The 239,121-nt window shown below is 42.2% G+C and overlaps 5 protein-coding genes and 1 pseudogene across 7 annotated transcripts; 5 read left to right on the forward strand and 1 right to left on the reverse strand.

Moving 5' to 3' along the window:
* Nucleotides 1-1,240: 1,240 nt before the first annotated feature.
* On the reverse strand, nt 1,241-8,944 carry LOC118964475 (uncharacterized). The gene is made up of 4 exons (XM_036976270.2): nt 8,793-8,944; nt 8,370-8,580; nt 1,989-2,286; nt 1,241-1,841 (listed from the first exon to the last, which is right to left on the reverse strand). Exons 1-4 carry the CDS (start codon nt 8,942-8,944, stop codon nt 1,438-1,440), a joined length of 1,065 nt encoding a protein of 354 aa, XP_036832165.2. The 3' UTR covers nt 1,241-1,437.
* Nucleotides 8,945-12,871: 3,927 nt separating this feature from the next.
* LOC118966715 (putative rhodanese domain-containing dual specificity protein phosphatase) lies at nt 12,872-15,326 on the forward strand. The gene is made up of 3 exons (XM_090241301.1): nt 12,872-13,631; nt 13,923-14,059; nt 14,202-15,326. Exons 1-3 carry the CDS (start codon nt 13,402-13,404, stop codon nt 14,852-14,854), a joined length of 1,020 nt encoding a protein of 339 aa, XP_090097427.1. The 5' UTR covers nt 12,872-13,401; the 3' UTR covers nt 14,855-15,326.
* Nucleotides 15,327-16,327: 1,001 nt separating this feature from the next.
* LOC110529637 (prolyl 4-hydroxylase subunit alpha-1) lies at nt 16,328-33,820 on the forward strand. The gene is made up of 15 exons (XM_021612021.3): nt 16,328-16,718; nt 24,973-25,070; nt 25,324-25,420; nt 25,502-25,653; nt 25,838-25,975; nt 26,056-26,295; nt 26,697-26,917; nt 27,135-27,311; nt 27,911-27,981; nt 30,681-30,780; nt 30,870-30,923; nt 31,372-31,437; nt 31,560-31,628; nt 31,742-31,838; nt 32,632-33,820. Exons 2-15 carry the CDS (start codon nt 24,974-24,976, stop codon nt 32,700-32,702), a joined length of 1,650 nt encoding a protein of 549 aa, XP_021467696.1. The 5' UTR covers nt 16,328-16,718; nt 24,973; the 3' UTR covers nt 32,703-33,820.
* An 8,105-nt stretch (nt 33,821-41,925) lies between these two features.
* LOC110529651 (alpha-actinin-2) lies at nt 41,926-61,828 on the forward strand. The gene is made up of 21 exons (XM_021612055.3): nt 41,926-42,223; nt 48,619-48,733; nt 48,827-48,946; nt 49,265-49,351; nt 49,587-49,674; nt 49,882-49,960; nt 51,354-51,435; nt 51,990-52,075; nt 52,764-52,856; nt 53,105-53,335; nt 53,573-53,720; nt 53,918-54,068; nt 55,578-55,686; nt 57,912-58,052; nt 58,387-58,569; nt 58,673-58,807; nt 58,988-59,167; nt 59,325-59,471; nt 60,330-60,395; nt 60,565-60,723; nt 60,914-61,828. The coding sequence occupies exons 1-21, from the start codon at nt 42,092-42,094 to the stop codon at nt 61,070-61,072; spliced, it is 2,691 nt and encodes an 896-aa protein (XP_021467730.2). The 5' UTR covers nt 41,926-42,091; the 3' UTR covers nt 61,073-61,828.
* A 7,297-nt stretch (nt 61,829-69,125) lies between these two features.
* On the forward strand, nt 69,126-162,345 carry LOC110529657 (ryanodine receptor 2). Of its 3 annotated transcripts, XM_090241322.1 has the most exons (102): nt 69,126-69,256; nt 71,924-72,043; nt 72,147-72,251; nt 72,336-72,428; nt 72,596-72,674; nt 72,835-72,947; nt 73,219-73,342; nt 73,491-73,587; nt 73,715-73,789; nt 74,063-74,219; nt 74,342-74,506; nt 74,685-74,806; nt 75,047-75,230; nt 75,379-75,514; nt 75,663-75,758; nt 75,973-76,091; nt 76,170-76,303; nt 80,976-81,217; nt 81,473-81,665; nt 81,876-82,080; nt 82,225-82,329; nt 82,493-82,596; nt 82,682-82,765; nt 82,851-83,010; nt 83,783-83,930; nt 84,128-84,336; nt 84,511-84,685; nt 84,783-84,991; nt 87,361-87,683; nt 87,828-87,942; nt 89,141-89,301; nt 89,470-89,629; nt 89,850-89,936; nt 90,144-90,370; nt 90,591-91,479; nt 91,626-91,826; nt 94,192-94,297; nt 99,235-99,378; nt 99,493-99,769; nt 100,003-100,117; nt 100,209-100,341; nt 100,521-100,624; nt 100,823-100,958; nt 101,071-101,257; nt 104,827-104,935; nt 105,295-105,415; nt 105,719-105,888; nt 106,477-106,697; nt 106,885-106,975; nt 107,088-107,228; nt 107,549-107,712; nt 108,173-108,251; nt 108,445-108,531; nt 108,681-108,818; nt 109,110-109,187; nt 109,269-109,344; nt 109,628-109,751; nt 111,236-111,351; nt 111,468-111,541; nt 112,148-112,269; nt 112,490-112,539; nt 113,654-113,714; nt 119,893-120,122; nt 121,057-121,138; nt 121,359-121,489; nt 121,725-122,045; nt 123,850-124,090; nt 125,091-125,178; nt 125,262-125,354; nt 125,530-125,694; nt 127,325-127,387; nt 127,930-128,049; nt 128,257-128,366; nt 130,296-130,392; nt 133,032-133,156; nt 133,884-133,935; nt 134,060-134,101; nt 134,441-134,540; nt 134,714-134,793; nt 135,348-135,424; nt 141,186-141,259; nt 142,990-143,070; nt 143,180-143,268; nt 143,414-143,542; nt 143,857-143,961; nt 144,131-144,212; nt 144,312-145,642; nt 145,871-145,938; nt 146,146-146,278; nt 146,398-146,484; nt 146,599-146,823; nt 147,307-147,437; nt 147,746-147,788; nt 147,982-148,118; nt 150,174-150,234; nt 150,422-150,568; nt 150,664-150,798; nt 153,014-153,170; nt 153,394-153,458; nt 157,817-157,917; nt 161,320-161,371; nt 161,484-162,345. In XM_090241322.1, the coding sequence occupies exons 1-102, from the start codon at nt 69,209-69,211 to the stop codon at nt 161,577-161,579; spliced, it is 14,934 nt and encodes a 4,977-aa protein (XP_090097448.1). In that variant the 5' UTR covers nt 69,126-69,208; the 3' UTR covers nt 161,580-162,345. The 3 variants fall into 3 exon arrangements, with proteins under 3 accessions (XP_090097448.1, XP_021467780.3, XP_036841568.2); XM_021612105.3 differs by lacking the exons at nt 69,126-69,256; nt 71,924-72,043; nt 72,147-72,251; ... (2 more) ...; nt 72,835-72,947; nt 73,219-73,342 and having other exon boundaries at nt 73,495-73,587; XM_036985673.2 differs by lacking the exons at nt 69,126-69,256; nt 71,924-72,043; nt 72,147-72,251; ... (2 more) ...; nt 72,835-72,947; nt 73,219-73,342 and having other exon boundaries at nt 73,495-73,587; nt 127,328-127,387.
* On the forward strand, nt 114,493-115,600 carry LOC149985655 (uncharacterized; annotated as a pseudogene).
* Nucleotides 162,346-239,121: the final 76,776 nt, after the last annotated feature.

Below are 239,121 nucleotides of genomic sequence, written 5' to 3' on the forward strand. Positions count from 1 at the left end.
GAGTCTGGAAGGACATCAAGGAATCTTTGTGTTGTCTGTGAATTTATAGCACGACTTTTGATGATCCTTGGTTGGGGTCTGAGCAGATTATTTGTTGCAATTGCAAACGTAATAAAATGGTGGTCCGATAGTCCAGGATTATGAGGAAAAACATTAAGATCCACAACATTTATTCCATGGGACAAAACTAGGTCCAGCGTATGACTGTGACAGTGAGTGGGTCCAGAGACATGTTGGACAAAACCCACTGAGTCGATGATGGCTCCGAAAGCCTTTTGGAGTGGGTCTGTGGACTTTTCCATGTGAATATTAAAGTCACCAAAGATTAGAATATTATCCGCTATGACTACAAGGTCCGATAGGAATTCAGGGAACTCAGTGAGGAACGCTGTATATGGCCCAGGAGGCCTGTAAACAGTAGCTATAAAAAGTGATTGAGTAGGCTGCATAGATTTCATGACTAGAAGCTCAAAAGACGAAAACGTCATTTTTTTTTTTGTAAATTGAAATTTGCTATCGTAAATGTTAGCAACACCTCCGCCTTTGCGGGATGCACGGGGGATATGGTCACTAGTGTAGCCAGGAGGTGAGGCCTCATTTAACACAGTAAATTCATCAGGCTTAAGCCATGTTTCAGTCAGGCCAATCACATCAAGATTATGATCAGTGATTAGTTCATTGACTATAATTGCCTTTGAAGTAAGGGATCTAACATTAAGTAGCCCTATTTTGAGATGTGAGGTATCATGATCTCTTTCAATAATGACAGGAATGGAGGTGGTCTTTATCCTAGTGAGATTTCTAAGGCGAACACCGCCATGTTTAGTTTTGCCCAACCTAGGTCGAGGCACAGACACGGTCTCAATGGTGATAGCTGAGCTGACTACACTGACTGTGCTAGTGGCAGACTCCACTATGCTGGCAGGCTGGCTAACAGCCTGCTGCCTGGCCTGCACCCTATTTCATTGTGGAGCTAGAGGAGTTAGAGCCCTGTCTATGTTGGTAGATAAAATGAGAGCACCCCTCCAGCTAGGATGGAGTCCGTCACTCCTCAGCAGGTCAGGCTTGGTCCTGTTTGTGGGCGAGTCCCAGAAAGAGGGCCAATTATCTACAAATTCTATCTTTTGGGAGGGGCAGAAAACAGTTTTCAACCAGCGATTGAGTTGTGAGACTCTGCTGTAGAGCTCATCACTCCCCCTAACTGGGAGGCTCTGTCAGGAGGAATGGGCCAAAAAGGAATGGGCCAAAATTCACCCAACTTATTGTGGGAAACTTGTGTAAGGCTTCCTGAAACGTAAAGCTATGTATCTTGCTCATGGCACAGATCTAGGATCAGATTATCCTTGACAAATCCTCCCTTTTATCATTAGGAGGAATGCAAAACTGATTTCAGACGGACTAGTCTCTACGATCAACTTCATCCTCTATGTTGGATCTCTACAACAGGCTGTACAAAGGTCTTGTTAATCCACGTGCCGTGTGAAGTAGTGCTGCAGCCAGCGGTGAGAAGGCCAGAGCGGCCATGTCGACCAAGAGATTCTGTAGCGCTCCCAGCAGCAGTATGGCCAGCAGGTACCCCATGAATAGCAGACTATGCCAGCTACCCTCGCTCAGTGCCCGGGGGCCCTCTGGGTGCAGCAGGCACAGGAAGCCCAGCACCAGGCTCTGGTTCACCATCAGGGTGAAGTACAGGTCAAAGGGTGAGATGTGGGAGCTGATGTGGCGCCGGTGCTCGTTCTCAGCCACCTTGGTCAGCCAGGTCAGAGAGAGGCTGTGGAGAAGGAGGGCCAGTGGGGCGTAGAGCCACTCCAGAACCTCCACTGACGGGACACCCTGAGACACTGCAGGGAGAAGGGGTGAGTTAGTGTACTGACACAACAGATGATTGACACACCATCACATTTGAGGCTATGAGTCTGTTATCAACTGGTAAATGCTGGTTAGAGAGCCGACTTTCCCCTCAAGCTAAACACTGTAAACGCATTTACCTGTGATAGTGACAGAGGTGAAAGTGATGACTGTGATAAGGCCCATTAGGTGGACTGACGGGAGTAGTGCCAGTCGCAGGCCGTGGCTCCAGCCCACACAGAGCAGAGGCAGCAGGCCCATGGTGAGTGGGTACATGCCAGAGTGGGCACTGGCCTCTGCCCACACACCCAGCACAGCCTGGGCACTCCCACAGATAGAGGGCACCAGCAGGCGCTCTCCCAGAGACAGAGAGTAGGGCTTCAGTGGTGCCAGGCCCACGGCATGGAGGACCAGCAAGTATAGCAGAGTCACCAGCACCTGGGAGAGACATGCCATAAACACAGGTAAACATTAGCCATTTTAAACATTAGCCATCAATAGCCATTTTAAACATGAACCATCGTGGAGATTGCAAGAGTTAGTCGATTATGTCCTGCAGTATCAAGAAAAAAACAAACTCAGGTGATTTAGGGTATTTCATGCCTTGGGCCTGGGTCTTCCAATCATGCATGTGCAAAACATGTACTGTATCAATCCACCCAGGATCCCACTCACAGATATACTGTAGTTCAACTTCACATGCTCAAGTACAGTGAAATGCTTCACTTGCAAGCTCAACCCAACAGTGCAGTAATCAATATCAAAATAGTATAACTAATAAAAAAATGAAATGTATATGTACTTTTTTTTAAACACAATAAATAAGAGAAGAAGCTATATACAGGGTCAGTGCCAGTACCGCATTTACAATGTGCAGGGATACTGAAGTATTTGAGGTAGATATGTACATGTAGGCGGGGATTAGGAGAACGTGACTGGTAGCAGGATAAATAATAAATATGATAATAATAACTAGATTGCAACTAAAGTTGTGAGGCTTGCTAAAGTTATTTTTAAAGTATTTTTGTGATAGTGAAATAAGTTTAAAAAGTTGTACTTTGATTATATAACTTGAATAGTGAAATCATAGTCAGTAGTGATCAGTAGATTTGGTCAGTAGTTGTGTGGTTCAGTAGTTGTGGTCAGTAGTTATGTGGTTGTGCTCAAAAGTTGTGTGGTTGTGGTCAGTTGTTGTGGTCAGTAGATAAGTGGTCAGTAGTTGTGGGGTCAGATATTTTACAGTTGTGGTCAGTATTTGTGTGGTTGTGGTCAGAAGTTGTGTGGTTGTGGTCAGTAGTTGTGTGGTTGTGGTCAGTAGATGTGGTAAGCAGTTGTGTGGTTGTGGTCAGAAGTTGAGTCGGTGTTGTCCGTAGTTGTGTGGTTGTGGTCATTAGATGTGGTAAGAAACTTTTTTTGTGGTCAGAAGTTGGGTGGTTGTGGTCAGCAGTTGAGTTGTCAGTAGTTGTTTGGTCAGAAGTATGCTGCTTCTGGTCAGTAGTTGTGTGCATCTGGTCTAAGTTGTGTAGTTGTGGTCAGTAGTTGTGTGGTTGTGGTCAGAAGTTGTGTGGTTGTGGTCAGTAGTTGTGGTCAGTAGGTGAGTGATCAGTATTTGTGTTATCAGAAGTTGCGTGGTTGTGGTCAGTAGTCATGTGGTTGTGGTTACTAGATGTGGAAAGCAGTTGTGTGGTTGTGGTCAGTTGTAGTGGTCAGTAGTTGTGTGGTCAGAAGTTTTGCGGTTGTGACCAGTAGTTGTGTGGTTGTGGTTAGAAGTTGCGTTCTTGCAGTCTGAAGTTGTGTTGTTGTCCGTAGTTGTGTGTTTGTGGTCACTAGATGTGGTCAGAAGTTATTTGTGGTCAGTACTTGTGTGGTTGTGGTCAGAAATTGTGCAGTTGTGGTCAGTAGTTATGTTTTAATGGTCACTAGATGTGGTCAGCAGTGGTGTGGTTGTGGTCAGAAGTTATGTGGTTGTGGTCAGTAGCTGTGGCCAGCAGTCAAATGGTCAGTATGTCAGTAGGTGTGTTATCATAAGTTGTGTGGTTGTGGTCAGTAGTTGTGTGGTTGTGGTCAGTAGTTGTGTGGTTGTGGTCAGACGTTGTGTGGTTGTGGTCAGATGTTGTGTGGTTGTGGTCAGTAGTTGTGGTCAGTGTTGTGGGGTTGTGGTTGTGGTCAGTTGTTGTGGTCAGTGGTTGTGGTCAGTAGTTGTGTGGTTGTGGTCAGAAGTTGAGTGGTCAGTAGGTGTGTTATCATAAGTTGTGTGGTTCTGGTCAGAAGTTGTGTGGTTGTTGTCAGTATATCTGTAGTTGTGGTCACTAGATGCGGTCACACATTGTGTGGTTGTGGTCAGTAGGTGTGTGGTTGTGGTCAGAAGTTGTGTGATTTTATCAGTAGTTGTGGTCAAAAGTTGAGTGGTAAGAAGTTGTGTGGTTGTGGTCAGCAGTTGAGTGGTCAGTAGTTGAATGGTCATTAGTTGTGTGGTTGTGATCAGTGGTTGTGGTCATAAGTTGTGTGGTTGTGGTCACTAGAGGTGTTCAGCAGTTGTGTGGTTGTGGTCAGAAGTTGTGTGTTTGTGGTCAGTTGTTGTGTGGTTGTGGTCAGTAGTTGTGTGGTTGTGGTAAGTCATTGTGTGGTTGTGGTCACTAGATATGGTAAGCGATTGTCTTATTGTGGTCAGAAGTTGTGTCATTGTGGTCAGTAGTTGTGTCGTTGTGGTCAGTAGTTGTGTGGTTGTGGTTAGTCATTGTGTGGTTGTGGTCACTAGATATGGTAAGCAATTGTCTTGTTGCGGTCAGAAGTTGTGTCGTTGTGGTTAGTAGTGGTGTGGTTGTGGTAAGTCATTGTGTGGTTGTGGTCACTAGATACGGTAAGCAATTGTGTTATTGTGGTCAGAAATTGTGTGGTTGTGGTCAAAAGTTGTGTGGTTGTCGTCAGAAGTTGTGTGGTTTTGGTCAGTAGTTGTGTTTTTATGGTCACTAGATGTGGTCAACAGTTGTGTGGTAGTGGTCAGAAGTTGTGGTCAGTAGTTGAATGGTCATTAGTTGTGTGGTTGTGATCAGTGGTTGTGGTCATAAGTTGTGTGGTTGTTGTCAGTAGCTCTGTGGTTGTGGTCACTAGATGTGGTCAAAAGTTGTGTGATTGTGGTCACTAGTTGTGCGGTTGTGGTCAAAAGTTATGTGGTTTTGGTTAGTAGTTGTCAAAAATTTGAGTGATCAGTAGTTGTGTGGTTGTGGTCAGAAGTTGTGTTGTTGCCGTCAATAGATGTTGTCAGTAGTTGTGTGGTTGTGGTCTGTAGTTGTGTGGTCAATATTTGTGTAGTTGTGATCAGTAATTGTGGTCACTCTCTTCACTCTCGTCATCATTTTTGCCCTCTGTGTCTGTGAGTATCAATAGCAACGGCTCCATTTAGGCTGCTCAATGATGACACAGAGACCTGTTAGTAGACGTGAGCTAGAAACGTTTTGTCGCTCTAAACTCTGTCAAACATCTGTAACTTTTTATTGGTATAAACTATTCCTTATCCGCTCTATCCAAACAGAGGGGTACATCCCACCCTTCTCTTTAGAGACAGGCAAACTAGCCAGTTAAGTTATTTAGATCACTTAGCATAATCCTGCAAAGGAGGACAAAGCTAGTAAGCATTATAAATCTTCTCTTTATCATTCCAGATCGTCCAGACCGGGAAAGTATTCTTAATCTTAACGCTAGCTGTTTGGTCTGAAACAGATTGACAAATCATGGCAATTTGAAGAGCTGTGGAGACATTCGTTGAAGCGAGTCAAGAATTGCTAGGCAACAGTAGCATTGGCAACACTGCTGCTATTTGGCTAAAGCAACTGTGAGAAACATGTTAACATACAGTACAGTGCATGAAGATGAACGGAGCAAAGTATATAGAGATCCTTGATGAAAACCTGCTCCAGAGCGCTCAGGACCTCAGACTGGGGCGAAGGCTCAACTTCCAACAGGACAGCGACCCTAAGCACACACCCACGACAACGCAGGAGTGACTTCGGGATAAGTCTCTGAATGTACTTGAGTGGCCCAGCCAGAGCCCGGACTTGAACACATTCGAACATCTCTGGAGAGACCTGAAAATAGCTGTGCAGCAACACTCCCCATCCAACCTGACAGAGCTTGAGGGGAATTGCAGAAAGAATGGGAGAAACTCCCCAAATACAGCTGTGCCAAGCTTGTAGCATCATACCAAAGAAGACTTGAGGCTGTAATCACTTCCAAAGGTGCTTCAACAAAGTACTGGGACTGCATACTTATGTAAATGTGATGTTTCACTTTTCTATTTATAATACATTTGTTTTGTCATTATGGGGTCAGTAGCCTCGTGGTTAGAGCGCTGGACTAGTAACCGGAAGGTTGCAAGTTCAAACCCCCAAGCTGACATCTGTCGTTCTGCCCCTGAACAGGCAATTAACCCACTGTTCCTAGGCCGTCATTGAAAATAAGAATTTGTTCTTAACTGACTTGCCTGGTTAAATAGAGGTAAAAAAATAAAAATAACAAATAAATAAATGGGGTATCGTGTGTAGATTGATGAGATAAAAAAAAAATATATTCCCCGATTTTCTATTGTTTCCAGTACTTGTCTAATATTATCTCCAATATATCGTCCATGTAAAAAAAACTGTCTGATTAGGATAAATAATATCTGAAAATACCTTTTTAATTCTATGCTCCAAGCATTTAGCTGGAATTTTTGCATTACAGCACTGAAGTGTAAGAGGCCTCCAATTTTTTTAATGAACTCGATCTTCATACTGTATATACCACTTGGATCCTGTTTCAGTAATAATTAAATCAGACCTTCTTGTTGCATGACCGATAATCTACTGTTTATATAGGAGTGGTTAAAACATGCTAAAAATGGTCCTCTGAGTATATCAAAAAAAGTTTGGTATACTTCCACCAGTATACCATCCAGCCCTGGAGTTTTCCCGGACTTAAAGGCTTTAATTGCATCAAGAAGTTCTTCCTCTGTAATTTGGCCTTCACATAAGTCTTTCTGTACAGATGTAAATTTTACATTAATAATAGGGAAAAAATCTATACAATTAGCTTCGGTTACTGGAGATGGAGGAGACTGAAATGTAAACATATTCTTAAAGTACTTCACTTCCTCTTTCAAAATATTGTTCGGTGAATCATGCATGACTCCATCATTTGTAACAAGTTTCAATAAAAAAATTGGTAGCATTTCTATGTTGAAGACTGAAAAATTATTTTCCCCATATTCCATCCAGTCCATTTATTTTTTATAATATGTTACACTGGATCTTTCTTGAATAAGTTCCTCCATTTCTAATTGTTTTTCCTCCATCTTAACATGTGCCTCTATGGTACAGTTTTTATTGCTATCAAACTGTACTGTTAGTTCTTCAATTTCCTTTGTTAATATGTACTCTTTTGACCTAAATTGCTTTTGTTTTATTGATGAGTACTGAATTGCATGGCCTCTGAAGGCACATTTAAAAGTGTCCCATACAATAAGGGGAAGATGTACATTCTCCCTACTTCCACTCACACTACAACCAGCACTGCAGCTGCAATGAATGAGTGTAGCAAAGTGTTCCGATTGAGCTTGCGTTGTTATTATTAGCGGCTTCTGTCTTCTTTATTATCAAGGAATATTTCACTTTCTCTGGTTATAGGAGTAATGCAGGAATAATGCAGTGTGACTTGAGTTTTGCCATCAACTGGAAGACTGTGTCCCCTTTTCTCAGTGGAGGGAGAGAAAGTGGAGGGAAGGTGAGTCGGGTGAGAGGCAACCTCAACGCTGCTCTTTGCCTCCCCTCAGACTGACCATCAGATGCAGGCCATCAGCCGAGTAAAAAAAAAAAGCTAATGATTATGCTCACTCAGCTGTGCCTCACAAATTATACAACAAATGACCTATTACCAGTGTGATCATATATTGTGTATATGTGTATATATAGATGATTTCAAAATGGTTAGAGAAGAACAACATTGGCAGGGAAATTCAAGCATAGCCAATATGCAGTAATAATGTATTGGGCCTATAGCTTACTACACAAACGTCATTGCAACATAACTGTTTTTAATTGGTTAATGTTGCATAGGCTTACGCTGTTGAAGTCATGTTTAAAAATAATTTGAGTGGTAGATCTAGGCTTGACTCAGAAATTGATCTCGACTCAGAAAAGGTTGGTGACCACTGCTGTAAGTGTACACATACATGGAGACTCCCTAACATACAAGCACACATGTTCACTCATAACCACATTATATAAGCACATAAATCAAATCCAATTGTATTGGTCACATACACATATTTAGCAGATGTTACCCATACTAATCTATGGGAACAGATTGATAATATGTGACTAGAAGCACATTTCAGGAATTAGCAATATTATTATTTGTAAAAGTTACCACATAGCAAAGGCCTAATGATGATAAGAAACATGTTGGCTCATGAAAAATCCCAACACCACAACTCAAAACCCGACACAGATTATTCCTATAATAACCCTGAACAAATGGTGGCCTACCTGTACAAAGGTGATTGGTACAGCAAACGGGTAGTGGTACTGGGGAATGAAGATGTCAGCTACAAAGCTGCGGAGACGATCTGCCAGGGCATATAACACCACGACCACAAGGGTGGCGCTAAAGCAGAGTAATGGCACAAGAGGCTTCCATACATCAGATGAAAGCCTCCTCAGTGTACAAGCACTCCTCCTCCATCTCATCCACCAGGGACTGCTCAGGGAACACAATGGTACAGAGTGTTACGCATGGAGTGTAGTTCATGAGATTATTGATTAACACATACACTAATTGGAATGCACTGCAATTAACTGCCTATCAAACAAGTGTCTACATTTAAGTACTATTTAACTATTGTCTACTATTATACAAAACAGGTGAATACCATTCTGTGAGGAGACATCCCACGGTAGTGGGGTGGGTACCCCTGTGGTTCATTGTCATAGTCCAACTGCCTCTCAGCGAGGGGAAGAGGGGCTGGAGTCAAACTATCAGCCCTTCTACTGCAGCAGGTAATGGAGGTAGAGTCATCGTTCCTCCACTCCCTAAATGTTGGGCGATCACCGATCACTTCCATGGCATAAATCACATTGATATCTTTATTTCTTTATTATTTTAACTTACCATTGCGGTGAGGTACTGTAGTTGTAATTGCCAAAACACTTTGACAGAACAATAAATGGAATACACCCTATATATACTCAGACACTAATCTATAAGCCCTGAACTTTAGACTGTCACTAACCGGCTACCACCTGGTACTCTACCCTGCACCTTAGAGAATGCTGCCCTACACGCTTAGAAAAAAGGTGCTATCTACAACCAAAAGGGGTTCTTTGGCTGTCCTCATTGAAGATCCCTTTGAATAACCCCTTTTGGTTCCAGGTAGAACCCTTTAGAACCCGTTCTATCTGGAATCAAAAAGGGATCTCCTATGGGGACAGAACCTTTTTTTTTAGAGTGTATGTGCTGTACATAGTCATTGAACAGTGGTCACTTTAATAATGTTTACATACTGTTTTACCCACTTCATATGTATATACTTTATTCTAGTCAAGGCTTGTCCTATTTAAATACTGCTGTACACACCTTTTCTATTCACATACTGTCTATACTGTCTATACACATAGCTAATTTCCTGCAATGCTATTCATTTTGCATGGGGTTTTGTACTGTGTATTTATATACTGGATTCTTGACATAGCTCACTCTAATATATCTACACTACATATCATTCTCAGTTTATCTTGTGTAAATGCATCCGGTGTATACTGTATATGTATAGATTGCATTTGGATTACTGTTACAGTGCTATTTCCTTCTACATTTCTTAATTTCTTGTTATTTTAATAATGTTCTATTTGTGTGCTTGTTTGACATTTTACTGCATTGTTAGGAGCTAGTAAAATAATAATGTCGCTGCACCCGCTATAACATAGGCTACACTGTCTACGCAACCAATAAACTTTGATTTGATTTATAAGAAAATGTTCTGCTGTTTCCTAGACATTTCATATCCACCTTTCTATCTGTAATCTGTAATACAGGGTGGGAAGATTGGTTTGATTTTACAAAAAGGCATGCTATTAGTAACATTATCAGATTGGAAATGTCATTATGTAAATAAACCATGCATACATACTTATTTTACATCTTGGTAAACGGATCTTACTGAAGGGACGATGATACTGTACAATGGTAGTGTACATAGCTAGTCTGTTATGTAACCTCACACACAGAGAATCATAAACATGTGACATAGGCACCATGTAAAACTCAAATAGACCCAAGCCTAAGAACAGCAAATCTAACATTGTTACACTTAATATGTGCATGATGAAAACGGTCAAACTGATGGACTTACCATTGAGTCTCTATTCCATCATGGTGTTTTTACAGTAGGTGTTTATTCCACTTATTCAACATTCCACAATCTCCTCCAGCGTCCCTCTTCTTCCTCTCCTCTCCAAGCAATATCCACATATGAAACAGGTTGGTGGGGTATATTAACCACAGAAGTGTTTTCCATGTCAACCAGGTTTAAAACAGTGCCCTTCCTCTGTTCTGTGGGGTAGCGGTGGAGTGTGTGATGGCCAATGGCCCGAGCGGAATGCATTTTCCATGAGAACCTACATGAACACTAAGCACTCATTTAGGTATTGACATCTAGATGGACTTTAACCTCACAAAGTGTCTCTGTTGGTGGGCAAAACCCACTAACAAATAAAGTATGTGTCTATATGTTCTTGAATGGGGAAATATTGTTACATTTGCATTGCATCAAACCCCATCTCTATTTTGTTTAACAGAAAAGGATTAAGCAACAGTAGCCCTCTAAAATGAGTGATGAACAGTTGTTCTACACACCATATGTAAATAGATCGCACAACGGTGGCTGATATAATCCCTAAAAGGAGAGGTGTTTTCAGATAGAACAATCTGACAGATTTTACCCCATGCATGCCAGCTGGTTATATACCCAGGATGCAATTGTAGGTATTGTATACCCTGAAGCTATTTGGAAAATAACTGTGAGCCACATTGTAGATGGTTGTAAACTTTGACACATTGTACAAACAGCATGGCTTGGTCCTGGTTTTATGCTATATGCTTGTAGAGCTTATACTATATGTAGCCTATTGTTAAAAGCACATATACAGTACCTGTGTGTGTCATGACTGCTTTATATACTGTGTGGAAGTTCTGTTAGATCTATGTCTGATCTTTGACTTTCCTTTCTTAAATTCCTAAATAAACAATGTATTTGTCTGATCTATGCTCAGCATTTGTAGCCATACATATTTACCTTATCATTCAACTAGGATACTAGAACACAAATGTGACATGCCATACTGCTTAGTATGACTTCATGGAGGTGTGTCTAATCCTACAGTAACCCTGGTGGGAATCTCATCACTGATCATTCACAGCGTGGTACAGACATCTGCTTGTGACATTGTTGACCCCCCCCCTCTCAATTCAAAGGGCCTTATTGGCATGGGAAACATACGTTTACATTGCCAAAGCAAGTGAAATAGATAATAAACAATAGTGAAATAAACAATACAAAATGTAGAGTGAACATTACACTCACAACAGTTTAAAAGGAATAGAGACATTTTAAATGTCATATCTCTCTCTCCTCTCGCTCTCTCTGTCCTAACTCTCCACAGCACTGACACTCCTGTGCTATTCCAGCAGAGGAGAACAGCAATTATCAAGTATTTCTGAAAAAGTTTTTTTTTTTTTGCCTGAACAAATTACTGAAAATACATGTGAACACAGAATATGCATGTGAGTGTGTATACTAGCTGGCCTCTTTATCTCCCTACCAAACTTCACAACACCTCAGAAATGTCTAGTAACCTGAGCCATGCAGCCATCTGGGCAAAGCGCTCAAAGTAAACAGACTCACGTGACTTGAGAAGAGAAGGAGGTTCTCTGGTCTCTGTATTCAAACAGCAGAGAAGGCCTAATGCATAGCCAGGGTACTATAGCAACATGCCTGATCAAACTAGCACACAACACAGTGTGGAACCTGGAGAGACGGATTCATCAAGATTGGTTGATACTTTATCAGTAACATCAATAGTTCTACTTATTAAAATAATGAATCAAGCTGAAGTCCTCACCATTGTGTGGTTGTGTTGTATTGTATAATAATATAAGCTTATACCCCTAATATATTTCAGTGTCTATGACTGCCATAGGTATTCATAAAAAGATCAACAATTGAAATATCTGTTGAACATGTTGGAGGTGTTTAATGGATCTGTTGATTGTAGAATAATATAGAATAATTATTGACTGAATCATTTGATTTGGGAGGGATGGAGTCATACAACAGGGGTCCATGAGGAAAACCTGATTTGGGGTGGTGTTCATGGTCTGACTATATGTTAGACTGAGACCGAAGGCCATTCTCTTCTTTCTATCACTCTCCTCCCTCACCTGTCACAGCCAGCACCCATGTGGCATTCTAGAGCACTTATCACTGCTAAGTCGTCAAGGCAACCCGCTAAAATAAGGCCCTGACAAGGAGGTGTGAGAGTGACTGAGAAAAAAGGCAAGGAAAACAACTCTTTTACACCGGAGCCAAGCAAACCAGTTTTGTGGCAATTTGACAGACATTTAACCGTATATATATATTTGGTTGGCTGGTCAAGAATTTGCCAGAAATTTAGACTATTCTCACTATGGAAGGATATCTCCCTGATAAGGGAACATAGGGGGCAGCAGCTGCGCCTCCCAAATGTCTGGCACTGGGAAACAACATGGGCATAGTGGTGTCCAGGTGAGTGTAAGGTCTAACTGCTAGCTATAGGCATCTCAGCTTGTGTCAGTAGTCTAATATGGGTTACCGTGCATGCATCCCTGAAGAATATAATTATGTTGGTCAAATATATTGCTGAATAAATAATACATCTAATGTCCTTTGTTAACGCTGGGTAATGCAGCTCTGTCTTTGTGTATTTGTCTCAGAGTGACTAACTGTCGTGTAGAACCATCCAGAAAACGCAGAAGCGCCTTGCAACCAAAAAACAACACCCCCTACAGGAAGGTCAATGGTACTATCAAATCATCCCAATGTCACACACTGACTCCAGTGCAGAGACAGACCCAAGGTAGGTTATCAGCCCATATTAGATCAAGTGGATATAAGATTAAGTATAAATGTGGATTTAAAGTTGTGACTGGAGTTATCATGAGGGGATTTATGATCAAAGGACCACAATCTGGGCCTCCCGAGTGGTGCAGCGGTCTAGAGCACTGCATTGCAATGCTAGATGCGTTACTACAGACCTGGGTTCATTCCAAAAATGTGCCACGACCGGCCGTGGACGGGAGTCCCATAGGACGGCACACAATTGTCCGGGCGAGGGGAGGGTTTGGCCGATGGGGCTTTACTTGGCTCATCATCATCACGCTCTAGCGACTCCTTGTGGCGGGCCGGGTACCTGCAAGCTGAACCCAGTCGCCAGTTGAACATTGTTTCCAATATGCATTTCGGCTCTGTGTGTATGATTTTCTCTGATGTGTGTGTGTGCGAGCGCAGGTACATGTGTGTGTGCATACTGTTGTCCAGTAGTGTGTGAGCCTGAGGTGCAGGAGGTGTTAATTCCTACCTTCCCAGAGAGGGTAAGTGTGCAGAGAGGCTACATCACCCCCCAGCAGGTATATAACCTGTTGAACGCAGAGGCTGGACATCCCGCTCTACATGATCCGAATTACATCCTCATCCTGGACTGTCGCAGTGCAGAGAGGTGGGAGCACTCACACAACACAACTTCAGAACACAAACATGCACACCCAATGTAGCCACTTGATCACTACACCTCACAGACTTGTTGTAGATACGTGGAAGTAGTGTAGGGGCCTGAGGGCACAGACTTAATGTGTTATCAAATCTGTTAAAATTGTATAACTGCCTTTATTTTGCTGGACCCCAGGAAGAGTCGCTGCTGCCTTGGCAGGAACTAATGGGGATTCATAATAAATATAAATACTTACTGTAAAAGCATTGTGTTGATATGTGTGTGTTCATTGGTTGTCAGGTACAAGCAGAGTCATCTGGTTACAGCCAGGGCTAGTGTGACAGTGATCCACCCAGATCTGGGCTGTCTGATCAGCTGTGTGCAGCTCCAGGAGTTCTCTATCATATTGTTGTACGCTGAGGAGGGCCACAGCCCAGGTGATACACTGCACATTCCTTTGCTACAACATAGGGAGCATCCGACACAATCAACACAGACACTGTACAACCTCAGCAACACAAAAGCACCCTTCTAACCTTCACTGTGTGGTTGTTTTATGCCTGTCTGTGTGTGTATCAGTGGGCAGTTTGGAGGCCAGGGCAGCCTCCCCGTTCCTCCAGCGCTGCTTCTTCCAGCTCAGTGACCTGGGCATGGACCCTGTCATCCTCCTAGGGGGCTTCACCGCCTTCCACACCCTCTACCCCTTCCTCTGCAACTCCCGCATGGCTCTTCTAGAGCCCGACAGGTACGCCCTCACCATCTACCCCTCTGAGATCCTGGAGGGGGAGCTCTACCAGGGCTCAGCTGCTCAGGCCTCTGACTACCACATCCTTGAGAACCTTAACATCACCCATGTGGTCAACGCTACGGCTGAATGCCCTGATGCATTTCCCAGCACCCTCAGCTACCTGAGGCTGCGGCTGAGCGATGACGCCCAGCAGGACTTAGTGGAGGCGCTGCCCCAGGCTGCGAGGTTCATCGCTGGAGCCCTGAGCAGCGAGGTTGGGGGTAGGGTGCTGGTGCACTGCAGCATGGGGCGGAGCCGTAGCTCAGCGCTAACGCTAGCCTTCCTAATGCAGCACCAGCGCTGGACACTGCTGCATGCCATCCGCTGGCTGAAGGAGAGGAGAGCATGCACGGCGCCCAACGTGAACTTCCTGCGGCAGCTGTTGACCTACGAGGAGCAGCTGTTCGGACGAAGGCTTACCTCGCTGGACGATATCCGCCTGTGAAGTTATGTGGTTTGGGCAGTGCAGTTTCTGTGCATAATTCATGGAGAGGGAGGTGGACTGTGGACAGAGCCCACTGTGATTCAAATAATGGCGTTTTTAAAGACTCATTGGGAGAGTTGTATGACCTTGATGGTCTTAATAACTTTAAGCAGTTTGGTTTTCTTTGTCATTGTTGCCCTAGGTCTAGGACTGTGTTTTATTAAGGGTTATTTGAGGGATGATGTTTTTTCAGAACACTAGGACGCTGATGTTGCAGCATTAGAGTGAATAAGGGGAGAGGAAGTGAATATATTTGCATCAGTGCTGATACCAGCTTATACAGAGGCCATCTGTGTATTCAATGCTTGGTTAGAAACTTGTTCAGCTCTAATATTTTGTCTGGGACCTGGAAGAGCTACAAATAATATAAACATATTTCCCTGTTCTCCTTTCACTGAACATAAAACTACTGAACAGTTATGCTTAGAAGAAAGCAGAGTCATTTGGTGGTTACTAGACATTTTGCATTCAAAGTGAGGATGCTCTGTGTATGAAACACGCGGACATAAATTCCAGTTGAAAGGGCCTCAAGAGGTCAAAGTTGGGTTGTTATTGCCATATCGTTTACACCTGTGTCCAGACCTTTGAATGGAGTAATGAAAGGCAGAGGAAATGGAGGAAGTAACCTACATAAATTAGTACAATAGTGTGTTTTAAAAACTGTGAACAGGTCACTGCAAGGATAAAGGAGAATGGGCATTGAGTTTTTTCCCCCAATACAAAAGTGGACACACATACAAGAGTTTGTTCACACTGACTGTACCATGCAGAAAGGTACTTTCTTCCAAAGTAATAGATGGTCGTTTCTGTACACAGTGCTAACAGTGGATTATCCCATTTGATTCATAAGACTGAATGTGACTGAATGTGGCTGTATCTCTCCCCCCCACCCCGCACACACACACACACACATACACCAAGCTCCTCCCCTGCAGCTCTCTCCAGCCAGCTTCCTTCTAGAAAAACTGGGAAGCAGATCGAGACTCTTCTGGAATGTGGAAGGACCACGTGATAAATGACCCCGCCTCCTACTACTGGGGTGAAATTGGGGTCTATAAAGTTCTTAATACCTGTGCCGGTTAAAGAAATAACCATGAAACTTACAGTTAACAAATCCAAATAGAAAAATTCAGTTTGGTGTGACTATTGCAGCCTGAACTTTAGGCTAAGGGCCTATAATGGCTTACATTGCTTAAATTAGTTACATACACATATTACATTTTTAGGGGCAAACTGTCAAAGTAAGAATCAACCAACATAAAAGGACAAAAACATTTTTTAGTAGAGCTTGGGTCTAGGCTAATTAAATGTAAAAGTGTTCAGATGTGGACATAAACCAAACACCAGTGGTCCTCCACAATACACACTGTAAACAGTAGTGCATTCTGGAATGCCTAATAGACTAATTATTCATCATATTTAGGAGTAACATCATTTTATCACGTGTCTGGAGCAAAACGTCCATGCTAATGGTTATATCCCAATAATGACAGGGAAGTAAGGGAACACTTCAGAATTGGTGTGGAGGCATGCTCAAAAATTCTCCCCTGAAATTCCCCAGTACCAAACTAGGGTTGAGTGCGTGTGTGCGACTCTGCACGTAGCAGTTTCCGTGGATAGAACCTACCACCAGATGGCGAGCCGAGGACCGATGACACGCCGAGGCGAGGATAAGAGCGACTGGAGGTTGGGGCTGTCATAAACGGTACCAAAGCAACGAGCAGGGACACCTTTGGAGAGCTTGCGAGCGGCTGCCGGGAATATATTTTGGCCACCGGAGTGTTTTTGTGCCACCGTTCCAAGACAAGTCTCTCTTATCATTTCGGTAATAATTCATGTTTGTTTGCATGTTGACAATTATCTGTTTGTCTAAACCTAGCCTAGTGTTAAATTTGATTACCATATCGGATGAGACCTGTATTATTAATATATCAATAACTTTCTCTACAAACACGTTGCATGTCCAATATGTGATATCAATTGCTTTTAGTCAGCCTATTGTCTCTATTCTATCAATCACTCGTCTTGTCATTTATTTATTTGTAGCCTACTTTACGCACAAAACCTAGCGCCAGGCATCCTATTCCAAACCCATCCACTGCGTAAAATTCCGATGCAACGTGGGTATGAGTTTATTTACACATGACTGTGCCTGCGAAATCTCTCCGTCTCAATAGACTAGAATGCTTTGAAAACGTTACAGATATTGCTATATTAGGCTATATTTTAAAATGGACATAGTTATGAATATGCCATGGCATTAGCAGGCTATCAAAAGGAAATGTTATACAAACCTTCCTTGGCTAAAATTAATAAACCTGACACTAAACGAAATCGACAACCGTGGCTGTTACATCGTTGTTAGTGATTGTTACATAGCGGCAAGTCATTTATGCACACGCTGTTACATAATTAACGTGTATTTACTGACCTACAAAGGCAAATTGTGTTTATTGACTGAAGGGGCTAACTGAGTTACTTACTGAATTAACAAGTTGTCTCAATATTCAGTTTCTTGCCGATTGCACGTAGTAGAGCAATCACATCATTCACAAACTCACATCCCGAGAAACGTCCTTGTGGGGGAGGGGCGAAGACGTGGCATTGCTCTCCACCTTCTCTCTGACTGATTCTGGAACTTTCACTCATAACTACAATACCGGTCAAAAGTTTTGGAACACCTACTCATTCAAGTTTTTTAAACGTTTTTTTTTTTTTTACTATTTTCTACATTGTAGAATAATAGTGAAGACATCAAAACAATGAAATAACACGTGGTAACCAAAAAAGTGTATAAACAGATCAAAATACATTTTATATTTGAGATTCTTCAAATAGCCACCCTTTGCCTTGATGACAGCTGTGCACACTCTTTCCATTCTCTCAACCAGCTTCATGAGATAATCACATGGACCTTCTTAAAAGTTCATTTGTGGAATTTCTTTCCTTCTTAATGTGTTTGAGCCAATCAGTTGTGTTGTGACAAGGTAGGGGTGGTATACAGAAGATAGTCCTATTTGGTAAAAGTCTTTAAAAGTCCATATTATGGCAAGAACAGCTCAAATAAACAAAGAGAAACAACAGTTCATCATTACTTTAAGACATGAAGGTCAATCAATACAGAACATTTCAAGAACTTTTAAAGTTTCTTCAAGTGCAGTTGCAAAAACCATCAAGCGCTATGATGAAACAGGAAAGGAAGACCCAGAGTTACCTCTGCTGCAGAGGATAAGTTCATTAGAGTGACCAGCCTCAGAAATTGCAGCCCAAATAAATGCTTCACAGAGTTCAGGGAACAGACACATCTCAACATCAACTGTTCAGAGGAGACTGTGTGAATCAGTCGAATTGGTCGAATTGCTGCAAAGAAACCACTACTAAAGGACACCAATAAGAAGAAACACGGGCCAAGAAACACGAGCAATGGACATTAGACCGGTGGAAATTTGTCCTCTGGTCTGGAGTCCAAATTGGAAACTTTTGGTTCCAGCCGCCATGTCTTTGTGAGATGCGGTGTGGGTGAACGGATGAACTCCGCATGTCTATTTCCCACCGTAAAGCATGGAAGAGGAGGTGTTGTGGTGTGGGGGTACTTTGCTGATGACACTGTCTGTGATTTGTTTAGAATTCAAAGCACACTTAACCAGCATGGCTACCACAGCATTCTGCAGCGATATGCCATCCCATCTGGTTTGGGCTTAGTGGGACTATCATTTGTTTTTCAACAGGACAATGACCCAACACACCTCTAGGCTGTGTAAGTGCTATTTTACCAAGAAGGAGAGTGATGGAGTGCTGCATCAGATGACCTGGCCTCCACAAACCTCCGACCTCAACCCAATTGAGATGGTTTGGGATCAGTCGGACCGCAGAGTGAAGGAAAAGCAGCCATCAAGGCAAAGGGTGGCTATTTCAAATATAAAATATTTTTTGATTTGTTTAACACTTTGTTGGCTACTACATAATTCAATATGTGTTATTTCATAGTGTTGATGTCTTCACTATTGTTCTACAATGTAGAAAAATGTTAAAAAATAAAGAAAAGCCCTTGAATGAGTAGGTGTTCTAAAACTTTTGACTGGCAGTGTAAGTCTTTATTCTTCTTAGCCTGGTGTCATAGACTAGATTTAACATATTCAACTTAAATCCAGATCACTAAATTGAGTATGTTAAGCCTGGCATGGTTACATAAGACAGAAGGTTACTTAACACAAATACGAAAGTAGGGTGGCTGGTTAGGCATATAATGAGAATGTCATGCAACATGTTCGAATCTCATCACAGACAAGTTTCAAATTTGTGCTAATTAACAACTTTGCAACTACTTAGCATGTTAGCTAAACCTAACCTAACCGTTTAACAGAACTCCTAACCATATCCCCTTAGCCACCTAGATAATGTTAGCATTAGCCACCTTGGTAACGTTAGTCACAACAAATTGGAATTTGTAACATATCTTGTGTTTTTCAAATTCGTAACATATTGTATGAATTGCAATTAGTAACATATTGTACAAATTACAATTAGTAACATATCATACTAAATGGATGATGGACATCCACAAATTAACACATACAGTACCATACGAAACATAACATATACTAATGTGAGTATCCTGGATTTACATTTACTATGTCACGTCTACCCCTGCATCCAGGTCGTTATTCTCCCAAAAATGACTGTAGTACAGTTTGGGGATTTTTTTTACCTTTCAGGTTTATGTAAGTATTTGGGCTTCAGCAGCCCTCAAATATATGGACTATAGTAATAGAATGAATTGATGTCACACTTCAAGTTTGTTTTTGGTGTCAGGTTGTGTGACCTTTGAGCCTCCCCTTTCACTGACATTTCTCACCCGACCAGGATAATACTAAACTGGGCCAATGATGTCCTGTCAAATGGTGCATTTTGAGCTCTTGTGTGTTGGTGCCCTTATATGGCACACTTAATCTAGTGGGGTGTTTTTGTGAAAACCATGGCCACTGGTAAAGAGTTACGACTGAGGATAACGGTATTACTTTGAAGGTTGTAGCCATCAATTGTCCTATTAACAATCACCCTTATCAGCAAACGTATTTAATTTCAAACTTCACATTTCTCTAGTAGCGCCCAAATTATCTTTCCACCTATAGTGTGGGGTCATTGTATCAGGGGCGCAACTTTGGTTTTAGAAGTGGGGGGGAAATAATAATAATAATTCTTATAAAAAAATATTTTGATCCAGTCGGAGACGTCCGCATGGTCCCACCGTTGCCTCGTTTTGTATCACATCCCCAGTGAAAGTTGCGCCCCTGCAGTGTATGGTTTATGTTGTATAAAATTGTAAAGATAAGACCTTTATTAAATGACTTGCGAGGTTAATACTTCTCTTCTATAATATCAGTGCTTTTGTATGTCTAGGATATTGCAGGTTTTACAGAGTATCTGTACAGACGGGTGCTCCAAGACTCTCCCTGAAAACCACAGGAATGGAGCCTTCATATCTACATTTCAAGTGTCAAGTCATGCAGTCGGAAATTTCTCCATGGCCTACACTCTTAGCAAAATAGGTGATATCTAGAATCTAAATGGGTTCTTCAGCTGTCCCCATTGAAGAACCCTTTTTGGTTCTAGATATCACCTATTTTTCTAAGTGTGTAGGCCATGGAGAAATTTCAGACTGCATGACTTGACACTTGAAATGTAGATATGAAGGCTCCATTCCTGTGCTTTTCAGGGAGAGTCGTGGAGCAGAGAGGGTTCTACATGGACCCCAAAAGAGTTCTACCTGGAACCCTTTTTTGTCTTTGTGGTCATAACGGATCAGTTAGCATCTATCATATCAGGTGATTTTTTATTTAACTAGGCAAGTCACTTAAAAACAAATTCTTATTTACAATGACGGCCTACCGGGGAACAGTGGGTTAACTGCCTTGTTCAGGGGCAGAATGACAGATTTTTACCTTGTCAGCTCTGGGATTCAATCCAGCAACCTTTCAGTTACTGGCCCAACACGCTAACCACTAGGCTACCAGCCACCCCCTGTGCTTATAAGATATTCCAGTTGAAGGTGAAACAAAGCTCAAACAGTGGTCTGAATTCAACATCATACAATAAGGATGTGTGTGTGTGTGTGTGTGTGTGTGTGTGTGTGTGTGTGTGTGTGTGTGTGTGTGTGTGTGTGTGTGCGCGCGTGCCTGTGTGTGTGCGCGCGTGCGTGCGTGTGTTTGAAGTGCCAGAATGGTCACTTTGGTCAAGACACAGGAAGGTTTAATTCTAATAGTGTAGGATGTTGACACTTAGTCTGGTCATCCAAAGGTTAGTCATGACTGTGTGTGTTTCATCCAGCCTTTGAAATACACTAACAGCCCCTATAACTCCCTTTTAAAGACAATTTAATACAGTCATTAGTTATATTACAACTTTACTTCACAAATGACGAAACTGTAACAATGTGAGGCTAATGATCTAAAACTTTTTAAAAAATGGGATTGACAGACCGGGAAGGTTTTTTCACTCACAAGTGATATTCTGTCTGTGGCACTGGCACAATACCTCTGTCACCTAATACAACCACCAGCTGCTTTGCCAATCCCTTGTCCATCCCTTGTCAATATTGCATTTTCCCACTGACTTGCTCTCTATTTGCCATGACTTAGTAACTGGAGGGTAATGACAGACTTCTGTAAGTGTAGCTTGGACATAAGCCTCAAACTGTGAATGAGTGATTGAACCTCATTGAGGTGTGTGTGTTTCCCAGGTAACACATAGTAATGAGAGAGTTGACGTAAAAGGACTTAACTCTACAGTAGCACTGGATAACACTAACCTCAGGCTTGTTTGAAACAAGTAGACCCTACAGGCATATGACAAGTACTAACAGATTATTGGTCCAAGGAGGTTAAACCTCAGGGAAAGAATGCAGACTCATTTTGTAAAGTGGTTAATCTGTTTTATATACAGGCATACTGATTTCTCCTGGGACTGGTTACTGCTAGTTGAAACCCAGTTACGTATGGGCGTCTGTAGAGCAGCCATTTGAGGTTAGTGGCTCTCTTAGAGGCTTGGTAACAGTAACACTTTACATGCTCTGGCATAACACTTTGAGGCCATTATCATAACAGTGACACTGTCACTACTGTCTCTCTGCAATAAGGTTGATATTCTTATGAGTTTTATAGCAGATTGGCAGCATAAGTGAAGTGTTACTGTCATTTGAGCACCAGTGAGAAACATTACTGTAAGTGGTGTAGTACTGTGTAAGACAACTCTGTGTCTCTCTGGGATAAATAGAATTAAACACGTGAACGCGTAAAGCATTTAACGTGTACATACCGTTTTGCTCTTACAGTTCTTGGCTTCTGGCTCTTTCCACTCCCTGTTGACCTTCATAGAAATATCACCTGTATGTTTCCTTTGTTTTCAATCAAATCCTCACTCTGTTTAAGAAAATGAGGACTTGCCTAAGCCTGTCCATTGCCTAAACCCTCAGTAGATAGTCTCTGTTGGCTGAGTTGGTGCCAGAGGGGGGAAGGTACGTGCAGTGACCTTTACATTGGCAGCGGGTTAGTATTTTTTATACATACTTCATACTTGGCGCTGCTTTCAATCCTGTCTCTCTTTGACCTCCTTATTCATATCATGGTGAGTTATGCGTAAAGGTAATCCTATATGCCATAATTATAGATATCCAAATATTAGAAATTGTACTTGTGACCTTATTTTTTGGGTCCTTCCTACTTCCTCAGCCTTCTTTTTTTCCTTTTTTTCCCCACCTTTATTTAACCAGGTAATCTAGTTGAGAACAAGTTCTCATTTGCAACTGCGACCTGGCCAAGATAAAGCATAGCAATTCGACACATACAACAACACAGAGTTACACATGGAATAAACAAAACATACAGTCAATAATACAGTAGAACAAAAGAAAACAAAAAGTCTATATACAGTGAGTGCAAATGAGGTAAGTTAAAGGAAATAAATAGGCCATGGTGGCGAAGTAATTACAATATAGCAATTAAACACTGGAATGATAGATCGGCAGAAGATGAATGTGCGGATAGAGATACTGGGGTGCAAAGGAGCAAAATAAATAAATACCAGTATGGGGATGAGGTAGGTAGATAGATGGGCTGTTTACAGATAGGCTATGTACAGGTGCAGTGATCTGTAAACTGCTCTGACAGCTGGTGCTTAAAGTTAGTGAGGGAGATGTGAGTCTCCAGCTTCAGAGATTTTTGCAGTTCGTTCCAGTCATGCAATTCGTTCCAGTCATGGGCAGCAGAGAACTGGAAGGAAAGACGACCAAAGGAGGAATTGGCTTTGGGGATGAGCAGTGAGAAATACCTGCTGGAGCGCGTGCTACGAGTGGGTGCTGCTATGGTGACCAGTGAGCTGAGATAAGGTGGGGCTTTACCTAGCAGAGACTTGTAGATACCTCATCAATAGAGTACCACTGTAGCCAGTGGGTTTGGCGACGAGTATGAATCGAGGGCCAACCAACGAGAGCGTACAAGTCGCAATGGTGGGTAGTGTATGGGGCTTTGGTGACAAAACGGATGGCACTGTGATAGACTGTTGAGTATGCACAGTAGAATGCAGATGTGTGTCACCAGCTTGTATGTTTTAGATGTCAGTGATCGTCAGTTTTGTGTCAAGTGTCTTCCAAACTATCTTTGAGGTTGCCAGATTGGTATTTCCGCATCAGTACAGCTAGGATTTAGATGTATGCACCTGTTTTGAGTTATGTTTTGACTGCAGGATTTAAACAATATAAGCTCTTACACTAGGATGAATTGGGTGTGTGTCAGCTACAGGACAAAGAGTGCTACTGCTTTCAGCAAGACCAGCTACTGTTAACACAGGGTGGTTATACTGCAGTCTTTGTCCAATGTTGCCATTAGTTCTTACATGCTTAATGAGTAGTAGGTATGCTAGATAAGCTAATGTGTAGAGGGGTGATTCATTTTTGTTGCTAAATAGAGAAATCTGCTGGATAGTACTGTAGCATTCACAGAACTTCCAGTGATAAAGTTTCCCGCAATGTGGACTTGTCTCTATTGATGAGGTATTGTCTGTGTGTTTTAAAGACCCCAGGCTATTAGGGATGTGTGTTTGTGGAATAGATGTAATATCTATGTGCGAAGTCCCCTCATCCCCTTTCTGGCCCATCCGTCCCCCTCCATGTCCATCCCTGAGGGCAATATAGACAGGCATGTTTGTTCAAACAAGGCCCATGCTACTTCCCTGACACACACACACTGGACGACTAGTGGAGGCTCGCTATGGGGGTAGGAAGAGCACAGTACCACTCCCGCAGGGCTAAGTCATGTCTAGATAGGGGCAGCCAGGCAAAATCCATGACAGTGCCAACTCCAGAGCTCATGTGCCAAACTAGTCACTCTATGGCCACATCCAAGGGGTTATATTCATCTCAGTGTGGTGGGTGAGGCAGAGAGGAAGTCATTCAATGTAATACTGTTTTAGAGGACTACTCTCTTTGAAACACACGCGCATGCATGCACACACACACCCACCCACACACTCACTCGCTAACACTCCCTTTCTATTTTCTGTTTGCTATTTCCCCATGGTTTATCCTTCCACTGCCTCACACTGACAAAACCACTCTTTGGGGGTTGAGGATTGAGGCCTTGCTGTGTCAGCCTGCAGACAGCCAGGGTTAGGGTTTGTCCTGCCTTCAAGGAATGTCCATTCCCACTTCTATTTTAAGTATTTGAGAGGCAGCACAGGTATAGCTAATTGTATGTGTTTTCTGACCTGTGTGTCAGGATAGTCTAAACTGTGGGGGGAAAAGATCAGTGGACTATGATGCTATAAGTTTCAGATTCTGTGAAATATAATTCGCAATTATGTTCTTCATCAGGAAATTCTCTCCTGTAGATCATTGGACCATTCTGTCAAAAGGGAACGCCACTGTTGATTATGATTATTTCTAGTACATTAGATGACAGAGTGTTCGAGTGAGCAAACAGTATACGTTCATTGTCCTTCTTTCACTCCTCCTCATTCTGGCCTCGTCTCTTTTCCTCTCTCTGCCACCTCATCTTTCTCTATCTCTCTGTCTTTCTCTCTCCCAGTATGTCCAGGATGGAGCGACAGTGTTGGTGGTATTTACTGGTGTTGAGCTGCCTGTTCCAGACTCTTTCAGCCCACAGTGACTTTTACACATCCATCGGTGAGAGTCCTCCCTTCCTTATGAGATACATAGTCATATGGTTGTGAGACAGGTGTTGGGTCTGCCCTCAAAGCCTGTCTGTCAAGCACATACTGGGCATTTTATCTACCCGGAATTACGGGTTTCTACTCATTTCTCATCTACACAGAAGTTGAAAGATATAGTACACAGTGTATTCCTTATCATCATGTGTATGATTGGTTTAACTAAACTTAAAATCAAGTTTGATAATGTGTGTGTTTTCCTCCCTTAGGTCACATGACAGATCTGTTGTACACAGAGAAAGACTTAGTCACTTCACTGAAGAATTATATCACGGCAGAGGAGAACAAGCTGAAGCAGGTTAAACAGTGAGTGTCCACACGCACACGAGCAACAGCACACACACACAGAGTAGCTGAATTGTGTCTCTTCTCCCATCCCTCTCTTAGGTGGGCAGAGAAGCTGGATGTGTTATCAGCCATAGCCATGCAGGACCCCGAGGGCTTCCTGGGAAACCCAGTCAACGCCTTCAAACTGATGAAGAGGCTGAACACAGAATGGGGAGACCTGGAGAGCCTGGTGCTGAAGGACACCAAGGAAGGTTAGATATGATGACACTATGAAGTTCACATTAGAAGAGATGAAAAGGAAGTTGAAAGGTAGCCCCAAAGCAGCAACGACAGATACTAGTTTTTTAACAGAAAATATTTGCTGCAATGTTTGTTTGTCTTTTAGATGCTCACAGTGAGCATCCTCACAAATGAGTATCTCTGTCCTTCTCTCAGGATTCATCTCTAACCTGACCCTCCAGAGGCAACACTTCCCTACCGACGAGGACCAGACAGGTGCAGCCAAGGCACTGCTCAGACTGCAGGACACCTACAGACTGGACACCAACACCATCTCTACAGGAGACCTGCCAGGTAATGTGTTAGGGAGCGCTAGAGAGAGAACCTCAGGCCTTTTATAATTTGTAAGTTTGTAACCACTGACTCATCCACAGGAGTGACGCACAAGAGCCCTATGACGGTGGAGGACTGCTTTGAGCTGGGGAAGATTGCCTACAGCGAGGTGGACTACTACCACACAGAGCTGTGGATGGAGCAGGCCCTGAAGCAGCTGGACGAAGGAGAGGAGTCCACCGTGGACAAGGTCACCGTGCTGGACTACCTCAGCTATGCTATTTACCAGCAGGGAGATCTAGGCAGGGCCCTGGAGCTCACCAAGAGGCTACTCATGCTGGGTGAGTTACCCTAATGCGGCTCAGAATGAATGAGTTAAACTAGTCACACCGGGAGTGATTTGAAGGACACACTGACAGAGTTAAAGGAGAGCACACTAAAGGAGCTAAGTTATGGGATGGGTATACTTGGAGGTTAACTGGTAGTGTAACACTGTGAATGTTAATGAGTGCTGAGGGAATATGATGCCCTCCAGGTGAATCATTGAACAACAGCTGCTGACCTGTATGCCCAGCATAAACTGGTATAGAGGATTACTCATGAAATGTCCCAGGTGGCAGTAGGGTCTGAAGTTAGTGATTCTGATAGATCCAGATGAAAATTCTAAATGACTCTTCCTTGTCTGTTTACTGTATGAGCATCAGTATTCCATCTCACTGTCCCCTCTCTCTCCTCACTCCAGACCCGGAACACCAGCGTGCCAACGGCAACCTGAAGTACTTTGAGTTTCAACTGATAAATCAGAGGAAGGCCCAGGCCCAGGAGGCCCAGAAGGCCCGGGAGGAGGGCAAGGAGCGAAGGAAGAGACTGACGAGTGATGCCTCCAAGAAGAAGCGCTTCAGGGAGCCTGTCCCAGAGAGGAAGATGTATGAGATGCTGTGTCGAGGGGAGGGCATCAAGCTGGTGAGGAGGAATTACTCACTCACACACACACGCGAAAAATGTATCAACCCCTACAAAAATGTCCATTCATTATAATAAACATAATAATGAATATTTCCTGTTACTGCAGAATTATTTTCCTGCTATAAAAACTGGCTCAAATGAAGATCCTACATCTGTACGTGTCAATCTGTCTTTCTTCTTACCTCCCTCCGCCCGCCCCGTCTCTGCCTTGTAGACCCCCCGCAGACAGAGACGGCTTTTCTGCCGTTACTTTGACAACCACGGTCACCCCAAGTACCTCCTGAGCCCGGTGAAGCAGGAGGATGAGTGGGACCGGCCCTACATAGTCCGCTACCATGACATCATCTCTCACGGCGAGATCGAGAAGGTCAAAGAGCTGGCCAAGCCCAGAGTGAGTTCCACTCTCTGTCAGTGTGTGTGTGTGCTATATTGAGATAATAAGGGTTCAGAAGGGTGTCATGACCACACAGATGTGTCTGACGGGAGGGTTTCATGGTCCTACAGAAGTGGATTTGCTGTGGATATGTTCTGAGGCTCGTACTAGTAACTGTCTGACCAGCTGCCGCTGTGTCTGCAGAGTCAAGGCCACTAGTAGACAGAATGAATAGGAAATGTTCATGCTAAACATAAACACTCTTCCCACTGGGCGCAGACATTTAGTTTTGATTTACATTTGGTTGAGTTGTCAACTAACATGAATTCAAGAAAACATGTCACCATGTCATTAGATTTAGGTTCAAAGACAGCATTTCCTTACATTGATGACTTTTTCAAATCCAATCAGTCAGACACAGGACTTTTGCTATAAATGGTTAGACAGGACGTATTCCTAGAGGGAACAGCAAGCTTTTAGTGTGTGTGGTGAGGGGTGTATACCAAAGAGCCATGGAAGTGGAGGTAGGTTGAGCCCTGTTAGCCCACCCAAAGCAGGGTCTGGGGGGTGGAGGTGGTGTCAGGGTACCCTCTAAACCCCCTCTCCCTGCCTTATAGCTCCGCCGGGCCACCATCTCCAACCCCATCACTGGTGTGCTCGAGACTGCCCCCTACAGGATCAGCAAGAGGTAAGGTGTAGCCAGGTGCAGGCAGGGGGGAGGAGGGTGTCGAGGGGAGGGGTGGAGCAGGAGGGAGAGCACCCATAACCCCTCTCCTCATTCACACCCCAGCTCAAACCCCTCCTCTTACACATGCCACTGGCCTATGCCTCTGAGTCCAGACCGTATTCCTCCCTCCAATGCTGGAAGACTCCTCTGCAGAAGCACAGAACCATACTTTTACTGAACCCTCCTTCACTCTCTCTGAATCATTTTCTTAGTCTAACCATAAATCAGATTCTAGAATAGTCCAGGGGTGTTCTAGAAGTTCAGAGTATAAGCTAATGAATAAGGAGATATGATTGTATGGTCCTGTCTGTGGTGAAAATGTGTTTCTGCTCAGGAGTTCTCTAGGATGTGAACCCAGTGGAGTGGGAGGAGAAAAGGTGTAGGTGCTTTTGGCCAACTAAGGGTGTGTCGGGAGCAGTACTTTTCACAAATCCTCTGTTCCTGTCATCACTAATGTAATCACTAGTTTAGCATTCTCCTAAACTAGAGAATAAACCATTAAGTTATACTACCCTTGGTTAAAGGACTGGCCCTGAAACAACCCCTGGCATACTGCTGGAATAACATTAACCGCTTGTGACCGAATCTGCTTTTCTCTCTCCTCTCTCTGTTTCTTTCACTTCCCGTTTCCCTCTACTTCATCTATCGTTTTGGTGTGTTATCTCTCTCTCTCTCTCTCTCTCTCTCTCTCTCTCTCTCGTGTGCCCGGGCAACTAGCCATGGCAGCCACAGTACATGACCCCCCTAACTGGGAAACTCACCATGGCCATGTACAGAGTCTCCAAGAGGTAAGGGGTCAAAGGTCATAATACATTTGGGTCTCCAGAGACCCCCCCCATCCCCTCTGGTCTCCCATCCCATACCGCCCTACATCCCCAGGATGTGCTATCCAGGTTTTGGCAGGTCTTTGGGTCAGTAGGGCCACCTCTTTCTGCAATGAATCTATGCTGCTCTCTTACAATCAGATGAATGAGGTCATTCTGGCTTCTCTCCTCCTCTGTGCTACTGTGCAGACAGGGCCAATTACACCTCAAGTTTGTGCACACGAACGAACGCACATCCACACACATTCCCTCTCTCAGTTCATGATTTTGATGAGTAGTGAGTGCCCACTTGTGTAGATCTAATATACCAGACAACCCCAATCTATGGTCAGACTGCTGATTGTAGGGGAACATGCCAATCTTTAGTCATAGTTACTTTAATAACTTTCATCTTCTTAAAAATAGAAATGCTCATGCCACACCCATACCACACCCATACCATCCCACATCACTTTGGTTTTTACTGCCCCTGCTTATTACTGTGTATATTGGAGTGTATATTTGTGTGTGTGTTTGCTAGGGTGTGCACGTGTGTCTGCATGCAAGTGTAGATGTGTGTGTGTCTGTCTGCCTGTGTGTCTGGGTCTGTGTCTTCGTGTTGAAGTATGTGCAACTGTGTGTGTGGTGAAGGGTTAACTGAACTGAGCGTGAACCTCATTTAAACTGACAACGAGGTCAAAGTGGGAGAGTAATCACAGCAGGGGAGAGAATTTGAAGGAAGAGAGACTTTTTGACCTAACCACCACTCTATCATGTCCAATTTATATTTTACTGTCTTCACTTCCCTAACAGCAACTTCTAATAAATCACTTTACTCACACACACATAGACTAACACACATCTTAGTTTTCAATTTGGCTAACCTTACAAGGAATTTCAGTATTAAGTAATACACACAGTATATTGCACTGGGAAAGAGGAGTCATCTTATTGGCTGAGAGATTCAACAATGTATCCAATAAAAAGGGATGGTGTGTGTAGAGCAGATGGCTGAACTTGAATGGACCTCAAACGTTAGCCCTCTCGCCGTGAAATCATTACGGCCACAACTGCTACAACTCTCACTTTATGCAGTGTATGGCAAATCTACTAAGCAGAGAATCTACCATTTTATTAATGCTATTTTCTGTGGTTTGACACTTTTTTATTTTCACACTGTGCCTTGTGGTGCATGACCCAGAAAAACGAAATAATCTTGAGGTCCATGAAATGACAGATAGTTTATTGTGACGTCTTTATATGATATGTGAAAGAAGCCATGACTCCCAGTGAGAATGGAATGCTCCCTGTTGGTGGGGGTGGTTTAGACCACTGGGCCAGGGTGGATGGTGAAAGGCTGGTAGTGTTCACTAAAAGCATTCAAAAAATTCTCCCCTCTGGGCCCCTAAAGTAAACTCATCAACCTCCAAAGCCCTTGTGACCTCCAGAACTCTCCCAAGTCACGCGATGACTGCAAACTCAGAGCTTCAACCTATAGAAGGCTTACATTATTGAAAAGTACATAAAAATACGCACAACTGTATTTAGTTACTCCTAAACTTCACTCTGACCAATGTACGCTGAGCTGATTGGAGACTCTGTCGGGACGCTTTCTAAAGTCCTTCCTCTTCCTGTCTTTACGCTCCTCCCACTTCTCATGTATCATCTGCACGTAACACATGAACCTATTGTGGTTTATATATTTCATCTTCAGCAGTAGCTTGCAGCATGCTTTGTCTGTTCTCTCTCGCTCTCCTAGACTGTTCATCTGTAATAACTACTGTACTATAGTGACTCTACCACCCCCCTGTATTTGACTTGTTATCCCTGCACCCCTGTGCCCTTCTCCTGTCCCAGTGCATGGCTGACAGCGTATGAACACCCAATGATTGACCAGATAAACCAGCGGATTGAGGACCTCACAGGTCTGGAGATGGACACTGCGGAAGAGTTGCAGGTAAAGTGTGTGTGTTTGTGTGTGTGTCGTTGTTTGAGATGGTTGACAGTTACATTTCCAATATTAATGATCTCACTGTTGCTTTGCAGGTTGCAAACTATGGTGTGGGTGGGCAGTATGAGCCCCACTTTGACTTTGGACGGGTTAGTATTGCCCTGCAGCCTTGATTTAATGACCGCACACATTACTGCTGTATGACGTTTTTGGATTGCATATAGCAGGGATCATCAACTAGATTAAGCAGCCAGACGATTCTTTTCTTGAGCAGATGGACAGGGGGCCGGACCATAATTACTAATCATTTGTGGACTGCAAATTGACCGCAAGAAGCCCAAACAGTGATTGTACACAAATGTTAGCAAGGTTTGAAATGATTATGTTTTAGTCAAATGACATATCTCTCTATTATTTATGGGACTACTTTGGAACAGAATTCCAAAATTAAAATAACTTGGAGCTGTTTTGATGGTGTTGTTAGAGTCTTTTATGTAAACAAGAAAATCGAATGGGCAACCGTGACATTTAGGATGTGGCATTTCTGCTCATAATGATCACGTGATGTCATGATCATTTGTTTTTCTCGCTCTACAGAAAGATGAGCCTGATGCCTTCAAAGAGCTGGGCACTGGAAACCGCATAGCCACCTGGCTTTTCTATGTGAGTGCTCTGTATTCATGGGACTGCTTCCTTCTTTGCCCCCTACCCTAAAATAAATACAATTTTTTTGGTCTCTTGAAGAGTCCAAGGTGATAATAGTTTCTTTTTTTTCTCGATTCTAGATGAGTGACGTGGCAGCAGGAGGTGCTACAGTATTCCCAGATGTGGGTGCTGCAGTATGGCCCAAAAAGGTGACTAAAAGCTTGTGAGCAATGAGCATGTGTATTTGCAGCCTAGAGTGTGTGTATGACTGTAGGTACATAGTTCCCTGTAACCTGTCTCTACTGTGTGTGATGTATTACAGGGGACTGCAGTGTTCTGGTACAACCTGTTTCCCAGTGGGGAGGGAGACTACAGTACAAGGCACGCAGCCTGCCCAGTATTGGTGGGCAACAAGTGGGGTGAGTTTGTGTGTTGAAACGACCTACATTTAGCTCTGTAAATGTCTATGACACTGTTATAACCATAGACATCCTATTAAATTACCAATATTACTAGTTACTAGTTAATTCCTAAATCTGTAGTTATAACTCCCGCTACTGTCATTCCATTACTTTTCTCAAGTGATCATTGTTGTGGTCTTCACCAAGTTATCTCTGATATAAACTGAGTGTAGAAAACATTAAGAACACCTTCCTAATATTGAGTTGCCCTCAGAACAGCCTCAAATCGTTGGGGCATGAACTCTACAAGGTGTCGAAAGCGTTCCACTGGGATGCTGACCCATGTTGACCCCAATGTTTCCCACAGTTGTGTCAAGTTGGCTGGATGTACTTTGGATGGTGGACCATTCTTAATACACACTGGAAGCTGTTGAGTGTGAAACTCAACAATGTTGCAGTTCTTGGCACATACTACCATGCCCAGTTCAAAGGCACTTAAATATTTTGTCTTGCCCATTCACCCTCTGAATGGGACACATACATAATCCATGTCTCAATTGTCTAAAGGCTTAAAAGTCCTTCTTGAACCTGTCTTCTCCCCTTCTTCTACACTGATTGAAGTGGATTTAACAAGTGACATCAATAAGGGATCATAGCTTTCACCTGGATTCACCTGTCTATGTCATGGAAAGAGCAGATTTTCCTAATGTTTTGTACACAGTATTCCAGACTAGAGTACTGTATATTTTTTACCAGACTAGGCAATGGTACAGTAGCTAACTTCTTTCTCTGTCCTCCTTGTCACCCTCAGTATCTAACAAATGGATCCATGAAAGAGGGCAGGAGTTCCGGCGACCCTGTGGCCTGAATGAGACTGCATGATGGGGGAAGGCTTTCCCTTCCACGCCCCTCTTCCTCTACCCCGCTCCTCCTCTATCCCTCTCCTCCTGTACCCCTTGCTTTCTCTTCAACCCCAGGGCCTGAGAGCACTGCTGTGGATGACAGGCCGTGAAAAGGGGGCCATTGGCATCCCTCCTTCTCCTCCTCTTCCTCCCTCCTTCACGTCATCCATTCCTTACCCCAGCTCTGTACCTCTCTGAGCCCAGGATGTTTTGGGGCTTTCAGCTTGGACAGTATTAGTGGTGTTCTGACTGACATGGTGCTCTCATGGCTCTTTGATATGTCTCAAGTGAACACGTTGTGTGTTCACCCTTATGTCTTTGTTTGCACTCTTTACGGGCTCTGTACACAGCAAAAATGGTCATTTCAGAGCACAGGTTCTGCGTCTTGCTCTGTTCTAATGTAAATAATATGTCCTCTCTAAGTGCATGTCCATAGTATGCCATGGACTGTTTTCTCAATTCAGGTCAAGTGTTCACTCCATCTCTTACTTCAATACTGATGTCGCTCCAGTTTATACTAACATATCTCTCTCAAAAACACACACCACACACACTCCAACACTCCCACATACAGCACAGACAATCTTAGGTGACGTTTACCTGTTTATAGCTGAGGTATCATTTGTGTATTGTTTTTTAAGATCTGGTTTGGTATTTAACTGACTTTGGATTTGAATACTCACTCACATTTTTAACAGAACATTTGATTCTTTGGCCATACAGATGAGTTGCACTTCCCCATTTGTGTGATGGAAAAGAGGGAGGGAGAAACATTGGACATGCTGTCTTTAAAATCTTGGAAAATTCAATAAGATTCATGCAACCTTAAAGTGTATCAATGTGGGCCCATCCAAAAAAAGTTGTGGTGTTTTTTAGAAGGCAAGACAAATTATTTCTGGTGTTTTCCCCACTGAAAAGTATTGTAAGGCTTGTTTCTTTATGTAATACTATCTGGGGGCCTCAAGGAGAAACATGATATTTATATCTGACAAGATTCACCCATTGTGTGGTTTGTACGTCCTTTCAAATATGCAGGAATATTTTTGGAAGTGTGAAATTAATGTTTTCTATAGAAATAAAGTCTAAATGTCATTGCTACCCACCTGAGTGATGTTGTTTTCCCCCCCTCTCATCAACTACATTTTTAAAGCCCTCAGCTATGACCCCTACATTTTCAGGTGGGTGTTTTGTAGGCCATCTTCACTAAAATATCCAATAGGAAGTAGTGTAGTCTATGATGGTTTATAAAAGCTACAATGGATGTGAGAGATGCTATGTACTGTTTATGTGTGAGGAAGGAAGAGAAAGTGTGTGTGTGTGGTCAGCTGTAGATACACGGGGCCATATCAGAACACTGGCCTGGCTCCAGATTGATTGGAAGGGAGGAGGCCTCTGTCTGTGTTGGTGAATGAAAGAGTGTGTTTTGTATCATCAGAAATACAATATTGTGTGCATGTGTGCATGGATGGGTGGGTGAGGATGCACCTGTTAAATCACTGCTAGGACCTGATTGCTCACACACCCTTGCCTTATTAGAGTCCAGAATAACATTCCTAAGATCTGCACTGTTGGAGGGGACAGTGTCCAAACCTGGGTATTAAATTCCAAGAGCTAACTGCGGCTTCTTTCCCTAATCACTTCAATTATCCTATGGTGTCCTACAGTGCCTCTGTGTGTACACAGATGGGAAAGCACTTATTATCTCCAAAGTTATTATCACCATTTTCTTTTCTTTTTTTACCTGGTATTTCCAGCATTATCCACTAGGTTTGCTGCCTGTAGAAAATACTAAGAAAAGTTATATAATTGACACAAGCTGTCTCCAATCAATGAATCGACCGGGACTCAAACACGGGTCTAGCACCTGTCAAGCCAACAAAATGAACTATAGAGTACCACAGTATGAGTCATAAGTACTAATACTGCAACCACATCAGTTGAAATTATATTGTCAATGCTTTGGATGCTAAGATGAATTGTGCTGCCTTATTCCTAGATTTGTCAAATGCTTTTGATGCAGTTGATCATTCAATCTTGTTGAGTAAGCTGTCTGTGTTAAGCCTTGGCACTGATGCCTGTATGGTTTCAGAATTATCTTAGCGACAGAACCCAGGCTTTTATGATAGACGGCGTTAACCTCTTAAATATTATGCTTAATATGGTGTATTATGTGTTTTATTATAGTGTGTTTTATTTGTAATGTATACAGTGCATTCGGAAAGTATTCAGACCCCTTGACTTAGAGCCTTATTCTAAAATGGGTTTAATTGTTTTTTCCCCCCCTCATCAATCTACATACTATACCGCATAATGACAAAGCATGAAACAGGATTTTAGAAGATTTTTTTATTTTTTTATTTTTTAGAATTTTACAAAATAAAAAACTGAACAATCTCATTTACAGAAGTATTCAGACCCTTTACTCAGTACTTTGTTGAAGCACCTTTGGCTTTTTTTTTTTTTTTTTTCGATTACAGCCTCAAGTCTTCTTGGGTATGACGCTACAAGTGTGGCACACATGTATTTGGGGAGTTTCTTCCATTATCTGCAGATCTTCTCAAGCTCTGCCAGGTTGGATGGGGAGTGTCGCTGCACAGCTATTTTCAGGTCTGTCCAGAGATGTTCAATCAGGTTCAAGTCCGGGGTCTGGCTGGGCCCTCAAGGACATTCAGAGACTTGTCCTGAAGCCACTCCTGCGTTGTCTTGGCTGTGTGCTTAGGGTTGTTGTCCTTTTGGAAGGGGAATCTTCACCCCCAGTCTGAGGCCCTGAGCAGAGATGGAAAAAGTACCCAACTGTCATACTTTATTAAAAGTAAAGATACTGTAATAGAAAGTGAATAAAGTTAAAAGGAAAGTCACCCAGTAAAATAATACTTGAGTCAAAGTCTAAAAGTATTTGGTTTTAAATATACTTTAAGTATCAAAAGTAAATGTGATTGTTATATACTTAAGGATCAAAACTAAAAGTATATATTACATTTCACATTGCTTATGTTAAAACCTCTACGGGATCGGTGTCCCCCCTGTTGGACGGTTGAGCTAACGTAGGCTAATGTGATTAGCATGAGGTTATAAGTAACAAACAAAATTCCCAGGACATAGACATATCTGATATGGGCATAAAGCTTAAATTCTTGTTAAATCTAACTGCACTGTCCAATTTACAGTAGCTATTACAGTGAAGGAATACCATGCTATTGTTTGAGAAGAGTGCACAATTATGAACTTGAAAATAGATAAATAAACAAATAAGGCATATTTGGGCAGTCTTGATGCAACATTTTGAACAGATATGCAATGGTTCATTGGATCAGTCTAATACTTTGCACATACACAAAATTCAAATTGCACCTGGACTGGAAAATTATGGCCTTTCTCTTGCATTTCAAAGATGATGGTTTTTTAAATAAACGTTTTTTTTCTTTGTATTATCTTTTACCAGATCTAATGTGTTATATTCTCCTACATTAATTTCCCATTTCCACAAACTTCAAAGTGTTTTCTTTCAAATGGAATCAAGAATATGCATATCCTTGCTTCAGGTCCTGAGCTACAGGCAGTTCAATTTGGGTGCGAAATAACAACACAATGTCAAATACAGGTAGCCTGGTCAAATAATTAACATCCAATCACATTAACTGTTACTCTCTCGCGGGAATTCCACTAACGGTCCTTATGTAGCCAAACGTAGCTGCTGCTCATTCCATTTGCTCGAAAATTGATGAATGGTTAAAAAAAGTAAGGCCCGCATCCATGGAGACATACCAGCTCTACTGGTAGTACTGCTACTACCAGCAGTACTACACCTGCACCTGTCGACGACACAAGTTGTTCTTCCACGAGCACATCCAACGCTAATTCTACATTTGTTGTAAACCCAGCTAGCATGGACTCTGATGTGTGAATCTGATGCAGCCGAAGAACTACTGCCCCCTTACCCGGGAAAGCACCAAGCTACTGCCCCCTTACCCGGGAAAGCACTGAACAACAGACAGGGAGGTTGGACAATCGAAGAGGCGCAAATATAATGAGAAATACATTGATTTGGGGTTCACTTATATTGGGAGTAGTGCCTTTCCTCAGCCACAGTGTGTTATATGTGCAAAAGGACTATCTAACAACTAGATGAAACCTTCACTCTTCAGCAGGCATTTAGAAACAAAACATGCCAATTTGAAAAAGCCACGGGAGGTTTTATTGCGAGAATTAAGATGACTTTCAAGTAGTAAGACATGTAAAAGCAACAGATACCATAAATAAGAAGGGGCTAGAAGCATCTTATATGGTGAGCTACCGAGTGGCTAGGACAGGCAAGCCCAATACTATTGCGGAGGACATAATTCTTCCTGCTGCCGTGGTTATGGCTGGGGCAATGCTGGGAGAAAAGGACAAAAAAAGTACACAGACAATGCCTTCATCAAACAACACTGTTTCACGACGCATCAGTGACATGGCAGGAGATGTTTTGAAACACTTACTGCTTCGCATACAAGCCAGTGAATTCTATGCGTTACAGCTGGATGAGTCAACAGACGTGGCGAGCCTGGCACAGCTTCTGGTATATATGTCCGTTACGTTTATGGGGGTTAATTAAGGAAGACATCCTCTTCTGCAAACCACTGGAAACCAGGACAACAGGAGAGGATATTTTTTAATTATTGGACAGCTTTGTGACATCAAATGGACTTTGGTGTTCAAGATGTGTTGGTATCTGTATTGAATCGTGCAAAAGCCATGACAGGGAAACATAGTGAAGCGGTAACACGCGTGCAAGCAGTTGCTCCTGATGCCATGTGGGTACATTGCAGCATCCATCGAGAGGCTCTTGCTGCCAAAGGAATGCCTGACAATTTGAAAGACGTTTTGGACACTACAGTGAAAATGGTTAATGGCTTTGTTATAGCAAAGCCCTTTGAACTCTTGTGTATTTTCAACACCATGCAATGATATGGGCAGTGACCATGTAACGTTTTACAACATACAGAAGTGTGCTGGTTATCAAGGGTAAAGTATTGACATGTTTTGAGAGACGAGCTTATAGTTTTATTTTCTGACAATTTTCACTTGTCTGAACGCTTGCATAATGACGAGTTTCTCACACGACTGGCCTATCTGGGTGATGTTTTTTCTCGCCTGAATGATCTGAATCTAGGATTATACAAACAACTGGATTCGTTATCCCTTTCATGCCCTGCCTCCAGTCCACTTACCGATATCTGAACAAGAGAGCCTCATCGAAATTGCAACAAGCGGTTCTGTGAAAATTTAATTTAATCAGAAGGCACTGACAGATTTCTGGATTGGGCCGCGCTCAGAGTATCCTGCCTTGGCAGATCAAGCTGTTAAGACACTAATGCCCATTGCAAGCACGTACCTATGTGAGAGTGGATTCTCTGCCCTCACTAGCATGAAGACTAAATACAGGCACAGACTGTGTGGAAAATGATTTAAGACTGGGACTCTCTCCAATACAACCCAACATTGCAGAGTTACGTGCATCCTTTCAAGCACACCCTTCTCAATAACCTGTGGTGAGTTACTCACAATTTTCGATGAACAAATAAGGTTTTATATGTAAGATGGCTAAATAAAGAGCAAAATGATTGATTATTATTATATTATTATTTGTGCCCTGTTCCTATAAGAGCTCTTTGTCACGTCCCATGAGCCGGGTTGTGACAAAAACTCACATTCATTCTTATGTTTAATAAATGCATCGTATAGTGTGTGGCAGGCTTACAATGATGGCAAAAAAAACAAAATTTGAGAGTGCGCTGACCCTGGTGCTAGAGGGGGTACACAGCTGGAGGTTGAATGTTTGAAGGGATACGGAACTATAAAAGGTTTGGGAACCACTGCTTTAAGCAAACCAGACCACACAATTACATTTTTTATTTATGGATATCCAGGGGCACAATCCAACACTTAAACATAATTTACAAACAAAGCATGTGTGTTTAGTGAGTCCGCCAGATCAGAGTCAGTAGGGATGACCAGGGATGTTCTCTTGGTAAGTGTGTGAATTTGACCATTTTCCTGTCCTGCTAAGCTTTTGAAATGTTAGTAGTACTTTTTTTGGGATGCCAGGGGAAATGTATGTAGTTAAAAGTAAATGATTTTCTTTAGAAAAGTGGGGGAGTAAAAGTAAAAGTAGTAAAAAATATAAATAGTAAAGTAGAATACAGACACCCCAAAAAACTACTTAAGTAATACTTTAAAGTATTTTTACTTAATTACATTACACCACTGGTCCTGAGCGCTGTGGAGCAGGTTTTCATCAAGGATCTCTCTGTACTTTGCTCTGTTAATCTTTCCCTTGATCCTGACTAATCTCCCTGTCCTTGTCATTGAAAAGCATCTTATTAGCATGATGCTGCAACCATCATGCTTCACCGTAGGGGTGGTGCTATATTTCCTCCAGACGTAACACTTGTCAATTAGGCCAAAGAGTTCAATCTTGGTTTCATCAGAACAGAGAGTCTTGGTTCTCATGGTCTGAGAGTCCTTTAGGTGCCATTTGGCAAATTCTATCTGGGCTGTTATGTACCTTTTACTGAGGAGGGGCTTCCGTCTGGACACTCTACCATAAAGGCCTGATTGGTGGAGTGTTGCAGAGATGGTTGTCCTTCTGGAAGGTTCTCCCCTCTCCACAGAGGAACTCTGGAGCTCTGTCAGAGTGACCATTGGGTTCTTGGTCACCTCCCTGACCATGGCCCTTCTCCCCCGATTGCTCAGTTTGGCTGTACGGCCAGCTGACAGGTGTGTGCCTTTCCAAATCATGTCCAATCAATTGAATTTACCACAGCTGGACTCCAATGAAGTTCTAGAAACATCTCAAGGAGGATCAATGGAAACAGGATGCACCTGACCTCAATTTCGAGTCTCATAGCAAAGGGTCTGAATACTTATGTAAATAAGGTATTTCTGTTTTAGTTTTTTTTATAAATTTTCAAACATTTCTAACAACCTGTTTTCGCTTTTCATTATGGGGTATTGTGTGTAGATTGATGAGGACATTTTTTCATTTTTTTAGAATAAGGCTGTAATGTAAGAAAATGTGGAAAAAGGGAAGGGGTCTGAATACTTTCTGAATGCACTATTGTTTTTTATTTATGTATTGGGTTTTATTTGTAAACATATACAGGGCTCTCTTGTAAAAAATAGTTTTTATCTCAATCCCTGTTTAAATAAAGGTTTATACCAATCCCTGTTTAAATAAAGGTTTATACAGAATAAATAATATCCATTAAACCTAGTGTTCAAACAGGGAAATGGTTCCAATCGTTTTTCCACGATTCATTTTTCCAGTAGGGGATTTTAGAAACGCTTAAAATAAGGGCTGTGTTTTGTGTAAGTTTATCCAGGCATGATGTTTTGGTAACCATGTAAATCTCTATAGGACAAGGTGACCCAAAAATGAAACACTAATTAGCTGCTAATTTGCCTATCATAAAGAACTACAAATGCCATGATGATATGGACGAAGCTGCCAAATCAAGGCAAAGGTAAGAATCTCTGGATTAACTATCTAATGTTAGATAAATGTAGTAATGAATAAATGGGAAAAATGTCTTTAAAAGGACAATTTTGTGAACTGTCTTGTGCAAGTTTTAAATTAACACAACACCTTTTAGCAAAGGTCTCAGCTAGAGATGACACGCAGGAGCTTGCAGGGATTTGTAGTTTTGCTTGATGTCTACTTTGATGCTGATTAGCATTCTCGAATCTGAGAGTAAATAGAGCTGAATATATTGATAAAAGTCACCTTGTCCTAGAGAGATTTGCATGGTTATCAAAACGTCATGCCAGGGTATGCCTACACGAAACAGCCCTTATTTTAGTCTTTCTAAAATCCCCCCTGGGAAAAATGAATGGTGGAAAAACGATTGGCCACTAGGTTTTATGGGTATTATGACACCTCCACTGTGTGACTCTATGCCAAGAGCCCTGAATCTCTTGAGGAGCCTGAGGTCAATACATTATCAATTTCCTAAAGCATATCTTATGCTTCCCAGCTGAAACATTTGACGCATATATTTTGATAACATTTAATTATGTTTTTGGTTTTGGTCTTAGTCAAAAAATAATGTGGCTGTTTGTGCACACATTTTTTCTTGAGGCAAGTCCAGTAGTCAAAGTCTAGGCCCCTTCGTTGGTGATTGATCAACAGTATTACTCCTAGTAAAAGTGGAAACATTAAGTCATTAAGTGTTTGTTGTCATCCAACAATATTTTTTCACTCTTCGAAATACTGCACCAAACATCTTAGCTATATGTAAAATTGCAAGATTAACCTCTGCCAAAACTTTAACATTAATGACAGATTTCTTTAGTTATCTTAAATTAATTCAGACTATTTAGAGAATGTGTTTCTGACTATGTTGTTGCTATGGTGGCTCACGAGGGACAAACAGTAATATTGCAGCTTTTTTCTTGTTTTTCAAGCGAAGGTCTTTTGGGAGTATGCATTGCCTAGCCAAGTTCTGCCAGGAGCAAACCAAACCTAACTATGCGGACACTATAAGGGGATAGCGTTTCTTCATTTTTCTATTTTCCAAGCCTCTCACTTGTACACGCCTCTCCGATGACCTCACAGGCCCCATACCACTTCTGACAAGACAGTCAAGCCAACACATGAACCATTACGCCAATAGGTCGGACATTTTGGCATAACGGTTAAGGTGTTGGCTGGACAGTCACAGGGTTCGAGTCCAGGTCCTGCCAACTCCCCGAGTTCGCCACAACATGGTTTCATTGTCTCAACTGCCCCTAATTTACTACAACTTCCGAGTGCTTTGGAGAAGGTAATCTTGAGCAAAGTGAAGTGTAGAATCACTGATCTACAAATAGGATTCCTTGACAAATTATAGGCTTTGTTCAATTAAGATTCGTAGAGTAACGCCTCCCCTGGCTTATTAGCCGATCCGCCTACCGATCCCCCACAATCATGATGGGGCACACTCTTTTCACGCCACTTTGATACAAAGTGATATTCGTAGCAGGTTAGGGAAGCATTTTCACTAACCCTTTCCTTAACTTTAACCTCAGTCTCCTAACCTGCTTTATACGTTTCCCTAACCTGCTACATCGAAGTGGCGTGATAAGAGTGTTTCCTCTAAGTGTGTAGCGCCCTGCGCGCCTGTCATGTGACCTGTCAGTACTAATTGCTATCAGCATTTGTTCCACTGTGGCATCTGCGGCCAGACCGAACACCGGCAAGCGTGTGAGAGAGGGAGTCAAATCGAAAGATAGGGAGACAGAGGAAGTTACCCAGCCCAGAAAAAATATTAAATTATCAGTCTAAATACATAAGGATATTGGAAGACAAAAACGAATTGAATTTGGGAGAATACAAAGACTTAAGACGCAATGATGACCCAAATAGAGACGACAGTGCATTATAATAACGGATTCGGGGATGAGGAGGACTACATGATACAGGAGGATGAGTGGGACAGGGACATGTTGCTGGACCCTGCCTGGGAAAAACAGCAAAGAAAGGTAGGTCAAGAGAAGATGACCTGCAGATAACCAATTTAACAAATTAACTTTACGCAACACAGTATGACTACTTTACGCACGTGATTGGGAGTTCATATGAGAGCAAATTAACATTTGTTTGCATTTCCATTGTTTTATTAATTTAATATTACGTTGAGGCTCAAAACTCTGTCTCTTGTTCCTGGTATTTGGTTCAGCCGGAGCCGAGGGTCTGTCTTGGCTCCAGTTGACGGGAATATTGACGGACGGATGCGGTGGGTACCAGCTAACAATAGCTCAATGAGCGGCTCTTAACTTGCCATTCCACTGATACGCGAGGAATGAGAACTGTCAACAGATGCTTCTAACACATGATGACGTCCTTGGGATTAGAATGGATGCTATATCTAATTTTAGTGTCGAGACCAAAAGGCATTATAGAAGGTTAATCCAGTGTCCTTAGTGTGGAATTATTTTGTTTATAGAAACCACAGAATACTGTTCCAAGCATCTGAATATTAGGCCCCCAAATCAGTATCCGTCATGAGGGTGCTGCAGCACCCCTGATAAATCACAATTTGTAACCTATATTTAACTAGGCAAGTCAGTTAAGAACACATTCTTATTTAAAATGACGGCCTACCCCGGCCAAACCCAGTCCCAATCACGGCTGGATGCGGGACTGTAGTGAGCCTCTTGCACTGATATGCAGTGCCTTAGAGCACTGCATCACTTGGGATATATATATGGGCTCCCAAGTGGTTTTTCTTTAAAAATAAAGAAAAACCCTTGAATGAGTAGGTGTGTAGGTGTATATATATATATATTTGCATTGTTGCCAAAAAGTTCAATTTTGGTTTCATCTGACCAGAGCACCTTCTTCCACATGTTTGGTGTGTCTCCCAGGTGGCTTGTGGCAAACTTGAAACAACACTTTTTATGGATATCTTTAAGAAATGGCTTTCTTCTTGCCACTCTTCCATAAAGGCCAGATTTGTGCAATATACGACTGATTGTTGTCCTATGGACAGAGTCTCCCACCTCAGCTGTAGATCTCTGCAGTTCATCCAGAGTGATCATGGGCCTCTTGGCTGCATCTCTGATCAGTCTTCTCCTTGTATGAGCTGAAAGTTTAGAGGGACGGCCAGGTCTTGGTAGATTTGCAGTGGTCTGATACTCCTTCCATTTCAATATTATCGCTTGCACAGTGCTCCTTGGGATGTTTAAAGCTTGGGAAATCTTTTTGTATCCAAATCCGGCTTTAAACTTCTTCACAACAGTATCTCGGACCTGCCTGGTGTGTTCCTTGTTCTTCATGATGCTCTCTGCGCTTTTAACGGACCTCTGAGACTATCACAGTGCAGGTGCATTTATACGGAGACTTGATTACACACAGGTGGATTGTATTTATCATCATTAGTCATTTAGGTCAACATTGGATCATTCAGAGATCCTCACTGAACTTCTGGAGAGAGTTTGCTGCACTGAAAGTAAAGGGGCTGAATCATTTTGCACGCCCAATTTTTCAGTTTTTGATTTGTTAAAAAAGTTTGAAATATCCAATAAATGTCGTTCCACTTCATGATTGTGTCCCACTTGTTGTTGATTCTTCACAAAAAAATACAGTTTTATATCTTTATGTTTGAAGCCTGAAATGTGGCAAAAGGTCGCAAAGTTCAAGGGGGCCGAATACTTTCGCAAGGCACTGTATATGGGCTCCCGAGTGGTGCAGTGCCCCCCTTCTTCCCGCTGCGATGAGCATTTCAAAAGGAAGACATAATAACCTTTTGTTTTACTATTTTCTACATTGTAGAATAATAGTGAAGACATCAAAACTATGAAATAACACGTAGTAACCAAAACAAAAGTGTTAAACAAATCAAAATATATTTGCCACCCTTTGCCTTGATGACAGCTTTGCACACTCTTGGCATTCTCTCAACCAGCTTCACCTGGAATGCTTTTCCAACAGTCTTGAAGGCGTTCCCACATATACTGAGCACTTGTTGGCTGCTTTTCCTTCACTCTGCGGTCCAACTAATCCCAAAACATCTCAATTGGGTTGAGGTCGGGTGACTGTGGAGGCTAGGTCATCTGATGCAGCACTCCATCCCTCTCCTTGCTCAAATAGCCCTTACACAGCCTGGAGGTGTGTTTTGGGGTCATTATCCTGTTGAAAAACAAATGATAGTCCACTAAGCGGACACCAGATGGGATGGTGTATCGCTGCAGAATGCTGTGGTGGCCATAATGGTTAAGTGTGCTTTGAATTCTAAATAAATGACCGACAGTATCACCAGCAAACTCCCCGCACAGTATCACACCTCCTCCATGCTTCATGATGGGAACCACACATGCGGAGATCATCCGTTCACCTACTCTGCGTCTCACAAAGATAGGGCAGTTGGAACCAAAAATCTCAAATTTGGACTCATCAGACCAAAGAACAGATTTCCACCGGTCTAATGTCCATTGCTCATGTTTCTTGGCCCAAGCAAGTCCATTCTTATTGTTGGTGGCCTTTAGTAGTGGTTTCTTTGCAGCATTTTCGACCATGAAGGCCTGATTCACGCAGTCTCCTCTGAACAGTTGCTGTTGAGACGTGTCTTTTACTTTACCTCTGGAAAGCATTTATTTGGCTGCAATTTCTGAGGCTGGTAACTCTGGGTCTTCTTTTCCTGTGGCGTTTCTCATGAGAGCCATTTTCATCATAGTGATGGTTAGTTTTCTTGAAATTTTCCATATTGACTGACATTCATGTCTTAAATTAATGATGGACTGTAATTTTTCTTTGCGAATTTGAGCTGTTCTTAATAATATGGACTTGGTCTTTTACCAATTAGGGCTATCTTCTGTGAACCACCCCTACCTTGTCACCTCACAACTTATTGGCTCAAACGCATTAAGAAGGAAAGACATCCCACAAATGAACTTTTGACAAGACGGATCCCACCTCATGAAGCTGGTTGAGAGAATTCCAAGAGTGTGCAAAGCTGTCATCAAGGCAAAGGGTGGCTACTTTGAAGAATCTCAAATATACTTTTTTGGTTACTACATGATTCCATATGTGTTATTTCATAGTTTTGATGTAGTCACTATTAATCTAAAATGCAAAAAATAGTAAAAATAATGAAAAACCCTGGATAGAGTTGGTGTGTCCAAACTTTTGACTTGTAATGTATATACATACAAAAATTATAATATTTGTGCACTTGGTCTTTATTACTACTGTATGAGCGGGTTGAAAAATACTTGTCAGCAGAGCATTTCACCATTTCCCCAAACTTTATTGCTATGGAAGAGGTAGAACTGTACCTCAAATATCTTGGTTTAACAAGGCAAAATAAATATTTATTTTAGGGGCATGCTAAAGAAGACCTACAGTTGAAGTCAGAAGTTTACATAGAGGTTGGAGTCATTTAAAACTTGTTTTTCAACCACTCAACAAATTTCTTGGCAACAAACTGTAGTTTTGGCAAGTCGGTTAGGACATCTACTTTGTGCATGACACAAGTAATTTTTCCAACAATTGTTTACAGACAGATTATTTCACTTATAACTCACTGTATCACAATTCCAGTGGGTCGGACGTTTAAACAGCTTGGGAAATTCAAGAAAATTATGTCATGGTTTTAGAAGCTTCTGATAGGCTAGTTGACATAATTTGAGTCAATTTAAGGTGTACCTGTGGATGTATTTCAAGGCCTACCTTGAAACTCAGTGCCTCATTGCTTGACATCATGGGAAAATCAAAAGAAATCAGCCAAGACCTGAGAAAAAACATTGCAGACCTCCACAAGTCTGGTTCATCCTTGGGAGCAATTTCCAAATACCTGAAGGTACCACGTTCATCTGTACAAACAATAGTACGCAAGTATAAACACCATGGGACCATACAGCCGTCATACCGCTCAGGAAGGAGCGGAGTGGCTTAAGGACAACAAAGTTAAGGTTGGAGTAGCCATCACAAAGCCCTGACCTCATACCTATAGAGAATTTGTGGGCAGAACTTAAAATCTGTGTGCAAGCAAGGAGGCCTACAAACCTGACTCATTTACATCAGCTCTGTCAGGAGGAATGGGCCAAAATTCTTATTGTGGGAAGGCTACCCAAAACGTTTGACCCAAGTTAAACAATTTAAAGGCAATGCCAAATACTAATTGAGTGTATGTAAAGTTCTGACCCACTGGGAATGTGATTAAAGAAATAAAAAGCTTAAATAAATGATTTCAGATTCTTAAAATAAAGTGGTGATCCTAACTGACCTACGACAGGGAGTTTTTACTCTGATTAAATGTCAGAAATTGTGAAAAACGGAGTTTAAATGTATTTGGCTAAGGTGTATGTAAACTCCCGACTTCAACTGCATGTGCCTACTGAGGGCCTTCTGCCTGATATAGTTGGATAGCAATTTTGACCACGTGGGATTTGTTTCAGTTCTCAGTATCTTCTCTGGTGTCTTAAGTAGGACTCTATATTAGCTTTTCTAATAATTTCCCTTAACTTTAATCCTATTACCCAGTAAGAGCCACAGGGGAAGACAGGGCTGCCCTTGAATAAGACCTGCTGACACCCTGAACTGTCCTTACCTTTATACAGTATCCTAACATGCCCATTAGGCTACAATGTTGTAGCACATGCTAGGTGTTCCACCTGACACAACCAGGTATGCCACCCACTGATTTGGCCTGGTGTCGTGAAAATAACCTTGGCACATAAGACATTCTTGGAATCAAGAAGAACAATGAAGAAACAGCCTCAGGTGTTTGAACAAGTTTGAAATGATCTAGTAAAATCACCTATTTTTCTTTTATATAAAAATAAATGTAGGATTCTTAGACACCTTACAAAACATTATTGAACTTAGATTCTTTACCTCTGGAACACACCCCATAAAGCCACAAAGGCTCAGCTACTTCAATGACGGGTGGTCCTCATTGGACATGATTCATAAATATATTTAGCTCTGATCGTCAGGGCTGATGGAGGGGGGAAAAGGGTTGGGGGGGTCAGCAACTCTGGCGGGGTCGGGTCTGGAGGGCCAGCCATGTTCTAACGAGGAGGCAGCCGTTCAATGTCACATACACTTTGGTCTCTTTTGTCATGTGGAATGCGGCCTTTGTTTCAAAGCCTCTAATATTCCTAATTTGGACAGGCATTCCACCGGGCAGCCTCTCCAGATGGGTGACATTAACCCACAGCCTCTGGGGGACCAGGCTATGTGCTATAAGAACTTAAGGGCCAGAGGATCACTCTCCCAGTCATGCTGCGTGAACTGGAATGGCTTGAAAACACAGCATGTCAATAAAGCCTACAAACATTCCCTGTGTATACACACAGTATTGTCAACACTGTAGATGGAAGCTGGAGGCAGATTTAGAAATCACATTCCTGGTTATTGTAAGGAGTCTAATTGAGGCTGATCCACTGAGGCCTTTTGAGAAGATATGGTAACAGCTCCACTTAGCATTTTTTATTTACCCGACAGTAGTTAACATTTTTGTAAAAGTGTGTCTCTTTTCTTTGCAAAGAGAAACACGTGAGAGAAGAGTGCACTGTTTGCATGTGGAATTTTCATCTCATCTTGATATTCAGTGAAAATGATTTCTCCCATTCTCTTATCACTAGGACCACCAGAGCATGTTAAATTGAACACCTTATATCCTCTGGAAAGTGAGCTGGGGTCTGCTCAGGGCTTTCAACTGTACCGTGTTGATTGCCTTTGCATTCTGTTTGCTGTTGTGAGATAACTTAATATAAACATAGCAGGAGAGAGTGCTCATGTTGAAGTCTTGCATAATGATACAGTACAAAGTATGAATACATAATTAAAATCAAATTCCTGTGTATGTGGGAGCACAAATTATTTTATCCTTTACAATAGGCGCTAGGTTGGTTGGAGGGAAAGTGTTATTTTAAACCAAGGGGTTTGCTGACCCTCAACAAATAGGTTCATGTCAATATGTGGCACTTGCCACAGGGACCAGAGTCATCACAATTTATGACCTCCGGCTAAGTCCTGCTAAGCTGTTCTCTTGTATGTTTACAACCAGGATATATACCAGAGCTGGGCGATATGGACAAAAATCCATATTGTGATGCAAGAAATTGGGGAGGTAGCTACATTCATAACGTTGGTTGGCAAACACTTTCAAATGGGAAGCGTATATGATCCTTCCAATTGGAAAAGTTAATGTCAAAATCCCCCGTTCAAGTTTTAAAATGTGGAACATTCTACTTTAGATGAATAAGACCATTGATGGAAAACTCACTCAAGGTTCTCTGATGAGCTCACAGGAAGTCTCTATCATCAATGCTCAACCCCATCCTAATTTGAATTCACTGCGTCAAAGTTATGTGAAAATTAAATTGTCCCTATTTGTATTCTACTCACCAAAATATAATTTCCTTTGTAGACCTTCACAGCCTGGTGTAACTCCCACCTGAGGAAAGCAGGAACACAGATTGAGAACATTGAGGACGACTTTAGGAATGGCCTCAAACTCATGCTTCTCTTGGAAGTTATTTCAGGTAATGTTTGTTGAATATATAGATGAATACATAGTTGAATACATTGATTGGTAGTCATTCCACTTAGAGTTAAATTCTGTTTGTTTCTCCCAGGTGAGAGGTTACCCAAGCCTGACAGAGGGAAGATGCGTTTTCACAAGATTGCCAACGTCAACAAAGCCTTAGATTTCATCACCAGCAAAGGAGTGAAACTTGTCTCTATTGGAGCTGAAGGTGAGTTTTATTCAGGCAGTACTTCATGTTCAGGCAGCTCAGTATCTTTTGATTTGATTAATCCACATTCATTATTTTAGTCATTTAGCAGACACTTTTATCCAGAGTAATTTACAGGAGTAATTAGGGTTGAGTGCCTTGCTCAAGGAGACAACAACAGATTTTTCACCTAGTTGGCACATGGATTCGAACCAGCGACCTTTCAGTCACTGGCCCATCACTTTTGATCGCTAGCCTACCTGCCGCCCCATTATCTTTTTGCAGTTCCCACTCTAATTATGTGATAGATCTGATGGTAATTGGATGTTTTCCCCTCAGAAATTGTGGATGGTAACATTAAGATGACACTTGGAATGATATGGACCATCATCCTCCGCTTTGCCATCCAGGACATCTCTGTAGAAGGTAAGATACAACAATTAAAACAAAATAGGATACTTAAAAATATGCCTTTATTACCATTGTATAATAGATGATGTCCTGCATATGGATACACAGTGTTTTTATACTGCAGCTACCTTCTTAGCCAGGTCTCCCTTGAAAAGAGATGATCTGTATTGACTTCCTGGTTTAATGAAATAGAGATCTCACTGGGGAATAGCGCTGTTGAATAACTACTACTACTATTCTCTCCTCTCAGAAACTTCTGCAAAGGAAGGCCTTCTCTTGTGGTGCCAGAGAAAGACTGCCCCCTACAGGAACGTCAATGTCCAGAACTTCCATGTTAGGTGAGAACACTTTTTAGGCTTTGACTTATATGTATTTTTTCTATTTTATTATATTCTGTACTAATGTGTTAGTACTAAGTGATAAGACAGACAAAGCTTGCAAACACAGTAGCTCTCTAGGACCAGCACTGGTAAACTTTACACAGTTATCATACAACTCTGACTTCTGACCTCTGACCTGGTTATCTCTGCTGCCTGCTGGTGAAGCTGGAAGGACGGACTGGCCTTCTGTGCCCTGATTCACAGACACAGGCCTGACCTCATCGACTACGCTAAGCTCAACAAGGTCTCTTGTGTGTCCCAAACACTAACCATGATGGTGTCAAGTGCCTCCCACATACTAACAGAGAAGGGTTCCCTATGTCCAGAGTAATAACTCCACAGGCTTTTCCCACAGCGTGGATTAACAGAAAGTTATTGACTTTTGAGAAGCAGATATTAGAGTGCTTTGTTATGTTTAACTCTCCCAATTTCTTCTTACTGATGTCTGCATTCACTGTCTTAATGACATTCTCACCTGGCCCACCATTGTATAAAGCTGGAAGGACGGTTTAGCCTTCTGTGCCCTGATACACAAACACAGGCCAGATCTAATCAACTATCACAATCTGAAGGTATCGTATGTGTAAATAATAAGTAGACTATGTTGTGTGTAGAATTGCGTGTGCACTGTGTAGTTGTATGCTGTTCTAGGTGTATCCTTTGGTAGACTGGGTCACTGTAGTGCGTTCATTAGAGTTCAAGAGTATATTGGTGTATCAGTGTTCAGGTGTTGTGTATAGACACGTTTTGTCAAATAAAATGTGTACGTGTCAAGAGTAGGCCACAGTGTGGAATATACATGTCTCTCTGTGGTCTTTTTAATAGTGACTGACATTTACATCTCCATCCTGAACTGACTTAGTCCTGACTGGGAATAGACAGAGAAATGTGAGTCACATCCCAGGAGAGCCCAGGGTTTACCTCAGCTGTGGCTGGAAGATACCTGTGCCTGGTACTGCTCTTTATAGGGCAATCAATCTATTCACGGTTGTTTGGAAATAGACAGGAAAATGGATAGATCAGTGGAACCCAAATCTTTTGGAAAGCCAAAGGCTTTGGGTTTCAGTAGAGGAGTCCCCCCTCTCTCGTTCATACACGCACACGCACACACACACACACACACACCTATATCAGAATCACCTTTATATGCCCCTCTGCCCCCCCAACACTCCCACGAGTGCATTGAGCCTAGACAGACCCTGTCAGCTGTCATGTCTGGCTCCAGGTGAGCGGGCTCAGTAAGCCCTCAGTGTTAGCTTGCTGAAATGTCTCCGTGTGGGGAACAGGCTCATGGGTATCTGCCCGCCCTGGATCTCTGCAGCTGCCACTGTCCTGTAACAGGCCTTTTCCCCTCGGCCGGCATCAGTGGAACAGACTTAGGACAATAGCAGCAGCATGAGCCCTCTCCTCCCACTAAACACACTGACTCACCCTACCCCATTAGTGAGGAGGCACTTACTAACTGACTGTCTGTCACCTGATGGTTAATTCCATCACTGGATACACAACAGTTTGTAAACTGGTTTCAAATACTGTACACATGCACATGTTTTCTCATATAAAAAGTAAATGAGAAGATGACTTTGTTTATTCGTTTAATTGGAAAGTATGTTTCTATAATATTTATAATTTTCTAGGATGATCCTATGGGGAACCTGAACCTGGCGTTTGAAATAGCAGAGAAGCACCTGGATATTCCCAAGATGCTGGACGCAGAAGGTAATGTCTTCTAAGGAAACAAAGTTTTGAAAATCGGTATTAGCTATAGGCATATCATTCTGCTCATTATGAAAACATAAACCATCTTATCTGGTACTGTAATGGTGGGAGTCAGACTGTGGGTTTTGTTACAGGATTGCCTGGAAGAGATTGCCAGGAAGATTGTCTGTACTTGTATGCACATTGTAATGATGAAGTCCTATGTGCCTGGTCTCCCCACACAGATTTTATAAGCGCAGCCAGGCCAGACGACAGGACTGTTATGACTTATATGTCCAGTTTGTATCACACATTTGCAGTGGTACAGAAGGTGAGGGGACATTGATGCTGTGTAGTCCTAGATACAACGTGACCTGGTCCTTGTTTAGATCTCTTTGCCATAGACCACCCCACCTTCCCTCCAGGATAGCCCTGCGCTAAGATGTTCAGGTTTGGAGTCGATCTGTGGTCCTTTTCCTCTCAGTGCTCTTGTGTTTCCTGTCTCCACTCTCCCTATCTTCCTCCTTTTGTACTTGTTGTCTGTCACCCTCTTCTGTCCCTCCCTCCCTCTGTAGACATCATCAACACCCCCAAGCCTGATGAGAGAGCTATCATGACCTATGTGTCCTGCTTCTATCATGCATTTGCTGGAGCCGAGCAGGTATACAGCTTGCACCATGAACAGTTTGAATTAAGTTTGTGAATACAATGTGTTGTGGGTACAATACTTCCTAAACCAATTGATGATGATTGCCATATGTCAATCACTCCTCTCTAGCCTACGAGTTGTTTGAGGTCATAATTCTATTAAGTTGGCAAACTGTGAGTTTCACTTTGAAATTAATGTTTTTGAAACGATGCACACAGATTGCGTTAAAAGTATGACTTAAACGGTGTGCGTGTTGTGGGGGGGGGGGGTGTACTGTATGAGGTATTGCATGAGGAATTGCATTAGATATGAGACAAGAACCACCTCACCTCTCTTTCCCACCTCATCTCACCTCACCCCTTTCCCCACCCCTTCTCCTTCCCCCTCCCCTCACATCACCACTCTTTCCCCCCTCCCCTCACCACTCTTTCCCCCCTCCCCTCACCACTCTTTCCCCCTCCCCTCACTACTCCTTCCCCTCTCCCCTCACTACTCCTTCCCCTCTCCCCTCATCACTCTTTCCCCCCTCCCCTTACCTCTCTTTCCCCCCTCCCCTTAAATCTCTTTCCCACCTTCCCTCACTTTTCCTTCCCCCCTCTCCTCACCACTCTTTCCCGCCTCCCCTCACCTCACCTCTCTTTCTCCTCTCCCTTCACGTATCTTTGACCCCTCACATCTCTTTCCTCCCTCCCCTTGGTAGGCTGAAACGGCGGCCAACAGGATCTGTAAAGTGCTGGGTGTGAACCAGGAGAATGAGAAACTGATGGAGGAATACGAGAGGTTAGCCAGCGAGGTAAAGCAACACAGAAGCATACATTTGGACGTATGCTTTCATATAGGTCAACTTTCTTAGGAGAGCTACTTCTACCCCAATCTGAATACTCAAAAAATCAATTGTCTTACACAAACTTGTAGGAATGGAATTTCCCAGTATTTAAATCAAATTCAATGTCGAATTCCTACTTAACTAAATTGAGAGGAATGACAACAAATGAACCGCAAATGAAGCTCCACCCCATCACCACTCACTGTGTCCCGTAGCTTCTGGAGTGGATCCGCCGGACCACCCCATGGTTGGAGAACAGGACTGCAGAGAAGACCATGGTTGAGATGCAGAGAAAGCTGGAAGATTTCAGAGACTACCGCTGCATGCACAAGCCCCCCAAGGTGCAGGAGAAGTGCCAGCTGGAGATCAGCTTCAACACCCTGCAGACCAAGCTGCGCATCAGCAACCGTCCCGCTTTCATGCCCTCGGAGGGAAAGATGGTGTCTGTAAGTGTAAACACCCAGCATTCAATGAAACATCATATCAAACTGATGAAACAGTCATCAGTCAAATTATAGTAGTTGTAGATAGCTATGGATATAGATAATCCAAAATACCTAGGTAAACACCAAGGCACTTTTGCCAAAACGCTGATAGACTTAAAAACCTTTTCAATAGCATATCTACTGAGCGTGGTGCTTTGCTGGTTTTGACCTGTGTCTTTGTGTCTCGTGTGGCTGTAGGACATAGCCAGTGCATGGCAGGGGCTGGAGGGGGCAGAGAAAGGCTACGAGGAGTGGCTTCTGACAGAGATCCGAAGACTCGAGAGACTGGACCACCTGGCTGAAAAGTTCCGCCAGAAAGCCAGCACCCATGAGACCTGGGCTAATGGTCTGTCTGGGATATGATTGTCTGTCTGTCTGTGGAGGGTTTACTTATGTTTCTGGTTTGTCTAGAGTTTGAAGTTTGAATGTAATTGATTAGCTCCAAATCCTTAGAGATTTGTCTATGGGAAAATGTCAGTAAATCTTCAGCATTTGTTTTGGCTAATGTCTCAGTCTCTCTCGCTGTCTGTGTGTATGACCCAGGTAAAGAGCTGATTCTATCTCAGAAGGACTATGAGACGGCCACCCTGACGGAGGTGCGGGCGTTGCTACGGAAACACGAGTCGTTTGAGAGTGATCTGGCTGCTCATCAGGACAGGGTGGAGCAGATCGCTGCCATCGCACAGGAGCTCAAGTACGGATCCTTCCTCTGATCTTCAGGCTAGGCATCCCGCTAGCGGGACAACTTCCGGTGAAACTAGAGGGGAATTCACGCAATTCAAATAATTGGAATTCATGCAATTCAAATAAATAATCATAAAAATGTTGGATATTAATCGTTTAGGTACATACAAGTGTCTTATATCGGTTGAAAGCTTAAATTCTTGTTAATCTAACTGCACTGTCTGATTTACAGTAGGATTTACAGCAGAAGCATGCCATGCGATTGTTTGAGGACGGCGCCCCACATCAAAATATTTTTCCACCGGCACAGGTTTCATAAATTCACAAATAGCGATTAAATATTCACTTACTTTTTGAAAATCATCCTCTGATTTGTCATCCAAAGGGTCCCAGGTATAACATGTAGTCATTTTGTTAGATAAAACCCTTCTTTATATCCCAAAAAGTCAGTTTAGTTGGCGCCATCGATTTGAGTAATCCACTCATTCAACATGCCAAGATAGGAATCCGAAAATCTACCCCTAACCTTTGTTTCAACAAGTATGTATGTATGTTCAATAGGAAACCAATATTAGCAGGTGCGTGTTCTCTTTATTGCGCGCTCACACACAAATTTCCAAGACTGTGTCCCTGTAGTTAAACTCATTATTCTTACTCGTTTTGGAAGAAACAAGCCTGAAGCCTTGAACATTGAGTGCTGACACCTAGTGGAAGTCATAGGATTGAATTAATTCCCTATACGTTCCATTGTAAGAGCATGGGCTCTCAAAAAAAAAAGAATTCGTTGTTTTTTTTTGGATTTTCTCGTACCATATCTATTGTGTTTTACTCACCTACATTATTTTTTACTCACCTACATTTCTACAAACTTCAAAGTGTCTTCTTTCCAATGGTACCAATTATATGCATATCCTGATTTCAGGGCCTGAGCAACAGGCAGTTTACTGTGGGCACGTCAGTCAGGCGGAAATTGAGAAAAAAGGAACCTCTAACCCTCCTAACCATCATCCCAACCAAATCCTATTCCTAAAATCATGGCTTTGACAAGGACTGCGACTGGAATTCTTCTTAAATAATACCAATGTCACAATCGTCGTATTGAGGAGACCAAAGCGCAGCGTGGTGTGAATGCATACTTTAATGAATGGACGAAAAAACAAGAAGTACACTGAAAAAAACAAAACAAACTAACCAGACGAACGTGACCGCTATAGAAACTGAGTGCTAACATGCAACATCACATAGACAATAACCCACGAACCACAATACAAAACAGGCTACCTAAATATGGTTCCCAATCAGAGACAACGACAAACACCTGCCACTGATTGAGAACCATATCAGGCCAAAACACATAGAAACAGACTAACTAGACATGCAACATAGAATGCCCACTCATATCACACCCTGACCAAACAAAACATAGAAACAAACAACGCAAATAATGGTCAGAGTGTGACAACCAAACCGTCTGAAGTTGCTCTTCATTGACCTATATGCTGCCTGTGGTGTTGTGCAGTGAGCTGGACTATTATGATGTGGCTGCTGTCAACCAGAGGTGCCAGAGAATCTGTGACCTGTGGGATCAACTTGGTACACTGACCCAGAAGAGGAGAGAGGCTCTGGAGGTGAGTGCAGGGGGTTGAAGTTTGGGACATGACATGTGATATTCCCAGCTAAGGTAAACTGGCTAAACTGTTGTGCCAAGTGAAAAGTAAGCCAGCACAGTACAGCTTGGTAGTGTGGGAATGAGAACCAGTTCCATGAATCCAGAAGAGAGCTGAAGAGGTAAGGCAGTGAATGACGTTACCTTGGGGTGAGGCGGATTGTTCACAGGACAACTTAGCCCATAGTAATGCTAAATCTCATGTATATTATATTGAGATAGCTAGGGGTGAGATATGAATACACAGCTGATTGAGGAGGGTGGAGTAATTGGTCCACTTAGTCTACTGATGGCACATATACAGTGCCTTCAGAAAGTATTCACACCCCTTGACTTTTTCCACATGAAGTTGTGTTACAGCCTGAATTTCAATTATATTATATTGAGATTTATGGTCACTGGCCTAAACACGCAATAACCCATAATGTCAAAGTGGAATTGTGTTTTTAGAACTGCTTACAAATAAATAAAACATGAGAAGCTGCAATGTCGTCAGTCAATAAGTATTAAACCACTTTGTTGTGGCAATCCTAAATAAGTTCAGGAGTAAATCATTTTCTCATCAAGTCACATAATAAGTTGCATGAACTCACTTTGTGTGCAATAAGTGTTTAACATGATTTTTGAATAACTACCTCATCTCTGTACCCCACACATTCAGTTATCTGTAAGGTCCCTCAGTGGAGGAGTGAATTTCAAACACAGATTCAACCACAAAGACCAGGGAGGTTTTCCAATGCCTCGCAAAGAAGGGAACCTATTGGTAGATGGTTAAAAATGTAAATAGCAGATATTGAAAACCCTTTGAGCATGGTGAAGTTATTAATTACACTTGGGATGGTGTATCAATACTCCCAGTCATTGCAAAGATACAGCCTTCCTTCCTAACTCAGTTGCCATAAGGCCAATGGTGACTATAAAACAGTTACAGAGTTTAATGGCTGAGGATGGATCAACAATATTGTCGTTGTCACGATCGTTGAAATGAGCGGACCAAGGCGCAGCGTGCGTAGAGTTCCACATACGATAAACAGCTGTCTCTGATTGGGAACCATACCAGGCCAACATAAACCATTAATCACCTAGATGACCCACCCAAGTCACTATCACGCCCTAACACAATATTAAACTAATTGACAGAGGGAAAAGAATGAAACCAGCTCAGAATAAAAACATTCCAAAACATGCATCCTGTTTACAACAAGGCGCTAAAGTAGTACTGCAAAAATTGTGTCAAAGCAAATTAACTTTTTTTTCTGAATACAAAGTGTTATATGTTTGGGGCAAATCCAGTACAATACATTACTAAGTATCACTCTCCATATTTTCAAGAATAGTGGTGGCAGCATCATGTTATGGGTATGCTTATAATCGTTAAGGACTGGGTAGTATTTCAGGATAAAAAATAAATGGAATAGAGATAAGCACAGGCAAAATCCTAGAGGAAAACCTGGTTCAGTCTGCTTTCCACCAGACACTGGGAGATGAATTCACCTTTCAGCAGGACAATAACCTAAAACACAAGACCGAATCTACACTGGAGTTGCTTACCAAGAAGTGAATATTCCTGAGTGACCGAGGTACAGTTTTGACTTAAATCTACTTGAAAATATATGGCTAGATGTGAAAATGGTTGACAGAGCTTGAACAGTTTTTACAAAATAATGGACAAATGTTGCAAAAGCCAGGTGTGGAAAGTTCTTAGAGACTTATGTAAATTAGGTATTTCTGTATTGCATTTTCAATAAAACATGTTTTCACTTTGTCATTATGGGGTATTGTGTGTAGATGGGTGAATTAAGGCTGTAACACAACAAAACGTGGAATAAGTCAAGGGGTATGAATCATTTCTGAAGGCACTGTATATAGATATGGTTACCTGTCCAGCATCTGGCTGGCAGGATGCCCACAGTCCTTTTCCTCTGATCCATACTGGGCACTCATGACCTACAAATTTGTCAAGACAAACAGCCAGGCCTGGGATTAGGGTGACTCAAATGGGCTGCTGTCTGCCCCCTCCCCCTGCCCAAAGGAAGGGGTCTAATCCATGCAGACCACCTCGCCAACTCAGCATTCAATTGGGTCATGTCAATGTGATGCATCCTGGGATTAGCAGTCCAAACAGGCAATGTTGATGAATTGTCAATGAGATTAATGACAAGTGTTTTTTTCTCTCCTGTTTTCCAGAGGACAGAGAAGTTGCTGGAAACCATTGATCAGTTGTTCCTGGAGTTTGCCAAGAGATCAGCACCCTTCAACAACTGGATGGAAGGGGCCATGGAGGATCTGCAGGACATGTTTATTGTACACACTATCGATGAGGTCCAGGTACATAATTTGTATTTATTTAACTAGGCAAGTCAGTTAAGAACAAATTCTTATTTTTAATGATGGCCTAAGAACAGTGGGTTAACAGGCTTGTTCTGTGGCAGAACATATTCTGACGTTGTCAGCTCCGGGATTTGATCTTGCAACCGTTCGGTTACTAGTCCAATGATCTAACCACTAGGCTAACTGCCGCCCCATAATGCTTGCTATTAGTATTTTAATCATTCTATGGTTGTTACAACTGTTACGTCATTTTGACACAGTGCCCATTACTTGCCATGTTCTTGTAAGTACAAACCAACACAGCAACTTCTCCTCTCCTCCTTCCCTGCAGAGCCTGATCTCTTCCCATGAACAGTTCAAGGCCACCCTCCCAGAGGCAGACGGAGAGAGACAGGCCATCCTGGGGATCCACATGGAGGTGCAGAAGATCTCCCAGAGCTACGGCATCAAGGCCAACCTCATCAACCCCTACAGCACCATCACCACCGAGGAACTCCTCGCCAAGTGGGACAGGGTAGGACCTCGAAATTCACATACATACACTTGAGACACGCATGCATATACAGTCACTTTCTATGTCAGATTGATGTATGTGTTGTCGTCATGTTGCTGACCAGGTGAAGAAGCTGGTTCCCCAGAGAGAAGGCTCCCTCCAGGAAGAGCTAGCCCGGCAGCATGCTAGCGAGAGGCTGAGACGGCAGTTTGCTGTCCAGGCTAACCTCATCGGACCATGGATACAGACAAGGATGGAGGTCAGAGAGTCAGCCATCTGTTTAGTGTCTAGGGCAGGGGTCTCTTAACACTGTTCCTGGAGAGCTACTCTCTGGTTGTAACCTACAGGATGGTAGCTCTTCAGGAACAGGGTTGGAGAGCCCTGGTCTAGGGGTATCTGGAACAAAAACCTGAATTGCACATGTGTGTGGTTCTGACAGGAGATTGGCCACTGCTCCCTGGAGGTGGGTGGTACCCTGGAGGACCAGATGACCCAGCTGAAGCAGTTTGAGCACGTCATCGTCACCTACAAGCCCAACATCGACAAGCTGGAGGGAGACCACCAGCTCATCCAGGAGTCTCTGGTGTTTGACAACAAGCACACCAACTACACTATGGAGGTACTGCAGAGCACCACAGAGAGACGGTCTCTGCATGCAGTCTATTAAGATTAGATGTGGTCATGGGGATAATGATGATGGATGTCTTTGAGATTTCATTGGCAGCTGGTTAATCTGCCTGTCTGTGTCTATACCTGTCTTGGCATCATGGTAACAGCACATCCGTGTGGGCTGGGAGCTCCTCCTCACCACCATCGCCCGCACCATCAACGAGATCGAGACCCAGATCCTGACCCGTGATGCCAAGGGCATCAGCCAGGAACAGATGCACGAGTTCCGCTCTTCCTTCAACCACTTTGATCGGGTACAGTGCTCATTCCGCTTCCTGTACTCCCGGTTCTCTGATTCATATATTAACATTTAACCTGAATGGCATGTTAAGTAGCATAATACCACTGTTGATACTGTACTATGGTCACTGCTCTCTGGGCTTAGTTGTTTAGACAGCTAAAAAATATAATACAACAACTATTGTATGATAGTGTAATGTACAGGTCTATAAAAAAACAAAGTATTTGATATTGGTTCCACATTGTTGTAATGCTATATGTTATAAACACTTGCATGTGTGTGAGAGAGAGACACCTCTGAGTGTGACTAACACCCCCTCTAACACCTGGCCCCAGGAGAACACAGGCAAACTGCGTTGTGAGGAGTTCATGGCCTGTCTGATCAGCCTGGGTCATGTGGGCAATGACCATCAGGTACTCAACCCTACTGACCTCTAAACTTTCATGATCCCTGACTGACCTCTCGCTGATGACTTGGCCTTCTTCCATCCCTTCTAGAGTAGACCACACCTGCTGCTACCTCTCATATGTTTTTAGTTGTATCGATATTTTGACAGTTGGGCTCTACAGCATGACAATGTTGGTGGCAGCAGCTTTGGCCTGTTATGACAGTTCATTTAGAATTGACTCCTAAAGTATTTATTGTCTCTCACTCCATGTCTTCTAATGTTACTGTCACTGTGTCCATCTGTCTGGTTGTGTCTGTGTCCATTTCTCTGTGTTAGCTTTGGCCTTCTCCCCTTCCCGATCTCCACTGCTCTGCCATCCACCTTCTCTTGGTCTTCCTTCTCCTCCCTGTCCCATCCCTTCTCATCCCTGTGCGGTGACCCACTCCCAACCTCCACCCTACGACCCTTGACCTCTGACTACAGAAGAAACACGGGGCGATGGACACTGATGACTTTAGGGCCTGTCTGATCTCCATGGGTTATGATTTGGTAGGAGTCTCAATATGCTCATGCAGAATTACAGTATGCAAACAATGCATAATAATACCAAAAGGTATTGATAATATACTGTATGTGTAATGACGCAACGACGAATAAAGATATGTGTTCCTTTCTCTGATCTCTCTCTCCCTGATCTCTGTCTCTCTTTGACTGTCAGGGTGAAGTGGAATTTGCCCGCATCATGATGCTGGTAGATCCCAGTGCCACTGGCATGGTGTCTTTCCAATCCTTTATCGATTTTATGACCAGAGAAACCACTGACACAGACACCGCCGACCAGGTCGTGGCATCCTTCAGAATCCTGGCAGCCAATAAGGTGTGTGTGTGAGAGAATGTGAATGGGAGTGTGGCAATTGAGTGTACCATGTCAATCACACAGAAGGGGTGAATTCAGTATAACAGTAAACAGGCATATTATTCTGTCAGATCAGGAAAATTTGGTAGAGCGGACTTCTCTAAATGAGCCCGTTCTCTCCCCCCTACCCCTTCTCCTCCCCCCTCCACAGCCCTACATCCTGGTTGAGGAGCTGAGGAGGGAGCTCCCCCCAGACCAGGCAGAGTACTGCATCTTGAGGATGGCCCCCTACAGTGGTCCAGGGGGACCCGCGGAGGCTCTAGACTACACCGCCTTCTCCACTGCCCTCTACGGAGAGAGTGACCTCTAACCCTGCAAGATGACCCCCAAGATTGACCTTTTGATGCCAGCCAACACTTCTGGATGAAATCCTCTTTAACCAAACACACTGTAAAAGCAAGGCAAAGTTAGCTATGTTAGATTCACATTAGGTAGATATTGTACATTTGCCTACTATTGTGTGGCACAGTAGTTTCCCTCATATGAGTTCTGCGGTGAAGTGAAGATAGCAGATAACAAAAACTGTTCTAAGAAAAATGATATGATTGTATAAGCTACAATAGTTTGATATAATAGAACAGTTGACTACAGTAATAGCAGCAGTTGGATATGTAGCTAGAACAGAAAAATAGCAGCCTAATAGTAAACATTGTGTCCTCATCTCCTGTTAGTGCCTCATCAGGAACTAACATTCAGTATGAGTTCTGATTTGGAATAAGACAGAGTGGTATATGATGATCCAAACATCAGGATTATGATTATTTAAATGTTGGGATATCCGTTTGCTGATTTGAGAGATTAGATCTGGACTCTTTTAGCAAAAGCTTGATTGAAATGACAGTAAAGTATGCCATTTAAGTATCATAATAGGTTCTATGATAGCACACTGATAACTGTGTAAGGTTATCAAGTGTGCCTCTCATACTCCATTCTAAAAAAAGTAATGACCAACATGTTGTTTATGTCAACAAAATGTACTTGTGATATAATCATAGCACATGGTGCCTGCTCTATGCTAACTTTTCTCGCAAGTTACCCAATATAAATGAAGAACAGTTTGGCTAAAGGCTATGAGTGATTCATTGAACAATACATTCCTCAGTTCATACACAATATATACATCTCAAACCCAAAGCTAAGAGCCTCTTCACACACTTACTAGACATTTTTCGTAAACATGTCGGCTACACGTTACTCAAATGTAAACCTCTGGAGGTAGTGCACAACACTCTCTCAACAGCTGCCCCCCTTGAAGCAGTGTAAACACAATTGTCTTGTTAATTGGGCCAACACTCCTACAGTATAAATGGTAATAGTTGAGCAATGTTTTTCAAACAGTTGAAATGTATAGACATTTTCCTAATATTTGAGACTAAATATTGCAGTAACAGTCTGTTACATTCTGAAATTGTTGCAGTAGCTGCCGGCTGCACTGAGCCAGGTAAAACTATGGAAGCCCATCCTCACCACCAAAAACATGTCAAATGATGGCTATGTTTTTTACATTTAATTTGTAACATTGTGTGGCGATTTCAGAGGTGGCACCACAGGTCCCAGAGTGGTGGGAGAAATTGTTTTCCTAGGGCCCAATGTTTTTCATGATCTGGCAGTAGGTTAACCTAACCAACTCTGTACTATAGTTGTAGCATTTGACGTAGTAATAAATCAGCTGTACAAAAAAAAAGGGTTTTATATGGGCTATGATGGCACCAGATAATTTTTCTGATCAAGTCATGTGTGTTTTTTAAAAGCCCCTGGAAAACTCCTGGCCCTAGGGAGGATGGAAACATTAAAACCCTTTACACAGACAAAGAGAGAACAACTGCGATTGGAGAAAAAAAGACAAATGAACAGATCTGAGCTCGCTGTATGCAGGATTGCATCATTTAGGCCTTTGTGTCTGTAATTAAAAAGATACTCATACTGAATGTCATCACTATTGTGTTGATTCATTAATTCCAGTCAATACTTGTTTTATTAAAAAGGCCTAGGTAGCCTAGCCACCCGAAGTGTGAATATAAACCAAATATGATCACATTCACATTTTCTCAAAGGACAAATAAATGGGCCTATTTTGGGCTATAAATACATGTCTTATGCTATAAAATCGTGATGTTAAGTTTTCCCTGGCCAGGTGTAACGGATGTGAAACGGCTAGCTAGTTAGCGGTGGTGCGCGCTAAATAGCGTTTCAATCGGTGACGTCACTTGCTCTGAGACCTTGAAGTAGTGGTTCCCCTTGCTCTGCAAGGGCCGCGGTTTTTGTGGAGTGATGGGTAACGATGCTTCGTGGGTGACTGTTGTTGATGTGTGCATAGGGTCTCTCGTTCGCGCGAGGGTACGGTCATAAATTATACTGTTACACAAGCCCAGATAGGATCAGAGCACAAAGGCTACCTGCAGCTGTCGTTGTTATCTGTAGGCTACAGTTGAACAGACGAAAGCACTTGTTCATGTTGGCAAATCACGATTCATAAAATTAAATACAATTGGTGGCGTTTATGGGCTTCCAAAAAAACAGCTCATCACGGTAAATTATCTTATACCCACGTTTTCAGTCGCAATTATTTGCTTCCAACATGGAATGATTTGCATGATTTTGATCAAAATTAAGCCTGGTTTGTTGTAATACTGTAAGGTAGGCCTTCTGTACTTTTATATTCGTGTGAGAGGGTTAATCGTTTGTTTTTGATAGGCTAACATTACAGTACTTGATGAAGACATGCCATTATAGCAACGCCGTGATTTTGTCTTGAAGCTAAACATGTAATGAGTTTAGCCTACAGACGAGAAAATAAACCCCTTTAATTGTTGAATTATTCAAGATTGCAATATGATTTGGTTGCATTATTCAATAGTGTAATACGTTTTACAAGAAAGGTTTCTGTCATTGTTGAATAGTTTGTGCGCGGACCAAGAATGTTCCGTTGCCAGCCACAAAAAAAGGTAAGCAAAGATTATTGATATACTGTCAAGATACTTGTCTCTCATCCCTAACAATGAGAGTTTTTGTCCAGTGGCACATCGAGCTGTCCTAGCTCCCGCCTATCCTTTCTTTGGATTGGTGCATACATCTAATTATTTTAATACTTTTCAAAAATATTCGATGAGGGTTGTTGACGTCAACCACATGTACTCAATGGAGAGCGATGCTACGCTACTAGCTTTATTTCATGAATATGCATAGGCATTTCAAGACAACTCCAATATAAAGTGTTTTTTCTCAAAGTTGCCATCACGTGTCCTACTTATCAATAGAGTAGTAACAGCCTAAGCATGGCGTAACTTCAATTTGATCAAATAAACCTCACTTAGCAAATAAGCCATACATTTTTTTCGACGCTCATTGACGTCCATACAAAAACTCATTGGTTGGTGACAAAAACGCCACCTGCTGGAGGGAGACAGATTTTCAGCCGAGTTGGGCCTCTTTGCCTGCTCTCTGAGGTAAAGCAAGGATTTAATGTTCATTGAAAATTAGAATTATCTTTGCCACACACCATTTTCTTATTTGCGGACAAAAGGAGTTTGGTCACACCAAAATGAATAGCTTTGCCTGTTTGATGATGTTGCTTATTGTCTTAAATAAATCCTATCAAATTCCTACATACTTTGTATCAAACTTCAGTGGGTTTAGCTTGACTCTCATAGCCTGTTGCCTGTGGAGCAGTTGGGATTTCCCAGTTGAAGATGGGGAGGGAGGAGAAAATCACTGTACTAAATGTGTGACTGTTTGAGACACTGTAATGTTGACAAGAGTAGTATACTTTGCGCTTTGAAGTGAATCGATTATTCAATAAACCCTTATCACTTATGTTTATTTTACTTTACATATTAAGAGAGTGCAGTTAAATACAACATTGTGTTTCTCTCTTTGGGGGTAGAAATGTGGAAACTATACTTTTTGTAGGCCTAGACCGTAAAAGCAATATTTCAGTTTTTTAAAGCCAGTAGGCTACTGGTTTAAGACACTGAAAATTAAATTCACAATTCAAACATACGGATACAGATGTAGGATCTTAATTTGATCACCCAGTTGCAGGATAACTTTCATGTGATGCAGGAAATGTCAAAAGTTTAAAAGTTTAAAAAAGCTTCCACTTTGACATTTCAGACTTGATTTTTACCTACGAAAGATGTATCAAGCCCTACAAAAATATAAATTCATTGTAATCCAATAATAATAAATCACATTTCCTTTTGCTGCAGGATTGTTTTCCTGCTGTAGCAGACTGGCTCAAATTAAGATCTGTATAATCAAATAAAAATTGTCTGTAAAATCCAATGTGAATATGTCCTACATTTGCTAAGATTGGCAGCGCAAGGGCTGTCAATGGTAGCATTCCTGTAGGTAGGGGCTACTGTATGCTATGCAAATCAATCTAGGCCTAGATTTATGTGGTAGTGGAGTATGGGCCTGAGGGCACACACTTAGTGTGTTGTGAATTCTGTAATGAATGTATTGTAATGTTTTTTAAATGGTTTAACTGCCTTAATTTTTTACGGACCCCAGGAAGAGTAGCTAATGGGGATCCATAATAAATACAAAATACTGTATGAGTGTGATTATGAGCCCAAAGAGGGCCATCATCATGTGTGTAGTGATGCACTATTTCCGCTACATACAAACTATTTAATGTTGCTAAATACAGTTAGACATTAACTCTAAAAATGTCTGACCCACACTGAAAAACATTTTCTTCAGCGTTAATTGATGCTAATGTCGCATACAGCGACAGTTGTTAACATTTATCTCAGACATATTCCCTGTAGCTCATTAAAATTGTTGTCAATATCTTCCTGCCTTGGAGACATGTTTGTTATCAATCCAGTATTCAAGAAAAACCTTTCTTACCTGTATCTTGTCTATGTTTCCCAGGGGAGGGGTATGTTGCTTTTGTGTGCATGCGGCCAGTGGAGTGCAGGTAGTAGTTTATGAATAAGCGTATACATTGTCGTGTCGCGATGGGGTGTTTACTTTGTGAGACACATATTCATTTTTTGAGTACTTTTGTGCCAACATGGCAATGTCCCACTATGTACTTCAGATGAGAAGGCCGGGAACAGACAGATATCTTATGTTGAATCCACTAATGTAAGCTCTGCTAAATGACTAAAATGTACAAATGTAACCTTATTATTTTTGGAGTGCTGGGCAGTTAGATCACATATTTCATCACAAACAACTACACTCAGACTTCTACACATTTAATCAAAAGGAATTAGAAAAGGGGCACTTAGTCTGGTACAGTTTCATTGCCATGGCCATTCATACTGTACTGAATACTGAATATCCACTGTTAATATGGATATATTCAATAACAACCCATTTGTACTCTTTCTCTGCTGTTGATTAATTTCCTAGTGTTTTTCTCACTTCCCCTATGTCAGATTGTTACAGTACTACTGCTGCTCAACTTACTGTATGGTTTGAAACTTAACGTAATATATTCTAATTATAATACACATATTATTCTGTGATAATAACCAGCAACATACACAGTTAAAACATGTTTGTTTTTTTGAAAAGGTCAAACTGACACAATTATCCAAAATAAAAAATCATCATGGCTGCCTCTGCATACATGCAATACACCCTCCAGATTTATGCTGCAATCATTTCATCAGAGATTATATATCAGTCCCTCCAGGATTTTGCAGGGATTTTTGTTATATTTGTGGGCAAAAATGCTTGATTCTGCTGCTGCAATTCTGAAATTTTGCATGGCAATATGCAATGATTGTCACGAAAATGTGCCGATGAGGGGGATATAGTTTGTTGACGTGTGGCTTGATTGAACCATATATTGCGAGCCTTGTTTTTGTACTGCTGTGATGGGTCAGTTTTGTGCAATAATATTGAGATGATTTGACTGTTTTATGCAGAAATAGTGTGAGATTGGTAAAATTTGCAAGCCCTCGCATTGAGATTGCAGAATTGCAGAATCCTGGAGGCACTGATATATGATAATTCCGATTGAGTCATACTATGACAGATCATCAGTTTATGAACTCTACGGGTTTGGAGAGGCACTTCTCACTATCATGCCTGTTGGTTTGTGGCCTCTCTATCACTCCCTCTCTGCCTGTTTGTCTGTTCATGATAACAACAAACAAAGTCTTAACACATGGAACACACCTTCATGACCCATAATTACTGTGATGAAGTTCAAGACCTTAAAGCACTCAAATTTTCCAGATAGTTTGCCAGGAGTGATGTGCAGGCAGTGTCCAAGAACCTTACTTACAGTCATTTGAACTTCTTTGAATAAAACTCTTGTGCCCTCTTTCTTTCTGTTCTTGACTGGTGGCACATTAATTAGACAGTGATTGTGCAATTAATTATGTAGCTAGCAAGTATTCTTGGCCTCAAAACATTCACTATCAGTTTTTCACACAGTCAGAACTACCCAGCGTTAGCGTGGGTAATGTGCAATCACTGGAGAACAAACTGGATGAGCTCCTGTTTGAGGCTATCCTATCAATGGGACCTGAAACACTGTAATATCTTATGTTTCTTGTGGCTGAACGAGGACATGAATATACCAGTCAAAAGTTTGGACACACCTACAAATTCAATTGTTTTTCTTTGTTTTTACTATTTTCTACATTGTAGAATAATAGTGAATACAATCAAAACTATGAAATAACATATATGGAATTATGTAGTAACCAAGAAAGTGTTAAATATATTTTATATTTGAGATTCTTCAAAGTAGCCACCCTTTGCCTTTATGACAGCTTTGCAAACTCTTGCCGTTCTCTCAACCAGCTCCATGATGTAGTTACCTGGAATGCATTTCAATTAACAGGTGTGCCTTGTTATAAGATAATTTGTGGATTTTCTTTCCTTCTTAATGCATTTGAGCCAATCAGTTGTGACGATGTCTCGCTGGTTTTGCTATGCATTGTCAAGACCGAATGGTAAGATGAAGGGAGGAGGGGCGTGTCTCTTTGTTAACAACAGCTGGTGTGTGATCTCTAATGTTAATAAGGAAGTTTTAAGTTTTTGCTTCCCTGATTTAGAATACCTCATAATAAGCTGCAGACTATACTATTTACCATAAGAATGTTCATCTATATTTTTCATAGCTGTCTGTTTAACACTACAAACTGATGCTGGCACTAAGACCACACTCAAAGAGCTGTATAGGACCATAAGCAAACAAGAAAATGCACATCCAGAGGTGGCATTTTTCATGGCCGGTGATTTTAATGCAGGGAAACTGAAGTCCATTTTACTACATTTTTACAAGCATGTCACCTGGTGAACTAGACAAAACCTCCAGGGGACAATGACACAACATCCCCAAAATGTCCTGAAAACGTCCTCTGGGACCAATCAGTAACTAGACAAAACTTCCAGGGGAACATGACACAAGGTCTTTAGGCAACCATTTTGTGATGTGCCAGGGACGTCGTAACGACTCATTATTGCTTGCAGGGTAGCACATGTTCATAGCTATGAAATTATTTGAAAGGCTGGTCATGGTTCACATCAACACCATCATCCCAGACACCCTGGACCCCCTCCAATTCTTATACCGCCCCCACAGATCCACAGATGATGCAATCGCAATTGCACTCCACATTGCCATCGCCCACCTGGACAAAAGGAATACCTATGTAAGAATGCTGTTGAGCTCTCCCCGTAGATTTTGCGGTGACATAGTGTCCCCATGAGTGACAGAACACTGAGCCGATCACTGAGCAACTAGAGAACATTAACAACCCCTACACTCTGTTTTTTCTGCTGGCTGTCCCACCACTACAGAAAGCACTGAGCTAGGCTGAAACACCTGCATGTTGAAGCGGCTTAATAACGCAAGAAAGCAAAATAGAGACCATATTTGTATGCGGCTTTATTAACTCAAACGTTTTTTTGTAACTTAATTATTATATATTTTTTTACATTGTTTGCAAACTGATATGTGACATGTATTAATTCCAAAATAACATGCAAAACAGGCACACACAAAAAACGGTGGGGCTCAAAACAGGTGAGGTCACCCTGAATGAAGAGCTGCCACTTATAACAATAAATCAAATATTTAAAGTGGGAACTTTTGCTGTGGCAAGTCTTATTCATTAGGCCTACTCTGCACTATTCAATAAATCGTCTTGCCTCATGTGTTATAGGGCTACCTGTCCTATCACCTCCCTTGGCTGCCTGTGAGATATTGCGCCTTGACAATGAGAGACGTGGGTGGCCAAGCTATTGAGCAACAATACATTTAGCATACTGCGCTTTTAATGCACGGAATTGCGCAGGTTGGTCGATGCATGTGCGTGGTCGTGGACAGTGGTAGACTGTAGCCTATTTTTACCTGCCAAGCGCGCGCTGTGTCAAAACCGATAAGGCGCCACCCAATGAGCGTTGGTCAATCTCACTGATTATTTTTCAACTAGGCCTTCTACAGACAGTGAACTGCTTTACATATTCGGACATGGCTGAATCAGGAGAAAGCGAAGATGAAATCCAATTTCTACGTACGGTAAGTAGGCTAATACTACGGAGTATTTAACTCTGGTGGTGGCATTTGCGGCAAAGTTGGAAGAAGGTTGGGTTTTGCAGGGCATCGATACGGTAGCCAGAAAAATAAACATTTACAGGTGTATTATAATAATCACTGGGACGTTTGGCCACAATTGTCAGTTACATGCTTTTTTAGTTGTTAACTTTTTCCCACGGTTACTCACTTGTTTGAAAGTTACTTAAACAAATAAGAAAAGCCAAATCTTTGTTTTCATGATAGAGTTTAGAGTGGAAACTGTTACTTTTTTGTCTATTTGAAAGTTACTAGGATGTATTGAATGGCTATTACTTGTCTTTAAAACGAACTGTGTGGGCTACCATGACATGTTTTGTTTGCTAAGGAAACAAGAGTTACAGAATTGTAACTCTCTCTATTGCTCTCCTCTCATTTGAGCGAATAACCACAACCATTTGTCTCTTTTTCTGTCACTCTGACAAATTAATTGTTAACCTTTACTCCAAATTCAAACTCATTAACCTATTTTTGTAGAAATGTATTTGTTTATTTCTTTTTTTCTGTGCAACTACATGGGCTACAGTAAATTGAGCTTAAGCGTTTGTTCTATTTTTAACTGTATTTTCAACCACAGAGAATGATGGAGGCCTATCATTCTGTGTGGCTGCGAGTCCTCTCAGGGCTTGGTATCTCAGCTCTCTGATAAAGACATGTCACTAGTGGAGTGCTGGTTGATGCTGTGTGGGACAGTCACATGCTTCGGTTGACTGGTGAGGGCTATGGTGACAGGTACTGGTGAGGGCATTTTGGTCTCTCAGCCCATACTAAAAGTTTCAGAAACAAAGTATGCAGTTCATTTTCAGTGTTTCCCCTAAGATTGTTTTTAGCAGTGGTGGCAAAGTTGAGAGAACATTTTCCAAGAGGCAGAAAGAACATGTGCAGTTTAAAGCTAATTTCCTGCAATTCTACACATTCTGTCATGGCTTATGCTGTGTTCTTTCAGTGCCTTCATAAAATATTCCAACAAAGAATGCCTGAATTTAAAATATATTGAGATTTTTTGTCTCTGGTGTACACAATACCCTATAATGTCAAAGTTGAATTAGGTTTTTATAAATGTGTACAAATTCATTAAAAATGAAAAGCTGAAATGTCTTGAGTCAATAATTATTCAACCCCTTTGTTATGGCAAGCCTAAATAAGTTAATCAGTAAAAATGTGCTTAACAAGTCACAGAATAAGTTGCATGGATTTACTCCCTGTGCAGTAATAGTGTTTAACATTATTTTTAATTACTCCCTCATCTCTGTACCCACATATACAATTATCTGTAACGTCTCCCAGTCGAGGAGTGAATTTCAAACAAAGATTCAACCACAAAGAACAGGGAGGTTTTCCAATGCCTCGCAAAGAAGGGCACCTATTGGTAGATGGGTACAAATAAAAAAAAAAGCAGACATTGAATATCCCTTTGAGCAGGGTGAAGTTATTAATTACAATTTGGATGGACTATCAATACACACAGTCACCACAAAGAGACAGGCGTCCTTCCTAACATAGTGGCCGGAAAAGAAGGAAACTGCTCAGGGATTTCACCATGAGGCCAATGGTAACTTTAAAATGACTGTGATAGAAGAAAACTGAGGATGGATCAACAACATTGTAGTTACACCACAATATTAACCTAATTGACAGAGTGAAGAGAAGGAAGCCTGTACAGAGTAAAAATATTCCAAAATATGCATCCTGTTTGCAACAAGCCACTAAAGCTCTAATGCAAAAAATGTGGGAATGCAATTCACTTTTTTCTGAATACAAAGTTATATGTTTGGGGAAAATCCAATCCAATAGATTACTGAGTACCACTCTCCATATTTTCAAGAATTCACCTTTCAGCAGGACAGTAACCTGAGTTGCTTACCAAGAAGACAGTGAATGTTCCTGAGTGTCCGAGTTACAGTTTTGACTTAAATCGACTTGAAAATCTATGGCAAGACAGGAAAATGGTTGTCTAGCAATGATCAACAACCAATTTGACAGAGCTTGAAGAATTTTGAAAATAATAATGGGCAAATGTTGATTTGGCTGTGGCCCTTATCTCTGCTCGTAAATAACTTGTGATGGGCCATGTTATCCTCTCTGCCCTGACCTGACTGACTCTGCCATGCATGATTGAGGTTAGGATCCAATTCAGACCCTTTGAAAGCTGATTGACCATTTTTTATTTATGGCCTGAGTGGAAAGGGCATTCTTGACCCCAGCCAGCTCTGAGCCCTATTCCTTATTCAGTTAGGTCCCTAAGTGGTTCTACTGTGCAGCGGGACTGATAAAGTCCAGAGGTTTCTGATAGTAGAGTGGAATGGAGTGTGAGGCAGGGGTCAGACAACACAGTGACACCTTAATGGTGGCATCATGCCCTGGGAACTGAGAGGTGTTCCAGTCTGGCTGCTAGTCCCTCCTCTCCAGTCTCTCAGCTCTCCTTATATGGCTGTGACCTGATGTGACCTGGCTGTGACTCACTGTTATACAATGTTGAAGTACTGTCTAAGTTCATTTTACAGCATGAAATTATTTCTGTCAGTTTCATTGGATGTTTTTCAGGTGAAAACAACTAGCTCACAATATTTATTAACAGCGATGTGGTCTACTATGTGCCCCTGCCTCTGACAGAATGATGAGGTGGTGCTGCAGTGCATCTTCACATCCCAACAGGAGCATCTGAAACTGTGCCTGGCTGCAGAGGGCTTTGGCTGCAGACTCTGCTGTCTGGAGTCCACCTCCAACTGCAAGGTAAAGCTTCATCCCACAGCATGGTCTTTGGAATCAGAGAATGCCAGATCAGAGGATTGATAAGAGTCTGATTAATCAGGAGTATGTGCACTGTGTTCCCCAGAATGTTCCTCCAGACCTGTCGGTGTGTTCCTTTGTGCTGGCCCAGTGTCTGTCTGTCAGAGCTCTGCAGGAGATGCTGGCTAACAGGGAGCACCAAGCAGCAGGGGTGAGCTAACAGCTTGGGTCTCATTCTAGCCTAACTATAATGGATTTCTGTGAAGTCATGGTTGTGTTCTAATAAGAGCTGTAGTTATGTTGTGTTGTGCAGGCTGGTCAGGGAGGTGGTCATCGCACCCTCCTCTACGGTCATGCTGTACTGCTCATACACTCCTACAGCAGGATGGTGAGCTTTCTCAACCAATCACAGTATCTCTCTGGAGAACTAAGACTTTTAATTTTGGTTGTGTAAATCCCATGAGGAAACCTGTGTGTTTGATTATGCCGATTATTCCAGTCATAAGGGGTTGTTCAAGGTTTAAATGGACCTTTCTACGTTTTCTTCTTCTTCAGTATCTTTGCTGTTTGTCCACATCCCAGTCTTCGACAGATAAGCTAGCGTTTGATGTTGGTCTGCAGGATGATAAAACAGGTATTTCACATGATTTTAAAGATGTATTCCAGTGCTTGGTGGAACATCAGAAAGTGCTTGTTTTTGTTGATGTTTAGATATCAATTCAGTAGGCCTATGAGTAGTATGCCCTTTGTTCTGGCAATCAACCACATTCCTTACAAATGACCTGTGTGTCCAGGTGAGGCATGCTGGTGGACCATTCACCCTGCATCCAAGCAGAGGTCAGAGGGGGAGAAGGTCCGTGTCGGGGACGACCTCATCCTGGTCAGTGTGTCATCTGAGAGATACCTGGTGAGTTACCAGAGAAGTGCATGAAGAGATATAATGAGATGGCAGACAAGGTAGGTACCCTTCAAAGAGGAGAGAAATAGCTAACGTGCTAATGTTTGAATAAACTTCAATAGTGTCTGAAATAGACCCCAGAATAATAGCAGCCACTTTATGGATGGTTTATTTAGAAACGGTTTCCATTATGTGAAATCCTTGTTAATCCTGATCTCTCTTGATTCTCCATAACTGTCATGATCTTGTTAAGGCACTTGTCTTGGTTGTTTCCCTGCAGCATTTGTCCTATGGGAGTGTGATAGACAATACGAGTGAGAGTGGCAGCCTTATTGTGGACGCAGCCTTCCAGCAAACCCTCTGGAGGGTCGCCCCCATCTGTTCTGGGAGTGGATTTGCTCAAGGCAGGTTACCTCTTTCTGTCATTACAAAGAACACAACCTAAATGCACATTACAACCCCTGCCATTTTGGGAGTGTACTGTATATGGGATATTATTACGTGTTATTTCTTGATTGTAATCCTTGACTTTCCTTTGTGTGCTAATTGTAGGGTATCTGAAGGGCGGGGACACATTGAGACTGCTGCATGGACACACAGACGAATGTCTGACTGTCCCGTCTACAGATCAGGGGGAAGAGCTACGCAAGTAAGTCCCAGAATCACACCCATACACACGACCAAGCATTTTGATTATTTAAATGCTCCCAATCATTCACTCAGGCAAGCCTGTGCTCTCTCATCGCTCATTCTCTTGCGCTCTCTCATTTCCTTAGGGTGGTGCACTACGAGGGTGGAGCAGTGTCCAGTCATGCCCGCTCTCTCTGGAGGCTGGAGATCCTTCGTGTTGCGTAAGTCTCTCACATCTTTTTCCCATACCTTTCATAGAGATTTTCCAAATCCACCCCATAAAATGCAGGCATGTGTATCTGTGGTCGTTAAAGATACGCTCACTTGTATTTGGTCAGGTAGAGTGGTAACGGTAAGATGAGGCAAAAAATAATCATAAGATTTGAGTGCGGACAGCATTCTTCCCTCTCCTTACCGCTGCTGCCATAACTCCATGCACTTACTGCATACTGACTGAGCTCTAGCTGACTGAGCATTTCTACTATTTCCAACAGCTGGAGTAGTAGCCACACACGCTGGGGTCAGCCATTCAGGCTCCGCCATGTCACCACAGGGAGGTACTTGAGTCTGACCGAGGAGAGAGGCCTTCACCTGTTGGACAGGGAGAGGGCCGACGTGAAGTCCACATCCTTCTGCTTCCGACCCTCCAAGGTCTGGGGTCAAATGCCAAATTCATAGTTTTTTGCCTACCCCAAATACATAGGCCAAATCGGATAACCAGTGGTGTCAATTGTTGATGTTGATCAGAATTACAATTCCATATCACTCTTTAGGAGAAGCTAGAATGTGGCCCAAAGAAGGACACTGATGGTATGGGTGCCTCAGAGATCAAGTATGGAGACTCCTTGTGCTACGTCCAGCATGTGGACTCTGGTCTGTGGCTCACCTACCAAGCCATTGATGCCAAGTGTGCCCGCTTGGGAGCGGTGCAGCGCAAGGTAATATAATGTATTTTTCCAGTACTCATTTCTGCTGAACTTCATCCCACTGTAGGCTTACTCAGTATTTGAGTCATTGCTTGGACATATGCGTAGCTTTTAGTTGTTGACTTTTTTTCTGTTAAATGTGTACTGTATTGTGTTTTATTGTCACATTGTCCTATGACCTTTTCTCCAGGCCATTATGCACAGTGAGGGTCACATGGATGATGGTCTGAGCCTGTCCCGTTCTCAGTGGGAGGAGTCCCATACGGCCAGACTCATCCGCAGCACCGTCCTCCTCTTCACAGGCTTCATCAGGTAGGCCATCATACAGCCCTCTGAAACCTGGCTAACTGGGTTCCCCCGGTGAGGGATTTAGTTGAGGTAACAGTGTGATTGGTTGAGCGTGCAGAGTGTAAATGATGGAGCCATTGTGTAGTTTGTGGCCATTTGGGCTCGTATTAGCAAGGCCTGGACAAAAGATCTATACATTTGGAAATGTAAAATGTTCTAATTTAATATTTTCTATCTTCTCTCAATCTCCTCTCTTGTTTTTAGGAGACTTGATGATCTCAGTCAGCGAGCGAACATCCCCTCCTTCAACCTGCCACTGGGAACAGTGGCCCTAAGTTTGCAGGATCTGATTGGCTACTTCCAGCCACCTGGGGAGGGGCTAGGACATGAGGCTAGGCAGAACAGTGTGCGAGCTCTGAAGAACAGACAGAATCTATTTCAAGAGGAGGTAATAGTGGATTTCTTTAGCCTTGGGGCCCTTGAATCTATTGTGTCTAGAAGTGCCATGGCAAAATAATTTTTCTGCATTTGTATGGTTCAAGGATGTTTTTGTTCGGAAATGTGCTATTTTATCTCTTTATCTCTTTCTCTTTCAGGGGGTCATCGGTTTAGTTCTTGACTGCATTGACCGTTTACACCTATACAGCAGTGCCTCTCATTTTGCTGCAGCTGCTGGGAAGGAGGCAGGAGATGACTGGGAGAACATCCTCAACTCCTTCTATGAACTACTGGGTGAGAATGACCCACTCAGCATCAAATACTCTGTATAAGAACTTCATGCACCCCACATTCGAGTGACTTTAAAAAGTATGCTTGGGAAATCTGTACAGATCTACAAGTAATCCTACAATCACATCCTTTGTTTTCTATTCCCCTCCAGCTGCTCTTATCAGGGGAAATCGCAGGAACTGTGCCCAGTTCTCAGGCTCCCTGGACTGGCTGGTGAGCAGGCTGGAGAGACTGGAGGCCTCCACTGGTCAGTGCATAATTTTGGGGTTCTACTTTTACCCATGACCTCTTAGGACAAGAATGGTCCCTTTCAGAAAAACCACATGATTTCACGTGAAAACATGTGTTTTTGGAACACTTCACATGTGATCACGTGAAATACATGTGTTTTTTCCATAAAGGGGTGACACACATTAGATTTTACATGTAGATGCTGCCACTAAGTTGTGTCTGTTGTGTAGGTGTCTTGGAGGTTTTACACTGTGTCCTTGTGGAGAGTCCTGAGACTCTCAACTTTATAAGGGAAGGACACATTAAATCCATCATCTCTCTACTCGATAAGCATGGGCGAAACCATAAGGTACATACACTACAGTACCATTCCTCTGTTAAATAATTGTTTTATTGACATATTAACCTGTGTTTGGTTTTATCCCAGGTCCTGGATGTGCTGTGTTCTCTTTGTGTGTGTCATGGTATGGCAGTGCGTTCCAACCAGCATCTGATCTGTGATAATCTGCTACCAGAGCGAGACCTGCTTCTCCAGACTCGCCTCGTCAACCAGGTCACAAGGTACACAACCATTATTCACCCTCTGACTCACACTGACATTTCCATTCGTTAATACATACAGTTGAAGTCAGAAGTTTACATACACCTTAGCCAAATACATTTAAACTCAGTTTTTCACAATTCCTGACATTTAATCCTTGTAAAAATTCCCTGTCATTTAGGATCACCACTTTATTTTAAGAATGTGAAATGATTTATCTCAGCTTTTCTTTCTTTCATCACATTCCCAGTGGGTAGAAGTTTACATACACTCAATTAGTATTTGGTAGCATTGCCTTTAAATTGTTTAACTTGAGTCAAATGTTTTGGGTAGCCTTCCCACAATAATAATTTTGGCCCATTCCTCCTGACAGAGCTGGTGTAAATGAGTCAGGTTTGTAGGCCTCCTTTCTTGCACACGCTTTTTCAGTTCTGCCCACAAATTTTCTATAGGGTTGAGGTCAGGGCTTTGTGATGGCCACTCCAATACCTTGACTTTGTTGTCTTGAAGATATTTTTCCACAACTTTGAAAGTATGCTTCGGGTCATTGTCCATTTGGAAGACCCATTTGTGACTAAGCTTTAACCTCCTGACTGATGTCTTGAGATGTTGCTTCAATATATCCACATAATTTTCCTGCCTCATGATGCTGTCTATTTTGTGAAGTGCACTAGTCCCACCTGCAACAAAGCACCCCCACAACATGATGCTGCCACTTCCGTGCTCTACGGTTGGGATGGTGTTCTTCGGCTTGCAAGCATCCCCCTTTTTCCTGCAAACATAACACTGGTCATTATGGCTAAACAGTTCTATTTTTGTTTCATCAGACCAGGGGACATTTCTCCAAAAATAATGATCTTTGTCCCCATGTGCAGTTGCAAACCGCAGTCTGGCTTTTTTATGGTGGTTTTGGAGCAGTGGCTTCTTCCTTGCTGAGCGGACTTTCAGGATATGTCGATATAGGACTCGTTTTACTGTGGATATAGATACTTTTGTACCTGTTTAATCCAGCATCTTCACAAGGTCCTTTGCTGTTGTTCTGGGATTGATTTGCACTTTTCGCACCAAAGTACATTCATCTCTAGGAGACAGAACGATTCTCCTTCATGAGCGGTATGACGGCTGCGTGGTCCCATGGTGTTTATACTTGCTCACTATTGTTTGTACAGATGAACGTGGTACCTTCAGTTGTTTGGAAATTGTTCCCAAGGATCAACCAGACTTGTGGAGGTCTAAAAAAAAAATCTGATGTCTTGGCGGTTTCTTTTGATTTTCCCATGATGTCAAGCAAAGAGGCACTGAGTTTGAAGGTAAGCCTTGAAATACATCCACAGGTACACCTCCAATTGAATCAAATGATGTCAATTAGCCTATCAGAAGCTTCTAAAGCCATGACATAATTTTCTGGAATTTTCCAAGCTGTTTAAAGGCACAGTCAACTTAGTGTATGTAAACTTCTGACCCACTGGAATTGTGATACAGTGAATTATAAGTGAAATAATCTGTAAACAATTGTTGGAAAAATTACTTGTGTCATGCACAAAGTAGATGTCCAAACCGACTTGCCAAAAACTATAGTTTCTTAACAAGACATTTGTGGAGTGGTTGCGAAACAAGTTTTAATGACTCCAACCTAAGTGTATGTAAACTTCTGACTTCAACTGTACATTATATTCCCAAGTATTGCCATGGTTATTTACAGAAAAACAGCTTTTGTGAAAGTGTCACTTTAACACCTTATTTCGTTACATGTAAATTGTGACTAGTAATTTGACAGGATCTCAGCTGTCAATGATTTATGGAGTTAGTGAAACCAAATCATGACATTCTGTTGATTAACCATTTATAATTCAGAATTGACAAGGGATGTTTTTGTGGTAGTAAACTACCTTATATTTTAAAATATATATTTTTTATTCCTTCTCACCACCCCTCTCTGTTTCTGTCAATTCACCATTACTTAGGAAACCACCCGGTGAAGATTTTCCCTTTCTTACCCTTTATATTCTCATTTTACCATTTCAACACTTGACTGCTCTTCATCTTCTAAGCTTTCAAAGGCAGATTCACAAGCAACGTCTCTGTCACTCCCACAGCTCTTCATTTTTTCACCGCTCACCTGCTCCTTCTCTCTGCTCTTAATGCTCCCACAGCACATGTCATTCTTCCTCTTCTTAAATGTTGTCCTGCTTTGCTTGGTCCCCCTATCTCCTCTCCTTCATTTTCATTACTTTTTCTCCATCCCTGCAAGGCTCAGATGCTCCCTCCATCTCTCTCACCATCACTTATTTCTCTAGAGGTCCCAGCCTCTTCTTCTCTCATTTCCTCTGCCATTTTCTCCATCTCCAACCTCCTCTTTTCTTCTTGTTCCCTTTGATCGAGGGAACTCTACATATCTTTCTGGAGCCCATCCCTCTTCCTGCCCAACTCCCTCTTTATCTTCTTCTCCCTTTTTCAGTTTCTCTCTCTCCATTTCTGCCCCCTGTCTCCCTGATCTCGGCAATAGTCTCAATTTCACTCATTCTCCTGTCTTCTCTGTCTCCTTTCCTCTACCTTCCTCTCTCGTTCTGTCACACATTCCTCCCGTCCCACCAACTCCTTTTTCAGCTCGTCCACCATCTACAACCGACAGAGTGCACTCACTTTCGTAGTGCTATTGCTTTAATGTTTTCTAGTCTCTATAAAATTAGAATTACATTGTGATATTGCACTGGGTCATGTTGCCATAGACACTTTTTTTCTACAGATACTTTGTCAACAATCTCGTGACAACATTCTGACATAATGTTTGATAACCATGACTATAGTTCTGTGCAACGTTGTACACGTCATAAAAATATTTAAGGGATAATCAATGATGGTCTATGCGTTCTCTGGAACATGATGAATGACGTGGAGTCGAACCAACCTTCCACGGAGTTGTATTATATTCCAGAGAACGCATAGAGCCCTGAGTTGATTATCCCTTTTATACCATGGCTATAATTTAACACATTTGCCACTAGAAATGTGTTAATTTGCAGGTAGAAATGTGTTCAACATCCACTGTAGCTAACAAGTTTCTAGATAGTGACAGTTGTTGCCTTGGTTACCAAACAAACAGACCTGCTAGTTTAGCTAACCATCAATCAAATGGCAATAATGTTTTCAGTTTTACTTTTGCTTTCAAAAGCAGCTTAAACATAGAACATGTATGAGCTATAGCCATTGAATTGTGCCGTACAATATACCGTGCGTTATAGGGAGATAATGCATGCTCCAAAATGCCCTTCAATCCAATCAGAAATGAGTATTCAACAATGCCATGTTATAAAATTATGATATGATATGGTACACATTTCAGAGATGTCGTGAAAGTAATGATGACCATACCAATACCAGTGACCACACTTACATCCTTCACCATCAAATATACAAAGATGAGAATTTGATTGAAATTAGTTATCACATAAAACCATGTGGCTAATGCCATCAGGAAGAGAGCAGAACTGCTGTTTTCCCGCGATTAGAAGTATTGTTGTACATTGAGTGCTTGTCAGAATGCATACAGTATTTCCCTCCCTATGGCACTTGTAACTTGAATGCGCCTCGAGAGGAATATTTCTCTCATAGAACACACAACAAGCTGACTAGGTAAATAGATAAACTATTCTACAATGGGGTTGTCAGATTTGTTTTATTCATTACTCGTTTTGTTTGCAGAGGAAAAGTAAATGTGGACTGTTGTAGCTACTTCAAAGCGCCTCGGCAGAAATATAAGTTAATGTTCTATATTTTTTTGCCATGGTGTCAATGATTTTGCAATGGTGCAGCGCCACAGCTAAATGACTGCAGCGGAAACATTGATTTTAGTATTATTTCATACCAGTGTTTGATAGTTAAATACTTTTTCAGTACCAACATGGAGAGTCTCGCTAAATATTTATGAATGATTACTCTTTGTTGCTCTGTACTGGATATTGCCAGGCTATGGTAATCAGGATACATCTTTATGGTTTCTGTCTTTATGGTTTCTATCTTTTTCTGTCTTTATGGTTTCTATCTTTTTCTGTCTTTATGGTTTCTGTTCTCTGTTGAAAGAACTGACGGAATGCCGTTTCAACTGATGTTCTCCTGAATTAGAATTTAAATTCTCTTGTGATGTCATGGTTCTTTCTAACATCATCAACTGTAATGTCATAATCAGTTGATGTTGAGGTAGTGAATAAAACAGCTTTATGGCCAACAGTATCACATTTAAAATGTAAGAAATAACTATTTGTATTTCATCATCAATAAGACCTGGCTCTGTGGTATACTGGAATAAGAAGTACTAGCCTATCACATTTCACTACACATCAACATTAAACCATTCTGTTTAAAAAAATCTATCTAGTTTCATCTTGACATTTCTTTTATTTAAGCCCTCCACATCTGATAGCTTTTCTTCTTTAAAGTTTATTTTTTATGTTTATTGAATAGGGCGCTAACAGTATCCCCATTACCCCTTTATTCATCCCTCCTGAACAAAAACAAAACAATTCCCTCTAGCAAAACAAACAAACAAAATAAGAAAGAAACAAACCAATTAAATTAATATCTGTTAGACCAGTCACTATAAGACAAACAAGTGCTCCAGTGTCATAAGTCTTTTGTCCAGTTGCTGAAATTAATGATGAACTGTATTCATCACACATCTCCTCTTTACTAAAGCATGAGGCCCAACATCTTCCTGGCCCTGGGTGATGACTCGGCCCAATACAGGAGGTGGTACTATGAGATGACTGTAGACCAGGTGGAGCACTTCCTCACGGCTGAGCCCACTCACCTGCGTGTGGGCTGGGCCAACACTGAGGGTTACAACCCCTATCTCACGGGTGGAGAGGCCTGGGGGGGCAACGGGGTAGGAGATGACCTCAGCTCCTATGGCTTTGACGGGCTGTACCTCTGGTCAGGTGAGGGAACACTACAAGAAGGGAAGATCAGTGAATGTTCGCTGGTGTTATTATGTGCTGGATAGGAGCAGCTTCATTGCGAAAGTCTTCACAATCATGAAGCAAATGCATCTGTCATTTCTGCCATGAACTTTTTGTGATTAGTTTATTTAGTTTTATTACATACTCAGGTTACAGGGGAAAGTATTTCATACAGAATCTACGTCTGCCAACTATGAATGTAAAGTCTGGCACTATATCTGTCCTGTACATCAGGCTGTGTTGGTCGGAGAGTGAGCTCTCCCTATCACCACCTTCTGAGGGAGGACGATGTGGTCAGCTGCTGCATTGACCTCGTTGCCCCCTGCATCTCCTTCCGGGTCAATGGGCAGCCGGTCCAGGGCATGCTGGAGAACTTCAACACTGACGGACTGCTCTTCCCAGTGGTCAGCTTCTCTGCTGGTGTCAAGTGAGAGTATTACCTATATGTGTTGTTGGCATACTTTCCGTTCTTTCACTGCATCTACCTATATTTCTGGAGTGCTTTTCTGAAAACACAATTTCCCATTTCTATATGAATGTCTATATGAATGTGATCTGATTCTGTTTCAATGTCCAGGTAATAAATGGATGGCCCTGTCTGATCAAATCTATCTGTCTGTCTGGACTGTGACCACAGGGTGCGTTTTCTGCTGGGTGGGAGACATGGAGAGTTCCGTTTCCTGCCCCCTCCAGGCTTCGCCCCGTGTTCCGAGGCTCTGCTCCCCAGGGTGAAGCTGAGGTTGGAGCCTTGTCAGGACTTCACCCAGGAGCAATACCTTCTGGGACCCACTGTACTCCTCACCCCAGCAACCTTTACCCCTAATCCAGTAGACATCAGCCAGGTACCAAATCCAGTAGTACTTTGCACATTTGTCCATGGCCTTTAAAGCATGTCGGTGTATACAGCCTACTTTAGCTAAGTGAAAACAGAGTAGGACCTATCTTCCCTCTTTTATCATATACCCCAACCCCATGTTGTTCCTTAGGTGGTGTTGCCCGTTCAACTGGAGCATATTCGTGAGAGACTAGCAGAGAACACCCATGAGCTTTGGGTCATGGACAAGATTGACCTTGGATGGACCCATGGAGCTGTGAGTGATGCAGCTACTGAATGGGTTATGGCCTTGTATCCAAATCCCTTACATACATTCCTGTTTCTTGGTCTACTGATTGTATGGTTTCCATAGCAAGCTGCTCACAGCTGTTCATGTCAACAGTGTATATGTATTTTGAACGATGTGTATTGTGTTGTAGGTGAGAGATGACAGTAAGAAGCAGGACCCCTGTCTGGTGGAGTTCTCCAGGCTCCCAGAACAGGAGCGAAACCACAGCCTTCAGATGTCCCAGGACACACTCCGGTAAGCCTCCTCTGCCATTCACACATTCACATCAAAAGGACCTGTCAAGACACTTATTTTGTCTTTATTCTACTTCTTTGTGAAGGACTCTCATTGCCCTTGGTTTGCATATTGGTCTGCCAGATGGCCGTGCTGATGAGGGAGTGAGATACCTTAGGCTCTCCAACAAGTATGTAGCTCTACTCTTGAGACTCTTTATGAGTGAGTGTTCCTCCTGTCTTTTGTACTAAATGAACCTTTCCTCTCCTGTCTAGGTATGAGATGCCTAGTGGGTACAGACCAGCCCCGGTTGACCTGAGCCACATCATCCTGAGTCCTGCCCAGGAGGTGGTGGTGGAGCTGCTGGCTGAGAACGATCACAACGTGTGGGCCAGGGACCGGATCAGGCAGGGCTGGACCTACAGCTCACACCAGGTAGGCTTTGATACAAGGGTAGACCTAGCCAAACTACAATAGCAGAATTAATGAAATATCTGCTTTACCAAGCGCCTTGAAATAGAAATCCATAAAAATGTTAGCTGGTCTTTTGATAGTGGTAAACCTGGTTTGTTATTTTGGATGAGAAGATCTTCCTGATATGTCTTGATGAAGGATTTGAAGGAGCAGACTAGTTTGGTCTGTACAGTGAGTGTACAAAACATTAAGAACACCTTCCAAATATTGAGTTGCACCACCTTTTGCCCTTAGTACAGCCTCAATTTGTCTGGGCATGGATTCTACAAGGTGTCGAAAGCATTCCACGGGGATGCTGACCCATGTTGACTCCAATTCTTCCCACAGTTGTGTCAAGTTGGTTGGATGTCCTTTGGGTGGTGGACCGTTGTTGATACACACAAGAAACTGTTATGTAAAAAACCCAGTAGCGTTGCAGTTCTTGACACACTCAAACCGGTGCGCATGGCACCTACTACCATACTCCATTCAAAGGCACTTAAATATTTTGTCCTGCCCATTCACCCTCAGAATGGCACACATACACAATCCATGTCTCAATTGTCTCAAGGTTTGAAAATCATTCTTTAACCTGTCTTCTCCCCTTCTTCTACACTGATTGAAGTGGATTTAACAAGTGACATCAATAAGGGATCATAGCTTTCCTGGATTCACCTGGTCAGTCTAATGTTTTGTACACTCAGTAGTAATATAGCAGTAATGAGTGCTAATTCTTTCTCTCTGTTTTGTCTAGGATGTGAAGGCCAAGCGGAGCCCACACCTGGTGCCCTACAGCCTGCTGGATGAGAGGAGCAGACAATCTGGCAGAGACGGTGTGAGGGAGGCTGTGTGCACCCTGCTGGGCTACGGCTACAGTCTGGAGCCCCTGGACCAGGACAGAGGTATGGATGATTTCACGTTCCACTTTAGCAATGGTTTTAATCATTATTATAATCGTATATACCTCTAATAATTATTCAAAGGTTATTTTAATGTGCTGTGTGGTGGAAAATTTGTCATGCTATCCCGTGTTTTACTGCTTAAAGAATTGTCTCGTTATATGCTAGTATTTCTGCGCTGTTACTCCTTTGGATTTCAGCTGTGATGCCAGACCCATGTCACACAGTGGCTGAGAAGTTCAGGGTCTTCAGGGCAGACAAGTTGTATGCTGTGACCAGGGGGAAGTGGTACTTTGAGTTTGAGGCGGTGACGGCAGGGGACATGAGGGTAGGCTGGGCTCGTCCCCACTGCCCACCGAATGGGGAACTCGGATCAGACATGCAGGCTTTTGTGTTTGACGGCTCCAAGGTGAGAAGTCTGAAATGACTACTGGTGACATGCTGTAATCAATAATATTGTTTAGGATACATAGATAAGCTCCCACCGTTAGAAGCGAGTCATGGATTGGACATTACACACAGCTAGGCGTGTAGCCATTGGTAAGTTCTCTTGCAATTGCTCACTTCTGTCTCTCACACACAGGCCCAGTGGTGTCACCGGGGAGATGAGCCCCTGGGTCGGCCCTGGCAGAGTGGTGATGTGGTGGGCTGTATGGTTGACATGGGTGAATGCACCATGATGGTCACTCTCAATGGAGAGGTGCTTTTGAACGACCGCGGATCAGAGCTGGCTGCCAAGGACTTTGACATCAACCAGGGTTTGTTAATTTGGTCAATCTCTTCAACCTCATAAACACCAACTTAATGTGTTGACCTGTTGGTTTTCCCTCCTTCCCCTGTTCCTGTCGTTGCTAGGCTTCCTCCCTGTGTGTAGTCTCGGGGTGAACCAGAAGGCCAGGCTGAATCTGGGTCGTGACGTGGCCTCATTGTGTTACTTCACAGAGTGTGGCCTACAGGAAGGTTATAAGCCATTTGCTGTAAACATGGCCAGAGACCCAGCCCTGTGGATGAGCTGGAGACAACCACAGTTCATCCCTGTACAGACAGACCATGATAGCATACAGGTTAGTCACCACACATCCACAAGCCAACCTGACCTGAACCAGGGGGTATACTACAAAGCAGGATCAATGAGTTAGCCGGCTAACTTTGGTAAACAACCAGAAATAACTATTGATTTGATTGGGGCTGACCCCATTTAGTCGACTGGACGATTGTTTGATCGATAGGCTGTTGGTCGACCCAGGTTTTTTTTTTTTTGAGCAGTCTAAAATATGTATTTTTTTTTATGGCACATGAGACACCTGTCTTATTCACGCCTGTCTCAGTGGACTTTAAAACCTCTTATGGATCAGGTCAGTGGGATCGATTTGACAACATCCGGTGAAATGGCAGAGCGCAAAATGTAAAAAAAACTATTAGAAATATTTAACTTTCATACATTCACAAGTGCAATACATCAAATGAAAGCTTAACTTCTTGTTAATCTAGCCACCATATCAGATTTCAAAAAGGCCAAACGGCGAAAGCAAACCATGCGATTATCTGAGGACAGCACCGCATCAAACAAATACATGACAATCATATTTCAACACGCCAGGCGCGACACAAAACTCAGAAATAACATATAATTCATGCCTTACCTTTGAAGATCTTCTTCTGTTGGCACTCCAATATGTCCCATAAAAATCACAAATGGTCCTTTTGTTCGATTAATTCCTTCGTTATATCCCCAAAATGTAAATTTATTTGGCGCGTTTGATTCAGAAAAACACCGGTTCCAACTTGCCCAGCATGACTGCAAAATATCTAATAAGTTACCTGTAAACTTTGTCCAAACATTTCAAACAACTTTCCTAATCCAATTTTAAGTATTTTAAAACGTAAATAATCAATCAAATTTAAGACGGGATAAACTGTGTTCAATAGAGGATAAAAATGAATGTGGAGCGAGCTTCAGGTCACTCGCCCCAAACAAAAGAGTACACTTGGTTGTACACCCAGAAAGGAAAGGGCTACTTCTTCACTACTCAAAGGAAAAACATCAACCAATTTCTAAAAACTCTTGACATCTGTGGGAAGCCATAGGAACTGCAAGCATATTTCTATTAGGCTTGCCATAGGAAACCAATGGAAAACAGATTGACCTCAGAAAATGTTTTTCCCTGGATGGATTGTGCTCGGGGTTTCGCCTGCCAAATCAGTTCTGTTATACTCAGACATTATTCAAACAGTTTTAGAAACTTCAGAGTGTTTTCTATCCATGCATATCCTCCTGAGTAGCAGGCAGTTTACTCTGGGCACACCTTTCATCCGGATGTGAAAATACCACCCCCTATCCCAGAGAGGTTTTAAACCTTGCGCAAATGGCCTACAGCTGTGTCTGTCTGGAGCTCACTGGAAGAGAAACTCTGAGGGCACAGAATATTTTATGCAATGTTGCAAGTTTGCTAGCAGGAGCTTCAGGCCTGACCAAAGTTAATAGTTGATACAATGTTTCAAGTTCCGTGCAGACCCTCCATGCGTAGCCAATGTGATTCATAGCATGTTTATTTTTATCAGGTTATTTTCAACCTGCAGGCTGCAATGTTTTTATTTGTTGGCTTTATGTAGGCTATTTTTACATAGATGGGAATAGAAGTTACTTTTAGAATTGTGATTAACCACATGATAATGATGTTGAAATACAAAGACTATTATAAATTAAATGAAACTGTTCCACAAAAATGTTCATATAAAAGTTATAACTGGTACGCAGATCAGTAGAAATGGTAAGATAAATTGACACTCCAAATGGAAAAGGTTGCCGTCCCCTGGTGTTGCTTATTAGGAGCGTAACAGCAGGAGCGTAACAGCAGAATCTGCAAAAGCCAGCAGCAGTGGGAGGAACAGTTTTTTTCTCTTCTTTTTAGGCTATCTTGATCTCTGGCTCCCTCAAGTCATTTGTGTGTCTTAATTATTTAATCACTGTGTGCTTAAAGCATCAGACTTTCTCAGTAGCCTACATATAGTTGATTTTATTAAAACACATAGGGTGTGTCTATATAGGGAAAAATACACGTTTTAAACAATTTGACCAATCGATTGGTCGAAAGAACAGATGATTCTAGGTCAACCAAGATTTTTTGGGGTTGGGGACAGCCCTAGATTTGATACCTACTGACTAAAGTTAAACTTAAATACTGTATATGTTTGGTTTTTCAGTCAATTAGACCATGCCCATTTCAAGCTTATCTTTCTAAAAAATTGAAAGTTATTTCAGAATATTTATAAAGTCATTGATCTTGCTTTGTAGTATACCCCTCGTACTGTATGGGTCCATCGCTCGACTACAAGCATGTGCAAGGGAGTTTAATCTTACCATTATATTTAGTAGCATAGGTCTTATTGTAGAAATGTGAGTATAATTCTATAAGTTGTCTTGTTTTACAAGGTGACAAGAATCACTGGGTCCACTGAGAGCCCACCGTGCCTAAAGGTAACACAGAGGTCATTGGGGCCCCAGAGTTGTGGCAGTGACATGGGGTTCTACAGACTCAGTATGCCTATAGAGTGTGCTGAGGCCTTCTCCAGACCAGTAGGGGCTACTCTACCTATCAGCAGCAGTGTCTCCACAGCCAGGAAAGACCTGCAGGAGTTTGAGGTGGACTCTGACTTTGAGATGCTGCTGAAATCAGCTCATGTTTACACTGGCTCCAGGGATGAGCTTAACCACAAGGACTACAGCCATGATAAAACATCCAAACTCAAACAACGGTAGGGAAAAGAGACCAGGCTATGACAAACAATACATATACTGTATAATGGTTTGGGAACATTTTCAGGGGGAATAATGCTCACATTTAAGGGTGTTGATATGCATTTTTAAATAAAAGTAAATCTGTGTATGTGTGCTCCTAGGTTCATGTTGAAGAAACCCAAACCAGAGTTGAACAAAAGCCACTCATCTGCTCGTCTACTGCAGGAGGTCCATGCTGACAAAGATGACTATGACCATCTGGCCCAGTCCACTACGGTAATACTCTTCAACTATTTTTACCCATTTCAGACAGAATATGTGGTATACTACCTGTACAAAAATATAAGGCAATGTTTATATGATTCCCTTTCAAACAGCCCCTTATGAACCACTTTCTTGCAGGTATACCTCTTTAATAATAATAACTTTATTTGTGTAGCGCTTTTCAATACAGGTAACAAAGTGATTCACATTATAAAACAATACAATAAAATAAAAAATACTAACAAAGAAACAAAAACAAAAGGAGAAAAAAAGATATGTAATTAAAATCATACATTGAAATCAAGCATCTTCATAAAAGTGTCTTCAGCAGGGAGATAAAAAGAGGCACTGAATCTGCAAGCCTGCTCTCCTCTGGCAGACCATTTCAAAGTCTAGGGGCCCTAATGGAAAATGACAGGTCTCCTTTAGTTTTCACACAGGCCTAGAGGTGTCACCAGGTTGGTGAGCCCCTGGGTTGGCCCTGGCATAGTGGTGAAGTGGTGGGCTGTATGGTTGACATGAGAGAATGCATCATGTCATGGTTAACAGTGCCCTGCCAGAGGATCTCAGGCAGTGTCCTGGCTCGTAGGGAGATAACATCTGAGATATAGGATGGAGCTAAACCAAGCCTAGCCTTAAACGTGATTAATAACATTTTAAAATATATTCTAAAAGTGACTGGTAGTATAGAGCAGCTAAAATAAGTGTGATATGGTTAAATTACCTGGTGCCTGTTAAAAGCAGAGCAGCAGCGTTTTTAACTAATTGTAGACGTTACAGTAATCCTGGTGTGAGGAAATCAGTGACTGAGTGACTTTTATACATATCAGTGGGTAACTGGCAAATTGGGAGGGATGGGGGATGGGTGTTGTTAAACCATGGAGTCTGTTTGCATTTGAAATTAGGGAGGTGTTAAACAATGAAAGTGTTAATGAATTTACCTGCAGAAAGCAGAGAACCATTCACACAGCCCCGATAGCTGTATTTTGGTAACCGGGTCTGTCAAAATTCAGGAATCATGACTGTCTTTAGGTGGGTATTATTTTTCCATGTTTTTTCCCCCTACCGCTTTCAGATGTACAAATGGTAAAAAGAAGCAGGCATGGTAAAATAGTTCGATTTTTGTCTGTGTATGAAACGGGTAAAGATAGCAAAGTCAATTGAGGGCATTTGATAAGGAAAATCAGTAACTCCCTGTAATCTTCCACAGTACTATTACTCAGTGAGGGTGTTACCTGGTCAGGACCCCTCCACTGTCTGGGTGGGCTGGGTCACCTCTGACTTCCACCAGCACCAGCTGACCTTTGACCTGGAAAAGATCCGCACAGTGACCGTCACCCTCGGAAATGACATGGGCAAGGTCCATGAGAGGTCGGTTCAATAAGGGACAAAGCAACGTCATTTTGTGTCTACATTTTCTCTAGACATGTTTTGATCATAATGTTTAAAAAATGTTTTACAGTCACTGTATTATTATTACAATAATGCTTTCAGGCGAAAGTTAGATTTTGACATTCCCACCTAATTTCTGTATGTCAGTGTGAAACGTAGTAACTGCTACATGGTGTGCGCCGGAGAGAGCACAGGCCTGGGGCAGAGCAGGAGGAGTGCAGGCCTGGCCATAGGCTGTCTGATAGACACCACCACTGGTCTGCTAACATTCAGCTCCAACGGCATGGAGCTGGGGACCTTTTTTCAGGTAAAGTCAACTGTTAAAGGCAACTAACAATGTTGCAAAGACAATGTTGCTGTGACAAAGAGAAGGCTCCCAAGCAAATACATATTAGTCATTAGTATTTAATGTGAATTTGTGTTTTTATCAATAGGTTGATTTGTAAAGAGAAGTTCCTACCAGTTGGGATATGATAGAATGTGTCTCTGAGCTATTCTTATTAACTGACCAAACTGCTATCAACCAGGTGGAGCCCAGCACTAGGCTGTTTCCTGCAGTCTTTGCCAAGGCCAACAGCTCCAATGTGTTCCAGTTTGAGCTAGGGCGTGTAAAGGTAACCTAAATGCTTTATTCATTGGTCACACTGTGATGACTCTCTCAGTTTGTCCAATTTCAAATGTGTTGTTTACATTCCCCAATGCATGTCCATACTGTAAAAAAAAAAATCTATATATATATTACCATAATGGCCCTGCTACTGCATCCACAGGGCTACTTAACATTGTCATGAATGAAAAACCCTGTGTTATTCTCTGTTCAGAACATGCTGCCCCTGTCAGCGGGTCTGTTCAGGAGCCAGAGGAGGAATGCTATGCCCCAGTGTCCCCCCAGGCTGCAGGTGCAGGTGCTGTCGCCCATCCTTTGGACCCGTGTACCAGACCACACCCTGAGGGTGCAGGCTGCCCACCCTGAAGACCGCCTCGGCTGGAGGGTCCAGTGCTTAGAGCCCCTGCAGGTCATGACCCTGCTCATCCCAGAGGAGAACAGGTCAGAGGTCAAAGGTCATATTTACTAATGCCTCAAAGCTTTCCAGGAGGAACGTATTGAGTCAGGAATGAATTTACTGTCAAAGCAAAGACACATTGTAACATTGCACTTAAAAATAAATAAAGTTGCACACTCTAAATATGCTCCCAACAATTTAATGGGTAAACCTGAGCTTTTTTTACATTGCATTTAGGTCATACTATCTATCTCTCCCCTGTAGGTGTGTGGACATCCTGGAACTCTCTGAGTTAGGTGACCTTCTGTCTTTCCATCACCACACCCTGCTCCTCTACTCTGCCCTCTGTGCTCTGGGCAATACTCGTGTGGGCCACGCTCTCTGCAGCCACCTGGACCAATCACAGCTCCTCTATGCCATCCAGAGCCCCCGCCTCCCCGGGCCGCTCCGCTCCGCCTTCTACCACCTCCTGGGCCAGGTGCACCTCAACACCCACGCCACGGCCCGCCTCGCTATGAACCACGAGTACATCGTCCCCATGACGGAGCAGACCAGGGCCATCACCCTCTACCCCAGCCCCAGGGCTAGTCGAAGCCCCCAGTGGGTTCCCAGAATGGGCCTCAGCACCTCCCTCAGACCCCGGATGCACTTCACCTCCCCCTGCTTCATCAGAGGAGATGGCATGGGAGTCAATGGTGATACCTGTGGTGATGGCGTGGTTGCGACTGGGGAAGGCATCCATATAGACAGCCCAGAGATCCCACTGGAACTTCTGAAGGACCTGACAGGGAAGATGCTGACTGAGGCTGTGTGGGCTGTGGGGCAGGGTGTGAGGGATCCTGAAGGGGGCAGCATTGAGCTGCTGCTGGTGCCCCTAATTCGACTGTTCCACACCCTGCTGGTGATGGGGTTGTTTCGGGACGAGGACCTAGGGAAAGTACTGACACTGATCGAGCCTGGAGTCTTCTCCCGACCTGCAGATTGTTCCCAAGAAGAGGAGGAGGAGCAGGAAGAGGAAGAGCAGGAGGATGAAAATGTGCCAGATAGTGATAGGGAAAGTGTGGAGAGGGAGGCGGATAAAAGGAGGAAAATTCCAAAGCTTCCAACAAAAGGACTGCTACAGATGAAGCTACCAGAAGCTGTCAAACTTGAGGTACAATTTAGGAAGAAATACCTTGATTTTGGATCTGATGTTTTCCTTTGTGGTACATGATCTGTCTTCTTTGTCAATGGAAAAATTGAATGACTTGACATGAGCTCACACCCCTGACCTGGATGTTCCTGTCCCTCTCTGTTCAGATCTGCCACCTGTTCCAATACCTGTGTGACTGTCAGGTGCGTCACAGGGTGGAGGCGGTGGTGGCCTTCTCAGACACTTTCGTGGGGTACCTGCAGGAGAACCAGCGCTTCCGCTACAATGAGGTGATGCAGGCTCTCCACATGTCTGCTGCCCTCACCGCCCGCAAGACCAAGGAGTTCCGCTCCCCACCACAAGAACAGGTCAGGGGTCAGAGAGGAGACTGCTGAGGGAAATATACACATCTGGTCTAAGTGGCTAAGATTATTGGAGGAATTAAATAACTTGAATACAAAATAGACACAGAGAGAGACTTTTTGTTCAAATCAAATCAAATTTTTTGTCACATGCGCTGAATAACGTTGTCACGATCGTCGTATGGAGTAGACCAAAGCGCAGCGTGGTTAGAATACATTCTTCTTTATTAATGAAGACCGCGAAGAACACTTAAACAAAAAAACGAATAAGACGACCGTGACCACTATATAAACAATGTTCTAACATGCAACATAACATAGACAATAACCCACGAAATACCCAAAGAAGATGGCTGCCTAAATATGGTTCCCAATCAGAGACAACGATAAACACCTGCCTCTAATTGAGAACCAATCTAGGCAACCATAGACCAACATAAACACCTAGATGATAACAACCCCATAAATCTACAAAAAACCCTAGACAGTACAAACCCTAGAATAAAACAAAAACACATATCACCCATGTCACATCCTGACCTAACCAAAATAATAAAGAAAACAAAGAATACTAAGGTCAGGGCGTAACAAACGTGAAATGCTTACTTACAAGCCATTAACCAACAATGCAGTTCAAGAAATAGAGTTAAGAAAATATTTACTAAATAAAATAAAATAAAAAGTAACACAATAAAATGACATAAGAATAAGGAGGCTATATACAGGGGGTACCGGAACCGAGTCAATGTGTGGAGGTACAGGTTAGTTGAGATAATTTGTACATGTAGGTAGCGGTAAAGTGACTATGCAAAGATAATAAACAGTGAGTAGCAGCAGTGTAAAAACAAGGGTGGGGGGGGGCTAATGTAAATAGTTGGGGTGGCCATTTGATTAATTGTTCAGCAGTCTTATAGCTTGGGGGTAGAAGCTGTTAAGTAGCCTTTTGGACAATAGACTTGGCGCTCCTGTACCACTTGCCGTGGAATAGCAGAGAGAACTGTCTGACTTGGGTGACTGGAGTCTTTGACAATTTTTTGGGGCCTTCCTCTCACACGGCTAGTATATAGGTCATGGATGGCAGGAAGCTTGGCCCCAGTGATGTACTGGGCCATACGCACTACCTTCTGTAGTGCGTTACAGTCGGATGCCGAGCAGTTGCCATACCAGGCAACCGGTCAGGACGCTCTTGATGGTGTAGCTGTAGAACTTTTTGAGGATCTGAGGACCCATGACAAATCTTTTCAGTAATTTGAGAGGGAAAGGGTGTTGTTGTGCCCTCTTCACAACTGTCTTGGTGTGTTTGGACCATGATAGTTTGTTGATGTGGACACCAAGCAACTTGAAACTCTCGACCCCCTCCACTACAGGCCCCTCGATGTTAATGGGGGCCTGTTCGACCCTCCTTTTCCTATAGTCCACGATCAGCTCCTTTGTCTTGCTCACATTGAGGGAGAGGTTGTTTACCTGGCACCAAACTGACAGGTCTCTGACCTCCTCCCTATAGGCTGTCTTATCGTTGTTGGTGATCAGGCCTACCACTGTTGTGTCGTCAGCCAACTTAATAATGGTTTTGGAGTCGTGCTTGGCCACGCAGTCGTGGGTGAACAGGAGGGGACTAAGCACGCACCCCTGAGTAGCTCCAGTGTTGAGGATCAGCATGGCAGGTATGTTGGGCCGCCACCAGGTGGTAAGGGTAGCCAACGTCTGGAAGTCCAGGATCCATTTGCAGAGGGAGGTGTTTAGTCCCAGGGTCCTTAGCTTAGTGATGAACTTTGTGGGCACCATGGTGTTGAACACTGAGCTGTAGTCAATGAAGAGCATTCTCACATACAGAAGGTGTTCCTTTTGTCCAGGTGAGAATGGGCAGTGTGGAGTGCAATTAAGATTGCGTTATCTGTTTGATCTGTTTGAGAGGTATGCGAATTGGAGTGGGTCTATGGTTTCTGGCATGATGGTGTTGATGTGAACCATGGCCAACCTTTTCAAAGCACTTCATGGCTACTGACGTGAATGCTATGGGGTGGTAGTCATTTAGGCAGAGGGACTATGATTGTCTGCTTGAAACATGTAGGTATTACAGTTACATGTAGGTATTACAGACTCGGTCAGGGAGAGGTTGAAAATGTCAGTGAAGACACTTGCCAGTCCTGGTAATCCGTCTGGCCCTGCGGCCTTGTTGACCTGTTTAAAGGTCTTGCTCACGCCGGCTATGGAGAGCTTGATCACACAGTCGTCCAGAAGAGCTGGTGCTCTCATGCAGGGGGGCAGTTGTAGTTCATAGTTGTGTCTATGTCCATAAAGTGTAAAATGATATAATACGATCTTTATCTACTGGAACATTACTGTATCTCCTCTACTCCCATCCACTCAGATCAACATGTTACTGGGCTTCAGAGAGGAGCAGGGGGACTGTCCCTGTCCAGAGGACATCAGAGAGCAGCTGGTGGACTTCCACCAGGACCTCATGACTCACTGTGGTAGGTACCAGATCAATCTAGACTACTGTACTCCTGTCCTCATGACTCACTGTGGTAGGTACCAGATCAGTCTAGACTACTGTACTCCTGTCCTCATGACTCACTGTGGTAGGTACCAGATCAGTCTAGACTACTGTACTCCTGTCCTCATGACTCGCTGTGGTAGGTCATAGAGAATAACCTGAACAGGTGGGGTGTCATACAACAGCGTAAGCTTGTGTAAGAGAGCATACAGTTCCTAACTTGTCCTACTATTCTTTCTAGAGACAGGGCATGGTATGGTACCTCCTGGGTTTTTTGTTTTTTACATGCATTTCTCCAAAGCTATATACAATGTTCTGTTGGTTGGCTTACTACAGTGGCAAGAAAAAGCATGTGAACCCTTTTGAATTACCTGGAATTCTGCATAAATTGGTCATACAATTTAATCTGATCTTCATCTAAGTCACAACAATAGACAAATGCAGTGTGAATAAATTATTAACACACAAATTCTTGTATTTTTCTTGTCTATATTGAATACATCATTTAAACGTTCACAGTGTAGGTTGGAAAAAGTATGTGAACCCCTAGGCTAATGACTTCTCCAAAAGCTAATTAGAGTCAGGAGTCAGCTAACCTGGAGTCCAATCAATGAGACAAGATTGGAGATGTTGGTTAGAGCTGCCCTGCCCTATAAAAAACACTCACCATTTTTGTTTGTTATTCACAAGAAGCATTGCCTGTTGTGAACCATGCCTTGAAGAAAATAGATATCAAAGGACCTAAGATTAAGAATTGTTGACTTGCATAATGATGGAAATGGTTACAAAAGTATCTCTAAAAGCTTGATCTTCATCAGTCCACGGTAAGACAAATTGTCTACAAATGGAGAAAGTTCTGCACTGTTGCTACTTTCCCTAGGAGTGGCCATCCTGCAAAGACGACTGCAAGAGCACAGTGCAGAATGCTAAATGAAGTTAAGAAGAATCCTAGAATGTCAGCTAAAGACTTACAGAAATCTCTGGGACATGCTAACACTTCTGTTGACGAGTATACGATACATAAAGCACTAAACAAGAATGATGATCATGGGAGGACACCACGGAAGAAGCCACTGTTGTCCAAAAAAACCCATTGCTGTACATTTGAAGTTCGCAAAAGAGCACCTGGATGTTCCACAGCACTACTGGCAAATTATTCTGTGGACAGATGAAACTGCAGTTGAGTTGTTTGGAAGGAACACACAACACTATGTGAGTAGAAAAAAGGCACAGCACACCAACATCAAAACCTCCTCCCCACTGTAAAGTATAGTGGCGGGAGCATCATGGTTTGGGGCTGCTTTGCTGCCTCAGGGCCTGGACAGCTTGCTATCGTTGATGGAGAAATGTATTCCCAAGTTTATCAAGACATTTTGCAGGATAATGTAAGGCTATCTGTCCAGCAATTGAAGCTCAACAGAAGTTGGGTGATGCAACATGACAATGACATTTAAAACACAGAAGTAAATCAACAGTAGGCTTCAACAGAAGAAAATACGCCTTCTGGAGTGGCCCAGTCAGAGTCCTGATCTCAACCTGATTGAGATGCTATGGCATATGACCTCAAAAGAGCGGTTAAATAATTTTGCTTAACTAATACAGAGGAATGGCCCAAAATTCCTCCTGACCGTTGTGCAGGTTTGAGCCACAACTACAAAAAATGTTTGGTTCTGTCACGATTGTCGTAATGAATGGACCAAGGCGCAGTGTGCGTAGAGTTCCACATCTTTTAATAAATCAAACAAACCGTGACGCTACTGGTGTGCACACAGGCAACTAACTGTAGACAAGATCCCACAAACACAATGGGGAAACTGGCTACCTAAATATGATCCCCAATCAGAGACAACGATAAACAACTGTCTCTGATTGGAACGCATACCAGGCCAACATAAACCATTAATTACCTAGATGACTCACCCTAGTCACTATCACGCCCCAACCAACATAGAGAATAAACAGCTCTCTATGGTCAGGGCGTGACAGGTTCACGTTATTGCTGCAAAAAGGAGGGTGAACCAGTTATTAAATCCAAAGGGTCACATACTTTTCCCACCCTGCACTGTGGTTGTTTACACAGTGTGTTCAATAAAGACATGAAAATGTATAATTGTTATTTTTAATTTTTCTTAGGGGTGGATCAGCTTAATATTGCGGAAAGATTGTTGCTTCCGTCAATGTAATTATCTGCATAATTTCAATCCCCCATATATATTATTTAGTAAATATATATACATACACATATGCATACATATACACATACCTATATAGACATATATTTTTTTAAATATACCTTTATTATTCCTCGCAAACACTACCACCCTTCCCCCAATTGGAGTAAACTAATAAACAATAACACTTAGGCTTCTACCGTCAGTATATACATCTTATACACATTTTACAGACACAATGTGTTTTAAAAAATTATATTTAGTTTGTTTTTAGTCCTTCGTCTATTTCTGATATCCATCTAGTTGATTTATATTTGTAACTGTGCTATATCACAGAATTTCTGAACCTATATACATTTTACAGATCCCATATGTTTTACATTGGTTATCTTGTTATTAGTCCCACCCTTCAGCTCCATTCAACCCCTCACATCTATCTCAACACCATCCATTTGGGATTTCTATTTGCCTGTGCTGTGATGCTTGATAAAAGTACTGAACCTTACTATTCTCACAGCTTCTACAGATTGTAAATGAAAAATAAACATTTTTGCTAAAATAATTATTATATTATTGATTGATTGACTATGACTTTTCAAATCACCCAGTATTGCTATCTGCAGCGTTAGTTCTAGGCAAATGTTGCAATTCTTCAGCCATTCCTGGACCTGTGACCAAAAACAAGCTACATATGGACAATACCAAAATAAATGATCTAATGACTATGCCTCACAGCAAAATCTGCAGAGCTGGGAAGATTTTATCCCCCACATATACACTGCTTAAAAAAATAAAGGGAACACTAAAATAACACATCCTAGATCTGAATGAATGAAATATTCTTATTAAATACTTTTTTCTTTACATAGTTGAATGTGCTGACAACAAAATCATACAAAAATTATGAATGGAAATCAAATTTATCAACCCATGGAGGTATGGATTTGGAGTCACACTCAAAATTAAAGTGGAAAACCACACTACAGGTTGATCCAACTTTGATGTAATGTCCTTAAAACAAGTCAAAATGAGGCTCAGTAGTGTGTGTGGCCTCCATGTGCCTGTATGACCTCCCTACAACGCCTGGGCATGCTCCTGATGAGGTTGCGGATGGTCTCCTGAGGGATCTCCTCCCAGACCTGGACTAATGCATCCGCCAACTCCTGGACAGTCTGTGGTACAACGTGGCATTGGTGGATGGAGCGAGACATGATGTCCCAGATGTGCTCAATTCGATTCAGGTCTGGGGAACGGGCGGGCCAGTCCATATTATCAATGCCTTCCTCTTGCAGGAACTGCTGACACAATCCAGCCACATGAGGTCTAGCATTGTCTTGCATTAGGAGGAACCCAGGGCCAACCGCACCAGCATATGGTCTCACAAGGGGTCTGAGGATCTCATCTCGGTACCTAATGGCAGTCAGGCTACCTCTGGCGAGCACATTGAGGGCTGTGCGGCCCCCCCAAAGAAATGCCACCCCACACCATGACTAACCCACCGCCAAACCGGTCATGCTGGAGGATGTTGCAGGCAGCAGAACGTTCTCCACGGCATCTCCAGACTCTGTCACGTCTGTCACATGTGCTCAGTGTGAACCTGCTTTCATCTGTGAAGAGCACAGGGCGCCAGTGGCGAATTTGCCAATCTTGGTGTTCTCTGGCAAATGCCAAACGTCCTGCACGGTGTTGGGCTGTAAGCACAACCCCCACCTATGGACGTCGGGTCCTCATACCACCCTCATAGAGTCTGTTTTTGACCGTTTGAGCAGACACATGCACATTTGTGGCCTGCTGGAGGTAATTTTGCAGGGCTCTGGCAGTGCTCCTCCTGCTCCTCCTTGCACAAAGGCGGAGGTAGCGGTCCTGCTGCTGGGTTGTTGCCCTCCTACGTCCTCCTCCACGTTTCCTGATGTACTGTCCTGTCTCTTGGTAGCGCCTCCATGCTCTGGACACTACGCTGACAGACACAGCAAACCTTCTTGCCTCAGCTCGCATTGATGTGCCATCCTGGATGAGCTGCACTACCTGAGCCACTTGTGTGGGTTGTAGACTCCGTCTCATGCTACCATTAGAGTGAAAGCACCGCCAGCATTCAAAAGTGACCAAAACATCAGCCAGGAAGCATAGGAACTGAGAAGTGTTCTGTGGTCACCACCTGCAGAACCACTCCTTTATTGGGGGTGTCTTGCTAATTGCCTATAATTTCCACCTGTTGTCTATTCCATTTGCACAACAGCATGTGAAATTTATTGTCAATCAGTGTTGCTTCCTAAGTGGACAGTTTGATTTCACAGAAGTGTTATTGACTTGGAGTTACATTGTGTTGTTTAAGTGTTCCCTTTATTTTTTTGAGCAGTGTATAACATTCTATTGGTTGCAATAATTTAGTAATAGTAATTTAAATGGAAAAATTTGAAGTTTTAAATCCGCCGTTGTTTTGCGTATCAATTCATGAACCATGTGCCATGGAATAGGTACATTGAAAATCTCTAACCAACTATTTTGCAATTTATATGGCACAGCTGTCAGTTTTTTGGTCCTTAAATTAAATTGGTATATGTTTTTATTTATCACACTTTTTATCACAACGTGTAATTCTTTGTGTGTTATTAGTTTAAGCAGAGTGTGTTTGTCTATTGTTGTGACTTAGATGAAGATCAGATCAAATTTGATGACAAATCTATGCAGAAATCCAGGTAATTCCAAAGGGTTCGCATATTGTTTCTTGTCACTCGATGTGCAGGAATTGAAGTTGACCATGATACAGAGGTTGTGGAGGATTCCAATCGCTCCATCAAAGATCGTCTCTTCAGCTTGGTTGGGAGAGTAATCAGCTTGAAGATGAGATCTGCCGATCCTGAAGAGGAAGACAGAGCACAGAATACCAGTGAGCCAAGCTCCACAACGGGGGTGGATCTTACGACACAACATTAAGGATGATTTTTTATATGGTCAAGCTAGAAGTAGGCTACTAACATTGGTCATTGTCTCTCCCCCATAGTGACTCTTCAGCAGCTCATCTCTGACACGGTGGTGCGCTGGGCCCAGGAGTGTGTGATAGAGAACCCAGCTCTGGTCAGGGCCATGTTCTCTCTGTTGCACCGGCAGTACGAGGGCTTGAGGGGCCAGATGGGCACTCCCCTCCACAAGGCCTACACCATCAGCCAGGTGTCAGTGGAGGACACCATGGCCTTGCTGGCCTCTCTGGTGCAGATTCGCTCTCTGCTCAGCGTTCGCATGGGCAAGGAGGAGGAGAGACTCATGATTCGGGGACTGGGGTACGAATGGAGAACAACTGCTAGTTCTCTGCTAGCTCTACTCTTGCCTCTACATAAATTCCAAGCTAACCCATGTCTTGATTCATAATACAAGCTGTGGAAATGTTCAAATGTAATTCAATTTACTTCTAAAAATGTGATTGCAACATTGAGCCCAAAAACACATTCATAATATCTGTTCACCAATCTTCAGCCCTGGCGCTGAACCCCTCCATTGTTTATTTCCTGTGCAGAGACATAATGAACAATAAGGTGTTCTACCAGCACCCCAACCTGATGAGGGCTTTGGGGATGCACGAGACAGTCATGGAGGTGATGGTGAACGTCCTGGGGGAGGGAGAGTCCAAGGTGAGACTGATGTGATATGTATCGAAAAATAAGGAACGTGTCCATTGTAAGAAATGGAATTAGGTGTGAATTGTTCTCTCTGCTTCTTTAGGAGATCACCTTTCCCAAGATGGTGGCCCATTGCTGTCGCTTCCTTTGTTACTTCTGTCGCATCAGTAGGCACAATCAGGGATCCATGTTCGAGCACCTCAGCTACCTGTTGGATAATAGCAGTGTTGGCCTAGGTGAGCTGTGGAAGACTATATGATTACTATCAACAGTAACTTGAAATGTCATTCTCTCTGCATGTTTCCCAGTGTCAGCAACAGCAAATCAGCAACACTGTAAGCCTTATACTTATTATTATTTTTTTATTTATTTATTATCCCAGTGAGGATTTAAATATGTTTAGTACTCTCCTTAGCATCTCCGTCCATGCGGGGAGCCACCCCTCTGGACGTGGCAGCTGCCTCTGTCATGGACAACAATGAGCTGGCCCTGGCCCTGAGGGAACCAGACCTGGAAAAAGTGAGAAAGATCTGTCCCTCCTTCTTTATCTCCCTCAATCTTTTTTTCTGTCCCTGACTGCATACAGTATGTTATCCTCTTAAGTCTGTTCAGCTCTCTCCTTTATTCTCTCTCTCTCTCTCTCTCTCTCTCTCTCTCTCTCTCTCTCTCTCTCTCTCTGTCTCTGTCTCTGTCTCTGTCCTCTGTGTCTCTCTGCAGGTGGTGCAGTACTTGGCAGGCTGTGGTCTACAGAGTTGTCCCATGCTGGTGTCTAAAGGCTACCCTGACATTGGTTGGAACCCTGTGGAGGGGGAACGCTACCTGGACTTCCTACGCTTTGCTGTCTTCTGCAACGGTAACCTGTTACAACTGACTATACAGATACTCTAACTGTAGATGTAGTTCATGACTGATAACAGCTAGACTACAGAGTAAAATTAGGCTAATAATCAGTTGATTCCTGACAGGGGAGAGTGTGGAGGAGAATGCCTACTCGGTGGTGAGGCTGCTGATTCGCCATCCGGAGTGTTTTGGCCCCGCCCTGCGAGGTGAGGGTGGCGATGGTCTCCTGGCAGCCATGGAGGAAGCCATCAGGATCTCAGAGGACCTGACTATGGACGGACCCTCCACAACCTACGAGTCCAACAGAACACTGTGAGTTAGAAAGGGAACACTGGAAGAACAAGTCTTTGCCCTAGTAACCAGTGACTTTTGGTTTTTCCTACTGGTCAGTCAGAAGATAGGCTTCCCCACACACAATTAGAAGACAAATACTATATATGTATATACAGTGCCTTGCGAAAGTATTCGGCCCCCTTGAACTTTGCGACCTTTTGCCACATTTCAGGCTTCAAACATAAAGATATAAAACTGTATTTTTTTGTGAAGAATCAACAACAAGTGGGACACAATCATGAAGTGGAATGACATTTATTGGATATTTCAAACATTTTTAACAAATCAAAAAATGAAAAATTGGGCGTGCAAAATTATTCAGCCCCTTTACTTTCAGTGCAGCAAACTCTCTCCAGAAGTTCAGTGAGGATCTCTGAATGATCCAATGTTGACCTAAATGACTAATGATGATAAATACAATCCACCTGTGTGTAATAAGTCTCCGTATAAATGCACCTGCACTGTGATAGTCTCAGAGGTCCGTCAAAAGCGCAGAGAGCATCATGAAGAACAAGGAACACACCAGGCAGGTCCGAGATACTGTTGTGAAGAAGTTTAAAGCCGGATTTGGATTTATTTTATTTTTATTTATTTCACCTTTATTTAACCAGGTAGGCTAGTTGAGAACAAGTTCTCATTTGCAACTGCGACCTGGCCAAGATAAGGCATAGCAGTGTGAACAGACAACACAGAGTTACACATGGAGTAAACAATTAACAAGTCAATAACACAGTAGAAAAAAGGGGAGTCTATATATACATTGTGTGCAAAAGGCATGAGAAGGTAGGCAAATAATTACAATTATGCAGATTAACACTGGAGTGATAAATGATCAGATGGTTATGTACAGGTAGAGATTGGTGTGCAAAAGAGCAGAAAAATAAAAATAAATAAATAAAAACAGTATGGGGATGAGGTAGGTGAAAATGGGTGGGCTATTTACCAATAGACTATGTACAGCTGCAGCGATCGGTTAGCTGCTCGGATAGCAGATGTTTGAAGTTGGTGAGGGAGATAAAAGTCTCCAACTTCAGCGATTTTTGCAATTCGTTCCAGTCACAGGCAGCAGAGAACTGGAACGAAAGGCGGCCAAATGAGGTGTTGGCTTTAGGGATGATCAGTGAGATACACCTGCTGGAGCGCGTGCTACGGATGGGTGTTGCCATCGTAACCAGTGAACTGAGATAAGGCGGAGCTTTACCTAGCATGGACTTGTAGATGACCTGGAGCCAGTGGGTCTGGCGACGAATATGTAGCGAGGGCCAGCCGACTAGAGCATACAAGTCGCAGTGGTGGGTGGTATAAGGTGCTTTAGTGACAAAACGGATGGCACTGTGATAAACTGCATCCAGTTTGCTGAGTAGAGTGTTGGAAGCAATTTTGTAGATGACGTCGCCGAAGTCGAGGATCGGTAGGATAGTCAGTTTTACAAGGGTAAGTTTGGCGGCGTGAGTGAAGGAGGCTTTGTTGCGGAATAGAAAGCCGACTCTTGATTTGATTTTCGATTGGAGATGTTTGATATGGGTCTGGAAGGAGAGTTTAGAGTCTAGCCAGACACCTAGGTACTTATAGATGTCCACATATTCAAGGTCGGAACCATCCAGGGTGGTGATGCTGGTCAGGCGTGCGGGTGCAGGCAGCGAACGGTTGAAAAGCATGCATTTGGTTTTACTAGCGTTTAAGAGCAGTTGGAGGCCACGGAAGGAGTGCTGTATGGCATTGAAGCTCGTTTGGAGGTTAGATAGCACAGTGTCCAAGGACGGGCCGGAAGTATATAGAATGGTGTCGTCTGCGTAGAGGTGGATCAGGGAATCGCCCGCAGCATGAGAAACATCATTGATATATACAGAGAAAAGAGTCGGCCCGAGAATTGAACCCTGTGGCACCCCCATAGAGACTGCCAGAGGACCGGACAGCATGCCCTCCGATTTGAAACACTGAACTCTGTCTGCAAAGTAATTGGTGAACCAGGCAAGGCAGTCATCCGAAAAACCGAGGCTACTGAGTCTGCCGATAAGAATACGGTGATTGACAGAGTCGAAAGCCTTGGCAAGGTCTATGAAGACGGCTGCACAGTACTGTCTTTTATCGATGGCGGTTATGATATCGTTTAGTACCTTGAGCGTGGCTGAGGTACACCCGTGACCGGCTCGGAAACCAGATTGCACAGCGGAGAAGGTACGGTGGGATTCAAGATGGTCAGTGACCTGTTTGTTGACTTGGCTTTCGAATACAAAAAGATTTCCCAAGCTTTAAACATCCCAAGGAGCACTGTGCAAGCGATAATATTGAAATGGTAGGACTATCAGACCACTACAAATCTACCAAGACCTGGCCGTCCCTCTAAACTTTCAGCTCATACAAGGAGAAGACTGATCAGAGATGCAGCCAAGAGGCCCATGATCACTCTGGATGAACTGCAGAGATCTACAGCTGAGGTGGGAGACTCTGTCCATAGGACAACAATCAGTCGTATATTGCACAAATCTGGCCTTTATGGAAGAGTGGCAAGAAGAAAGCCATTTCTTAAAGATATCCATAAAAAGTGTTGTTTAAAGTTTGCCACAAGCCACCTGGGAGACACACCAAACATGTGGAAGAAGGTGCTCTGGTCAGATGAAACCAAAATTGAACTTTTTGGCAACAATGCAAAACGTTATGTTTGGCGTAAAAGCAACACAGCTGAACACACCATACCCACTGTCAAACATTGTGGTGGCAGCATCATGGTTTGGGCCTGCTTTTCTTCAGCAGGGACAGGGAAGATGGTTAAAATTGATGGGAAGATGAATGGAGCAAAATACAGGACCATTCTGGAAGAAAACCTGATGGAGTCTGCAAAAGACCTGAGACTGGGACGGAGATTTGTCTTCCAACAAGACAATGATCCAAAACATAAAGCAAAATCTACAATGGAATGGTTCAATAATAAACATATCCAGGTGTTAGAATGGCCAAGTCAAAGTCCAGACCTGAATCCAATCGAGAATCTGTGGAAAGAACTGAAAACTGCTGTTCACAAATGTCTCCATCCAACCTCACTGAGCTCGAGCTGTTTTGCAAGGAGGAATGGGAAAAAATTTCAGTCTCTCGATGTGCAAAACTGATAGAGACATACCCCAAGCGACTTACAGCTGTAATCGCAGCAAAAGGTGGCGCTACAAAGTATTAACTTAAGGGGGCTGAATAATTTTGCACGCCCAATTTTTCAGTTTTTCATTTTTTAAAAAAGTTTGAAATATCCAATAAATGTCGTTCCACTTCATGATTGTGTCCCACTTGTTGTTGATTCTTCACAAAAAAATACAGTTTTATATCTTTATGTTTGAAGCCTGAAATGTGGCAAAAGGTCGCAAAGTTCAAGGGGGCCGAATACTTTCGCAAGGCACTGTACTATATTGTATGTACTGTAATTCTATGACCGTCCCCTCTTCAGCTTGATTCAATAAGGCATCCAGTTATGTCAACTGACCTTTAAACATGAGTAAAATCATTATGTTGCACAGCACCTGAGTCATGTAAACGCTTCTCTCTCCCCGCCCACACAGGAACGTGCTGCAGGATGAGGAGGATGACATAATCCACATGGGCCACTCCATCATGACCTTCTACTCCGCCCTCATCGACCTGCTGGGCCGCTGTGCCCCGGAGATGCACGTTAGTCTGTTTCACCTCCTGATGGGACCCTGTCAATAGTCCGATAGACTAGTGCTCTAATGTAGGACTAGAAAAAGCTCCCCTGGGGCTACATTGATTGGCCATGCAGTGATTGACACTGCAGAATAATCCAAACCTTATGGGTTAAGAAGCTTTATTTGTGTCTGTGTCATATGTGTACCTCTGGCAACTGTGTCATTTGTGTCATGTGTCTGTCATATGCTGCACATTATCTGACAGCGAGATCATTTGACGTTGGCTGTTTCTCTAAAGTCTTTGAAGACATTGGAATGAATGGCAAAGCTTAAGAATTAAAGACCAATAAAGCTGATCACTTTGACTTGATTATGTTTGTCCAGCTGATCCAAGCTGGGAAGGGCGAGGCCATCCGTATCCGGGCCATCCTGAGGTCCCTCATCCCCATCCAGGACCTGGAGGGAGTCATCGGCATCCCCTTCCAAATCCCCTCTCTAACAAAAGGTCAGTCCTCTGTGAGAAGTCACTATAGTCTTATGTGGTTGTAAACCGAATCTTTGCAGCTTGTACAGTACTGTTTTTTTTTTTTTTTTGTTGTTTTTTTTACAGATAAGTTTGTTCTAGTCTCATCCTCACGCTGGTGCTTTCTCTGTTATATGGTAGCAATTAGCCTGGGGTTAAGTTGGCTCAAGTTTTGAGACGGCTCGCCAAGCATGTATTACAGAACCACCATCATTTAAAATTAGCCAAAATATAATGTGGTGAAATGATTGTCCAAATCTCCTTCTGTGCTTGTCATTTATCCAGATGGCACAGTAGTCGAACCAGACCCATCCACTGTGTTCTGCCCGGACCACAAGGCAGCCATGGTGCTGTTCCTGGACCGTGTGTACGGCATTGAGGACCAGAACTTCCTGCTCCACCTGCTGGAAGTGGGCTTCCTGCCAGACCTGCAGGCTGTGGCCTCCCTGGACACAGTGAGGGAGACATTGACCATACTGACACAGCACCACTGGAATGATCCACTGTTATGGACCTGAGGGACCTACAGGAATGCCCACTGGAGTGATTCACTAGAACCCCCATTCGAGTGTTCAGCCACTGCACATTGTGGGACACAGAGTGTGACTATCACATCACAAGGATTATCCTGTAACTCAAATGACGTGCAACATTAATACATTCATGAGATTTGAGTTAGTGTTAGTGTTGGAGATCTAGGCTTTGTAGTGTCTACTAACAAACACGTGGGGCAGTGTTACTTTACCCACTGCATATTCCCTCACTCAGCCTAGTGGTTAGAGCGTTGGACTAGTAACCGGAAGGTTGCGAGTTCAAACCCCCGAGCTGACAAGGTACAAATCTGTCGTTCTGCCCCTGAACAGGCAGTTAACCCACTGTTCCCAGGCCGTCATTGAAAATAAGAATTTGTTCTTAACTGACTTGCCTGGTTAAATAAAGGTAAAAAAAAAAAAAAAAAAAAAAAAAAAAAAAAAAATTCTTACTAGTCTTCAATGTCCTATCTATGTAAACAAAATGTCACCTGGCTGCTCCTCTCCCTGCAGACTGATCTGAGTGCCACAGACATGGCCCTGGCACTGAACAGGTACCTGTGTACAGCAGTGCTGCCTCTGCTCACTAAGTGCTCCAGCCTGTTCTCTGGGACAGAGGGCCAGGGGCCGCTGGTGGATGCTCTCCTCCAGGCCGTCTACCGCCTGTCCAGGGCCCTCAGCCTCACCAAGGCCCAGAGAGACGCCATCGAGGACTGCATGCTGGCCATATGCAGGTGGGGACATGGAAGAACTAATATTATTATAGTCACTCCACACAGCTCACTTCTCTCCTCTATCACTTGCACACCTTCTCTACCATAGAGGCAGAACGGGAGCAGTTATTTAGAATCAGATATAATTCAAAAGGAATTGTCGGTGCATACTCTATTTCTGTGTATGTGTTTCTGCTTGTGTCCTTAGTAAGCTCAGGCCGTCCATGATGCAACCTCTACTCCGACGGCTTGTTTTTGATGTGCCCCTTCTGACAATCCACACTAAAATACCACTCAAGGTTAGTTATATAATAGTAGCCACACACCTACACAGGCCATGTAATGTATGTGTGTGTTTGGACATGTACGACATTTCTGAAGAAATTTACTTTCGCCACTCCCTCCTTCCAGCTGTTGACCAATCACTATGAGCAGAGCTGGAAGTACTACTGTCTGATTGGAGGTTTGGGGCACCTGGGCTCCGCCTCAGAGGAGGAGCTTCACCTCTCCAGGAAGCTGTTCTGGGGAGTGTTCAATGCTCTGTCCAGGAAGGTACAGTTGGACCAACTCTTCAGCATGTCTCAAAACAACCATTTTATATTAACAAAGCTAATGGAATGAGTGTAAGCAATAGCCTGCAATGGGAGCTCCCAAAAGCCTATTTGAAGGATAAGTCATATTGTAATTGGATCACTTCACATCTATAAACATCTATTGGATATGGGAAGGGGCATGGGGTTTGTTTTCAGACCAAGCTTTAATGCTACTGCCCACACTAACCCACCCAGTCTATGATTTATATTACGTATGTCTTTTCCCGTGTAGCCCCAAGGCATGTGTTTGTTCATCTCCCTGTCTCCTCTCCTAAACAGCACTATGACGCTGAGCTCTCCAAGCTGGCTCTGCAGTGTCTGGCAGCTACAGCTGGAGCCCTCCCTCCTGACCACACGGACCCTGGCTGTGTAGCCTGGATTGAGAGACACCCCTCCATGGACGCACAGGGACACTTTGACCCCCAGCCTGTAGACACCTCCAAGTGAGCCTGTGGCTAGAACCTTAGTGATACCATTATTCATCTCCTCTCTTGTGGAAATGCTCTTTAAATATATATATAAAATAATTAAGTGGGTGCTTACATTTGTCCTATTTCACACATGTGAATTGGACATTTGCATATATTACTTCCCCTGAGAGTGGGGTCAGAGCCAGGGATCAGCCATTATTGATGGCGACCCTGGCACAATTAGGGTTAAGTGCTTTGCTCAAGAGCACATCGACAGATTTTTCACCTAGTCGTCTCTGGGATTTGAACCAACGACCCTTCGGTTACTGGCCCAATGCTCTTAACTGCTAGGCTACCTGTCGCGCTCCTAACTGCTAGGCTACCTGTCGCCCTCTATATGTATTATAAAATATATATGTCCATTTAAAGAGCATTTTATATATTATATTGTTCTGATATGTGTTATAAAGTTATTATCTTTTCCCGTTATTAGTGTGTCAGTACCAGAGAAACTGGAATTCGTGGTGAATAAATATGCAGAACACACCCATGAGAAGTGGTCAATGGACAAGGTAACTGAGCTTTGAGTTTACTATGAGTATATTAGTTTTGAGTTTAAAATATGTACTGTACAAGAACTCTGTGGACACTGTCATTCTATGTAATGTGTGAACTGCTGTGTATGAAGAAGATTATGCTGTGTGTGTATAGGAATATCATACTGTATATGATTAATTATGTATGTTTATCTTTCCTATGTCTCAGTTTGCAAATGGCTGGGTCCATGGGGAGCTCTGTGAAAAGACCAAAGTACACCCTCTCCTGAAGCCTTACAGAGCTCTGGCTGAGAGGGTAGGTCTAAGCTACAACATACAGAGTACTGTTTGTTTTAGGATTTGATTGATATTTTGAATAAAATATCGATTTGTCTAATATTTGTCTGTCGTGAACATATTGCAGTTCCAAAGTTTTATCATCCTGCTCTGTCACATTTTCCTCAGGACAAAGAGGCGTATCGCTGGTCTGTAAAGGAGACCGTGCGAAGTATGTTGGCCTTTGGCTGGACCATAGAGAGAACTAAAGAGGGAGATGGCCTTGGCCTACTCACCTGCTCACACCGCATCTCCCAGGCTGGACAGGTAAAGTACTACATTATTATAGGACCTGAATCCATAAGACCTCACACAGTGCTGTTGGCATGATTTTGTTTAAGTCCTGCTCTGATATGAACCTGACTTTTTCCCATCTGTTGCATTTCTTCCTTCCTTGCTTTCTTCTTTGAAACTGAGCAGCTGTACTGTCCATGTTGTTGTAGATGTTGTTCCCATGTGTTGTTGCTGTTGCTTTCATTCACACTGAATTTACTGAAATATTGCAATGGATGCATAAAAATATGTAAATGAATGCATGTCTCTGTCTCTGCGGTTTAGCTGTCGTTTGAAGGAGCATCAACCTTCACCCCCAAGCCAATGGACATGAGCAGTGTGACACTCTCATGGGACCAGTGTGTAAGTCAGGACATAGACATACTGTATTCATATACAATTAGGATTATTGTTATTGACTGATTGTTTTATACTTTCCTTCAGTCTGTGACTGAATTGCTGGCTGAGAACTACCATAACACCTGGTCCAGGAAGAAGAAGCAGGAAGTGGATGCTAAAGGTAGCATTTCATCACAAACCATGATGAATTTAGCTCTAACAGGGTTTTTGCCTCTACTGTAGGTGATTTCGTGTACCTCTGGCAACTTGAAACCAGGCCAAAAAGTTACTCAGTGGTTCTGAAGCAAAGTGCTATGCAGAATGATTAATCTACATAATGACTTTTCATCTCAAATAAACGCTTATGTGAAAAAGATTGGTAAATTCTCTCAAATGCGCTGGCTATCCTTTCTGAATTTCAAATACGTTAATCTATTATACTTTGATCTAATTTGTTACTCCAGGGGGAGGGGGTCATTCTACGCTGGTGCCCTATGATGCCCTCCCTACCAAGGAGAAAGCCAAACTGAGAGAGAAAGCCCAGGATGTCCTGAAGTTCTTCCAGCTGAACGGCTACACAGTGTGGAGGTGAGGAACTGTCTGTCAATGACTATGACAACTGATGCTAATGGCCAGTGGTTATTGTTCTGTAGCCCTTTACACTTGTACCTATATACAGGTTGCAAATGGCAGATTTGGACACTGTTGGAGCTAGCAAGCATTTCGTTATACCTGCAATAACATCTGCTAAACATGTGTATGTGACCAATAAAATGTGATTTGATTTGATAAGCGCCTAAATTGGAATGCAGTGGTTGTACAGTAACATGCTATACATGACGTCAAAGCTCTGGGTCTGCACTTCACAGTGCTGTATGGGTTTTGACTGACAGCTGTTCTGAACTTGAGCACCGCAAGCATCAAGAAGTTGCCCCTATCCTTCCTGCTAATTGTGCAACTTTTGCAAAAATAATTGCTGTCATTTATTTTCAAAGATGAGAAATTCAGGATTAAAATGGATTCCGCTTTGATGTCAAACAAGAAAGCCAAACACCCGTGAATATGAATGTGCACTTCACATTTCCATATCATAAACCTCATAATGTTTAATGTACAGTTTCAAGATGACATTACTTTATACCCTGGGTTGTTCTGAACATGAATAAGCCTATGTTTGTTGTATTGTGAAGAAAATCTCCTGCGGACCGCGCATCTGAATGCACACATGACTCCGTTCTATGCATATGAATTGCTTAGTGAAAGGCTAACACTACAAGGTTGTATTTTATAATTTAGCTATTCACGTTGGCAATAGAAGAAGCTTTCAAATTAGGCCCACCTGACCCAGATTGCAATTTATAATGGACCGTTTTTGGATTGCGTAAACAACAACACTAATTGTGTGAAGGTGGGGATGCAGAGTTGTGTTCCAAAGAAAATAACTACAAGTGTTTTTGCTCTAGTTCCTCAACGGCACAGCTAGTAGTGCCAAGAAAAGCACCATATAGTTGAAGACTCTTCTTTGAGTCATAAAAGTGCATCGAAATTACGTAGGAACTGTTTACACTTTGGAGAGGTGTGTGGCCACTAGGAAATAACAGTTAGACCTCGCACTCAAACCCTTGTCATTTTTTGGTCTTATGTTGCGCCTACCCCAAAGAATATTCTTATGTTACTGAATGTATCCAGAGTATTTTCAGATATTGTTGTCAACAAATGCGGCGAAAAGAACAGTAATGCACATGAAATCAACAGTGTAACGTTTGGATTCAGTCCTCACCTTTTAGTCCAATAATTTTCCCATAATCTCCAAACTTTTACTTTTTAATTGCTACAATGTTTATGCAAATGCTATCCATATTTATTAAATGTAGTCATATCCATATAGTCTAATTCCCACCAGTGTAAGGGGTTAATCATTGTTGTGCATCCTTAACCTAAAACTTTCATTAAATATCGAACTGTTATGTGCCTTACTCAAATGTATACAGTAAACCTCTATTAGCCTCAGTGTCCAGACAATATGTCTTCCTGACCTTTTGTCGACATCACTGTGCTGCATCTCTGCACAGGGACAGAAAGGCAGCAGAGATGGACTCACCAGCCATAGCAAACCGTTTTGCCTACACTTTCCTACAGCAGCTCCTCTCGTACACAGAGGAGGCCCAAGAATACATGCAGGAGCTGGGTAAGGATGGGAGCCATACATCACCAGACATCTTTCCTTTAATAAGTGACGTCAGAGGTTTCACTCATCTCTTACAACACATAGCATGTAATTGGATATGTTGTGTTTTTCCTCAGAGCTTATGCAGGCAAGAGGTCAGATGCCAATAGTAGAGGCTCCCCACCAACAGCAGATTGACTTTTTCAGCAAGGTTTGTAAATGTAAAACCACTTTTATTTTCCAGTCCAACAACTGAGATGGGCATGTACTGTAGGTGGATGTGAAAGAACAGTTTCCACTCTGTTGTCCTGCTTGATTTGTCCCTGGCTATTATTCATTTCTTTACAACCACACACTGATATAGGCTAATTCATTTTGTTGGGAGGTTGCCATGGGCAACTCAGTAAGTTAAAGCTATCGTGGCTCCAGGAATTGATACAGCCATTTTCGAAACCCATGTGGGCGTGTCGATTGCCATCAGACCGTTGATTAAGCCTCCCACGCTCCCTGTAAAGAGACAGAAAATAAACGGGTATAATTCCCACTGATGGGACCGCTGATTCATGCTGCAGCCAGCCATGTATCTCTGCAGTCTCCACACAGAGATCAATGCTAAGACATAGCAACAAATACAGCACCACAACTATGACTTTTCCATATGAAATAACTCAAAACAGATGCAATGGGTAAAAACAGGGTCAATTTACCAAACTACATTGATAAAGTGATATGAATAGTTCATATTGGTGTGCTGACACAAATAAATAGTGTGCTAGGTCTATTGGGTTAGATTTGCCTAAAAACACATCTCCCACAGGTGGCGTTACCCCTTCTGGAGCAGTACCTGAAGAACCATCACCTCTACTTCCTTTCCACCGCAGCCAGATCACGAGGCAACGGAGGTCATGCCTCCAATAAGGAGAAGGAGATGGTCACCAGGTATCAGTTATTAACATATTACAATAATAACATGTTAGCAGTATTTAGCTTTTAAGTGTTTTTGTCATAACTGTCTAAGCACTTTAAAAGGGGCATTTAAACCAACTTGGCTTTAAATGTGCCCAGGAACATAGGTGTCCTCTGTCTTCTCTACCTTTTACATTCTCATCATATTTCTATTCCTCTTCTCCATCCCTCTCTCTTGTCCTCCCATCTTCAGCCTGTTCTGCAAATTGGGAGCTCTTGTCAGACAACGGATCTCTCTGTTTGGTAAGGATGTTGTAAAGTTAACATGAAGCTTATTTACTCAAGATCTGATTACATCTCATGTCCCTGTTCATGTTTTCATATTGCTACTGTTTGCGTTCATCTGCATATACAATAGAAAATGATTTGGGAAGGGTGTAACATGACTCAGGAGATGGGCGACACCTGGAGGGGGTGGAGACTAGCACAAGGCAGGTGAAACAGATCAGGGTGTGACAGAGTGATGGTTTTATGTGGAATCATACTGCCCCACAGAACCCTTCCAGCCCTTCAGTGGTTCTTTGCTGTTCAAAAAATGTTTCTTTCCTCATTTAGTAATAATTATAACGTAGGGCCGGTGGCTTATTCAGATATTTTGGGGCATGTCTTTTTGTGCAACAATGAATGAGTGTCATTTCAGTTTATCTAATCTATTGTGTTATGCTATTGCATGTTATACTGTATATAACTATGGCCAGTGATGGTGTCTTGTGAAAGACTCACGTATGGCCTTGTGTAATTTGAGAACTGTTGACTAAGTCAGTAGTTCTCAATTCTCTCCTCAGGGACTCCCAACTGTTCCAGAGCTAGCACACCTAATTCAACTTGTTAATACACACTCCTACAAACACAACCTGTAACTATTTAATATGACTATTACAAAATAATAAAAAACCTTGGATTGTTCAACAAAGAACCTTTGAGATTAAGCAAGGTTCTTTATAGAACCATTCTCCATAATGGTTATATAAAGAGCCATAAAAATGGGTTCTATATAGCCCTAAAAAGGATTCTAACTAGTGGAATCCTTTTTGGTGCAATTTAGAACCTTTTTTAATGGTTCTTTAAAGAACCTTATGAAAGGGTTCTTTGTAGCACCATACATGTTTCATTTAGAACCGTGAGCATGGTTCTTTATAGAACCTTAAAAAAAAGGTTCCATATAGCACCAAAAAGGGTTCCGCTATGGTTACAAGACAAATAAGCCTTATTTGGCACTATATAGAACCATTTGTTCTTAGTATGTACAAAGACACATAACCTATCCGTCTCCACACACCTAAGCCCCAGATCCTATTAGCAGTTTATGAGATTGTGATCCCTATGATTTTGATTTCCCCTGTGTGTGTTTCCTCAGGGAGCGAGGCACCTTCCATCGTCAGCTGTCTTCTCATACTGGCCCAGTCTCTGGATGTCAGGTAGGTAACACCGTCTCACTGTTACCCAGGTCGGCTAAGCTGTTGTCACTCAGGCACTTGATGTTATCTGATCCTCTTGCTTCCCTATGTCTAACCAGTCACCACCAGTCTTCTAGTTAGCTACCTTTTGCCTGGTTAAGAAAGAAGCTTCTTTACTAAATGAAAATCTACAAAATCTTGTTTAAACCAAGATGGCATTGCAGTCAGACGTCCTTTGTTCTCGTCGTGTCCTGTGTGTGTGTGTATATATATATATATATATATATATATATATACATACATATTTCTTTGCATATCTTTTTATATATTTTATTTTCCAAAAAATCAACTTCAAAACACAATCCTGCAACCTGCCTCACCAATATATATATATATATATATATATTTTTTTTTTTTAAAATGTATTATTTACCTCAAATCTAAAATCCACAAATAGAAGCTAGCCAGAAGCTAGCCAGTTTACTGGCTAACGTTAGTATTCAGCTAACCACGGTTGGTGGTCATCAGCTATCCTTTAGCTCGAAAAGCTATCGTCAGTTTTGTACAACGTGACTCAGACCAGAACATACCGGACCTATTTTTCTCTCCATATCCCTGGATTTCTACCGCAAGCTCTGGACATTTACACCTGGATCTCGCAGCTAGCTAGCTGCTATCCGAGTGACTATTGGCTTACTTCGATCCCGGAGCAAACATCAATTATTCCGGAGCTAGCCAGCTAAAGAGTTCAATCAGCCACTCCAGCTACAATCACCTATCCAGACCCGTTTTACTGCCGATGCGGAACTCTACAGGGCCTTCACGACTAGACTACCGACGTTATCTGCCCGAGGGAGTTATCCAACTGGCCCCTCCGTCGCGACATTACCTGAACGCCTGCTAATCGTTAGCTGTCTTATCGGCTGCTATCTGAATAGGTCTATCGGACAATTTTCTTGGGTCACTATAACTATATCTATTTTGCCAATTGGATTGATCCCCTCTACCACACGGAACCCCACTAATATACCGACGGAAACGCACGAGGTGGCTAAAAACAGACCTCCATCCTTTTGCCAGCTTGCTACCGATGGCCCAGCTAGCTGTCTAAATTGTCGATACCCCAACCAACCTCAATACTCAGTGGACCCTTATGATCAATCGGCTAAGCATGCCTCTCCTTAATGTCAAAATGCCTTGTCCATTGCTGTTCTGGTTAGTGTTTATTGACTTATTTCACTGCAGAGCCTCTAGCCCTGCTCATTATACCAACCTTTCAGTTCCACCACCCACACATGCGATGACATCACCTGGTTTCAATGATGTTTCTAGAGACAATATCTCTCTGATCATCACTCAATGCTTAGGTTTACCTCCACTGTATTCACATCCTACCATACGTTTGTCTGTACATTATACCTTGAAGCTATTTTATCGCCCCCAGAAACCTCATTTTACTCTATGTTCCAGGTGTTCTGGACGACCAATTCTGATAGCTTTTAGCCATACCCTTATCCTACCCCTCCTCTGTTCCTCTGGTGATGTAGAGGTGAATCCAGGCCCTGCAGTGCCTAGCTCCACTTCTATTCCCCAGGCGCTCTCTTTTGATGACTTCTGTAACCGTAATAGCTTTGGTTTCATGCATGTTAACATTAGAAGCCTCCTCCCTAAGTTTGTTTTATTCACTGCTTTAGCACACTCTGCCAACCCGGATGTTCTAGCCATGTCTGAATCCTGGCTTAGGAAGACCACCAAAAATTCTGAAATCTCCATCGCTAACTAAAACATTTTCAGACAAGAAAGAACGGCCAAAGGGGGCGGTGTTGCAATCTACTGCAGAGATAGCCTGCAGAGTTCTGTCCTACTATCCAGGTCTGTACCCAAACAATTGGGTACTTCTACTTTAAAAAATCCACCTCTCTAAAAACAAGTCTCACCGTTGCCGCCTGCTATAGACCACCCTCTGCCCCCAACTCTGCTCTGGACACCATATGTGAACTGATTGCCCCCCATCTATATTCAGAGCTCGTGCTGCTAGGCGACCTAAACTGGAACATGCTTAACACCCCAGCCATCCTACACTGTAAGCTTGATGCCCTCATTCTCACACAAATTATCAATGAACCTACCAGGTACCACCCCAAAGCCGTAAACACGGGCACCCTCATAGATATCATCCTAACCAACTTGCCCTCTAAATACACCTCTGCTGTTTTCAACCAAGATCTCAGCGATCACTGCCTCATTGCCTGCATCCGTAATGGGTCAGCGGTCAAATGACCTCCACTCATCACTGTCAAACGCTCCATGAAACACTTCAGCGACCAGGCCTTTCAAATCGACCTGGCCGGGGTATCCTGGAAGGATATTGACCTTATCCCGTCAGTAGAGGATGCCTGGTTATTTAAAAAAAAAATGCCTTCCTCACCATCTTAAATAAGCATGCCCCATTCAAGAAATGTAGAACCAGGAACAGATATAGCCCTTTTTCAAGCAGAAATTTGCTTCCTGCAACACAAACTCAAAAAGGTTTTGGGACACTGTAAAGTCCATGGAGAATAAGAACACCTCCTCCCAGCTACACACTGCACTGAGGATAGGAAACAATGTAACCACCGATAAATCCACTATAATTGAGAATTTCAAAAAGCATTTTCTACGGCTGGCCATGCTTTCCACCTGGCTTCCCCTATCCCGGTCAACAGCACTGCACCCCCCCCCCCCCCCCCGCCCCCCCACAGCAACTCGCCCAAGCCTTCCCCATTTCTCCTTCTCCCAAATCCAGTCAGTTGATGTTCTGAAAGAGCAAAATCTGGACCCCTACAAATCAGCCGGGCTAGACAATCTGGACCCTCTCTTTCTCAAATTATCTGCCGAAATTGTTGCAACCCCTATCCAACCCCTAGCCTGTTCAACCTCTCTTTCGTGTCGTCTGAGATTCCCAAAGATTAGAAAGCAGCTGCGGTCATCCCCCTCCTTCAAAGGGGGACACTCTTGACCCAATCTGCTACAGACCTATATCTATCCTACCCTGCCTTTCTAAGATCTTCAAAAGCCAAGTCAACAATCCCACCTGCCATTTCGAATCCCACCGCACCTTCTCTGCTATGCAATCTGGTTTCAGAGCTGGTCATGGGTGCACCTCAGCCACACTCAAGGTCCTAAACAATATCTTAACCGCCATCGACAAGAAACAATACTGTGCAGCCGTATTCATTGACCTGGCCTCATCGGCAGCCTCGATAGCCTTGGTTTCTCAATGGATTGCCTCGCCTGGTTCACCAAGTACTTCTCTGATAGAGTTCAGTGTGTCAAATCGTAAGGCCTGTTGTCCGGGCCTCTGGCAGTCTCTATGGTGGGTTCAATTCTTGGACCGACTCTCTTCTCTGTGTACATCAATGATGTCGCTCTTGCTGCTGGTGAGTCTCTGATCCACCTCTACGCAGACGAAACCATTCTGTATACTTCTGGCCCTTCTTTGGACACTGTGTTAACTAACCTCCAGACGAGCTTCAATGCCATACAACTCTCCTTCCGTGGCCTCCAATTGCTCTTAAATACAAGTAAAACTAAATGCATGCTCTTCAACCGATCACTGCCTGCACCTGCCCGCCTGTCCAACATCACTACTCTGGACGGTTCTGACTTGGAATATGTGGACAACTACAAATACCTAGGTGTCTGGTTAGACTGTAAACTCTCCTTCCAGACTCACATCAAACATCTCCAATCCAAAGTTAAATCTAGAATTGGCTTCCTATTTCGCAACAAAGCATCCTTCACTCATGCTGCCAAACATACCCTTGTAAAACTGACCATCCTACCAATCCTGGACTTCAGCGCTGTCATTTACAAAATAGCCTCCAATACCCTACTCAATAAATTGGATGCAGTCTATCACAGTGCCATCCATTTTGTCACCAAAGCCCCATATACTACCCACCACTGCGACCTGTACACTCTCGTTGGCTGGCCCTCGCTTTATACACGTCGCCAAACCCACTGGCTCCAGATCATCTACAAGACCCTGCTAGGTAAAGTCCCCCCTTATCTCAGCTCGCTGGTCACCGTAGCAGCACCCACCTGTAGCACGCACTCCAGCAGGTCACCCCCAAAACCAATTCTTTCTTTGGCCGCCTCTCCTTCCAGTTCTCTGCTGCCAATGACTGGAACGAAACTACAAAAATCTCTGAAACTGGAAACACTTATCTCCCTCACTAGCTTTAAGCACCAGCTGTCAGAGCAGCTCACAGATTACTGCACCTGTACATAGCCCATCTATAATTTATCCCAAACAGCTACCTCTTCCCCTACTGTATTTATTTTGCTCCTTTGCACCCCATTATTTCTATCTCTACTTTGCACATTCTTCCACTGCAAATCTACCATTCCAGTGTTTTACTTGCTATATTGTATTTACTTCGCCACCATGGCCTTTTTTTGCCTTTACCTCCCTTATCTCACCTCATTTGCTCACATTGTATATAGACTTATTGTCACGGGTGTCGTCGGATGAAGGATGAGACCAAGGCGCAGCGTACTTTGAGTTCCACTTAATTTATTAACGAAGTGAAACTTTAGAAAAGACAAAACAATAAAGAATAAAATGACCAAACTACCTGCACACAAACAAAGACAAGATCCCTCACAGAAGGAGGGTAAAGGACTGCCTAAGTATGATCCCCAATCAGAGACAACGATAGACAGCTGCCTCTGATTGGGAACCACACTCGGCCAGAAACAAAGAAATAAAGAACATAGAATGCCCACCCAAATCACACCCTGACCAAACCAAAATAGAGACATGAAAAGGCTCTCTAAGGTCAGGGCGTGACACTTATTTTTCTAAATCAAATCAAATCAAATCAAATTTTATTTGTCACATACACATGGTTAGCAGATGTTAATGCGAGTGTAGCGAAATGCTTGTGTTTCTAGTTCCGACAATGCAGTAATAACCAACAAGTAATCTAACTAACAATTCCAAAACTACTGTCTTGTACACAGTGTGAGGGGATAAAGAATATGTACATAAGGATATATGAATGAGTGATGGTACAGAGCAGCATAGGCAAGATACAGTAGATGGTATCGAGTACAGTATATACATATGAGATGAGAATGTAAACAAAGTGGCATAGTTAAAGTGGCTAGTGATACATGTATTACATAAGGATACAGTCGATGATATAGAGTACAGTATATTCGTATGCATATGAGATGAATAATGTAGGGTAAGTAACATTATATAAGGTAGCATTGTTTAAAGTGGCTAGTGATATATTTACATCATTTCCCATTATTAAAGTGGCTGGAGTTGAGTCAGTGTCAGTGTGTTGGCGACAGCCACTCAATGTTAGTGGTATTGGTATTGTATTATTGACTGTATGTTTGTTTTACTCCATGTCTAACTCTGTTGTTGTATGTGTCGAACTGTTTTGCATTATCTTGGCCAGGTCGTAATTGTAAATGAGAACTTGTTTTCAACTTGCCTACGTGGTTAAATAAAGGTGAAATAAATAAAAATATCTGTTGGTATCACTGTTGGTGCCAGGTCTGCCTTGTAAGATTGCGATCTCAATGGAACTCACCTGCTTAGATAAAGGATTCAGTTGATAAATGAACAAATAGTGTTGCCAATAGCTAGAGGACTCATGTGTAGTACTCTTTCTTTAGTGAGCAGATATATTTGATTGAGAAAAAGACTATATAAAAATGCTCTTCATTCATGTTTGCAAACATTTTTTTTTTTTAAATTTACCCCTTTTTCTTCCCAATTTCGTGGTATCCAATTGTTGTAGTAGCTACTATCTTGTCTCATTGCTACAACTCCAGTACGGGCTCGGGAGAGACGAAGGCTGAATGTCATGCGTCCTCCGATACACAACCCAACCAGCCGTACTGCTTCTTAACACAGCGCGCATCCAACCCGGAAGCCAGCCGCACCAATGTGTCGGAGGCTACACCGTGCACCTGGCAACCTTGGCTAGCGCGCACTGCGCCCGGCCCACCACAGGAGTCGCTGGTGCGCGATGAGACAAGGAGATCCCTACCGACCAATCCCTCCCTAACCCGGACGACGCTAGGCCAATTGTGCGTCGCCCCATTATAAACAGTATATTGCTAATTTAGACCAGATGTTATATATGAGCCAATAATGGCATTCAATTTATTCAATATTATGGGTAACCTCCTTCAGGACTTTGATGAAGACTGCTCCAGAATCAGCAAGGGTTTCGCTACGGTCCTTCTTCGAGGCTGCAGCGGTGGACCTGGAGATGACCGTGGAGAACCTCTCTATGACCCAGAACTGGACCCAGTCCAGAGGGGTGGCCCAGATCCTGGACTACACCAATACCACCCTGCTGCCGACTCTCACCTCCATTTTTGAACACCTCAGCCACAATCAGTATGGAGAGGACCTATTGGGTACGTGTGGCTCTGTATCCTGGGAGGTAGAATAATATGTGTGGTGTTATTATGAGAGTTTGTCAGTTTGGGGAGGCCATACATCAGAATAATCATTCATCCTCTCAAAGTTGAGTAAGGTATTTATGGTTACTTGTGGGATAAATGGATTTCTTGTGTATTTTCCAGGTTGACGTTTATTGGAATGAGTCTTGTGCTGGAGGCAGAACTGAGTGATTTCTACTACATAGGCCAGCTGGAAAGTCAAAATTGGCATTAATGTAAAAATGAATGACAACTAAAATGAGCTTTTTGGTCTTAATTTAAGGTAAGGGTTAGGCATTAGGGTTAGCAGTGTGGTTAGGGTAAGGTTTAAAATCAGACTTTGTGGCTTTGCCAGCTAGTGACCACTCTGCAGAGCTGACTCCAGAACAAGATTCATGACGAAAAATGCTAATCTGCTGGCTGTATGAGTCACTCTCAAAACCCACAGTATCAATAGTGTAAATACAATCATCCAAATCAATCTGTAATCACAACCGCTTGTCTTCCAACTACGTTGTCCACAAGAGCCCATCTTCCATCATACCGGTCATTGTCAATGCCCTCCATATGTCTGGTAGTGGGTGAGACGCCAGTGAGCAGCTGGATTTAAGACCTCTTAAATCATTCAGAAATGCCCTCCCCTCTCAGCCAGCTTCCATGCCTCATCTCATTAAATCTCAGTAATTTACATGGCGAGGTGGCACATTCTCTCTGCCAGTGATCACAACGGCAATTCACTAATTATTTATTACATTAATCAAATCTCACCGGCTGTGAGCCCTCGCTGTCTCTACATATCAACTTGCCTCTAGCCTTCACACTGTAGCCACTAGCCAACACTCAGGAAGTTGTCTGGAAATCTTAAGCTTCAGAGGGCGAGTCTCAGCGAGTCTCACCTTCTCCTTTACAGTGGACAGTGTCCAGGTGTCCTGTTATAAGATCCTCAACAGCCTCCACTCACTTGGCATCAGCAAAAGTTTCTACGTGGAGGGGTACTTTTTGTCATTTAGCTTTGTGTGATGTAGCATTCCAGTATTTGACATTTAATGTATATGTTTGTAAATGCTCCAGATTAATACAGTCGTAAAGTATGCACGACTTTGTACACATCAATATTCCTCTCTCTCAGTGGCTTAATATGGCTGTGTTGTCATGCACATGGTGTATTGTGTGGGAGACAGAGCTGTCAGCAATCTGTGCGTGTGTTTGTAGGCAGAGGCCGTCAGCAGGAGCGTGTCTGGCAGCGCTGTCAGGGGCTTTCCCTGTATGTTTCCTGGAGCCAGCTCTGAATGAGGACAACCCGTACTCCATCTACAACACCATGAGCCCCAGAGAGCGAGAGGGTAACCGTACACACACCTACTACTCTGTTTAGTTACACTCTTAGAGAAAAAGTTGCTATCTAGAACCTAAAATGGTTATTTGGCTGTCCCCATAAGGGAACCCTTTGAAGAAACCGTTTTGGTTCCAGGTAGAAGAACTCTTTTGGGTTTCTTGTAGAGCCCTTTCCACAAATAACCCTTTTTTTCCTGGAGTGTAGCTGAGGTGTTTGAATCTGTCCCTTCTCATTTGTTTCAGATGTGGGAGTTCCAGACGAGGTGGAGGAGGTGTGTCCTCTCTTGCCATCTCTGCAGCAGCTCCTGGGGGAGGTGGAGGAGCTGGCAGGGGCAGGCTCAGGGGCACGCCAAGCCCAGTACAGCCATGTTACCGAGATCACCCTACCCTTGCTCTGCAGCTATGTGTCCCGTTGGTGGCAGCACGGTCCCGAGGGCCAGCTGGAGAGCCCGGTCTGCACCTCACTCACCTCTCAGCATGCAAGCACACTGCTGGGCAACATCCTCCGCATCATCCACAACCACCTGGGAACAGGCCAGGGAGACTGGATGAAGCGCCTGGCAGGTAGCCCTATACTGCTCTCTTTTCCATCTGCATCTTCTGTCCACCCTAAGGATGATATAGTAGTTGTCATCACAGCCCTGCACAGGATCCAGTGGTCTTCAGTCCATATGTTTGCCTCATAGCCTCAATCACTCACTATTACTCATTGTTTATGGCACCATGAAACAGTGTCGTGTCTTTGGCTATGCCGGATTAAGTGATATGACATGCTATTCTATAAAATAATTTATCCGTAATTAAAATCGACTGATTGAGCTAATCATGTAAATGTAATTAACTAGAGAGTCGGGCACCACAAAATAATATTTATAGAGATGTTATCTTCCGAATAAACTCTTAAAGACCTAGTAATATTTTACATCAATAGCAGTCAATATTAATCATCCTCTTAATTCAGTCTCATCTGAAAGTTGTAAATTCTTGATTATCTGCACGAACCCTGGCTAACAATTTGAATCAACAATACAAAATTGGGTTTAATTATTTATTAACTAAATACCTAACTAATCACACAGAATTACACATACACATAATTAAATCATAACTTGATTACAAATTACGTCATATAAGAAAACGTCCCTAGCGGGCGAAACAGATATGACAGCTTGTTACACAAAAGAAAAGGGCTGAGTTTGAGTGAAAGAGTGGGAAGACTGAGGAACAAAGGGAAGAAGCTGTGCTATCGTAAATATAGTATCTGATGCATTCTAAATTACCGCCCATTTGGAAAAGGAAAATGCAATAAATATTTACTCTGAGCTGCGCTTCGGTAGGTTGGTGGTAGATGGAAGGCCGTGTTGCCCAACCAAGTCTTTTGAATAATGTTGTCAATTGGATACGTTGTAGTAATGTCGTTGTGTGGTAGACGGGATACTCTGTCTGTTCCTTCCTAACCTGCTGGGAACATCAGAACCTGCGTTTGCAGCTGCTGTTGCTAACTCAACGGCTAGGAGGTATCACTTCTGTAGTGAATAAGAGTTCAAAGTTCATACCATTCGCAACCAAAGCTCACGCTGATGTTGACTTCATTCTGTAGTTATTATCTGAACCATTCTGACATCGGACCGTCGTCCTCACGTCCTCGGAACAGGAGGTTCTATATATTGTTCTAGATATTGTTGTCAAGTGCTTATATAGGAAGGGAGAGGAGGGCGTGTTTGAAAAGTTTTATAGCCCATGTCCCTTCACAGGGGCTGGCCACTGATTGAGCAGAGCCCTATCTTATGAAAACCCAAATCTCACATTTTAGAAGCTAAAAACACATTTCATCCCATCACAAATAATTTCATATTCAAACATTTATATTGAACAACAATTCCATGTGAATCCGATAACTCTGATGTGTAGACTTTCTACTGTAGAGTTTGTCATCTTATCATTGATGAGAATGTCTCAGATGACAACTGAACTGACATCATATTCATTAAGTACCACCGCATATGTTCCATTGGTCGGATTACCAGAATATAGTTCATTTCCCCCCACCTTCTGATGTTCCCAGAATCTCTATGTTAACCAAGGGTTTTTCAAATGTAACCTCAGTAGGGTAGAGAGAGGAAAAAGGGGGGAAGAGGTATTTATGACTGTCATAAACCTTCCCCCTAGGCCAACGTCATGATAACAGTGTTAATTTAGACACTTTCAGGCCTAATTTCCCAGTTGTTTCATCTAGACATTCCTTCCACTCATGTCATGATTGTATCAATCAGTTCTCTCATTCTAAAGCACTAATTGTCAGTCTCTCTGAATACAAGCGTCTGCTGAATGACTAAATTAATTAGACTAAATTAATCATTCCTTTCAGTTTTCTCTCAGCCAATCATCTGCCAGGCCCACCCCCAGTTGCTGAGGAGCCACTTCCTGCCTCTGATGGAGAAACTGAAGAAGAGGGCAGAATCGGTGCTTCAGGAGGGGGAGCAGATAAAGGCAGAGGGGAAGGCCGATGCGTCTGAGGCGGAGCTACAGATTCAGGAGAAATTCATTGTGCTGGTGCGAGACCTCTACGCCTTTTACCCTGTCCTCATCCCATTTGTGGACTACAATAGGTAAGGCATCCTGCCCAGGGGATGGGGATATGGGAGGTAAAATGATAATGTTCACTGATCATTATTTAATACATAACAAACCAGTAATATACCAGTAATATATCAACAGTCAAGGTTATATTTTGACAACATGGAAAGTGGTGTTTTCTTATAAAAATGTTTATCTGAGATTCTGACAATATTATACTGAACAAAAATATAAACACAACATGCAACAATTTCAAAGATTTTACTGAGTTACAGTTCATGTAAGGAAATCAGTCAGTTAAAATAAATGAATTATGCCCTAATATATGGATTTCACATGACTGGAATACAGATATGCATCTACTGGTCACAGATACCTTAAAAACAGGTAGGGGTATAAATCAGAAAACCAGTCAGTGTGTGGTGTGACCACCATTTGCCACATCCTCTTCAATGGCTGTGCAAAGTTACGGGAACTCGAACACGCCATCGTACACTTTGATCCAGAGCATCCCAAACAAGCTCAATGGGTGACATGTCTGATGAGTATGTAGGCCATGGAAGAACTTGGATATTTTCAGATTCCAGGAATTGTGTATAGAAATTAACATTAGATTCTCCGGCAACAGCTCTTGTGGACATTCCTGCATTCAGCATGCCAGTTGCACGCTCCCTCAAAACTTGAGACATATGTGGCATTATGCTGTGTGACATTTTAGAGTGTCATTTTATTGTCCCCGGCACAAGTTGCACTTGTGTAATGATTTATGCTGTTTAATCAGCTTCTTGATATGCTACACTTGTCAGGTGGATGGATTACCTTGGCAAATGAGAAATACTCACTAACAGGGATGTAAACAAATTTGTTTACAAAACTTGAGAGAAATAAGCTTTTTGTGCATACGGAAAATGTCTGGGATCTTTTATTTCAGCTCATGAAACATGGGACCAACACTTTACATGTTGTGTTTTTTGTTCAGTGTAGAATGTGTTAATGCATTTTGTTTACAGCTCTCACATATTGTTGTTTCAGAGCAAGTTGGCTACGGGAACCGAACCATGAGGCTGAGAAGATGTTCGGCATGGTGGCAGAGATCTTCATATTCTGGGCCAAGTCTCACGTGTGTGAAATAACAAAGATTTGGATGTTGCCTCGCATCTTAATGATGTTCTCACTTGTAACCCGTCTGATTTGCTATTGCAGAACTTCAAATGGGAGGAACAGAACTATGTGGTCCAGAATGAGATCAACAACATGGCTTTCTTGGTCAATAATAACAATCACAAAATGTCCAAGGTGAGAACCTTACAGATTTGTTTCTTAACTACCACAAACAGCACTGGGTGTCCATTATGTGTGCTTTGTGGTTGCGTAAAACATATGAATAAATAATTTACATTCTAACCATGCAAAGTGAATGATTGAAGTATAAGTCAACTATGTATTTCTATTCATGGTTTTTAATGAGCAGGTGTCAGACCAGGAGAGGAGGAAGATGAAGCGGAAAGGGGATCGCTACTCCACACAGACCTCTCTCATCGTAGCCTCCCTGAAGAGATTGCTTCCTGTGGGACTGAGTGTGTGTTCCCCAGCAGAACGCAGCCTTATCACACTGGCCAAGAGCCGCTTCACTCAGGTATGGAATTTGGTATTTTATTAGGATCCCCAATAGCTGTTGCAAAAGCAGCAGCTACTCTTCCTGGGGTCCACACAAAACATAATACAGAATGACATAATACAGAACATCAATAGACAAGAACAAATCAAAGACAGAACTACATTAAAAAAAAATGTGAAAGGCACACGTAGCCTACATATCAATCCTTTGTTTAATGCCAGTGGCAGGTCATTGGTAAAAATAGAAAAGAGAGCTGCCCTGTGCTACACCACACTTTATATGTTTGACATTAGAGAAGCTTCTATTAAAGAAAACCCTTTGTTCTATTAGATAGATAGCTCTGAATCCACGATATGGCAGAGGTTGAAAAGCCATAACACATATGTTTTTTTTTTCAACAGCATGTTATGGTCAATAATAACCTGTTGTTAAAAAAACGTATGTGTTATGGCTTTTCAACCTCTGCCGTATTGTGGATTCAGAGCTATGTGGAGTACTAAACACACACCTTAATCTTTCACTGTACAGTGAACTACAATAATTTTTTTGTTTCACCTTTATTTATACAGGTAAGTCAGTTAACCTTTAGCGTCGAGCAATCCCGTATCCGGGAGCGTAATCATAGCCTCAAGCTCATTACCATAACGCAACGTTTCCTATTCATGTAAATCGCAAATGAAATGAAATAAATATATTGAAACACAAGCTTAGCCTTTTGTTAACAACACTGTCATCTCGGATTTTCAAAATATGCTTTAACCAAAGCTACACAAGCATTTGTGTAAGAGTATTGATAGCCTAGCATAGCATTAAGCATAGCATTCAGCAGGCTACATTTTCACAAAAACAAGAAAAGCATTCAAATAAAATCATTTACCTTTGAAGAACTTTGGATGTTTTCAATGACAAGACTCTCAGTTAGATAGCAAATGTTCATTTTTTCCCAAAAGATTATTTGTGTAGACGAAATAGCTCCGTTTTGTTCATCACGTTTGGCTAAGAAAAAAACGAAAATGCAGTCACTTACAACGGCAAACTTTTTTCCAAATTAGCTCCATAATATCGACAGAAACATGGCAAACGTTGTTTAGAATCAATCCTCAAGGTGTTTTTCACATATCTATTCGATAATCTATCAGTGGTGGCAGCTGGCTTCTCATCAGAAGAAAACGGAAAAATACTGCAGCTGGAGATTACGCAATAATTGCGACGGAGGACACCAAGCGACCACCTGGTAAATGTAATCTCTTATGGTCAATCTTCCAATGATATGCCTACAAATACAAATATGGCACTCACAGACAATATCTTTGCAGTTTTGGAAGCGTCAGAGTGTTTTTCTTTCCAAAGCTGTCAATTATATGCATAGTCGAGTATCTTTTCGTGACAAAATATCTTGTTTAAAACGGGAACGTTTTTCATCCAAAAATTAAAAGAGCGCCCCCTATATCGAAGAAGTTAAGAACAAATTCCTATTTACAATGATGACCTGTCAGGGACCGAGTGCAGCACGTAAATGACATGTCTATACCTGGTACTGCTCAAAGATGTTTTGTCACTGTATGTCATGTAACTGCAATGTGCAAACCCCATGTTTTGTGTCTCCAATCTGCTATCGTTAATAATGACAGCTCACTGCTTTTCACAGAAGGACACAGAGGACGAGATTCGAGAGAGCATTCATAATGGCCTGCTACGTCTTCAGAGCAAAGTAATTGCAGTCATAGTACATATGATTTAAACCCCATGGTTTTCCTTGTCGTACTCATAGCACACAGAATACACAGGAACCATAGGTCCAAACTATCTATTAACTTGCCCACATCTTATGTAGCTATTACAACAATGCTTATTTTGCCACTTCAATTATCATATCACATAAATTAACTGAATACATCCATGTATAAAACACACATGATCAGCTTCAGTAATCTAACCCCACTAACTAGAACTGCCAATGATGTCTTTTGAGCCACATGTGAATTGAACATTTTAATATCTCTGCCATTTTTCAAGTCATGCCCCCCCCTGTCCTTGACTTTTCCTAAATAGTCTATTTAACACACTGATGTTGTCCTGCGGGGGGCAGCAGATGGGGCCTTCCTGGGGCATACATTAACACTTCATTATAAAAACATTTATAAAACATTTTTGCAGTGGAGCTGTTAAATGCATATATGGGAAACACTGAATGTGTATGTGCCAAGTCCCAGCGACGCTTGTGCTAACAGTCTGCTCTCTGTGTTGTACCAGCGGGAGGCCCCAGGGGCTCGGTGGCAGGACTTCCCAGGCCCCAGACGGGACACCTCGGACCCTCTGAGGACAGTAGAAAGGGTCCTGGACATTGCTTGCGTGCTTTACCACCTGGACCAGGTGGGCTTAGCGAATGCTGCTCTCTTACCCTATGATATGCTATTAGTAGAGCTTTTAGTGAAGCCTTGAATCACAGAAGTTAGCTACTCTCTGGCTCCCAAAGCTATTTAGACTTGGCTATGGTTGTGTAACAAAATACCTTTTGAAAAGTAGCTAAAAACGCAATTTGATTGTTATCTGAATCTGAACATTTGCCTTTGTCTATAGGTAGAACATCCCCAGAGGAAGAAGGCAGTGTGGCACAAGCTGTTATCCAAACAGAGGAAGAGAGCTGTAGTGGCCTGCCTTAGAATGGCTCCTCTCTACAACCTACCCAGGTATCGCAGAAACCTCAGCTAGTGGATGAGTGGTGTCAGGTTTAATAGAAAAGACATGGGCACAGTTTAATTTACCAATAGACCACAGTAAACAGTGGTTCATTTGGTAAGTACAGTGAGAATATGAAATGGCAGAGCAGGATATTGAAGTGTGTTGGTGATTGGGATGCACTGTAAAACCCAGAGATGACCCACTGGGCACAAACTGTTGGAATCAGCATTGTTTCAGCGTAATTTGTCAATGTATTGTGACGTGGAAACTATGTGTAAAATGCATTTGATTTGAAAAAAGTAATCAACCCTCAACTGTTGTTTTGATTATGAAATTTCAACCACAAGATTGTCATCCTGGTAACCAAATTTCAATATAGACAAACCCTTTAGAAAATATGTCAGATCTTCAATGTTATATCCACTATCAGAATTTTTTGGAGGGGCTGGACAGTACAACTACTGGATAATTGATTTACAGCTACCTTTTGGGTTTTAACCAAGCCCAGTTTAGCTATGATGTTTGTCACTGGCTATTACCAATGTGCTATCGCGAGAATGATTGTAAAGAGATCTCCACTTAAGAACTAAATAGATTCATTGTTGTTATCAAAGTCATTCCAAAGAGTAGATTTTGCAGAGATAATCAAATGTGACCAGACTTTATCACTCAAATATCATCAATGATGCTATTTATGCCTACAGTATATAGCATCTGCAAAGTAATCAACAGCTATTGTTTCAATTCAACCCATAATTCAACTAAAAATAGACAATATAATAGGCCTAGTGTTTCAAGCTCTGGTTGATTTCAAATGGAATTATATTTTGTGATATTGAATTGTGTTTGGTTGTCAACGCAACCAAATATCAACATTTGAAGAAGATGTACAGTATATTCTGCTTGGATAGTTCCATCTGTGCCACTGACTTAGTCTGGCTTTAAATTCAGTTTGTCTGCAAATTAATAATTGATATGTTAGATTCACATCTCCATCTCAACCAGAAATCTAAGCTAAACAATAGGACTAAATCAAATCAAACATTATTTAAAGTATGTTTAAGGTTTGATTTGATTTAGTCCTATTCTTGATGTGATTCCAGCATATCAATTATTACAAGTAATATTAAATTGTAATAATGAAAAGTGATATTGAATTGTGTTTGGTTGACAATGCAACCAAATATCAACATTAAAAGAGATGTACAGTGGGGAGAACAAGTATTTGATACACTGCCGATTTTGCAGGTTTTCCTACTTACAAAGCATGTAGAGGTCTGTCATTTTTCACATAGGTACACTTCAACTGTGAGAGACGGAATCTAAAACAAAAATCCAGAAAATCACATTGTATGATTTTTAAGTAATTAATTAGCATTTTATTGCATGTTTATTGCAAGTATTTGATCACCTACCAACCAGTAAGAATTCCGTCTAGGGAAAGACTTTTGGGTGACAACTAAACCAAAAATCTGACATTGTTTTCCATTGGAATTTTGTTGTGCTTTAAGATGGTTGAAAGCATAGTGATAACACATTATAAATTCAACAACATTTTGTCTGTCTTATTGAGTGGGTGAATATAGGTTGTAATCTCATTGATCAACTAAATATTACCCAATTATCCATGTTGAAATGGCGTGGTGTTCTCAGTGGGAAGTCCATATAGGCAGGTGTATGAACACAGCAATGTTAGCATAGTAAAAGGCTTGTGGGTTTGTACAGTGATATAACTTCTAGATTTACATACAAGATTAACATATAAGCTAGCAGCCCCAAGACAATTCTCCACCATCTGTCCAATGTAAAAGGAGCCTGAGTTAGATTAAATAAGAAGCCTTGAACTCATGAGTCTAATCACAACTCATTCCTATACGCTATTCCTTCCTGTGTCTCGATTCTCCCTCTCTCCCCTGCTTCACTTACCTCCTCTATAGGCACCGGGCTGTCAACCTCTTTCTACAGGGCTATGACAAGTCCTGGATATATGCTGAGGATCACTCCTTTGAAGAAAAGTTGGTTGACGATTTGGCTGTAAGTGTCAGTGTGAGCATTCTCAACCGGCAACAGTGTGAAAGTTTAATTCAACTCATTACTTCATCTTTGTACGACTCTTTCACACTGTCTTATTATAGCTATCCATTCATTCATGTTATCAGTTTTCTGGTGTTTCATTACTACTTCATTCATTGTTTGATTGGACACATTTGCCATTGAGTTTTACCTAGTGATTATTTGTGAGGGCTCTATTATTTGGGTTGTCACCCTTACGTAAAAAACACGTGATTTTCAACATCTGAAATCATATAGTTTTTCTGTGAGGGCATTGTTACTCTGGGTTCAATTAGAACTTTGTTTCTCTCCATGGAAGTATGATTGGGGGAAATAACATGGCAAAGCTCAATTCCCAGACACTTCCGGCACTCAGTGGGCTTAACAACTAAATAGAGTGCTAAAAAGGGTGTTAACCCTATCAGTCCCAAGACCGCAGCAAAAATCTGCTATTCATTTATCTGGCTTTCATTTATCTGCATGTCCAGCCCTTATATTTAGCCTCACAATAAAGTGTTTTACCATTTTATTTTCAGGACAACCAGAGCACAAAACAATTTGACATTAACAGTTGCATTCATAAGTTTAAAGGTCCACCAAAGCAAAAACATAATAAAATATGAATTTATATTAATGCTGTAAGTACAGACATGGTTTACTCAGTGGGAAATTAATATCCAACTAGTCAGGGATAACTGTTTGGGGTTTGTGACAGCAACTACAGTGCCTTCAGAAAGTATTCATACCTCTTGACTTATTCCACATTTTGATGTGTTACAGCCGGAATTCAAATTGGATGAAATAAAACATTCTCACACACAATTCCCCATATTGACAAAATTGTTATTGTCCTGTTGAAAGGTGAATTTGTATCCCAGTGTCTGTTGGAAAGCAGACTGAACCAGGTAATCTAGGATTTATTCCATTTATTTTTATCCACATAAACTCCCTAGGCCTTACCGATGACAAGCATACCCATAACATGATTCACCATGCTAGAAAATATGAAGAGTGGTACTGTACTCAGTGAGGTGTTGTGTTGGATTTGCCCCAAACACAATGCTTTGTATTCAGGATATAAAGTTAATTTCTTTCCCACAATTCTGTAACCATTTAAAGTCATTGGCCTCATGGTGAAATCCCTAAGTTTCCTTCCTCTCTGGTAACTGAGTTAGGAAGGACGCCTCTATCTTTGTAGTGACTGGGTGTATTGACACACCATCCAAAGTGTAATTAATAACTTCATGCTCAAAGAGATATTCAATGTCAGTTTTTTTACCCATCTACCAATAGATTCCCTTCTTTGCAAGGCATTGGAAAAACTCCCTGGTCTTTGTGGTTGAATCTGTGTTTGAAATTCACTGCTCGACTGAGGGGCCTTACAGATGTGTGTCGTACAGAAATTAGGTAGTCATTCAAAAATCATGTTATACACTATTGCTCAGAGTGAGTCTATGCAACTTATTATATGACTTGTTAAGCTCATTTTACTCCTTCACTTATTTAGGCTTGCCATAACAAAGGGGATGAATACTTATTGACTCAAGACATTTCAGCTATTTATTTTTTAATTAATTTATAAACATTTCTAAAAACATAATTTCACTTTGACATTATGGGGTATTGTGTGTAGTCGTCCAAAATCACAATTTAATACATTTTAAATTCAGGCTGTAATACAATAAAATGTGCAATTAGTCAAGTGGTCTGAATACTTTCTGAAGGCACTGTATGTGAGCTTATAACAGTATTATAGACACTATGTCCTGGGATTTCCTTTTATCTTCTATGCAGAGGAACCCCTTACCTTCTAACTCTTGTGTAGCTTGTGTCATAGAGCAAAACTTGTGCATATTTTTGAGAGTCTCAGCTTTTCATAGGTAAAGTAGATTTTAATAGTTTGTAGCTCAAACCATTTGGACTCTACAGACGTTTTTGTCAAGGGATCATCCCTTGTCTCACGAACACCGCTCTAGGTTCCCGTCAATCACACATACTAATGTTTGTTACCATTGTATACAGAATCTGGTACAACCCAGAAGTCTGTATCTCAAGCACACTATGTACAAAAGAGGATAGAAGTCCTAAATCAAGCCAGCGTTGCGGTGGAACTCATTGGCTTAAGGGATGGGTGACTGAATTGATGTATATGACATTGGGTCTGAGGGGGGGTCAGGCATGGGCGCCTATACTGTGACGCACATGTACAGAGTGGGTGTTGAGCCAAAAGGCTCCTTAACAGCTTCTACCTCAAAGCCATGAGACTGCTGAACAATTAATCAAATGGCCACCCGGACTATTTGCATTGACACCCTCCCCTTTGTTTTTACACTGCTGTTTATTATCTACGCATAGCCACATGTACAAATTACCTCAACAAACCTGTACCCCCGCACATTGACTCGGTACCCCCTGAATATAGCCTCATTATTGATATTTTAGTGTTACTTTTTTATTTTATTATTTTTTACTTTAGTTTATTTAGTAAATATTTTCTTAACTCTATTTTCTTAAAACTGCATTGTTGGTTAAGGGCTTGTAAGTAAGCATTTCACAGTAAGTTGATTCGGCGCATGTGACAAATACAATTTTATTTGATTAGTGGTGTGTTTACGTTGCAGAGAGCTGGAAAGCAAGAGCGTTCTGAGAGAGAGGAGGAAGGGGATGGAGAGGACGATGACAAACAGATTGATCCGCTCCTGCAGCTCATCACACTGTTCAGTCGGAGTGCTCTGACCGAGAGGAGGTGTGTGTGTGTGTGTGCACACTCCAGTGTTATTCCTGTATTAAGGACAATCAGAGGTAAAACATCAGAATATTGGGCCTCCCAAGTGGGGCAGCAGTCTAAGACACTGCATCGCAGTGAATGAAACATCACTACAGACACGGGTTCAATCCCAGGCTGTGTCACAACTGGCCGTGACTGGGAGTCCCATAGGGTGGCGCACAATTGGCCCAGTGTCGTCCGTGTTCGGGGAGGTTTTTGCTGGGGGGGGCTTTACTTGGCTCATCAAGCTCCTTGTTGCGGGCCAGGCACCTGAGGGTGTGTTTCCTCCGACACATTGGTGCGGCTGGCTTCTGGGTTAAGCAAGCGGGTGTTAAGAAGTGCGTGTCATGTTTCGGAGGACGCATGACTTGACCTTCGCCTCTCCTGAGCCCGTTGGGGAGTTGCAGCGATGAGGAAAGATCTTAATTGGATCGCAATTGGATATCACAAAATTGGGGAGAAAAAGGGAGTAAATAAAAAATAAACATCAGATTATTAAACTTCCTAGTTTTATTGAATTAGAAACATTTGCCTTATCCATTTTTTTATTCGGAGCACTATAGTTTAGTTTTATCGGCTGTGCAATGAGTCATTATCTTTTCCTATCCTCAGTTGCAAAGGAAAGTTAATTGAAATGTTTATTCAAATTCTAAAGCAATTAGCCTTGCCTGCGCTGACATTTCTCTGCCACTTCCCATGTCCACAGTAAGCTTGGCGATGACAGTCTTTACATGTCCTATGCTGCCATAATGGCAAAGGTAAGACAGAGGATACAGTAGCAGTGTGTATTTCTATACTTGGGAATGTTCTTATTCATCACTGTTCATCTGAGATTCTCAACTTCTGCTCAATCCATCTTTCTGGCCAATCAAATCTCCCCAGAGTTGCTGTGGTGAAGAGGATGAGGAGGTGAAAAGCTTTGAAGTAAGTTACTCAATTCCGCCGTTCAATACAATCTCATGATGGAAATACAATCTCATTATGGAAAGATAGACACTTAAAAAAAAACACTACAGAGGAAGAGAAGGTGAAAAGCTTTGAAGTAAGTGACTCATTTCTCTCCTATGTAGTATGTTTTTCTATATTTCATTCATTTTGATCATTTTAATCATGAGATTGTATTGGTTTATTAATGAGTTGATAATTAGTTAATTGAGTGGTCTGTTGCTTTGTTTGCAAATGGATTATTCAGTCCAATATTGATTGACTGACTGACATCAGATTGATTTGATTATTTTGTTGGATGGATCTATGGATTATCAGGAGAAGGAGATAGAGAAACAGAAGCTGTTGTATCAGCAGGCCAGGCTGCATGACCGTGGAGCTGCTCAGATGGTCCTCCAGACTATCAGTGCTAGTAAAGGTAACCAAGTACCAACTGTTTTTGAATGTGGCATTTTAGATATCACTAAAGTATTCAAAGTTACCTACAATCCAAAATACAGTAATGTTTAAAGATTGAAAGTCAATTGAAAAATGGCTTGTGATTGTTGCAATTTGTGGCATTGAGTTGATGTAATTATTTATTTCACAAAGGTGACATGGGGTCCATGGTGGCCTCCACTCTGAAGCTTGGTATTTCTATTCTGAATGGAGGAAATACCACTGTTCAGCAGGTACGGTTAGTCTTTGATAAAATAATTAGTTACCGATTTTAGCTACAGGTGAGGACACTTTGTTCTGAATGCTGGTTCAGGTAAACACCGTTCAGGCTAAGAATGAACTATATTTGTTACTTTTCCACACTTTCTCCAAGCATTTTTTTCACTCTATATAAATGTAGGATCTTAATTTGAGCCAGTTTGCAACAGCAGGAAAATAATCCTGCAGCAATAAGACATGTGAATTATTATGTGGATTATAATTAATGGCCATTTTTGTAGAGGTTGATACATTTTTCGTAAGGGAAAATCTAGTCTGAAATTTCTAAATGGAAATTACAAACTTCAGAAACCCAAATACACTACAAATTTTACATTTCCAGCATTGCAGGACAGTTATCCTGCAACAGGGTGATCAAATTAAGATCCTGCATCTGTACCGCAAGTTACATGGCTGTTACATACAACATCATGATGATATTCTCAACAAGAGGAATATCCTTTTCTCTTTGTCATGCAATATTGTCTCATCCTATATTCAGCTAATTGTTTGATGTTTTGTTTCACAGAAAATGTTGGATTACCTGAAAGAGAAGAGGGATGTGGGTTTCTTCCAGAGTGTGGCAGGACTCATGCAGTCTTGTAGGTGGGTACATATGGGGCCGGCTCCAGGCATAAGTGACCTAAACTGTTGAAGTCGTATTATAGTGGCCATCACAAAGCCCTGACCTCAATCCTATAGAAAATTTGTGTGCAGAACTGAAAAGGTGTGTGCGAGCAAGGAGGCCTATAAACCTGACTCAGTTACACCAGAATTCACCCAACTTATTGTGGGATGCTTGTGGAAGGCTACCTGAAACATTTGACCCAAGTTAAACAATTTAAAGGCAATGCTACCAAATACTAATTGAGTCTATGTAAACTTCTGACCCACTGGGAATGTGGTGAATGACATAAAATCTGAAATAAATTATTCTCTCTACTATTATTCTGACATTTCACATTCTTAAAATCAAGTGGTGATCCTAACTGACCTAAGACAAGGAATTTTTACTAGGATTAAATGTCAGGAATTGTGAAAACCTGAGTTTAAATGAATTTGGCTAATGTGTATGTAAACTTCCGACTTCAACTGTATATACTACTGGTCAAAAGTTTTAGAACGCCTACTCATTCAAGAGTTTTTGTTGTTTTTACTATTTTCTATATTGTAGAATAATAGTGAAGACATCAAAACTATGAAATAACACATATGGAATCATGTAGTAACCAAAAAAGTGTTAAACAAATAGAAAATATATGTGATATTTGATATTCTTCAAATAGCCACCCTTTGCCTTGATGAAAGCTTTGCACAATCTTGGAATTCTCTCATCCAGCTTCATGAGGTAGGCACCTGGAATGCATTTCAATTAACAGGCTTGCTTTTTTAAAAGTTCACTTGTGGAATTTCTTTACTTCTTGATGCGTTTGAGCCAATCAGTTGTATTGTGACAAGTCTATATTATGGCAAGAACAGCTCAAATATGCAAAGAGAAACGACAGTCCATCATTACTTTAAGACATGAAGGTCAGTCAATACGGAACATTTCAAGAGCTTTGAACGTTTCTTCAAGTTCAGTCACAAAAACCATCAAGCACTATAATGATTTTGGCTCTCATGAGGAACGCCACCGGAATGGAAGACCCAGAGTTACCTCTGCTGCAGAGTATAAGTTCATTAGATTTACCAGCCTCAGAAATTGCAGCCCAAAGAAATGCTTCACAGAGTTCAAGTAACAGACACATCTCAACATCCTCTGTTGAGAGGAGAGCCTTCATGACGGAATTGCTGCAAAGAAACCACTACTAAAGGACACCAATAAGAGGAAGAGACTTGCTTGGGCCAAGAAACACAAGGAATGCACATTAATCAAATCAAATTTTATTTGTCACGTGCCGAATACAGTGAAATTCTTACTTACAAGCCCTTAACCAACAATGCAGTTTTAAGAAAATACAAAACAAATTGTGAGATAAGAATAACAAATAATTAAAGAGCAGCAGTAAATACCAATAGCGGGGCTATGTACAGGGGGTACCGGTACAGAGTCAATGTCAATGTGCGCTGGCACTGGTGTCAAGGTAATTGAGGTAATATGTACATGTAGGTAGAGTTATTAAAGTGACTGTGCATGGGGGGGGGGGCAGGCAATGCAAATAGTCTGGGTAGCCATTTGATTAGATGTTCAGGAGTCTTATGGCTTGAGGGTAGAAGTTGTTTAGAAGCTTTTTGGACCTAGACTTGGCACGCCGGTACCGCTTGCCGTGCGATAGCAGAGAGAACAGTCTATGACTAGGGTGGCTGGAGTCTTATACAATTTTTAGGGCCTTCCTCTGACACCGCCTGGTATAGAGGTCCTGGATGGCAGGAAGCTTAGCCCAGGTGATGTAGTGGGCGGTACGCACTACCCTCTGTAGTGCCTTGCGGTCGGAGGCTGACATTTGCCATACCAGACAGTGATGTAACCCGTCAGGATGCTCTCGATGGTGCAGCTGTAAAACCTTTTGAGGATCTGAGGACCCATGCCAAATCTTTTCAGTCTCCTGAGGGGGAATAGGTTTTGTCGTGCCCTCTTCATTACTGTCATGGTGTGCTTGGACCATGTTAGTTTGTTGGTGATGTGGACGCCAAGGAACTTGAAGCTCTCAACCTGCTCCACTACAGCCCCATCGTTGAGAATGTTGTCGGTGATCAGGCCTACCGCTGTCATCTGCAAACTTAATGATGGTGTTGGAGTCATGCCTGGACATGCAGTCATGAGTGAACAGGGAGTACAGGAGGGGACTGAGCACGCACCCCTGAGGGGCTCCCGTGTTGAGGATCAGCGTGGAGGATGTGTTGTCACCTACCCTTACCACCTGGGGGTGGCCCGTCAGGAAGTCCAGGATCCGGTGGAAATTTGTCCTTTGGTCTGTCGTCCAAATTGGAGATTTTTGGTTCCAACCGCCGTGTCTTTGTGAGACGCGGTGTGGGTGAATGGATGTAAAAATAAAAATAAAGAAAAATCCTTAAATGTTCTAAAATTTTTAACCGGTATATATATACTATATATATACTACCAGTCAAAGGTTTTAGAACATTCAAAGTTTTTTCTTTATTTTGTTGCATTACAACGTGTAATTTACATTTATTTTTATTTGGATTTCATGTAATGTACATACACAAAATAGTCCAAATTGGTGAAGTGAAGTAAAAAAAAAAACATTGTTTCAAAAAATTCAAAAACAAATAAAAAACGGAAAAGTGATGCTTGCATATCTATTCACCCCCTTTGCTATGAAGCCCCTAAATAAGATCTGGTGCAACCAATTACCTTCGGAAGTCACATAATTAGTTAGATTGCACACAGGTGAACTTTATTTAAGTGTCACATGATCTCAGTATATGTACACGTGTTCTGAAAGGCCCCAGAGTCTGCAACACCACCAAGCAAGGGGCACTATGAAGACCAAGGAGCTCTTCAAACAGTTCAGGGACAAAGTTGTGGAGAAGTACAGATCAGGGTTGGGTTATAAAAAATATCTGAAACTTTGAACATCCCACAGGCACCATTAAATCCACTATTAAAACATGGGAAGAATATGGCACCACAACAAACCTGCCAAGAGAGGGCCGCCCACCAAAACTCACAGACTAGGCAAGGAGGGCATTAATCAGAGGGGCAACAAAGAGACCAAAGATAACCCTGAAGGAGTTGCAATGCTCCACGGCGGAGATTGGAGTGTCTGCCCATAGGACCACTTTTAGCCATATACTCCACAGAGCTGGGCTTTACGGGAGAGTGGCCAGAAAAAAGCCATTGCTTAAAGAAAAAAATAAGCAAGCACGTTTGGTGTTCACCAAAAGGCATATGGGAGACTCCCCAAACATATAGAAGAAGGTACTCTGGTCAGATGAGACTAAAATTGAGCTTTTTGGCCATCAAGGAAAGCGCTGTCTGGTTCAAACCCAACACCTCTCATCACACCGAGAATACCATCCCCACAGTGAAGCAGGGTGGTGGCAGCATCTTGCTGTGGGGATGTTTTTCATCGGCAGGGACTGGGAAACTGGTCAGAATTGAAGGAATGATGGATGGTGCTAAATACATGGAAAATCTTGAGGGAAACCTGTTTGTGTTCCAGAGATTTGAGACTGGGACGGATATTCACCTTCCAGCAGGACAATGATCCAAAGCATACTGCTAATGCAACACTCGAGTGGTTTAAGGGGAAACATTTAAATGTCTTGGAATGGCCTAGTCAATGCCCAGACCTCAATCCAATTGAGAATCTGTGGTATGACTTTTAGATTGCTGTACACCAGCAGAACCCATCCATCTTGAAGGAGCTGGAGCAGTTTTGCCATGAGGAATGGGCAAACGTCCCAGTGGCTAGATGTGCCAAGTTTATAGAGACATACCCCATGAGACTTGCAGCTGTAATTGCTGCAAAAGGTGGCTCTACAAAGTATTTGACTTTGGGGGGGTGAATAGTTATGCACGCTCAAGTCTTCTGTTTTTTTTGTCTTATTTCTTATTTGTTTCACAATAAAAAATATTTTGCATCTTCAAAGTGGTAGGCATGTTGTGCAAATCAAATGATACAAAAATCCATTTTAATTCCAAGTTGGAAGGCAACAAAATAGGAAGTATGCCAAGGTGGGTGAATACTTTCGCAAGCCACTGGAAATATACAGTACCTGTCAAGTGTTCTACATTGTAGAATAATAGTGAAGATATCAAAACTATGAAATAACACATATGGAATCATGTAGTAACCATAAAATGTGTTAAACACATCAACATATATTTTATAATTGAGTCTTCAAATAGCCACCCTCTGCCTTGATGACAGCTTTGCACACACTTGGTATTCTCTCATCCAGCTTTACCTGGAATGCATTTCCAACAGTCTTGAAGGAGTTCCCACATATGCTGAGCATTTGTTGGATGCTTTTCCTTCACTCTGCTGTCCAACTCATCCCAAACCATCAGAATGCTGTGGTTGCCATGATGGTTGAGTATGCCTTGAATTCTAAATAAATCGCTGACAGTGTCACCAGCAAAGCATCCCAACGCCATCACATCTCCTACACCATGCTTCAAGGTGGGAACCACACATGCAGAAATCATCCATTCACATACTCTGCATCTCACAATGACACAGAGGTTTAAACCAAAAATCAAACATTTGGACTCCAGACCAAATGAAAGATTTCCACTGGTCCAATGTCCATTGCTCGTGTTTCTTGGCCCAAGCAAGTCTCTTCTTATTATTGGTGTCCTTTAGTAGTAGTTTCTTTGCAGGTATTCGACCATGAAGTTCTGATTTCACGCAGTCTCCTCTGAACAGTTAATGTTGAGATGGGTCTGTTACTTGAACTCTGAAGCATTTATTTGGGCTGAAATTTCCAAGGTTGGTAACTCTAATGAACTTATCCTCTGCTGATTGGCTCAAACAACTGATTTGCTCAAACGCATTAAGGAAAGAAATTCCACAAATTAGCTTTTAAGAAGCCACACCTGTTACTTGAAATGCATTCCAGGTGACTACCTCATGAAGCTGGTTGAGAGAATGCCAAGAGTGTGCAAAGCTGTCATCAAGGCAAAGGGTGGCTACTTTGAAGAACCTCAAACATAAAATATATTTAGATTCGTTTAACACTTTTTTTGGTTACTACATTATTCCATGTGTTATTTCATAGTTTTGATATCTTCACTATTATTCTACAATATAGAAAATAGTAAAAATAAAGATTAACCCTTGAATGAGTAGGTGTGTCCAAACATTTGACTGATACTGTATAAATATCGTAAGTTTTTCTCTTATGTCAGCCAATGACAGTCACTCAATTAGCCATGTCAGCTAACAATTTTTTTGTTTGATTGGTTGTTAGTCTTGTCAGCTATCTAAATTTGTAGTAATCAAGGCCGAAATCTGACCGGGCACGCAGTGCACATGCCCAGGGGCCCTGACCTCCAGGTGGCCCCCATTGATTTGGTTAGTCATTCTCATTGAGATATCATATTAACATGGCATAAGTCATAGCGAAATGTGTAGAATTGCAAAAAAAAATCCTCTTCTCCCGTGGATTGTTTTTAAAAAATTGCATGAAATGTGTTGTAAAATTGCAAAATGTTCTCTCGGCCCCATAGCAAAATGTGTAGAACTGAAGCAAATGAGCATAAAATGTTGGGTGGCCACTAAAATGTTTTGCCGCAAGGTGTGGGACCCACAAAAGGCTCTGGGCTGGCCCTGTGTACATGGTAACATAATCCTCAATATCATCTGTCACAGAGGCTATACTTGGTGAACATGACAGGACTCACATGCAGGGACTGCTCTCATCCTCTTTACGTCTTTTGTTGTCTTTTCTGACTCAGTGTGCTGGATTTGAACGCGTTTGAGAGGCAGAAGAAAGCCGAAGGATTAGGGATGGTCATCGAGGAGAGCTCAGGTACATTATGGAACTGAAAAATCCACTGACCGCTAAGATCTGACTGCTGAAGTGAGTTAAGATTGAATGTAAAGAACCTTGGCTCTGATACGTACTCATGACCTGTCATTCTGTACATACAGTGCCTTGCGAAAGTATTCGGCCCCCTTGAACTTTGCGACCTTTTGCCACATTTCAGGCTTCAAACATAAAGATATAAAACTGTATTTTTTTGTAAAGAATCAACAACAAGTGGGACACAATCATGAAGTGGAACGACATTTATTGGATATTTCAAACTTTTTTAACAAATCAAAAACGGAAAAATTGGGCGTGCAAAATTATTCAGCCCCTTTACTTTCAGTGCAGCAAACTCTCTCCAGAAGTTCAGTGAGGATCTCTGAATGATCCAATGTTGACCTAAATGACTAATGATGATAAATACAATCCACCTGTGTGTAATCAAGTCTCCGTATAAATGCACCTGCACTGTGATAGTCTCAGAGGTCCGTTGTGAAGAAGTTTAAAGCCAGATTTGGATACAAAAAGATTTCCCAAGCTTTAAACATCCCAAGGAGCACTGTGCAAGCGATAATATTGAAATGGAAGGAGTATCAGACCACTGCAAATCTATCAAGACCTGGCCGTCCCTCTAAACTTACAGCTCATACAAGGAGAAGACTGATCAGAGATGCAGCCAAGAGGCCCATGATCACTCTGGATGAACTGCAGAGATCTACAGCTGAGGTGGGAGACTCTGTCCATAGGACAACAATCAGTCGTATATTGCACAAATCTGGCCTTTATGGAAGAGTGGCAAGAAGAAAGCCATTTCTTAAAGATATTCATAAAAAGTGTTGTTTAAAGTTTGCCACAAGCCACCTGGGAGACACACCAAACATGTGGAAGAAGGTGCTCTGGTCAGATGAAACCAAAATTGAACTTTTTGGCAACAATGCAAAACGTTATGTTTGGCGTAAAAGCAACAGAGCTGAACACACCATCCCCACTGTCAAACATGGTGGTGGCAGCATCATGGTTTGGGCCTACTTTTCTTCAGCAGGGACAGGGAAGATGGTTAAAATTGATGGGAAGATGGATGGAGCCAAATAGAGGACCATTCTGGAAGAAAACCTGATGGAGTCTGCAAAAGACCTGAGACTGGGACGGAGATTTGTCTTCCAACAAGACAATGATCCAAAACATAAAGCAAAATCTACAATGGAATGGTTAAAAAATAAACATATCCAGGTGTTAGAATGGCCAAGTCAAAGTCCAGACCTGAATCCAATCGAGAATCTGTGGAAAGAACTGAAAACTGCTGTTCACAAATGCTCTCCATCCAACCTCACTGAGCCCGAGCTGTTTTGCAAGGAGGAATGGGAAAAAATGTCAGTCTCTCGATGTGCAAAACTGATAGATACATACCCCAAGCGACTTACAGCTGTAATCGCAGCAAAAGGTGGCGCTACAAAGTATTAACTTAAGGGGGCTGAATAATTTTGCACGCCCAATTTTTCAGTTTTTGATTTGTTAAAAAAGTTTGAAATATCCAATAAATGTCGTTCCACTTCATGATTGTGTCCCACTTGTTGTTGATTCTTCACAAAAAAAATACAGTTTTATATCTTTATGTTTGAAGCCTGAAATGTGGCAAAAGGTCGCAAAGTTCAAGGGGGCCGAATACTTTCGCAAGGCACTGTATCTATTTTCTTTCTCTCTCTCTCGCTCCCTCGCTCTCTCTCTCTCAGGGGAGAAGGTTATGCCTGACGAGAAGTTGACCTGTGATCTTTTTCGCTTCCTACAGCTCCTCTGTGAAGGACACAACTCAGGTGCTCACCCTTAACCGTTTTAACCACAGTGCACTTCTCTCTGTGTGTTATGGCAGAGTTGTGTTATTGGGCTGTTAAAAACTGATTACGATTGCAAATTGTCTCATAGATTTTCAGAATTATTTGAGAACACAAACAGGAAACAACACGACTGTGAACATCATTATATCCACTGTGGACTACCTTCTCAGAGTGCAGGTTAACAATTTGATCTACGAGACATTATCTGTATGATACATTTTGATTGATTTGGCCTGTAACCTGATTCAATATAATTTATAAGCCTTTTAAATATTTTGGTACTATCATGATTTGAATCTCCTTCCTACTAATATGTCTCCAGGAGTCGATAAGTGATTTCTACTGGTATTACTCTGGGAAGGATGTGATTGACGAACATGGCCAACGTAACTTCTCCAAGGCCATCAATGTGGCCAAACAGGTCTTCAACTCTCTCACAGAGTACATCCAGGTTGGTTGAGCCCAAGGTGCTGATTCATCCCACTGGGCACACACTGTTGAATCAACATTGTTTTCAACGTCATTTCAAGGAAATTACGTTGAACCAATGTGGAATAGACGTTGAATTGACATCTCTGCCCAGTGGGATGGGTGTAATTTTCTCCACTGAGAGGGTGACCCATTTCAAATGGTATTTCATGTATTTAAAGGTTGTGAATGTTGTTATTTGTGTTCTTACAGTATGTGTGTTTGTCTCAGTTCTGGCTATTGACAGTTTACCCAGCTGGGAAGCTAATTGGCTCATTGTATTACTATCCTCTCCAGGGGCCGTGTACTGGTAACCAGCAGAGTCTGGCCCACAGTCGCCTATGGGATGCAGTGGTGGGCTTTCTCCATGTCTTTGCTCACATGCAGATGAAGCTGTCTCAGGTCAGTGTAGTGTAGAACACAAGAGGTGGAGGACCAGGGTCAAGTAAAGAATGCGTGTAGAGCTTAACAAGCTTTCCCTTTTTCCCAATGGGCCGTTTCTTTGTTTAGGTTTTTACACTTAATCAAACTAGTTGTTACATGGTTTGTTTTGGTGTTTTGTAATTTATAGGATTCCAGCCAAATTGAACTTCTGAAAGAATTGATGGATTTGCAAAAGGACATGGTTGTTATGTTGTTGTCCATGTTAGAAGGTAAGATTCAAACTAGTTGAGTTGTTTACATGGTGAATATATTTGTGAATTGCAATAGACAAAGCTAAACTTGTGAACTCATCTCACTTTCTTCTCTAGGTAATGTGGTAAATGGAACAATTGGCAAGCAGATGGTGGACATGTTGGTGGAATCATCTAGCAATGTTGAGATGATCCTAAAGTTCTTCGACATGTTCCTCAAACTCAAAGACCTGACATCCTCTGACGCATTCAAAGAGTATGATCACGACGGCGAAGGTCGCATCTCCAAAAAGGACTTCCAGAAGGCCATGGAGGCCTACAAGCGCTACTCTCAATCCGAGACCCAGTTCCTCCTCTCCTGCACGGAGACGGATGAAAACGAGCTCCTGGATTATGAGGCCTTCGTGGATCGCTTCCACGAGCCAGCCAAAGACATTGGCTTCAACATTGCTGTTCTCCTAACCAACCTGTCTGAGCACATGCCTTACGATTCACGTCTTGGTACCTTTCTGCAGCTTGCAGAGTGTGTTCTGAGCTACTTCCAGCCCTACCTGGGCCGTATTGAGATCCTTGGCAGTGGCAAGCGCATCGAGAGGGTCTACTTTGAGATCAGCGAGTCCAGCCGCACGCAGTGGGAGAAGCCTCAGGTCAAAGAGTCCAAGAGACAGTTCATATTTGACGTGGTCAATGAGGGCGACGGGAAAGAGAAGATGGAGATGTTTGTCAACTTCTGCGAAGACACCATCTTTGAGATGCAGCTGGCTGCCCAGATATCAGGGACAGACACTGGGGAGAGGGCCGCAGGCAAAGAGGCTGAAGAAGAGGAAGAAAAAGACAGGGGGAAGAATGACGAGGAGGAGTTGGAAAGATCCAAAATGAGATTTTTCTCCATGTCTACAATTTGGCTCATCGTCTTCGCTCTACCCTATGGCTTGATCATGCTGATGTCTATGCTCTCTGTGAAAGACCTGAAGAAGCATATTAAGAAGACAACTCTGAGAGATTTAGTCATGGTATTTGCTTCCTTCTTCCAGGCCATGATCATGGGTCTGGTCCACTTTGTCTGTTCTGTGGTTCGCTTCTTCTTATATGTACTGTATATTGTTTTTGTAAGTGGAGGACTCATAGAGGGGGCCAAGAAGATAAGGGTGTTCGACCTTTTTGGAGGCATCCTTGACCCCACACTCGATGAGGTTACAGGGGGGTCAGGGGGTTACAGGGAGAGGAGATACAGCACAAGGTCCTCCCGGGACGAGCTGAGGGGGATAGGCCAGTCAACAGTTTCCTCCAGTGACACCAATGTCCTGTCAGACATTTTCGGTCTGCGAGTGAGGAGAGAAGGAGGTCAATACAGACTAATGACTCATGACTTAACAGCCAGTCTGACTGACCTGTTCAACACAACCACTGGCCAACAATCCCCTGCTGAGCCCAATGGGAAACAACAGGTATTATTGCAGATTTTTGTGACTTGTCCTTTGTGAGCTAGATATGGCATGCTTGGTTTGTTGGTGCCGGAGAACCATGCTGTATTTATTCCATAAAATCTTTCCCTTCCACATTTTGCTCAGTTTAGGTCGAAACCTGTTGACAGTTTGTCCAAACACTATTGTGTGATCGAGGTTAGTAATGTACTCTTGGGTCATGTTCAATGCATATCCTATTAATGGCTTCAGGTTGAAGGTGCCAGAGAAGGAGATAGTAAAGAAGGAGAAGACAAAGAGTCTGAGTTGGAGAAAGCAGAGTGAGTATTTTTCAAATTCACCTTTAAAGACCTGATTACATTCTGACTGTAATCCAGCCTCAGAATAACTTCAGGCAAATTGAAACTAAGAAAATTATTTAATATTTTGTTGTGTTAGCGTCATTTGTTTCCATCACAGGATGGAAACAAATAAATATAAAACAGTTTAGGTTGACTTTGAGCTGAAGTTTAAAACTGACTTTGCAGAAGGGAAGATTCTGAGAAGAAGGAGGCGAAGGCTAAACGGAGAGTTAGGATATGCTCCAGCAAACCTGAGGAGATAGAGCCTAAGGAATCAGCCTTCTGGGAAATGATAACCACTCACCAGAAGAGACTGTTGGTTAGAAACTCTCTATCACACAGATATATACACACACACACAGACACAGATACACACACAAACAGACACACACAAGTATTTTCTCCCTCCTCTGAATTTGACCATATCTCATTTCTCAGAATTACTTTGCGAGGAATTTCTACAACATGCGGATGCTGGCTTTGTTTGTTGCTTTCTCTATCAACTTCATTCTCCTTTTCTACAAGGTGAGTTACTGTGTGACTGCCAGTGCAAATATTTAAATGGACATTTTCGGCTGGTCTGTGAAATTGAATGACTGTCTCACTGTCCTTAACTGTCTCATTGCTACTGTGTCCCAGGTGTCATCATCTTCTGTAAGTGAGGAAGAGGAGAAGGTGGCAGTGCTATACGACAGCTCAGGGGACCTGGATGAAGAAGGCCCCTTGGTCAATGACAACACCTCAGGCAGTATGCAGTTTGTCCTGGAGGAGAGCACTGGTTACATGGAGCCCTCTCTCCGCTTCCTGTCCATCGCTCACACCCTCATCTCTTTCTGCTGTATCATTGGCTACTACTGCTTGAAGGTACAACAGCTCACAGGGAACAGACAGCCAATCAGTCCTCTGTGACAGTGCATACCAATGAGTGTTGCATCAATCTACATTACATCATATTCTGTCTTTAGTTTATAGTAGCTAGTAATTAGATGAGGGTTACACATCTTTGGTTTTCCAGCACCAACTACACTCTTAGAAAAAAAGGGTTCCAAAGGTTTTTTTTGGCTGTCCCCATAAGATAACCCTTTTGGGTTCCGTGTAGAACCTTTTCTACAGAGGATTCGACCTGGAATCCAAAAGGGTTTTCCTATGGGGAACGTTTTGGTTCCAGGTAGAAAAAAAGGGTTCTCCTGTGGGGTCAGCCGAGGTACCCTTTAAGGTTCTAGATAGCATATATTTTCTAAGAGTGTAAGGAGAAAATGTAGTGCATTTTAAATGTGAGCTTTAAAGTAATAGTGTTTTTTCTACTTACTGTATCACTTTGTTGTTTGTGATTGGCTGCTACTGTAGGTCCCGCTGGTTATTTTTAAGCGGGAGAAAGACGTGTCGAGGAAGATGGAGTTTGACGGCCTCTATGTCACTGAGCAGCCACCTGATGAGGACATCAAAGGCCAATGGGACAGGCTTGTCATCACCACACAGTCAGTCCTCTCATAGGGCCTTTATAGCTGCTTAATAAACCCTGTCTATCGGCTAACAAGACATGGTTTAACTACAACACTCTAAAGTCCTACATTCATCTGATCTACAGTTCCGTGTAGTTCAGTGAGGGGCAGGCTGAATTCTGGAATGACATACAGAACCAGTTTGTCAGTGCATCACTGTGCATGCGCAGATCTCTCTCATAGACTCTCATAGACCATTACAACTTTTACTGTAGAACTCTTTGATTTATTCTACAAAACAATAAGTTGTGTTTTATGATTCTCGATTATGTTTTTTGTTTCAGATCATTTCCCAGTAATTACTGGGATAAATTTGTGAAAAGGAAGGTAGGTACTGTAGCCCTATTCACCTCACATGATTCTCTGTGTATAGTTGCGTCAGCGTCTACACATATATCACAGCACAGTCTAGTGTAATAAAAAGAGACTGGAGATCTATGAACCATGTAATGGCTTAAGCAATTATACTCTCTCCATAGCATTGTCGTTAAAGTCAATCACCCTCAACCTTTCTCTTCAGGTGATGGACAAGTATGGGAAGTTTTATGGTTGTGACCGCATCAGTGAGCTGCTGGGGCTGGATAAGGCTGCTCTCGACTTCAGCTCCGAGGGACAAGAGAGGAGAAGGCCCAGGAGAGAGGGAGCCTGGACTGCTCTGTGAGTGGATATGTGTGATCCCTTAAATCCATGTACTGTTTACTGTACTATACTGTTCTGTACTGTACATACCTTCTGTGTGAGGCTAGAGTCTAGGTCTATCAGTCACTAACTTACATCGCTGAACTAAGTCGGCTGTAGCCACACCCTTCACTAGCCAGGAATAGATAGACGTGTTGGTTGTTTAGCATCAAAACCGACGCGTGTATAATTGTGGGGCAAAACAGACCGGGTTGGCTTAGATAGTTGACAACATGTAAACTATATTTCGTCTCCAATGTTTATTGAAAACATACATTTGCACAATGAGCACTTGTCTCTCAGATACATTGTTTCAGTTGTTGGTTAGCTAGCTAGCAAATTTTTTGCCATATTAGCATAGATGTGATATGAGTCAAAATGTCTCCAAACAAGACATGGTATCAATAAGAACATAAAACTATCTGAAACGAGCCACCTATGATTCCCCACATGGCAACTTCTTGTCGTTGTTGCTAGCTATCTGACCGTTCAGAATCATAACACTACACGGACTTCTGCCTCAACAATGCGCACCCATCATTTTCGTGACATTGCCAGCCAACCCATCTATAGAATCCCCACAAATGTTTGTCTCTAAACTAAATAGAATATGTAATTGTTATTCTAGATACGCTTTAAGGATGTTTGGCTATTGTTATCCACCTCATGACTTCAACGACGGACACTTTACAAAGAAAACATGACCTTGTATTCAGCAGCACTTTGAGCATTATCGGCTAAAGCGACAGCACTGATGTCAGGCGTGGGTGTGTCTGTGTGTATCACTTACTTGAAGAAATGAGAATACAACAGAATATGTAGTACTTTACATTCTGAAGTGTCTTGACAGAAGGTGGCAGTAATGTGCAGTTTGAATATGGTTGTATTGCAATAATCCAATGTGTTTTGTAAATGGTAATGACAAATTATAAAACAGGACGTGTGAGTCCTTTTGGTTACATATCTGAGTAATATGTGGTTATTCAAACTCAAGGAGTTCTATGTAAGGAGTTAAGTACAATATACAGGTAACTGCCTAAATAAAAGAAACACCAACATAAACGAGCCGCCAGAACAGCTTCAGTGCACCTTGGCATAGATTCTACAAGTGTCTGGAACTCTATTGGAGGCATGCGACACCATTATTTCACGAGAAATTCCATAATTTTGTGTTTTGTTGATGGTGATGAAGGACACCGTCTCAGGCGACACTCCAGAATCTCCCAAAAGTATTACATTGGGTTGCGATCTGGTGACTGAGACATACATACACACACCCTTTAAACCCCCTATGCTCCTTTGAGACCCCTCAAATCTCTTCTAGCCATGGTAGTCCAAAATAATGGGCAACTGGGTATTTTTATACATGACCCTAAGCATGATGGGATGTTAATTGCTTCCTAGGTTCTGGCCTTTCTAGGGAGTTTTTCCTAGCCACCGTGCTTCTACACCTGCATTGCATGCTGTTTGGGGTTTTAGGCTGGGTTTCTGTACAGCACTTTGATATATCAGCTGATGTAAGAAGGGCTATATAAATATTTGAATTGCTTAATTAACTCAGGAACAACACGTGTGGAAGCACCTGCTTTCAATATACTTTGTATCCCTCATTTACTCAAGTGTTCCTTTTATTATGGCAGTTACCCGCATGAAGAAAGCTAGTATGAGGGTTTGTGCTCAGGCTGGAATGAAAGGCGGCCGGTGCGTGGGAGAGAAAATATGTGTAGATATAATAAAGTACTCACTCTCAAAACCATGAAAAGGAATAAGGAGGCCGATATGCTCCGTTCCTTTTGAATTTTATATAGCACCTTGCACTCTCACTTTTTGTAGTATTTTGAGCATGAATTAAATCAGTGATATTATTTTTGCATTTCGACCTCCTTGGGTTATTCCTTTTCATGGTTTTGAGAGTAAGTACTTTTTGAACTCTACAGTTACCTCTTATTTGTATTGAGGGTGTCCCCTTAAATTAAGAGACCAGACAGGGATGTATCCATGCCTAAGAAGACTGACTAGATATGTCGGTTTCAGATTAAACTCCATTGATGTCAAGTATCAGGTGTGGAAACTAGGAGTAGTGTTCACTGACAACGTAAGTAAAGCAGACGTTTACTTTATCGTCCTACTGTGTTGTATATATGATGATGACTCATCCTTACATATGTGTTTTATAGTCATTGTTTTCCATAGATAATAATGTAGACCATATGATGATAGCTGCTATAGTGTCTGTGATGTACCCAAGCTGTCTTCCTGTCTTATCTCATGTGTGTACACAGTCCTTCCTGTACCTGGCATGGTATATGACCATGTCTGTCCTGGGCCACTATAATAACTTCTTCTTCGCTGCTCACCTGTTGGATATTGCCATGGGCTTTAAGACCCTTAGAACCATCCTGACCTCTGTTACCCACAATGGAAAACAGGTACAGTATAGGCAACTATAAAACCCTGTTGCCGTGTGGGGTGGGGGGGGGTTTAGAGAATATTACATTTTCATAATGCTGTATATGTTTGTCAGTTGGTCCTGACTTTGGGGCTGCTGGCAGTGGTGGTGTATCTCTACACCGTGGTGGCCTTCAACTTCTTCCGCAAGTTCTACAACAAGAGTGAAGATGGAGTAGCTCTGGACATGAAATGTGACGACATGCTCACTGTGAGTTCAGCACATGTAGTAGCACATGCATGCAGACACACTGACACATAGTCTAAACTAGCCACGGAGTCTGAGAAGCCAAAGAGAAGGATTTCTGACAGTGATGCCCATAGTTGAGGTGAACATAGCCTTTGCCTTAATGCCCCTCTATATCCACCCTAGATTGATGGACACTTGGATTAAGATAACCCTCTCCAGCCTGAGCTGGGCTCTTTGTCTCACTGGGAATGAATTCTCCACTTTAATATGGTCTTGTCTGTTTTATTCCAATATGGATTTCACTGTCACTCACTCAGGACAGACAGACTTGTTATGCTTTAGAAATGCATTGCATTACAGTACAATACACCACACTTGAAGGTTCCCCAGTAATGTAAGTATGGCACGTATATACACTGCTCAAAAAAATAAAGGGAACACTAAAATAACACATCCTAGATCTGAATGAATGAAATATTCTTATTAAATACTTTTGTCTTTACATAGTTGAATGTGCTGACAACAAAATCACACAAAAATTATCAATGGAAATCAAATTTATCAACCCATGGAGGTCTGGATTTGGAGTCACACTCAAAATTAAAGTGGAAAACCACACTACAGGCTGATCCAACTTTGATGTAATGTCCTTAAAACAAGTCAAAATGAGGTTCAGTAGTGTGTGTGGCCTCCACGTGCCTGTATGACCTCCCTACAACGCCTGGGCATGCTCCTGATGAGGTTGCGGATGGTCTCCAGAGGGATCTCCTCCCAGACCTGGACTAATGCATCCGCCAACTCCTGGACAGTCTGTGGTGCAACGTGGCGTTGGTGGATGGAGCGAGACATGATGTCCCAGATGTGCTCAATTGGATTCAGGTCTGGGGAACGGGCGGGCCAGTCCATATTATCAATGCCTTCCTCTTGCAGGAACTGTTGACACACTCCAGCCACATGAGGTCTTGCATTGTCTTGCATTAGGAGGAACCCAGGGCCAACCGCACCAGCATATGGTCTCACAAGGGGTCTGAGGATCTCATCTCGGTACCTAATGGCAGTCAGGCTACCTCTGGCGAGCACATGGAGGGCTGTGCGGCCCCCCAAAGAAATGCCACCCTACACCATGACGGACCCACCGCCAAACCGGTCATGCTGGAGGATGTTGCAGGCAGCAGAACGTTCTCCACGGCGTCTCCAGACTCTGTCACGTCTGTCACGTGCTCAGTGTGAACCTGCTTTCATCTGTGAAGAGCACAGGGCGCCAGTGGCGAATTTGCCAATCTTGGTGTTCTCTGGCAAATGCCAAACGTCCTGCACGGTGTTGGGCTGTAAGCACAACCCCCACCTGTGGACGTCGGACCCTCATACCACCCTCATGGAGTCTGTTTCTGACCGTTTGAGCAGACACATGCACATTTGTGGCTTGCTGGAGGTCATTTTGCAGGGCTCTGGCAGTGCTCCTCCTGCTCCTCCTTGCACAAAGGCGGCGGTAGCGGTCCTGCTGCTGGGTTGTTGCCCTCCTACGGCCTCCTCCACGTCTCCTGATGTACTGTCCTGTCTCCTGGTAGCGCCTCCATGCTCTGGACACTATGCTGACAGACACAGCAAACCTTCTTGCCACAGCTCGCATTGATGTGTCATCCTGGATGAGCTGCACTACCTGAGCCACTTGTGTGGGTTGTAGACTCCATCTCATGCTACCACTAGAGTGAAAGCACTGCCAGCATTCAAAAGTGACCAAAACATCAGCCAGGAAGCATAGGAACTGAGAAGTGGCCTGGTCACCACCTGCAGAACCGTTCCTTTATTGGGGGTGTCTTGCTAAATGCCTATAATTTCCACCTGTTGTCTATTCCATTTGCACAACAGCATGTGACATTTATTGTCAATCAGTGTTGCTTCCTAAGTGGACAGTTTGATTTCACAGAAGTGTTATTGACTTGGAGTTACATTGTGTTGTTTAAGTGTTCCCTTTATTTTTTTGAGCAGTGTATAACATTCTATTGGTTGCAATAATTTAGTAATAGTAATTTAAATGGAAAAATTCGAAGTTTTGAATCCAGCGTTGTTTTGCGTATCAATTCATAAACCATGTGCCATGGAATGGGTAAACGACATGTTTAGTTAAAGAATAAGACTGCTCAACTCGTTCACAATAAGAGCTGTGAATGCCCCATGGACTACCCCAGCAATGTTAAGTAGCAAAGTCAATTGGCTACTCCTCCTTGTTCTCCAGTGCTATATGTTCCACATGTATGTGGGTGTGAGAGCGGGGGGTGGAATCGGTGATGAGATTGAGGACCCGGCCGGGGACGAGTTTGAGGTGGTCAGGATCATCTTTGATATCACCTTCTTCTTCTTCGTCATCGTCATCCTCCTGGCCATCATTCAGGGTGAGAAAGAATGTAGACGCTACACACACACACATTCTTCTCCGTTATTCACCAGTGGGTCAAATAGATTTGTCAGTCTTTATGAATATTTCATATGTTATTGAGAATAGAGCAATGCTAATGTATCTGTTTATCCCTCCAGTGTCTTAAAGTTCTCCTGTAACCTGTCAGTTAATCATGCACAAATACTTGTGACACCAACACTCAAGTCTGTTTCCTGTAGGTTTGATAATTGATGCTTTTGGGGAGCTCCGTGACCAGCAGGAGCAGGTGAAAGAGGACATGGAGGTGAGATAAGTTACGTGCTTTCTTTAAAACATTCACACACACCTATGTAATTATTTGAAGAACCTACCGCACCTGTAATTCTCTCTTTCAAACATTTCCTAAAACATTATCTGTAAAAGTGACTTATCAAAGGAAGTTATCCTTACCCTACCCTAGTGCACTTTTGAGTGCGGTAACAATATTGGTTTTGCCATATGTTATCTTGAGGTCAACTCTAATCAGTGTGTAAATTGATGAGACTGTGGCTCATGTTTTAAGCGGATTCAGAGAGTGTTGTCAGAGCATGTTATTCAATCAGTAGTCTTAATGAGGATACACTTATCTCTAATGAGATGGAGATAATTAGACCATGTTTTGAAAAAAAGTTGTAAATTGCATATGCAGATAACCTGGGCTGTGGTTTATCAGAAAATACATATTTTCATCCCTATACATCTTGAAATTGAAAGATATGGGAACCTTTTAGAGACAACACTCACGCACGTGCACACACCACTTTAAGGAATAATGTGTTCTGAAAGTCGGAGAGTTTATTTGCTGCATAATGACTTGATCTTGTGAAATGCAAATGTGTTAATTTCATAATATGATTACTAGGGCTGTCAAATGAAGAAAATAAATGTAGTCAAGTCCCGTGTGGCTCAGACGGTACAGCATGGCACTTGCAACAGCATGGCACTTGCAACACCATAGTTGTGGGTTCGATTCCCATGGGGGACCAGTACAAACCAAAAAAATATGAAACTGTATCCACTCACTACTACGTTGCTCTGGATAAGTGTGTCTCGTAAAATGTTAATTGTCAGATGTGCTGTGATTAATCGCGTTGTTGAGAAGCACACTTTAACCTCAATGTCAATTTGTTTTTACATCGCATTGTAGATTTTAGGTAGAAACAGTGCCTTCAGAAAGTATTCAGACCCCTTGACTTTTTCCACATTTTGGTACGTTAGAGCCTTGTACTAAAATTGATTAACCTCTAGCGACGAGCAATCCCGAATACGGGATCGTAATTATAGCCTCAAGCTCATTAGCATAACGCAACGTTAACTATTCATGAAAATCGCAAATGAAAATGAAATAAATATATTGGTTCTCAAGCTTAGCCTTTTGTTAACAACACTGTCATCTCAGATTTTCAAAATATGCTTTTCAACCATAGCTAAACAAGCATTTGTGTAAGAGTATTGATAGCTAGCATAGCATTAAGCCTAGCATTCAGCAGGCAACATTTTCACAAAAACAAGAAAAGCATTCAAATAAAATCAATTACCTTTGAAGAACTTCAGATGTTTTCAATGAGGAGACTCTCAGTTAGATAGCAAATGTTCAGTTTTTCCAAAAATATTATTTGTGTAGGAGAAATCGCTCCGTTTTGTTCATCAAGTTTGGCTAAGAAAAAAACCTGAAAATTCAGTCATTATAACGCCAAACTTTTTTCCAAATTAACTCCATAATATCGACAGAAACATGGCAAACGTTGTTTAGAATCAATCCTCAAGGTGTTTTTCACATATCTATTCTATGATATATCATTCGTGGAAGTTTGGTTTCTCCTCTGAACCACATGGAAAAACGCATGCAGCTGGAGATTACGCAATAATTGCGACGGGGGACACCAAGCGGACACCTGGTAAATGTAGTCTCTTATGGTCAATCTTCCAATGATATGCCTACAAATACGTCACAATGCTGCAGACACCTTGGGGAAACGACAGAAAGTGTAGGCTCATTCCTTGCGCATTCACAGCCATATAAGGAGACATTGGAACAAAGCACATTCAAAATCTGGGGCATTTCCTGTTTGAAATTTCATCTTGGTTTCGCCTGTAGCATCAGTTCTGTGGCACTCACAGATAATATCTTTGCAGATTTGGAAACGTCAGAGTGTTTTCTTTCCAAAGCTGTCAATTATATGCATAGTCGAGCATCTTTTCGTGACAAAATATCTTGTTTAAAACGGGAACGTTTTTCATCCAAAAATTTTAATAGCGCCCCCTAATGCATAACTGGTTAAATCATTTTTTCCCCTCATCAATCTACAAACAATACCCCATAATGATAAAGCAAAAACAGTTTTTTATACATTTTTGTATTCAGACCCTTGACTCAGTATTTTATTGAAGCACCTTTGGCAGCAATTACAGCATCGAGTCTTCTTGGGTATGATGCTACAAGCTTGGCACAGCTATATTTGGGGAGTTTCTCCCATACTTCTCTGCAGATCCTCTAAAGCTTTGTCAAGTTGGATGTACAGTGTCGCTGCACAGCTATTTTCAGATCTCTCCAGAGATGTTCGAACGGGTTCAAGTCCGGGCTCTGGCTGGGCCACTCAAGGACATTGAGACTTGTTCCAAAGCCACTCCTGCGTTGTCTTGGCTGTGTGCTTAGGGTTGTTGTCCTGTTGGAAGGTGAACCTTCCCCCCCAGTCTGAGGTCCTGAACACTCTGGAGCAGGTTTTCATCAAGGATCTCTCTATACTTTGCTCCTTTCATCTCCCTCGATCCTGACTAGTCTCCCAGTCCTTGCCGCTGAAAAACATCCCCACAGCATGATGGTGCCACCACCATGCTTCATCGTAGGGATGGTGCCAGTTTTCCTCCAGACACAACTCATGGCATTCAGGCCAAAGAGTTCAATCTTGGTTTCATTAGAACAGAGAGTCTTTAGGTGACTTTTGGCAAACTCAAAACAGGCTGTCATGTGCCTTTTACTGAGGAGTGGCTTCTGTCTGGCCACTCTACCATAAAGGCCTGATTGGTGGAGTGCTGCAGTGATGGTTGTCTTTCTCGAGGGTTCTCCCATTTTCACAGAGGATTTCTAGAGCTCTGTCAGAGTGATACCTCCCTGACCAAGGCCCTTCTCACACGATTGCTCAGTTTGGCCGGTAGTTTACAGTCTAGCCAGACACCTAGGTACTTATAGATGTCCACATATTCTAGGTCGGAACCATCCAGGGTGGTGATGCTAGTTGGGCATGCGGGTGCAGGCAGCGAACGGTTGAAAAGCATGCATTTGGTTTTACTAGCATTTAAGAGCAGTTGGAGGCCACGGAAGGAGTGTTGTATGGCATTGAAGCTCGTTTGGAGGTTAGATAGCACAGTGTCCAAGGACGGGCCGGAAGTATACAGAATGCTGTCGTCTGCGTAGAGGTGGATCAGGGAATCGCCCGCAGCAAGAGCAACATCATTGATATATACAGAGAAAAGAGTCGGCCCGAGAATTGAACTCTGTGGCACCCCCAGAGACTGCCAGAAATGGTACCAAGAAAATGCATATCCTTGCTTCAGGGCCTTAGCTACAGGCAGTTAGATTTGGGTATGTCATTTTAGACAACATTTTAAAAATGGGGCGGATTCTTCTGGAAGGTTCTCCCGTCTCCACAGTGGAACTCGGCGGGTTCTTGGCCAACGCCCTTCTTCCCTGATTGCTCAGTTTGGCCGGGTGGCCAGCTCTAGGAAGAGTCTTGGTGGTTCTAAACTTCTTCAACTTAAGAATGATGGAGGCCACTCTGTTCTTGGGGACCTTCAATGCTGCAGACATTTTTTGTACCCATCCCCAGATTGGTGCATCGACACAATCCTGTCTCGGAGCTCTACGGACAATTCCTTTGACTTCATGGCTTGGTTTTTGCTCTGACATGCACTTTCAACTGTGGAACCTTATATAGACAGGGGTGTGCTTTTCCAAATCATGTCCAATCAATTGAATTTACCACAGGTGGACTCCAATCCAGTTGTATAAACATCTCAAGGATGATTAATTGAAACAGGATGCGCCTGAGCTCAATTTTGAGTCTCATAGCAAAGGGTCTGAATACTTATGCATATAAGGTATTTCTGTTATGTATTTTTAATACATTTGCAAACATTTCTAAAAACCTGTTTTTGCTTTGTCGTTACTGGGTGTTGTATGTTGATTTAATTCAGATTTTTTTTGTATTTAATCCATTTTAGAATAAGGCTGCAATGTAACAAAATGTGGAAAAATACTCTGAATATTTCCCAAAGGCACTGCAGATTATGTATTTTGGATGTTTTCAGTGTATTTTCAATTATTTCAAAAAATTGTGCACTAAAATTACAAAAACGTTAACTCGAGTTAACTGATTAACAGCCCTAATGATTACCCAGTCTACAATGAATGACCTTTTACAATATTACAAATTACTTCTAGTATACAGTACGCATGAAAACAACTAAAACAGAGTTAGAATTAGGGGAATGCATTCACTATCTTTAACACAATAAGTACTTGTCTTGTTGCTTGTCTCTTTATGTTATTCACATGGAACAATATGCACGTGCTATAAATATGTTATGTAAATGTGAGATACCTCTCTCTTTATTCCCTGTAAGACCAAGTGTTTCATCTGTGGAATCGGGAATGACTACTTGGACAATGTGCCCCATGGATTCGAAACACACACTCTGCAGGAACACAACCTGGCCAACTATCTGTGAGTTGATACCTGCGGTCTAGTTTCACGGATATGTAACACTTTACTTAAATAAACCTGCCATCTGTAGCGTCATGTGCCTGACGTCTAGGCTTTGGACTAACATGCTTGCAACACTGCCATCCCACAATCACAGGAATGACATGCCTGTCATATGATGATTGCTGACATATCATACCTCTTCCTTACACGACTTGTTAAGCAGAACATTTTCTTCTAGTATTTTTTTTTAAACTTTTGTGTGAAATTAGGTAATTGCTTGTCATGTACTTCCATCAGATATTTTTACAGGTGTAATGTAGTTTTGTAGGCAGTAATATGTACATGATTAGGTATAGCCGTTTAAAAGATCTGCTCTATGATTAGTCAATGATTGAAGGAATCATTATCATGTCCACATTTGATTGCATCTCAATTCATGTGGAGCTTCACTTGTCCAACAGGAAATGTACAGTGGGGCAAAAAAGTATTTAGTCAGCCACCAATTGTGCAAGTTCTCCCACTGAAAAAGATGAGAGAGGCCTGTAATTTTCATCATAGGTACACTTCAACTATGACAGACAAAATGAGAAAAAAAAATCCAGAAAATCACATTGTGGGATTTGTAATGAATTTATTTGCAAATTATGGTGGAAAATAAGTATTTGGTCAATAACAAAAGTGTATCTCAATACGTTTCTGTAAGTCTTCACAAGGTTTTCACACACTGTTGCTGGTATTTTGGCCCATTCCTCCATGCAGATCTCCTCTAGAGCAGTGATGTTTTGGGGCTGTTGCTGGGCAACACGGACTTTCAACTCCCTCCAAAGATTTTCTATGGGGTTGAGATCTGGAAACTGGCTAGGCCACTCCAGGACCTTGAAATGCTTCTTACGAAGCCACTCCTTCGTTGCCCGGGCGGTGTGTTTGGGATCATTGTCATGCTGAAAGACCCAGCCACGTTTCATCTTCAATGCCCTTGCTGATGGAAGGAGGTTTTCACTCAAAATCTCACGATACATGGCCCCATTCATTCTTTCCTTTACACGGATCAGTCATCCTGGTCCCTTTGCAGATGTTTCCACCCCCATGCTTCACAGTAGGTATGGTGTTCTTTGGATGCAACTCAGCATTCTTTGTCCTCCAAACACGACGAGTTGAGTTTTTACCAAAAAGTTATATTTTGGTTTCATCTGACCATATGACATTCTCCCAATCTTCTTCTGGATCATCCAAATGCTCTCTAGCAAACTTCAGACGGGCCTGGACATGTACTGGCTTAAGCAGGAGGACACGTCTGCTGCAGGATTTGAGTCCCTGGCGGCGTAGTGTGTTACTGATGGTAGGCTTTGTTACTTTGGTCCCAGCTCTCTGCAGGTCATTCACTAGGTCCCCCGTGTGGTTCTGGGATTTTTGCTTGTGATCATTTTGACCCCACGGGGTGAGATCTTGCGTGGAGACCCAGATCGAGGGAGATTTTCAGTGGTCTTGTATGGCTGACTAAATACTTTTTTGCCCCACTGTATATAGATGTCAATATATACTATTACATTAAATGTGGTGCTCAATGCTTAAATGGCCACTCTTAGCTCTCTTCAACAGTTTATTACTAATGTCAATATTAATGACCCATTTCATTATTTAGGGTGTTTTATTTTAGCACTATTGGTTGATATGCATCTCTAATCATGTAAGCTGAGACTTATTATTTTATTATGAGTTGGAAATCACTGACATCGTTATAATTGGCGAGTCAATTATACCGGCCTCCCCATTCAAAATTAGACAATACGTTCACAGTAGTTTACTAAGGCCAGCTAACATTGCATGTGGTTATGTAACAGTCATCTCTGTGCTTAGCAGTATTGCTTCCTTGCTCACAATATCCTTGCCAGTACTTGTGCTCATGCTAGTAATGCGCGGGTTGACTCGTAAAGTTAACGTCAATCCACAGGGGCAAAAAGGACAATGTCGGAGTTTCATTCAATAGGAGAAAAGCTGTGAAATGGAAAGTTGTAAATAAAGAGAAGGGAGGGCCAGAAAAGTAATGTTTGGGAAAGATTTTGAAGTGGTAAAAGAGGATGATAGAGGGTATGTTGTGTGATGATTGTGAGGCGCTATACAAATTCAACAGTCACAAGACAGAGATTTCAAATAGGCTTATGGCACGTCAAGGGAATTGTAGCCTACTCTTCAAATGGGTTAAATGGAAACTGAAATCTGGACACTGACTTAGAGCTCTCGACGTGACAATATTCCCGCCACAATGGCAGTCATGATGGCAGTCAAATTCCCTGTTATTGTTGGTCACGGTAATCACATCTAAAACTGTGCAAATTAATGGCGCTGATGGGTAGCCTACCCAACTTGCTAACGGCCCTCACTAATGGCCTGGCAGTCCCTCTAATCACTCTAAACACTTCATGAATGCTAGGGATTTTTTTACATTTATTCTATTTTAGAATAAGGCTATAACGTAACAACGTGGAAAGAAAAAGAGTGTAGAGGTGCTTTATAAGCATCATAAAAACTGTTAATATTTAAACTCCATAAAATATGCATCCAAGCCAAACTGAAACCTTATCAGAAACATGTTAGGTTTTCCTAGCTTTTTATTTCGTTACATTCGGTCAAACTGATGTCATTTGGGAATTTTGTAAAGAAAAGTTATTGCATTTTCTCCACCGTCCCTAAGCTCCTCAAAAAAAGCAGAGATGACAGAACTTTACCGTTGCAACTAGATTTAAGCATTCATTCTATCATTTCTGACATTATTCTGGTGAGCAACAGTTTATTTAGTGTTCTAGGACAACATATAATGACAGAAAGGAAGCTGCATGTATCTAATTATAGACAAATACCCTACCAATGTATAAACATGAACTAAATCAGACAAAAAAAATCCTGCACCCCCTGTCAATTTTTCCCCCGCTGTCTCTGACTGAAGCCTACAAGGCATTTTTGTATATTAGTGGGTTAGGGTTGGTTGCGGTCCTCGGAGTTTCACTTTATCACATAAAGTCGGGCGGATGGGTTATTAGCGGTTGCAGGTGAACAAACAGCTGACCCGCGCACCACTAGCTCAAGCCTTCTGCCTCACCAACACGTGACTGTGCTGCTTTAGAACCTACTAACTAGTTGCCAACTATAAAGGATTACATTCATTGGCGCCATTTCAAGCTGTGGGGTGAGTTTATCCGGTACGATCTGACTCCGTTACACTTACTGTTAATGTGTACTGTAACTTTCAACATGTGTTTTGCTACGTATAGCGTACATTTTCAATAGAGTAGAATGAGATTCCATTTCTTTGTTGTGAAAGCCTCAACCCTGTTTCCAAATCGACCATGTTCTACTGCCTGTAACAGTCACATGTTGGTAGGAGTTTCTCAATGTGTCTCTCAACCTGTTCTCTCCTGACAGATTCTTTGTGATGTACCTCATTAACAAAGATGAAACAGAACACACGGGCCAGGTAATACTGCTGATATCCACCTATTCTGTGCATAAAGTTACATGAAAGATCATGATGTAGCCTAATATATGAATTCATGTTGCCCTTGACACTGTTGACTTGTCCTTGACAGGAATCCTACGTATGGAAAATGTACCAGGAGCGATGCTGGGAATTCTTTCCTGTCGGTGACTGTTTCCGTAAACAATATGAAGACCAGCTCTGCTGAAGGGATGAGGGATATCTGATGTGTCATGATAACATCATCATATAGGATGACACGGTGCCTTCAGAAAGTATTCACACCCCTGGACTTTTTCCACATTTTGTTGTCACAGCCCAAATGTTATATTGATTACATTTAGATTTTGTGTCACTGGCCTATACACACTAATGTAGAAGTCTAATTATGTTTTTCAACATTTTTACACATTAATTACAAATGAAAAGCTGAAATATCTTGAGTCAATAAGTATTCAACCCCTTTCTTAAGGCAAGCCTAAATAAGTTCAGGAGTGAAAATGTGCTTAACAAGTCACATAATAAGTTCCATGGACTCAGTCTGTGTGCAACAATAGTGTTTAACATGATTTTTGAATGACTACCTCAGCTCTGTACCAAACACATACAATTATCTGTAAGGCCCCTCATTCGAGCAGTGAATTTCAAGCACAGATTCAACCGCAAAGAAGGGCACCTATTGGTAGATGGATGAACATTTAATATCCTTTTGAGCAGGGTGAAGTCATTACCGTTTGGATTGTGTATCAATACACCCAGTCAACAAAAATATACAGGAATCCTTCCTAACTAAGTTGCCGGAGAGGAAGGAAACCGCTCAGGGATTTCACCATGAGGCCACTGGTAACTTTAAAACAGTTACAGAATTGTGGCAAAAAAATGTACTTTATGTCCAGAAAACAAAAGTGTTATGTTTGGGGCAAGTCCAACATAACACATCACTGAGTACCACTCTTTATATTTTCAAGCATGTTGGTGGCGGCATCATGTTATGGGTATGCTTGTCATCGGCAAGGACTATGGAGTTTTTTATGATACAAAGAAACAGAATAGAGCTAAGCAAAGGAAGGTTTTGTCCTGTTATTGACCTAATTACAGTTTTGACTTAAATCTACTTGAAAATCTATGGCAAGACCTGAAAATGGTTGTCTAGCAATGATCAACAACCAATTTGACAGCTTGAGGAATTAAAAAATAGTAAATGGCAAATGTTGTCATGTACTGTCATGTTGTGTCTTGTCTCTGTCCTTTCCCTTCACCCTGTCTCCCTCTGCTGGTCGTTGTTAGGTTACCTTTTCTCCCCCGCTTTCCCCCAGCTGTTCCTTGTCTCCTCTAACTACCCATTCACCCCGTTTCCCACCTGTTCCCTTTTTCCCTCTGATTAGGTCCCTATATCTCTCTCTGTTTCTGTTCCTGTCCTTGTCGGATTCTTGTTTGTTGTGTTTCATGCCTGAGCCAGACTATCGTCATGTTTGCTGTAACCTTGTCCTGTCCTGTCGGAATCTGCCGGTCTATCTGAGCCTACCTATGTTTGGTTATTAAAGAAGCTCTGTTTAAGTTAATTCGCTTTTGGGTCCTCATTCACTCACCGTAACAGAAGAATCCGACCAAGAATGGACCCAGCGACCTCGGATCCTCTCCACTCAGCCGTCGAGATCCAGGGAGCGATGCTAGGCAGACACGAGCAGGAATTGTCTGCTGCTCGACATGCCGTTGAGACCCTGGCCACCCAAGTCTCCAACCTCACAGAACAGGTTCACCATCTCCGCCTCGATCCACCGGCCACTTCCAGGGCTTTCGAATCTCCGGAGCCCAGAATCAATAACCCGCCGTGTTACTCTGGGGAGCCCACTGAATGCCGCTCGTTCCTCACCCAGTGTGATATTGTGTTTTCTCTCCAGCCCAACACTTACGCCAGGAGCACTGCTCGTGTCGCCTACGTCATATCTCTCCTTACTGGACGGGCTCGTGAGTGGGGCACGGCAATCTGGGAGGCAAGGGCTGAGTGTACTAACCAGTATCAGGACTTTAAGGAGGAGATGATACGGGTTTTTGATCGATCTGTTTTTGGGGAGGAGGCTTCCAGGGCCCTGTCTTCCCTATGTCAAGGCAATCGATCCATAACAGACTACTCTATTGAGTTTCGCACTCTTGCTGCCTCCAGTGGCTGGAACGAGCCGGCTTTGCTCGCTCGTCTTCTGGAGGGTCTCCGCGCAGAGGTAAAGGATGAGATTCTCTCCCGGGAGGTCCCTTCCAGCGTGGATTCCTTGATTGAACTCGCTATTCGCATTGAGCGACGGGTTGATCTTCGTCACCGAGCTCGTGGAAAGGAGCTCGCGTTCTCCGTTGCCCCCCTCTCCGCATCACTACCATCTTCCTCTGCCGGCTCGGGAGCTGAGCCTATGCAGCTGGGAGGTATCCGCATCTCGACTAAGGAGAGGGAACGGAGAATCACCAACCGCCTCTGTCTCTATTGCGGTTCTGCTGGTCATTTTGTCACTTCATGTCCAGTAAAAGGCCAGAGCTCATCAGTAAGCGGAGGGCTACTGGTGAGCGCTACTACTCCTGTCTCTCCTTCAAGATCCTGCACTACCTTGTCGGTCCATCTACGCTGGACCGGTTCGTCAGCTTCCTGCAGTGCCTTAATAGACTCTGGGGCGGAGGGCTGTTTTATGGACGAGACCTGGGCTCGGGAACATGACATTCCTCTCAGACAGTTAAGGGAGTCCACGGCCTTGTTCGCCCTGGATGGTAGTCCTCTCCCCAGGATTCAGCGTGAGACGCTACCTTTAACCCTCACTGTTTCTGGTAATCATAGCGAAACCATTTCTTTTTTGATTTTTCGTTCACCTTTTACACCTGTTGTTTTGGGCCATCCCTGGCTAGTTTGTCATAATCCTTCCATTAATTGGTCTAGTAATTCTATCCTCTCCTGGAACGTCTCTTGTCATGTGAAATGTTTAATGTCTGCTATCCCTCCTGTTTCCTCTGTCTCTTCTTCACTGGAGGAGCCTGGTGATTTGACAGGGGTGCCGGAGGAATATCACGATCTGCGCACGGTGTTCAGTCGGTCCAGGGCCACCTCTCTTCCTCCACACCGGTCGTATGATTGTAGTATTGATCTCCTTCCGGGAACCACTCCCCCCCGGGGTAGACTATACTCTCTGTCGGCTCCCGAACGTAAGGCTCTCGAGGATTATTTGTCTGTAGCTCTTGACGCCGGTACCATAGTCCCCTCCTCCTCTCCCGCCGGAGCGGGGTTTTTTTTTGTCAAGAAGAAGGACGGGTCTCTGCGCCCCTGCATAGATTATCGAGGGCTGAATGACATAACAGTTAAGAATCGTTATCCGCTTCCTCTTATGTCTTCAGCCTTCGAGATCCTGCAGGGAGCCAGGTTTTTCACTAAGTTGGACCTTCGTAACGCTTACCATCTCGTGCGCATCAGGGAGGGGGACGAGTGGAAGACGGCGTTTAACACTCCGTTAGGGCACTTTGAATACCGGGTTCTTCCTTTCGGCCTCGCTAACGCTCCAGCTGTCTTTCAGGCATTAGTCAATGATGTCCTGAGAGACATGCTGAACATCTTTGTTTTCGTTTACCTTGACGATATCCTGATTTTTTCACCGTCACTCCAGATTCATCTTCAGCACGTTCGACGTGTCCTCCAGCGCCTTTTAGAGAATTGTCTTTTTGTGAAGGCTGAGAAGTGCACTTTTCATGCCTCCTCCGTCACATTTCTCGGTTCTGTTATTTCCGCTGAAGGCATTAAGATGGATCCCGCTAAGGTCCAAGCTGTCATTGATTGGCCCGCCCCTAAGTCACGCGTCGAGCTGCAGCGCTTTCTCGGCTTCGCGAACTTCTATCGTCGTTTCATCCGTAATTTCGGTCAGGTGGCAGCTCCTCTCACAGCCCTTACTTCTGTCAAGACGTGCTTTAAGTGGTCCGTTTCCGCCCAGGGAGCTTTTGATCTCCTCAAGAATCGTTTTACATCCGCTCCTATCCTTGTTACACCTGACGTCTCTAGACAGTTCGTTGTCGAGGTTGACGCGTCAGAGGTGGGCGTGGGAGCCATTCTTTCTCAGCGCTCCCTCTCTGACGACAAGGTCCACCCATGCGCGTATTTTTCTCATCGCCTGTCGCCGTCGGAACGTAACTATGATGTGGGAAACCGCGAACTGCTCGCCATCCGGTTAGCCCTAGGCGAATGGCGACAGTGGTTGGAGGGGGCGACCGTTCCTTTTGTCGTTTGGACTGACCATAGGAACCTTGAGTACATCCGTTCTGCCAAACGACTTAATGCGCGTCAGGCGCGTTGGGCGCTGTTTTTCGCTCGTTTCGAGTTCGTGATTTCTTATCGTCCGGGCTCTAAGAACACCAAGCCTGATGCTTTATCTCGTCTCTTCAGTTCTTCAGTAGCCTCCACTGACCCCGAGGGGATTCTCCCTGAGGGGCGTGTTGTCGGGTTGACTGTCTGGGGAATTGAGAGGCAGGTAAAGCAAGCGCTCACTCACACTCCGTCGCCGCGCGCTTGTCCTAGGAACCTTCTTTTCGTTCCCGTTCCTACTCGTCTGGCCGTTCTTCAGTGGGCTCACTCTGCCAAGTTAGCCGGCCACCCTGGCGTTCGGGGTACGCTTGCTTCCATTCGCCAGCGTTTTTGGTGGCCCACCCGGGAGCATGACACGCGTCGTTTCGTGGCTGCTTGTTCGGTCTGCACGCAGACTAAGTCCGGTAACTCCCCTCCTGCCGGCCGTCTCAGGCCGCTTCCCATTCCCTCTCGACCGTGGTCTCACATCGCCTTAGATTTTGTCACCGGACTGCCTTCGTCAGCGGGGAAGACTGTTATTCTTACGGTTGTCGATAGGTTCTCTAAGGCGGCTCATTTCATTCCCCTTGCTAAGCTTCCTTCTGCTAAAGAGACGGCACAAATCATCATCGAGAATGTTTTCAGAATTCATGGCCTTCCGTCAGACGTCGTTTCGGACAGAGGTCCGCAATTCACGTCTCAATTTTGGAGGGAGTTTTGCCGTTTGATTGGGGCTTCCGTCAGTCTCTCTTCCGGCTTTCACCCCCAGTCTAACGGTCAAGCAGAACGGGCCAATCAGACTATTGGTCGCATCTTACGCAGTCTTTCTTTTCGCAACCCTGCGTCTTGGTCAGAACAGCTCCCCTGGGCAGAATACGCCCACAACTCGCTTCCTTCGTCTGCGACCGGGCTATCTCCTTTTCAGAGTAGCCTCGGGTACCAGCCTCCGCTGTTCTCATCTCAGTTCGCCGAGTTCAGCGTCCCCTCCGCTCAGGCTTTTGTCCAACGTTGCGAGCGCACCTGGAAGAGGGTCAGGTCTGCACTTTGCCGTTATAGGACGCAGACTGTGAGGGCTGCTAATAAGCGTAGAACTAAGAGTCCTAGATATTGTCGCGGTCAGAGAGTTTGGCTCTCCACTCAGAACCTTCCCCTTAAGACGGCTTCTCGCAAGTTGACCCCGCGGTTCATTGGTCCGTTCCGTATTTCTCGGGTCATTAATCCTGTCGCAGTTCGACTTCTTCTTCCGCGATACCTTCGTCGCGTCCACCCGGTCTTCCATGTCTCTTGTATTAAGCCCGTTCTTCGCGCCCCCGCTCGTCTCCCCCCCCCCCCCCATCCTTGTCGAGGGCGCACCCATCTACAGGGTCCGCAGGATTTTGGACATGCGTCCTCGGGGCCGTGGTCACCAGTACCTCGTTGATTGGGAGGGGTACGGTCCTGAGGAGAGGAGTTGGGTTCCCTCTCGGGACGTGCTGGACCGTGCGCTGATCGAGGATTTCCTCCGTTGCCGCCAGGTTTCCTCCTCGAGTGCGCCAGGAGGCGCTCGGTGAGTGGGGGGGTACTGTCATGTACTGTCATGTTGTGTCTTGTCTCTGTCCTTTCCCTTCACCCTGTCTCCCTCTGCTGGTCGTTGTTAGGTTACCTTTTCTCCCCCGCTTTCCCCCAGCTGTTCCTTGTCTCCTCTAACTACCCATTCACCCCGTTTCCCACCTGTTCCCTTTTTCCCTCTGATTAGGTCCCTATATCTCTCTCTGTTTCTGTTCCTGTCCTTGTCGGATTCTTGTTTGTTGTGTTTCATGCCTGAGCCAGACTATCGTCATGTTTGCTGTAACCTTGTCCTGTCCTGTCGGAATCTGCCGGTCTATCTGAGCCTACCTATGTTTGGTTATTAAAGAAGCTCTGTTTAAGTTAGTTCGCTTTTGGGTCCTCATTCACTCACCGTAACAAATGTTGCACAATCCAGGTGTGGAAAGGTTTTAGAGACTTACCCAGAACGACTCACAGCCGTAATCGATGCCAAAGGTGACTCAGGAGTGTGAATTCTTATGTAAATTTGATATTTCAAAACATTTGCTAACATTTCTATAAAAAAAACATGTTTTCACTTTGTCATTATGGATTATTGTGTGTACATGTGTGAGAAACATATATTTAATCAATTTTGAATTCAGGCTGTAACAACAAAATGTGGAATAAGTCAAGGGGTATGAATACTTTCTGAAGGCACTTTGGAATGAGTCACAAACTCACCTTAAATATGGTATGCACTGAAGTCAACTACTGAATATTATCAACTGGGTGGTTCGAGCTCTGAATGCTGATTGGCTGACAGCCGTGGTATATTTTATTTTTATTTAACCTTCATTTAACTAGGCAAGTCAGTTAAGAACAACTTCTTATTTTCAATGACGGCCTACCAATTGGCAAAAGGCCTCCTGTGAGGACAGTGGGCTGGGATTAAAAATAAAACAAATATAGGACAAAACACGCATCACAACAAGAGAGACAACACTACATAAAGAGAGACCTAAGACAACAACAGCTTGGCAGCACTACATGACACCACACCATGGAAGCAACACAACATAACAACAACATGGTACTGTAGCAACACAACATGGTAGCAGCACAAAACATGGTACAAACATTATTGGGCACAAACAACAGCAAAGGGCAAGAAAGGTAGAGACAACAATACATCACGTAAAGCAGCCACAACTGTCAGTAAGAGTGTCCATGATTGAGTCTTTAAATTAAGAGATGGAGATAAAACTGTTTGAGTGTTTGTTGCAGCTCGTTCCAGTCGCTAGCTGCAGCAAACTGAAAAGAGTAGCAACCCAGGGATGTGTGTGCTTTGGGGACCTTTAACAGAATGTGACTGGCAGAATGGATGTTGTATGTGGAGGGCTGCTATAGGTATCTCAGATAGGGGGGAGTAAGGCCTAAGAGGGTTTTATAAATAACCATCAACTAGTGGGTCTTGCGACGGGTATACATAGATGACCAGTTCACAGAGGAGTTTAGAGTGCAGTGATGTGTCCTATAGGAAACATTGGTGGAAAATCTGATGGCCGGATGGCAAAGAGCATCTAGCTGCTCGAGAGCACCCTTACCTGCTGATCTATAAATTACGTCTCCGTAATCTAGCATGGGTAGGATGGTCATCTGAATCAGGGTTAGTTTAGCAGCTGGGGTGAATCAAATCAAATCAAAAAAGAGGAGCAATTATGATAGAGAAAACCAAGTCTAGATTTAACCTTACACGGAACCCAAACTGGATGCGCGTGTGCAGCATCATGCATAAATATATTTTGTCCCCCCACACCGAATGCGATCACGACACGCAGGAAAAATAATATCAAAACAAACTCTGAACCAATTACATTCATTTGGGGACAGGTCGAAAAGCATTAAACATTCATGGCAATTTAGCTAGCTAGCTTGCACTTGCTAGCTAATTTGTCCTATTTAGCTAGCTTGCTGTTGCTAGCTAATTTGTTCTGGGATATAAACATTGAGTTGTTATTTTACCTGAAATGCACAAGGTCCTCTACTCCGACAATTAATCCACACATAAAACGGTGAACTGAATCGTTTCTAGTCATCTCCTAGGATTTTTCTTCTCTTGACTTTATATTTTTCGTAAATTAGGTGCATTATCGCCACTGACCTCGTTCGTCTTTCAGTCACTCACGTGGGTATAACCAATCAGGTGATGGCACGTGGGTACCTGCTTCTATAAACCAATGAGGAGATGAGAGAGGCAGGACTTGCAGCGCGATCTGAAACACAAATAGAACTGACTTCTATTTTTAGCCCTTGGCAACGCAGAAGCTCGTTGGCACGCGCGAGCAGTGTGGGTGCAATAATTGAATGATATAGATTTCAAAATTTATTTTGCAATGCGAGCGGTGTAGTCATCCTGTTAGCCTGCAGCTTTGATATGTGCTGATATATGATATATATATATCAGACAGTATACCACAGATATGACCAAACATTTATTTTTACCTTTCTAATTACAGTGCCTTGCGAAAGTATTCGGCCCCCTTGAACTTTGCGACCTTTTGCCACATTTCAGGCTTCAAACATAAAGATATAAAACTGTATTTTTTTGTGAAGAATCAACAACAAGTGGGACACAATCATGAAGTGGAACGACATTTATTGGATATTTCAAACTTTTTTAACAAATCAAAAACTGAAAAATTGGGCGTGCAAAATTATTCAGCCCCCTTAAGTTAATACTTTGTAGCGCCACCTTTTGCTGCGATTACAGCTGTAAGTCGCTTGGGGTATGTCTCTATCAGTTTTGCACATCGAGAGACTGACATTTTTTCCCATTCCTCCTTGCAAAACAGCTCGAGCTCAGTGAGGTTGGATGGAGAGCATTTGTGAACAGCAGTTTTCAGTTCTTTCCACAGATTCTCGATTGGATTCAGGTCTGGACTTTGACTTGGCCATTCTAACACCTGGATATGTTTATTTTTGAACCATTCCATTGTAGATTTTGCTTTATGTTTTGGATCATTGTCTTGTTGGAAGACAAATCTCCGTCCCAGTCTCAGGTCTTTTGCAGACTCCATCAGGTTTTTTTCCAGAATGGTCCTGTATTTGGCTCCATCCATCTTCCCATCAATTTTAACCATCTTCCCTGTCCCTGCTGAAGAAAAGCAGGCCCAAACCATGATGCTGCCACCACCATGTTTGACAGTGGGGATGGTGTGTTCAGCTGTGTTGCTTTTACGCCAAACATAACGTTTTGCATTGTTGCCAAAAAGTTCAATTTTGGTTTCATCTGACCAGAGCACCTTCTTCCACATGTTTGGTGTGTCTCCCAGGTGGCTTGTGGCAAACTTTAAACGACACTTTTTATGGATATCTTTAAGAAATGGCTTTCTTCTTGCCACTCTTCCATAAAGGCCAGATTTGTGCAATATACGACTGATTGTTGTCCTATGGACAGAGTCTCCCACCTCAGCTGTAGATCTCTGCAGTTCATCCAGAGTGATCATGGGCCTCTTGGCTGCATCTCTGATCAGTCTTCTCCTTGTATGAGCTGAAAGTTTAGAGGGACGGCCAGGTCTTGGTAGATTTGCAGTGGTCTGATACTCCTTCCATTTCAATATTATCGCTTGCACAGTGCTCCTTGGGATGTTTAAAGCTTGGGAAATCTTTTTGTATCCAAATCCGGCTTTAAACTTCTTCACAACAGTATCTCGGACCTGCCTGGTGTGTTCCTTGTTCTTCATGATGCTCTCTGCGCTTTTGACGGACCTCTGAGACTATCACAGTGCAGGTGCATTTATACGGAGACTTGATTACACACAGGTGGATTGTATTTATCATCATTAGTCATTTAGGTCAACATTGGATCATTCAGAGATCCTCACCGAACTTCTGGAGAGAGTTTGCTGCACTGAAAGTAAAGGGGCTGAATAATTTTGCACGCCCAATTTTTCAGTTTTTGATTTGTTAAACAAGTTTGAAATATCCAATAAATGTAGTTCCACTTAATGATTGTGTCCCACTTGTTGTTGATTCCTCACAAAAAAATACAGTTTTATATCTTTATGTTTGAAGCCTGAAATGTGGCAAAAGGTCGCAAAGTTCAAGGGGGCCGAATACTTTCGCAAGGCACTGTATGTTGGTAACCAGTTTATAATAGCAATAAGGCACCTCGGGGGTTTGTGGTTTATGGCCAATATACCAAGGCTTAGGGCTATGTCCAGGCACTCCGCGATGCGTTGTGCGTAAGAACAGCCCATAGCTGTGGTTTATTGGCCATATACCACACCCCCTCGTGCCTTATAGCTTAATAATCTATTTATTTTTTGTAACACTGCATCTGTTAACACAGTTTACCACTCATTTTGTAGATTTCCTATCTTCCTATGTATAATCCAGAGTGACGAATGTGGACTGTCAAATGTAGAAGGATGATATCCACGTTTATCCTTGGTCTGAAAGCATAATGTATGTGTTTTGTGTGGAGAGAATTAGTCACTTAAATTCACCAGCGCTGGTTGTTCTGAGATGACTGCCCTTACAAAAAAAAAACATTGTTTTCGGGCACGTGTGAACACGTGTGAACAAATCATGGGAAAATGTTCACGTGATGAAAAAAAAAATATTTTTATCTTCTCATGAGTCAGACAAATGGGTTTTTTGAGTTCACATGTTATTTTTCGTCACTCCCAGCTACATCTGGTTTACCATCCAGGGACCAACCACGACCAACCCTGCTTAGCCTCAGTGGCAAACCATCAGGGGATGCAGGGTGCTATGTTGCTGGAATGAATGTGCCAAAACCTACAATTGGAAAAAAGGCAGGAAAGGCATAGGCCAGGGTAACATCCAAAGATAGGGAAAATTGCGGGAAAGAAGGACGTGTTTATTTTAAAATCGTGTTTAAAATTGTGTTACCATAAATACAATGACTGAAAGAAAAAAAAATCATCCATTTAAAATGTATTTCTTCTCGCATTTCAAAATTATTTCCTTGCAATGATTTCATAAGTTTGGCTTGATATTAACAGCACAAAAGTAACTCAGTCACTAGAGGATTGCACCATATAATAACACTATTACTCTATTAAATGTGTTTAAAGCAGCAATCCTTAATTGAAACATTAACAAAGTTGACTCCCTGCCACAGTTGTGGTAAAAAGCCAAGGGCAGGGCTGGAGAAATGCAACCCCTCTGAAATCTATAGACTATACTATGGATTACATTTAACATTTTAGTTATTTAGCAGGTGCTCTTATCCAGAGCGATTTACAGTTAGTGCAGTCATCTTAAGACAGCTAGGTGGGACAAACGCATATCACAGTCATAGTAAGTACACTTTTCCTCAAAGTAGCTATCAGCAAAGTCTGGTTGAGATGAGAAGGGTTATTATTTATGACACTCTTTGAAGAGGTAGGGTTTCAGGTGATTTCAGAAGAGGGATAGGGACTGCTGTCCTGAATAAGTTGCAGGAGTTTGATGGCACAAGCTGACTGTTCATGATATCAAAACTATAATTTTAACCATGTTTTGAGGCTATGCAGTAGTTGTTAACAAACATTGCAGGAAAACAAAGTTATATTTTGGGTTCTGATGGGTAACAACTGCTGAACTAAACGTATACGTTATATTCTTTAAGAATCAATGGGTATATATAATTTATTTATATGTCCAAAAATGGATGTAGCAACTAAAGATTGACCCTTTAACAGGCAGATACCGTCATACAGTAGAACTATGTCGCCATTTGAACGTGATCCATTAACCTGCCCCCCAAAAACTGTTCTGCGAATGTCCCGCAAAATCGTTCCCTTGTTCTGCATTTGGCCATTTTAGATGTGATCACCCTAATTCCACCCTGTGGAACATTGATAGTGCAACATGTTAACACTATCTTTTCTCATGCGAGGAGAATATAACGTTACTTAAACTCCGGCAATTTCGATTTTCCCTTTCACATGTGGAATTGCAAGTTCACGGGAAAAACAATCACATGTTTAAAAAAAAATTTAACTGCATTTTTATATGTGAAAAACGTTCATGTGAAAATCTCACTTTCACCAGTGGAATTGTAAGTTCACATGTGAAAAACAATCACGTGAATGTTTTTCACATGTGAAAGTGAATATACGATTTTCACATGAAACCACAAATTTGATACTGAAATTCACATGTGAGGTGACAACATGTTATCTGCCTTACATGTGAAAAGGTGGTGTTAACATGTGAACTCTAAATTAAATACATGTGAAAATATAGTTTCACGTGTAAAATGTGAAACAGCTATTTCACATATAAAACTGCAAATTTACATGTAATAAATGTCACATTAATTCAAGTGCATTAACTGTACATCAGTAGTTTTGCTTCCATTCATATTTTTATAAGCATTTTGGATTCTACTACTTGAGTATTACCAAGGAGAAGTAGCAAACAAAAGTTGTGTGAATATAAGGAGCATGTCAAATCTTCAGTCAGTCTCCAATCTGTCCATTCAGAGCCATGTGTCTCTGGTATGCCTCTCTTACACAGAGATAAACACTTTAGCTCTCACATCTGTTCCTCTCACCCTTCTATTATCAGGCTGACTCTCCAGTCTGAACAACGTTCGGAGCGATGCAGGGCCAAACCCTCACCATGACTGTGAAATGAATCGCCCATGCTTAACAGCATGATGGACCACTGCTTCAGAGGGCCCTAGTGAGTTCTTAGAGGCTCTAAGCGCAACAAAGTGATTACAGGACCGCGGCGAGGACAGTTAACCATTAAATGCTGTGTGTAGGAGATTGGCAGGAGTGAGACGGGGCCCTGCGTGCCACCTGCATATATCGTCCTCATTATGCTGAGGTCAAGGAGGAAGCAGGGTATTACTGTGGCTTTGTTTTGATTTGTCTCATAAGACCTAGCAGGGAATTAGTGTTGCTTTGTTTTACTCCTGTTGATTGAACAAAGACAGGTTGAATACGTAGGGAACGTTCATCATTGTGATCTCAATGAACTCGTTCAAGGGTCTTTTCATAAAATCATAAATGGGCCTGGATTATGTTCATTATAACAACAACAATAAAAACTCCATTGCTGGGTCCTTTGCACATAACGTGGCAATTGTTCCATTGGAAATGTGCTACTTGGGGAAAATGAATGTCTCTAACATATTGAACATAAAGGAGGCCACCCAGATTTACCTACAGTAAAACAGACTATCCCAGGGCATGGATGGTTGAGATTATCTATGGTTGTCACATCCTTCCTCGTCCAGAGCAAGGACATGAAACCCCTGTCATCGAAACCCTCTCCCCTTTGGAAAGGTATCCCATTCCAATGTGAATGAAGAACAGATGCCCAACTTGCCTTGTGGTTCCCTCGATGAACAGAAGCTAGCTGTTGAACCAGCTGAGCAGCCTTCTAAACGACTTGTTACAGGAACACAGTGTGCTGAACCTTAGACACTCGTCCTTAAACCAACCCAAATAAAACATGTTTTGTTTAGTGGCTACCGGCCACCGAGCCTTGATCAAAGGCACCCAGGACAAGATGGATGATAGCAAAGCAGACCGCAATGCTATTTTCACGTAGCAGAGCAGACGGCGCCGTTTCCCAACGTCCTTAAACAATAGTTGAGTCATGTTGAGGACAGCTGGTCCTGGCTCTGCAGTCTGCAGCACGTCTGTGCCTGGCTGCTGCGGTAGAGTATGGACTAGAGGGCCACATGTGATCAGCCTCATTACTGGGGCTAATAGAGAAGTGTGGACAGCAGCACAGCCCGGGCTATCTGATCGCAACGCCGACCACAGTCCAGTTAGTAGAGAGCTGCAGCTATCTGTAGCAGCTGCCGACTACACAAGAGTGGCTTATGTACAGACATACTGTATATATTGTATTAGGCAGGCACATTATACCCCATACAAAGAAGAACACACATGCCAATACTGGAGAATAGAAATAGTTTGCATAAGGTCTCATATCTCCTTGGTGAAATTCCCACTGGGTTTTCTGTCAATTACATAAACCAATAATATAGAATATAGGGTGGCAGGTAGCCTAGCGGTTAAAGGTTGCTGGTTTGAATCCCTGAGCCGACTAAGTGAAAGGTGCTTAACCCTAATTCTTCCTTTAAGTTGCTTTGGATAATAAAACTGAAAGCCCGAAACACCACATTTAACCATAGTACGGTTACTGGGAATATACAAACAGTGTAGTTATTCCCTCCGTTACGCAATAAAACAGGCAAATGTCAGTACAGAGACAAAGTGGAGTTGTAATTCAATGGCTCAGACACGAGACGTATGTGGCAGGGACTACAGACAAACACAGATTACAAAGGCAAAGGCACCCATGTTGTCTTCTTCCCGGACCATCTAAACACCTTCTTCGCCCGCTTTGAGGATAATACAGTGCCACCGACGGCGGGCCCGCTCCCAAGGACTGGGGTCTCTTGTTCTCAGTGGCAGACGTAAGACATTTAAGCGTGTTAACCCTCGCAAGGCTGCCGGCCCAGACGGCATCCCTAGCCGCATCCTCAGAGCATGCGCAGACCAGCTGGTTGGAGTGTTTATGGTCATATTCAATCTCTCCCTATCCCAGTCTGCTGTCCCCACTTGCTTCAAGATGTCCACCATTGTTCCTGTACCCAAGAAAGCAAAGGTAACTGAACCCCTGTAGCAGTCACTTCTGTCATCATGAAGTGCTTTGAGAGGCTAGTTAAGGATCATATCACCTCTACCTTACCTTATCTGACACCCTAGACCTACCTCAATTTGCATACCGCCCCAATAGATAAACAAACGATGCAATCGCACTGCACACTACCCTATCCCATCTGGACAAGATGAATACCTATGTAAGAATGCTGTTCATTGACTATACAGTAGCTCAGCCTTCAACACCATAGTACCCTCCAAGCTCATCATAAAGCTATGATATGAACCCCACTGTGTGCAACTGGGTCCTGGATCCTGACAGGCCATCCCCAGGTGGTGAAGGTGGGAAACAAAATCTCCACTTCGCTGATCCTCAGCACAGGGACCCCACAAGGGTGTTTGCTCAGCTCAGTCCTGTACTCCCTGTTGGCCCATGACTGCGTGACCAGATGGCACAATAGTTGTAGGCCTGATTACCAACAATGACGAGACAGCCTCTACAGGGAGGAGGTGAGGGCCACGGTGGAGTGGTGCCAGGAAAATAACCTAACGTCAACAAAACTAAGGAGCTGATCGTGGACTTCAGGAAACAGCAGAGGGAGCACGCCCCTATCCACATCTACGGGACCGTTGTGGAGAAGATGAAAAGCTTCAAGTTCCTCTGCGTACACATCACTGACAATCTGAAATGGTCCACCCACACAGACAGTGTGGTGAAGAAGGTGCAACAGTGCCTCTTCAACCTCAGGATGCTGAAGAAATGTGGCTTGGCCTCTAAGACCCTAACAAACTTTTACATATGCACATTTGAGAGCATCCTGTCAGGCTGTATCACCACCTGGTACGGCAACTGCACCGCCCGCAACTGCAAGGCTCTCCAGAGGGTGGTGCGGTCTGCCCAACGCATCACCGGGGGCACAATGCCTGCCCTCCATGACACCTACAGCACCCAATGTCACAGGAAGGCCAAAAATATAATCAAGGACATCAACCACGTGAGCCACGGCCTGTTCACCCCGCTACAATCCAGAAGGTGAAATCAGTACAGGTGCATCAAAGCTGGGACTGAGAGACTGAAAAACAGCTTCTATCTCAAGGCCATCAGACTGTTAAATAGCCATTACTAGCCGGCTACCACCCGGTTACTCAAATGCGCACCTTAGAGGCTGCTGCCCCGTATACATAGACATGGACCTGTCACTTTAATAATGTTTAAATACTGCTTTACTCATTACATATGTATATACTGTATTATATTCTCCTGTATTTTAGTCAATGCCATGCCGACATTGCTCGTCCTAATATTTACATATTCTTAATTCTATTCTTTTACTTTTAGATTTGTGTGTATTGTTGTGAATTGTTACATACTGCACTGTTGGAGCTAGAAACACAAGCATTTCGCTACACCCGCAATAACATCTGCTAAATATGTGTTTGTGACCAATACAATTTGATTTGATAAGAGTGTCTGCTAAGTGATTCAACTTTAAAAATTTAAAAAATGTGACATAAAGGAAATTGTAATTATCAGAACCAGTTGTCAGGCTTCAATGTGATTTCAATGTGAATGGATCCATCAACTCTGCCCAAAGGTCCAAATTATACAAAAGCATTCAGATAATGTGCGTGTGGCTGGGAGTCAGGAATATGATTTTCTTTTAAAAAGTAATGAACAGAACATCTGTGTATGCATCAAGGCAAGGTAGATACTGTTGGATCACTCAAGAAATCATCCTAATACTTCCTTCTTCAGAAACATCAGAAACACCAACAGAATATATGAAAATATAATACCGGCCATAAATCAATAAAAGATGACAAAAGGAAAGAAATGGGTGTAAACAGCGCTGTGAGTTTGCTCATAGCTCAGAGGCTACCATTGCCATTCTAAGGAAGTTCAGTTGACTAATTGGGTCAGATTATTTACCATTGCTTATGTCTGTCTTTCCATATTTATGACTCAACAAAAATATATATAAAAAACTCCTATCCCTTCAGACTAACTTGGTCTCAAATACTATATATCTAACTTGAGTTGACTACATGTTTATTTTTGCTACTCAACATCATACTTTTAAACCATTTAACATAGAGGTCTATGGTGACCAAAATAGGACATTCTTGGAACACTACTGTTCATACACCTTTTAAGATCCACACTCCAAACCTCGTAAAAAATCTATCTAATATTAAACTTTTTATAAATCCAAAAACTCCTATTAGTTAACATGGTGTTTCAAAACCAAACTGAATTGCCTAGCAACCCAGCAACCAGGTGTATATGAACAGGTAACTCATGTTACCAGAATCAGAATCATTCACCAAGTACATTTACACATACTCAGAATTGTACTTGGTGATATGGTGCTGCTAGTGATAGACAACATTTAGAGACAGAATACAGGCAACATACTTTTAAACATTATATACAACTAGGCAGAGTGAGCATAGAGCTATAAGAGAATGAGCAGATGTACAGTTTGTGTATTTATTTAATTTTTTTATTTTACCAGGCAAGTCAGTTAAGAACAAATTCTTATTTTCAATGACTGCCTAGGAACAGTGTTCCTAGGCAGTCATTGAAAATAAGAATTTGTAAGAATTTGAACTGCCTGTTCAGGGGCAGAACAACAGACCTTGTCAGCTCGGGGTTTGAACTTGCAACCTTCTGGCTACTAGTCCAACGCTCTAACCACTAGGCTACCCTGCCGCCCCTGGTTGATATACAGTGGATGTACAAATTTACAGTATCAGTATGAGTATATCTAAATGCAGAGAGATGGACAGAGTTCAATGCAGTTTAGTGCAGTTATTTAGTGTACAGTTAAGAGATGCCTTGATGCGGTGTGCAGGATAGAGTGCATAGTCCTTTAGTCTCTATGGGCCAGTTGGTGAGGCCCACAGCATAGTCCTTTAGTCTCTATGGGCCAGATGGCCAGTTGGTGAGGCCCACAGCCCGGGGGAAGAAACTGTTCAGGTGGTGGGTGGTTTTGGTCATGGGTGACATGAACCGCCTGCCAGAGTGACCGAGGTGGGAGGGGTGGTGATGATCTTTCCTGCACAGCCCTGGAGTTGTGCAGGACCCCCTCCCCCCCATAGAAAACAAACCGTTTTAAAGCTAATTTCCTGCAATTCTACATATTATCACATAGCTTAGGCCAGGGATATCATCAACTAGATTCAGCCGGGGTCCGTTTTCTTCTTGAGCGCTTGGTGAGGGGGCCAGAACAAATAATTTGTAGACTGCAAATTGACCGCAAGAAGCCCAAAGAGATATAATATTTGCTAACTGGGGGATATTGTATGGCATTGTTTTTTGGTTAGAAAATGCCCATGTTAATGGTTGGTGGCAGTGACTAACCATATGAAACCAACATGTAAATATGTAATTAATTTGGGTGCCCTATCCCTCTAAAACAGAACTGTAGAAAATCCTGCCAAGAAGTAGCTCTCCAAGAGGGTTGGTTGCCAAGCCCTGATCTACAGTACCTGTCAAAATTTGGACACACCTACTCATTCCAGGGTTTTTCTTTATTTTTACTATTTTCTACATTGTATAATAATAGTGAAGACATCAAAACTATGTAATAACACATTTGGAATGATGTAGTAACTAAACAAATCAAAATATATTTTATATTTGAGATTCTTCAAAGTAGCCACCCTTCGCCTTGATGACAGCTTTGCACACTCTTGGCATTCTCTCAATCAGCTTCATGAGGTAGTCACTTGGACTGCATTTCAATTAACAGGCGTGCCTTGTTAAAAGTTCATTTGTGGAAATTATTTCCTTCTTAATGCATTTGAGGCAATCAGTTGTGTTGTGACAACGTAGAGGTGGTATACAGAAGATAGCCCTATTTGGGAAAAGACCAAGACCATATTATGGCAAGAACAGCTCAAATATGCAAAGAGAATTGACAGTCCATCATTACTTTAAGACATGAAGATCAGTCAATCCGGAAAATTTGTTCAGTCGCAAAAACCATCAAGCGCTATGATGAAACTGGCTCTCATGAGGACCGCCACAAGAAAGGAAGACCCAGAGTTACCTCTGCTGCAGAGGATAAGTTCATTAGAGTTAACTGCACCTCAGATTGCAGCCCAAATAAATGCTTCACAGAGTTCAAGTAACAGACACATCTCAACATCAACTGTTCAGTGGAGACTGCATGAATCCGGCCTTCGAATTGCTGTAAAGAAACTACTACTAAAGGACACCAATAATAAGAATAGACTTGCTTGGGCCAAGAAACACGAGCAATGGACATTAGACTGGTAGAAATCTGTCCTTTGGTCTGATGAGTCCAAATTTGATATTTTTGGTTCCAACTGCTGTGTCATTGTGAGACGCAGAGTACCGTAATTTCCGGATTATAAACCGCTACTTTATTCCCACGCTTTGAACCTCGCGGTTTATACAATGACGCGGCTAATTTATGGATTTTTCCCACTTTCACAAGATTCATGCCGCCAAAAAACTGAGCACCGTCACATAATGTGACGTAAATCGAGCGCGCTCAAACTTCCCATCATTCTGATTACGGTAGTAATTTTGTCACCCTCATCATGGCAAAGACACAGAGAAATGCATATGATGCAGCTTTCAAGTTGAATGCGATCGATCTGGCTGTTGGAAAAGGAAATAGAGCTGCTGCATGGGAGCTTGGCCTTAATGAGTCGATGATAAGACGTTGGAAACAGCAGCGTGAGGAACTGACTCAGTGCAAAAAGACAACAAAAGCTTTCAGAGGGAAGAAAAGCAGATGGCCCAAAGTATTTGCAGCCACTCGACATCAGTGTAAATCGTGCATTTAAGGTGGCGCTCCTTGTTCAGTGGGAGGCTTGGATGACAAGTGGGGAGAAATCCTTCACTAAAACGGGCCGCATGCGAAGAGCAACTTATGGTCAAGTCTGCCTGTGGGTCCTGACAGCGTGGAGCATTGTCAAAAAAATCCACTATCATCAACGGGTTTCGAAAGGCTGGACTGCTGCGTGTTGAAGGGGCAGCATGAGCTCAGCGGGGTATTTGCCTCCGGATGAAAGTGACGAGAGCGACAATGAAAACGATCCAACATCGGATGAAGCAATTCTGAGGCTATTCAACTCTGACACCGAAGGAGATGACTTCAGTGGTTTCAGTGCACAGGAGGAGGAAGATAGTGACCAAGTTAATTTGTTTCAATGTACCGGTAGGCACCTGCGGCTTATAGACATGTGCGGCTTATTTATGTACAAAATACATCTTTTTTAATAATTCAGTGGGTGCGGTTTATATTCAGGTGCGCTTAATAGTCCAGCAATTACGGTAGGTGAACGGATGAGCTCCCCATGTGTGGTTCCCACCGTAAAGCATGGAGGAGGAGGTGTGATGGTTTGGGTGTGCTTTTCTGGTGACACTGTCTGTGATGTATAACCAGAATGGCTACCACAGCATTCTGCAGCAATACGCCATCCAATCTGGCTTGCGCTTAGTGGGACTATCGTTTGTTTTTTAACAGGACAATGACCCAATACACCTCCAGGCTGTGCAAGTGCTATTTGACTAAGTAGGAGAGCGATGGAGTGCTGCATCAGATGACCTGGCATCAACAATCACCCGACCTCAACCCAATTGAGATGGTTTGGGATGAGTTGAACCGCAGAGTGAAGGAAAAGCAGCCAAGTGCTCAGCATATGTGGGAACTCCTTCAAGACTGTTGGAAAAGCATTCCTCATGAAGCTGGTTGAGAGAATGCAGAGAGTGTGCAAAGCTATCATCAAGGCAAAGGGTGGCTACTTTGAAGAATCTCAAATATAAAATATATTTTTATTTGTTTAACACATTTTTGCTTACTACATGTTTCCATATGTGTTATTTCATAGTGTTGATGCCTTCACTATATTTCTACAATTTAGATCATAGTAAAAAATATAGAGACATCCTTGAATGAGTAGGTGTCCAAACTTTTGTCTGGTACTGTATTTCATTATATAATTTCCCTTACTCCTTTCTTCTCTGTAAATGCCGTCATGGCTGTATTTTTACTGTAGGACTACTAACACGGAACCAAAACCTGCTGCGTTCATGCGCTATCGTGCATACATTTATTTTGTCCCCCTACACCAAACGCGATCACGACACGCAGGTTAAAATACCAAAACAAACTCTGAACCAATGACATTAATTTGGGGACAGGTCAAAAAGCATTAAACATGTATGGCATCAACCCTAAATCTGTAAACATGGGCACCCTAATAGACATTATCCTGACCAACTTGCCCTCCAAATACACCTCTGCTGTCTTCAATCAGGATCTCAGCGATCACTGCCTCATTGCCTGTATCCACTGCGGGTCCGCGGTCAAACGACCACCCCTCATCACTCTCAAACGCTCCCTAAAACACTCTCCTGCGAGCAGGCCTTTCTAATCGACCTGGCCCGGGTATCCTGGAAGGATATTGACCTCATCCCGTCAGTTGAGGATGCCTGGTCATTCTTTAAAAGTAACTTCCTCACCATCTTAGACAAGCATGCTCCGTTCAAAAAATGCAGAACTAAGAACAGATATAGCCCTTGGTTCACTCCAGACCTGACTGCCCTCGAGCAGCACAAAAACATCCTGTGGCGAACTGCAATAGCATCGAATTGTCCCTGCGATATGCAACTGTTCAGGGAAGTCAGGAACCAATGCACGCAGTCAGCTCCGCCTTATCTCAGTTCACTGGTCACGATGGCAACACCCACCCGTAGCACGCGCTCCAGCAGGTGTATCGCACTAATCATCCCTAAAGCCAAAACCTAATTTGGCCGCCTTTCCTTCCAGTTCTCTGCTGCCTGCGACTGGAACAAATTGCAAAAATCTCTGAAGTTGGAGACTTTTATCTCCCTCAACAACTTTAAACATCTGCTATCTGAGCAGCTAACCGATCGCTGCATCTGTACATAGTCCATCGGTATATAGCCCACCCAATTTACCTACCTCATCCCCATACTGTTTTTATTTTATTTACTTTTCTGCTCTTTTGCACACCAGTATCTCTACCTGCACATGTTCATCTGATCAGTTATCACTCCAGTGTTAATCTACTAAATTGTAATTATTCACTCCTATGGCCTATTTATTGCCTACCTCCTCATGCCTTTTGCACACAATGTATATAGATTCTTATTTTTCTACTATGTTATTGACTTGTTTATTGTTTACTCCATGTGTAACTCTGTGTTGTGGTCTGTTCACACTGCTATGCTTTATCTTGGCCAGGTCGCAGTTGCAAATGAGAACTTGTTCTCAACTAGCCTACCTGGTTAAATAAAGGTGAAATAAAATAAATACAAATAAAAATTTAGCTAGTTAGCTTGCACTTGCTAGCTAATTTGTCCAATTTAGCTAGCTAATTTGTCCTGGGATATAAACATTGAGTTGTTATTTTACCTGAATTGCACAAGGTCCTCTACTCCGACAATTAATCCACACATAAAACAGCTAACCGAATCGTTTCTAGTCATCTCTCCTCCTTCCAGGCTTTTTCATCTTTGAACTTATATGGTGATCCATCTAAACTTTCATAGTATTACCACGACAACCGGCAAAACAGTTTGTCTTTCAATCACCCACTTGGGTATAACCATTGAGGAGATGGCACATGGGTACCTGCCTGTTGTTAAATTGTGTGTAAATACAATAATCGGAAAGCAATATTTATAATCAATTAGAACGAATAGGCCTATAACAAGCAGCTGTAATTCACCTCAAGTATTTTCCTCATTTTATTTGTAGCCTACCTGAAACGCTGATATTCGCGTTGTAACCTACTATTCACCTCTACCCAAATGCGCAGGACATATAGGCTAACAACATTGACGTAAAATAGCTATCCATTTTGATACGTGACATAGGCCTATAGTATTTTCATATTTTGATGTACGCTTTCATATTCAATGATACCTGTCCCTTTTCGATGATTTCCCACAAAAACCAGCGTACAGTAAGTAGTTTTACGAAATCTCAACGGAGCTTCAAGCATAGCCTACACGAAACTTTACAATTCAAAGCTCTTGTCATCCTAATTGTACTTTTTGCGACCCGCAGAACTACAACATCACATCTCCAATAGTTCATGCGAGGAGGCGGCACTGCTGTCAATAACGAACAGTGATTTGTTGTTAGGTTACAAAATCCGATTTTGGATATAAGCCTAATGTTAATGATTTGTTCGAGAAATACCGCACTGGACGACTCAGAAACGAAAAAGTCGTATTTTGCCGGGGAAATGTGTTTTATACTAGAAGGAAGTGACATTTCCTCACTAAATTGGGGTTTCCCTCACTATGAACCTGTGCCTAGGTGTACACCCAATACACATAAATACATTGTGGAACGGATACGCAAACATGGTTGTTTGAACCAGTTAAGACAACGATGTACACGTTCCAATGCGACAGTCTGTACGCAATGAATGGGACAGTAGGACACCGTTTTTCTGTAGGCTATTAGAATGACATTTGGAGCGTTGTTCATTACCCCTGCCACTGTCGTGTCTTCCCACGTTGTGACAATGCCATTGTAAAAATAGCTCTACTGTATAAAATATATGATAGGCTGACAACATTAAGTTAAAGCAATCATAACCAATAATTGTTGGATGAGTTTTTAGGCTAATCTACATTATAGCCCACAATGTGTAATATATTCTCCCATTTAAATGTATACCCTATTAAAGACATGAACGGCTGCATGATTTCAATAGTAACAGTAATTGGCACCGAGAGTGGAGGCTATCGATGTATGCTACATTGCTAATTCAATGTTTTAGGGAATATCTTACTGTTTACATAATTTAGTAATTTAATGATAGAATACACTAGGTCTGCAATCCACAAATTGTATGTGTAAAGGATATGTAGACCACAGGTGGTATGAGACATTATCCCCGGCCTGTTATGATCAAATAAGTGTCTATTTTCGCCTATTATTAATTATTGAACGTGAAATGGCTGATTTGCCCACTCCCCTTGACAAGTGCCCTCGAACACTTCCATTTACTGTTCTGGTATATATACAGTGGCAGGAAAAAGTATGTGAACCCTTTGGAATAGTGAAGGGCATTCCAGCCGGCTCGTTCGGCTCTGCTCACCAAAAAGAGCCGGCTCTTTTGGTTCCCAAACGGCTCTTTAAAAATATATATGTTTTGTACTTTTTCAAGTCAAACAGTTTGCGATAGTTTGACTATGATTGGTGTTAAAATAATTCAAATTAAATGATTACATGAAATCATACTCTACCTTAACCATAAAGTATTTAAAATGCATTGGTTTGTTATTTTTTATTTATTTTACCTTTATTTAACTAGGCAAGTCAGTTAAGAACACATTCTTATTTTCAATGACGGCCTAAGAACAGTGGGTTAACTGCCTGTTCAGGGGCAGAACGACAGATTTGTACCAGCTCGGGGATTTGAATTTGCAACCTTTCGGTTATGAAAAATAATGGTATTAAACATTTGCATTTAAAGTATAACTTTTGAATGTATATAAATGTAACCGATGTGAAATGACTAGCTAGTTAGCGGGGTGCTCGCTAATAGCGTTTAAATCGGTGACATCACTCGCTCTAAGACCTTGAAGTAGTTGTTCCCCTTGCTCTGCAAGGGCCGTGGCTTTTGTGGAACGATGGGTAACGATGCTTCATGGGTGTCAGGTGTAGATGTGTGCGGAGGGTGCCTGGGTCGAGGAGAGGGACGGGATCTATACTGTTACGTAAACAAAGTGCATATAAATCTAACCATTCAAAACGAATACAATCTGAACAGCATAATATAATATTGCACCAGATAAAAAATGTTTAAAAAACAATTTGCAAAACTGACGCATCCCACAAATTGAAAGGATGCTATTACACATGTGCATTTAAAGAATACCTTTTTTTAATGTATACAAACAAAGTGCATATAAATTATGGCATCCATTATGGCATCTGCTGAGGGATTCCATCATGCTGCATCCCTAGTTGCTCTCTTGTCAAACAGCATCCAAACAGCAGACGTTTGTGGCACTACTGCTGGTGCTTCTGCTCCATCTGATCCCTCTTCTTCCACTTGCCCTGGTTCCTGAGCCAGCTGACTGCTGGGGCTGTCCAACCCTGCTGCTGAGGTTATTCTTTGAAGTGCCTCATCAATTGCTCTGGCATCACTGAAGGCTAACTTCTTAAACCTGGGGTCAAGTGCATGGGCTTCTGATAGCACGTGATTATATTTCATTCTGTGGAACTTTCTGTCCATTGATGAACATAGGGTGTCCATCAACTCTGTCACATGTCCTGTGATTCACTGCAGACCCTTACACAGAGTATCATTTTTGAGGCTGTCACATTGAATTCCACCTGGTAGTGCAGTCTTGTTTAGGCCTCAGATCAGGCATCTCCATCTGGCGTTGTGTAGACTTTAGTTTTTCAGCACCTACTGTGCTCCTGTGGATGTATTCCAATGCTGCTTTCACTTTGGCCACAGTGGGCTTCATCACCTTCAGAGCATATCTTACAATCAGGTTGATTGTGTGGGCAAGACATGGATAATGGGTCCATTGTAACATTTTTATGGCTTTGGTTATGTTAGCTGCATTGTCGCTTTTCCATCTACTTGCCATTCTCTGGCCACTCCCAACAGTTCCTCTGCCAAGTTCTCTGAGGTGTGTCTGTCGCTGAACTCAAAGCAGTCCAGAAGACAGCTAGACATAGAAAAATCTTCAATTGAAGTGACATGTAACCGACATGTAAGAAGTGAGGCAAACTGCAGTAGCTTTTTGGACTCTTTCCCGCACTGAAGCCTGTATGCGCTCATACAGTTGTGGAATAAGTGATTTTGAAAGGGTTTTCCTGCTTGGAATTGTGTACATTGGATTTAGACCAATAATTCCTAAAACCTCAGTGGCAATAATTTTAGCCAATGCAATATAATTTTGGCCTTGTTTTGCTACAGACATAGACTTTGGCATAAACTGGTCCATAGAAGACTGCATTGCTGTGGGTCGCAGAGTAGGCCTACTTGACTGAGTGGATACATCTCCACGTGTGAATAGCATTTTAAGTGTGTGACTGTGTGTGTGCTAAGTGTGTGACTGTGAGTGAGTTGGCTCGGCCCTCCCTCACGCATATTTGGTTCATTGGTTGACACCGCGTGTCTGATTGACAGGAACAACAGTTGAGGCTGTTAGTCTGAGCAGACAGTCAGAACGAATGAGCTTGAGCATTTAGGCCTATATTATTTTATTTATTTTTTCGTTCTTTGAATTAGTTAAATCTATTCATTTAAATCTTTTGATTATTTATATCTACATTTTTTATATTTTTATAAATAGCTGGCTCCCAACGTTCACCTACAAGAGCCGGCTCTAAGAGCCGACTCGTTCGCGAACGACCCATCACTACCTTGGAATTACCTTGATTTCAGCATAAATTGGTCATAAAATTTGATCTGATCTTCATCTAAGTCACAACAATAGACAAACATAGTGTGCTTTAACTAATAACACAGACATTATTGTATTGTTCTTGTCTATATTGAATACATCATGTAAACATTCACAGTGTAGGTTGGAAAAAGTATGTGAACCCCTAAGCTAATGACTTCTCCAAAAGCTAATTGGAGTCAGGAGTCAGCTAACTTGGAGTCCAATCAATGAGACGCGATTGGAGTTGTTGGTTAGAGTTGCCCTGCGCTATTAAAAACACTCAATGCTATTCACAAGCAACATTGCCTGATGTGAACCATGCCTCAGAACACCTAAGATTAAGAATGGTTGACTTGCATAATGCTGGAAAGGGTTACAAAAGGAACTCTAAAAGCTTGATGTTCATCAGTCCACAGTAAGACAAATTGTCTATAAATGGAGAAAGTTCAGCACTGTTGCTACACTCCCTAGGAGTGGCCATCCTGCAAAGATGACTGCAAGAGCACAGCGCAGAATGCTCAGTGAGGTTAAGAAGAATCCTAGAGTGTCAGCTAAAGACTTACAGAAATCTCTGGGACATGCTAACATGTCTGTTGACAAGTCTATGATACGTAAAACACTAAACAAGAATGGTGTTTATGGGAGGACACCACGGAAGAAGCCACTGCTGTCCAGAAAAAACATTGCTGCACATCTGAAGTTCGCAAAAGAGCACCTGGATGTTCCACAGCGCTACTGGCAAAGTATTCTGTGGACAGACGAAACTGCAGTTGAGTTGGTTGGAAGGAACACACAATACTGTGGAGAAAAAAAGGCACAGCACACCAACATCAAAACCTCATCCCCACTGTAAAGGATGGTGGAGGGAGTATCATGATTTGGGGCTGCTTAGGGCCTTGACAGCTTGCTATCATCAATGGAAAAATGAATTCCCAAGTTTATCAAGACATTTTGCAGGTGAATGTAAGGCTATCTGTCTGTGAATTGAAGCTCAACAGAATTTTGGTGATGCGGACCTCCCAAGTAGCGCAGTTGTCTAAGGCACTGCATCGCAGTGCTAGCTGTGCCACTAGAGATTCTGGGTTCGAGCCCAGGCTCTGTCGCAGCCGGCCGCGACCGGGAGGCTCATGGGGCGGAGCACAATTGGCCCAGCGTTGTCCGGGTTAGGAAGGGTTTGGCCGGTAGGGATATCCTTGTCTCATCGCACACTAGCGACTCCTGTGGCAGGCCAGGCGCAGTGCACGCTGACACGGTCGCCAGATGTACAGTGTTTCCTCCGACACATTGGTGCAGCTGGCTTCCGGGTTGGATGGGCATTGTGTCAAGAAGCAGTGTGGCTTGGTTGGGTTGAGGATGCATGGCTCTCGACCTTTGCCTCTCCCATACAGAGGCAAAGGTGCAGTGATGAGAAAAGACTGTAACTACTACCAATTGGATACCACGAAATGGGGGAGAAAAAGGGGGTGAAAAAAAATAAAATAAAAGAAGAAGTTGCGTGATGCGGCAGGACAACAACCCAAAACACAGAAGTAAATCAACAAAAAATGGATTCAACAGAAGAAAATACGCCTTCTGGAGTAGCCCAGAGTCCTGACCTCAACCCAATAGAGATGCTGTGGCATGACCTCAAGAGAGTGGTTCACACCAGACATCTCAATAATATTGCTGAACTGAAACAGTTTTGTAAAAAGGAATAGTCCAAAATTCCTCCTGACCGTTGTGCAGGTCTGATCCGCAACTACAGAAAACTTTGAGGTTATTGCTGCCAAAGGATGGTCAACAAAGTTAGTAAATCCAAGGGCTCACATACTTTTTGCACCCTGCACTGTGAATGTTTACACTGTGTGCCCAATACAGTGGAGCGGCAGGTAGCCTAGTGGTTAGAGTGTTGGAATAGTAACCAGAAGGTTTGCCACATTGAATCCCCGAGCTGACAAGGTCAAAATCTGTTGCTCTGCCACTGAACAAGGCAGTTAACCCACTGTTCCTAGGCCGTAATTGAAAATAAGAATTTGTTCTTAACTGACTTGCCTAGTTAAATAAAGGTAAAATAAAAAATAAAGACATGAAAACATATAATTGTTTGTGTGTTATTAGTTTAAGCAGACTGTGTTTGTCTATTGTTGTGACTTAGATGAAGATAAGATCACATTTTATGACCAATTTATGCAGAAATCCAGGTTTTTCCAAAGGGTTCACATACTTTTTCTTGCCATTGTAGGTGCAAAGCCTGCATGTGTAGTTATGGTTATGGTGACCTGCATGTGTAGTTATGGTGACGTGTAGTTATATATTCCTGAATAGTTATATATTCCTAACTACAGTGCATTCGGAAAGTATTCAGACCCCTTGACTTTTTACACATGTTGTTACATTACAGCCTTATTCTAAAATAGATTACATTTAAAACATCTTTATCAATCTACACACAATACCTCATAATGACAAAGCGAAAAAATGTTTTTAGAAATGTTTGCAAATTTATTTAAAAACTAAACAAAAATCAGACACATTGCTATGAGAATCTAATTTGAGTTCAGGTGCACCCTGTTTCAATTGCTCATCCTTGAGATGTTTCGACAACTTGATTGGAATCCACCTGTGGTACATTTAATTGATTGGACATGATTTGGAAAGGCACACACCTGTCTATATAAGGTCCCACAGTTGACAGTGCATGTCAGAGCAAAAGCCATGAGGTTGAAATAATTGTCGTAGAGCTCCAAGAAAGGATTGTGTCAAGGCACAGATCTGGGGAAGGGTACCAAAACATTTTTGTAGCAATGGAGTTCCCCAAGAACACAGTGGCCTCCATCATTCTTAAGTGGAAGAAGTTTAGAACCACCAAGACTCTTCCTAGAGCTGGCCACCCAGCTAAACTGAGCCATCAGGGGAGAAGGGCCTTGGCCAAGAACCCGCCGAGTTTCTGTGGAGATTGTAGAACCTTCTAGAAGGACAATCATCTCTGCAGCACTCCATCAATCAGGCATTTATGGCAGAGTGACCAGATGGAAGCAACTCCTCAGTAAAAGGCACATGACAGCCCGCTTGGTGTTTGCCAAAATGCACAAAAAGGACTCTCAGACCATGAGAAACAAGATTATCTAATGAATGAAACCAATATTGAACTCTTTGGCCTGAATGCCAAGTGTCACATCTGGAGGAAACCTAGCACTATCCCTACGATGAAGCATGGTGGTGGCAGCACCCTACTGTGGGGATGTTTTTCAGCGACAGGGACTGGGACACTAGCCAGGATAGAAGGAAAGATGAACGGAGCAAAGTACAGAGAGATTCTTGATGAAAACCTGCTCAGGACCTCAGACTGCGATGAAAGTGCACCTTCCAACAGGACAACGACCCTAAGCACATAGCCAAGACAATGCAGGAGTGGCTTCGGGACAAGTCTCTGAATGTCCTTGATTGGCCTAGCCAGAGCCCGGACTTGAACCCGATCAGACATCTCTGAAGAGAACTGAGCTTGAGAGGATCTGCAGAGAAGAATGGGAGAAACTCCCCAAATACAGGTGTGCCAAGCTTGTAGCATCATATATCCAAGAAGACTTGAGGCTGTAATCACTGCCAAAGGAGCTTCAACAAAGTGCTGAATAAAGGGTCTGAAATCATATGTAATTGTGATATTTCAGTTTTTTGCAAGCATTTCTAAAAACCTGTTTTTGCTTTGTCATTACGGGGTATTGTGTGTAGATTGATGAGGGAAAGAACAATATAATCCATTTTAGAATAAGGCTGTAATGTAACAAATTGTGGAAACAGTCAAGGGGTCTGAATACTTTCCGAATGCACTGTATCTCACTATGTAAACTTCTTCCACTTCCATTAATAGTAATACTTTTAGTCAGTTGAGCAAACACACACAATTTCTTCTGAAACTTCCTTTTCTAGTTCATTTCTATCCTTCGTGTCAGCATGTGTTTGCAGTCGTTGAAGGACATGTCATTTAAGTGTGTTGACTCAAAGGTCAAGAAGTGGCTGTTTGTTGAGCCGTGTCTCATCCACATATCCTTAGACAGAAATGTCAACGAGTGTTTTCTTACTTTCTCAAACTTTCTCTAGTCTGTCAGAATCACTTGAGGTGTGCTTACTGGACTGAAGTGGAGATGTAAGATATAGAGATTCATCCCCTGATGCTCCTGGAGAGGCAGAGGCAGGCTCAATATCATGCATCCACAATGAGGCAAGTTCTCACTGTAGTCAGCCAGGTGTTTCTCTATACACTTGGGAGCTCATCACAGAAGTAGAGGAAGAAATATACAGTACTGTCAGCTAAAATGTGAGCTAGAAGTCCAGATAAAAAAATCTTAGTTGAAATATACCTGTACTTATCTTCCTTGGTTTGATTCCCATAAGGCATTACGTTGTGCTCCATCGGTTGTAAATGTCTAGCAAACTTTATCACAATGATTCAAGCACTCTTGCTGGTTTGTTAACACATTTTTTTAAATCTTACTTTTCAATTATGGATTTAGGATACATCAACTACATATGTCAGAATAAAATAACCTTATAATGCATCATTTTCATTTAGGGATGCTTTATGGCAGCAATCCTAGGGTATACTAAGGAATTCAAGAATGTGGCTAAAGAAAAATGGTAAGTTTTTACCATCAAACTAATGTTCAGACATTTTCAGAAAGGTCAGAAACCTTTCACTACACTACTCGAGGCTTCAAAAAGCCAATCTGGTTTTATTCTAGTACCGGACCCAGCTGGAAACATTCATCTTTAATAACTACAACTGCAGGAAATCAAACATGTCATTTCTTATCAGAAGTTCAAAGACTACAGCATTAATACTTCAATTGCACAAGGAGATGAAAAGATGGAATTCATAGGTACAGTATCAAACATTTCGGAGTAGTGAACATTTCGGTGTAGTTACATGTTAAGAAGAGACATGCAGGTTTTATGAGGCAGTTTAAATATATACAGTAGCACCAAAATATAAAAGTTGGTGCAGGTTACAATTTGTGCAGAAAGCAAAGTTCAACTTATAATGCACCCTGTCTGCACCTTGACTTCCAATGCACCTTGAAATTATAGGTAATATTGTCTCGCTAAGTTCTTTGTTGCTGTCTCTGGGGAAATTTGGGAACATTTTGCATAGGGAATAGAATGGTTTCATATCAGTGTTGCCAGTGTTTGACACAGTTCACTCTGACATACAGTACCAGTCAAAAGTTTGGACACACCTACTCATTCAGTTTTTCTTTATCTTGACTATTTTCTACATTGTAGAATAGTGAAGACATCAAAACTATGAAATAACACATATGGAATAATGTAGTAACCAAAAAAGTGTTAATAGGCGTGCCTTGTTAAAAGTTAATTTGTGGAATTTATTTCCTTCATAATGCGTTGAGCCAATCAGTTGTGATGCGACAAGGTAGGGGTGGTATACAGAAGATAGCCCTATTTGGTAAATGACCAAGTCCATATTATTGCAAGAACAGTTCAAAAAAGCTAAGAGAAATGGCATCATTACATTAAGACATGAAGGTCAGTCAGTAGGACTATCATTTGTTTTTCAACAGGATAATGACCCAAAACACGTCCAGGCTGTGTAAGGCCTATTTGACCTAGAAGGAGAGTGATGGAGTGCTGCATCAGATGACCTGGCCTCCACAATCACCCGACCTCAACCAAATTGAGATGTTTGGGATGAGTTGGACCCCAGAATAAAGGAAAAGCAGCCAACATGTGCTCAGCATATGTGGGCACTCCTTCAAGACTGTTGGAAAAGCATTCCAGGTAAAGCTGGTTGAGAGAATGCGAAGAGTGTGCAAAGCTTTTTGGTTTACTACATGATTCCATATGTGTTTTTCCATAGTTTTGATAGTTTTCACTACAATGTAGAATAATAGTATAAATAAAGGAAAACCCTTGAATGAGTAGGTGTGTCCAAACCTTTGACTGGTACTGTACAAAATCATAACTTTCTGATATCAGCTCTAATTTTCACTGCAGCAGAGCTCGAGTTTCTTGTAATGCTTCTCAGTAAACATGTATTACCATATGTGAGCAAGGGAGTCAGAGGGCTCCCCACATTAGCATTTAGATTGGAGACCTCGATGCCAAGAGAAAGCCAATTATCAAGGAGGGTTTAGTAGGGAGGAAACAAAGCTAAAATGGCAAAGACCACAGAGGCGAGTTATCACCTCAACCTAGATTATCTCTATGAACCTCCCCTTCTGATAGAAACCCTATGTCCAACCCCCGCTCTATTCAGGTTGGTGACCACTGTCCCCCCGTAGAACACCTTTGCAGGAGAGATGCAGAGGGTGGCAGTTGCTGGCATTAATAATTAAAATGTAAATGAGCTCACTCAAAGGTGGACTGAAACAGTTTGGAAAATAATTTACTTTCCAGCTGCATCTGTGTTTTACATTGTCCCTGTTTTTCATGGAACTCTGTATTTCTGGTTTATCTTTGGGACTGATTGCGAGACCAATGAATTATATATGATACCTTAATCAATCTTTTGAAATGTAATATATTGGTTTACACTGAAGGAATACATGTGAATATTGTACATCTCAATCGTATTGTGCATGGAGCTAGACCTGACAGTGTTGTTTATGGATTTTCTTGTGATCCATTCACAAATGTCAGGGCATCCGACAGATGTTACTGCTCAGTTTTTCTGTCTGACAAACATTCAGGGGTGCGTAGAGGGGAAAAGCTGAGAGATTGAATATGTGTCGAGAGAATATAGGGAGGAAAAGATTGTTGGATTCAGTCAAAAAGGTGCAAAGTGCAGTAAATATGAATCACTTTATTTGTCAGTTGCGTTAATTTATAAAATAACTACTTTTGCCAAACAACTCACAAAATTGACCGGATGGCCTTTATTTCAAAATATAACTTTTCCCAAGAATAACTGTAGTTCCACGTGTTCAAAACATGATCACTTGTCGTAGAGTATAGCCTAGGCTACTAAGCACAAACTGGTAACATACTACAAGGTAAATGTTACGTTATATTAGGTTATATGCTACCACAAGTGCTCCCGTTTTGAACACATATAATGCTATTCTGTTCTTTTGAAATACATTTTCTTAGGTTTCTAATGTTTCTAAAGACCTGACACATGAAATAATAATGGATTTCTTTGTGATAGATTTAACACTTACTTACTTGAATTGTGGTGTTTTTGCTGTTTTTTATTTTTTACAAATAGTCTACAGTTACATAAAGTAATACAATGCTATTCAGTTACATAAAGTAATACATTTATTATTTGAAATATTACCTAATGTTACCTAAAACCTTCTTAAACACAACCAAAGTATGAAATGTATTAGACTGTTAGAAGGTTGATGTCAAAATGACAGGTCATTGGCTCAGAACGACATGGCACGAAGCCCGGCTTTTGTAGTGTTACATTTTGAAGTGACAAAGGCTTTTTATGTTCACCTGCAATATAAAGCACTCTCGTGCACCAAACATCCAGGCAGCCAATGTACTGTGTGCCTGAGTGGCTCTGGCATTTGCAGACTAGCAGATCCTCAATCACTGTCCAAATATATTGAGATCGGGAAAGGTCGCAACACAGCAAGAATGCAGTAACTTGGCCAGACTAATGACCTGAATGATGAGCAAGACATCTCTACTTCTTTCTTTCTCCCTCTCCCCACTATCTCGCTCTCTCTCACACTCTCTCTCTCTCTGTGTCTTTCTGCCTCTCCCTCTGTCTCTGATAAGTTTGAATTTTAATCTAAATACAGTCCTCGAGTCCGTGTGAAGGTTTTAGCTCAAACCTACAAACCTAAAATGATAGACCTTTCTGATTGTCCACTCAGTTTGAAAAGCACCTTAATCCCAACACAATTTAACAAAATTAATTTACCAACATAAATTAATTCTGTACACATTTCTCTGAGAAACTGACTGCAGTAAAAATCCCTTCGATGGGCAGTAGATTGCAAAACGATACAGGTATTAAAGTATTAAGGTCCAATCGATAGAGCTATAACAAATATCAGTGGGATAAGCCGAGATCATCAGCCAACCATCAAAGCTTCCTGAGAGTGAGAGAGACAGAATGAGTGACAGGAGAGACCTGGATGTAATGTAATAATATGTCTGCTGCTGCTAGCCTACAGTTAAGATGTTAGGTCTCTGCTCTCTCCAATTTTGTCACATTTTCCAGTTGATGCCTTGTGTGTACAGTTGATTTAGATGTATATAGAGTAGCACAGGGAGGCAGAGGTCCTGAGAACTGGTCGAGCCTGATCTGGACTACGTTGTTTCACCAGGCCTGTGAGCATGTGATTAACCTACATCGATACATGGCACCGGTCACCCTAGCCTGCCTGTGCTTGGATCTGCTTGGCTTGGGGGCCAGGAGGGAGAATGCCTGGGTGAGGATGGAGGTGTGATTTTGACTGGATGAATGGTGACAGCCGATATACTGCATGCTTGTAACTGGCTGTTAGTTATTACCTGATTTAACCCAGTGATTGTAAGGAAAGCGGCCGTTCATCACCTTATCTTGTTCCCTCAGGTGAGCCATTGAGATAGTGCACACTCTTAGAAAAAAGGGTTCCAACAGGGTTCTTCAGATGTTCCCATAGAAGAAACATTTTTGGTTCCAGGTAGAACCCTTTTAGGTTCCATATAGAACCCTCTGTAGAAAGGGTCCTATATGGAACCCAAAAGGGTTCTCCTATGAGGACAGCAGAAGAACCCTTTACGTTTATTATTTTCTATGAGTGTAGGCTAGTCTTTTTGGTGCATTTCATGTTTCAAAATCCAGTGAAACTGAGTAGAACAAACTTCGCTGCTTGATTCTGAACAGTTGTACAAAGAGCTCCAGACTCAAACCAACAAACCTAAACCCAGCAGGAGACTCTATACTTCAGCAACTGTATTTTTTGATAAATCCTTTATACTGAAATATGAAATACCAAGCTCTATTGACATAAAAAACTGCACATATTTCATTTCTGCTACCTTTTATCCTGTAGCCATTGGCTCTAAATACCTGATATGCTTGAGAACAGAAAATCAAAGGGTAAACAAGCTTCAATATGTTCCCTCATAAAAGACGGAAATTATGACTGGAATTTGTTTTGCCACTGTCAATGCCATGAAGGCCTCTCAGACCCAAGGGAAGTTCATGCTGGAGGTTATCCTGAATAATCTGATTGGCCATGGGCCGGCCGGTCGCTAGCCACAGATACTAATCCTCTACATTCTCCTCAGGTGTCAGAGTTCAGTAAACCTGACAGTATCAGTCAACATGACAGAGTTCAGTCAAAAGGATGTTGTGGCATTTGGGATTACTCCTTGGCACTCAGTCTTTGATCTAAAATGTCATTGCCATCCACAGCCTGGCCCTCTAGCTACAGCCTGGCCCTCTAGCCACAGCCTGGCCCTCTATCCACAGCCTGGCCCTCTACTAACTACAGCCTGGCCCTCTATCCACAGCCTGGCCCTCTATCCATAGCCTGGCCCTCTATCCACAGCCTGGCCCTCTAGCTACAGCCTGGCCCTCTAGCCACAGCCTGGCCCTCTATCCACAGCCTGGCCCTCTACTAGCTACAGCCTGGCCCTCTATCCACAGCTTGGCCCTCTATCCACAGCCTGGCCCTCTAGCCATAGCTTGGCCCTCTACTAGCCACAGCCTGGCCTTCTATCCACAGCCTGGCCCTCTATCCACAGCCTGGCCTTCTATCCATTCCCTGCCTATCTGCCTATCCTTTCATCTCTAGCACTTGGCTCCTGGTTTTTGAATCAGTCCTTTATTGTATTACATTTCAAGCTGACTGTAAAAAGTACCTACAGTTGAAGTCGGACGTTTATATACACTTAGGTTGGAGTCATTAAAACTAGTTTTTCAACCACTCCACAAATTTCAAATTTTAACAAACTATAAATTTGGCAAGTTGTTTAGGACATCTACTTTGTGCATGACACAAGTATTTTTTCCAACAATTGTTTACAGGCAGATGATTTCACTTATAATTCACTGTTTCACAATTCCAGTGCGTCAGACGTTTACATACACTAAGTTGACTGTGCCTTTAAACAGCTTGGAAAATTCCAGAAAATGGCTAAAGACATGGCTTTAGAAGCTTCTGATAGGCTAACTTGACATAATTTGAGTCAATTGGAGGTGTACCTGTGGATGTATTTCAAGGCCTACCTTCAAACTCAGTGCCTCTTTGCTTGACATCATGAGAAAATCAAAAGAAATCAGCCAAGACCTCAGAAAAGAATTGTAGACCTCCACATGTCTGGTTCATCCTTGAGAGCAATTTCCAAACGCCTGAAGGTACCACGTTCATCTGTACAAACAATAATACACAAGTATAAACACCATGGGACCACACAGCCTTCATACCACTCAGGAAGGAGCGGTATGGAGTATTCTCTCCACTATTATTCTGACATTTCACATTCTTAAAATAAAGTGGTGATCCTAACTGACCTAAGACAGGGAACTTTTACTGCGATTAAATGTCAGGAATTATGAAAAACTGAGTTTAAATGTACTTGGCTAAGGTGTATGTAAACTTCCGACTTCAACTGTATATTGACAAATTCAATTCTTTAAAGGGTACACATCCCATATATTTTGTAACCACCCTCTGGCAGCTACTTGCTTTCCTTCAAAAGAAATACTCTAGTTCCTCACATTGAGCACAAAGTCACTGTCACACTTGACTTACATTTTTGTCACAGAGCAACAACTCTTCTTTGCAGAAAGCCTGCAAATCAAATTTACCACCTGATTACATTGACTACGTCTGGCTCATGATTTCCTTTTTGATTATATTTAGTTCATCATTCTACCGGCCGTCTACCAGAGCAATTATGCCTCCATGTTTATTATCCTGGTGTGTTTTCACTGTGATTATCTTGTAATCACTGTTAGGTTACATCGACAACTATGGGGTCAGAGGAAAATAGACATCTTAATTTGACCTTTCAGAGAAAATGTATGTGTTTATTTTTTGTTACCTCTAGACACTCCTCCATCCCTCCTTACTTCCTTATCATTCTTATCCTCACCTCACACAACCTCTCATGCCATGGACTGATTACTGCAGTCTGTCAGCTTACTACTGGTTGAAATTCCAGCAATTCTATACCACTGCTGTGTCCTTGAGAATTAAGAAAGCCCACTGTCTGTTTTGTTAGGCATCCCGCTGTAAAGCTGGGTAATGTCATCAATGTACACCATGTATGGTCTGCAGCATGTCTTTTCCAATAATCTTTAGTTTTTCGAAGAAAACAAGCAGGATACATACCACTGAGGTGAGAGAGCAGATAAACATCAAAGTCTATCCCCTCTCAGCTCATCTCATATAATCCTCCTGTGGCCAAGGATATAATTTTAGTCTATTAGTCTATAGGTTAGAGGTCGCCTGTTTTAAGCCAGGGTTTGGCCCCTACCTCCCACACATCGCTGATATAATCTTTAGAGTATTTTGCAGTTGGAAGGAGCAACTGTGATCATCCCTAACATTTTTTATTCATCTTAACGACCTTCTTCTTCAATGACCAAGGTCCAATATCCATAACGCCAAACGTCTTTCACTTAACAGCAAAGGAAATGACTACTTGTGAGTTAATGGATGTATTCCTGAAACAGTATTTGTACAAGATATTTGATTAAACGGTTAAATACGTAAAATTACAGTGTGATAAAGATGTCTCGCTCTACATGTTTGAAATAATTTGCTGAGATTGACTACACTGTAGAAATTGCTGCTAATTACAAGACTGCGAGACTCATAATTCTGTGTTTACCAAATGTAATTTATCAATTACAGCAGAAACGATCCAGCAAGCAGTTTTAATCACTTACCATGAGAACAACCTTTAAGTATGATAAGCATGTGTTTAGTCAGATTCCCCCGCAAAAACGCTGCTGAGCATTACTGTTACTTTCCCTTTCATCCAACAGTGAGGAGTCTGAAGAGTCCTCTAGCAACAGCTGGATGCAGGTAGGACCAGATAAGGGGAGCAATTGTAACATTCCTTTAGATAAGAATGTGTTTAGTCAGATTAATGTTCGCAAGAAATGAAAACCTGCTGAACATGACTGTACATTCCCTCCAACAGTGAGGAGTCAGAAGAGTCCTCTAGCCACAGTTGGCCTCAGGCAGGGCCAGACAAGGGGAGAGACTGCGAATATCTGATGGTAGGGTGCTGGGACACTGCTCCTGCTGAATTCCCTTGGCTCTAGAGATTAGGGGATGTTTGGAGGAGCCCACATTTGGTATTCTGGTCACATCTCTGCCACCAACTAGAAGAGTCTTACCCACCCGCGGATGCTCAAGGGCCAGTATTGCCTGTCACCCCGGTGCAGATCTGTGAGATTCTAGATGAAGGACTAAAGAATGTGTATCTACCCGTCAAATATCCACTTCATTTCAGTAATGCAGCTGCTGGAGTACTCTAGTACTGTATAAAAGGTTGAATAGATGGATAAAGCGGTGGATGGATGGATGGAGTGTTATTAGTAGTGAGTGATGTAGCAGTGGTGACTACAGTAGTAGTGTTAGTACTGACTGCAGTACAGTAGTAGTATTAGTATTGACTGCAGTACAGTATTAGCATTAGTATTGACTGCAGTACAGTAGTAGTATTAGTACTGACTGCAGTACAGTCGTAGAATTATGATTGGCTGCAGTACAGTAGTAGTATTAGTACTGGCTGCAGTACAGTAGTAGCAGTAATAGTATTAGCTGCATTACAGTAGTATTATTAGTACTGACTGCAGTACGGTAGTAGTAGTAGTATTAACTACATTACAGTAATAGTATTGGTACTGTCTGAAGTACATTAGTAGTATTGGCACTGACTGCAGTACAGTAGTAGTATTCGTACTGACTGCAGTACATTATTAATATTGGTACTGACTGCAGTACAGTAGTATTATCAGTATTTACTGCAGTACAGTAGTAGCATTAGTATTGACTGCAGTACAGTAGTAGGCTAGTAGTATTTGAAGGACAATGGAAGTATGCTTAAAAAACAATCTTGTTAAAAAACAATAAAAATACACGTTGTTAGGTCCATCATCATTCATCGTTGTGTGTTTTCAGCAGTTGTCCTCGTTCTAGAGCCAGGTGCCCTCGTCCAGCTGCAGGAGTATTCTAAAACTTTATTCCAGTTTGGATAGATGGAGGGAGGTATTAAATGATAAAAGGATTGAACAAATATATGTTTTATGGTAAAATCTTTTAATGTTTTTACAAACACACATTTATAAATTGTGAGGTGAAGATAAATCAAATCAAATCAAATTTTATTTGTCACATACACATGGTTAGCAGATGTTAATGCGAGTGTAGCGAAATGCTTGTGCTTCTAGTTCCGACAATGCAGTAATAACCAACAAGTAATCTAACTAACAATTCCAAAACTACTGTCTTGTACACAGTGTAAGGGGATAAAGAATATGTACATAAGGATATATGAATGAGTGATGGTACAGAGCAGCATAGGCAAGATACAGTAGATGGTATCGAGTACAGTATATACATATGAGATGAGTATGTAAACAAAGTGGCATAGTTAAAGTGGCTAGTGATACATGTATTACATAAGGATACAGTCGATGATATAGAGTACAGTATATACGTATGCATATGAGATGAATAATGTAGGGTAAGTAACATTATATAAGGTAGCATTGTTTAAAGTGGCTAGTGATATATTTACATCATTTCCCATCAATTCCCATTATTAAAGTGGCTGGAGTTGAGTCAGTGTCAGTGTGTTGGCAGCAGCCACTCAATGTTAGTGGTGGCTGTTTAACAGTCTGATGGCCTTGAGATAGAAGCTGTTTTTCAGTCTCTCGGTCCCAGCTTTGATGCACCTGTATTGACCTCGCCTTCTGGATGATAGCGGGGTGAACAGGCAGTGGCTCGGGTGGTTGATGTCCTTGATGATCTTTATGGCCTTCCTGTGACATCGGGTGGTATAGGTGTCCTGGAGGGCAGGTAGTTTGCCCCCGGTGATGCGTTGTGCAGACCTCACCACCCTCTGGAGAGCCTTATGGTTGAGGGCGGAGCAGTTGCCGTACCAGGCGGTGATACAGCCCGCCAGGATGCTCTCGATTGTGCATCTGTAGAAGTTTGTGAGTGCTTTTGGTGACAAGCCGAATTTCTTCAGCCTCCTGAGGTTGAAGAGGCGCTGCTGCGCCTTCTTCACAATGCTGTCTGTGTGAGTGGACCAATTCAGTTTGTTTGTGATGTGTATGCCGAGGAACTTAAAACTTGCTACCCTCTCCACTACTGTTCCATCGATGTGGATAGGGGGGTGTTCCCTCTGCTGTTTCCTGAAGTTCACAATCATCTCCTTAGTTTTGTTGACGTTGAGTGTGAGGTTATTTTCCTGACACCACACTCCGAGGGCCCTCACCTCCTCCCTGTAGGCCGTCTCGTCGTTGTTGGTAATCAAGCCTACCACTGTTGTGTCGTCCGCAAACTTGATGATTGAGTTGGAGGCGTGCGTGGCCACGCAGTCGTGGGTGAACAGGGAGTACAGAAGAGGGCTCAGAACGCACCCTTGTGGGGCCCCAGTGTTGAGGATCAGCGGGGAGGAGATGTTGTTGCCTACCCTCACCACCTGGGGGCGGCCCGTCAGGAAGTCCAGTACCCAGTTGCACAGGGCGGGGTCGAGACCCAGGGTCTCGAGCTTGATGACGAGCTTGGAGGGTACTATGGTGTTGAATGCCGAGCTGTAGTCAATGAACAGCATTCTCACATAGGTATTCCTCTTGTCCAGATGGGTTAGGGCGGTGTGCAGTGTGGTTGAGATTGCATCGTCTGTGGACCTATTTGGGCGGTAAGCAAATTGGAGTGGGTCTAGGGTGTCAGGTAGGGTGGAGGTGATATGGTCCTTGACTAGTCTCTCAAAGCGCTTCATGATGACGGAAGTGAGTGCTAGGGGGCGGTAGTCGTTTAGCTCAGTTACCTTAGCTTTCTTGGGAACAGGAACAATGGTGGCCCTCTTGAAGCATGTGGGAACAGCAGACTGGTATAGGGATTGATTGAATATGTCCGTAAACACACCGGCCAGCTGGTCTGCGCATGCTCTGAGGGCGCGGCTGGGGATGCCGTCTGGGCCTGCAGCCTTGCGAGGGTTAACACGTTTAAATGTCTTACTCACCTCGGCTGCAGTGAAGGAGAGACCGCATGTTTTCGTTGCAGGCCGTGTCAGTGGCACTGTATTGTCCTCAAAGCGGGCAAAAAAGTTATTTAGTCTGCCTGGGAGCAGGACATCCTGGTCCGTGACTGGGCTGGATTTCTTCCTGTAGTCCGTGATTGACTGTAGACCCTGCCACATGCCTCTTGTATCTGAGCCGTTGAATTGAGATTCTACTTTGTCTCTGTACTGACGCTTAGCTTGTTTGATAGCCTTGCGGAGGGAATAGCTGCACTGTTTGTATTCGGTCATGTTACCAGACACCTTGCCCTGATTAAAAGCAGTGGTTCGCGCTTTCAGTTTCACGCGAATGCTGCCATCAATCCACGGTTTCTGGTTAGGTAATGTTTTAATCGTTGCTATGGGAACGACATCTTCAACGCACGTTCTAATGAACTCACACACCGAATCAGCGTATTCGTCAATGTTGTTGTCTGACGCAATACAAAACATGTCCCAGTCCACGTGGTGGAAGCAGTCTTGGAGTGTGGAGTCAGCTTGGTCGGACCAGCGTTGGACAGACCTCAGCGTGGGAGCCTCTTGTTTTAGTTTCTGTCTGTAGGCAGGGATCAACAAAATGGAGTCGTGGTCAGCTTTTCCGAAAGGGGGGCGGGGCAGGGCCTTATATGCGTCGCGGAAGTTAGAGTAACAATGATCCAAGGTCTTTCCACCCCTGGTTGCGCAATCGATATGCTGATAAAATTTAGGGAGTCTTGTTTTCAGATTAGCCTTGTTAAAATCCCCAGCTACAATGAATGCAGCCTCCGGATGAATGGTTTCCAGTTTGCAAAGAGTTAAATAAAGTTCGTTCAGAGCCATCGATGTGTCTGCTTGGGGGGGATATATACGGCTGTGATTGTAATTGTTCACCTAACAGGATTGTCTTTCTTGTGTGGTTTCACCAGTTGTCATCGTTCTGGAGCCAGGTGCCCTCGTCCAGCACATTTTCATGCTCTCCAGTAATGAACCACCTGGCCTTGTAGCGTTGGTCTCCTCTGTCTTCCCCAAGGTCCCACACCTCCATAAACAGTATCTCTGCAGGCTCTTCCAAGCAGTCAGAAGTCAGGCCAAGTTTCTGGAGATCGATAATCAACAGAGTGGGGTTGGAGTCTAGGTACTGGGCCAGGCCGGAGCTGAGGTGATTGGTTTGTGAATTCGGCTGAGGCTGGTATTGCCTATTGAGGCCTGTCAGGTTATTCATAATCCCCAGACAATGGCACACAAAGAATACATTTCATCACCTTGCTTTCTTCATTGTCAAAAAGAAAATAAGAATTATTGCTTCCAAAATGTAGAATTGGAACTAACAAACACGTTTGCATGGTAAAAATGTCAACATTCCAAGTCAGGTATCCTTTGTGACATCGATATGATGAGAATGAGATGATCACATCAACGTTCTAATGTAATAATTCTCATAATCTCTCAGTTTCGATTTATTGGTTTATTCGGATCCCCATCCGCTTTTGCAGAGGCAGCAGCTACTTTTCCTGAGGTCCACAAAAACACAAAACATGACAAGTAACAATCCACTGATACACAATACAGTGACACAAATGTAAAATACAACGATATACAAACAAAACAACAAAATAGTACAAACACTACAACAAAAATAATGTGTGTGTCTGATATTGTTCCCCTAAAGCTGATACCCCATCATGTCATTGCTCTTGTATAACTTTAGAGGAGAGTATACTCTTTACTCTCCCCTCTATCTCTCTCACACACACTACACTATAAGTCGTGGGGTGAAGATATTCTGGATTTATACCAGTGGCGATCAGTGCCGTTTCAGATGAGACAAGACGATTTGTTTTTCATGAGCATGGACTTATTTCTATTACAGCATATCAGATGACTGTCATTCATATTCCATTCACCCAGTTAAATGTAACAGCAATAGGTTTAGGGTATTAAATGATACTCACATTTTCCCTATACCCATTATGAGGTTGCTATAACCTAGCCTACTGTATGAATGAACGTTTACAATGTAGGTGCATGCAGGTTGAGAGACAAATTTGATATGACAGACATGGACAGACATTGACATTCAATACTGCCTTGCACACTCTTGCCTGCATCTAGCTGATAGTGGATGTAATCATTAGTAATCAAGGTTTTCTCTTGGACCAATTCAGGTATGTTTATCCCCGTTTTGTTCCATTTGCTTCTGTTTAAGAAACGTTTTTGAACAGAATCGACGGAATGAATACACCCCTGATCACGTATAAACACAGTTCACAGTTTCATAACAGCCACGTTGTATTCCTTCTCGCATCTATGTTATGCGCTCTCCTCCACTCACCTCTTCCCTTCACTTGTGGACTTCAATGCACAACACCTCAGCTGTATGTGCCCAGGGGAAAAAAACTTTCCAAGCCAAACCGCTACACACAGCCTACATTGTTGTCCCCATATTAGCTAAAATAACGTCATAGTCAGCATAGTTAATGGACTTAACGCATTAGTAAAACCGCTACAATCATGCAGTAGCGTTAGTGTACAGTCAGTATGCAGTAACACCAGCGGGCCCCGGTGGCAATACATTTGTAAAACCAAAAGCTAACCTTGACTTGGAATAATTCCAGTGTTGTGTTGGATAGTCCTAGCCAGCTAGCTAACATAGCATCCCACTCTTTGAGCAGGGTATTAGGATAAACTAGCTAGCTGCATTTTCTAGCTAAGTAAGTGAAAAAAAAGATGAAATCTCTCTATTTCACTCTTGCTTCTCCTTCATTTAGGAATAAATTAATTTGTTCAACTATTTTCTTTCTGTCTCTGAGTCGACCACTCACAACATGCACTGCAGTGCTAGCTAGCTGTAGCTTATGCTTTCAGTAATAGATTCATACTCTGATCCTTTGATTGGGTGGACAACATGTCAGTTCATGCTGCAAGAGCTCTGATAGGTTGGAGGATCTGATCCTTCAACTAAATTGACCTTTGCCCCTTGGCTCCAGCAGTCTACCAGTCTAACAACTCCAGTATCAAATTGAGATGAAGTGTTCCAGGCTCTCTATCAGTTTACCTGAATTCTGTTGGAAGACATTAAAGGAGTGAAGTAGAGGTTTATTTTATGTCTTACCGAGGACATCGTATTGACATGCTGTCTGTTACTTAACTGAGGGAATACCAAAATGAATACAGAGATTTTGCTGGTTTAATTGTCCCAGTAAATTGGACTTCATTTCTGAGGCACAACTGCATTATTGTGATTGGCACAGTAGAAGATGAGAATTCAAACCCTCTGCTTCTCTAATTGGGTCCCCAACAAAACCAATTTCGATAGTGTGGTGCACGTCTCACAGATGAAGCCGGCTTATAGGTCTAACACGCCTGTCTGTTTTCTTAATGTTGTATATTTCATGTTAACAAAATACAACACCCTCTGAGTATACCCCAGCTTAGCTGTTTGATTTTGATATCAACACTTGCCAGGAACTTTATAATTGTTTTTTAAATTTTTTATTTTGCTCAACCCTCCTTCCCACTCAAAGCATGTTGAGAAAAGGTTCATTTAAACCAAAATACATCATTAGGATCTCACACTGCAACCCCATAGATGTAAACAACACCAATGAACAGTTTCAGAACAAAGCTCAGAATTCAAAACTAATTATTTTTTATTTAACTAGGCAAGTCAGCTAAGAACAAATTCTTATTTGCAATGACGGCCTACCCCAGCCAAATCCTAACAACGCTGGGCCAATTGTGCGCTGCCCTATGGGACTCCCAATCATGGCCGGTTGTGATACAGCCTGGAATCAAACCAGGGTCTGTAGTGACACCTCTAGCACTGAGATGCAGTGCCTTAGACCGCTGCGCCACTCGAGAGCCCTTAACCAATAAGTTAAACTCTGACTGATCTGTGATTTTCTAAACCTTATTAGGGTGACTCATAAACAAGAACTCTGAGTGTACAAAACACTAGGAACACCTGCTCTTTCCATGACAGACTTACCAGATGAATAAAGGTGAAAGTTATGGTCCACCACCCAAAGGACATCCACCCAAAGGACGCATTGGAGTTAACATGGGCTTGCATCCTGTGGAAAGCTTTCGACACCTTGTAGTCCGTGCACCGATGAATTGAGGCTGTTCTGAGGGCAAAAGGGGGTGCAATTCAATATTAGGAAGGTGTTTATCTCCCAGCTTAAATGAGATTTTTTGTTGTTGGTTGTCAAATCTGAAGTGATATTAACACAACTAAGAAAGTGATTGAAGGACAGAAGAAGCAGGAGACACCCTAAGACCATTATCTAAAACCTTATCTGTGTGGGTTCCCAACAAATCTGTATATATGGCTGACCATTTTCTATCAATACTCTGGGATGTCGATGCAAGTTCCTCCTAGCGTGGCTTGAGTGGCTAATTGTGTCCTTGTCCAATCAGCAAGCTGACCTGACCTTCCGTACACTCTCCTCTCAGTATGTGGCTAATGAAAAATGTGTAAATTTGTGAACATATCTGACAGAAAGGAATGTCCCTCATGATCCAATGTGGTGTGTGGTGTGTGTTCATGCATGCTTCCTGTTGGCAGTCTTTGTCCCAGATGTAATTTTCACCTGAGATGGCTGCCAGTCTTAGCCCTGTAGTGTTGGCACCACCTTAGCAGAGCACTATGTGCCAGACCTAATGAAGACACACAGATGTGCTGGTAAACAAATCATCCCCTGGCACAATGGCACTGCCACACACATCTACCACCATTCAGGAAGACAGCCAAGGGACTTAAAAAATTACACAACTTTGCTCAGTGAGAGAGGGGGGGGGGGGGGGGGGGGAGAGGTCATGAGCAGATGAGCTTCTGCATTTTTCTGCAGTTCTTAAAAAAATATAGATTTAGAGTTAGATAAACTTGGATTTTTCAGCAAGGACATATACAGGATACAACCCAACACAACATAACCTTCACTCCAAATCAAAACTCAAAACCTACAACCTGATTTTGGACAGAATTACAGAATTACCTGGAAGGCTTACAACTACCAAAGATTATTATTCCCAAGCTATACAGCAAATGCTCTGTCAAACAAACAGAGGGGGTGTTACCTATGGGTGGAAACTCAGGATACTAGACAACAAGGACTCTGAGTCAACTAATAGACATCTCTATAAGTCTGGAACAGTATTGGTACAAGGCAACTGCAAACACTTTCACCTGGACTTTCACCTAATCAAAGAAATAGCTCAGCAGGAGAAGCTCTCCCTTGTGAAAAATACCCCCACCCTGAACGGGTCAGATCAGACCTCTTCATTACATAAACCCACAGACGAGCAACTCCAAGAGGAAAGTCAACCTCCGAACACAGAGTACTACTCCCTCATTGAAATGAAAGATAAATTCACCCAGCTGGAGGTAAGGCAGTTGGAGCTGGAACAGCAGGTGATTACACTCCAGTCAGCATAGACCCAGACAACAGTCCAGCACAACAACACCCCCTTTACTAGACCTGGAGAGCTGGAGGTGGAGAGAGACATATCTGCACTCTGGACTGTAGTGAGACAACATATACAGGAGAAAGAGCAGGAGCAGGAGAAGAACAGAGCACTAGAGGAGAGGATCAGACTGCTGGAGGAGAGGGTGATGGGGATGGTGTGTGACAGAGAACAACCCATTAGAAAGGTGGCCACCCCAGCAGAGAAGCCAGCAGAACAGCCCACCTCAGCTCCCGACAAAAGTCTCGACACCACAGCAGAACAGTCCACCCCAGACCCTGACCATAGTGTCAACAACTCAGCGGGACAGACAAATGAAGAAGCCCAAGCCCAGGGGATCCCACCCCCTCTGAGCACCCCCCTTGTCAGCCACCAAGATAGTCCTCCTGACAACCCCCTCCTCTTGGACTCAAGAGGGAAATATATACAATAAAAAATAAAAAATTCCCAAACATAGAGTGTCTAAACTCTGGTGTCCAAACACCCAGTGCACCCTCGACCTTCTGTCTGAGGACAACTAGGGTCACCCAGCAATATAATAATACACACAGGCACAAACGACCTGAGAGCACAGCAGGAAAGGGTGGCCACAGCACTCAAGGGAGTGATTGAAGAAGCTTCTTCTACTTTCACCCTTCTACTCTCCACCCTGCTACCATGAAAAGACTTCCACCCTTCTGCCATACAGCAGGTAAACCCAAGTATTTCCCATGACTGTGCCTCAAAGCCAAATGTTTTGAGGCACAGTCCACCCTGGACTTGAACAGCCTTTACGACCAGGTCCACCTATACAAGGCAGCAGTGCCCACCTTCGCCCGGACCCTAAAGGACATCGCTCTCAAACGCAGCCGCAACACTTCCCAAGTCAACCATGCCCACACCCCATTTAGGCCCCCTCAGATCAGACCTATGCCCCTCCTGCCCACCCCATGCCCCCCACTCCCGCGAAGAGGGACTCAACATGGAAGTCACACAAACGCAGAGGCCGTGAGTGGGCAAACAAACCCAACCCCCACTCTTACACTAGCCCAATCCAATGGAATGTACAAGATGCCCAGCAGGCTCTGCTCACAATTTTTTTTTGCTAAGTGGTGGATCAGCTTAATATTGCGGAAAGATTGTTGCTTCCATCAATGTAATTATCTGCATAATTTCCAATCCCCCATATCTTTTTTTGGTAAATATATATACAGTATATCCATATACATACATATACACATACAGTGCCTTGCGAAAGTATTCGGCCCCCTTGAACTTTGCGACCTTTTGCCACATTTCAGGCTTCAAACATAAAGATATAAAACTGTATTTTTTTTGTGAAGAATCAACAACAAGTGGGACACAATCATGAAGTGGAACGACATTTATTGGATATTTCAAACTTTTTTAACAAATCAAAAACTGAAAAATTGGGCGTGCAAAATTATTCAGCCCCTTTACTTTCAGTGCCGCAAACTCTCTCCAGAAGTTCAGTGAGGATCTCTGAATGATCCAATGTTGACCTAAATGACTAATGATGATAAATACAATCCACCTGTGTGTAATCAAGTCTCCGTATAAATGCACCTGCACTGTGATAGTCTCAGAGGTCCGTTAAAAGCGCAGAGAGCATCATGAAGAACAAGGAACACACCAGGCAGGTCCGAGATACTGTTGTGAAGAAGTTGAAAGCCGGATTTGGATACAAAAAGATTTCCCAAGCTTTAAACATCCCAAGGAGCACTGTGCAAGCGATAATATTGAAATGGAAGGAGTATCAGACCACTGCAAATCTACCAAGACCTGGCCGTCCCTCTAAACTTTCAGCTCATACAAGGAGAAGACTGATCAGAGATGCAGCCAAGAGGCCCATGATCACTCTGGATGAACTGCAGAGATCTACAGCTGAGGTGGGAGACTCTGTCCATAGGACAACAATCAGTCGTATATTTCACAAATCTGGCCTTTATGGAAGAGTGGCAAGAAGAAAGCCATTTCTTAAAGATATCCATAAAAAGTGTTGTTTAAAGTTTGCCACAAGCCACCTGGGAGACACACCAAACATGTGGAAGAAGGTGCTCTGGTCAGATGAAACCAAAATTGAACTTTTTGGCAACAATGCAAAACGTTATGTTTGGCGTAAAAGCAACACAGCTGAACACACCATCCCCACTGTCAAACATGGTGGTGGCAGCATCATGGTTTGGGCCTGCTTTTCTTCAGCAGGGACAGGGAAGATGGTTAAAATTGATGGGAAGATGGATGGAGCCAAATACAGGACCATTCTGGAAGAAAACCTGATGGAGTCTGCAAAAGACCTGAGACTGGGACGGAGATTTGTCTTCCAACAAGACAATGATCCAAAACATAAAGCAAAATCTACAATGGAATGGTTCAAAAATAAACATATCCAGGTGTTAGAATGGCCAAGTCAAAGTCCAGACATGAATCCAATCGAGAATCTGTGGAAAGAACTGAACACTGCTGTTCACAAATGCTCTCCATCCAACCTCACTGAGCTCAAGCTGTTTTGCAAGGAGGAATGGGAAAAAATGTCAGTCTCTCGATGTGCAAAACTGATAGAGACATACCTCAAGCGACTTACAGCTGTAATCGCAGCAAAAGGTGGCGCTACAAAGTATTAACTTAAGGGGGCTGAATAATTTTGCACGCCCAATTTTTCAGTTTTTGATTTGTTAAAAAAGTTTGAAATATCCAGTAAATGTCGTTCCACTTCATGATTGTGTCCCACTTGTTGTTGATTCTTCACAAAAAAATACAGTTTTATATCTTTATGTTTGAAGCCTGAAATGTGGCAAAAGGTCGCAAAGTTCAAGGGGGCTGAATACTTTCGCAAGGCACTGTATATACATATACATACCTATATAGATATACATACTTTTTTTTAAATACACCTTTATTATTCCCAGCAAACCCTACCACCCTTCCCCCAATTGGAGTAAACTAATAAACAATAACACTTAGGCTTCTACCGTCAGTATATACATCTTATGCACATTTTACAGACACAATGTGTTTTAAAATAGTTATATTTAGTTTGTTTTTAGTCCTTCCTCTATTTCTGAAGTCCATCCAGTTTGATTTCTATTTGTAACTGTGCTATTTCACAACATTTCTGAACCTATATACATTTTACAGACCCCGTATGTTTTCCATTGGTTATCTTGTTATTAGTCCCACCCTTCAGCTCCATTCAACCCCTCCATTTTGGATTTCTATTTGCCATATATTTTTCAACTGTGCTGTGATGCTTCACAAAAGTACTGAACCTTTCTATTCTCATAGCTTTGGCAGATTGTAAATTAAAAATAAACACTTTTGCTTAAATAATTATTATATTATTGATTGATTGACTGTGGCTTTTCATATCACCCAGTATTGCTATCTGCAGCGTTAGTTCTAGGCAAAAAACTAGCTACATATGGACAATACCAAAATAAATTATTTAATGACTCTGCCTCCTCACAGCAAAATCTGCAGAGCTGGGAAGATTGTATCCCCCATATATATAACATTCTATTGGTTGCAAGAATTTTGTATAGTATTTCAATTGAAAAATTTGAAGTTTTGAATCCGGTGTTGTTTTGCGTATCAATTTATAAACCATGTGCCATGGAATGGGTACATCGAAAATCTCTTCCCAACTATTTTGCAATTTATATGGCACAGCTGTCAGTTTTTTGGTCCTTAAATGAAATTGGTGTATGTTTTTATTTATCACACTTTTCTTTAACCATGTACGTACTTTAATACAGGGCCGACATACAAGTTCCTTACCTTTTTCCCCTTCTACTTGCTTCTTCCATCTTTGTTGTAATGCTGCAATTAGTTGGTTGTAATTTTGGGTAAAGCATAATTCCACGAGTGTGACATAATTCCACGAGTCCTATTTATGATATCATAAAATTATACCTTTTTAAAAAATGTATTCGAAAAATATGTTTTTTGAATCAATTAGTATATTTTAGTTTAACCACAATATTTGTTGTATTATTTGTTCTGTCTTTTCAGGTGGATTAAACTGAAAGTGCAAGCAACTTTTTAAGGCTTGTTTAAAAAATAACAATATTTTGGAGATTATCTCCTTTTCAAACAACCAAAAGTGAGCAGTTGTAATCTGAATAAAGGGAATAAGGCCATTCTTGAACAAAAGATGAGACATTGCTATCAATTTACTAGAGAACCAGTTTGGATTTAAATATAACTTTTGTATGATTGATGCCTTTAGTGAGAGGTCTAATGCTTTAATATTTAATAATTTCTGCCCTCCAAATTCATATTCCTTATATAAATAGGCCCTTTTAATTTTGTCTGGCTTTCCATTCCAAATAAAATGTAATATTTTTGTTCATATAATTTAAAAAGCAGGTCACTAGGTGTAGGCAAAACCATAAGCAAACAGGTAAACTGTGATATGACTAAAGAGTTAATCAGGGTGATTTTTCCACAAATATACAAGTATTTTCCTTTCCATGGTAGAAAGATCTTATCTATTTTTGCTAACTTTCTATAAAAATGTATTGGAGTGAGATAATTTCTTTCTTTTGGGAATTGTATACCGAGTATGTCCACATCTCCGTCAGACCATTTAATTGGTAAACTACACGGTAATGTAAAATTAGCATTTTTTTAGTGATCCAATACATAATATCATAATTTGGTTTTAATCCAGAGAGGATAGCAAAAGTATCTAGATCCTCTATGGGGCAGTGGAGAGATTCTGATTGTGGTTTTAAAATAAAACATGAATCATCAGCGTACAATGACACCTTCGTTTTTAAGCTATGGATTTCTTATCCCTTAATATTATTGTTTGATCTAATTTTAACAGCTAACATTTCGATGGCAATAATAAATAAATATGCCGACAGTGGACAACCTTGTTTTACTCCTCTAGATAGTTTTAAACTTTCTGAGACATTATTTACTATTTTACACCTAGGGTTACTATACATAACTTTAACCCATTTTATAAGAGATTCCCCAAAATGTAAATATTCTAGGCATTTATATATAAACTCCAGTCGTACTTTATCAAAAGCCTTTTCAAAATCAGCTATAAAAACCAGGCCTGGTGTCCCCAATATTTCATAGTATTCTATTGTTTCCAGTACTTGTCTTATAATATCTCCAATGTATTGTCCATGTAAAAAACTGATTAGGATGAATAATATCTGACAATACTTTTTTAATTCTATGCACCAAGCATTTTGCTAGGATTGTTGCATCACAACACTGGAGTGTAAGAGGTCTCCAATCTGATAATTTACCATTTATATAGGAGTGGTTAAAACATGCTAATAATGGTCCTCTGAGTATATCAAAAAAAGTTTTGTATACTTCCACTAGTATGCCATCCAGCCCTGGAGTTTTCCCAGCCTTAAAGGTCTTAATTGCATCAAGAAGTTCCTCATCTGTAATTTGGCCTTCACATGAGTCTTTCTGTATAGATGTTAATTTGACATAATTATTAGGAAGAAAATCCATACAATTAGTTTCAGTTAGTGGAGATGGAAGAGACGAAAACATATTCTTAAAGTACTTTATTTCCTCTTTCAAAATATAATTTGGTGAATCATGCATGACTCCATCATTTGTAACAAGTTTCAATAAAAAAAAATTGGTAGCATTTCTATATTGAAGATTGAAAAATAATTTGGTGCATTGTCCCCCATATTCCATCCAGTTCGCTTATTTTTATAATATATTACAAGGGATCTTTCTTGAATAAGTTCCTCCATTTATTTTTGTTTTTCCTTTAACTTATTCAGTGCCTCTATGGTACAGTTTGTATTGCTATCTAACTGTACTGTTAGTCCTTCAATTTCCTTTGTTAATAAGGACTCTTTTGATATAAATTACTTTTGTTTTATAGATGAGTACTGAATTGCATGGCCTCTAAAGGCACATTTAAAAGTGTCCTGTACAATAATTATAAATGATTCTGTCCTAGTTCTAAACAATTTACCATCTAGTAGGCTTTGATTCAATTTCCACACCCATGTGGAAATTCTGTAAGAGTAATATGTATGCCAATTATGTGATGATCCGATTCTGTCCCCTATCAACACTTTTTAAACTTTTGGTGCCAGAGAGAATGGCATAAGAAAGTAGTCAAAACGACTAGCTTGATTAAGCCTCCGCCATGTATATCTCACTAGGTCAGGGTATTTAAGTCTCCATATATCCACTAATTCCAATATATCCATGACATTCATGGTTTCCTTAAGTGCCTGAGGGTTAGTTTGTAGTGTGATTTCCTTTCCGGTCCATAGAGGTATTTAAGACCGTATTAACATCTCCAACCATAATAAAAGAGTCTAGTGTTGCTTGTAGAGTTGATACATTCTCATATATATTTTCAAAGAAGCTTGGATCAACATTATTTGGACCGTATAGGTTAATAAGCCATATCTGTTTATTGTGAATAACATATTTAAAAATAATCCATCTACCTTGATGATCTGTTTGGACAATTTGCACATTTGGATCAAAATTACTGTTAATTAAAACCATCACCCTTTTGAATTTCTTTGCCCATGGGAGAAATATATTTAGCCTCCCCAGTCCTTTTTCCACATAACTTCATCTAAAATTGTTGAATGAGTTTCCTGTAAACAATATATATTATATTCCTTCTCTTTTAGCCAGGTAAAAACTGATAATCTTTTCTTATTATCTGCGAAGCCATTAAAATTGTAACTGGCTATACTTATTTCACCACTTACCATAATAAGACACAACTTTTAATTATATTTATCAAAATATATGTTTGTACACGTACCATTAAAGAGTAACATGATGATTAACTGTCTATATACCTGTACCATGATATTTGCATTGCTACTAAGTAAACCTCCAATTGGTTCCCACTATTCTACTCGCTAGAAGCCCTCATCATCCCGAGTTGGGTTGTCATCCCAATGCCTGGCAGACCACCCCCGACCCTCCGTATTCCATAGCCCTGAAAAGACTGGGATATTTGTAGTAATGTAGGCAATTTATTTAAGGATTTTACCTCTCACCAGTATTGCCATTACCAAAATTACATTATTGCAGGCAATTATTATATTAGCAAACAATTATGGTGAATCATCCTATATTGTCCCTAACATCTTTTACTCCTTCGCAACATTTGTGGGATACACACGTACACACTCAACCCTTTTCCCCCACACAACCATAGGCTCACATTCTCAACAGTTGCACCATCCCAGAGCCCAACTCAAGAAAGTTCTTGATTTACGAATGCATATACAGTTGCAGCTGTATGAGAAGGCCTGCAAGACTGTGCAAAAAATAATAATGGGCAGAAATTTAGAGATTTTATTAACCATTGTCAAGTCCTAGATGATGGTCAGATGTACACCTTTTCCCTGAAACACCCACAACACGGTCCCCCGTACTGACCATATTCCCAAGCATCTCCATGCAGCAGTCAGACTTTTGATTTTGTGCCACCAGGGCCACCAGGCTCTGCTCACACTTACTGGCCTGAAGCCAAACCACCAACAAACAACCAACAACAATGGAGACTTTATGGAATACAAAGCCTTCACTATTTCACCCTGGAATATCCCAGGCCTGAGGTCATCTGCTTTTGACCTACTGAGCAGAGACCTGGACTTCATCAAATAAATCGGAAAATACAGACACTGTCATCCTACAAGAAACATGGTATAGAGGAGATGGACCCACTGGTTGCCCTCTAAGTTACAGAGAGCTGGTAGTCCCATCCACCAAACTACCAGGTGTGAAACAGGGAAGGGACTCAGGGGGTATGCTAATTTGGTATAGAACAGATCTAACTCACTCTATTAAATTAAACAAAACAGGAACATTTGGCTAGAAATTCAACCTATATCCCCCCACTAGAATCCCCATACTTTAATGAAGACAGCTTCCCCATCCTGGAGGGGGAAATCAATCATTTCCAGGCCCAGGGACATGTACTAGTCTGTGGCGACCTAAATGCCAGAACCGGACAATAACCTGACACCCTCAGCACACAGGGGGACAAACACCTGCCTGGAGGTGACAGCTTTTCCTACCCCATATGCCCCCCTAGGCACAACTATGACAACATAACCAACAAAAACGGGTCTCAACTCCTGCAGCTCTGTCGTACGTTGAGCATGTACATAGTCAATGGTAGGCTTCGAGGGGACTCCTATGGTAGGTACACCTATTGCTCATCTCTTGGCTGTAGTACTGTAGACTACTTAATCACTGACCTCAACCCAGAGTCTCTCAGAGCGTTCACAGTCAGCCCACTGACACCCCTATCAGATCACAGCAAAATCACAGTCTACTTGAACAGAGTAATACACAATCATGAGGCATCAAAGCCAAAGGAACTGAGTAATATTAAGAAATACTATAGAGGGAAGGAATGTAGTGTGGAAACCTACCAAAAGAACAACAACAACCAATTGACTTCCTTTAAGACAAATTCCTTGACAAAACTTTCCACTGTAGTAGTGAAGGTGTAAACTTGGCAGTAGAAAATCTAAACAGTATATTTGACCTCCCAGCTTCCTTCCTCAAATCTAAAAAATGTAAAACAGAAACCCGAAGAAAAAGAACAACAATGACAAATGGTTTGATGAAGAATGCAAAAACGCAAGAAAGAAATTGAGAAACCTGTCCAACCAAAAACATAGAGACCCAGAAAACCTGAGTCTACGCCTTCCCTATGGTGAATCACTAAAACAATACCTAAATACACTACTGAAAAAGAAGGAACAGCACTTCTGAAATCAGATCAATGTAATTGAAGAATCCATAGACTCTTAACCACTTCTGGGAAAATTGGAAACCACTAAACAAACAACAACACGAATAATTCAATCATAACCGCCAACGATAAAAGGCAGCCGTCTTCATCGACCTGGCCAAGGCTTTCGACTCTGTCAATCACCGTATTCAAATCGGCAGACTCAACAGCCTTGGTTTCTCTAATGACTGCCTCGCCTGGTTAACTATCTATTTCTCAGATAGAGTTCAGTGTGTCAAATCAGAGGGCCTGTTGTCCGGACCTCTGGCAGTCTCTATGGGGGTGTCACAGGGGTCAATTCTCGGGCCAACTCTTTGATCCACCCCTACGCAGACGACACCATTCTGTATACATCTGTCCCATCTTTGGACACTATTAACAAACCTCCAAATGAGCTTCAATGCCATAAAACACTCATTCAGTGGCCTCCAACTACTCTTAAATGCAAGTAAAACTAAATGCATGCTATTCAACCGATCGCTGCCCGTCCACGCCAACCCGACTAGCATCACTACTCTGGACGGTTCTGACTTAGAATATGTGGACAACTACAAATACCTAGTTGTCTGGCTAGACTGTAAGCTCTCCTTCCAGACTCACATTAAGCATCTCCAATACAGAGTTAAATCTAGAATCGGCTTCCTATTTCGCAACAAAGCCTCCTTCACTCATGCTGCCAAATATACCCTTGTAAAACTGACAATCCTACCGATCCTTGACTTCGGCGGTGTCATTTACAAAATAGCCTCCAACACTCTACTGAAACTGGATGCAGTCTATCACAGTGCCATCCGTTTTGTCACCAAAGCCCCATATACTACCCACCACTGCGACCTGTATGCTCTCGTTGGCTCGTCCTTGCTACATATTTGTTGTCAAACCCACTGGCTCCAGGTCATCTATAAGTCTTTGCTAGGTAAAGATCCGCCTTATCTCAGCTCACTGGTCACCATAGCAACACCCACCCGTAGCACGCGCTCCAGCAGGTATGTTTCACTGGTCATCCCCAAAGCCAACACCTACTTTGGCCGCCTTTCCTTCCAGTTCTCTGCTGCCAATGACTGGAACGAATTGTAAAAATCACTGAAGTTGGAGACATAAAGGTGAAATAAATCAAATTAAAATAAATAAATTAAAATCTATCCAAAATGGATAAAAAACTTCTCCAATCTTTTTGGCTCTATAACAAAGAACAAACAGCAAACACATATACATGATCAAATACAAATCTTAGAATCAACTATTAAAGACCCACTGGACTATCCAATTACCTTGCATGAACTACATGACAAAATAAAAACCCTCCAACCCAAAAAGGCCTGTTGATGGTATGCTCAATGAAATTATAAAATATACAGATAACAAATTCCAATTGGCTATACTTAAACTCTTTAACAACATCCTTAGCTCTGGCATCTTTCCCAATATTTGGAATCAAGGACTGATCACCCCAATCCAAAAAAGTGGAGACAAATTTGACCCCAATAAATACCGTAGGATATGTGTCAACAGCAACCCTGGGAGAATCCTCTGCATTATCATTAACAGCAGACTTGTACATTTTCTCAGTGCAAAAAATGTAATGAGCAAATGTCAAATTGGCTTTTTACCAAATGATCATACGACAGACCACGCATTTGCCCTGCACACCCTAATTGACAAACAAACAAACCAAAACAAAGGCAAAGTCTTTGACTCAATTTGGCATGAGGGTCTGCTATACAAATTGATGGAAAGTGGTGTTGGGACATTATAAAATCCATGTACACAAACAACAAGTGTGAGGTTCAAATTGGCAAAAAACACATAGATTTCTTCTCACAGGGTCGTGGGGTGAGACAGGGATGCAGCTTAAGCCCCACCCTCTTCACCATATATATCAACGAGTTGGCGAGGGCACTAGAACAGTCTGCAGCACCCACCCTCACCCTACTAGAATCTGAAGTCAAATGTCTACTGTTTGCTGATGATCTGGTACTTCTGTCACCAACCAAGGGCCTACAGCAGCACCTAGATCTTCTGCACAGATTATGCCAGACCTGGGCCCTGACAGTAAATCTCAGTAAGACCAAAACAAGGGTGTTCCAAAAAAGGTCCAGTTGCCAGGACCAAAAATACAAATTCCATCTAGACACCGTTGCCCTAGAGGGCACAAAAAAACAATACATACCTTGACCTAAACATCAGCACCACAGGTAACTTCTACAAAGCTGTGAACAATCTGAGAGACAAGGCAAGAAGGGCCTTCAATGCCATCAAAAGAAACAAAATATTTGACATACCAATTAGGATCTGGCTAAAAATACTTGAATCAGTTATAGAACCCATTGCCCTTTATGGTTGTGAGGTCTGGGGTCCGCTCACTAACCAAGAATTCACAAAATGGGACAAACACCAAATTGAGACTGCATGCAGAATTTTGCAAAAATATCCTCTGTGTACAACATAAAACACCAAATAATGCATGCAGAGCAGAATTAGGCCGATACGCGCAGATGACAAAATCCAGAAAAGAGCTACTAAATTCTACAACCACCTAAAAGGAAGCGATTTCCAAACCTTTCATTAAAAAAAGCCATCACTTACAGAGATTAACCTGGAGAAGAGTCCCCTAAGCAAGCTGGTCCTGGGGCTCTGTTCACAAACACAAACTCTCTCCAGAAGTTCAGTGAGGATCTCTGAATGATCCAATGTTGACCTAAATGACTAATGATGATAAATACAATCCACCTGTGTGTAATCAAGTCTCCGTATAAATGCACCTGCACTGTGATAGTCTCAGAGGTCCGTTAAAAGCGCAGAGAGCATCATGAAGAACAAGGAACACACCAGGCAGGTCCGAGATACTGTTGTGAAGAAGTTGAAAGCCGGATTTGGATACAAAAAGATTTCCCAAGTTTTAAACATCCCAAGGAGCACTGTGCAAGCGATAATATTGAAATGGAAGGAGTATCAGACCACTGCAAATCTACCAAGACCTGGCCGTCCCTCTAAACTTTCAGCTCATACAAGGAGAAGACTGATCAGAGATGCAGCCAAGAGGCCCATGATCACTCTGGATGAACTGCAGAGATCTACAGCTGAGGTGGGAGACTCTGTCCATAGGACAACAATCAGTCGTATATTGCACAAATCTGGCCTTTATGGAAGAGTGGCAAGAAGAAACCCATTTCTTAAAGATATCCATAAAAAGTGTTGTTTAAAGTTTGCCACAAGCCACCTGGGAGACACACCAAACATGTGGAAGAAGGTGCTCTGGTCAGATGAAACCAAAATTGAACTTTTTGGCAACAATGCAAAACGTTATGTTTGGCGTAAAAGCAACACAGCTCATCACCCTGAACACAACATCCCCACTGTCAAACATGGTGGTGGCAGCATCATGGTTTGGGCCTGCTTTTCTTCAGCAGGGACAGGGAAGATGGTTAAAATTGATGGGAAGATGGATGGAGCCAAATACAGGACCATTCTGGAAGAAAACCTGATGGAGTCTGCAAAAGACCTGAGACTGGGACGGAGATTTGTCTTCCAACAAGACAATGATCCAAAACATAAAGCAAAATCTACAATGGACTGGTTCAAAAATAAACATATCCAGGTGTTAGAATGGCCAAGTCAAAGTCCAGACCTGAATCCAATCGAGAATCTGTGGAAAGAACTGAAAACTGCTGTTCACAAATGCTCTCCATCCAACCTCACTGAGCTCGAGCTGTTTTGCAAGGAGGAATGGGAAAAAATGTCAGTCTCTCGATGTGCAAAACTGATAGAGACATACCCCAAGTGATTTACAGCTGTAATCGCAGCAAAAGGTGGCGCTACAAAGTATTAACTTAAGGGGGCTGAATAATTTTGCACGCCCAATTTTTCAGTTTTTGATTTGTTAAAAGAGTTTGAAATATCCAATAAATGTCGTTCCACTTCATGATTGTGTCCCACTTGTTGTTGATTCTTCACAAAAAAATACAGTTTTATATCTTTATGTTGAAGCCTGAAATGTGGCAAAAGGTCGCAAAGTTTAAGGGGGCCGAATACTTTCGCAAGGCACTGTATCTGTACAAACAGGTAACATATTGGTTTTTCTTAAATCGTTTGGTCAGAGCTCTATTCCACCTGAGGTTTTCCTAAAAACACCGTGGGCTAAAACACAGCATACTAATAACAAACTTGTTTTGAGGAAAGCCCAGCTACTCCCAACATGCGGGAAAATGTTTTGCTGCTGTGTTTTAGGCTGCCACAGTGTAACCAATCATCAGATTTGGAATCCCATTTACTTTCTTAATTAAGCTTAGCGAAAGCTTTTTTATTTTCAAATGAGCTTGCCTTCTTTTACTTCATGCATTGTTCAGGCTAACAATTCAATTATTCTTCATTGTGCTTCACAAAGAGCATGACCTCAATAAAAATGTTTCCTCTTCCAAGGTATTAAAACATGTAGGGATTTGACACAGTGGCATTCCCTCTTATGGAGTCCTACTGCATATCTGGGAAGTGAATGCTTTATGGAGAGGGATAAAACCAGGTGGTGAAGCCGCAATGTTTATCCACCTCACCTCAGGTATTGTTCTCATCCAATGTCAAGCCAATGGCAGCTGTATGGCTGTGCTGCGCTTGGTAGTTATCCACTTGAGAAAAGCAAATATTTAAGGTGGAGAAATTAGTTTCACAACGTGTCCCATCTTTTTACAGTGTAGCACTCTGACTTACTGTACCAACGTCATTCACGCCCGTCTCATTGACTTTGGCCCTGTGGAGTGGAGTGAGTAACAGAATGTTCCCTAAGGAGGTTATCATTGTCACAGAGAGGCTAAATGGTCAAAGGCAGAGAGCCTCTCTCTGGTTCCTACTCCGGTATTAGCCAGCTGTCATCTACTGCAATCACACCATAATCAAGGACTTCTGTTATGCTGCTGTTACGTACATTACTTTTATCTCACAGATTGATGCCCTTGGATATGATCAGGACTCAGGCCATGTTATATGAAAGTAGGCCTACTATAGAAGCATTCATGCAGTGGCGTCATGTATACAGAGAAACATGAATTTCAACCTTACCATGAACTCTATAGAGTTAAATTAGATATTTTTATTTTTTATTCACTCCCATTTAAAATGGAACATCAAAGTTGATAGTTGTTTTACTCCAGTTAAGTCCTTTAGGACTATACTTCCATATGTATTTACTGTATACTATTTTAGTTTTTCATCTGTTTGTTGTAATGGTAATCTCATTCATAATATTGTATTTTGTACAACTCCTGAGGCTCAACAGAAACGGCAGACATTAAACATACAGGATCCCACTTAGAGGTAATGCTATCTTATGTGTTATTACCAGAGGCCTTCTCTGTGTCCATTAAATATGTTTTATCCAGCATTAAGCTCTGTGCTTGGCTGAAATGATTGTGTGATTTTACCTCCATGACTAGTGATATAAGTTTAAATACCAGCTCCAGATGTGTATCATATCCTCTAGAAGTATAATGGAGGGTTAGACTGGCTACTGGCAGTTAGCTACTGTGTATCCCCTTCCCCGTTATCATTTCTCTCCCTACAATACACACATACATGCAAGATTGCATTCATGAATGTACGTTTACACACACACGTGCATACACACGCACACACACATACACACTTACCAAACATCCCCTTACTTGCCGCTCTTGATTACCCCTCCAATCCCTCAGATCTTTTTGGCCCATATGAAAAGATACTATATTATACTATGATGTAAATACTATAGTATTCATTGTAGTGTTTTTGCTGACTTTACTGTAGTATACTGTAGTATTTACAGATAACTACAGTATATATACTGTACAGTTGAAGTCAGAAGTTTACATACACCTTATCCAAATACATTTAAACTCAGTTTTTCACAATTCCTGACATTTAATTATTTAAAAATTCCCTGTTTTATGCCAGTTAGGATCACCACTTTATTTTAAGAATGTGAAATATCAGAATAATAGTAGAGAGAATGATTTATTTCAGCTTATATATTCATCACATTCCCAGTGGGTCAGAAGTTTACATTCACTCAATTAGTATTTGGTAGCATTGCCTTTAAATTGTTTAACTTGGGTCAAACGTTTCAGGTAGCCTTCCACAAGCTTCCCACAATAAGTTGGGTGAATTTTGGCCCATTCCTCCTGACAGAGCTGGTGTAACTGAGTCAGGTTTGTACGCCTCCTTGCTCGCACACGGTTTTTCAGTTCTGCCCACACATTTTCTATAGGATTGTGGTCAGGGCTTTGTCATGGCCACTCCAATACCTTGACTTTGTTGTCCTTAAGCCATTTTGCCACAACTTTGGAAGTATGCTTGGGGTCATTGTCCATTTGAAAGACCCATTTGCAACCAAGCTTTAACTTCCTGACTGATGTCTTTAGATGTTGCTTCAATATATCAACACAATTTCCCTGCCTCATGATGCCATCTATTTTGTGAAGTGCACCAGGCCCTCCTGCAGCAAATCACCCCCACAACATGAGGATGCCACCCCCGTGCTTCACGGTTGGGATGGTGTTCTTCGGCTTGCAAGCATTCCCCTTTTTCCTCCAAACATAATGATGGTTATTATGGCCAAACAGTTCTATTTTTGTTTCTTCAGACCAGAGGACATTTCTCCAAAAAGTACGATCTTTGTCCCCATGTGCAGTTGCAAACCGTAGTCTGGCTTTTTTTATGGCGGTTTTAGAGCAGTGGCATCTTCCTTGCTGAGCAGCCTTTCAGGTTATGTCGATATAGGACTCGTTTTACTGTGAATACAGATACTTTTGAACCTGTTTCCTCCAGCATCTTCGCAAGGTCCGTTGCTGTTGTTCTGAGATTGATTTGCACTTTTCACACCAAAGTACGTTCATCTCTAGGAGACAGAACGCGTCTCCTTCCTGAGCAGAATGATGGCTGCGTGGTCCCATGGTGTTTATACTTGCGTACTATTGTTTGTCCAGATGAACATGGTACATTCAGGAGTTTGGAAATTGCTCCCGAGGGTGAACCAGACTTGTGGAGGTCTACAATTTATTTTCTGAGGTCTTGGCTGATTTCTTTTGATTTTCCCATCATGTCAAGTAAAGAGGCACTGCGTTTGAAGGTAGGCTTTGAAATACATCCACAGGTACACCTCCAATTGACTCAAATTATGTCAATTGGAAGCCTATCAGAAGCTTCTAAAGCCATGCCCATTTTCTGGAATTGTCCAAGATGTTTAAAGGCACAGTCAACTTAGTGTATGTAAACTTCTGACCCACTGGAATTATAAGTGAAATCATCTGTCTGTAAACAATTGTTTGAAAAATTACTTGTGTCATGCACAAAGTAGATGTCCTAACCGACTTGCCAAAGCTAAAGTTTGTTAACAAGATATTTGTTGTGTTTTATTGACTCCAACCTAAGTGTATGTAAACGCCTGACTTCAACTGTATACTATAGTAATTAATATGGTGTTTTTGCAGATTGTAGTATACTGTAGTATTTACTGTAGTGTTTTGGCAGACTGTAGTATACAGTAATGTTTTTGTGGACGTTACTGTAGTATCTACTGTAGTGTTTAATTATATTTGATATAGAAACCTACTGGAGAAATACTAAAAAAGCAAATGTTCCATAACCTGTAGGTAGGTATGACTGGGGTCTGAATGGATTGTTCAGAGCTTCTGCTTTTTTCTTTAACTTGTAAGTAAAACAATATACTTTATGGTCTATACTTGGCATGTAGGTTTCTCGCCTATGGGTGCCACAAATTGCAATGTGGGGGAGGGGAACGGGCAGGGTATATGCAAATAAGATACTGTGGTATTTACTACCGTTTTTAAAAAGTGTGGTGTTCTTGCGGACTGTAGTGTTTTTGCGGACATTATTATTGTATTTACTACAGTGTTTTTTGTTTACTATAGTTTCTACAGTATACTGCAACATTCTGTAGTAAGTACTACACATGATCGAGGGATAGTACAGTGTGTAGTATAGTATTCTACAATAGTTTACTATAGAATTTTATAGTACGTATTCTACAGTAAACTGTAGTATTTTTTATGTGGGGGTATCAACAACATCTGCCCACTCCTCATCTTCCTGTCTGGATGTCCAATTCAGAATTAATCAAGAATCCAAGAATCTGTTCTGGAGACAGAACGGATGAGAATCCATGTCTTTGGCCTTTGAAGGTAACCATCTTTCAGATACAGCGAAGAAAAATAAATAAGAAATTGTCCTTATTAGGCATACACTTCTATCTAATCTATCTCTGTTTCTCTGTCTCACACACACTTTACCCCTTCTGAACACTTGTCTTTTGAAGTGCGCCCAATGAAGAGCCTCTGACTTTCTCCCTTGTTTAATAGCTAATCAACTGAAGCTGTGTGCATAATCAGGAAGGGGAATAGTCTATGTGAGGGATTCTGGGGTTGGAGAAGGTAGGAGCGAGCCAATGAACATCTGGTGAACAGGTGTTACGGTAAGACACACTGAGTCACATAAGGCAGCGCATTTCAAAAGACGTGTTCAGAAGGGTTGGCGCTCCCCTCACGTTTGTTCTGTGGGGGAGATCTTCGTGGGCTATACTCTGCCTTGTCTCAGGGTAGTAAGTTGGTGGTTGAAGATATCCCTCTAGTGGTGTGGGGGCTGTGCTTTGGCAAAGTGGGTGGGGTTATATCCTGCCTGGTTGGCCCTGTCCGGGGGTATAGTCGGAAGGGGCCACAGTGTCTCCTGACCACTCCTGTCTCAGCCTCCAGTAATTATGCTGCAATAGTTTTTGTGTCAGAGGGCTAGGGTCTGTCTGTTATATCTGGAGTATTTCTCCTGTCTTATCTGGTGTCCTGTGTGAATTTAAGTATGCTCCCTCTAATTCTCTCTCTCTTTCTCTTTCTCTTCTCTCGGAGGACCTGAGCCCTAGGACCATACCTCAGGACTAGCTGGCCTGATGACTCCTTGCTGTCCCCAGTCCACCTGGTAGTGCTGCTGCTCCAGTTTCAACTGTTCTGCCTGCGGCTACGGAACCCTGACCTGTTCACCAGACATGCTACCTTGTCCAGGACCTGCTGTTTTTCGACTCTCTCTCTACTCTCTCTCTCTACTTTACTGTGGCTTCACATAGGGAACACGTATTAGTCTTCAGAACAATGATACCAAGAGGATCTGTCCAGACGCTCAACCAGATGGCTGTGAGAAAGTTATTATTGTTTTCTAAATTCAATTTAATCTCAAGTCTTCTTCAGCATCTTCAGAAAGTGCACAAACTTGAAATTCAGTTGAGGTCAGTTAACTGATAAGCAGTTGCTTCTTATCATACATTTGTCCCATTTTCTTGAAATCAGTTCGAACCACCTCCCTCATATAGTTTATTGTCAAGGTTAGATGCTTGAATGTTTACATCTTTGGAGAAAAGCTTAGTGTTTGGTCTATGTTTCAGTACATGTCATCGCAATTTGAATTTTGATGCATGTGATATTCAACCTTGATTCAACAGACACGTGAATGGATTTTTTCTCTGAATTGTCTATTTAAAAAAAAATGTATTTCACTTTTATTTAACCAGGTAGGCAAGTTCTCATTTACAATTGCGACCTGGCCAAGATAAAGCAAAGCAGTTCGACACATACAACGACACAGAGTTACACATGGAGTAAAACAAACATACAGTCAATAATTTAGTAAAAACAAGTCTATATACAATGTGAGCAAATGAGGTGAGATGGGAGGTAAAGGCAAAAAAAGGCCATGGTGGCAAAGTAAATACAATATAGCAAGTAAAACACTGGAATGGTAGATTTGCAGTGGAAGAATGTGCAAAGCAGAAATAAAAAGAATAGGGTGCAAAGGAGCAAAATTAATACAGCAGGGAAAGAGGTAATTGTTTGGGCTAAATTATAGGTGGGCTATGTACAGGTGCAATAATATGTGAGCTGCTCTGACAGTTGGTGCTTAAAGCTAGTGAGGGAGATAAGTGTTTCCAGTTTCAGAGATTTTTGTAGTTCGTTCCAGTCATTGGCAACAGAGAACTGGAAGGAGAGGCGGCCAAAGAAAGAATTGTTTTTGGGGGTGACCAAAAAGATATACCTGCTGGAGCGCGTGCTACAGGTGGGTGATGCTATGGTGACCAGCGAGCTGAGATAAGGGGGGACTTTACCTAGCAGGGTCTTGTAGATGACGTGGAGCCAGTGGGTTTGGCGACGAGTATGAAGTAAGGGCCAGCCAACGAGAGCGTACAGGTCGCAATGGTGGGTAGTATATGGGGCTTTGGAGACAAAACGGATTGCACTGTGATAGACTGCATCCAATTTGTTGAATAGGGTATTGGAGGCTATTTTGTAAATGACATCGCCAAAGTCGAGGATTGGTAGGATGGTCAGTTTTACAAGGGTATGTTTGGCAGCATGAGTGAAGGATGCTTTGTTGCGAAATAGGAAGCCAATTCTAGATTTAACTTTAGATTGCAGATGTTTGATGTGGGTCTGGAAGGAGAGTTTACAGTCTAACCAGACACCTAGGTATTTGTAATTGTCCACATATTCTAAGTCAGAACCGTCCAGAGTAGTGATGTTGGACAGGCGGGCAGGTGCAGGCAGCGATCGGTTGAAGAGCATGCATTTAGTTTTACTTGTATTTAAGAGCAATTGGAGGCCACGGAAGGAGAGTTGTATGGCATTTAAGCTTGCCTCGAGGGTTGTTAACACAGTACCAAAGAAGGGCCAGAGGTATACAGAATGGTGTCGTCTGCGTAGAGGTGGATCAGAGACTCACCAGCAGCAAGAGCAACATCATTGATGTATACAGAGAAGAGAGTCGGTCCAAGAATTGAACCCTGTGGCACCCCCATAGAGACTGCCAGAGGTCCGGACAGCAGACCCTCCGATTTGACACACTGAACTCTATCAGAGAAGTAGTTGGTGAACCAGGCGAGGCAATCATTTGAGAAACCAATGCTGTCGAGTCTGCCGATGAGGATGTGGTGATTGACAGCGTCGAAAGCCTTGGCCAGATCAATGAATACGGCTGCACAGTAATGTTTCTTATCGATGGCGGTTAAGATATCGTTTAGGACCTTGAGTGTGGCTGAGGTGCACCCATGACCAGCTCTGAAACCAGATTGCATAGCAGAGAAGGTATGGTGAGATTCTAAATGGTCGGTAATCTGTTTGATGACTTGGCTTTCGAAGACCTTAGAAAGGCAGAGTAGGATAGATATAGGTCTGTAGCAGTTTGGTTCAAGAGTGTCCCCCTTTGAAGACGGGGATGACCGCAGCTGCTTTCCAATCTTTGGGAATCTCAGATGACACGAAAGAGAGGTTGAACAGGCTAGTAATAGGGTTGGCAACAATTTCGGCAGATAATTTTAGAAAGAAAGGGTCCAGATTGTCTAGCCCGGCTGATTTGTAGTGGTCCAGATTTTGCAGCTCTTTCAGAACATCAGCTGACTGGATTTGGGAGATGGAGAACTGGGAAGGCTTGGGCGAGTTGCTGTGGGGGGTGCAGTGCTGTTGGGTAGGGGTAGGGTAGGAGTAGCCAGGTGGAAAGCATGGCCAGCCGTAGATAAATGCTTCTTGAAATTCTCAATTATAGTGGATTTATAAGTGGTGACAGTGTTTCCTATCTTCAGTGCAGTGGGCAGCTGGGAGGAGGTGTTCATATTCTCCACGGACTTTGCAGTGTCCCAGAACTTTTTTGAGTTAGTGTTGCAGGAAGCAAATTTCTGCTTAAAAAAGCTAGCCTTGGCTTTTCTAACTGCCTGTGTATAATAGTTTCTAGCTTCCCTGAACAGCTGCATATCACGGGGGCTGTTCGATGCTAATGCAGAACGCCATAGGATGTTTTTGTGTTTGTTAAGGGCAGTCAGGTCTGGGGAGAAACAAGGACTATATCTGTTCCTGGTTCTAAATTTCTTGAATGGGGCATGCTTATTTAAGATGGTTAGGAAGGCATTTAAAAAAATATATAATAATAACCAGGCATCCTCTACTGACGGGATGAGATCAATATCCTTCCAGGATACCCCGGCCAGGTCGATTAGAAAGGCCTGCTCGCTGAAGTGTTTCAGGGAGCGTTTGACAGTGATGAGAGGAGGTTGTTTGACCGCTGACCCATTACGGATGCAGGCAATGAGGCAGTGATCGCTGAGATCTTGGTTGAAGACAGCAGAGGTGTATTTAGAGGGCAAGTTGGTTAGGATGATATCTATGAGGGTGCCCGTGTTTAAGGCTTTGGGGAGGTACCTGGTAGGTTCATTGATAATTTGTGTGAGATTGAGGGCATCAAGCTTAGATTGTAGGATGGCTGGGGTGTTAAGCATGTTCCAGTTTAGGTTGCCTAGCAGCGTGAGCTCCGAAGATAAATGGGGGGCAATCAGTTCACATATGGTGTCCAGAGCACAGCTGGGGGCAGAGGGTGGTCTATAGCAGGCGGAAACGGTGAGAGACTTGTTTTTAGAGAGGTGGATTTTTAAAAGTAGAAGTTCAAATTGTTTGGGTACAGACCTGGATAGTAGGACAGAACTCTATCTTTGCAGTAGATTGCAACACCGCCCCTTCTCGCAGTTCTATCTTGTCTGAAAATGTTGTAGTTTGGGATTAAAATTTCAGAATTTTTGGTGTTCTTCCTAAGCCAGGATTCTGACATGGCTAGAACATCCGGGTTGGCAGAGTGTGCTAAAGCAGTGAATAAAACAAACTTAGGGAGGAGGCTTCTAATGTTAACAGGCTATTACGGTTACAGAAGTCCTCAAAAGAGAGCGCCTGGGGAATAGGAGTGGAGCTAGGCCCTGCAGGGCCTGGATTCACCTCTACATTGCCAGAGGAACAGAGGAGGAGTAGGATAAGGGTACGGCTAAAAGCAATAAGAATTGGTCGTCTAGAACGTCTGGAACAGAGATTAAAAGGAGGTTTCTGGGGGCAATAAGATATCTTCAAGGTATGATGTACAGACAAAGGTATGGTAGGATGTGAATACAGTGGAGGTAAACCTAGGTATTGAGTGATGATGAGAGAGATATTGTCTCTAGAAACATCATTGAAACCAGGAGATGTCATCGCATGTTTGGGTGGTGGAACTAATAGGTTGGATAAGGTATAGTGAGCAGGACTAGAGGCTCTACAGTGAAATAAGCCAATAAACACTAACCAGAACAGCAATGGACAAGGCATATTGACATTAAGGAGAGGTATGCTTAGTCGAGTGATCAAAAGGGTCCAGTGAGTAGTGAGGTTGTTTGGGGTCACGGCGATTCAGACAGCTAGCCGGGCCATCGGTAGCAAGCTAGCATAGGATGGAGGTCTGTTTTTAGCCACCTTGTGCGTTTCCGTTGGTAGGATTAGTGGGGTTCCGTGTGGTAAAGGGGATCAATCCAATTCGTTTAAAAAAAACAATAGATATAGTTATAGAGGCCCAAGAAAAAAAAAATGAAAAAAAAAAATGTTGATAGGTCTATTCAGATAGCAGCCGATAAGACAGCTAACGATTAGCGGACCGCAGATGGGCGTTTAGGTAACGTCGCGACGGAGGAGCCAGCCGGATAACACCCTCGGGTAGATAACGTCGGTAGTACAGTTGTGAAGGCCCGGTGGGGCTCCGCGTTGGCAGTAAAACGGGTCCGGATAGGTGATTGTAGCCCAGGAGTGACTGATGGAACTCTTCAGATGGCTAGCTCCGGAATAATTGATGTTTCCTCCGGAATCGACGTAAGCCGATAGTCACACGCATAGCAGCTGCGAGATCCAGGTATACATGTCCAGAGTTAGCGGTTGAAATCCGGGGACATGGAGAGAAAAATAGGTCCGGTATGTTCCGGTCCGAGCCGCGCCGTACAAAACTGCCGATAGATTTTCGAGCTAAAGGATAGTTAATGACCACAAACCGTGGTTAGCTGAAAACTAACGATTAGCCAGTAAAGAAGCTAACTAGCTTCTGATTAGTTTCTGGTTAGCTTCAGGCTAGCTTCTGGATTAGCTTCTGGCTAGCTTCTATGGAGGATTACAGATTTGAGGTAAATAATACTTTATTTTTTAAAATATAAATTGGTGAGGCGGGTTGCAGGAGAGTGTTTTGAAGATGAGTTTATGGAAAATAAAAAATATATATATAAAAATGTATGCGAGGAAAGTTGTAAATATATATATATATATATATATATATATATATATATATATATATATACGGGACACGACAAGACGAGGATGAGAGAGAAAGAGAGAGAGAGCGAGAGAGAGAGAATAATTTAATTCAGTAGTATTATCTTTAGATATGTTCTATACGACTGATGGTGCTAATTAATTAGCTATTTGTATTAGTGTAATTAAAATGCTATGTGATTTGTACATTGAGTCAGCGCAGAAACGTTAAGCCATAGGGGGCACAGGGGCACGTGCACCTTCAGATTTGTCCTGTTTAAAAAATTACCCTCCCCAACATTTTTTGGGGGGGAGGGTAATACCACTAGCCACCTAACAATTTTCTGAAGTTGTCTTTAGCTAGCGCAGATAGGTTCCCAATCTCCCTACCCAATTTCAGGCTATCAATCAAGTTATAGTAGGTTGCAGGCAAGGTTTGTAGACTTTAGAAAAGCAAGCAATTACTACATTTACTGAATAAGACTCACATTCATTTTCATCCTTTACCCAGATTTGAGTGGAAATGCAGAGAAGCATATTTAGTTTCCTTAAAAAAATAACCATCAGTCAGGAGGATTACAGACATCTCAAGAGGAATGCTGAGATATTCAGAAAAATATTAATATTATTTACATAGAATTAAGCATAATGATTATGGCCCTAGATACTCCCAGTCGATATTCACGTCATAAGAAGGAATTATCCTTCCCATTGACCTCCATTGTAAAAGAGCCAACTTCATCGTCCATTTCAGAAATTACAACACATGCCGAAAAGCTGCTGTGTTGTTCAATGTACATGTTACCAGGTCAAAATTCCTGACCTACGGTTTGCAATGCTTCCACGTAGGAACATAGAGACTGCGAAAGAGCCCTGTTGCTTCAGGCTATTCGGCGAATGGAAAATGTAGGGGACACGGTGTCCAAGTATGCTACACATGTGTGTGGAAATTCATGTGTGTGGAAATGCTTTAATCACAGGTGATACATTTAACTTGTTTAGTACAGTCAGTTTGTAACCCCGTTCACTACTTGTAGCTGGATAGTCCATTTGTTTGTGTTGTTGGTCTTGGCTAGCTTAATGTTCTGGTCGGTAACTAGCTAGCCCTCACGTGGCTGCTATCACCATCATGAACAGGGGCATGAGGGAAGCCCTACAATATAATGTTTCCTAAGTAGTGAGAACGCTTCGGAGCAGGCAATATTGAAAAGTCATCTTTAGACATGTTGTACTTTTTAAAATAGTTATTTAATGACTAAAATAAGCAGACAACAAGAAAATTGCATTTGAAAAAGGCAATGGGGTAACCTACTGAAGGTAAACACAGGTTGTTAACCCCACAGGTGGGTAAGGCCTTCAACATTCTATATAATATTGACTGGGACTATTGCAGGCATTTGAAAAATTCACAATTCTCCAACTAGTCCCCCTCCAGACCAACCCCCAGTCACACTCACGTACTTTGTGCCCCCTCAGATATTTGGGGTTTATGACGTCCCTGTGGTAAGTGGTTGGTGTTATGACGGTGACCATTACAGCTGGGTTTTAGATGATAAGAGGCAACAGTGTGGAACTGGGCTACAACAGCCTGTTCTGAGAGCTTCATGTTGAGCTCAACATGGCATGGTGGGACACAGAATTGAGTACCGCTCCTGTTTGTATTATTTTAAAGATGCATTTAGCACTACCAAGCTACAGTTGGAATGTATTAAATCTTATATAAATATGTTTTGCTTTGGGCTGTGCTATAGTGTAGGGTGACACTCTGTCCAAGGTTGAGGTTGCTTACTCCAATTGTCCTTATGTTGTTCTTTATTTGTCCACTAACTTGCATTGATGGATTAGGTTTCGGGATTTCAAATGACATTCTATGGTCTCACCTTAATTTTCAAAGTGAAAATATGCTTTCAAATGTGCTTTCAAACTATACACAAATGTTTTGCGGCAGCCATTTGAAGGAAGGTAAAGTAATCTGGCCCTCAAACCATCACGGTCACCTAATAATCCCCAGTTTACAATTGGCTCATTCATCCCCCTCCTCTCCCCTGTAACTATTCCCCAGGTCGTTGCTGCAAATGAGAAAGTGTTCTCATTCAATTTACCTGGTAAAATGACGGATAAATAAAAAATAATCCACTTTCTATTACGATTAAAGGGGAGAGAACGTGACAAAAATAAGTATGATTCAGGTGAACCCACTCTCTCTCTATAGTCATTAAAATATTCAGAATGTTGAATGGCCATAGGTTTCATAGACTTTCTTGACACTGTGAGCTAAGCGATCGCTGCAGCTGTACATAGTCTATCGGTAAATAGCCCACCCAATTTACCTACCTCATCCCCATACTGTTTATATTTATTTACTTTTCTGCTCTTTTGCACACCAGTATCTCTACCTGTACATGATCATCTGATCATTTATCACTCCAGTGTTAATCTGCAAAAATTGTAATTATTCGCCTACCTCCTCACTCTTTTTTTATTTTTTTTCTACTGTGTTATTGACTTGTTAATTGTTTACTCCATGTGTAACTCTGTGTTGTCTGTTCACACTGCTATGCTTTATCTTGGCCAGGTCGCAGTTGTAAATGAGAACTTGTTCTCAACTAGCCTACCTGGTTAAATAAAGGTGAAAAATAAAAAAAATAAAAAATAAATGGTGATTGTATCCATGTCTGACATTGTAAGTGTCACAGGCCAATTTGGCTTCATGTTGATTCCATTATGTTTTATTGTGAGGTTTTGCTCCTTCCACTTTTAAAATCAGTGCATGGTTTACAGCTTGCTGAATGAAAATGTAGGAAATTGATTAGATGTTTACAGATCAATAAGATGTGAATTGTGAATCAAGAAAATGTGCTGAATACCATTTATGACGGATGGGACCCCTGAAAAGGGGAACAATGCTCTGTGATTATGCACATGCAGACTAAAGTGTCTGCTAGGACGTGACAAGCAGAATGAGTGGACTGAAAATCAAGTCAATTCATACGATTTTCCATCAAGCACCGAACAAAGATCAAACGCTATATAGCCTCAACACATGTTTAAAGCTATCATTTTATATTGTGAACGATCAGTCCATGCATAGCTCTGTTTTTTTATTTGAGAGTGTTTCCATTTCTCCAGCTCGGTTCCTCAGATTTCTACCAAAACAGTGGCGGGGAGTTTGCTTTGTTATTGTTTCAACAGATAATTCCCACTTTAAAGTTTTTGTGAGCACAATGTATAATGCACCCATTGAGAAAGTGTGCCTGACAGTCAGTCAGTATTCAGACATGAATTATACCGACTTGTGATCAGTGTTTGAATGGGACTCCCATCCCATAGTAGCGCTCTAATAGTACCCTGGACTGTATGTCTGGGTGTGTTCCCAGCTCTGCTTCATGTCACACATTATTATTACTGTCCTATAGAAGGCCCTTACAATCAGAGCCCCCATACAATCAGAGCCCCCATAGAAAACAGAGAGGTCCTGCAGAAAGGGAACTCTCTGAAGCTCACGAAAGCTGCTTGTATGCTAACAGGGATAACAGAGGGAGAGGGAGAGAGAGAGAGAGAGAGAGAGGGAGAGAGAGAGAGAGAGAGAGAGAGAGAGAGAGAGAGAGAGAGAGAGAGAGAGGAGGAGGAGAAGTGTCGGAAAGAGACTGAGTCAGTAGGGCACTGTCGCTATGATGGAAAGCGAGAGAGCACTGTCGCTATGATGGAAAGCGAGAGGGCACTGTCGCTATAATGGAAAGCGAGAGGGCACTGTCGCTATGATGGAAAGCGAGAGGGCACTGTCGCTATGATGGAAAGTGAGAGGGCACTGTCGCTATGATGGAAAGCGAGAGAGCACTGTCGCTATGATGGAAAGCGAGAGAGCACAGTCGCTATGATGGAAAGTGAGAGGGCACTGTCGGTATGATGGAAAGAAAGAGAGCACTGTCGCTATGATGGCAAGCGAGAGAGCACAGTCGCTATGATGGAAAGCGAGAGAGCACTGTCGCTATGATGGAAAGCGAGAGGGCACTGTCGCTATGATGGAAAGCGAGAGGTCACTGTCGCTATGATGGAAAGCGAGAGAGCACTGTCGCTATGATGGAAAGCGAGAGGGCACTGTCGCTATGATGGAAAGCAAGAGGGCACTGTCACTATGATGGAAAACGGGAGAGCTCAGACAGAAAGGAGAGGAAAGGATATGTACGGAGAGAGGTTGGAGAGAGAAACAAAGACAGACACAGAGATGAATCAGAGCAGCTTTGGTTTAGTATTCTGGTCCAACAGTGAAATTCAATAACTCATATCTTATATTTACAAATTATGCCAAGGACATACAGCAGCTATCCCTTGCCTATGAAGGAATAATTATTTTTCAAAAAATACATGCCTACCAAATTGGATGCCCTCCACAAAATGAATGCACTGCTCAGCGAGCATTCTGAAAGGGACTTTCATTGTCACAAGAAGGTGATGTTATTAATATTTTGTATACCCTGTATACTTTAGAAAGTTAGATACATGCTTTTTCTTTTTAATCTACAGTAACATACAGAGTTTGAGTCAGAAGTTTACATAGACTTAGGTTGGAGTCATTAAAACTATTTTTTTCAACCACTCCACACATTTCTTGTTAACAAACTATAGTTTTGGCAAGTCGGTTAGGACATCTACTTTGTGCATGAAACAAGTAATTTTTCCAACAATTGTTTACAGACAGACTATTTCACTTATAATTCATTGTATCACAATTCCAGTGGGTCAGAAGTTTACATACACTAAGTTGACTGTACCTTTAAACAGCTTGGACAATTACAGAAAATTATGTCATAGCTTTAGAAGCTTACGATAGGCTAATTGACATAAATTGAGTCAATTGGAGGTGTACCTGTGGATGTATTTCAAGGCCTACCTTCAAACTCAGTGCCTCTTCACTTGACATCATGGTAAAATCAAAAGAAATCAGCCAAGACCTCAGAAAAAAAATGTGTAGACCTCCACAAGTCTGGTTCATCCTTGGGAGCAATTTACAAATACCTGAAGGTGCCACGTTCATCTGTACGAACAATAATACACACGTATAAACACCATGGGACCACGCAGCTGTCCTACCGCTCAGGAAGGAGACACATTCTGTCTCCTAGAGATGAACATACTTTGGTGTGAAAAGTGCAAATCAATCCCAGAACAACAGCAAAGGACCTTGTGAAGATGCTGAAGGAAACAGGTACAAAAGTATTATTTATCCACAGTAAAGCTAGTCCTATATTGACATAACCTGAAAGGCCACTCAGCAAGGAAGAAGCCACTGCTCCAAAACCAAACTACGGTTTGCAACTGCACATGAGGACAAGGATCGTACTTTTTGGAGAAATGTCCTCTGGTCTGATGAAACAAAAATATAACTGTTTGGCCATAATGACCATCATTAGGTTTGGAGGAAAAAGGGGAATGCTTGCAAGCCGAAGAACACCATCCCAACCGTGAAGCACGGGGGTGGCATCATCATGTTGTGGTGGTGATTTGCTGCAGGAGGGCCTGGTGCACTTCACAAAATAGATTGCATCATGAGGAAGGGAAATTATGTCGATATATTGAAGCAACATCTCAAGACATCAGTCAGGAAGTTAAAGCTTGGTCGCAAATGGGTCTTTCAAATGGACAATGACCCCAAGCATACTTCCAAAGTTGTGGCAAAATCGTTTGAGGACAACAAAGTCAAGGTACTGGAGTGGCCATCACAAAGCCCTGCCATCATCCTATAGAAAATGTGTGGGCAGAACTGAAAAAGCGTGTGCAAGCAAGGAGGTATACAAACTTTACTCAGTTACACCAGTTCTGTTAAGAGCAATGGGTCAAAATTCACCCAACTTATTGTGGGAAGCTTGGGGAAGGCTACCCAAAACGTTTGACCCAAGTTAAGCAATTTAAAGGCAATGCTACCAAATACTAATTGAGTGTATGTAAACATCTGACTCACTGGGAATGTGATAAAAGAAATAAAAGCTAAAATAAATCATTCTCTCTACTATTATTCTGACATTTCACATTCTTAAAATAAAGTGGTGATCCTAACTGACCTAAGACAGGGAATTTTTACTAGGATTAAATGTCGGGAATTGTGAAAAACTGAGTTTAAATGTATTTGGCTAAGGTGTATGTAAACTTCCGACTTCAACTATACAGAAGGATGCAACTGGCATACATATTCTCTCTCAGCCACATACGGAAATATTTAGCGGCACACAACTTTTATGATTGTATACCATAGTAAAATAGGATGACATATGATAGTGATTTTACCTCATAAATATAATATATGCTAATTATGTGATTGTATGCACTGATTGACAATGAACATATACTGCTTTGCTTCACTATACTCTGATGATTATATGAAGAGTGTGTTCTTGTGCCTAGATGTGAGTAGTGCTGAGCATATTCTCGCCACAACCAAAGTTCAAACATGGCTAACATGCTGACCACACCGCTTGCATCGTGTGCTGGAGCATTGCAAAATAAATTTACACATACATGTTATTCAATCATTGCAACCACAGTGCTTGCATGCGCCAACGAGCGTCTGCATTGCCAGGCGTTAAAATAGATGTCAGTTCTTTTTGTGATGCTGAACGCAGTGCAAGTCCTGCCTCTCCCATCCCCTCATTGGTTTATAGAAGCAGTACCCACGTGCCATCTCCTCATTGGTTGTCCCCACGTGGGTGATTAAAATACATGAACTGAGGTCGGTCAATCGTGGTAATACACCTATGAAAGTTAGATGCCAATCGCCAAATAAAATCCAAAGAAGACAAAGCCTGGAAGGAGGAGAGATGACTAGAAACGATTCGGTTGGCCGTTTTATGTGTGGATTAATTGTCGTCGTAGAGGACCTTGTGCATTTCAGGTAAAATAACAACTCAACGTTTATATCCCAGGACAAATTAGCTAACAACAGCAAGCTAGCTAAATTGGACACATTAGCTAGCAACTGCAAGCTAGCTAGCTAAATTGCCATACATGTTTAATGCTTTTCGATCTGTTCCCAAATTAATATAATTGGTTAAGAGTTTGTTTTGATATTTCAACCTGCGTGTCGTGATTGCGTTTGGTGTGGGGGGACAAAATCTATTTGCGCACGATGTCACATGCCCTCGTCCGGTTTGGGTATGGTGTTAGAGGAAATTATGTTTACCATTACAGTGGCAAAGCCGTATTACCCTCTATTTTACAGATGAATGAGTATTATGAAAGCCACCAGGATGACACTATAAAAGAGTATTGAAGGAGGGTAAGCTCCTGACCTTTGTTGTGAGGTTACAGACAGTGGGTCATATTTGTGTCCATACAAAAACACAATACTCCACAACCCCGAAAGAAAGCCTGGACTCCATTGCACAATGACAAGAGTGTGTGGAAGGCCACTGGTCCAACACTTTTGTCCCTGACCAAATGACCTGCCATAGCAATGGTGGGCATGGGTGTAAAATTGGAAAAGTGTAAAATTGAAGGATGATGGGCTCACAACCTAATTTTCAGTTCTAGAGTGGGAAGGGGGGATGGTCAATTATCTTTCTTAAGGCAAGGGGAACCTCAATTTAAAAACTAAGTACTTTCCACCATGTAATCTGATAGAGAATAACTAATTATTATTATGATAAACCTATTATTTATTACAAATGCAGCTGCAGCAATCAATATCTTGTTTGCTTCTTTTTTTGGGGTGTAGTTTTTTATAATTGTAAAAAATATTTTTCCTTGTTCTATTGTACTTTCTTTCTTTGTTTTTGTGGTTGTTTCTTTCTGGTATCGCTTTCTTAAATCTCTACAAGCATGCCCACAGGATTTACCTAAAATCTAGGGACTATCTGAGGACATGGTGAAGTGCTCACTCCAAAGGGCTCAGACACACCAATAGCGTTTTCTGGCCACTTAGCACCTCTGAAAGTAATTTGTGAACCGAGTGCTCACCGATTATCACCAATGCCCGTTTCACCATCATGTTGCTGATTAATGTTGCAGTGTACCATTGTCATATTCTCTGAAATTACCGAAAATGTGATAATTATAATATTTGGAAATGGTTTAGTTGTGTCATTTACTGTTACACACCAGACGTCTACAGCGGCTGGTTCCTAAAACACAGCGCGCTGAACTATTGGCAGATGAACGCTAACGTTAGACCGTATTTGTTGCAATGTGTGCGAGCCTTTAAATATACATCGCTCAATGACCTGAAGAGTCAGCCCACATACAGCACTGCACTGTCTCAACATGTCACACCAGCGCACGCGCACGCATGATGATGACGATGATACGGTGTTTATCAGAAATTGTATTTAGATTATATAATTTAACCATCGCTATACCTTCA

This window comes from Oncorhynchus mykiss, chromosome 1, assembly GCF_057628025.1.
Source record: "Oncorhynchus mykiss isolate SJ-2025 chromosome 1, ASM5762802v1, whole genome shotgun sequence".
Taxonomy (NCBI): Eukaryota; Metazoa; Chordata; class Actinopteri; order Salmoniformes; family Salmonidae; genus Oncorhynchus; species Oncorhynchus mykiss.

What these genes read in the sequence shown, in the direction of transcription:
- LOC118964475 (XM_036976270.2), bottom strand. Translation starts at nt 8,944, where the DNA reads ATGGAAGTGATCGGTGATCGCCCAACATTTAGGGAGTGGAGGAACGAT. An exon ending in TATGACAATGAACCACAGGG is followed by an intron (nt 8,581 to 8,792) that starts GTACCCACCCCA and finishes TTCCCTGAGCAG; the next exon opens with TCCCTGGTGGATGAGATGGA. An exon ending in CACCTCTGTCACTATCACAG is followed by an intron (nt 1,842 to 1,988) that starts GTAAATGCGTTT and finishes TTCTCCCTGCAG; the next exon opens with TGTCTCAGGGTGTCCCGTCA.
- LOC118966715 (XM_090241301.1), top strand. Translation starts at nt 13,402, where the DNA reads ATGTGTGTGTGTGCGAGCGCAGGTACATGTGTGTGTGCATACTGTTGT. An exon ending in GACTGTCGCAGTGCAGAGAG is followed by an intron (nt 13,632 to 13,922) that starts GTGGGAGCACTC and finishes ATTGGTTGTCAG; the next exon opens with GTACAAGCAGAGTCATCTGG. An exon ending in TGAGGAGGGCCACAGCCCAG is followed by an intron (nt 14,060 to 14,201) that starts GTGATACACTGC and finishes TGTGTGTATCAG; the next exon opens with TGGGCAGTTTGGAGGCCAGG.
- LOC110529637 (XM_021612021.3), top strand. Translation starts at nt 24,974, where the DNA reads ATGTCCAGGATGGAGCGACAGTGTTGGTGGTATTTACTGGTGTTGAGC. An exon ending in CAAGAGGCTACTCATGCTGG is followed by an intron (nt 26,296 to 26,696) that starts GTGAGTTACCCT and finishes TCCTCACTCCAG; the next exon opens with ACCCGGAACACCAGCGTGCC. An exon ending in ATTGGTGGGCAACAAGTGGG is followed by an intron (nt 31,839 to 32,631) that starts GTGAGTTTGTGT and finishes TGTCACCCTCAG; the next exon opens with TATCTAACAAATGGATCCAT.
- LOC110529651 (XM_021612055.3), top strand. Translation starts at nt 42,092, where the DNA reads ATGATGACCCAAATAGAGACGACAGTGCATTATAATAACGGATTCGGG. An exon ending in ACACCAACTACACTATGGAG is followed by an intron (nt 59,168 to 59,324) that starts GTACTGCAGAGC and finishes TCATGGTAACAG; the next exon opens with CACATCCGTGTGGGCTGGGA. An exon ending in CCTTCAACCACTTTGATCGG is followed by an intron (nt 59,472 to 60,329) that starts GTACAGTGCTCA and finishes CTCTGACTACAG; the next exon opens with AAGAAACACGGGGCGATGGA.
- LOC110529657 (XM_090241322.1), top strand. Translation starts at nt 69,209, where the DNA reads ATGGCTGAATCAGGAGAAAGCGAAGATGAAATCCAATTTCTACGTACG. An exon ending in CAGCCTGTAGACACCTCCAA is followed by an intron (nt 107,713 to 108,172) that starts GTGAGCCTGTGG and finishes TCCCGTTATTAG; the next exon opens with TGTGTCAGTACCAGAGAAAC. An exon ending in GAGCCCCAGAGAGCGAGAGG is followed by an intron (nt 121,490 to 121,724) that starts GTAACCGTACAC and finishes CATTTGTTTCAG; the next exon opens with ATGTGGGAGTTCCAGACGAG.